This window comes from Desmodus rotundus, chromosome 11, assembly GCF_022682495.2.
Source record: "Desmodus rotundus isolate HL8 chromosome 11, HLdesRot8A.1, whole genome shotgun sequence".
NCBI classification, from domain to species: Eukaryota; Metazoa; Chordata; class Mammalia; order Chiroptera; family Phyllostomidae; genus Desmodus; species Desmodus rotundus.
Genome location: NC_071397.1, coordinates 68,742,655 through 68,995,633, shown reverse-complemented (window position 1 = coordinate 68,995,633; position 252,979 = coordinate 68,742,655). Strand labels below are relative to the sequence as shown.

General features: G+C 39.3%; 2 protein-coding genes across 3 annotated transcripts; one reads left to right on the top strand and one right to left on the bottom strand.

Moving 5' to 3' along the window:
* The first annotated feature begins 115,862 nt into the window (after positions 1-115,862).
* Positions 115,863-250,342, top strand: CEP85L (centrosomal protein 85 like). 2 transcript variants are annotated; one of them, XM_053913847.2, is made up of 14 exons: positions 115,863-116,236; positions 133,880-134,041; positions 149,036-149,143; positions 163,237-164,024; positions 199,218-199,339; positions 201,318-201,435; positions 211,932-212,111; positions 218,204-218,356; positions 221,022-221,176; positions 226,830-226,947; positions 227,461-227,511; positions 239,983-240,090; positions 241,940-242,171; positions 245,551-250,342. In XM_053913847.2, exons 1-14 carry the CDS (start codon positions 116,164-116,166, stop codon positions 245,712-245,714), a joined length of 2,532 nt encoding a protein of 843 aa, XP_053769822.1. In that variant the 5' UTR covers positions 115,863-116,163; the 3' UTR covers positions 245,715-250,342. The 2 variants fall into 2 exon arrangements, with proteins under 2 accessions (XP_053769822.1, XP_024407606.1); XM_024551838.4 differs by lacking the exon at positions 149,036-149,143 and having other exon boundaries at positions 245,551-250,341.
* PLN (phospholamban) lies at positions 169,991-180,278 on the bottom strand. The gene is made up of 2 exons (XM_024551840.3): positions 180,170-180,278; positions 169,991-171,249 (listed from the first exon to the last, which is right to left on the bottom strand). The coding sequence occupies exon 2, from the start codon at positions 171,153-171,155 to the stop codon at positions 170,997-170,999; it is 159 nt and encodes a 52-aa protein (XP_024407608.1). The 5' UTR covers positions 171,156-171,249; positions 180,170-180,278; the 3' UTR covers positions 169,991-170,996.
* Positions 250,343-252,979: the final 2,637 nt, after the last annotated feature.

Sequence of the window (252,979 nt, the reverse complement as noted above, 5' to 3'; positions counted from 1 at the left end):
TAAATCACAAAATCCTGTCCTCTTTAACCTAGGACACTTCAGAGTAAATGGTCTACACTTCTCCTCCCCACCCAGAGGGTAAATGGCTTAAATCACCCTACTTAGGGATATAAATAATGGAAATCCAATTGGTGCCATTTGTACCAACCACACATAAGGACAGGTAAAGTCGGGAAAATAAATAATCTCATCTTAGTGCATCAGCATTAACCCGAGGAATATTCTGTTGAGATCCTCCCCTGAGACTTCCCTTACAATTCCCACCTTCAGAAGACTGATAAGAACCCTCAAGACAAAGGCACAGCACAGGGTGTCTCTGGAACATGCCCATGCCTGTCTTCTCTCTCAGGAGTGCTTCTTCACTTTTCTCCTAAACTCTAAGGGTCCTCACAAGACTTCCAATCAGGGGAACCCTGAACCTGTCTCCAAGGCCCCACTTTTCTCTGACTTTCCAGTGAGGCAAAAGCAGCCCCATCTTGGCTTCTTTTTTTTTTTTTATTATTTAGAAAGAAACATCGATTTATTTGTTCTACTTATTTATGCATTCATTTGGTTGCTTCTTGTATGTGCCCACACCAGGAATTGAACCCACAACCTTGGTGTATGAGAATGATGCTCCAACCAACTGAGCTACCCGGCCAGGGCTTGGCTTACTTCTGTTATTGTGACTTCTCAATGAGTTCATGCAGCCCAGCATGGCTAACTTCTCTATACCATTTCTATACAGCCAAAGCAGCTCTGCCTAGGCTCTTCCCTGTTGCTGCTTCTACCCTAAACCCTTCCTTGTTTCACTGTCCCCAGCTTGAATAAGCATACTGTCAAAATCACTGGACTCATGGTGTGAAATCTTTCCTGTACAAAGTCAAGAACCTGAAACCTGGAAAGTCGGTGTTTGTGCTGCCTGTCACTACTGGAACCAATGAGTAGAGACAAGGATTGAATTTTTATGGATGGTTTATTCAAATGTCAGTGATCTAAGAAGACAGTGGGTATGTACCCTAGAAAAAAAAATCTTAACATCTCATCTCAAGCCATAAGAAGAAGAAAAGGGTAGGTAAGGGGTTTGGGAAAAAAGTTGCAGTCCAGTAGTGATTTTCCTAGTACTTCTTTATTTACTGGTCAATAATTCTTTATCTGCTGTTCCCTCCCTGGAACACAATGGCTTAGATACCATCTCAATTGCTTGCGGGTCCTCCTGGGGCACAAAGGTTGAATTGCTTCTCGACCTTCTGGAGTCATGTAGGCCTAGCTTTCCAGTTCCTAGAATATAGCTTTCCACATGCATTAATCACTTAAGCCCATCACCTGTAACTGAAGCTAAAATCTTTGAACTGTTGGATTTCCACACACTACAGGCCAGCCCACAGCAGACCCACTCCAGGCCTGGGCCCCATTTGGTAACAGAAAGACCATGAGTATCAGTTGCTGCCTAGAGATCAGCTGCTGTGGTGAGGGTGGGGCTTGTGCCACATCTGGCACAACAGCTGCACTTGGCACTGCCAGTGGATGGAACTTGGGGTCCTCTGCTGACATCTTCCATGACCTAATACTTCTAGAAGCCAGACTGATAAATGGAGATTTGATGGGGATCATCACTCTGCTTTCTTTAGGTCTTTAGGGTAACACTGATTTCTGCTCTCTGCTTCTGGATGTTTGTAATTTGCGGGCTTGCCCAGAGAAGGGATATCGGGCAGCTTCAGAAACTCCCACTTGTCCTTTCCACTAAGATAGATTTTATTCACAGGCCAAGGAATCGACATGGGTTGTGTGGCTGTTCTGCCAACTTCCAAGGATTGTCTATTTTTATTACACATTCAGGAACTGGGGACATAACCCCTGGGTTGGTCCCTGGACCAACTAAACCCACTGTGAAGTGGACCTGGGCCAGGAATCCATTTATTACCTGTCCCCCATCCACTTTACCAGAGGGACCATGGTTTGTATAATGCTGGGTATTGTGGATGAAAAAAGCAGTTCTATGGAAAGTAACCTCACAGGATGATATGATCATAAATTCCTAACTGGGCAGGTTATGGTGGTCACACAACCCAGACACACCTTCTTTACTGAAAGGCTTATATTTGCCTTAAGCAAGTCCTGTCCATTGTTTCTGTGCATCTAGGTTAACAGACCTCTGAAATACCAGAAGGAACACCCCTTGAAGGGGGCATTAACCCTCAACAGAGAGCATAATCTTAACTATCCTGAAATCCAATGCCCACCTTGTTTTCAAAGTTCCTTCCATCCCCTCCTTAATTTCAAATGCATAAAAGAGGTTGGTGGGGGGGCGGGCAGTGGTGGTGGGAAAATGGAGACAACTGTACATCAACAACAATAAAAAATCCTCAGGAAGGGAAAATACATTTACTGTATATATTGAAAAACATCTGTGTGTAAGGGGGCATGGGCAGTTCAAACATGTGTTGTTCAAGGGTCAACTATATTTCTAAGTTTCCTGATGCTTAGCAGATTTTTATGCCTGCAAAATAAAAAAGCTGCAAAACTGTTATTCCCTGAAGCATTTGAGATCTTGCTCCCTGGCATATGTCATCAGCTGGCTAAAATAAACTCCTATAAAAATGCTCCACAAGTTTGGACATTTTGTACATTGACAGTATCACTGTCAACTTAGACCTTATGTCCAGCAGTTTTCAAAATGCTGGGTTTTTTCCTTTTCCCCGGGGTACAATTACCCAAGTAAGTAACTACTGGAGAAGGACCGGGGCAATTATTGGCAAGGCCTCTCAGAGGGACTGGTGATTCCTTTAGTCGTGGTCTCTGAGACTCAAAATTTGCTCGGGTCCAGAAGCTGTTCAAAGAATCCTGACCTTTTATTGGTACAGCTGCCTCAGCCTCCTCATGTTCCTTTCTCTTCACAGCACAGATCAGTGCATCCGAATTACTCAGAGGTTCTTGTTAAAATGCAGATAGCTAATCCCTGTGCCCAGAGTTTTTTAACTGAGTGGGTTTGGGGCCTGAGGATCGGTGTTTCTAACAGTTTTCCAGATAACGCTGACTGATGCTGCTGGTCGGGGGGCCACACTTTGAGAACACTGGTCTCGATCGATCTTGTGAGTAGGGACTCCAGCCATTTCCCCAGCCTCCCTTCCCGCTGCTCTGACCTTGTTGCTCAGCAAGATATTTGCCCCCATCTTGCTTCTGACAGTTAAGCATCGTCCTTGGGCCTCTAGTATTCTGGGGTCTTCTCGCTCCACGCTGATCAATCACTGGATGTAGGCTGCCTCTGGGGATAGGGCTAGGGCTCTGTGCGGCTGATGGCAATCTCTGGGGGCTGGGCTTCAGCTGTGAGCTGTCAGCCATCAACACTGGGCAGCTGGGAAATGTGGGTGGTGCCCTTCAGACCCCACCATGCATCTGCCAGCATCTCTCTTGGGTCTGGGACAAGAATGAGGTAAGTTTTGCTTCAGGCACAAAAATGTTAATAAACAAAACATTTTGATGCAATATTTTAAAACATCAAAATGCAAAAATAATCCATGGTGAGCAAAATATCAAAATTTTAGATAAAGGCAGGACCAATGTCACTGATTTCCCAGTTCCAACATGGTCTTTAGCATGGTGTCTACCTTCCCTGGAATGCAAGGTCATTGAACGCTGGGGTTTCGTCTCGTTTGCTCACTGAAATACCCGCAATGGTTACGGGGGTGTCTGGAACCTAGTCCACGCTCAATAAATATTTGTTGAATGAGACTTTTGAGACATTTGAAGAAGGAATGACCACTTATTTACATTCGCCCATTGCTCCTCTTTTCTTCTTCCCGGTGTCTCCTCGCTAGCGCTGACTGCACACAGGAGGAGGCCGGCTTCGCCAGGGAGCCAGGAGACTCGGAGGGAGCTGTGCTGGACACAGAGAAAGCCGCTGACCAGAGCAGGGTGTGTTTTATTCTAAAGGTCAATGTTGAGGTGTACATCTTTAAACATATTTCTTAATTGATTTCAATGTCAGATTTAAGGGATATATGTAGTGCCTGCCATTGTCCTAACTACAGCTATCAGTTGACAGCTTGTATAATTATGAGAAATGGTTTACAGGACTGCTCCTAAAAAACTGCCCTGCCCCCTAAGTGCAGGTGGATTTAGAATTCCAGGACCAAAAGTTAAACAGAAAACTCGGATGCGGTTGGAAAGAGTCCTGGCCAGCAGGCTGCTCATCTCCTTGCTTTCTGTCCCAGTGAGACCTGTCCGGGTCCCAAGGGGAGCGCTGGGTTGACGCGCCTTCTGGGTGGGGGCCAGCTGGCAGCGCCCGCACCCCTGGTGCTGGAAGAGGGTGTGGTGAGAGCTGCTCGCACTGATTCTAGTAAGTCCCCTCCTTGCAGCAGGGCCTGTCACCACATCCTACCCTTTAGCACCCACAACCAATTTGAACAGTCTTCTTAGCCAGTGAAGAAAACTTGGGAGTCTCTGGGTCAGATAAGAACCTCAGCGGGTTAGAGACAACTCCCATTCACTATGGACACAAGAGATCGCGGTCTGCCAAAGCTAAAACCACCTCTGAAAGGGAAGAGATTTCTGACTGTCAGTGACATTCAGGGAAATACAGTGGGGCAGCTGCTGGACTGGGAGAACCGCGTGAGGTCCCAAGGTGCCTACTTTGAAGGGGACAGAGGCGTCAGTGTCCCATGCACCATGTTTCTTTTATCTCATACCCTCTTCCTTAAATGTCTCTATCTTTCATATTACATGGCTGGGTATCTTCTGGACAGACCTCATACATATAAGATATAGATGGTAGGTAGATGGACAGACAGACAAATATTAAGCTTTCACAGCAACTCTGTGAAAAGGTATCATAAGCCCTGATGTACACGTGAAAACGGGATCAGAGAGCTAAAATTTTGCAAGGTGACACAGCTTGAAAAGGACAGCTGACAGACGGGTTCTGGTGGAGGAGGAACTGAGTCTGAAGCCAGGGCCCTGTCAGCCGTATCAGGGCAGGTCCCCAAAGAACCATGGCTGTGCCAGGGCAAGGCCAAAGTCACAGGGCTGGGCTCATCTCCAATTCAGTCATCATGTGGTTCCAAAGCGAACGCGTGGGCTGCCCTCCCTGAGGGTCACAGAGCTAGGGCAGCAGTGCCAGGTTGAGAGCAGGTCTTTTCTTTTACACGCAGACCTTGGCAGCTGCTCCACTGTCCAAAGCAACTGGGCCTTGATGCCTTGGCACTTAGGAAAACTCAGTAATACCTCAGGGCGGCTGTATCCAGCCACGCCAGCAGGGCCATTCGCGCTGTGTTGGGCTCCGGGCCCCATCCACAAGGAACACGGGAATGCTGCCCCTACAGGACGGCAGGTGGCCCTGGCACGGTTCCCTTCCACTTTTCACCAAATGTGTGCACTTTTTTTCAAGGAGCACTTTTTCTCATTGAGTTTTCAGTCCCTGGACCCTAGGTAACCCTTCTGCAGGGGGTTTGTTTGTTCGTTTGTCTCCTGCGCTTATTTGCCTTGAACAATGATTCCTCTAAGTAAATAGTAGGCTCTGGAAAGGAAATCAAGGTCGGCGGTTCTTTCTGCTGCTCACACCACTAGGGGGCGTGAGGCATCTCTGATAGAGGACCTGGAAAGGCTAGAATGTGTACACTGACCTGCAAGCTGGAGGCGTGCCTGCACTCAGCTCTCATGATGGAAACATTTTCTCCAGAGTCATCTCATTTGGGCGCTTCCAGCAGACCCGGTCCAGCTGAGGAGTGGGCAAGAGAACAGACGAGGCCACCTCAGGAGGCACGGCTTTTGATCACTGTGGAAAACTGCTCTGTCTTCTGAAGACTTTGAAAATGTGTACAACCCTCGAGCCATGACACCGGAGCCCATTTTAGAGAAGCTTCTGTTGTAAAGGAAGATACCTTTACAAACGTTACTTCTCTGGGAGGTGGGGAGCAGGCCGTCCAATTCCTCTGCAAGGCCCTCAGACACTTCATTGATTAAAAGCTTCAAAAAAATTGCAGTGTCTCACACCATCAGTAGTTTGCATCATTATTATTATTTTTTAAAATATAAGTGGCATGTAACACTGGGTAAATTTAGGGTGTACAACTTGTGGATTTGAAACATTTATATATCGAAATATGATATCACTTTAGCACTAACAACTCCACTATTTTACATAATTTTATATATGTATATTTATGGTGAGAACAATTAACATCTCATCTTTTAGCAACTTTTAAGTATATAACACAGTATTAGTAACTGTGCTCACCATGCTGTGCACTGGATCTTCAGAACTCATTTATCTTCTAACTGCAAGTTCATATCCTTTGACCAGCACCTCCCCAACACCCCTCCTCCCCAGCCCCCCATAACCACCATCTACTCTTCGGTTTAACCAGTTCGGCTTTCCCAGATTCCACAGATAAGTGATATCATTGCAATGTTTGGTTTTCTCTGTCTGGCTTGTCTCTTCTGGCTTAATCCTCCCAAGGATGGGGAGATATAGATATATCTCCTTGAATATATATATATATATATCCTTGAATGGAAAAGGATATATATAGCTCCTTGAACTTGAATATATTTTCAATATATATGAATATGTATTTTTTTCACATCTTTATTATTCTGTTCATACTAAGGTTGTTTTCATATCCTGACTATGTTGAGTAATGCTGTGTTAAAGACAGAAGCTCAGATATCTCTTCAAGATCCTGTTTTCATTTCCTTTGGATATAAACCCAGAAGTGGAATTGATGGACCATATGGTAGTTCTATTTTTAATTTCTTGAGGGAGCTTCATGTTGTCGTCCATAGTGGCTGCACCAACTTACTCCCACCAGCAGTGCATGAGCATTTTCTTTTCTTCACATCCTCGCCGAAACTTGTTATTCCTTATCTTTCTTTTTAAATCTGAGTATATATTTATTGATTTTAGAGAGAGAAGAAGGGAGAGAGAGAAACGTTGATTGGCTGCCACCCCCCAAACCATACACGCCCTGCCAGGGATCGAACCTGAAACCTATGTATGTGCCCTGACCTGGAATCAACCTTCGACCTTTTGGTGTGTGGGGCAACACTTCAACCTACTGAAGCACCCAACCAGGGCTATTCCTTATCTTTTCAACAATAGCCATTCTGACGAGTATGAGGTGAGATCTCATTGTGGGTTTGATTTGCATTTCCCCAATGATTACTGACGTTGAGCATCTTTTCATGTACTTGTCAGTCATCTGTATGTCTTCCTTGGAAAAATGTCTATTCAGTTCCTCTGTCCATTTTTAAGTCTAATTGGGGTTTGTTTAGTATTTTTTATTTTTATTTATTTATTTTTGCTCTTGAGTTATATGAATTCTTTATATTTTGGACATTAATTCATAAATATGATTTGCAAACATTTTATTCCATTCTGTAAGTTATCCTTCCATTTTATTGATAGTTTCCTTTTCTGTGCAGAAGCTTTTTATTTTTTATTTTATTTTAGTTTAGTTTGATATAGTCACACTTGTTTGTTTTTGTTACTTTTCCTTTTGGTGTCAAATCCAAACAGATCATTGCCAACACTAGTGTCAAGGAAGTTACTCACTATGTTTTCTTCTAGGAGTTTACTGGAGGTGTGGGTTTGGCGCTTAGGGCTGTGGGGGTGCCCCCGGGCCGCTTGGGAGATCTTCAGGTGAGGCTTTCCTAGCATCTCATGAGTGGGCTTTCTGCAGGAGTCTAGAATGCAGTCAGAAGAGCCACGTTCCTTACTGCCCTCTGATATTCTTACCTGCCTCTTGCCCAATCTCCTCCCCCACCTCGCGATGTCACGGGGCTCTCGCTTACTGCTTGCTGGGCTGTGCTAAGCCTGGGGAAACTATAAGGGATATTTGTAATGATCTGGCCACTGTTACCTGAGCCACCCTTCTTATTTGAGGTTTTCCCTCACCCTTTCTGACCAGGCTGAAATATCAGCTACTCACCGTCCTGGTCTCTCTTACATTCACAGTACGTATGGGCACTTTGACTGAGGTTAAACTACTTAGATGTGTGCACTGCAGTGTGATTTGGGAGCCAGAGAGGCCAGGAAGGAGGGAGGGTCGATTACCCACCAAGGCGGAGGGCTGTGGCAGATGCTGTGACCGACCCTCGTTTCCAGGAACAGTTGGCGATGCCAGTGGGAAGACAGTACATTCCGGACGTCTTGGCCTGGCTTGGTGGTGCGGTTTCCAATGTGGCCCTGGCTGCTTTGTTTCCTTTTTCACACCCGTTTTCAAGCCCCCTGGTTCAGTGAGCTACTCCAATCCCTTTTACCAAACTCCTTGTGTACTTAAATAAACAGAGAAGAATTTTGTTCCTTATAGCCGAGAACCCTGGTGGACACAGAGAGAACAACAATTAAGACGGGTCTCTGTCCCTTGGGAGCTCGGCCCCCACGTGATTTCAGTCCAGTCGGTGTTCTGGCAGCAGGATAGGGCGCGTTTGGAGCCTCTGCTTCCCTGGAGTGAGAGTCAGGAATGAACACACAGGACTTCTGACGAGAGATTTTTTTCTGTCAGGAGAGATCAACAGACATTTGTACAACAGTGTCACAGAACAGTGCTAGAGACATGCTCAAGGTGTGATGGGAGCACCGAGGAGGGACACAGTCCTGATGGGTGAGGTGGGGATGCTGATCTACGAAAGCTTTGGGGAAGAGGATGCAGTATCTGAGCCAAGTCTTAAAAGAGGAGTAAAAGTAAGCCAGACAAAGACAGGGGGACCTGGAGGAAAAGAAGGCCTTCTCTGTGCAAGAGCAAAGGCCCAGAGGAGAGACTCAGCGTGGTGCGTATGAGACTAAGCAGTTTGCTGTTGTTAGAACCACTGTGCTCCCAAGGAAGAATACACAAGTTGTCGTGGTGTGAGAAAGAGAGGTGTGCTTTGAAGACAGGGCTTGAACACAGAGTTAAGAGTTGAGAACCGCTGCTTAGGAGAATGGGAGATGGTGGACCAGGGATGAGGAAAAGGATTCAGTGGGGCAGAGGGCTCAGGGAAGGCTGGAGGCCATGGTATTTTAGTGGATCTCACCCGCATAGGGTTATTTTCTCCAGAAATAGTTAGCGACCAATGTATGTGTAGTAGTAAAAAGATTGTTAGTCCAGAACTAGGGTTTCATTGTGAAAGCAAAGGCAGGCCCTGATCTTGGTCCAGTTTTGCTCAGGGGGAACTAGGCACGCCATTCAAACCTGCTTTTGGTTCAGAAGGGGGAGGAGACATAGAACTGAGGTGAGGAGGGTGGCAGGGTATAGTCTGGACTGAAATCTGCCACATATGACCCAAGTTCATTTCATGCCCTGATGCAAGGGGCATTAAATGTTTTGAGTATAGTAGAAAATTGCAAATATAACATAATTTTTTAAAACAGTATTGCATTTACTATACCCTTGAGCTCAAGGTGTTCTTCCAACTTTATTTGTATATTGACACTGTGTTAATTTACCCTATGAGGAAAATTTGTAAAGCATTTTAAGGAAAAACTTGAAATATTGATAGCAAATATTTTTAGAGGACTTTTTATGTATAAAATACTTTCAAAATGTATTGATTTTAGAGTGAGAGGAATGGAGAGAGAAAGAGAGAGACACACACTGATTTTTTTGTTCCACTTAGTTATGCATTCATTGGTTGATTCTTGTATATGTCCTTGTAACGGGCTGCTGAGGTAGAGGTGCTCCCCCAAAATGGAGAAAACCCCCACAGCTATCACTTGGGGGATGAAGGAAGCAGAGCAGGGCCATTGAGAGTTACTTTGCATATCTAAAGAACTTGGCCAGTGTTTTAGTTAAACACTAAAGCCAATGTTAAATGGCTGTGCCTGCTCAGTGCCAGGGGATGGGCGTGGCTCTATCCCGTGGTGCATTGTAGCTGGAGGGGCTTGCTGTGCCTTCACAAGCGGCTTGGAGGCAGTTCTACATCACAGGGAGATGCCTGCCCGGGCTAACAATGGCAGCCAAGAAAGACAGAAGAAACTAGTGTGCAGGCCGGTGTAACCTAGTATTGGAGGAGTCGGAAACAGGGTTACAGAGAAAGATCTGTGCTGGGATTTAAACTCAGGCGGGGGCAACCATTGCACTCTGGACCACACAGAAAGGCAGATTGTAGCCGCCGTGTGGGGTCTTAGCCACATGGTCTGAAAGGATAAAGAAGGATCCTCCCCAGCCCACCATGAGGATGTGTTTTTGGATTAAGAGCAGGAGCCTAGCTAGCCAAGCATGGACGACTGGAAGAAGGCAGAATACAGACAGAAATCTGCCCAGCTGAGCTACAGACTTCTATTTCTTTTCCTGAGAGCTGGTACCTCTGACTGGCCTGGGTTGGCAAGCGGGGGCAGGTTTGTGGGTGTTTCTTTGTTTCTAAAGCAAGTGGGATTTAATGGCAGAATTCTGCCATTATTCTAAACCTGTGTAACTGTTGAATAAATAATTCCTTTCCTTTTCATAAGACTCTGGCATTGGGAGTCACGGTTCTTATCGGCAGTGGGCAATAGAACCCAGAGCAACAGAACCCAGTGGGTTCTGTTCCACCCTGACTAGGGATCAAACCTGCAACCTTGGTGTATCGGGACAAACCTCTAACCAACTGAGTTACCTGGCCAGGGCTTATAAAACGTTTATTTAATCTTCATAGAAGCCTGAGGTAGCATAATCACAGATGGAGGAACTAAAAGGCAGAGAACTGCAGTGACTAGCCCCAGGTCACATAAGTGGCAGGCGGAGAAGGTGAGGCCTGAACCCAGATAGTCTGATCCCAGATAGTCTGTGGTGTCCTTAACTACACACTCTACTCTCTCCTTGGAAATGTCAACTCTTCTTCGCTGCTAGGGGCTGACTTTTGTCCTCTCAAAATTCATTTGTTGAAGTTCTAACCTCTAGTACCTCAGAATGTGACTGTATTTGGAGAAAGGGTTTTTAAAGAGGTGACTACATTAAAATGAGTCTGCTGGGGTGTATCCTAATCCAATTTGACTGATGTCCTTAGAAGAGAAAATACGGACACAGACACTTACAGAGGGAACGTGATATGAAAACACAGGGAAAGACAGCCACCTACAAGCCCAGGAGAGAGGCCTTGGGAGAAACTGAAACAGGGTGCAGCCAAGGGGGGCCCCAAATAGGGATTTGTAATGGGGTCCAGAACTCAAGGTGTCCAGGAAATATTAGAAAAATATATATAGGATGTCCTCACCCCCACAAGCCTGAGTTGGGGGAAGGGACACATGGAGCAGGGCCATTCAGAGCTGTTTTGTACAGCAACAGCTGTGCAGCTAACCCCTAGCATGGTCATTTAACATATCTGTAACCTTTAACTGGTTTCATAGATTTGTTAAATGGCTGTGGCCAGGCTTTGAGCTAGGGAGATGGGAGTGACTTCCACCCAAGATGTAACTGGGAAGCAACTCCCCCTGGTTACAGAGCCTATGTGAGAGCTTGGAGAAGATTGGCTCTGTGCCATGGGGCCACACCTGCCCAGACTTACTATGGCAGCCCAGCAGAGCTGGAAGAATACGGGAATGCTGGCAGGTGTAACTGATTGTAGAAGGGGTTGGAAATGGGGCTGCAGAGGAAGACTGGCGCTGGGATTTAAACCCAGGGGCAGCAGCCATAGGGAGAGAGGACCATGAGGCTTTGGCGGAGTAGGGAGAGAAGCACGCAGTTTTGGCAGAGTGGGGGCCCCGTGGCGGTGACACTGCTGATGGTGCCAGGAGCCTGAAATCACTGGACTTCTACCTCTTTTCCTGAGATACGGTACCCCCGACTGGGCAGAGGGAGAAGGAAGGACTGTGTGTGTCTGTAGGTATTCTAAAGGACTTTAGTATTTTAATGAAGACATTAAGTCATTACTCTAAGTCTGCATAACTTTTAAATAAATAATTTCTTTCCTTTTCACTAGCCTCTGGCATTGAGAGACGTCTTTCCTCTGCCAGCGGGCAAGGCGAACCTGGTAGATGTGGGGGGGACCCCCAGAGAGTAAGGGGGGATCCTTTCCCTAATAGTATACTGTGAACCCCACCCCCAACCTTGTCTGTTCTGTAACAAAACCAACTCCGCTGGCACTTTCATCTCCATCTTCAGCCTCCAGAACTGTGAAAAAGTAAATTCCTATTGACTAAGCCACCACGTCTGTGGTCCTCTGCGGCAGCGGCCCTAGCAAACTAATACCCTCATAGAACATCAGTTACGAAGCAAAGGAAGGAGGAAGCAAAAAGGAAATTAATTTTTTAAAGAAAATTCTCATTTAAAATACAAAGTATGTGCATTTTACTAGATAAGGGAAGCTTAATTGGATCATGTCTTAAAAAGAATTAATCTAGAATTCGGTTCTATAGTGGGAAGAAAATAAAGCAGGGATAGTCTCCATTTATATTGAAGTCATATCACAGGCAGGAAGGGGTAGCTTAATTAAGGCCAAAGTGTTTTTGTTAATTAGCTCTCGTCCTCTCCAGTGGGCCTACCAGGGGATGTCATAAACAATTACAGAGCACAGATTTCTTGATGGGAAGACGAGGTCAGCTGAGCATTAAGTGCACTGTGTTTCCTTAGAGGGGGCAGTATTTTCATTAATAATGAGTTCAGCCCTCCCTCCTGTCTTCTGAGTTTCCCACTAACCCTGGAATTATTGGTCTGAAACCTGAGGCCTTCCAGTAAGTAGAGGCAATTGAGAGATTCCTAGAAAGTGTGATAGTATATTCTAGAGGAGAAATAATTTCAAGTGTATTTATTTTTCCCTAACAAATCTCAACCCACACGTAGCTAGTACCGACTGCCCTCAAGGTGGTGAGCGGCTGGTGCCTCAGACTTCCTTGTGTTTAGGGTTCCGCAGTACTCCTGGCCTGAGGCCCTTAGGAGGTCTGTTTCCTGACTGGCTAAGAGAAGCAAATGAGGGAGTGGCCCGGTCCCGGGTCTGAGTGGTGGTGAGATTGAAAAGCCTTGCTTGTCGACTTGAAAAGCCTCTAACCTGGACCAGGTTGTTCCATTTGCAGCTCCGGTCCTATGCTTTGTAGAGCCGTGTGTTTCATGTTAACAGTTCGAAATCAGACTACCAGTTCAGTGTTTTATTTCAACAGAAAGTGTTATCTCATCTCTCTCTGCATCCGAGAACCTGGATTGCCTTTTACCGACTTATTTCTTGCTAGCCTTGAAAGGCATCAACGCTCTGCCAAGACTGACACAGGCCGACAGGTTGTATAGTCCTGGGAAACTCCATCTTGGGTCAGGAAGATGGTCAAGAGCATTGCTTTTTCCTCAAGGGCACTCACCTTTGAAAGTAAGATCAATGGAAAGTAAAACCTGTGTGGAAAAGATGAAAAAGATACCTGATTCAGAGTTAGGGGGAAGACGGAATTTTACAATTTGTAGAGACAATATACAATGGTTGGCACTCAATCTAGCTTTGAATACATTAGTGGGAAGGAGAGGAAAGGGTGGAAAAGAGAGGCAAAAGCCAAGGAGACAGATAGAAATAGACAAATAGAGACAAATAAAAAGAGACGACGTAAAAGAGAAGCGATGCAGAGACTAAAGCAGAGAAAGGTGTGCCCAGGCCCGGAGACGTATAGGCCGAAGTACATACACAGGAAAGACAGAAAGTCATGTTGGAGTCATAATACTAACTCATGACATCCTACACCTCATCGTTAAGATACTATTGCCTTAAAAGCTGTGTCACATTTTTCACACAGAAAACAAAAACAAAACACCCAAAATTAAAAACATAAACAAGAAATAAACCTTGTTTCACAGCCAAAATAAAATAATGCTGAAGGCTGAGTCTGACTGGGCTGGGGATTTCTTACTTTAACATTCTTTCCACGAGTGAGTGCGTACACGCGTGTGCACACACACATGAGGAGTTTTTGGATAATGAATCTGCTGTTCTGCCGATGAAACCATGGTGTGGCTCGGCTGGGTGGTCAGGGTGAAGAGACTTGCCGTGGCGGTGATTTGCATCCCCTCAAACCCTGGCCAGCAGCTGCTGGGCTGGGCTGACCGTGCTGCAAACTGTGCTTGGTTAGACTGGGCAGAAGTGCCCAGAGGCTGCGCGTAAGGGGACTCAGAACTGCTCTCATTCTTGTTTTTCTCTTCTTTCCTTGCAGGAACCTGCTTTGGAGGCACCCTCCTGGGCGAGGCCTGCTCCCTGCTTTGGTCTCCCCATTGGTGAGTTCTGGAGGCCAGCCCACAAGGCCTCAACAGAACGGGGAAAAGCTGGGTATGGAGAGACATCCAAAGAGGGAGGAGGAAGATTTTAAGATTTCTTGCTCTTCGCTGGGCCTCCTTGATTAGCCTCAGTGATTTGGACTTGGAAACATCTCCCTATTCCTCTTCTGTTCTCTGCACTATTGGCATCTCTTCCTCCCCAAATGGCTTCTTAACTGTATAATTTTTGCCTATTCAACTCTGATGATTGTTCAAACAAACAGTAAGCTATTAAATTCTGATATATTTAAAAATGTGTTTACAATTGGCATTATCCTGAAGGCAGCTATGAACACAAATTCTGCTGGGAAAACACTGTAGGATTGCAACTGGTAGTGGGGTGAGTCTGTAAATACACATTTGTTTTCAAATCTTCCTTGCTCCCAGGCATCCCTATTGCTGAGGAGTTTAGTGAATTCTGGGAATACAGAGGAGCTTGGAAATGTATGGGTTAGTGGCTCAGTGACTGGGAGTTCTGCCACCTGCTCGCAATCCACAAGAAATTTCACAGCCAGAGCACGTGTGGCAGGTGCCAGGCGACTGAAAATGAAAGTGAGCTGTGGATGTTTCTCTCTTCTCATTCAGCTTTGTTTCCAATGCTCTTCTCCTTTCAAGGGTCATCCAAGTGCCTTTCCTTCAAAGTTAACACCACAAGGAATCGAAGTCTCATTTCCTGGAAATGCAGGGCTGGATGGCAGCCATCCCTCAAATGAGCCCCCATGGAGAAGACTTGGAGACAGTGAGCTCCCAACTCAGGTTTCCGGTGGATGCATGTTAAACCCCACGGACGAGAGATGAGGTCATGGATTACTTTCTCACTGCTGTCAAGGGTCAGTTCAACTTACACTTCCTGTCACTGTTGTCTTAGATCATGCATGACTCAATCCCTCTTAGCCCGTCTCCTCACACAGCTGATTTCTAATCGGCTGTGAAAAAAATACCATTAATTTCTTTACATTCAACAAGAGATGCTAATGCAGGGGTGCCAAACTCATTTTCATGGGGCAGGGGGGTGCCACAGCGGGTTGCCTTCCAAGGGCCGAATATAATTTCAACTCCTTAACAGTTAAGGAGTAGCTACTTTTATACAGCCCTAAAATTATTTCAGCCCTTTGAAGGCAACTGCAAGGCTGATAGCCTCCCCGCCTCCCCCACCCCGGGAAAATGAGTTTGACACCCCTGTGCTAATGGGAAAGGGTTGAGGAATTACTGTTGATTTGCAATAGTAGGGGCCAAATAAAATAGGGCTGCAAGCAGGAAATGGGGTCGTGGTAGTCTTTCAAGGAGAGGAAGTTAAGTAGACTAGCCAGCATCACCACTGACCTGTGTCTTGTTTTTCTCTGAAACTTCATTCACACAACTGAGGGTCAAGGGGTTGCGGTGGGAAGAACATGAGCTTTGCCCCCTTATGAACACAGTAGGAATCTTGCCTCCATCACTGGACTCTGTAATATTGGACAAGTTTCTTAACCCTTCTCAGCCTCAGGTCAGGGTCAATTCCAAACTCTCAAAACTGTTGCTAAAAACCGATGTCCTGTATTAAGGAGTGTTTGGTACATACAGGCACTCATTACATGACAGAACTATTAATATAATTAAATGTGTGCCCAGTAATGCACTGGTCAGATGCTCGCTTTGCAGGGGGCAGGGAAAGAGTCGAGATGACCTGGAAGCTAGCAGGAATCTGCTGAGAACAACTTTAAACTCACTTAATTTGTTTCCTTACTACCTCCTTAAAACTCCCACCCCCACCCACAGGACACCTCATGCATGCACATGCAGGTACACATACATACACACACATACACATACACAAAAGGGAGATAACATTTTCCTTCATTCCATGCAAATTCTTTCCATTTGCCCACAACTCCATTTCCTTGTCATCTCTCAGTGTCATCCAAGAGAAGCCTCTCAAATCTGGGTATCAGCACAGACACAGGGGCTCAGCTGGTCCAGTGAAACTGGGATGCTTGGGCATCCAGCTTCTGTCTGGTGCCAGGGCAGCAGTGTGGGTGAGCAGGCTCCAGTCCTGGTGGGGGCCTGGCTGAGCCTGAGATCCCCTCACCTGTGGGTGCCAGTCCTGCCGAGCCCATTACCCTCCCAGGGGCTGGAGCTGTGGGAGCTTAACTAAGCGCAGAGTGGAGGTCTCTGCCCCCAGCCTTCCCACTGCCAGGGAAGGAGACTGCCCTCTGTGAGTTCACATGGAATCTGCCAGCAAGAGCAGCCTGAGAGAATAGACGATGGCTCTCTCTGTATCACTGCCGAACAGGAGAACAAAAATGCTGACATTTCAGTGATTACATTAAGGATCTACAGTCGCCTTGGGGCATCCCAAAGATCACTTAATAGATGAGTCTTACCTTTTTTCCAGAGTTTAAATTAGCTTTCAAGTACCTAAAAGGTTAGTATATCATTTAATTAGAGGGAAACCTAGCTTCTTTCTCCATTCCCGTAAATCACTGATTGTGTGTGTGTTTCACTTTGCATTTTTTGCATAGATTTTGCAAGCTGGGAGCAGGAAATCATGACAAGCTTTATGTGCCTACATAAGGTGACCACGCATTAGGACAGGTATTGCAAATATTCTGTTTTAGTTTTGGGACTCAGAATGCTTCACACAGAATACTAAATAAATGATGATTTCGTGGTCTTATACACCCTGGATTCTGCTAATAAATATGGATACACAGGAAACCCATTGGGTAAATACTTCTTAATTCTCCCCTGGTACAATGGAAATGCCAGTAACACCTGCGCCTCTTCACACACAGTCTAGCAGGGAACTCGCTGTCAGCAGGACGAGCCATATGGTGATTGCCCTAAGGTCCCGCCTCACGCAAATGTCACCGCTGTGCACGTTCACAGCAGACTGTTTCCTTATCCACCTTGAGAGGCTGTATCTTAAGTAACTGAAGCAAAGTTCTATTTGTCCAATGTCAAGAACACCATGCAGTTTTGTAAGTTAATGGTCTTGCATATAATAAACTTAATTTCCTGAATATTTAAAATTTAATAATCTGGCTGTAGGTTTCTGGCCCGTTTGCACAACCAAACAATGCTTAATAAAACTCAGAAACCACTTTCAGCTTTGTCTTCCTACTGTGAATCCATCCGACTGAGGAACTACAGAAGTGGGTTTGTCAACCCTCTCCAAGGTGCACCTGGACTCCCGAAGTCCAGGCAGCCATTGGCAGCTGTGCTTGCCAGGCCGAGCCACAGCCGCAGCTCGGGGGTGCTGACCTCCGGGTGTTTAGTCTGAGACTGAAAAGCCCACACGGATCTCAAGCTGAGCTCCCTGCGCTGCAGGTTAGTGTAACTACGCTCAGGGCGGGCCCCAGCTGAGCCAGCTTGATTCTGACTTGTGTTTTGAATTAGGGCATAGGGCCAGAAGACTTTGAATTGCATGATCATTTTTCAGCTGTAAAAGAAAAGATCTATTTTTAGAGAGAGGGGAAGGGAGAAAGAGAGGGAGAGGAACAGTGATTTGAGAGAGAAACATCTATTGGTCGCCTCTCAGACACACCCCGACTGGGGGCTGTGTCCCAGTCAGGACACAGCCAGGCATGTGTCCTGACTGGGAATCGAACAGACAACCTTCCACTTTGCAAGGCGACGACCACCGACTGAACCACACAGGTCAGGGCAAAAGAAGAACTTTTTATTTTTAATTTTTACGTATACACATGGTAGAAAAATTAAGATGAGATGGACCTGTATCTTAGATACAGGTCAGTCCTAGAGACCAGGGGACCAGGACAGAAGGTGTTTGGCGCACAGGAAGACCAGGTTACATGCAGAGACATCGGCCTTCCCTGGGACACCCGTGGCAGCTATGGAGGATGGGGGTTGCCTTCCTGTGACTTTATGAGCAGCACTATCACAGTGGGGGTTAGCATTCATGGCTACGAGGGAGATGACATTAGAAAATGGTGAGTACGGAAGAGCTGAAGCCCTTTGTGAAGAGGTGGGTTAAAACCCAGCGGAGCTTGAGCTATTACTGTTGCAGGAAAAAACTGCTGTCCTCAGCTCAGTCCTTTTCAGTGATGTCACTGTCAGGGGACACAGAACAGCCATCAAAAGCAGATTAGTTCTGATCTGTACTTGTATCTCTCCGGTGACATTAAAAAGGAAATAGTTTATAATCTCCAGTCTCATTTGTTAAAACATTTCTCCCCTTCTCCCCCAGCTCCCCTCTCCCACCCCACAGCTTACTCAGGCCTCCATGCCCTGCTTCCCTGCCAGCCTTTCATGACGCAAACCTGCCGTTTTAGCGGCATTCCTTACATGGGTTGATCTGATCTGGAAAGTGGTGGGACTTTTGATCAGGACGGGGTGAGGTGTGCAGAATGCTGAGAGAAAACGTGAGCGTTCTCCTCCAGGGTGACGGAAAGGAAAGCCGTGACTACGAAGACCAAGAGCAGTAGGACGCGATGGGGCCAGAAGGGTGTTCAGAATAGTCCACCTCTCCACTCAGAAGAGTGCACACCACGTGGTGTGGGTGGGTGCTGCCGTTTCGATACCGATGCTTTGATGTGGTCTTTTTGACCAGAATAAAACAAAATCACTTACATTTTTTATTTTCCAAAATGAAAACCACTCTATTTTTCAGCTGATGACAAAAATAGTAAATATCCATTTTAAAAGCTCATGTCCAAAATTATGACAAAACCCATTTAACACAGAACACATGGTGCATATTTTTTCTAGAATTTGACCACTGGATAGGTTATAAAAGTTGCTGGTTGGTTTTTCTGAGAATCTGATTCTGACACGGAGTTTTTTGTGCTGGACATTTCTTAAGAACAGTCCTTGAGGTCAGCACCTGTGGAAGGAAGGGGAAGAAAGCGGAACTGGGTAGAGAAAGCAATCGGGCTGTGATATAGGCCAGATGACAGCCTCGGTTGACCCTCCGGGAGCTCTGGAGTGATAAGAGCCCATCAGAGTTGTTCTCTGTCCCGCAGAAACGGCTAGCCTCGTACTCCCGCCTCCATCACGCTGGTAGACGCAGCACTGCAGCGGAGACGTTCCTGCAGGGCTGACGGCTCCGCACCAAATCCGTTTTTGGAGGGAGATCTGTGCAGTGTGTCTTCAGGTCCACATCACACACGTGCATACACATAGTATAATTTGAAGCAAAAGTGTAATCACATTACTTACTACTCTTGTGACACATATTTTACTTAGCAACATAATGGAAACATTTCCCCAATGCAGCAAAATATAACTCGCATTTATTTTTAATTACTGCAGATACTCTGTTGAATAGATTGTACAATACTTAGCTGATCCCTGCTGGTGAGCTTTTAAGAAATTTTCCCCTTTTTTTTTTTTTTGCCTTTACAAATAACTCAGTCATGAACATTCTAATGTAGATATCTTTTTTTTCATCTATGTCTATTGTTACCAATTAAAGTAGTTCCCCAAAATGAAGTTGCTGGGCCAGAAGGCATGCGTATTTATGCTTTGAAGCAGAGTGCCAGATTACCCCCAGAAAGCTGTACCAATTCACCTGTGCACGAGGAAAATCAATGTGATCTTTCTAGTCTTTGCTAACCTCACTGGTGAAAAATAGCTCATTGTTTTCCTAATAACATTTCTCAATTAGTAACCAGGTTAAATGTTATTTCATATGTTGATAGATTATATTTCTTCATTTATTTTTCTTTTATGAATTATTTGTACCCATTTCTGGCCCATTTTTCTCTTGTTTCTAAGTGTCTCTTATATTCAGAATAGTAAATCTGTTTGGTATGGATGATACAACCATCTGTGCCTCATTCTCTCTCTCTCTTTCCTTCTTTCTTTTCCTTTTTTCTTTCTTTCTTCTCCTTTTTTTCTTTCTTCCTTCTCTCCCTTCATTCCTTCCTTTCTCTTTTTCTTCCTTTATTTCTCTCTCCCTTTCCTTTCCTTCCTTCCTCCCTCTCTCCCTTCCTTCCTTCCTTCCTTCCTTCCTCTCCTAACCAAATCCATTTATGATCTCTTTTAGAGTTTCTGATTTGGATTTTATTCTTAACAAGTTTCTCTCTACCCAATTCTACAGAAATATTCTCCTGAACTTTCTTCCAGTACTTTTATAAATCTTCACACTTTCAAGTTTTCTATTAATAAGTAATGTGGGGAAAAAAAGACATTCTCTCCCCAGTTCATTCCTTAATCTCATCTAATTTCCCACCCGCATTAAATTACCTCTTACTGAGAGAAGTTACAAAGAAAACACAGTTTTTACATTTCAAAATGGTCATTTTGATGCAAGGGCATCGAGTTGGTTTCAATAGTCTTTCCTCCTTTGGAAATGCCCCTGAGTGGTCAGAACTTTCTGCTTTGGGTCCAAGGAAGCCCTGACTGTACCTGAAATAGGAGGCTGAGCTGGGAGGGTGTGTCCTTTCAGTTTGCTAACCTGAGGTCACTCCCCTGAGCACCAGCTACTGACAATGTGAAGTTGCAAACAGCCGCACCAGTCCTTGGCATTTTTCCTGCTCCCCCCCTACTCTACCCCACATTCCCTTTTCTCCCCACTTAGTTACAAGGTACAGGTTTCCTAGTTATGTACCTGGATTTACAGGGGTTATCTACTCTGCTTCCTCCTCCAGCTGTTTTTTAAAGCACTGTTGAGGTATAATTTTCATACCTCAAAATTCACCCTTTATAACATACATTGTGATGATTTTTTAGTACATTTACCGAGTTGTGTAACAATCACCACAATCCAGTTTTAGAATGTTTTCATTGCCCCAATAAGATTCTTCACATCCATTTACAACTAGCCCCATTCTCATCCCTAGCCACAGGCAACCACTAACCTACTTGCTGCCTTGTAGAGTTGCATTTTCTGGACACAACAGATAAGTGCTATCATATGCCCCTCCAGTTTGCCGTGGCCTCTTACCTCTGATGAAAAATTTCAGGTTCAACCTCAGCTCTGCAGAAATGGGTCAGCCAACAAAGGTTCGAATAGCTCGTAAATGACAGAGCTCTGACTCAAGCCTAAGTCTTGTGATTGCACACTCCTTCCACTCCCTCCTGCCTTCCTGATCTGGACACATTTTCCGTGTTGAATGGAAACTTTAGTGATGACTGACCATTGTTAAAAAGCCTCAAAGATCACTGGCCTTCTGGGTCCAGACACTGAGTTTGTTACTCTTCTCAGCCACCAGAGGGTGCCACAAAGATTAAATTGAATTTACTTCTGTTTGTCACAGTTGAGCATCTTAAGAAAAAGAATGTGAATTGTGACCCAGCTGTATTCTGGGTGAAATATTTTTCACAAAACTTTTCTTCTTTGGGTAATTGCAAATAGTGATGGAGGATAAAAGCTAGACACTATTTTTGGTGCATCTTGAAAGTTCTCAGCCCAAGATATATATGTATTTTTTAATGTAATAAAAAGAGGAAATAGAAATTTGAGTTAGGAAGCCAATGAAGAATTCTTAAGTTATGACAATTCAGCAGGACAGATATCAAATAATCATAATATCAAGGTGATTTTGCTAACCTTTTGCATTTCTACATAAATAAATCTACTTTTTGAGAGAGAAGGGAAATGGAAACATGATTTTTAAGTTACCCAAATCCAGTATCTGTGTAGCTAGAATTAACTGGATAATAATTCAAAATGACAGCTGAACTTATCTTTTGAGAAATAATTTTATTGTAATATCTCCCCTGCTATGTGGAATACAAATGGCTGAAATCAGTTGCAATTTTAACTTTCAGAGGAGCTCAGTGTCCTGGTCTCCAACCAGACCCAGAGGGCACCTGTGCCTGTTGGCCTCCCCTGCTGAATCCCCCCTGAACCCCCTCCATTTTGGATGGATGGGTGGAAGGTACGTGAAGTCAGCTCCCCCATCTTTACTCTAGCCGACCTCCTCTGAAAGAGAGAAAGTAATCTGTTCTAGCTTCATGAGATGACTTTACCAATATCATTCAAGCACTAGAACTTCAGAAATATTTTATGCTTTTCCAGGAGGATTAATTTGCTTTTAAAATATAAAATATGTAAAATATAAAGCTTTTGGATCTCCTTTCTATCTGCTGGATGGAATGCTGCCCGATTCATGAATCATTAAATAAAGCCAATTAGATCTTCAAATTTACTCAGTTGAACTTTGTTTTCTTAACACCTTAAAATTTAATCTCTAAACCAACCACAATTTATTCTTTTAAAAAGGCATACATAGAAAAACATTAACAAAGACATTAATGGTAATAATGATTTATCTTTAATTTGGATTCATGAAGTCTCTTTTGTGCTTTATTCACAGTCTGAGGCTCCTACTCTAACTGGCCCCTTTCCAGGGCTCTGCTTCTTCTCAAAGCACATGGATTCCATTTTGAAGGAAGTACAGACACTTAAAGGCTTTCTAGGCGCCCATCCCCCAAGGCGTTTTGCTAATGTGTACCAGAACATTTCTGAAAAGAAAAAAGAAAAACAGAGAGAAAGAAATGCTTTGCAAAGAAAAGCTCTTCCTTTGGGCACTTCTAGCACAACTGTCTCCTGTTAACCTGCAACCTGGTTAAGAGAACAGGAAACTAGTTGATCTTATGCGGAGCCTTCCACAGCGAGAGCGACCCTTCCCTTGAACACTTGCTCTGTGCCAGGCACTGTGCTGCATTCTTTCTGTGGATGACCTCATCCACTCAGCTCGCAATGTAGGAGTATTTTTTGAATATCATATGTATTGAGGAAATAGAGCTTCAAAGACTTTAAGCAATTTGCCGAGATTCACACAGCAAATAAGTGGTTGGGCCAGAATTTGAACCCTCAGGGAGTCTGACTCCAGGGGCCTCACTAAATTAAACTGCACTGATTTGATTCATGCCAAATCTGTATAAGATATAGATTTTTACTTACATGGATGGAAGAGAAAACTGGAGTTTTGAGTAGTTCCTTGACTGGCACGGGTTGCAGCTATTACATGAGTGAGCAGAGAATCAGGCCTGGTTCTGAGTGGACCCTCAAGCCCTTGTTCTTCCCCTTAAACACACAGATTGTGAGCTGCTCCCATTCCCCTGAGGCCACTTTAAATACCCAAAGGGACATTGAATTGACAGCAGGAGCAGTTGAGTGGCAGTTTATCACTCCCACCGACCTTCGACTTCCAGGGAGGCTCAGGGTCTGACAGATTTTGCCTGCCCTGCCCCGCCTCTCCCCCTGTCTCTTGAACAGCACCGACACGAATTAGATTATCGAGGCTCCGTTATTGCAGGGATAAAAATAATGTGAACTGTGCAGTTTGCTCCTGTGCTGTCTGGCACCAACAGCACCAGCCAACCAACAGATGTTGGGAGTCCAGACCAAAGAACAGAGAACACGTGACCACAGATTTACAAGTGTTGTATGGGATCCTTGAGGCTCTTGGGCATTAGTTTTTTCTCTCAGGAAAAAGCAACTTTAATAACCAGGAACGTTTCTTTACACCCCATGAAGTTCTGGCAAACTTAAAGTTATGACTCAAGCTTCTCTCCAAATCAAAATGTGATGCCAAATTTGGCCCGAGGGGGAAAAGTCTATAACTATATGTAAACTTAGTTTTTGTTCTCAAGTGTTAATTTTTATCCATGGACGGTTAGTAGAAAATAATGGTTATAATCACCTGAAAATGTACGTTCGTCTCAGTCAGGGAGCTAGTCAACTAATAAACATAAAACAAGTAAGTTTGAAAAAGACCCTATGGTGATACTTTCTAAAATAAGCAACCACTTTGGGAAATGTGAACAATCCATGCTAATTTATCTGTTTTTTAAAAATTGCTTTTCTTTTCTGAAGAAATTGAATTGAAATCTACTTGACACGTAACAGTGTATCAGTTTTGGGCTACAACGTTATGGTGGGTATACGTGCGCGGATGGCCCCTGACTCACGATGGTGTGAAAGCAGAGTATGCTCTGCCGAAGCTGTACTTTGAATTTTGAAGTTTGAGTTTCCCCAGGATAACAGTATGAGGGACGCTTCTCTCTGCTGGTGCAGGGCCGGGGCAGCGACCAGGAGGGTAAGCAACCAACACCACAGTGTATTCATTGTGTTCCATGGTTTTGCCCCACCGCAGGCTGGGAATACAAGCTCTGCCCCTTTTTACACGCTGGTGATCTACACTGAGCCTTTTCTTACGGAACCACTTGCACACAATTCTGTAGCATGACAATATTGTACTCGAGCACACCATATGACATTTTAGGTGAAATGCTTAAATTGCTGTCCATTCCCGTACCCTACCAAGCATGCTCAATGGCGTTACTGCTGCTGGGCCCTCTGGAGTGCTCTGGAGCCTATTTAAGGTAGGCTAGGCTGAGCTGTGATGTTTGCTAGGTTAGTTGTATATCAGTGCATTTGCAGCAGGATATTTCAATTTATAATGAGTTTACTGGGACATAACCTCATGGTAAACCAAGGAGCATCTGCATATTGTGAACTGGTCACCATAATAAATCCAGTTAACATCCATCATCACACATAGTTACAGCATTTTTTTCTTCAGTTTAGAACTTTATAGTTTTATTCTCTTAGCAACTTTCAAAGCTATAGTACCGTAACGTTTGTTTCAGACTGGGATTTAAAGGCCAGGAGGAGGATGCTGAGAAAGCAAGTTGACTGCCACACTGGATTGGAAAAGATAGCCTGGAACAGGGACCTGCAGACCCAGGAGCTCAGCTTCCCTTTCTGTCCCTCTCTGTTTATAAAGGGAAAAAAAAGACAGGTAGGATTTTGAAAACTTAGAACTCAGTAGGACAACTAGGGCTTTCCTTTGAAGGAGCACAAGCAGACAACAGCTGACAGCATGTCCTTATTACAAGCTGCTGTAAGGAAATGCTTTCTTCTCACCACACATGTCACCCAAGGCCCTGGTTCCCATTGCCTTCCCCTGAAAGTGTCCGCTGCCCTCATTCAGAGCGGTTCCTTCTGGGACAAGAGGGAAAGGAAGACAGCTCGAAGTGGGTCACAAAACTGCCTTACCCTGCTTGTTTTGCAGAGGGATTCATTTGTTTTTCCTGTTTACTTTCCTCCTTTCCTGCCCCTCCCTTTCTTTTGGACTCTCCAGTTTGTGTTCTTGAGCCTGACTGCGCAGACACACCCAGGATGTTGTCTCCATCCCACTCTTTCTCTTTGACATTTCTGCTCTATGTGACTGTGCCGATGACTGTCTTATTCTACAGGGCAAGTAGAACCCCAAAAAAGCATCTGCCAGGAAGCTTTTTCCCTGGGAAAAGGGCCAAAGGCTGACCTTTAGAGAGAATGCCAAAGGTCAAGGGTCAGGAAGTCAGACTGTGGGAACAGAAGTGGGAACACTGAGTGGTAAGTTGGAAATAACAGGGAGCTCAGACTCACCAGAGACCACACATGCAGCAGGGTAAGCCCGCACCCAAAGTGAAGTCCGGAGAGACGGGAGGGAGTCTTGTGCCAGCAGTCCCACACAGCGCGCGGGGTGGGCATGGTGGAGGCAGAGCTGAGCTGCAGACCAGACAGGAGGAAGGAGGTCAGGATCTCTAGTTGGTGGGGCCAGAGGGGCTTTGGAGCCAGAGGCCAAGGCCAAGACCCTGCATTCACCACTGTAGATGCTAGGGTGGCCAGAGCCCTGCTGGACAAGAAGCAGGGGATAGTTCTGACACCAAATACTGCCCACCAGAACTTGCCTTCTTCTTTGGTTTCTGTACATTATACTTATTATTGTCTCATCCTGCACTTTGACCTTGGCCTCCTTTGTTGTGATTTCCTCTCCTCACCCTAACTTCACCTTTTGTTTTCCTCTGTAGATCCTCTCTTCCTAGGGAGTCCCAGTCTTCCTTATTCACTGTGTTCTCTTGTCTCTGCACACCTTATCTTCAGCCCTGTTTTGTGCCTATGTTCCAGTTCTCTGGTGTGAATAGACTCCCGGGCCACGCTCGTGGATACTCCTGTGTCACTTTATCGGCCCACCCTGCACAGTCAGCCCTCACAGCAGAAGTTTATAATGGGTGCCATGGTTGGACTGAAATATGGCACCACCTTCCTGTTCCCACCCTCTTGATTCAGGGGATGGGGTTTTTCTGGTCCACGCTATGGAGGCTTATGGTGCTTTCAACTCAGAATACAGTCATTGTATTGGAATTAGTACTTCTCTTAAGGAATTCTAACTGGCAGGGAAATGCTGGGCACCTGCAGTCACTTGCTCCAAGGAGGCAGAGCAGAGCTGCTCAGTTCTGGGACCTCTGGGGGTGGTCAAGGTCACCTGCCCAGCGGCCCCTTCCCACCAGCTTGGCATGAGTGCTTTCCGTCTTTGACCCTGGGCTTGCTGAACTCACAGTCTTGCATCCCCATTAACCAGTTCTCATTTATCCAAAATCCCTCGGCCCTTATTGTTTGCCTGACATGGGGCATAGAATTTCTTTGTCCCCTTCCAGCATAAATTATTTTCTGCACAATTCTTTTAGCACAGAAATGTCTAAAATGATTTTGCAATTTTCATTGTGAAGTGTGTGCAAGAATATTACTTTTAACACACTGGAAAAATCTGCTGTAAAGGGTGAAATATTAATTATATCTTATATTTATCTGGCTTTTGATGTAGAATGAAGACCATGTTGGTTCCCTAGTGCAAACAGTGCTTTCTCCCATCGCCTTCTTTTTCAATAAACTTGAATTCCCTCGTAGCTTTTTATTTGCTGGAGTACCCTAACTTGGGAAAGTTTGTGATTTTCAAATGCAAGGTCTTTCTGAGAGCAGGATGACCGTATTACAATTTTTCAACTTGTCTTTGAAAATAAAGGATTACAAGAGTAAGAAATCTTAGGAACAATACTCTTATGCCCAGGGAATCCAGGGCTGTGTGGGTTGGTGCACTTGTGAAGAACGGCAACCAGCGTTGACAAGAAACTTGCAGCTCACTGGTTTGTTTTGTGCCAACAGAAACGACCTTGGGAGTCTCTCATACATTGAGATCATTCTGTCTGCTATTTCTTACTAATTACAGGCCTCAAAAGTTTGGAATTCAAATACTATAAGCTTTGATATATGATGATTGGAGTAAGCTAAGGAAGACTTGATGCTTCTTATAATAAAATGTTACAGCTTTTGTGCTCTAGAGAAGTCTTAGAAAATTCTTGTTATTAGCTGTAATAATTAGCATTCGTGGAGCACTTTACATTTATGATGTAGATGAACTGAAGACAGCTAGACCATTTCTTTCTCTTTCTGCCCAGAGACAAATACTACCATGAATTTGATATTTACCATATTTTTCAGACTATGAGACACACCAGACCATAAGACACACCTAGATTTTAGAGGAGGAAAGTAGGAAAAAAAATTTGAAGCAGAAAATGTGGTCCTGCTCCTGCCTCCTGTGACCCCGCTCCACCGCTGCCCCCCACCCACAGCGAGCCAGAGCCAGGTAAGCTACGTTCAGACTATAAGATGCACCCCCATTTTCCTCCCAAATTTGGGGGCAAACATGCATCTTATAGTCCGAAAAATACAGTAACTATCCCGCACATGGTTTACTTTTGTATTATATGTTAGTTCATCTGTAAATAATATATATTGTTTTCCATGTTCTGAAATTGTATCTAAATGTAACATGCTGTGTAAATCCACTTGTAGCCTGTACATTTTGTTCACCATTCTTTTAAGATTTAGTCTATTGATTCATGTAACTCCAGTTTATTTAAATTTCTGTAGTCTTTCGTATGACTAAACCTCAAGTTGTTTATCCATATTTACAGTTGATGAATATCCAGATCATTCAATGCTTTTTATTATTACAAACAGAGTTGCAGTGCACGTCTGGGCATGTGTGGGATTCTTGTGCATATATGTGAGGATTATTTCGGGTCTGTATCTAGGAGTGAAATTTCTGGATTTTCAGCTTTTCTTTAACTTTACTAGCAAACCATGCTATCAGGAAAGCTTTGGCTACAGAAAGCTCACTCACAGTTGTTTAAGCAATGCAGATTAATTATCTAACGTTGTCAACCAAGGACCCGGCCACTTTCCACCCCTCCAGTCTTGCTACCTCAGTGTGATGGCCTCGGTCTTCTCACTTGTCACCTTGTGAACATAAGACACTTCTACTGCTCTGGACATCACAATCTCATTCCAGTGTCCCCAACAAGAGAGACGAGTATGTGGGAAAGGGGGTTTCTTTTCTTTAGGGAGGAAAAGCCTTCCTATGTTTCCGAGGGTAGGCCACTTCTGACTTAGGATTGAGGACATGTTTGACGAATAGAGAGACCCACCCCTGCACCCCAACTCCCACCCTCCCCCTCAGAGATTCTCAGGTCCCAGGCACCAGAAGTTCTTCATCACCTTCCCTTTACATTCCAGCTTCTATACTTTCCAAAGATGTTGTGGCAGCTGACATTCCCAAGAGCAGTGTACGAGCATTCCTGTTGTGCCGTATTCCTGGCGACCTTTGCTACTTTTTTAAACTTCAGCTTTCTTGAGGTGTATACTGAAATATACTTGTAAAATATTTAAAGTGTACATCATAGTCATATATAGATATGTATGTATATATATAGTGAAGTCTGTGCAAGAAATATTATTTTTAAGACACTGGAACAATCTGCCATAAAGAGTGAAATATTAATTGTATCTGATACTTATCAGATACAATATATATATTCTCCCATCTAGTTAATTAACACATCCATCACCTCACATGTATATCACTTATTTATCTTTTTTTATGGTAGTTTAGGTTATACTTTCTTAGCAAATTTCAATTATACAATATAGTGTTATTAACTATAGTTACCACGTTTTACATTAGATCCTCAGACCTTATTTATCTTATAGCTGTAAGTTTGCACCCTTTTACAAGTCTCTCTCTTTTTCCCACCCCAAGCCCTGGTGACCACTTTTTACTGTTTCTAAAAGTTTTGACTTTTTCTTTTTTTAAGATTCCGTGGTAAATGATACTGTGTAGTATTTATCTTTCTCTTCCTGGCTTATTTCACTTAGCATAATGGCCTCCAGTTTCATCCATGTTGTCAAAAATGCCAGAATCTCCTTCTTTTTTATGGTTGAATAATATTGTATTGTGTATATCTATCTATCTATACACACATACATATCCATATATATACATACATACACATATACATAGATATAGATATATGTGTATAAAGATATGATATATATATATATATATCACATTTTCTTTATACATTCATCCACTTGTTCATTGATGGGCACTTAGGTTGGTTGCATATCTTAGCTGTTATGAAAAATGCTGAGATAAACATGGGAGTGCAGATATCTCTTTAAGACCATGTTTCATTTTGTATAGCTACCCAAAAAGCAGGACTGCTGGATCATGTGGTAGTTCTATTTTTAAATTTTGGAGGGATCTCCACACTGCCTTCCACAGTGGCTGCACCAACATGTATTCCCATCAACAGTGTGAAAGGGTTTCCTCTTCTCCAGATTGTTCTCTCTTGTATTTTTGATGATGGCCATTCTACCTGATGTGAAGTGATCCCTCACCGTGGTTTTGATTTGTATATCTCTGGTGATTTGTGATGTCCATCACCTTTTCACGTACCTGTTGGCCATCTGTATGTCCTCTTTAGAAGAATGTCTATTCAGTTCCTCTGCCCGTTTTTAAATCAGATTGTTTGGTGTGTATTTTTTCATCTTGAGTTCTGAGTTCTTTATATATTTTGGATATAAATCTCTTATCAGTCAACATTTTGTTAACAGCCTTTTTTGTTGTTGCCAAAATGATGAGTATGAAATAGTATTTATTTTCTGTTAACTTGGGATGTTTAGAATTGTGCCACATTGGGCCCTGGCTGGTGTGGCTCAGTGGATTGAATGCTGGCCTGCTAAACAAAGGGTCACCCGTTCGATTCCCAGTCAGGGCACATGCCTGGATTGTGGACCGGGTCCCTGTGGGGGCAGCGTGTAAGAGGCAACCACACACTGATGTTTCTTTCCCTGTCTTTCTTCTTCCCTTCCCCCTCTCTAAAAATAGATAAATAATAAATTTAAAAAAGAATTATGCCACTTTGGGATTTTAGTTCAGTGGAATTTGTTTTTATCTGTGACACACGGTCAGGATTCCGTTTATCCTTCTCCTCCCACTGGGTAATTTGTTTATTATTGGAATTATCTCTTTCTTGAATATTTGTGCGGAACCTATTTTTAAAAGTATTTGGGCCTGGTATTTCTTTTTGAGATATGTATATTATACGTTATATAAATATATGAATACATACACTCACACACATATGTATATGTATATAATATGTTTTGTGTGTTATGTAGACTATCCACTATTAGTCTATATTATTTAATAAATTATATATTTCTCATTATTTGTCCATTCCATCTAAATTTGAATAGTTAGCATGAACTTTTTCACTGTATTTTCAATTTTTACATCTGTTACATCTGTAGCTATGCTTCATTTTCACTACTAACTCTATTTATGCTTTTTCTCTTTTTCCTTGATTAATGTTTTTAGGAATATGTCTGTGCCAGTAGTTTTTACAAATAAATAACTTTGGTTTTATTGATTATTTTTGTGTTTTGTCTTCTATTTTGTTAGTTCCTGTCATATCTTTGCTATTTATTTCCTTCTCTTTTTTTTAGGGTGTACTTCGTTGTTCTTCCTCTGACTTCTCTAACTGAAAGTTTATTGGCCCTGGCTGGTGTGGCTCAGGGGATTGAGCACCAGACTGCAAACCAAAGAGTCACTGGTTTAGTTCCTAATCAGGGCACATGCCTGGGTTGAGGGCTGGGTCCCTGGTGTGGGGGGTACGTGAGAGGCAACCACACATTGATACTTCTCTCCCTTTCTTTCTCCCTCCCTTCCCTTCTGTCTAAAAATAAATAAACAAAATCTTTAAAAAAAGAAAGTTTATTAATTTTCTGTTTTCTTCTAAAATAGATATTTAAGGCTGTAAATTTCCTAAGGAAAAGACTTATATTTCCTAACTTCTGCAATTATGGTTTGATATATGTATGATTTTACTCTGGGTATGTATTATTTTTATTATTACAAAAGCAATTAATCCCCGTATATTCAAAAAGAAGAAAACTTTGAGTAAATTCACAGATAACAGATCCTACTCAAGGCATTGCATTGCAAGGAGGCAAGATTTGCTTTGAGGTTGCTGCCGTTCGGAGCAGCCAGGCTTTCCGGAGTGTCCCTTGGTGCCCTGCCAGGAAAAATGTCCCCTAGGAGGGAAAGGTTTCTGGCCAGGGTGTGTCAGCTTTTATGTTCCTGGGACACTTGATGTCGCTACATTCTCAGTTGTTTGGCACATTCGTCAGTACCATTTCCTCCTCTTCTCCTTCAGTTACTGATTTCTTTAAACTTAAAGTCTCAGTTGCTAAAAAAGAATGAATTATCCCCAAATTATTCTGACCCTTAAAAAGGAATCAGAATTCCCTCTCTACAGACTCTCTTATCACAGCATTACAATTCATACCCTCTTCTCAGAGTTTTTGGCATGAAGTCCTTAAGGAGTTCTTCAAATTCAGGACAACAAGCTCATGTTATACAAGCACCAGCTGGAAGGTAGGTGGGGTACGAGGATGAATAAGGCATTGTTGCAGACTGAATTGTATCCTCTCAAAATTCATATGTTGAAATCCTAATCCCCAGTACATCAGACTCTGACTGCATTTGGAGAATGGGCCTTAAAAGAGGTGACTAAATTTCATTGAAATCATAGAGGTGGGCCCTGCTGCAATATGACTGGTGACCTTAGAAGAAGAGGAGATTAAGACACAGACACAACACAAAGGGAAGACCATGGGAGGACTTGGGAGAAGATGCCATCTAAAAGCCAAGGAAAGAGGCCCTCAGAAAAAACCAACCCTGTTGGCATCTTGATCTTGGACTTCTAGCTTCTGAAACTATGAGAAATAAATTCCATCTATGGTATTTGCTATAGCAGCTCTAGCAAACTAATACAGGTATATTCTCTAGAGTGAAGACTTACATTCATAAGGAAAAGGGCATGCTGGGGAATAATTACAGTGCAAAGGCAGAGGGTGGATAACCACAATTTGAGAGGGATAAAATAGAACAAGGGGAGAGGTCCCTGGTAAATAGGAGCATGTGGGGCAGCTCTGTGCATCAGGGGGTAGGTAGTCTTTGAGCTGAGCCTTTCCAGATAACATGGGAGAGATGGACATTCCAGGGGAAGGAAGTAACAGGAGGGGGGCCCAGAGAAAAGCCAGGAGCCTTTTAGTAGAAAAAATATTCTATAACAAGCTCTGTCTTATTTTAGCTGCAGCCTCCCAAAGTGATACACACTAACTCAATCAAAAGTAAAATTCTAGACCACCTTTACAGCATTTTAAAAGGAGGTTGTCAAAAACTATTTTTGTATTCTTTGGCACCTTACACAATTGGAGGTATACAAAAGATTAGAATCTACATATAAAAGATTGGAAATCTGACATGATATCTTTGGAGAAAGTTGTGGGAGTTTCCTTTCCTCCCCTTGCAAGTGTTTCCTTTCCCCTTGAGCCAATTGAAAGGGAGCTTTACGAACACCACCCAGAGATGTGGACCTGTGCCTGCTGGATTCTACATGGACAATCTAGACCCATAGCTGAGAAATCTAAAATCAAGAGTCTACATAATTGCATAGAGAATGGAGGTTATTGGGACAGAGGATATTCAGAGCTTTTTCTATAGGGCTTTTTCTATGGGCCAATGGAGAGACAGCCTGCCCAAGAGCCTCGCAGGAGCAGGCTGTGACCTTAACAGACGGAGTGGACTCCAAGTTCCCCAGGGGTGAGGGAGGACACTGAACAGCAGAAAAGAAACCTCCACAGACCCACAAAATATGCTGAAAGAGAACTATCAGCTCTAAACTTCTGCCACCTGGAGGAAACCAGTGCCACGTCCTCCTGCTGCCAGTTAAAACAAAGACTTCCTGCTCCTACCCTTGCCTCTCCCTGCTGCCCCTGACCCGAGGATCCCCTGGGAACAGTGCCGTCAGCAGAGGACAGAGAGGAGCGTGCTCAGAAGCTCATGCACAGAAGCCCACCGTGCCCTCTTTCCTCACAACTGCAGCCTAAAATGAGGGGGAGAGGCTTTGGGCAAGATCCGGAGTTCCAACTGCTACATGTGACTCAACAATTTCCAGAAAGGAAGCTATTCTTAGGATTTATATTGACCAGAAGATTTTTTAAATCATCCATGAGTGAGTAGATATGTGATCTACCTGGAACTTCAGGAGAACAAGCAAAAGTACCCCAGAACAGACTGGCTGGGCCACAAGGGGAAAGGTCTAGGTTGTCTCCTGAGTGTCTATGAATCGTGCTCATGCAGAGTGAACAGCCACACTAGCTCACTTTGGTATGAGGAGCAAAAAGAAGAAAAATGCAAACTGCTGCCTTAACATCAGTGAGGCCCAGTAATGTTCTCTCCATAGCTTAGCATTTATTCTGGAGACCACAGAATAAACTAAAGACGGGGAAAATGGAGGGAAATGAGCAGAGCTTCAGGCAGGCTGATGTGGAGCTGAGCCGCAGGCAGTTTAGAGGAGGAAACGCCCAGGGGTCCGCCCCGACCACTTGCCCGTCCCATTCCGTGTCTCCAGGTCTCACTCAGGACCCCCGTACTAAGGACCCCAAAGGGGAAGCTGAAGCCAGGCTACAACCCAGAGTATCTCGCCAGCTGAGCTTCTGATAGTGGCAAAGTGTCTTCTCCATGTAGAGCTAAGCTTGCAGTTTGCCTAAACTCCAGAACTGAACTTGAGGTTAGTCAAAAGTGAACAGCATGTTGTTGAAGAGGTACACACACATTTACCCATGTACAGAGTAGGGCCAAAGTACATATAGTTGTGAGTTCCCGAAACAGAATTTATTCTTATATCATCATCAATTACTGTATTATTTTCCATATGAACAGCTGCAAACCTACTTTTGTCCCACCTTGCATGTATGCATGTATCTACCTCTCTGCGTGTGTATATACATACGTATGCATATATAGAAAATCATAATAAAAGCAAAAAATGATTAGTTCAAAAGTCAAAATAGTTGCCACTTTTGAGAAGAAGGGAGGGGACTGTAATGGGGAGGGGCGATGTTAAAAGTGCAGTAACATTAATTGGTAGAACAAGGTATTAAATGTAACACATAATAGAAGCAAGGCCCAAGTAAAAGAGATGATCTGTGAGATTAGCAGGGAAACTTCATCATTTATAAATTACAATGGAAAGAATGTCTTTAAAAATTGAGAATGTGAGAGAGAAGACCCAAGAAATCCACATCAGTCATTTCAGTGAAGTGGAGGAAAGGTCACCCGCTGAGGGTCCAGGAAGCAGAGGCAGGGGTGGGTGGCGGGTGTGGGGGGCGGGCTCCAGTGTCTGAAGCGCAGTCGTTGCTCAATAAGTGTGTGTTGAATGAATGCTGAATAAGAGGGGTTTTTTTTAAATGCAAGAAAACTGTTGGTCCATTGCTGGGAAGTAAACCATGAAAGAACACAAGAATAAAAGAATACTTGGACGGCTCTGTAGGTTCAACCGAGGTTAAGTAGCACGAATCTATTGTAGTAAAGCCAACTGGCAACCCAAAGGTTCCAGAAAAGAGAGAAAATGGTGGTTCGGGTAGGAAGGAATAGCAAACGGAGGCAATCCGGCCTCCAGTTACAAGCGTAACAGAAACAGCTGGTCAGGGGACCAGGCTGGCCGAAGAGGGAGATGGAGCAAGGGGGGAAATGAAACCAGCCTGAGAGAGCTGGGAAAGTTTGGGGACGAAAATTCCCTCTGCTGAAGTTTCTCTGTCCACTGGCTCATTTTCATCACCATACAAACTTGCTGTTATTTTTTTGTTAAACAAAACCAAACAAAGCCCTAGCCTTGACCTCAATTTCCCTGCCAGCTAACCGCTCCATTTCTCTGCTCTACTTTGCAGTGGATGTACTTGAAAGAGTTCCCTACACTTACCGTCTCAAATTTCCCTCCTCCCATTCTTTCCTAAACCCACTCCAGTGAGGATTCTCTCCACTGAAACCAGTCTGGTCAAGGTCACCAGTGACCTCCATTTTGCTACATACAATGATCAATTGCCTGTTCTCTTTTTACCAGGCCAATTAGCAGCATTAGATGCAGCGATCACTTCCTCCTGCTTGGTACAGTTTCCTCCTTGGGCTTCTAGGGCAAGGTACCCTTGACTCTTCTCCTGTCTCTCCGGTTGCTCTTTCTTCCCACTCCTTTGCTGGTCCCTCCGCTTCTCCCTGACCAGTTTACCTAATGTGGAATCCTCATTCTTTTTCTCTTTACTACCTACTCACTCCTTGGTATTATCATCTCCTCCAAAGGCTTTAAATGCTATTTATATCTCCCAAATTTTTATTTCCAGGCTGGAACTCTTTCCTAAAATTCACACTCCTGTTGCATCTTCTACTCGATATAACAGACATCTCAAGGCCAATTTTCCCAGAACAGAACTTCAGATTGCCCCTGGCTGCCCTGCCACTGCGTTTGCTCCACCCAGCCTTCCACATCTGTGTTCACATCCACTCCTTTCTTCCGTTTGTCCAGACCAAAAGTCTTACTGTCAGCATTTACGCTTTTCTTTGATACTCCACATCCAATCAATGGGCACCTGCTGCAGGTGCTTTCAAAATATACCTAGAGTCCAAGCATTTCTCACTGTATCTATCGCCATCACTCTAAGCCATCATAATTCACTGAGATAACAGAGCAGAACAGCTAGGATAGTTTCACCTTGCTTAGACCTTGTTAATTCCCATCAACTCCTCCCAACTCAGTTTATTCCCAGCATAGCAATGTGGTCTTTTCCAAAGTAAATTAGATCCTGACATGCCTCTGTCCTGAAACCTACAGTACCTCCCCCTCACACTCAGGGTGAAAGCTTAAGTCCTTCCAATGGCTTATAAGATCCTCCACCTTCTACTCTCAAGTTCTGCCTCTGAGTTCATCTTTACCAGGCTCTCTGCCTCAGTTTCTCCACTCTGTGCACTGGACTCCTTGTTATTCCTAGGACACACGTGGCCTGCTCCTTACATTGGGCCTGTGTGGTGGCTGTTCCGTGGCTTCAAATGCTCTTCTCCTAGGTCGTGTGCAGCTAACTCCCTCATCTCACTCATATCTTTGCTCAAATGTCAGTGTTTGATTTAAAATCACACCAATGGAATGCTGGTAAAGTTTATCAGCTGGCCTATCTGGGGAAAAGAAGCTGAACTTTGTATCATTTGCAAATACATAGGGATTTCAAGTTACCAACATGATGTCCCTGAGTTGCTGTTTGCTGAACATGGAGTCAAAGTTGGGAAGAGATGCCACAGTCAGCTCTTGGGAGCTGGTGGGAGACAGCTGCACCATACCACCGATTGCAGCCCACCCCCAGCCCCCTGCCCCTGTCAGTGTGCCCTGTGTTCTCCAGAGGGCATATCACCTTCTTGCTTAACATATTACTCATTATATGGCTATTGTTTATGATCCACCTCCTCCCCCATCATACACCCAGGATTTCTGTCTGTTTTATTCACTGACATGTTGTAAAAACACTCCTGGCACAGAGTGGACTCTCAATCCATCATGAAATGAATGAATGAATTTCCTAATAAGGATGACGTCATGCAGACACGGTAATAATGATTGGGTAGGAAGATGTACAGGGCAGAAAGCTGTGGTCATATTTGAAGATCAGAGTGGACAGGACAGGTGTGGCCATGCGAAGGAGAGCTGAAGTGAACTGAGGTGGAATCGATGCTTTTGGAGCTGAGATCGTTGTGAGGTTAGGGAGTTCTGAGCAGCTGTCGCCTTTATGTAGTTTCAGAATCAATCTCTTTCCTTGGCAGTTCTCTCTGGAGACATGGTTAGAAACCTCAGGGATTTCTGGGGTTGAACAGCAACCCCTTGTTCTGAAGCCCTATATTTAACTTAAAGCACATTATTTCAGAATATGCCATTATTATTGGTTTGAATAAAAAATGTGTCTTGAAAATAAACAAAGCAAATTTATAGGTGTGCAGTTACTAAAGAGAGAGAGAGAGAGAGAGAATTCTGGATAGTTTTAGGAAATTCTTGGCCATCACTCTTATTGGAATAATCTATCCTAGAATTTTTCCTTTATTTAGTGAATGTGTCAGTGTGACCCATTCTTTATGTCCTGATCCAGAGCCTTGAACTTCTGCATTTTTCTCCTCTGGAAAATGTATTCCCTCTTACAATTTAGCAATTCCATTTACACTAAAACTTCTAATAAAACTTTTTGCCTCACATACCACAGAAGTCGCTATCTTTTCCGTACACTGCCTGACACGGGACCGTGGCAGTGAGTTTGTCATGTCTTTAGGAGCCTGAAGCCTAACCATCAATTCCCCTTCCTCTCTGAAACTCAACGTCCACTCTCTTCGCATTTGCACGTGATCGGCTTCTGCCTACACTGCCCTTGCTGTGAAAGCCGTTTGGCCCATAGCAGCAGTCCAAGCCCTTATCGGCACAATTCCTACGGCCAGTTGTTGGCATTCATCCACTTTCTCCAAAGGGGGTCTTTCATGGGTGGCACAGAGGTCGAGAGCCATTTAATATTCTTTGAACTGTTGTTGCATTTGCTGTTTCAGTACAGGGCAGTCAGGGTAAAAAATATTGATGTCATGCTTATTTAATTTTATCTACTTAAAAATTTAAAAAAATTCACATCTAGAGTGAATTTCCAAAATCAGAAATGAAAAGAAGACCGGGATACAGATGATAAATGTAAGGGCTGGTTCTTGGCGCTCACAGTGAGTGCAAATCTCCACAAGCATCCCTGGAGGGACAGCATATTTGAGATCTCCTAAAGAATGATTTTCTGCAGCTGTTTACTTTGGCCCTGAGAGGGCTCCGGCATGCTGAGTGTGGGCTGCGGTGGGGTGGCTGGTGTCAGCAGTGTGGCTGCTGCGAATTCCTTCCCTGACTTGAAATTCTCCTCACCCAGGCCTGGCCCGTGGCAGGGCTCGCTCTGTTCGTCCCGCAGGCAGGCTGTGCTCTCTGACCAGGTTATCTTCTGCCCTTTGCCCTGCGAGCCACCAGATGTTTCGCTGTTGCTTCCTGCCCGGCTTACAGCTCCTACCCTGCTAGTCTTGCCTGACGGTTCCTAAAAGTCTTTCTGTCTCCAAGTAGGGACTCTGCTGGTCTGAGCCGTGTGGATGAGGTCTAGGTGACAACTGCAGTTCCGGCCGATGATTCTCACTATCCCTGGCCAGTCACCACCCCAGGACTTGTCTTTGTCACAACAACAGGGACCAAGCCACAGATGCCACTGGGTCAGTCCAAACTAATTTGCCCAGCCCCTTTCCTAAAAAAGAAACTTAAGATCCTTGCTTTCATGACAAATTCATTCAACAAGTATTTTGATTACCTCATTTTGGCTTTTGCCTTCCTGAAGCTTTTGTGGAGAGTCAGGAAATTAATAGTTAAAAAAAATAAGTTGCAGAGAGTGAAGTGTGTAGTAAACAACATATGGTGAGTGGGGAGAGGGTAAGTGGGAGAGGGCGGAGCCTCAGCGAACAGAGAGATGACAATGGTGTCCCCACACTTAAGTGCACTCCACTCCTGGAGACCAAGAATTATAGCAATTCTCGACACAGTGGAGCCCCACTGCGTGTATGCCAGGCTTTGTTCATGAAAACAGTCAAACGAGAGACTGAAATGGTGAGAGGTAACATACAATGTCTTAAACTGAGTCAAACCAAGGAAACACTCAATTCTAGGGTAAACATATCGATGAAAAGCCACAGTTTCGGGTTAGGGGTTCTAAGGACTTTAAGCCTCACCTTTTCCTCTGGGTGAAGTGAGTGTACGTTTGTAGAGTCACACAAAGGCATACCTCTGCGATGACCTGGGGGCGACAATGTGCGTCTGCGTGCCCAGAGTAGCAGTCCTGTTCCCAGCCCCTCGGCCATTCTCTGGCAGGAAAGGGCATGCTCTGTGTGTGTGACTCCTCTCTGTTCCACTCAGCAACAGGGGCAGGGGTGTGTACCTGATCCTAGGACAGCCACTTCAGAGGCTGACCAGTGACAGGCAAGCTGGCCCGAAGCAATAAGCCTGTGCCAACAAGGATGGTGATAATAAGAGGAGCTTATCAATGAGATTATCTTTCTTGTTCTCTCTTTCTGGAATTAGAAGACGGAAGTATGGAAGAAGTGGGTTGGTAGCAGGAGAAAAAGCAAGAAACCAAAGACTGAGAGAGAGGCTGAGTCACATTAATGTGAGCCCTGAAGGGGAGCAGGGACAAGCAGCATCTGCCCACTCTACCCCTCCCCCGTCTCCCTCAGCCTTGCAGTGACTCTGGCTGGCTCCAGCTGCCTGTGTCTGCATCTCTGAGTCTAAATGCCTGATTCCAGACCATACAGCAGGCTAGATAACTGGGGAATTAGCACCTCTCAGGAGCAGCCCTCAATCAATGGCTCACAGGAGTCAATAAATAAATAAATACTACCCCAGTTTCCGTGCCCCTTGGGTTCGATAATTCTGAATTTGTGTTTTGCACCATTTCCTTGAGGTTCCCTGCGAGATGAAGCTTCAGTCACCCACTGTGATAGTAGCTCACTCCCACAGCCTTTATTGCTCGCCTGCTGCTCAGTTCTCTTCCCTACTCCTCCACAAGCATTTCCTGCACCTCCCAAATAGTGTTTGCATGTGAATTCTTGTCTCGGACTCTCCTTCCCTCAGGAGGCAACAAACGACTTAGACCCTGAAGCATCTTGGATCTGGAATGCTGTTCGCCAAACCACTCCTGGGCGACTGTGCATGGCCTCTTGGGAGGCTGTTGCTTTTCTTTTTCTTTAAATTATAATGTATTGATTATGCTATTACAGTTGTCCTGATTTTTTCCCCTTTGCACCACTCCACCCAGCACCCCCTACTCCCTCAGGCAATCCCCCCACCATTGTTCAAGTCCATGGGTCATGCACATAAGGTCTTTGGCTTCTGCATTTCCTATACTGTACTTTACATCCCCAAGACTGTTCTGTAACTACCTATTTGTACTTCCTACTCCCCTCACCTTTTCACCCATTCTCGCCTCCCCCCTCCCTCATCCAGTAACCTTCTGGTAACTAACTTCTTTTCTCTTTCTTTTAAGAGCCTCTCTTTATCCTTAACCTTTGGCCTTTTAACAATGATGTGTTTTGGAGGGGGCCTCTTTGCATCCATCATAATTGGTACACTCTGTGCTTCCTGGACTTGCATGTCTATTTCCTTTACTAAATTAGGGAAGTATTCTTTCATTATTTTTTCAGATAGATTTCCAATTTCTTGTTCTTTCTCTTCTCTTTTTGGCACCCCAATGAGGTGAATGTTGGACCTCTTAAAGTGTCCCAGAGGCTGTTTATACTATCCTCATTTTTTTGGATTCTTTTTTCTTCTTCTTGTTTTGCACGGTTGTTTTTTGCTTCCTTATGTTCCAAATCATTGATTTGATTCTCAGCTTCACCCACTTTGATGTTGTTTCACTGTAAATTGTTCTTTATTTCAATTAGTGTATCCTTTGGCATCCTTATAAACAATGTTTTAAACTCTGCATCTGATAGATTGCTCATCTCCACTTCGTTTCACTCTTTTTCTGGAGTTTTGATCTGTTCTTTCATTTGGGTCATGTTTCTTTGTCTCCTCATTTTGGCAGCCTCCCTGGGTTTGTTTCTATGTATTAGGTAGAGCTGCTTTGACTCCGTGTCTTGGTGGTGTGGCCTAATGTAGTAGGTCTCCTGTAGGGTCCAGTGGCATGGACTCCCCTATCTCCCAAGCTGGGTACTCAAGATACACCCTTTGTGTGGGCTGAGTACACCCTCCACTTGTAGTTGAGCCTTGGTTGCTGTTGGCAGATCAATGGGAGGTATTTACCCAGGCCAGTCAGCTGCAAAGCACTGGCTGTGACCACTGATCACCAACCTCCACCCTCCATAGAAGATCAGCTGTGCAGGGGCAGGGTGGTGGTGCTCTGATGTGGTCTGTAGCTGTCCCTGGGTGTGTTGGCCCTGAGGTTTCCCGGGTGGTGCAGACCAAGGTCAGCCCCCACCTGTGTTTTGCTTCGGGCACCCTGCCTGAGCTGTAAAGCAATCTGAGATGGCTGCTACTTGTGCTGGGCATGGAGATTCCCAGGTGAAGCCAAACTGTGACTCTAATCTAGCTACAGCCAGGGCTCACTGAAGCCAGCTGTTGCTTGTTTGATAGGATTTAGGAGCCAAAACGAGCCATTCTTATGGAAAAGCAGCTTGGGTGGGCCTGTAAGTTGGGTGAGGTAGAGCCTCTGTGGATCTCCAAAGTGGGTCATACAGTGTTAGCCAAGTTGATGGAATCTCAGATATGGTACCAGTTTACTGGTTCTGTGGGGGGAGGGCTCAGCCAAGGGACAATGGCCTCTGCTCATCCCAATGCCAGACACTTCAGTCTCTCCCTGTATACCACTGGTGCCCTTCAAGCTGCCACCCCGCTGCTGGAGCTCAGAGGGAGCGAGTCTGAGTAGGTGAGTCCATGTGTGGGTTCCCTAAGAGGAACTGCTTGGGGCTTCAGCAGCCCCGGGCCTCCACTGATTCAATCCTTATAGGTTTTTGCAGCTAGAAGTTGTGGGAATTTACCTTCCTGGCATGGGAATCCTCAGCTAGCAGCCCTGGTGTGGGTCTGGGACTCATCACTCCTGAGATATCCCTCCTGAATTTTTATCCATATGGGGGTGAGGCCCACCCATTCCATCTATGCCCCTCCTACCAGTCTGGATTGGTGTGGTTTCTTCAATTCCATAGTTGTCCGACTTCCATTCAACTAGATTTCTGATGTTCCTGAGTGATGGTTGTTCTATATTTTAGTAGTAATTTTGATGTGGTTGTGCGAAGAGGCAAGTCACGTTTGATTATGTTGCCATCTTGACCAGAGGCCGGCTGTTGCTTTTTCATTTTACCAGGTACATCCTTACTCAGCAAGTGTCCATTATTAGAACAAAAAGAGCCTGAGTTTTCGAGGCAGGAAACAGGTGCCTGGGGAAGGAAGACATTGGTGGCTTCTTAAAGGTCGAAGCAGACCATCCTTCAGGAAGTATTTTTGGTAAATATTTGTAGTGTTAAAGGAAAGGCACTTTCTAGTCAAAATATTTATCTAGGGTTCAAAACTTCCTATCTTTGTGAACGTCCTATGATTGCCTTCCCGATGAGCACAGACAGCATTAAAGATAAGAGGTGGCTACCCCAGTGCAATCTGCTCCTGATGCTGTTTTGGGAAAAAGTTAGTGACCTATGATACTGAGGGTAATCCTTTGGGAATTACACCTAGTGGGTTGTGGAATACTTATCCTTAATGAATGCCACTCACAGAGGGCCAGAGGGCCCGCTGATTCTATCATATCCATCCTGAGAGGAAATATTTCTTCACAAGCTGAATGTAAACCAGTTCATGCACGCACAGTATGTGGGCATATTTGTGTAGAGAGAGAGCTGCATTATGACACAGTCATATAACAGATTATTATATTCAGGATTTCAGAAAAAATGCAAAAGACTGAAAAGTAAGTTAAAATGACCGTTGGGTGTTCTGTGTAACACACCCTTTCGGGTTATAGCCACCTTTCATTCCCTCTGAGTTGTTCTGCACTCTAGTTGTAGGAAATAATAATAATGCAAATGATTATTGGGCATAGAAATGCGACTTAATCATGTTCTGGGGAAGGCAACTGATTATCACCCAGTGGACCTTGACCGGTTTTTAAGCATGTTAAATTCAGATAGGAGTTCTTACCGGGAGGCCAGCAGAGGCTGAGGTGTGACCTGGGAAACAAAGCATGCAAGCTGGACCCCAGAGTTCATGGGGTCACAGTCGGGAACTTAGTCCCCTCTTCTAGCAATACTGTGATTGGTCATGGGCAAGTCCTTTTCCCCTTTACTGTAAACTGTGAATATTGAAATGATTCCCCAAGGCCCCTCCAGCCCGAAGAGGACGAGTGAGTGGCACATGCGCATACACGCGTCGACGTGCATTCACGTGCACACACAGTGCTTTGGAAGGTGTGGGGAGAGAGGCAAGCCACAGCGGACCAGAGCCACGGCTGCAGCAGCTGACCTGTGGAGCACTGGGTCAGGGTGCGCAGTGCTCGGCATCTTCCCTGCACAGGGTTTCGAGGGAGCGCAGAGCCCTCACAAAGAGGAAGGCGTGGGAACGTACAAAAGGGGCAGGTTACTGGGCAAAGGGGGACAGAAGCCCCAGGACAGCATCCCTGTTTCATTGCTGGGTGCTTTTCTCATTAGATCTAACGAAAGGGTCTGTGACCCTTTTTCCTTTGTCTTTTTTCCTTTTATTTATACTGTGGTAGGGTTGAAAGTTAATATACAGCAAACCGTATATCCCACCCGGCCCACACACACTGCCAAATACAGTTCTCACTGTGGCTGGACAGATCCTCCTCTCAAGCCCTTACCTCTTTGGATAAAGTTGAGGTGGTGACCCCTATCTGGCCAGTTAAGTACATACCCTGCTTCATTTAAACAATTTAGTTTGTTCTTGTACATGCTGTGTCTTTTGGATTCCTGCCCCAGCCCCTGCTCTTCCCAAGGTAGTAGCTATGGTGTGGCTATGGATATGACTTTGTGTGGGGGGAAGAGACAGTGATCTGACAGCTTTCTGCACTTCCCAAAAGTCCTCCCCATGTCTCCCCGGTCACAGGGCCTCTGCTGGTACCTGCAGCTAAAGCCTGAACCTGGGGGTATGTGGCCTGTTATCTTGGTTTGGCGGGCCTGGTGGTGCTCACTTGCAGAGGAGGCCTCACCCCTGCTCTCATTGCCACTGTGGACCCCTCTACGTCTTAGCCAAGTTCCCTGCATTTGGCCTTTGGCTTAAGCTGTCCGTGCCAAGGCTTCTGTGCAGAAGTCGCATCTATGCTTCTTCTATGACCTGCATGGCAGGGACCCATCAGCTACCTGCTGATTCCCAGAGGGGTGTGCATGAATGCCTGGATCCCTCCACAGCACAGAGGAGGGGCCTCCGGGGCCCTAACCAGACCTTCTTTCAGTGGGGGTGCCTGCTGTTAGCTTGGGGCCACCCCATATGTCCCCTTCCAGAGTTCTAACCAGGGCACAAGATACCTCTGCTTTCAGTTTCCCCTCAACGAGCAGCACCCACTTTTTCAGAATTTTGTCAAAGAGACGTCAGTCCATACTTGCCTAGGTGTTTGCTTCCCCGACCTCCACCTTTTTCTTCTCTCCCTCTCTTCACTGGGCTGGATGGAGTGGGCCTTCCATTTCCTCTTGGTGTCTGGCTGGAACTTCTTTTATGTGTTGGCCTCCTTCCCTAGAAGAGCAAGTCTTGCCACCTAGTTATCTTCTGACTGCGGAAGGAACGCCACCTTCTGAGCCAGCCACACTTCACTGTTAACAGGGAGCCTTGGGACAGCCAAGACGAAAGTTCATGAATGAACATTTCCAAATGTATCCCTGCATTCAGTCGTGATTCGTCAGGACACATGGGCACCTGCACATGCCAGGGACCAGGCTGACATCAGAGACACAGTCAGGAGAAAGACTCAGGCTCTGCTGCCGGCGAGCTCTGTGCCATAGTTGAGAGGCCGACATGCAAGTGAGGGTCTGTGGTCCAATCCAGGCAGTTCTGGAGTGCAGGATATGGAGGTGCAACAGGAACACCCGGGAGGTGTGAGCAGCTCTGTGTCGGCCTGAGTGGTACTGGGAAGGCTCAGAGCAGATGATAATGTAGAGGAAATAACTATTCAAAAAATAGAAGGGCAATCTCCGCAGGTGTGATGAATGGAAGCTAGAAAGAAAGGGGTGTGCTGGGAGAACAGTGGGTGATTGAGGAGGGTACACGGAGGGAGCGGGGAGGCGGGCTGGCACCAGTTTCTGATGTTGAGGCTGAAGAATGCGGAGTTAGTCACATAGGCAGTGGGGGCCACTGAAGTGACATGTCCATGTGTGGTGTGTAACCCAGATCGTCGCCTCCCGAAAGCACATTTGGAAAAGGGACATCAGTCTTGCATCAACTTCTGAGCCTGTTCCACACTGAAGTTGAGTCTTTTGCCATTGTCATTCCTCCAAGAGTTCCAGGACCACTATGCTACTTGCCACAGTGATGGCACCTCTGCATTGTCAGTTGAAAGGTGAACGCGGGTGCCATACCCTTTTTATTTTCCCAGCACCTAATGTTATATGGGTTATAAAGACTTATCGGACAGTCAGACTGTTGAAGCTTTGGGGTGATGGAGAAGGTTTACATGACAAAAGAAATTTGGGGCTGAATACAGCCCCCAAACCCATAATCTGCAATTCTTAATGCCAGAAACCTCTGAAAGCTGATTAAAAACATTTGCACTCACCCGTAAAGGCTCTGCCCTGTGATATCACTAGTGGGTTATGCTTTCTGGAACTGCTTCTGGCCACAGGGTTGAGTACGCTCTAAGAGAATGTCAGCACTCACATGACTGTGCAGGAACTCACACCAACGAAAATAACGCTAGTCCAACGTGGCTGTAGGGCCGTGAGTGAAGCAGTAAAATGGTAACAGTGAGCAGCTTTCTAGAAACAAAGACCCTTGACCATGCTGCTGAGGGAAGTTAAAGAGCAAGAGCTGTTTTCTAGGTGCCTGAGAAATAAGGGCCCTTTGCCATAGAGTTTTACCTTAAAGCAGGGTTTGTCCTTCCAACCAGAGAGCCTTCTGTTGGCAGAGCTAAAGGCATTTACTTCAACCCATCATTTCTTACAATCATAAGGGAATCTTTCTCAGCCACAGAAGTTCACCCTGGGGGCTAGTTAAAAATAAGGTTAAAAAATTTGTTACAGCATAAAGGTGTAGATGCTGGACAATAGTTTAGGAATATCAAGTTTGCAGTAAGGCGTTTTTAAATATTTTTAAGCAAAGCACAAAAAGATAGTCATTGTCTTTGTTTGTGGTGATGTTGTAGAAATTCGTGGTAATACAGAACTAGTGAATACTAACCATTCTTCCTAGGGGAAATATAAGGTTAGGTTCCTGTGAGCCTGGTAACAACTTTTTCATCAACCGATCAATATATGACTTGGTTGTGTGTGTGTCTTGGTTTAAAGTCATTTTATTTAATATATATTTTTGGTTCATAGCATTGAACTCACAGTCAGCAGCACTATAACTCACGCTTAGCACAGCCTCCGTGAGCTTACAAACACCAGACAGCATTTCACCGCTACCCATGGGGACCAATTTGGACAGCAAAGTCATCAACAAAAAGCGCAGAAATGTGAAAACAATGGTACTAAATAGGCTGCAAAAACAACACTTGTTTTTAGTATGAGAGCTAAACATCGTCACCTGGGAACATGCCTGTCAAGTGACTCAAATTCGTCACCTCTGTGCACAAGCCCATGATCGCCTGTGAAAGTGCGGGCGGTGCTGATGTGGGGGGTGTAAGTTTTACTAGTGGGGGAGACTCTCCCACCACCTAGAGGTGTCATGGCCACCGTAATGTTGTAGTGCAGCGCGTTGCTCACGTGGCTGTGGTGAGTCTGGTGTAAACACACCCACCACACTGCCAGTGTGTAAAAGTACAGCACATATAATTATGTGTGGAATGTAATACTCGACAATGATAACAAATGACTATGTTACTGGTTTATGTATTTTCTATGCTACTCTGAATCATTATTTTACAGCATACTCTTTCTACTTACAAAAACCGTTTGCTGTAAAAAAACACTATGTCGTGCTACGCCAACAGCCTCATACATCTCATTTACCATGACTCTTGATTGTATCATTTTCTCTTGTGTTTAATTGAGTCTCATGCTATTTTGTACAGTAATACGCTGTATAGGCTTGTAGCCTAGGAGCAATAGGCCGAACCATATCGCCTGGGTGTATGGGAGGCCGCACCATCTAGGTGGGCGTAAGTTCACTGTATGATGTTTGCACAATGGCAGAATCTGCTGACGATGCACTTCTCAGAACACACTCCTGTTGCTAAGCTGTGTGTGACTGCACAGTCCGAGCCAGCAATCCCGCTTCTGGGTATACACCCAAAGGAGTTAAAAGCAGGGTCTTAAGAAGATATTTGCACACCCACGTTCATAGCAGCATTATTTACAACAGCCAACAGGTGGAAAAAACCCCAGTGTCCATCAACACATGAATGGATAAGTAAAATGTAGTAAATACATACAACAAATTATTTTTCAGCTTGGAAAAGGAGGGGAATTCTGACATATGATACAATGTTAAAGAACATGGATGACACCATGCCAAGGGAAGTGAGCCAGTCAAAAAGGACAAATACTGCAAGGTTCCACTCACTCGAGGTGCTTGGAGTGGTAAAATTTATAGACAGACCATTGCATGGTGTTCTCATGGGCTGCAGGAAGGGGAGAGTGGGGGGTTGCGGCTTAATGGGAAAGGGGCTGTGGTGATTGGTTGTACAACAGTGTGAGTGTACTTAACATTACTGAACTGTACACTTAAAATGGTAAAGATGGTAAATTTTATGTTACATATCTTTTACCACAGTTAAAAAAGAATACTATATAGCAGCAAGGGAAAAGTCTCACAGAGCTAATATTAAGTGTAAAAAGCAGAATAAAAAATTTTAATATAGTTTAATAAACAACTAATAGAAATCTATGCAAATAAAAAGATCAATGTGAGAAATCCAAATACTATATCCACAGGAATATGGCAGAACAATGGACTTTTTCCATTTTTAAATAGAAAGTACGTTTGTTAAAAGTGAACTGATAATAAAAATATGACTTGGTTAGAAATAAAGGAGAAATATTTATATACTGTAAATGAATGTTGGTAGCTTTAAGGGAAGTAAAAAAACAGAGTTGCTAAATGCGGTTTGCCCCATAGCTTGAAAGTGCTCTTAGTGCTTCACTTACATGCTGACGCTTGCCTTTGTCTTCTTAAGCAAGGACAGGGGTGGCTGGGTGGTCCACGGCATGCTGTTGTGATCAGCAGCGGAAATAAGATGGAAACTGACTTTTCATCTTCTACAGCATCTTAGAAGAGAGGAATACATTTTTGTTCAATGTTTTTCCTGTGTGCAATAATTCTCAATTTTTTTGTTTCAATTTCAATTGGCAAAAATTATTCTATGGTTTTATTTTAAAGAATGCTTAGTATTCAGTAAGTACAGTATAAAATGTTCTTTTGCTTAAAATACTCACATGGCTGAAAAAATTGTACAGTAACAATTTTTTGTTTCAGCTCAGGTTACTTAAAAGTCACTTGCCAAGAATGCTAGGGGTTTTTTTTTTCTTTTAAGAGGAGAATGAATGAATGAATAAATGAGCAAGCGAGTGAAGGAAGCTCGCCAGCCCTGCTTTCTTCAAAAGAAATGCACTGCCACGTGGACGGTAAAGATGACGTACTGCACTCGCTACAGCTGTAGCCGATAAAAACGAATGTTAATGATTACTTTCAAATTAGCCAGCTCTTTCTTTTTGCCTGCAGCTGATGCTGGAAGGGATATTGAGTCTCTGGAGACTACTGGAGTTTAGGTGGCTGTAATTCATCCGATCATCATTCAAAAATAATTTCCTTGTTCTGTTCCATTTCATGAGACTTGATGTTTTTCGCATTCTAATTGTGTTTGTTCACCCCAGTGATGAAACAGATTTTTTCTCCAGATTGCTTTCCATCTGGTTGTTTTGTAATCATAAACAAACTACATTTGAAGTAATTTTTTAAAAGCCCAAACCCTCATTTTCTATTCTGTTTTATGTAGGCGAGCACTTGAATGAAATTATTTTCTGACTTTCTTAGTGCACATTTATTATTTAGGGGGTGTGTTTGAATATGCATATATCTGTATATATCTGCATATATTGCTATACATACATATGTGAATACATATTTACACACATCAGTCCATATATGTATGTAAGGGCATAATGTTGATATATGCAGATATATACATACATACATATACCTCCCTCCAGCTTTTCTTTTATTTGTCCTTTGGAGACTTTCTGTTATTTCTGTTATATTTTGCAGGCCATCACAATTTGAGGGCTTGGCCAGTGAGTGACCTCAGGTATGTGGGAAGAGGCTGACATTACCATCTGGGGAAGATAAGGTTTGTTTTGACTTCTGTACAGGCAGGAAAGGGTTGTGGAAATATGTCCTGGAGAGCTCAGGGAGTACGTCTGACGCATTGAACTTGCAACAGGCTCTGGTGTTTTGGTCCCAGGGAAGCCAGGAAGGGCGCCGCCCTCCACACCGTCTCTGCGCTGTAGGACCAGGCAGAGAGGACCTCGGGAATGTCATCTGTGTGTTCAGTGAAAAGAAACTCACCTTCTCTGAAAGCAGTCCTGTACTCATTTAGAAAGATGCAGCGGCAGGAAGAGGTGGAGCAGTCAGAGGGGCTGGGGGAGGAGGATTCGAGTACGGCCATCCCTCTGTTCCTTATAAATGTGTCACACCAGCCTGAGAGCTCTCTTTTAGAAGCCAGGGACTTCCTATGCCTCTCTATGAGGCCCTGGTCAGTGCCCCACAGTGCACATTGGAAGTTCATAAAGATGTCTGTCCTGCTGCTCCACTCCAGCTGTACATGGGGCCTGGGGAACTAGCCGCTGTAGGAACTAGTAGCTTCTGCTGGTGGGAAATTCTGCAGTTCAGAGCTCCTAGATAAGGACCGATGAGGGCTCTGAACAGGCTGGGGAAGCCACTCTGGGTCCTGTTTGTACCTATGTGTTAGCCACTAAGATATTTTAGGGGCAAGGGGAAGACCGAGGTGGAGAGTGCAAAATGGGTGAAGGAGGAAACAAGGAAAAAGCTTCTCTCTTTCTCTCATAGAAAACATCCTCAACAAAATGTATTAACTACCCTTACATTTTTTGAAAAGTTGGATAGTATTTTCTGGTCACTAGGAAAATGAATGGTAAGAGAAAGTATCCTCTTTTCAAATCTTCAACTTTCCCATATTTCCAGACGCCTTTTCCCCGCCACTAGCCCGTAAATACATACAGGAATCTCTTGGCCAAAGGCAAACATTCCTGTGAACTTGTGCTCCCTCTATCAAGTGCCCCATCGATCCTTCCTTTATATACAACTTCGCAAAAGAATAGTTTATATCCACTGTCTCTACTCCTTCACCTCCCATTTCCTCAGGGCCTAGCAATCTGTCTTCTGAGATTATCTCTGTTGGAACTGCTCACCACAGCACAGCCATTCTAATTTGCAACATGCTGGATCTATTTATTCTTTATCGGGCTGAACCTCTGCTGCACTGATACCATAGTTTAAATCATATCTGGCCAGAGACTTCTGTTGTTTTGTTCACCACTATATTCACGTTACTGAACAAAAATGAAAGTTCAACTGCCCCTCACCACGAAAGCCAAACTCGTGAGGCAGATGCTGGTGCAAAAGGAAAGAGATTTTAATCAGGCGCTGCATGATCTGGGAGAATGGTGCACTCTTATCTCAAAGCCCATCTCCTCAGCAAGACCAAGATGAAAGCCAGTGTCCAGAGCTCTTGCTCCAATTTGAAGTATAATCCTTTGGAGTCTGCAGGTGGCTGCTAAATGGTCATAGTCCCCATCCAGGTCGTTCCTGGGTGTTGTTCCTTTCAGGCCCCCTCCTGGAGCCTGCATATGGAGCCCACTAGAGCCACGAGGTCACGTGCTCCTGAGAGACAGCACACAAATGCACTGATTGTGCATCACCAGGTAGGCAAGAGAGTGGAGAGGAACCCTCTTGGAGACAATGGACCACGTGGCTGCCAAGGCCACGTGGCCCATGGAGAGAACCGGCAAGTGCACTGTGCAAGTGCAGGTCCTGAGCCAGAGTGTCACAGCCAGAGAGAGCATTTCCTTTCCCCCCGGGATTATAGTAGTTTCGGTGTGGGATGGACCAGGTACCTTCTCAAAATGACCCATCAACATCCTAAACTTCCGTGTGCTTCAGGTGGGTCCACCTCCCAACCAATCCCTTCTTTCCCCAGGCTAGGCTGACAGGCCTCTTTGGTTCAGAACCTCCCCCTGTGCCATTTTGACGTCTATGGTACATGCGCCTGCCTTATTCTGGTCCCACTCCCAGTCCCACACTGGAAGGCGTGAGGAGGGCTTTTTCCTCTACCAATTCTCTTGTTAGCCCTCTGTGCACTCAGTGTGAGAACATGCCCCTGCTGCTGCTGTATTGGCCAATGGGAGGAGACTCCCCAGCACTCTAGGCAGACTGTCTACCAGTGACACCCACAGTACAGGGAACATGACTGGCATTGCGTAGATGCTCAATGAATATTAGCTGAACCTCAGTGAATATTAGTTGAATGAATGAACTGATGAGTTCTTTCCCAAGACTCACTGAAGAGTCCACTCCTGTGCTTCAGTACTCGGCACTATCTCTCTTCTCCTCTCTTGCCACCTCTTTTGGCCTCTTTCACAGATGTCCTTTCTGTCAACATCTCCGCATTTTGCTGTTCCCCAGCGTTTCTTCCTTGCCCTCATCTCTTCTCATTCTACACACTCTCTCTGAGGAACCTCATCAACTTCGTATTTTAGCTACCGCTGAATGCCGAGGACTCCCAAATTATATCTTCAGCCATGACCTCTCCCTCAATTTCAGGCTCGAATATTCAAATGCCTGCTAATTATCTTTCCTTTGTGTCCTTTAAGTGCCTCAAAGTCAGTTTGTTTAACACTGAACCCCTAGTCTCATCTCCAGATCTGCATCCCCTCTTAATCTCTCACTTGATAGCACCCCTATCTGCATTGTCACCAAAGCTAGAGTAAGCGAAGCCATTGATGTGAACCCCTGCTTGGAGTCAGCCTTGGCCAACTGGAAGGGTGGGTCTGCTTCAGAGATCTTTTTGTACAAGGGATTATAAATCCTCTTGAGAGGGACTCATCCTAAAACAGGGAGGGATGGGCAGATCCTACTGGCCTGGAACTGCAGAGTCTGGGATACTTGATAGTCACCTTTGACACTTTTTCTCCCTTATACAAGCCTCTTTGTTACTGGGCAGGGGGCGTGGCCTCAGGCAGATTTGCCTAGGACCAGCTGTAGTGTGTGGATTCTTGCCTTTGTGTAGGAAAGATTTCACAACAGGAGTCCAAGTGACTATGAGGATGTGTCTATTAAAGCTGGGGACAGTGAAACAAGGAAGGGCTTAGCATAGAAGAAGCAACAAGAGAGCCTAGGCTGGGCTGCCTTAGCCCACTGGGAAGTCAGAGAAAAGGGAGCCTTGCGGGTAGATTTGAGGGGTTAGCCTGGGACAGGCTGCCTATTACCTGAGAGTTTAGGAGACCCGTGCCTGTGGGGGAAGAGGTGTGTCCTTTTAGGGTTGTGGCCTTTACTGATTGGTCAGTCCCAGGGCAGAAAATCATTATTCATTGCAGTTGTTCCCAGTGTTGCCCACCTGGTTTTACTGCTTTTCTGGGCCTAGAGCTGGAATACAACTGAGGCCTAGATATTATCTCTCGGGAGGTGACCTTCTGTATCTGACTGTAATTTGCTTGGCTATTGTGTTCAGCCACATGTCTCAGTTTCCCTATTTGACTTGCCAAAGAATTTTCCTAGCTTCTTACTTCCCTGTCTCACTTAGGACAGGTGAGGAAACTCAGCACTTAACACCATGTTTCTTAATATAGTGTCTGACACACAGCCTTCAGCTAATGCTAACTTGCCTCTTAAAAGTTTCAGAAATTTGTCTCCTTGTCTTGATCATTTGCCTGTTTGCCCTCAGATCCGTTCCCCACCTTCCCTCTTTTCTGGTCTGCAGAAGGTCTATTTCCCTGGTCAGCTGGCTTCCAGGCAGGTTTGGCAGTGGCAGGCCCTGTTGGAAGGCTGGGAGGCAGGGGGAGAGGAGAGGCCAGTGAGTTTCTCCTCTTGCTCTGTCTCTGATAGCATCTCCCCCAGGCCAGCTCTTCTCTGCCGGCCTGCTATGGTTCCACCAAATGGCTTCAGCTGCTGGCTCTGGTAACGCTACCACTTGCCTTTGTCCTTTCAGCCCAAGGATGGCAGGGACTTCCTGCGTTTGCTGACCGCTGGATTGCTTTATTGTACTCTCTTGGGTGTTCGTCAGTTCCATGGCTAGATAATCAATTCCCTGTATTCGTTTCCCTTTCTTTGAAAGACCTTGGGTAGTTTCTGTTTTCCCAACTGGACCCTAACTAACACTCCCCTCTTGTGCTTACTATCCCCCTCCTAACTAATTCAGACCCTGGTCCTCCCTCACCTGTTCTTCTGTATTGTTGCCGCCTACCTCACCTTCCTGCCTCCCGTCCTTCCTCTGTGAAGTTACCTCCCTTAAACCCACCATACCCTTGTGTCTGGAATACAAATATGATCTTGCTCCGGTCATGCTTAAATCCCTTCCACAATCCCACGTACATTCAAAAAAATTCTAGATCTGCACTGTTGAGTAAATATGGTGGACACTAGCTACACATGACTATCAAACACTCAAAATGTGTGGCCAGCCAGAATGTCAATGTGCTTTCAGGGTAAAATACTTAGCAGATTTTGAACACTTAGTACAAAAAAGAGAGTGTAAAAAATACCATTAATTACCTTTAATGCCAATTACATGTTGGAATGATAAAATTTTGGATATACTGTATTGAGTTTAATATAATATGTTAAAATTAATAAAATACATGAAAAATAATTTAACCTGTTTTTATACTGCGTTTTTTAATGTGGCTATTAGAAAATTTAAAAGTACATATATGCCTGACTTTTGTGCAGCATGGCTCTGTAAGGCCCAGTAGCCTCACTGCTTACCACACCCTACTTTTTCCTTAAAACTCTAGGAAGTTCAGTCAGGTGTCCTCAATCCCTCCCTCCCCACCAGTTAGTGTCTCACTTGAACCACTAGGGGGCATGCTCTCCCCCACCAGAAGGAGGAAAGGAATGCTGAGAAGGATCCAGGACAAACAACAGGTGCTGGATGGAGGGTGAAACCATCCAGGAGAGGGCCAAGAATATTGGATGTTAAAAAATTCTTGCTGTCTCCTGAAGGATCTTTCAGGATCCGTTCCTTAGCCTTTGACTGCTTGCTTTGGATAGCTGTCAATGCTCTTGGGTCACCCAGTTATCCCGTGGCTGGTGGAGTTTAAGAAGCCAGATCTTCCTTTCTCTTCCCTCTACCAGATCGGAGCTGCAAACGCAAATGCACAGTCCTGGACAGCTTATTGGCCTCAAACACAGCGTGCTACTAATGACGTGGCCTTGCCCAGAGTTTGCTCCTGTGAATGTGGCTCTCACCTGGGAGCCTAGGGTGGACGCTGGATGAAAAGAGGGGTATAAGATCTCAGACCTCTTGATCCTGGTGCGGCAGAGGCGCATCTAATGCACGCGGTGCCGTGTCATGTCTCTGGGCCTCTGTTCATGTGCCCTCTGCCTCTGCCCTTCCTCCTCCCTCTCCCGGCCTGCTCCACTTGCTCTAAAAGATGCACTTCAGATGTGTTTGCGGGAATGCTTCTCTGATCCCTGAGTGTAACAACAACATTGGATTTATCCCAGCTTAGTTTGTTGATTTGTTCATCTGATTCTCCCCCTCATTGGACTGTGAGTGTCTTCATAGTAGCGACTGTATTTAGTTCACCGTTGACTCCAGTGCCTGGTCATAGTAGGTGGTCAGTAAATATTAAATGAATAGATAGATTGACGGACAACTGGGTGGATGAGTGGGTGAGTGGATGATGGATGCTTTTCTGAGATTCCCCACAGTACCTGACACAGTGCCTTACACATATTTTTGGATCTATCAGTAATACCATTTGATTGACTGAGATTTGGGGTTTGAAATATGCTCATTAAACTAAGCAACAGAACTGAAATAAAAACCAGATTGCTGGTCTTGCTGCCAGTATTTTTGTATGTCGGGAATATCCCCAAATTTGGACTAAGTTTTGGGCCCATTTTAGAGACAGACCCAGACCAGCATGGAAGAGGCGGATCGTTAGCGTGGGGAGCTGCCAGGGTTCCAGTCAGCAAACAGCCTGTTAGCCGATTACACATTTCTCAGTTAAGGGTTAAATTCATTATTATCATTTCATTCTTGAATCCAATACAGGTGTACCTGACGGGATTGACTCGACAGTTGGAAACCTGAGTCACTGTTAATGTCTGATGATTATTTGCCAGGTTTATCGAGCAAGTCATTGACTCTCTCCAATCAATTTGTTTGGCTGAGAACTGGGGGAAATAACGCTCACTCTGCCTATTTCACCCGGTTGTGGTGAGAAGCAAATTGGATTAGGAATGTCAAGAGGTTTGGAAACCATAAATTGTTATACAAATGTTGGATATTATAATTATATCTCACATTATTTCTTAATTCCTCATGAGATTTAGAAGGAAATAGTGGAGGAAGAACATAATTTAATAGAAACATTTGCAAATTCAATTATGTCTTAGGTTAGTCTATCTGTCCCAATAGTTCTTTAATACATGTTAACTTTAAATGCTATTTTTATTAAATAACATTTTGAAATATTTTTTGTTAAAACTGATCTCTGTCCATAGAACCCAACCTTTCTTTCTGTCACATTGGTAACATCGATTAAATGCCCTGACTACGTCTTTTAACTCTGTCTCTCTTTTCCTATAAATAAGATACTGTTGCATAATGAGACGGAAGACGGAGTAGGGAACACTCGTGCTGTTGCACAAGCTTGTGTGTGTACGTGCATGTGTGTGTGAGCTGGCCATTACTTTATTAAGAACTTCATTTGTTGACTTCATTTATTCCCGAATATCTTTTTCCATTGGTCTTACATTTACGTAATCAAATTTTAAGAATATTGGTTAAACTATAACTTGTAGTAGGCTGAATAATGGCCCTAAAGATATCACATCCTAATCCCTGGAAGTTGTAAATGTTGCCTTATGTGGAAAAACAATCTTTGCAGATGTTACTGAGGATGTTGAGAAGGGGAAATTTTTCTGGATTCTTCTGGGGAGCCTAAATGCAATGGCAAATGTCCTTATAAGAGAGAGATAGCAGGAGATGCGACACACGGAAGAGAAGACAGCGATCACGGAGGTAGAGAGTGGAGTCGTATGACTGTAAGCCAAGGAAAGCTGGCTGCCACTGAGAGCTGGAAGCAGCAAGAAGCCAGCTCTCCCCAGAACCTCCATGAGCAGTGGCTATGCCAACACCTTGATTTGGGTCCAGTGAAACTGGACCTCACAGTTCTGACCTCTAGAACTGTGAGCAGAAACATGTCTGTTCTTTGAAGCCTCCAAGTTTGTGACAAGTTGTTACAGTGGTATTAGGAAAGTAACAGTAATGCTTCATGTGATTCAGGATGGAGGGTATTTAGTTATAATATAAGAACTAGTTACAGATCACTGATCCTGGCCTATTCTTCAAAATGTAATAACAACGTGTTTATTGAGCTTTAAGGTGCCTAGAATGGTGTGAGGTTCAGTAAGGAACAGAAGAGACACCGCCTCTTCCCTGGAGGAGCTTGTCATCTCATTGAAAAATCAAAACAAATGTTAAAAACCTCAGCACATAATTCAAGATAGCGACTAAATCAAGGAATAAATTACTCAGGCAGTGTGAATGAAATTAGCAAAGGTAAGGGCTAGGAGAAACAAGGTGGGCCATAGCTAGAAAGTCCACTATGAAGGAGAGAGCTCATGAGGGGAATAAGTTCAGAGCTTAGAAGGGCTTTTTTGCAAGGAAAAGTCAAGTAATGAATATCAGCTTCGTATCAGAGGAAGCAGGACCCTTTGTCTGTAAGTGTCAAATGACAAAAGCCATATCCAAGGAAGGCTCATTCGTTTCTGATGGAGCATGTCACACACTCTAGTTTACTTGTCAATCTCCTTTCTCCTAGTCGGTGAAGAATAATTATTTTCCGGAGAAATGTTTGGGACAGTTGTGATGTCAGACACAGGAAGTACAGATCCTTCTCTCTGCTCTCAATGAGATGTGATTGCTATATCCCCAGATCTCAGCCGCTGAAAAGAACATTCTTCCTTTAATGTCCAGATTGTAATAAAATCCCATTTTGCAGACCATAAGAAGCCTATTTTTTGATTTATTATTTCTTTTCACTGAATTTACCTCTCAAGTGGTTTCTGGCACCCTGGTGGGAGATGTGTAATCTGTTGGATCCTGGCTCTATGGAGACCCCCAATCCCCCAGTGCAAGCTGGGTGTGGCTTCTCCCGGCCCTCTGGCTCTGCTGTGCCTGGTGCTCTGAGCAGAAACTCTAGTTGCTCCCTGTAGTCCTCGCAGCCCAGCGAAGACCAGGCTGTGGTGGGGACAAACAGGCATCGGCACCAAGAGTAACAGGCCCTGTTGCTAGAAGGGCATTCCTAGGGTCATCTGTCCAGGTCAGTCTCAGAGCCATTAGGCTTCCACGTGGAGAGGCTGGATCGACCCCCACCACTCCCCACTAAAGAGCATGCCCAGGCAGCTTCCTCCCTTGGAGTCCAGTCTCAGGAAGAGAGGGTGCTTTCTGTCTCCAGCCTGGACCTCATTCTGACACCAGGATGACTGACACTGGGAATATCCGTGTCCTTCCACAGAGCTTAACCCCACATGTGGCTAGGCTTCTGCTGTGGACGAGACAAAGCCCTGAGTGGTCGGTTATATGTTTCACAACCTTAAATATCACATGTGTAGGGCACCAGCTGTCTAACCTGGAGAGCCCTGGTCCACACCTGGCCCATCCCTTCTCACGGGCTTCCTCGCCTTTCAGAGTACCGAGAAGGGAAGGGCAGACTGCTTCTCCCTCCTGCTGTGACTCAGGTCCCAACCTCCTGTGGGTACACATTGGGACATGAAGATACACAGATAACTTCAAGAAACTATAAGAATCTTCAAGGACAGCCCTCTTTCAACCCAAATTTCCTAACAGTCTTCGTTACCTTGGTAAAGTAAAAAACTCCTGAAATGTTCCCTTAGTTTGTATCACCATGGAGAACACTTAACACCTCTGGTTGCAATTTTGTCAGTTTAGTGATAATTTCATGTTTTCTTCAAAACAACGTGTGGATTTTTCCCCCCTTGTGATGGTTAATTTTCTGTGTCAGCTCAACTAGGCTAAGGGACTCCCAGATAGCAGGTAAAACATTATTTCTGGATGTGTGTGGGAGGAGAGATCAGCATTGGACTCAGTAAACTGAGGAAACACCGTCATCCTCCCCATGTGGGTGGGTATCAGCCAGCCAGGTGAGGGCCTGAAAAGAACAGAATGGCAGAAGGCAGAAGATTGAATTTGGTCTCTGTCTGCTTGAGCTGAGACATCCATCTCCTCCTGCCCTGGGACGTTGGACATTCGCTCCTGGTTTCCAGGCTTTTGAACCCGGAGCAGGAATTACGCCATTCTCAGGTCTTTGGACTCACACTAAACTGTACACTGGTTTTCCTGGTTCTCTGGCTTGCAGATGGCAGAGGGTGGGACTTCTTGGTTTCCGTAACCCTGTGAGCCAATCGCAATAATAAATCTCCTCTAATTTATATTTCTATATATATCCTGATGGTTCTGTTTCCCTGGAGAACCCTAATACACTCCATATTTGTAATAAGTAAATGGCCCATTCTACTAATTATCCCATGAAAGGGAAAGTATTACAGAGACAGATAATTGCTAGCAGCTTTAATTAGTGCTCCTCCGGCTTTCAAGAACGAATTCAGACTGTCTCTGCGTGGTGAGCAGAGCGCAATGTGCAGATGATGTATTCCCAGAATTGTACACTTGAAACTCAAATAACGTTATTAACCAACATCACCCCAATAAATTTAATTAAGAAACCCTGTCTCTACCATAATCCATTACATACTTATCGAACACTAAATGTGATTCAACTGCTATTTATTCAGTCAACAAATATTTTGAAACATCTACTATGCGTCCAGCGCTGCTTTAGGCACCAGAGGTGCAGCAGTTGAACAAAGCAAAGTCCCTTCTCTCTGGGTGTCCACCTTTCATTCTGATGAGAGGAAGCAGTGAATAATCAAAACCACTGGAATGAGGCAGCTGGTGATATTCGTTAAAAAGGAGTAAAAAGTCCAGTAAAGGGGTGAGGAATGACAGTGGGAGGATATTTTCTGAAGGTGAAGGGAAGATTTCTCTGATCAGGGTGCACTTGTGCAGAGTCCTGAATCAAGGGAACAAGTATGACAGACATTGTTAGTAACACTCCAGTGTCCTCTGTCCTCTTACTGCCCCACTGTTGTTGCTAAGCTCATGGATGGTGTTTGCACTGACCAGCTTTTCTTGTAACTCCGTGGGCCACAGGCTAATTTTGGGCCAATTGGATGCGAGCAGAAGTGATGTATGCAACTTCTGGGTCATGTCCTTAAAGACACTTACCTTTCCCCTGCTCCCTGGGAGATGGTGACAGCCGGGGCAGCCTTAGAGACCACGCTATGAGACGCAGGGCTGCCCTGTCACTCCTGCGCTTCCGCGTGAGAGAGAAATAAAATTCTGTTCCGAATTAAGTACCTGTATTTTGCTATAGTAGCTTAGCTTGGAGCTTGGCTAATTCACAGAACAAACTGTGTGGATATCTAGAGAGGTGGCTTTCTAAGAACAGGGAATAGTGTCTGAAAAGGCTATAAAGCAGGAGCATACTAGAAACGTTTGTGCAACAGCAAAGAGGTCAGGGAGGCTGGAGTGGAGTACTAAGGAGATGAGATTAAAAAATATCAGAGCACAGTTCATAGCACACCTTGGAGCCTTCACTGAGGCTTGAGGTTTTATTCTTGTGAAATGTGGAGCTACTGTTGGAGCAAAGGAATGACACCATGTGACTTCTGTTTTTTAAAAAAGTCATTCTCACTGTTGTGATAAGAATAGAACGAGGAGGCAAAGGTAGGGAAATGCAGAAAGACTAGTATGGAGGTTATCCCCCTAGTCCAGGCAAGATAACACGGTGACTTGGACTGCAGTGCTAATGGGGAATGCACTGGCAGTGTCTTTCTAAAGCAAAGATGCTCAGATGTGCTGATGGATTGTAAATGAGAGAAAGAGAGAAGTAAGGGCAACGGGTATAGATGGGAAGGGGGTTGGCATGGAAATGAGAAAATCATGTGTGAGAGTCTGGGGGAAGGGTAGAAAGTGGGACTTATATTTTCTTTGATCACAAACTTCATATGACCATCGTCTCTCCATGTAATTGCAATTAATTTTATTTAAGCCTCTGCCAATCAGACTCTATAGAATGAACTGCACTCTCTGTCTTTCCTTTACCCGATATTCCAGCCTGTCTTCCTGTCCTTATTCTAAGCACTCCTTTGCCCATTCCTTCACCGGGGGAGATGTGCAGTGTCAGCACAGATAGTGATCTCTGCGTGACTACCTCAACTATCTTCTCTCTCAAAGGCACTTAGGGAAAGAGAAAGTGAGAACCGGGATATGCAGTCAATGTTGAAGACATGCACTGTAATTGGAGAAAGGATGGGAGGCCGAGATACTGGAGGGAGGAGAACTCCCGCCTCTGGGGCTGTGAGAAAAGGTGGCAATGGAACAATGGGAGACAGAGAGCAGGTATCGTGGCATCCAGGCTGTGACGTGAACCAGAGGAGGGGGTGGAATAATAACAGCTCGTGCTGGGGGAGCACACACAGAGGGGCGACCTTGTTTCTCCTTCACTCTTAAGTGGTGTGATCTTCAGCTGTCCCGTAAATTGCTAGAATTAAGTAATCTTGAGAAAGTAGCCCTGAGGGAATTGTCATGCTTTTAAAGATCAGATTATACATTACCTCTAGGCTCAGTTATTTTTATAGAAAAACGTGGCAAACGTTACCATAATCCTCTGCCCAAGTCTGTGCAAATGTCTGGATTTAGGAAGCCCTTCTTCATGTCCAGGGAGAAAATTATCCATGACAGTCTCAAGCCATTAAGGGTCACCCAAAGCCAAACTCCAGGGATGGCTTTTTTTTCCTTTTCTTCATTTGCTAAGAGAATGCTTCTAGAATGAACAGTCATTGGAACTGGAACAGGACAGTCGTGAAGCCACTCCAGAGACTGCAAAACATGCGGCACGACACTGGCACGACACAGCAAAGACAGTGTATGTTTGAAGCCAAGGGAGTGACAGGTTGAAAGCCTGTTTACTCAAGACGTGCCTTCTTAATTACAGTCTCTGCTTGTGATGTGTAGCTAAATGTCAAATTTAACATGAGAATGTATATGACCTCACTTTCAGCATTGTTTATGTATAAGTTTCTATTTGACCAGGTTCCTTCATATAGGAAATATGATGAGAATGTACATATTTTATAAGTTCAAAAAACATGGCAGTGTCCAGTCTGTTTCTATTTTTAACTGTCCATTAAAAATACTTAAAAATGCAGAAGCCCAAGTGGTTGCTGAAAATATAAGTACATGTGATATTGACTTTATGTCATTGTCCTCTTCTCCACCAGGAACACTGTCATTGTCGTCACCATCATCGCCATTGCCCACAGTCAGCAAACATGCATAAAGTATCCACAGTGTTTCAGGTAATGAACTGGGGAAAGGGAAATCAAAGGACTATACGGCATATTTACTTCTTTCAAAGAGCTTAGGATTCAGTTGCAGGCAGAAGACACAAATTAACAGAAAAATACAGATACAAAGTGCGTACAAGTAAAGGAGAGCTAGGTTATGCTGCAGAAACAACCTCTGTATTTTGGAGGGTTATAGCGACAAAGGTTACTTCTCAGTCCTCCTGTGTGGCCATCGCAAATGACACGGGAGTTTTGCTCATTGTAGTAACTCAGGAATCCACACTGATGAGGGCTCCGTGCTGACACTTACTTTTACAGTCACTGAAGCAGGAGAAAGGGATGGTGATGGGTCACCAAAGGGTTTTAGGGCTTCCTCCTAGATCTTACACTTGTCACTCTGCCTGCATGTATGTCCTTTTCTAAAGCAAGTGCATCTCCACACCTAACTTCAAAGGGCTAGGAAAGTATGATTGTACCATTTGCTAGGAGAAGAACTTGGTAGACAGAATTTGGTGAGTATTTGGTAGACAACACAAATGTCAAGCACAAAATACGAGACGGGCAAAAGTAGGTATACAGTTCTGAGTATGCAAAACAGAACTTATTCTTATGGTATTATTTACTAATTATAATATTTTCTATATGAGCAACCATATGAAAAAGTTCCATATGAACTTTTTCCTCATACCATATACATGTTAAGAATCATACAGTTATATGGATTGAGTCCACATGATGTAGAAGTTTAGAGGAGGGAGTAAGCAATACAATCTGGATATTAACTAACTCACATACTAATTTATTCATCTTTATTCATCTTCTGGTATGGGAAGACTTGAACTAGGCCTTCAAGGAAGAGTAAAATTTAGAAAACTATATAAGGAGGAACATTCTAAACACAGGGATTGGAATTTGTTTCACATGGGACCAGAAAATCACCAGGAATAAAAGAGTGGCGAAGTCACTTTATGAATATAATTTGTTTAAATTCTATGTAATTAAGGCTCATTTATAGAAACCATGATTCCATAATTAAAAATAAATTGTTTGAATAATATAAAATTAATATGGATGTTTTAAATTAATAATTAAAATTAGCTAAAAGGAATATTTTTAATCACTCTTTGTTATTAATAGATTATATGTGAAATACAATGGTTTAGATATGTTTCATTGGTTATTTGCTTTGTAACATGTTTTCATTTCTTGAAATGTTTTAGCAGCTGAATAATTTGAATGATTATTGTAATTATGATCCTTCCCACATCTCTAAGAATTTAGTTATCCTTTGAAGAACCTCACAAAACCTTAAAACTTCTTAGATTTTTGCACACCTACAGGATATGTCATCCCCTTAGAAAATATTTACTGGAATTCTGAGGGAGAGCAAAGTAAAAACAAACTTACACCTACTAAAGCCATGAAAACAAAATCAAATACACATATGGAGACCTTAGTTCCTTTTCAACCTATAAGCTGTTGTTGAGGCCCTCACTAAACTCTAGACTCAGATGGATGAAAAACTCTCTTGTTAAAAATACCATTGGGCTATAAATTAATGAGGACAAAGCGGTGATACCAACCAAGATGAACAATATCATCTGTGGGGAAGGCATAACAAGATCTTCACTTATAAATATTTTTACAGTAGGAAAACCACTAAATGATTTATGGGAAAAAGATACCATCTCACACCTATTAGGATGACCACTATTTAAAAAAAAAAAACAAAATAGCAAGTGTTGAAGAGGATGTCGAGAAACCGGAACTCCTGTAGGCCGTTGTCAGGAATGTAAAATGGTGCAGCCACTATGGAAAATGGTGTGGTATTTTCTCAAAAAAATGAAAAAATGAATTACCCACATGGTCCAGCAATTTCATTTTGGGGTATACCCAGAAGAATGGAACAGATACTGAAAAGCTATTTGTACTCCCTTGTACATATCAGCACTGTTTACAATAACCAAGTGGTAGAAGCCACCCAAGGGTCCATCAGGAAACGAGTGGATAAACAAAATGTGATATATACATGCAATGGGCTATTATTTAACCCTTTACCAAAAGGAAATTCTGACACCCGCTGCAATGTGAAGGAACCTTGAAGACATTGTGTTACATGAAATACACCAGTCTCAAAAACACAAATACTGTGTGACTCCACTTCTGTGAGGTGCCTAGAGAAGTTCCATTCACAGAGACAGGAGAGGTGGGGGAGAAGAGTTTATTGTTTATGGGGCGCAGAGCTTCAGGTTTGCGAGATGAAAAGAATTCCGGAGGCGGATGGTGGTGATGGCTGCACCACAGAGTGAGGGCGCTTTACGCCATTGAACTGCACACTCAAAATGATTAAGAGGGTGAGCTTTGTTATGGGTCTTTCGCTGCAATTGAAAATAATTTAAAAATATATAAACAGATAAAAAACAACGAAAACATTTGAAAAGTTTCAGGCTTTGTAAAATCAGCGGCCATCACTTTCCCTCCAGTTGGAGGCATCCCGTTCTGTAGTTTGCTGAGAGTGGCTCCCTGACGTGATGCTCACACATTCTCCACCTTCCAAACCTTGGTGGCTCTGCCTGCTGCTGCATTCCGAGAGTTCCTACCCTAATTAAAATTTCAGTCTAGAAAGATTTTTTTGGCTCCGAGAGTGTGATCTATTAATTGTTGACATATCTTGGGACGTGGCCAGACGTAACCCAGTTAACTGCAGTGGGAGAGGCAGCCTGGGAGGGGCTGGAGAGACAAGCACCAGGGAACAGGTGCCAAGGAAAAAAAAATGGAGAATAGGTAGCAGGGCAGGAATGAGCATTGAATGGCCCATCATCACAAGGTTTCAGGGTATCCCAACATGGAATCCTAGCAGGTGGTGACATTCTAGGATCCAACAAGAACTTAGACAAGCACAAGATATTGGGGGAAGTTGTTAGCAGTTCATTGTCAGGGTCGTTACCAGAAGGGAGATTGACAAGACCATGGCAGAACCTCGTGCCTCAAGAGAATAGAAAATCAGTAGGTTTAGAGGAAAAATAAAGTTTAAAGGAAAAATTCTGAGCACTCAGAATCCCACAGAGGTGGTCCAGAAAGGGAGACTGAGCCTAATTCCTAGAGTGTGGGGCCAAAGTTTACAGCTCTTTTGCATAAAGTCAGGATTAGCTAGAGGCTGAGCAGGGCATGGCTTACTGCCATGAAAACCATAGGTGGGCCAGCTAGTCAACAGGGACTAGTAAAAATAAACAAGTAAGGAAATCAATAAATAAGGCTGAACTATTCATTCTAGGGACACTGAGCTTTGGGAGTTGTTAGTATTCTAAGCAGCTCGAATAGAAGGAGACTATTACTAAAGGATCTAGCATCGTGGAGATCACAAAGCATGTCAGAATTTACACCCATGACACAAAGAACATACTGAGTTAGAAGCACTCTAAGCTCTGTGTCTGGGCCACAAGAAAGAGAAATTTGCAAAACACCTCTTCCTAATATTTCTCCAGTATAATCAATGAATGCTATATGATCCTCACTGACTTAGAAGGATCCTGTGTAGAAAGTTACTGTTGATTCTAGTGAGCAGACTCGCAATCACAAAGAGAATTTTGTGTGTTTAATATATCATAACTTTGTAAACACACACATGATCCATCTCACGTCCAGATGGGACTATGCAGAGAGCCGTGGGCTTCACAGCAGACAGGGCTCAGCTCTAAACAAAGAAGTCCTCCTGCAGTGCTTGCAGGGCTTGGCTCAGTGCCTGCTGAGTGGCTGTTGTAGTCAGAGCCCCAAACTGGGCAGTGCTGGCTGGCATTTACTGAGGAGGATGCTAAATTGGGGAGCTCATGTTATTTTCTCAAGCCCTCTTGTCCAGGCAATGACAGACCTGAGGCAGAGTGCAACTGTGAAGGGGATGAAGGAGAGTTAGAAGATCCGGGCCCATCCCAGTGGGAGCTCACAACAGCAGTCACCGTGGTGTCACGAGAAGCCCTTCTCACCACCATCTGCTCCAGGAAATCTCTGCTCCACAACTGAAGTGGGAGGGGGTCCCCCAGTTTAGTTAACTAAGTCTTTGTTCTTAAAAAACACTAGGTAGAATTATAGTTTTCAGGGTGACAGAGTTTTGTGAGCTTTTCTGATTTGTAAGAGAAAAAAAAAAACCAGCCCCCCAGAGAATCCCTCCTTTCCCCAGCATAGCAGGGACCCCACCCTGTCTTGCAGCATCCAGGCAGCTCCCTTGGTCTCAGTGGCTCAGCAGGCTGGCAGGCTGCATAACTGTTCCAGGCCAGACAATTGCCAGTTCTTCCTCTCTGAGACTGAGGACAATGCCAAGAGCCAGGGCTGGCCTTGGAAGAAGAAAGCAGCTACATAAACTCAGAACTCAGAAATGCTCTAATTCATACTGTGTTATAATTGACCGAGAATATGTCAGTATTAGTTTCCTTTTGCTGCTGTAACATGCAGACTCTGTGGCTTAAAACAGTACACATCCATTATGTTACAGGTCCAGAGACCAGAAGTCTGAAATGGGCCTCATTGGGCTAAAATCAAAGTGCTGGCAGATTTTTATTTTTTTTTTAAAGCATCGAGGGGAGAATCCATTTTCTTCCTTTTTCCACCTTCTAGACACTGCCCTCATTTGTTGGCTTGTGGCCTCATTCCATCTTAAAAGCCAATGGCTGGTGGAATCTTTCTTGCCTGCTCTCCACTTTATCTATTAGAGCCCCTAGCATTCTAGTCAGAGTTGTTTTAAATTCCTGGTCTGATAATTCCAGCATCCCTATCATGTCTGGTTCAGATGCTTGCTCAGTCTCTGAACAATAGTGGGTGTTTTTTTGTTTGTTTGTTTTTGCTTTTGTTTTGTTGTTTGTCTTTCGGTATACCTTGTCATTTTTTCTTGATAGCCAGATCTGATGTCCTGGGTAAAAGGAACTGCTGTGTACAGCCCTTTAGTAATGCGGTGGTGAGGGTGGGGGGCAGGGAGGGGAAGCATTCCAGAGTCCTGAAATTAGGTCGTAGGGAGACTGTGCTTCTGGAGTACAAACTCACACGTGTTTCTCAGCCTTTTTTTCTTCCCCTCTTGGGTGAACAAGGCCAAAGGTGGGTGTCGCCTTTCCCCACGTCACGCAGGCTCTGAGTACACCCAGCAGGGTAAGCTGTGGCTAAGGAGTTCCTCCTGAGGGCAGTCCTTGCTAAGAATGGAGGGCTGGTGTGTTTCACGGAGGTTCATTCCCTCACCCTCTGCTCAGGAAACACGAGGGGATTTCCCCCCAATCTTTAGCATGGGAAACTGGGTGAGAGCTCCTGGAGGTGAATCTCAGAATATTGAATAGACTCTCACAATCCTGTGACTGGATTCCCCTGGAGTTTTTAACTCGGCCTCGTCCACACTGAGCCTCCAGCAACTCATCGATTATAATTCACTGTAGCCCCAGTACTGGTTCCCATGGCTGTTTTCTCTCTTGAGTTTCTGCTGGGGAAGCTGAGATGCCCTGTATTTGCCTGTCCCTCTAATCTTGCAGGCAGTGCATGGCTTCCACTGTGCCCTCCGCTGCCTTAAGGGTCTAAGACGAGTTGTGGAATTTTCAGTCTGTTCATTCATTACTTGTTGTCAGAACAGAGCAGCAACGTCCAAGCTCCTTCCAGCAGAACGTGAACCAGAAGTCACAGAGTCTTTCAGGTCCTGCACAACTCCAAATCTGACTCTCCTGCCTCCCTCTTCCACGTGTAAGGACCCTGTGATTACATTGGCGCTAACCAGGCAATCCAGGCTGTTCTGTGCATGACAAGATCAGCTGATTAGCAACCTGAACCCCATTTGCAGCATTAATTTCCCCTTGCCACATAACATAAACCAACACATTCACAGGTTCCAGGGACGATGACATGGACATCTTTGGGGAGTATGTTATTCTGCCCACCACAAGATCCTTCCTCAGACCTTTTTTTTGGGGGGGGGGGGGAGGAGGAGGTCGGCAGAAAACACTAGGGCCTCATGAGGAGAGGAGCCAGGGGGGCCTCAAAGCATCAAGGCAATCATCCCCTTTTCCTGAATCCCAACGTGGCGCCACCGTATACCTTAGAGACTGCTGTTCTTTTGTCCTTGGGTCTCAGTTCACTCCAGGAGAATTTAAATTCCAACTGTTTGGAGAGAAATGGGTTTCCCATTAAATACTGGCAGTATGTGCTTCAGAACATGAAGGAAAAGGGGCCTCTTTCCCAGGGCCAATGGACAGAGCTCCTCAGTCTCAATCCATTAAGGACAGTAATGAGTCCTGAGGTCAGCTTAGTGGGGCCAGGAGTGAGGAGAAAGGCAGAAAAAAAGAAAGGAAGAAATGAAGAAAAAAATAAATGGAATGGAATAGAAAAATATGAGTGCCTCAGATGTTCTAAGGATGAGAATGGTTTCAGTTGTAGCTACACACAAACACTGGCTTATGGTCTGAGATGTATTTTCACAGTGACACAGTCTCACGGGTCAGCTCAGGATATTTTCATGGAGAGGATCCCCTGCAGAGAAGTTGCCCCAAATCCTTATTGAGAAAGGTGAATCTGCTTTGAAAGCTTCTATGCAGAGGGAACTAAGGAGGCAAAAAGAATGGGGATGTGGAAAAAGGGGATCAGAAGAAGTGGAGACGGGGATTCAAGGGGGGAAAGAGAAAGTGAAATGAAATTGAGAACATTGCCACTGTTGGACAAGAGTGGAGTATAGACTCTGACAGGAAATCAGCCAGGAGGAAAGCCCAGGTGCTCACCTTATGCTTTCCTGAATGCGAAAACAGAAGAGGGAAAATCTAGAAACCAACACCATGCTGCACTCAGTGTTTTCTCTTCTTGCAGCCACCCAGCCACAGCTCCAGCAGCTCCTGCCATGTCCGCGCTTGGAGCAGCAGCACACGCCTCGGCTGGACTCCTGGGCTTGCTGATGTCCAAGTGTTGTGACCTCCAGCTGCCCTTGTAGGTTGAAATCTGAGTGGGAGGAGGTGAAGATGACAGGGGACCCGATCTGAGTGATGCACAGCGAGGTGGAATGACAACACCGCTGCGGTCTGCCATGCACAGCCCCACGGGCGGTTTCTGTTTAATGCTTGCTGAGGATCCAATGTCCTTGACCCAGGCTATCAGCTCATCACAAAGGCAGCCACTACAGCTCTTGAGCTCCATTAAATGCAGACCAGGCACCATTAATCCTGTTACATAAAAGACACTAGTGAGTCTCACAGGGGTCCGAGGCTTTGCACAGGACCAGTGAGGGGCGGGGCTGACTCCTGCCGCCCTCTGACCAGCACGCCGGGTGCTTTCCAACACAGCGAGCACACTAATGCTGAGCAATCTAAAAAGAAACTACTACTTCATTAAAAATGACAAAAAATGTTAACGCCAACAACATATTTGTTTGGCGAAAAATAACTATTTTCCCCAAAATATTTTTTCGGGCTCTGGCCTGGTGCTCAGTTGGTCCGAGTGTCATCCCTACATGCCAAGATTGCAGGTTTGATCCCCGTCAGGGCGCATAAAAGGACCAACCAGTGAATGCATAAATCAGTGGAACAACAAATTGATGTTTCTCTCTCTTTCAAATCAATAATTTTCTTTTTAAAGCAAACTTTGCAAGGAGGCTGGCCCAAGCCTATCACACAGGGAAATCATATCAGCCTTTTATGCTCCCACCTCCTACTGAGTCCCTCCTCTGAGGTATGAACAAGTGCATCTTGGGGTGTGGAGTGGGTAGGTTACTTCTGGAGGGAGAGTGGGAAGCCCAAGAACAGGTCTCTCTTTTTCCCGTCGGGTTCCAGAATAGGCCTGGTAGGTGGATGAAGGCAGCCCTTCTTCCAAACATTGAAATGGAGCTTAGGGTCTCCTTTCTTGTCCTAAGAACTGAATGTTAAAAAGAAAAATATTATTGTCAATTCACTCCTATACATAAGTTTACAAACACCTGGTGAAGTATTATGCTCACCTCCATTTTATGTTCCCCCGGTGTAAATACAGTGTCAGTTTACCAGTCACGGTTGCTCTTCCTAGTTTTCTATTTCTCCTCTTTATGTCCTCAAGTACCCACTCCTGGCCTGGGAGCTCACGTGATACCCAGAAGGTTCTAAGTGACAGTGGCAATGGCCCTGTAAGCTCTGGACAAGACAGTCAGTCGCTCTCAGTGGATATCTGGGCACCTAAATAGGGACCCTGGGGTCCTGCTCACCCAACTGGTGGAAGGTCCTAAAGAGAGAATGTCTAGAGAGGTGGGCACTAGGAGGAGGGGCATGCAGGCTTCTGGAGGGGTCTGGCGACACAAGGACTTTGTGAACTCTCTCACCTGCCCTTCCCATGTGACAGGTGCTTACTGACTAAGGACGTCATTTGCTCCTATTTAGGATAAAACATTAGATTAAGCAAAATTAATCAGAAGTCTGTCCTTCAGGACTTAGTGAGTTTAATAAACAAGCAGGCAATATGAATCTCCCAAAGGGGAGTATTGTATGAGGTTAGGGGCGGGGTCTGGCTCTTTTCGGTGGCCCTTTAAGAGAAGGAGCACTAGTGTGGGCAAGATATGATTAATCTTGTTCTACAGAAGAGGGAAGTGGGTTTCAGAGTGGTCCAGGGAATTGTGGTCCCAGCAACACAAAACCATGAATATAAATTAGGCAAAGAGCTTTGGGGAGACCTATACAAATAAAGCTTATGCCTCCTTAGTTCATGGTCAGTCCACTTGTATCCTGTCTTTTCTGAACTTTTTTATCACTTCTCTTTTTGGAGGGTAGGGCTGTACCCAAGGGGCCCTGTTTCAAACAACACTCTTCAGGAACTCTGACTGAGTTTAAAAGTGGAGGCTTCAGGGCCTTTGGCAACTAACCAGGCTCTGCTGGGAGATACCTGGGCACATGTTATTGTCCAACCTTAGTCCCTTTTTTAGCACTGCTTTTCTTATTCAAACAAAGCAGCAGCCGGGGACTGGTACTTCTCTGACACAGAACGATAAAGGAAGGGAAGTCACGTGGACCTTGGTGGCGGCTTCAGGGGATTTGTTATTTTTGTTACTATTTGATTCATCTTGGACACTGAGCAAAGGCTGAGACCTCCTAGAAGGTGGGCAGGAAGTGATGCTTCCAAAGAGAGTGAGCCAATGCCCGGGATTCAGCTTGGGCCGGGAGTAGTAAACTGCGGGAACCACTCAGAGGACAGCTCCATTCCTTTTGCCGGCTTTACAAATGCTGCTCATTTCCGATTCGTGTCACACAAGTCGGAGTGTGAGAGCTGGGAAGGGTGCACTTGGGCTGCCCCGGAAAGCAAACACTGCTAGTGTGTTTCTGCCGACGTGAACAATGCCGCTCTCTTGCTTGTGGACTCATCATGGTTGATTATCAAGAGCGTGTGCTGATTCTGAAAGCTCATGTTGACACGTGTATGTATTTCTAGTTCTAATTTGATTCAATACTAATTTAAGGATCCATAGAATCCAAATTACACGTGAGGTGTCTGGCCTAAAAAACTAGAGCACAGAGCATTTAGATTAGCTCTGCAGATTTACTAAGAGGGACAGTTACTAAACATTAAAGTAGGTTATTAAGGGGAGTTACAGAATCTGTTTCCCTGGAGATTCTTAAAATAAGACAATGTCTATTATATAGAAGAAGGTTCCAGGACCCTGACCAAAAGAAGATAGCTTAGTCTGGCTGTCAAGTTTTTCTAACTAAAAGCACAGGTACTCTCTCAAGGTACCTTATACCCATGTGGCGTTTTGATTCCTTATTGCCTGGCTTGCTGATGCTATTTCTGTAGGAGAGGTAGAAATTTCATTTCAGGTCAAACTAGCCAAGTGTGAACTTATTATCAGCTCCATATACCTTCTTACCACTGTGGGGATAATAAAATAAGGCAATTATTGTTCTTTTGTTGTTACTACTGTTATAATTATTATTATTGCCTGCCCTTTGTGAGCACTCACTATATGTTAGGCACCATGTTAGAGCTTTACATGCGTTATCTCATTTTTTCCTCATAACATTTAAATGAATATCATTTTATCACTTTCACAGATGTTTAAACTGAGCCCTGGAGAGGCTAAGTAACCTGCTGATAGTATAGCAGGATTGAGACCCAGGTCTGTCCGACTCTAAGCCTGCGCTTTTATGTACCACAAAGTGTGGCTAATGTTTTTAAAACCATGTCAGGTCACGTATACTGTAGGCTCTCACAGGCAGTCTTATTGGGCAGCTCTGCTCTTCGGCTGGTGCTGAAAAGATGCCTTCATTTCCAGACACTTCGGAGGTTCACCAAGCCCGCGGTGTTTTCATCGATCCCTGATGCTATTTACAACTGAGATGAGAAAGACCTTTGTGACTATCAACTGTTTACTATGTCGCAGTTCTCCTAAGGAAAATAAAACTTTTGCTGCTAAAACATTTGAAAATGTAGTACATTCTTTTGAGAATATGTTCTCTAAAAATCCATTGAGGATTTGTCTTGAGGGGGAAAAAACATACCTGATAATTATTCAAAACCAAACCTAGTCAACTGGGAGAATAATCAAACCAGTTATAAAGAATAAAGTATGAATGATAAAATAATAATATCATTTTCTGAGTAAGATTGTGACATATACAGTGATTAGGTGCATCCTGCGTTTCTGGCACAGCCAGCACTGATGTCCATCAGGGAGTCTGCACAGGGACCTAGCAATGTCTCACTTATTCAATGACCAGTGTCCAGAAAAGGGCCAAAATGATGATTTCAGGGAAATGCGTTAATTTAGCAGCTGGTGAACTTTGGAGCAAGACAGATGGTGGAGGTAATGATCTTGCAGGAACTATTTCCCTTCTCAGCAAAACTGCCTAAAATGTGCTCCTCTGCTATGTTCGCTGATGAGGAGGGGGTGGGAGGAAAGATTCTCATATCGGTGTCTATAGCAGGTGCATTGTTCCTTAAACGAGATGTAGGTCAGTGATAAGCATGACCTTCATAAAGTTGTATGCATGCTTTAAATGGGAAAACATTTAGCCTCATAATGAAAACAATAGTAAAATATTCTTCTGCTAAGAATTCTGAATTTATTCTATTTAAAGTTTTGATTCTGTTTCTGGTAGAGTTGGGGTCATGTGTTGGTTGTTTGCCACCTACAACTAAGTGTAGCCAAAATCAGATTTATTTCCTGTCCCGCCCTCCTTGTAAAGCCTCACCAGATATGAAGGTTCCTGCTACCGTCAATGACTCCATTCTCCTGCCGGCCTCCTAGGTTCCTAACCTTGTCAAACCTTTTCCTTCTGTTATTTAGTCCAGAAAAACACCAATTCCATGATTCCGTGCTCTACAGAGTTTCTCAAAGCCATACACTGCCTTCATTCTCATGGGTACAGGCTGGCTGGGACCTAAGCATCAAAACTAGACAATAGAACAGGATTTTCTTCTCCTGCCTTGAGTTCCTTCCTTCCGCAAACCATCCTGCCCCACGGCAAGCATTCTTCTCATCACTGACCTGACAAAATAACATCAGGGTATTCACCAGGTATCCTATCTGCTTACTCCTCAACTCGTGGTCTTCATGTTCTTGCTGCAGCATCAAACACTTACTGTCCCTTCACCTGACCCCTTCCACCTCCGAGGCACCCACAGACCATTCGGCCTGGCACCCTCCACCAAGTGATGCTGCTCCATCCCTTTCCAACACTGTTCAAGATTGTCCTTTGTCATGAGGTTTTCCCAGAGTGTATGAGGTTTCCATGTTTTCATTACAACTCTCTTCAACATCCTTTCGTCCCTTAGGCACGGAATTATACAATGCAACTAAAGTTCAAAATTAAAAATTTACATGCAATTGTTTTTGTATTTCTACCCTCTCCATAAATTGCTCAAGCTTCTTTTGTGCAGAAGTCAGTCTCGATTTTTCATTCTGCACCGGGGCCTTGGGCAGTTCCCACACACAAGACAGGTTTCCATTAGTCCTGGCTCAGTCAGGGCCATCTTTAAAAACTCCACATTAAAAAAAACCCAAAAAACTTTGAAGTCAGAAAATCCTTCCTTGTGCTGCTATGTAGCCAAACCTCTCTTGCTGGATTTTGTTAACCCACAGGACAACTTGATCTCCTTTGTAAAAAGTTCCCTCCAGTATGGAGATACCTCAAAAATTAAAAATAGATCTGCCTTTTGACCTAGTGATCCCATTTCTGGGGATGTATCCAAAGAAACCCAAAACACTAATTTGAAAGAACATAAGCACCCCTGTGTTTATTGCAGCATTATTTACAATCACCAAGACATGAAAGTGTCTCAAGTGCCCATCAGTAGATGAGTGGGTAAAACAACTATGGGACATTTACACAGTGGAATACTACTCGGCTGTAAAAAAGAAGTAAATTTTACCCTTTGCAACAGCATGGATGGACCTGGGGAACTTTATGCTAAGTGAAAGAAACTAGTCAGAGAGAGACAAATACAATACAATTTCACTCATATGTAGAATCTAATGAACAAACTGAACTAACAAGCAAAATAGAGACAGACTTATAGATAGAGAACAGGATGACAACTATGGGGGTGGTTAGGGGGTGGAGGGATGGAGCAAAAAGGACAAAGGACTTACGGACATGGACAACAGTGTGGTGATTGTGGGGTGGGGGAGGGGGTATAAGAGGCTAAATGGTAATGGGGAAACATATAATTAAAAACTTTTAAAAAGTTTTCTCCATAAGGAAATTATTGATTCTAAAGGCTGAGTTTAAAGATAATTTTTATGTGCTAAATCGTATTTATTTGATGATGTGTGGTAAAGAACAATTTAAGATTTTTTAGAAAGCAATTTCTGTCCTCAGGTAGACAAGCTGTTAAACAACCAACCTGGAGTGAAGATGCCTACTCTGCTCTACAAATAGGATGTAGTCATTTTTTAAGTACCAGAATTTGTTAAGTAGATTCATATATATTGTTATTTCACCCTCATGATAGTTCTTTGAGATAGAGTTTGTTATTCTCATATCATAGGCAATGAAATGAAGCTCAACGCAGGTAAGCTACACATTCAAGGTCACCAAGCTACAAGCGGTAGTCAAGTAGGGCTGGCCCTTTGCCATTTCATGCTTTCTTGCCATGTAAAACCTACACTCTTTCCTCATTCTGAGCTGTTCTAAGCCAAGGGCCTATGGTCAGCACTGAGCCTCTTAACGAGAAAGATGCAGAGGGTGACATTAGTATGGTTGACGATGGCGGTGAGGCAAACCAACTCATGGGGGATGTGCCAGGTTGTTCAATAACTATTGATTGAGTGAGTAAATGAAAACTCCAATACATGCATCCCTAACTCCTTTTGGGACAGTTAAGGCCCTTGGTTTGTGTTTTCCTCCCAATTGAAGCTAACTCTGGGTATTTTGTTATAGAAAATATGTTGAGAAGAGAAACAATGTATAGAATATAATTAGCCTCCTGTGTATGCCATAGTGACCTATTTCTCTATTAGAGTATTAATAACGAATGCCCAAAGCTCTATTGAAAATATAAAATAACCATTTCCCTTGTCACTTCTTATTAGCCAAAGCCTTGACATTCACACTGGCGCGCTGATGGCTCTGAAATGCGCCCTGACAGATGGATAGTCGTGAGCTGTCATAAAGCCTACGGAGAAAATCCAGTCAATGTGCGAGTTAAGTCAGCAGTGAACAATCGTCATTCTTCTGAACCATGCTATAAAGCAAAGCACCCCGGCTCCCATCACTAGAGCATTTCCCAGCTGTGTGCAAGAAACACAGTCACATTGTGGTTTTTACACAGGAGCTCAGGTTGCCTCTTATGAATATGCATGTGAGGCTGGATCTTGCTCTTGCCACTGGCGTTTTCTTGCACTTCACTTCACCCCCGCAAACCCACTTCCTGCCTATCATTTGAAGACGTTCTTTGAGGAGGTTTGAAAAAGTGAGTCGTGTCTCCAATTGTGGGGGATTTTACTTTTTTTCTCTTAAAGATGACAAACGGCACCCTCATTTACTCTTATTCACTGTGAGTCATTTGCTAGTCTCATTTTATAAGTACTCTCTTGGACATCTTACTCAGAGGCAGATGGGAGAGTTCAAGGAAAACACCCTCTGGAAAGAGGAAAAGTGCTCTGGTCTGCATTTGTGCGCTGGTGCCATTGCTGGAGGCCCGATCAGCAGCGCTGCCTCGAGGGAATGAACAGATGGCAAATGGTCCTCGAAGAGCAGCAGTGAGAGCAGGTTTCCTTTGTTCGAGAAGTGACTGCTGTTCTGCTCTTACTGTGAACTCTGTGTACTCCTGAGAATGCGAAGCACAGGTTGGAAACTCTTCCCTAACATTCATAAAACAGGCCACTGGATCTAAGGAGTACTTGGCCGGTTGGGAGCTCACACACATACTTGCTAATTGTTACTGCACGTTCTTTGTGAGAGGAAATGGGGGAGGGGGCGCAGCGCCAGCTCCTCCAAAGCCAAGAGGCCGCGCTCCAGGATAACACGTGGTGAACAGCATGTGCTGGGAAACGCCAGCATGTGTCGCTCCTCAGCTTGCCACACAGACTCCACCCCTGTTTGACAAAATTCACAAAGCAGACAGGGAGCTGTGGGGGTGTTTTCTCTTGACAAACAGTAATGGGTGAGGAAACGGCAAATGTAGGTTGCTATGCAGTTGTTTTGCTGTTGATATGGGAGCGATGCCAGAGTGCACTTAGACCCTGGGAACATTTTCGTTATTCCATGGAGGGCCCCGCCTTTCCACAGGGAACCCACGCTAATGCATTTTGCTGTAACGACAATAGTTGGGGAGAAAGTGCACCTTCTTTCTAGGTGAGCTGCCCTTGTTTCTCCACAGTCTGGCAGTCCCTTGCTGAGATCTGTTACTCACACCCTCTTGGTTGTCGTGGCTTACCAGTTTCTAATGAACTATGTTTTGTTTGTTTTTCTTGTTGGGCATTCTTTTCCTATAGAGTATTTATATTCTTAAAATTGCTCAGCACTGTTTTGGCATTTAAAGTTCATGATTTAAGAGCGGATGATTTTGCTTCATTGTTGCATGGTGAAATAACAGGGTCAAAGTGAGTTTAACAGGATTTAGAATTCCAGTGTGACTGGAGTTTTTCCTTCTGAAAAGTGGTGGGAAAAAGAAAGGAAGGAAGAAAAGAAAGAACAAGGGGAGGGGGAGAGGAAGGGAAGGAAAATCTACTCAAGGGAAGTCTTGAATAAGTGAGATTATTGACTAAATCCAAGTTTATCTGGGCTAAACCTCTTTGTGGGCTCTTCTTGTGCCTTGCTTGTTTGGTTCAACAAATACCTTTCGAGAGTGTACTGTGTACCAGGCATGTGAACAAAATAGCATTTTTGGCTACCATCTGATAATACAGTCTTTTGATTCTGTTCCCAAAAGAGAAAATCAGTTTTACATTGTGTATCTCATATTCTGTCTGCACTGCCATTGGCACATCTGGATTACCTGTAAACTATTAAAATAACTTTGTTTCATGGAAAGTTTATGGGTTATGTTTTTCTTATGTCCAGTTATCATACTCTGTTCAGCTGTGCTGGGCCAGAGAACTGCATCCAAAGCCTTAGGAACATGCTGTATCGTACAAAGTCGTGCAGTTTATTTTTCTGTGGAGGTTTCGCAGCCCTGCATCCCAGGCCTGCACTGCTTCCCCAGCACCTCTCTCCTGAGCTCCGACTTCCTGTGCATGTGTCTGTCTTCCACTGGGCTGGTAGCCCCTTGAGGGCTGGGCCTATGTCTCGTTTTTTTCTAAAGTGATGGCAACAGAGTGCTTGATGAATATTTGTAGAAAGAAATGAATGCTTCCCCAAAATCTTTGTTTATATATTCTGAACTTTTGGCCTTTTATTTTTATGGAATTGGATTCTAGAAATGAGTTTGTGGGTCAACGTCTGCATATTTTGAATATTAATAGATGTTGCTAGATTGCTTAAAAAAAAAAAACCTAAAGCAACTTTCTCCCATATTCTCTTTCTCCCATATTCCCAATGAAACCAATAATAGGTTTCCTTGGTCTTCTAAATGTTTGCCGGTTTAATAAGTATAAAGCGATAACCCATTGTTTAACATTTCTTTTCCTGGCTATTAATCAGTTTGAGTGTCTTTATATGTGTTCGTTGGTGGTTTAGAATTCCTGTTGTGTTAATTACTTTTTGTTCATTTTGACACACGGAAGTTTTCATTTATTTCAATATATACAAAAACAAAAGTATAAAGTCCTTTTTACCTAAAAATTCCAGTTCTAGGTATGTATCCTACAGAAACACTTAGATATGTAAACAAAACTATGTGAATAAGCATCCCATCAGACCATTGTTTATAGTAACAATAAAATAAACTTTAATGGAAAGAAAGTAGTTTAATAAATTATGGTATTTCCTTATTATGGAGGAGAATGAGGAGTTAAAAGAACAGGGTAAGTCTACATGCGCTGCATGAAAGCATTGCAGCAAACCATTAGGTTAAAACGGCAAGGGGTGGGCACTGCAGCACACCGTCAGATTGAAACAGCAAGGGGTGGACTATATATTGCTTAGTTCCATCCAAAATTACATGTGCATGTCTGCACATTGTGAAAGAAACCGACTTTCTTTTAGGAACTACCAGAAACTGTCAAGCGACTCACTGCCATAAGCAGAGAGCAATTGTCAAGTTAGGTCGAATTCCAAAAGATGCACTGAGTATTTGTAATGTGGGAAGTATGTGACTATTTTAAGGTGGGAAAGTGATAAAAATACATAAAACTCAGTGAGTTAATTCCCTGGGGATTCCATGAGTTCTGAAGAGATTAACAAAAGGCACGATTTATTATCTATCAATCAGATATTGCCATGTATTATGAGTTTCTATATTATTTATAACACATTTTGGAGGCCCTGATACAATAACTAAAGATAGTTTACACTTCAGATGGGTAAATGCTGTGTTTGTAGTGAAAACATCAGAGTTCTTATCTATCCTTACAGATCCTCTCTGTTTCCTTATTTTGATATAATGTGTGACAAAGCATGTAACAAAATTTAATTTTACTTGAGATTATCATCTCAACCTGATGAGTCAGCAAGTAAATTCTTTGGGTTTTTTTCCTGGACCATTACTATTTTCTATCATTTAACTTTCTTTCCAGCTTATAGAAAGTAGCTTAAGTTAAGGTCCAAATGATTTGCTTCATAGGGAATAAATTCCTTTTTAAGAGGAGACACTCCTTTCTAATGTTTATATTTCTCCCTCTCAGACATTTAACTAGCAATTTCCACGCCTTAGGCGTATGTGTACATGTCCACAAACCGCTTTTTGTTGTGAGCCCGCAGACAGGAGAACTGGATGAACACACACGAACCCTTCACAGGGCTTGTGTGCAGGGACAGGAAATGGGAAACGGCAAGTAATGTTGGGAGAGTTCCCTCTTATTCTGAGTACTTCTATAATGTGTGAATTTTTTTAAAGAATGAGAATATTTTCACTGTACTTATATATTTAAAAATGAGAAGAGAAACTAAGTATTAATTAGCAAAAAACAATATTTTATATATCTCTTAGAACAATATATAAAGAGATTACAACTTCCTGGAGTGAGAATCCCCTTTAATTGTTGAATAATTTTCTGGACAATCACATAGTTGTAGGTTTAGAATTGGTTTAGAGAAGAAACAGTTATCAATTCCACTTCTGGGAATTTATCCAAAAAAACCTCAAAACAATAATTTGAAAGAATATATGTACCCCTATGCTCATTGCAGTGTTATTTATAATAGCTAAGGCTAGATCTGGAAACAGCCCAAGTGTCCATAAGTAGATGAGTGGATAAAACAGCTTTGGGACATTTACAGAATGGAATACTACTTGGGCGTAAAAAAAAAAAAAGGAGAAAGTTTTACCCTTTTTGATGCCATGGTGGGACCTGGAGAACATCATGCTGAGTGAAATAAGCCAGTCAGAGAGAGACAAGTACCATGTGATTTCACTCATATGTGGAATCTAATGAACACACTGAAGTAACAAGTAAAACAGAGACAGACTCACAGATAGAAAGGAGGATGATGACTCTTGGGGGAGTGGGTTTGGGAGGGTAGTGGGATTGAGCAAAAAAGAAAAGGAACTCATGGACATGGGCAACAGTGTGGTGATTCTGGGGGAGGTACAGGAATGGGTAGAGGTGGAAGAGCATATAAGGGGGATAAATAGTGATAGGAAAATACAATAAAAAATCAACTATTAAAAATAAAAGAAAAATGAGAGACCTCCTGGGCACTGAATATATTACCATGTAGATGTTCCCAGTGGAGAGTAAGTCTGTTTTCTGGGAAGAGTGCCACAGTTTTCAATGACAAAAGGGACTGTGAGCTGTAGACCACATCAATGAGGTGGGATGAAAAGGGATAAAGGAATTAAAAATATAGAGATATGAAGAAAAGAAGTTAATGTGACATAGGTGGTGTTGACTGGTACCTCAAGTTGGAGAGAAGAGTTAAAAGAGAAATGAACTCTGAGGTGTAATGTAAATTTTGCATAATTCTCTCTTGTTTAAAGTAAGCAGTACCATAAAACAAAAATTCCTGAAACTTCAAATGCATGTTTCGTTAGCTGAGATAATGATAAAAACGGAAATCATATTGAAATTTTCTGAACCTCTCAGAAGACCTAACATTTCAAAGGAGCTTGATTCTAGAAGGCAAATTGCAGTAACTTGCCAATTCCAATTTCCAGTTCTGGTCAGGCATTCTCAGAATACCTTGGAGTGGGCTTTAGTCTCATAGGGATTCCACTTTCAGAATACCAATGGGTCCTGACAAGTAGGGCCCTTGAAATTTTTCTCGACTGAAATACTCAGTCTGCAAATCAGGATGACAGAACTATATCAGCTTCACTTATGGTACTTTGATTACTGATGACGAACTTGGACTTTAATACAAAGAAAACCGTGGTCTTCTTTCTAGAAAATGAAACGAAAAACAACTCCCTGATCAGAATATCTGGGTTCTATGATTAACTTTAAGGCAATTTATGGAGTATACACTACATGCAGGATTTGAGTCCTTCCCTCACTCACAGCAGTACCAGAGGAGCAGGAACACAGCCCAGTGAAAGGCTATGGTTCTACACACAAAGCAACCCCCAGGGCCCCCCAGTTAGCTCAGTGCTGACTGTGGCCCAGAGTGAGAGTAACCCTGGAGGCAGGGTTATTCGGGGAAGGCTTCCCCGGTGTTGCATAAATGCACACGGAGAGAGAAAGAACTTACACCGGGGAGGAAGATTATTTGTGACATGGCAAGGGTGAAAGGAGATTTCATCAAGGTCCTGGTATCTCTGTTACTCCGCTCTAGTGGGTGGACATATGGAGTCAGCACTGCCATCAAACCATTAAAATGTGCCAGAAGACTTGGAATCTCTTAAGAGCATGTTGTGAGAAAGGCTGACACACTCCAGTTATGCTTTCGGTCCAAGTACGATGTCAGATTGATGTCTGGAAAAGGATTGAGATTTGGAAAACTGCATAATGAGATCTTGTATTGTTTTTATCCTTTATTTTGTGCAAACCATCCTCAGCATGCCTTCAGGAGCTTCCTCACAACTCAACAAGATAAAGGTCTATAAGAGGGACTTGCTAGTTATTTTGATCCCTAATGGAAACCTCTTAAAACCTGGATTTGCTTCAGGGGTCTAGGCAGAAGCCTTTGATGAGCCCGTGCCATGCTTTGTCACTAAACTTGAAACATTTTCTCTTTTGTCGTTCCTTTGGTAGAAAGTATATCTGTTCCTCCCATCTATAAATTGTTTAAACTCAAAGGGATGTTTTTTGCTTTTTTAGTGTTGCCTCACAGCCTAGGGCAAATTATCAGCTAAAACAAGAAGCCAGCATCCCATAAGAGGAGGCAGGGTGTGGGAGGATGTGCATCCCCTTGGAAGGAAGAGAATACAGGAGTGCCCTTCATTTTCTTTTAGAGACCATTTGACCCATTAGCTTAAAAAGGCAGCAAAGAAATGAGCAGAGAGTGGAATAGGGTGTATGTGGGTGATATTGTTACTTAGCAACAGAGAAGCTTCTGGCTGATGTTCTGAATTGAACAAAGGAATACAGCTAAGATAGCATGGAATAAATGAAGGCAGAAAAAATGAAAAGGAGGAAAGCAGACATGGTGGGAAGGAGAGCTAAGAGGAGAATGACAAACAAAACAGTAAAAGAAAGCATGAAAATGAATACGAAGAACCAGATTATGAATTGAAGTCATTTGGGAAAAAAATAAAGTGAAAAAAAAGGGAGAAATAGCCAGAAGCATAAGAAAACATCTGCAGGAGAAGCTGCCAGGCAACTGGTGGGATAAAATGCCCACGTAGTGAACTCTCAGCTTCGAGTGCAGCTCTTTCCTGGTGTCAGAGGTCACACCAAGGTGGACTTGAGGCAAGGTGCCTGGAACAAACTCCAAGCCACTGGAGTCTGACTGGGCCACTCAGAAGATGAGCCAGGATGCAGGGCAGCTCCAGAGATGTTTTCGGTAACATGTTACAATAGGAATGAACCCTTAGAATGACCCTAAAATAACATTTAGATTTTTAAACCACTGTATCAGGCCTACCCAAAAGAGAAATGCCGTGATAATTAGATGTGCTTTAGATCAGGCAAGAAAACTGCTAATTCCATTTTTGATTCCTCCAAACAGCTTATTACAGTGTAATAGCGCAGAGTAGGGCTCTGTTCCTTGAGGTATATCAAGAAATGCACACACTACTTCTCCCACCCCCAACACTTATTTCATTTAAACTAGTTTGTAACTAAAATTACATTAACATTTTTTACTTAGGTAAATAAGAGCTAGTCATTTAGTAGGCATGTATCTAATTAGGTACAACTAGAAAATGATATCAACAACAGAATTTCCACTGGAAAGTGAAAGTCCTATTATGCCAAAGCATAATAATGTCACTCTCTATGTATAGAGAGTAAATATAAAGAAAAAATAAGTCACTTATTTTCAAGATTGCACATTAAACTTAAATACTGTATGCATTACCTTTATTCTCTGACTACTGATTGAAAGAAAACATTTCTTATTCTTCATAGATGTTATACTACATCAGTAGATGTGACACCCTTCCCCTTTCCTAACGGAAGCATCAATTTTACTCAAAGTATTTAACCTGTGCTCCTGACCACGGGAAAACTGAGAAGGCTGAGCCAGCATATTCATTCCTTCCCTGTTCCTAGTGATTGGTTCAGGAATCCAATCTTGAAAGTTATTCTATATTTGCCATTTCCATGGTGACTAGGACCCTGACCCCTTGCATGATTATTTTCCCAGATTCTGGGTATATTATTGGGACTGATGACCGCAGCGAAGGGCAGAATTCCAACACTGACTCCTGACCTGCTGAGTGGAGGCGAACAGACTCTCATGGTGGGAATGGCTTACAGAAAGCTCAGGAGCTCAACTTCCTAGCCAAAAGGGTAGATCAAAAGTACTTCAACAAAAATTACTGTAATTTAAACATTTATTTACTTTTTCCCTGCGTGCCTAGGGAAATCACAGAGGTAAGGCCACTGTGTTTCCTATCACATCCCCACTTTTGGCCAGAGAAAGATGGATGAGTCTTGAGGATCACAGGGGATTGTTATAGGTTAAGTCAAGTGGGTAATTCCAAGTACACATGATCTTCCAAGTGTCTTTGCTTTATTGTAGCAAATCCACATATATTGTGGTATATTGATTATAGCTTTTATGTGGATAATCCTTTTTCTCCGTTCTAGTAAACAGAGAGTACCAGAAGTAATTTGATTTCACCTAAAATGGCAAATATATTTTTAACTCAATGTTATTTTGACTTTCTATTCTCTATGCCATAGATTAGTCTATAAGAACTAGGTTGTCTCACCATCCCCAGGACTAAATTGGTGACAATATGCTGATAAGCTCCAGAGAGCAGGGAGTGGCTGGTATTTTAGATAAAGTTGTGTGCCAGAAGGTGGGAAATAAAGCCTATGGTAACAGTGTAAAGTATCTTGGGATTCCTGTTGTGTGGCATGTGAGTTTATCCTCTCCAATGTCAAGGACAATTTTTCTCCTACCCCTAGAAAAACGCACTATAATTGATGGTGCTCCTTGAATTTTAGAAGCAACATACATCAAATTTTATGTGCCCTTCGGCTCTTTTCCAAGTTACCTGAAAGACTGTCAGCTTTGAGTAGAGTTCAGAGGAAGACTGTCTAGGTGGTCCAGGCTGCGGCTTTTCCATAGGTCAGGGGTGTCACACTCATTTTCACCGGGGGCCACAACAGCCTTGTGGTTGCCTTCAAAGGGCCGAATGTAATTTCAACTCCTGAACAGTTAAGGAGTAGTTACATTTATACAGTCCTAAAATTATTTCGGCCCTTTGAAGGCCACTGCGAGGCTGATGTGGCCCCCGGTGAAGAAGAGTTTGACACCCCTGCCACAGGGCCTTTTAGGACCCAGTGAGACCCAGATGCTCAGCAATGAAATGAAATCCGTGGTGCAGAGAGACCGAATACAAAGTTCACAGCAGAAACATCAAGGTTTTAGGACAAAGCTGTAATTTCTTTAGTGAGTAACCATTCTTCTTTGAGAAAATAGTACTTAGCTTCACTGGGCTCTGGTAGAAACCAGGTGACTCTGAAATATAAGCTACCTGTCATGAACTGAGTGTTATCTGACCTGCCCAGCTATAAAGCCAAACGTATCCAAGTGGAAATAGTATATAGTGAGTGCATCTGAGCAGGTCCTGGAAGCTCACATTTCACATACTGATGTCTTCCTACTATGCCTACTCACACCACCCTGGCCCCTCTCCACCACCCAATACTTACAGCATCGTGACCAGTTCTGTATTATCCGTGATCTAAAGAAAAAGAAAAATAAAGCATACTTTGCAGATGCTTTGCATAATAAGTTGATACCAGCCTCAAATGCATTGCTGAGTCCCACTGAAGTACAGGTGGAAAATTCTCTCAGTAGGTAGAACTCTGAGTGGTATAACATGTTTGCTTTCTCCTGGAAAGAGATGTGAACTGGTGGACGGTAACAAATGGTTTAGTCAGACTGTCATGGAAGTGAGAAGAGAAAGCCAGAGGATTGGCGACGAGGAGATTTGGGAAGAAGCACGTGGGTGCACGTCGTGAAAGGGGCCCATGGTGTGAAGACATTTGGGTCCTGTATGAATGTTCAGCACGTGGGTTGTCAGCCCAATAGCTGTTCTCCTTCTTGTGAACCAAACCACAATTCTGTACAATCATCCATGCTCTTCTGTGTGACTCTCTGCTCCCAGGGAGGCTGGTCCCATCTCCACCTCATCGGGTGAATTAGTTAATCTAGTCAGTCATGGCTAGTCTAGTCTCGTTATGAGTGGTTGGCTTAAAAAAGCCCATGTGACCCAATTTTGGTGATGAGAAAGTCTGCCGTGGGATTAGTTCTGTGAGAGTTTCCTCACCTATGACAAGGAAAATTATAGATATTCCCTTCTTCTACTTCACTCTGAATTGGGAGCTAGTCTTACAACCAAGGAGAGAGAGGGGAGCCTGCCTGCCTGTGGTGGTCTCCAAGGACAGCATTGCCAGTGGCAGTCTCCAAAGTGTAGGGCCGACAGTGTCACTGTGCAGGCTGTGATGACTAACACTAAGTGGCAGCAGCCTCTGTGTCTTCACAGGACTGGTTTTCTGAGACGGTTTTGGTTGTATCCCAGGCCGCGAGGCTTCTGGGCCTGACTGTGCTCCTGGAGAGTCTCTGAGCTAGCCAGGGTCCTTTCCGTAACCTCTTTTCTGCCCAAGCCAGGCAGGGTCCATTTCTACTGGTAGCAATGAGGCTCCCTGGCCAATACAGACCTTCCATATCAACTTATCTGTGAGGTATTGGTCTAAAAGAAAAGATAATGTATTTTTGTAGCAGAAACGTTTTTAAGAACTGAGGGTTTCTTTGTAACTTGTAATTTTTGATGTTATTCAAACTTTGAAAGACACATTCTATAATTGAAAGAGCTCTCTATATCCTCTCATTCTTAATGAAATCGGGTTTAGGACCATTTTCTTCACAGAACAGCTGAAATGACTGATTAGTAACTGAGAGGCTGAAGATTTGAAAATAAGCTAATGTCTATATGAAGAATAATTTTCCTTACTAAACAAGAGCCACAAAAAATACCATATATGAAACTACATGCAGTGTACAAAGTTGAAAACCCATAATTAACTTGAAATACTTTGAGCTTACAATTTGGACAAATAATTTATAATTTAAAAAACCCCACAACTCTATAAGTTAGAGCCCTAAGTTGGTTCCCCTGAAACAAGAGGCTGAGGCAGAGACTTGGCCAGTGGTCCTGTGTTAAGGAGGTGATTCCAGAAACAAGAGTAAGGAAGGAGGGAGAGTGAGACCGGAGAAAAGGAAAGGTCCATGTAATGGTGTGTTTTCCAAGTCTCTGCTAAAGGCACAGGGACTCAGTTTGGTTGTCACTTTTAGGAAGTGTACATTTTTTCCAGAATTTTCTGAGGGACGTGAGGATGAAGCATGGCTCCCGCATTGGGTGATGGCTGACATTCACCATGGGAAACGTTTATATTGCCCATTTTGTGGCTGTATTTATACATATTCCATGTGGCTCTGGGGAATGAGAGAGGCCAAAGGTAGAAAGCAGAATAATTCTGTACCTGCTTGATGTGGGACCTTGACAACAGGAGGTGAATCTGAGCTCTCAGCTGCTAAAAAAAGCTGGGCCAAGGGAATGGAAATAGGACTCCAAAGTATCTGCCACATAAAACAAACATGTGCGCAGGCTGAGTATGGTACATGGTTTCCAGTATTGGACTTTGGGCCTTTGGGCTTAGAAGTTCACAGGTGAATTCCTAGCATGGTCTAACTGACTTCTTAGAGATTCTAGAGCTAAAGTATAGAATCGAAAAAAGAGAGCCACATTCTGCTTTTTATTTCTGTATTAAAACAACAAATTTAGTGAACATTTGCCACATATAGGTGATGAAGATACATCAACAAACAAAGCAGCTGCCTTGGTGAGCTTGCATTCTTGTGGGTGGACAGTGAAGAGACAATTAGAAAGGTAATTTTAGATTATTCATTGATAGATGCTAGTGGAAAATGAAACAGGGTAAGCGAATAGTGAGAGAAACTTGGCTACTGTCTTAGATAAGGTGGCCCCGGGAAGGCTTCTCTACATAAATGATGTTGGAGGAGGGATGTGAATGAGAAGCAGCGAGCCAAACGAGGGTCAGGGAAGAGCGTACCAGGCAAAGGGAATAGCTTATGTGACGCCTGCGAAGTCCCGCGCAGACAGGGCCCTGCAGGCTATGGCAGGGAGGTTGGGCTTCATTCTTAGTGAGGTGGGAAGACACCGGCAGACTTTTAATCAGACAAGGGATCTGATCTGATTCTCTGTTTTAAAAAATTTAGTTGCTGTGTGGCAAGTCTACAGGCAGCCGTGGCCCTGGAGTTGGAGAACACGACAGGCCATGAACAAGTGAATCCCTCAGTCACTTCGCCTAAAACACCTACATGTGTCCACACACAGACTTGCAGGCAAGTGTTCTGAGCAGCATTATTTCTAACAGCCAAGAAGTGGAAGTAACTCAAATGTTTCCATTTACTTGTGAATGGAAACACAGAATGTGTTTATCCTCAAGCATTTATCCATACAATGGAAAGCTTTTTAACAATAAAAAAATATTGATATGATACATGCTACAACATGAACATCAAAATCATTATGCTAAATGAAAGAACCACATATTGCATGAATCTATTTATATGAAATATCCAGGAAAAGCAGATCTATATAGAGAGAAAGCAGATTAGTGATTGTCTGGGGCTGGGAGTTGCACAGAGTAACTGTAAAGGAGTGGGAGGGGTCTGGCTGGAGATGCAAATGGTCCAAAAGGTGTATGAAGGTGATGGCTGCACAGCACAGCAAATCTACCTAAAATCATTGAATTAGATACTTAAAACTGATCAATACTGAGGCATGTAAATTATAACTCAATAACATTTTTTTCCTAAGAATATGTATATTTCTAAACTTAGAATATGTATCTTCAGATTACATGGGCCCTCGGTCTTCACAGACCTGGGCCTGACCTGAGATCTCCCTGACCCCTTGCTCCAGAGAGCACCGGGCCACCCCACCTTCCACACGCACCAGTGGCCTGCTTTGAAAACCACTTGAGTTCATGTTTCTGCCTCTCCCAAGTTTCTTTCCTCTTGAGATGTCATACACATTTCAAGCTCTCCCCATTTCTACTGTTTTCAGAACTATCAGGTTGGTTGGTTTTTCAGTAAGAAATCTCTATCATGTTTAGTGTGTTCACTTTTTTTCTCTCACTTTTCAAACTCCTGCCAACTGTTTTAAGAAAATTTCTTTAGTCTTTTCTCTTTTTTTTCTCCTTTCTCTCTCCCTTTCCTACCTCCATCTTCTTCACTGTAACCCATCATTCATTCTTTTTCTGTCACCCATCATTCTTTCTCTTATTTGTTCTGCGCATGACCTCTCATGGCCTGTATGTGGGAGAACAGTATTGGGAACACTCTGTTATCAAGAGAAAGGAAAGACTACGGAGTCCTCTGCCAGATCAACCTTTAAACTTGAAAGTACCCAAAAGTCCTTCTCAAGAATATCCTCAAAATTTCTTTACGCCTCACTGTTGTACAATCAAACTGCTCTCTCTCTAGGACACTCATGGGAAATAAAAGCATTGTTATTAATCATATTTTAAAATTGTGCATATTAGTATATAACTGTGTTGTAAAATTATTTTTATTTTAAAGAGGAATATTTTATTGCAAAAAGTATTACTTTTAATGTTTTGTTAACTTGAGAGACAGAGATAGGGAAAGAGTGAGAGACATCAATTTGCTGTTCCACTTATTGATGCATATTCGTTGGTTGTTTCCTGTGTGCACCCTGACCGGTGACCAAACCTGCAGCCTTGGGGTATTGGGATAATGCTCGAACCAAATGCCCTACTCTGCCAGGGTGCAAAAAGTATTTTGTTCATAAAACTGCACTTTACTGGGCTGACCCAGTAAAAGGAACACTATTTATCACATTCTTTCTTGGGAAAAAAATGATGTCTCAAGTCCAAGCACTGACTTAAAGTTTATTTTTGGTTTATTAATTGGAGATTGCTACTATTCACCTATTTTAAGACCTTTATATCTTTTTAAGTACTACCATATTTTTTGGACTATGAGACGCACCAGACCATAAGACGCACCTAGATTTTAGAGGAGGACAATAGGAAAAAAAATTTTTTTGAAGCAAAAAATGGGGTTCTGCTCCTGCCTCCTGTGACCCCGCTCCATCTCCCCCCCGCCCCCTGTGAGCCAGGTAAGCTACATTCGGACTATAAGAGGCAGCCCCATTTTCCTCCCAAATTTGGGGGCGGAAAAGTGCGTCTTATAGTCTGAAAAATACAACATATCATAACTGATACATTGGCCACCTCCTATCTTGTTTCATTGCAATTTTCTTCTGTTATATTCTTAAAAGCAAAAGGACAATTATAGACACAGCTAAGAAAATTACATTTCCCTGGCAGTAGAATAGATGACAAGTTTTTAATTTTCTCGACTTCCTTTCACATAAAATATATTATGCTAGGAACTATTAGCATACTAGTAGTCTCTATTGTCAGAGTTCATTTCTTGGTACAAAATCTAAAAAAAAGAAAGAGAGATTCTAAATTTCTTTAAAATTCAGTTTAAAAGAAACACTCAGGACTGCAGGTCATCATGCCCTGTTGTGTGAGATTATAAAGTCAGGGTAACTATTACTTCTTGCCCTAAGGGAGACAGATATGGTCAGACATTCTGCGGCAGACTGCATGCCGGCACACAGAAACTGTTTAGCCCTACTGGGAGAAGTGTAGAGAGAAGCGATGGAAGCTTTCATTTCCTGTAGGTTGCTCATAATTTATGACATGTCTTTGCAGCTTCAAATACCTTTAAGCTTTACATATACTTGTTAAGCCACAACAATGAAACGAAGATCGTAAACAGCAACAAACTCCGCTTAAATGTAGGGTAGATTTTTAAAAAGTAACCTACGGGGAGAGTATCTCAACAGAAAGAGTCTTATGTTTTGATTTTTAACTGTTAATTTTGAAACAGGCTGTTATGGAAAAGGGTGTGAGTTTGTTTTAGCTTTGATTTCTACTTCCTGCATAAGTCCTTCGGGATGGATGTTAAGTACAGATATGAAGCCGTTGGGAAAAAAGAGAAAAAAACCCCATTATTATGAAAAATTAAACATTAATTTTCCACATAGTGTTTTGAAAGGAAAGTCAATTTGGCAAGACAAAAAGGACTTTGGCAAAATAAGTGGCCTTCAGTCCTCTATCTAGGCTCCCCGCAAAAGAAGGCCCAGCCTTTTGAAAGAACCTCTCCAGACCGGCGCAGGCCAAGAGCCAACACCTGCTTCCTTACCTCACAGGCTGCAGTCTGAAGAAGACAGATGATGAAGTTTTGAGCTTTTACAGAGTTGGTATGATTTTGAATCCTGCCCTTTAATTATCTATGTGAAAACTAGGTAGCCAGAGCAGACACAGTTATTCCCAGGTGCTAATCACGTGTTTCAGTAAGAAAAACATTAGAATGTACTATGGACTTGGTCCGTCACTCTATGATATCTGTTAAACCATACTGCAAATGCACCCAGAACCTGCATTAATTTCCCTTTATTTCTGGAGTCGGGAAGGAGACCAAGGCCTGGTTGAAGGCCAATGACTTCTTGCAATGCAGCCAATGAAAGGTTAAAAAGTGAAGTTTTCACATAAAATATTTATGGTTTATGTCTTTCCATATAAACATTTAAAGGAGGGAAAACCTCCACCAGCTTGACATGAAAAATATTAGATTCTCCTCCAAACATTGGTTTGGAAGTCTTCCCAAAAGAAAGCTGTCTGATCAAATTGCTGAAATCTTAAGTGGTAAAAAACACAATGCACTATATTTAAATGTAGCTATCAGATTTTTCTAATTATAGTCTAAGAACCCTCAAAATCATTTTGCTGGGAATCATAACACACACACACACACGCACCCCTTGGTGATTTAGGATGACCCCTCTGTGGAGGACTCCAGGAACTCCATAACTTCTCTTAGTAGCAACCACAGGATCCCAACTGCCTTAATCTTCATGCCTGTGCACACTTGTGCTTCTTCAAATTCAGGCCATAGCTCCTGTTTGTCATTGTTCTGGATCCCTTGTTCTCACTGAGGTTATTATTATCACCCTGGAAATTCAAGTAACACTGAAACTAACTGATCCAAGCTCTTTCTGCATTGGAGCTGTGGACTGTAAAAGTAACGTTTTATTACTATGTACTTGGTATTCAAGAGCAAAAATTTAGAGTGGCCTGAAAGTGTGTGTGTGTCTGTGGATTTTGAAAGTAGGAGGATTTACCTTCAAGGCATAACAGACAGGTGGGCAAAAGCAGGTTTACAATTATAATACAAATAGATAATACAGTAATTAATACATAATAATGCAAGAATAAGTAAAATAATAAAGTGAAATAAATCTGGATTTTAAAGGTATCTATACTAGATTAAATTTTCCTAATCCCTCATCTAAGATATTCTTACAACTCTACCCCCTAATATACTATGACATTACAGAAAAATTTCATGGGGAACAAGCACTATTAAATGGAAAATTGCAAACATTTCAAAATTCAGTGGAAAAAATAGAACTACAGATATTTAAAAATAGTTTCAGTTTTCTTGAAAATATTAACATTACTATTACTAATGGCCTGCTTATTATTAATAATGGACATATTTTTTTCACTCCAGATCCCTGATAATTGAAATCAGACTGGTCCAGTTGCTTCTTCCCAACCCGTCTTTGTCTTATGATTCTGTAGACGAACCCAAGGGTACCTGAGCACACAATGTTCTCCAAATAAAAGTACAGCACAGCTCCTATATAGAAGAATGTGGTTTTGCTTGTTGTAATTGTCTTCTTTTATTGGACTTGCATTAATCCACATTTAAAAAATTTGAGGGCTCCATTCAATGTTTTAAGGTCAAAAACTGTACTTTTCTATGTTGGGTTACTGGTAAGACTTCTGTGTTGAATAACTTGGCAACCAAGTGAAGCTTCTTTACGGACTGGACTCCAAAGCTCTTGTTTACCATCAATCCCAAATGTCAGACGCACAATAGTCCTGTTGTAGATTCAGAACCAAGTTCCATTTCAACAATACCACACTCCCCCTCATCAGGCCCTGCCCTGCAGACATCTGGTTTCCGTCAGGCACTCGGAGTTACCTCCAAATGTCTTTACTAGCGTGATTGGGTCATGTGTTTTTATGGATACCAGCTGTTTAAAACATTTTCCCCTGCTTACCTGCTACATAGCTCTGAGCAAGCACATCAGTGCCGCCATTCTATGAACTACCTCGTGCATAAACTAAGAGGTTGCTCACTGGTGGTGTAATTTTGAGGTACTATTTTCTAATGTTTTTCTAAATATTTTTAAAGAGCTTATGTTAGCCTTATAATAAAATAACATTTTTGTTTGTTTAGAAAAAAACAAAAGCAGTGTCAAGGATAGAAACCAAGATATTTTGTATAGAAGAAAAATACTCTTTTCTTTTTTGGCTGCCAGTGAAATTTCTGATCTAATATTCTGGTGGATTCTAAAACCAGTTCAGAAAGTATTTTATTTTATTTTTTAAAAATTTATTTATTTACTTTTAGAGAGAGGACAAGGGGGAGAGAGGGAGAGAAACATCAATGTGTGGGTGCCTCTCTCATGCCCCCAACCAGGGACCTAGCCTGCAAGCCAGGCATGTGCCCTGACTAGGAATCGAACTGGCAACTCTTTGCTTCTCAGGCCCATGCTCAATCCACTGAGTTACGCCAGCCAGGGCTAATTTTCTTACTAGAAATATAGAAAGTCCTCTTTTTTCTTCAAGGTGAAAAAGGTTGCCCATATCTCACCTGGTTTCATTATAGTTTAGAAAATATTTGATTTCAAAATATATAGAAAGGAAGGTAAACCAGCATCTTGCAGACCACATCAGGCCCCAAATCTGTGTTGTTTGGTGACTGCATGATTTAAAACATGAAATTAAATGCCTTTCACGTGAACATTTAGTTCCCTACAGGCCCACCACACCTTGAGGTAATGTTAGGCCTCTAAGGCACTTGAAATTGACATTCTTGGACTAACGTTTAGTAAAAAATGGACTGGGAGATGATGTGACTAAGACATGTTAGGGAAAGCAACAATTGTGCTAATGTCATCATTTGTTGTTCATTTTTATCTGGGAAGAACTAGTGCTGGAAATAAGGAATTACAGCTAGTTCAGTGTCCACAAACACATACCTCTTACAGAACCTTGTAATCTTCTCCCCTATGTCTTCCTCACTTTTTGGTTCATTCTATACACACTTTCTGGCTGATATTCTTAGAGCCTGGTTTTACTCATGTATTTATTGTCTTTTCATTCATTCTTTCATTGTCTACTATGTGCCAGGCCCCTTTAGGTGCTAAGGAAGCAAAAATGAATAAGATCATTGTCTCATATCCCCTCAAAAGGGATCCGATGTGCAAATTAAAAGTAACAGGATTGTGACAGTAGGAACTATGTTCTGTGGGAGGAGAAAGTGAAGATTGTGACTATGTCTGGGAAAGTTTTCCAAAGGTGACAACTGAGCTGACTCCTGAGGGAGAAGTAGGCATTCAGCTGATGACCAAGTCATATAAACACATTGCAAACCAAATCAGAGTAACCCCAAGGCATGGGTTCAATGGAAGGCTTGGGAGATTCAGAGAACTGCAATTAGTTTGGTTTGACTGACCCACCAAGGAGTAAGGAATGGGGCAAAAAGAAATTAGATTACTCATTTATTTAATGATTCATTTGAAAATTAGTTTAATGACTTCCTGTGTGCCAAACATTGAGGATACAACAGTGACTTATATATGAGATCAGTCCTGGAAGTACCCAGCCATGTAATATGAAAAATAGAAACATTGATTGAAGATGATACAGGATGCAAGAAACGTTGCACACAGGACACTGATGCCTCAGTCCCCTTCAAAGTAGGCACCTTGGGACTTCACAGTTCTCCCAGCATCTCTTCCGCTGTTCAAAACACTCTAAAAAATCCTTTATTGGAATCATCAGCTGTTCCATCATCTCTTCCTGAATTTCATTGACGTTTTGAAATGTCTTCCCTGTCAAAGGTGGTTTTAGTTTCGGAAAAAGCCAGAAATTGCAGGATGCCAAATCTGGGCTGTAGAGGGGCTGAGTCACCTGGGTGATTTGACATTTCACAAAAATCTCTGCACGAGATGTGATGTGTGAGCGGGCTCATTGTCATGATGGAGCTGCCAATCACCAGTTGCCCATAGCTGTGGCTGTTTTTATTGTATTGCACCTCTCAACTGACAAAGAACACCAAAATAGTCCTTATTAATTGTTTGGCCTGGAGGGGTGTTCTGTTTCTTTCAGGCCTTCCAGAATGTGGATCACTTTCAACAGATTCTCAACCATCTTTCAAGCATTTGTGCCACACTTTTATTTGCTCTTCACTCATTGCATTGTCCCTGAAAGTCTTCTGAATCATCTGAATAGTTTCCACATAGAAATGTTCAAGCTTAATGCAAAATTTGTTGCAGATTTGTTGTTCTACTTGCTCAGTTATTTTGAATGTGACAGCCACACAGTACACATGCTTACTCAATGGCATCTACCACCTCTACTAGTCATAGTAGAGTGAAGTCATTACTGTTCGCACATGCGTGTTCCAGTCCACTCTCCTTGGCTGCCAGGTTATCTCAATGTCACGCAAACCATTCTCATTATATTAACAATGGCTGGACTTTTTCCAGACAGACCTCATAGTTCTAGCATTTGTAGCACAGAAATCACAGTCTAATGAAAAAAACAAGTAAGTAGAGAGGCAATAAAATCCAGTGTAATAAGTTATAATAAATAGTGGGGGTCAAGGAAACACAGAAGGATATGCACAGGTAGGTAGCAAGTGATGAGTTTTCTGATGTGTTCCCCAGATCCTCCTTAGGGAATGAAGATCTTGGTCTCCCAGCTTCTGGAAGTACTGCTAGAATACAACCCTCAAATTGTAGTATTACCCAAAGTCATACTTACTTTCAGGGACATCTTACATTCAAATGCGTGATTGAGGTGTTTGATAAAGCTCTGGCCCCTTCACCCCTACTTGGAACCATTCTGAGGTTTGTAGCTATAGAGCCCCCTATGGGATGGGCTGAGAGGCCTTTGTTCAAACTGCAACACAGCTCAACTTCTCCCTTTGCCCAATCCTGCTTCTTTCTTGACCCTTCCATGAGTAGTTTCCTTCAAGGAATTCTTTAATAAATGTCCTGAATGTTAGTCTCTGTTTCAGATCTTTCTTTCCTGAACAGATTATAAAGTGTCCTTGAATGACAGTCTAAGTAGCTTGCACTTTGTACTGTAATCAGTTAGAGTCAGAAACGGCTTTTCATAGAGAAACAACTTGATCATATGTAAAGTTTAAAGGGTGAGAAATGGAAGTTATGTTAATTAGAAGGATGTTAAAATAGTCCAAGAAAAAACTGTTTAAAATCTGTATAGAAACAAAATAGTGGAGTGGAGAGAAAGAGATGGATGCAAGAGGTATATATGGTGATGCTGGCAGAATTTGGTGATTGATTACAGATGGCAGGCAAGCTCAAATCATTTAGGATCTCTCTTACATCTTTGGCTTGGGAGAAAGAATAAATTTTGGTGCCATTAATCAAAATGGAAAACACAGTGGAAGAAGCAGGATCATTAGTGAACACAATGAGCTCACTTTTTGAAGTAAGCTCAATGCAGTAAAATGCAGGTGATTCTTGGCAGTTGAAAATATGCATTGAGAGATGAGAAGTGGTTAGTGCTAGACATAGAGGTTTGGGGACAATTAGCATATTATGGTAGTTAAAAATATAGATGTACATGAGTTCACTGTATCACTGTTCTTTTCTGAGATGGTCAGATCTCCATATTGCTTACCCAAGTAATTTCTAACTCCTTCAAATAGCATCCAGACAAAACAGGATGGTTCAGCACTATGGACAGTGGCAGGCTTGCTTTGCACCCTACCCCCCATATTTCAGTTTGGTTGGATCAGGACTCCATTATCTCCCCCCAGTCTAGCTTTCTTCCTTTACCTTCGATGGCTCCCCTGATCCATATCATATAGTAAAGTCAGTTGGGTTAAAGTCATGTAGTGGAAGCTTTTTTTGTTTTTATCAGATGGCAACCTGAGGCCCAAGGAGGCTACATATTTTTTTTTCCTTTTCATTGAGTTTATTGGGGTGAGACTGGTTAACAAAATCATACAGGTTTTAGATGCACAGTTCCATAACCCATCCTCTGTACACGGTGTTTTGTGTTCTCCACTCCAAATCAAGTCTCCATCCACCACCAGCTATCCCCTCTGGACCCCCTCCCACCTCCCTCAACCCCACCCCTCAGCAATCACCACAGTCTCGACTGTATCCCCAACTCCAGGATCACGACTTAATGTTCTACTCCAGAACAGCATGGGACGGTGACTCCACAGTTTTCCAAACAAGTTTCAAGGTGACTAATGGTGGTTGGAAAAGAAATAAAATAAATAGTAAGTAATAGCAATAAAATAAATAAAAAATAACTTTTCATCAGAGTTTCTGGATCTAAAGTTGGTGTAGTCTTCTGCTCAGGAAAATTTAAAAATATTTCTTTGATAAATTATGCTATCCTCTCTTTTTGAAATCCTTTATTAGATATCCTAGATCTGTCCCCAATACATTATTTTTTTCTCCCATCTTACTCATTTCTATATCATTTTCCTCTGAATTCTGGAAGTTTTTTTTAAGTTTACATTCATATTCATCGATTTGATTTGCTGCACTCTCCAATTTTGCTCTTTGCCGCTTCCACTCCATCATCAAAGTTGTTTTTTTAGTAATCTTATTCTCATTTATAAAACAATCTTTCCTAATCTCAAATAGTTCTCATTTTAAATAAGTAATGTTACTTTTAAGTGGCAGCTTTATTGAGATAAATTTCACATACCATAGAATTCACTCCTTAGAGTGTAAAATCCAGTGGTTTTTAGCATATTCATAGAGTTGTGCAATCACCACCACTATCTAATTTCAGAATATTTTCATCATCTGCCAAAGAAACCCTGTTTACGTATTAACAGTCCCTCTTCCTGCCTCGCCCCTGGCAACCACTTATCTGTTTCTATGGATTTGCCAACACTGAACGTTTCATATAGATAGAATATACAGTTTGTGGTGTTTTGTGTACAGCTTCTTTCACTTAGCATGTTCTTAAGGTTCATCAAGGTTGTACCATGTATCAGTGTTCCATTCCTTTTTATTGCTGAATAATATTCCCATGTATGTGTAATTTGCTTATTCATTCATTAGTTGATAGACATTTATGTTATTTCCATTTTTGACTATTAGAAAAATGCGGGTATAAACATTTGTGCATAGGGTATTGTGTAAATATGTTCTTATTTCTCTTAAATATATTTCATTCTCTTGGGTGTATACGTAGGAGTAGAATTACTGGATCATATGATGACTCTGTGACTCTTTGAGGGACTGGCTGCCCTGTATCTCACATTTGCCTCTGTATGTCACACAGAACACTTTAATAGAAATCCCCTAAAGTTTATAGCAAGTGTCAATTCTTATTTCCCCTACTTTATATCCCTGTGGAAAGTCTATAGTAGTTAAAACCTATAAACTTATATCAGTGTCTTCAACCAGAACCTTTCTTTCAGCTTCTTTTTTTTAAAACATTTTTTTTTGTTGTTGTTCAATTACAGTTGTCTGCATTTTCTATCTTTCAGCTTCTGATTTGGCTCTGTTCATTACTAAGCAACTGGCTTCTATCTTGGCTTCTATCTACTGGCCCAAACTAGTTTTGCTTCCTATTCTCCTCAACCTGAATGGTTATTTTGTGTTTTTGCTGGTATTTTCTATGCTTGTTTGAGCCCAATCTCCCACACCTCAACCTTGGTGAGGTGTGGGAGACCAAAGACCAGATTGTGCTTATGCGGGAGGTCCCTAGCTCTCTCACATTACCCTACCTGTCTTCACTTTTATAGTGAACCCTGGTTACACCTAGGTTAGCCGCGACTTTGTAATGTAGATGTACTTAACACACATATAGGAGCTTAAAGATATTGAAATACCTTATTTCCCTTTATATTGCCTATAGCACTTAGCACCGTGTGTGTACACAGTGGATGCTCAATGAATATTAAATAACTCACTTGATTAAAAGATTAATATATCAAATTCTTAGTAAATAGAAAACATTCTCCCTATTTTAAACAGTATAAAGATAGTTTTTCATCCTTATATTTATTTTGATGATGGATTTGAAATGGTAAAAATGGGTTCAGTGCTTTTTATGCAATATTTTCCTAGAGATAATTTAGAGTAGAGAAATACCGTATTTTCAGTATGTTTTAACAAAAGAGCCCTGTGTAGCTCAGTGGGGTGAGCATCATCCCACAGACTGAAAGGTCGCCAGTTCGATTCCTGGTCAGGGCATGTGCCTGGGTTGTGGGCTGTGTCCTCAGTTGGGGGCCTGCAAGAGGCAAATGATCAATGTTTCTTTCACATATCAGTGTTTCTCTCCCGCTCTTTCTCCCTCTCTTCCCCTGTCCATACAAATAGCTAAATAAAATCTTAAAAAACAAAAGAGTTAATGGACCAGTGATGAAGTTGTACTTTTGTCTTTATTGTACTAATTGAAATTAATATTTTTCTTTAGTAATGTTTAATATATTCTCAATTATGTTCCAAAAAAGGATTTAAAATGGCTGACATATACACTCTTCAACAATGCGTAATGTAACAAAAATAACAAAATACCGCATGATCTCACCTATAAGTGGAACCTAATTAACAAAACAAACTGGCAAGCCAAATATAGCCAGAGACATTGAAATCGACAACAAACTGACAGTGACCAGAGGGGAGGGGAAAGGGAAATAACATGGGAAAGAAGGGAAAGGGATGTAAATTAACATGAATGAGGGACCCATGGACGGAGCCAAGGCAGGGTGGGATTGAGGGTGGGAGGTGGGTGTGGGTAGGGTGGGGGAAAGTGGTGATGAGAAAGTGGAGACAACTGTATTCAAACATCAATAAAAAAGGGAAAAAAAGAAATATATAAGGAAAATTTAAAAAAAGGGGAAATTGGTGTAGGAGAAAAGATAAAACCGGGAGAGAAGATGGTAAACAAAATGTATGCTGTAAGGCCACCTCCGTGCCTTTGCTTGAGAAAGTGTACATGTATTTCTCTGACTTCTCCAAGCCATTTCAAGAGGGCCCACAACCAGTTATACAGCAGTTGTTCATAGATTCAAACCAGTTGCTTGGTTTGAAAAATATTTCTCAAGTTACTGAAACCAGAGAGACATTTCTCCAAACGCCTGACCACACTGTAAGTTATAATGACACCATCCTACAGCCAGCACGGCAGTGTCCCAGGAGTCATTTCTCAATACAGGCTAAGAACACACAGGTCTTTACACAGGAAGTTCAGTAAACGAATTTGATGCCATGCAATGGTTTTAGTGCTGATAGTAATCCTGCTGGTGATTATGATGAAAATTCCTGTGGTCAAATTGAAATGCTTAGATACCTCTCATGCGGCTCAATAGCCTTGAAGACATTTCCAGATCAGAGGACATATTTTTGGATAAAATGCACCAAAAAAGTAAAAGAGTAAGAGGTCTGTGGTATTGGTCAGTCTGCTACAATAGTGCTGCATAACAGCCATCCATGATTTTAAAGGCTTAAAAGAAGAAATGTTTGGGTTTTTTAGCTCAAGTTTTCTGTCAGCTCCACATCTCATTCTGGAGTCAGTGGTTCTGCCAATAGGTTACAGAAACAAAAGAAGCCAAGCCAAAAACAAACAGTTAAAGCCTCTGCTTACATCAGTTGGCCCAAGCAATTTACTTGGCCAAGGCCAGTATGAAGTAGGCGGGGAAACAGACCCTGCCTACTCTGGTGGAAGGTACTGGGAAACCACCTGACACACACCGCGTAATTCTGTAACAGTGAAGAATTGGGAATAGTCCAATTACTACAACCACAATTCTATTTGCTTTACCTGTTCATGTTTTACTTCCCGTGTTGTACTTCTAAGACTCAAACAATATTGACTTTGTAAGAAAACTTAAACAGTGACTAGTATGAATTTTTCATTTCACCGATGAGTAATCTGGGGCCCAGACAGATTATGGGACTTGCTTATAAGTCAATTCAAAGCTCTGCTACATAGAACTAAGTGTTTTAACTTTAACTTTCCTCTCTATGTTCTACTTCCAAACTCCAACTCTTCGTGGAATTACATGAGTTTAATTCATGAGATAAACAGATGCTCAAGGTCCTAAACTGAAATCTCCACTTATAAAAGCCTAGATTGGCTGCTGATGCAGAGAGTTTTGATAGTACCCTGAAGGGAGACCTTAAATTCTAGGCTCTGGCTTGGAGACATTGGTTTTTCATAGAGCTTTTCTAAAAGATGTATTTATAGGCTCTGAGTTGTTACTTAAGAATAGGTAATGTTTCCGGAAGGAAATGTTTAGTTTGTTTCTCAGTAGCTTTCTATTGTCTTCCTGTTTCATCTGACAAAGAATCAAATGTAAGAAAGGGCAAGGGGGTGGGGAGAGGGACTGAGTACGGAAGCTTGCCAGAGATGCAGGAAAGATATAAAACGGCCTTTTCAAGTTGATGTTTGTGTTTTAAGTTTCCCTAAAGTCCTCCCTAAGGTAAGTCACTAGTGGCTATGTGTTTGGCTTACTCCTCAAAAGCAGATCTGAGCTGGTCAGTGAACTGAAATGCACTGCAGTAGGTTTGTTTTGAGAGAAGGGAACAGCTGGTCCTCTTGGAGTCCCCAGCAGACACCAAGCCTATCAATTACCTCAGTGTTCCTAGATGGTATTGCTTACAGCCCTGTTTGTAGTCTGTTTACTGTTCCAGTTCTGGAGGTCAGTTTAATTAGATATTACTTTTTTTAAGAGACACTTAATAGCTAAGGTAGAATTTGTTATTAATGCCCTCGCCCAAGTTTGACAGTTTCTTTAACATGGTTTTACATCCAGTTTGTTTACTTCTGTGAATCGACTCTCCTGGCAAGAAACTTGACTCCTGTAGATGATATTATCTTGGAGGAATGTAGGGCTAGGCTAGCGGGTAGTTTTTCTGAGAATCAGTGATCTGATCACACACAATAAAGCCAGATGAGAAGCAGCCATTCAACATGAAAAACGAAGGGTAATAATTTAGCTAAGTAACTTAAAAATAGTAACATAGGCAAAGATGCAAAGTATGTATTAAAAGAATGATTTCTTATATTAATATTGCTCTCTTCCCTGTATTGAAGCCTGGAACAGATGGTCCCCAAATTTTCAAATATGATCCTATGTTCAACACAAAAAGAATGTCACAGAATCCCACATTAGTAATTTTTTAGCATTTGAGAAAATACAGGACAAAACATTGTTATAAGTTCAGTAATGCTTTTAATTAAAGTCATTATTAACAAAAGAGCATTCACCCTTATTTGCAGAATAGGCATACACATCAATGCAAGCCACCTTGTTTACGATACAGATAAGTGTACTTCATGGAACTGTTGGTCCCCTTGTAATAATTTTAGCAGACGTGCATGGCCCAGAGGTTGGGATCTAAACTTGTGTTCTCTACCTCTGATGCCTGTTAATTTGGGGAGCTATCCAATTCAGTAACATCATTGGTCAACCGTCTACACGGGCACAGCATATTCTTGCTAGTTGGATCAAACAGGAGTTAATATAATGAACTGAGCCCTGTCCTTCTAAAAGTCAGAGGAATGGAATTTGAGGTCTTTTAAAAAATCTACTGGTATGATTCTTTGAGAAAATCAACATCTTAGAGACACTTTTACCTTCTTCAAAATTAAAGATGAAGGCTGGAGAGCTACTTGCTCTGCTCAACAGATTATCGTAAGGATCAAATTATCATCAATTTGATATAGCACCTAATTATAGAAATAGTAATTGGTAGCTGGCCAGTCAATATTTTAGTAGAATCTTCCCATTTGGAGCCTAATTCTTAGCTGTTACAGCACTAGGAAGGTACAGTTCACCTAGAGTTACACTGGCCTTGGTGATGGCCGTGCTCTCCAAACCCTCAGTGGCCTGGGGGACAGGAAGCAGAAGGTCTGTGCAGTAGATGGGGCCAGGAGTGGTGACCCAGTTTTAAGGTTTATCTCTGTCATTTCAATGAATCGTTTAACCTTGTTGGGCCTCAGTTTGTTGTGAATAGAGAAATGGACCAAAATCTCAGAGATGTTTACTTTTTGCAATGGGGCTTTTCTTTTCCTAAATAAAATATTATGGTGAAATTCCAATATACAAACCTGATACAAAACCATGCACAATTTTTACATGCAGTCTAGAACTTTCATTGTTTGCACACAAGGCCCGAGGAGTACAGCTAGAAAACCAGATTTAGTTCACATTTAATATCCAGCTCTAAAAGATGATGTCCATTTATTCATTTAAACTGAGAGATATTCCTGCCCAAAGAATTGCTAGCGGTCATCTTTGTGGGATGCTTTGCCTTGGTAGTCATGTCTACTCAGGAAACCAAACCTTAGATCAGAATTTTGAGCATAAAATAAATGAAAGCAAGTTCTATAGTCTTAAAAACTAGTAACATGAAGCAGTGTGCACAAATTTCATGCCTTTTGTTATACTAATAATTCTTTTCTTTAAAGAACTGACAGGGAAATCCGGAATCTCAGCACCATCCCCCATAGACCAGTATGGGAAGAAATACTCACCATAATCTTTCCCTTTGTCTTTTAACGCCTCCATGCTGATCTCCATGCTCCTACTGACATGACTGTCCTCTTAATAGTCAGAATATGGATCATGACTCCAGGGGAGAATTTTTCAGGTTGGCATATTTGGATGCTCTTTACAGAATCCCTGCCAGGTGGTCATTCAGGCTCTGCTTGTCCATTTTCTACATTGGAGGGTTTGCTCCCAGTGGTGGTAGAGCCACTTCTTTTTCTTCCAAAGAGGAATTCTCAGGCATTTCTTTCACACATTGATCTAATGTAAGACTCTCCAGAACTTCGAATAGTGTCGAATGTGTAGCTATCTGATGATAAGACATATCGTAGCATGCTCTGGACTACACAAGATTCTGGGCTCCTCCAGGACTGAGCCTGGACCTGAGGGATGTATCTTTGCTAAATGCCTAACAGTACCTGACTTCCAGGCACTGTAAAAACTCATTAACCAAGAAAAGACTGGCTAACATTATTATTTGTGAAAGAAGCAGCTGTCAGGTTCATAATTCAGTTTGTTACTGAGCACAGCTAGTTGAGTCCTTCATTCCCCACAAAAGCCCCTGCGTTCTCATGGCTTCGGAAGACTTGAGTTTCCAAACCACCCTGAGGTCATTTTTAGGGTGCAGATTGAACTGTCACCTGGGGGCTGCCTTTTTAGTCACTGAGAGCATGAGGCTAGTAAAGCATGGACACTAAGGGTGGGAAATAGAGACTGACGACCCAGGTTCTAAGCTTGACCTTTCCATTTGTGAGCTATATGACTTTGGGCAAGTTATTATTTCTGTGTCTGCAAATGGATATTCGCTAATGTGAGGACTTAATGAGTTAATACCCATAAAGCTCTCAGAACAGAACCAAACGTGTAAACATTCAGTAAGCATTGACTCTCAGGAATTCATCCTGGTTTACTGGAAGGAGCATAAGCTTTGAGTTAGGTGAGCCAGGCTTTTAATTCACACTCTGACCCTCTTCCTTGGCTAATCATTTAATTTCCCTAAACTTGCTTCATCTTGTGTAAAATGTGGATAATAACATAGCAAGGGGTGTGAGGGGGGTGGGGGGAGGGGATGCCACTTAACACTATAGTAGACTACAGGCCTTCTGATTCCCAGGACTTTAAATTTAGAAAAACTACCTGGGGGGCCTGCTTTGGATGTGAAGGTGGAAGACCTAGGCAGAGAACTAAACCGCTTTGCACGATAAACTAAGTATTCTGAGCATCCCTGAGCTTGAGATGAAAGCACCTGCCCCAGGAAGGAGAGACATTGAGTAAAACAGTCAAAAGCCTGGGGCTCTATTTGTTGCAATGGTCTTAACATACAATGTTGAGTTGTTACTTGGCACCACAGAGGACGGTTTCTTACCTTTTGACAGAACATAAAGAGACACAAACAGTCATATGTGGGGGATACTTTGGGGAGTGAAGAAGTGGGGGTGAAGTCTTTATGGTACTATGTAAGGCAGAACAGCAGAAGAGAAAGCAAACACAGGGAGATGTAGAGGAGAGGTGGGGAATTTGGCCTGGGCAGAGAAACAGAATGTACGGTGAGGAAGAAGACACGTGAAGGTGTGGGGGGCAGGGAATAGCAGATTTCTCACCCATGTGTGAGAGAGACGGCAACCGGGGATTTTTATTTTACACTGATCTTAAAGGATACAACAAACAAACAGAAGAAACTATGGTCAGTTGAAGTACCTAAGTAGCCTGGCATTTGAGTTACACACTCAGCAGCATTCTTACAATTAGTGTTAATGGATGTAAATTTCTAGCATGAAGTAATCATTCTATAAATGATAACTATCATCATTCATCCTGTTGTTTCATGTATTATTCCATGTATATCTACCCCAAGGAAGCTGGACAAGGAGAAGCTGGTGTATGCAGGGGGAAGTGGAGCAGACAGGTTCATTCGTCTTCCCTGTGTGGGAGATTTACCCAACATCCGTCCCACTACCCTCATCTCCTCTCCTGGCCTCTGCCTCCTTTCTGCACATGGAAATACACTCCCTGAAGGAACAACATTGGCTCCCAACAACACAGCCCAGTGCCAGTGCCAGGGCTGTGACTCTTGGGGAGCACAGGCACACTTGTGTGATTTAAAAGATTGTTCCTAAGTCATGTTCATGCTTCAATGCCTGTAGACTGAAAGTTTTAAAATTATTTCACTAATCAACTCAGTTAAGGTAGAAGTGGCAAGCAGTGTTCTAAAAACATGCAGTTATTTTTCCCATGATCTTTTTTCCAGTAAGTGACTACCAAGATAGCTGGCGCACAAGAATAGGTAATGGTTTTGTTTTCCCAAGATGTAGTCACTGCGATTATTTTTAGATAAAAGATTTGGAGCCAGAAGCACAGCTCACAATTATGTTGCTATGATTACACGACCAGTTGTTTTGAGGAATTAACTCAACCATGACAACTTTAAAGTCACCACATTTTCTGGAAAAATCAGCAGATAAAAACTGAAAATAACAGTTTTGATGACATAAAATTCTGTGTCCTGCGATCCCCTCACATCTTTCTATTTTTACAGCTTGCATGCCCCCTTCCCTTAGGCCCTCACCTGCTCTTACCTGCTCTACCAATTATTCAAGCTCACTCTTAGCCCCTTTTGTCAGGAAGCACTCTTAAAGACCCCAGGCTGAGGGATCTCCCCCTCCTCTGAACTCATACATTGATTGTCCATTGTCTACACCCTTCCTTGTAACTCCTCATCCTCTGCCTAGGATTCCAGTTCATTTTCATATCTATATCTCATTATTTCCATAGCTAGGTTTGTACTATGGAAAATTTTATGTAAGAAAAACAATTTGTTAGAAATCGATATGATAAAAAATTTAAAAGAGGGGAAAGAAAACTATTCACAATCTCATAATCCTAACACTAATTCTGTACACATCATTTTAGGGTATTTCTAAACTTTTTTCTATGCTTATTTTTTCATTGATTTAACTCTAGTGGACAAGCAATTTCATATTTTGATTTTTTCAGAGAAAAATACTAATTCATGGTTTTGATTTATCAAATCTTAACATATTTCCATATTTTACTAGTTTTATATAAATAAAATATTACATATATGTTTGAAGTCTTTGTGTACCCTTTTCCCATTCCACTCCTCCCTCCCTCTCCATAGACAACTGGAATTAAATGTTTTTCATTCTTTTGCATTTCCAATTCCAAGTCATTTGATTGTTTGATTACTAATGATGTGAACCTTTTCTCCCAGAGCATAGCTAATATTAAAGTACTCAGGTTCTAGAGGCAGGTTGAACTGGTTTTGAACTCCTGCTCTGCTACTTGCTAACCATGTGTTCTCGGCCTTCTCTGTTCCTCCATCTCCTCATCTATAACATGGACATAATAGTCATCCCTATTCTTCACTGTGTTATAAAGATTAAATGAGAGAGTGCAGCCCTGGCTGGTGTAGCTCAGTTGGTTGGAGCATTGTCCCATAAACTAAAAGGTCGTGGGCTTGATTCCTGGCCAGGGCATGTACCTAGACTGCGAGTTCAGCCCAGTCCTGGCTAGTACGGAAAGCAACTGATGGATGTTTCTCCCTCACATCAGTGTTTCTCTCCCACTCTCTCTCTCTCCTTTCTCCTTTCTCTAAAATCCGTAAGCATTGTCCTTGGGTGAGGATAAAAAAAGAGAATAGAATTAATGAGACAGTGCAGGCAATATTCTCAGGACACTGCTCAGCACTCAATACCTCTCATGATTATCCTAGATTCTCCATTTTTTTTGTCCCCTGTCCTTTTAAAAAATATTTGATAACATAAAACGTGTGAAACACTTTATCAAACAGGATTGTGTTACTCCTCACAAGAGCTTTATGAGATAGTACTGCAGTGATCCCTTTAATAAATGAGGAAGCTGAGGCCAAGGGGTCCACGGCCAGCAGGCAGCAGAGCTGTGTCTGCACGTGAGCCTCTGGTGCCAGCGCCGCACATTTTGCTTGTATTTGCTGTAGCCCCACCGCCTCTGAAACTGAAGTCATTTCATGACACAGTATCATTGGCCTAGGAGGTAGTTTTAGTACTGTTCTTTAATGCAATCATTGTAAATCGATCCTAGTTTCTCTCTTACTTGTAATTGTTTTCCTTCTCTATATCTTGAATATTCTATATGAAATATTTATTGCTTTTATAAAACTAGACAGACTCTTCAGTTTAACATTGTTACCAATAATAACGTAATTATATTATATTTACCTTGTTAGAGATTTAAGATCCCTAAGCTTGATACTACTTCTTTTTTCTGATTTCTTAATAAGACAAAGTAAAGGTCTTTAGTAATTCCTGCATCCAAATTCAGTCCATTGATACATTAATAACAAATATTTCAACTTAAATAACACAATAATAATCCTGATTATTTATTAATAGTTAGCTAGAATAGGATTAAAATTTTATGATTTATAAAAATTAATTTTAAGAGGAAAAGAAAAATAATAACCTTATTTTAAGTATATTTATAAACCATATTTCACAAACCTTATTTTTAATTTTTTCAAGGCATAAGAAAAAAGTATTCTGGATATAAATTATAATAGCTCTTGTATGCATTAACAGGACACATTAATAAATATCCATTTTGTTTACACAAATCTTAAACTATTAAGAAAGTTTAAGCATACTCCAAAATAAACTCAAGATGGATAAAAGACTTAAATATAAGTTGTGACACCATAAAAGTCCTAGAGGAAAACATTTCCCATGCACCAATATTTTCACCAATATATCCTCTAGGGAAAGGGATATATGGGAAAGAATAAACAAATGGGACTGCATCAAACTAAAAAGCTTCTGCATGGCTAAAATAAAACATCAACAAAATGGAAAGGGAACCAACCATATGGGAAAACATATTTGCCAATGATACCTCAGACAAGGGCTTGATGTCCAAAATATATAAAGAACTCATATGACTCCATACCAGGGAGAGAAGCAACTCAATTAAAAAATGGGCCAAGAAAAGGGTTCCCTTTTCTCCACATCCTCACCAGCCGTTGTTGTTTGTTGATTTGTTTATGATGGCCATTCTTACCAGTGTGAAGTGGTATCTCATTGTGGTTTTAAAATGCATCTCTCTGATAACTAGTGATGCTGAGCATCCTTTTATACATCTCTGGGCCCTCTGTATGTCCTCTTTGGAGAAGTGTCTGTTCAGGTCTTTTGCCCATTTTTTTAATTGGGTTGTTTGTATTCCTGGAGTGGAATCATGTTCTTTATATATTTTGGAGATCAAACTCTTGTCCAAGATATCACTGGCAAAGCATATACCATGGATTGGAAGAATTAACATCATCAAAATATCCATACTACCCAAAGCAATTTATAGATTCAATGCAATCCCTATTAAAGTACCAATGACGCATTTCACAGATATAGAACAAACACTTCAAACATTTATATGGAACCGTAAATGACCCTCAATAGCCGTGGCAATTTTGAGAAAGAAGAACAAAGTAGGAGGGATCACCATACCTGACATCAAACTATATTACAAGGTCACAGTAATCAAAACAGTCTGGTGCTGGCATAAGAACAGACATATAGATCAATGGAACAGAACAGAGAGCCCAGAAATAAACCCAATCTCTATTGTCAATTAATATTCAACAAAGGATGCAGAAATATAAAATGGAGTAAAAATAGCCTCTTCAACAAATGGTGTTGGGAGATCTGAACAGCTACATGCAAAAAAATGAAACCCGACTACCAACTTACACCACACACAAAAATAAACTCAAGATGGATAAAAGACTTAAATATAAGTCATGATACCATAAAAGTCCTAGAGAAGAACATAGGCAGGAAAATCTCAGATATTCCACACAGCAATATTTTCACCGATATGTCCCTTAGAGCAAGGGACATAAAGGAAAGAATAAACAAATGGGACTTCATCAAAATAGAAAAGCTTCTGCACAGCTAAAGGAAACATAAGCAAATGAAAAGGGAACCAACTGTATGGGAAAATATATTTGCCAATGGATCTACTTTTTGATCCAGTGACCCCACTGCTGGGACTGTACCCTAAGAATCCTGAATCACCAATTCAAAATAACCTATGTACCTCAATGTTCATAACAGCATTATTTACAGTAGCCAAGTGCTAGAAACAGCCTCTGTGCCCATAAGTAAATGAGTGGATCAAAAAACTGTGGTACAATCCCATGATGGAATACTACGCAGCAGAAAGAGAGAAGGAGCTCCTACCCTTCACAACAGCATAGATAGAACTGGAGAACATTATGCTAGGCAAAATAAGCCAGGCAATGAAAGACAAATGCCATATGATCTCACCTATAAGTGGAATCTAATCAACAAAACAAACAAATGAGCAAAATAGAACCAGCGACTTAGAAATAAGAACTGACAGTTACCAGAGGAGAAAGGGGAGGGAGATAACAGGGGAAAGAAGGGGGAGGTGCAAGCAAAGGAACAGGAATAGAGGACTGATGGGCACGGACAATGGGTGGGGGTTGACTGTGGTAGTGGGGGGATGGGGTAGGGGTGAGCAATGGGGAAAAAGTCAGGACAACTGTAACTGAACAACAAAAAATAAAGTTTTCAGATGACATTTTATGGTAATCATATTTTTTTCAGTTTGTCAATACTCACTCTTTTTCTCTGAATTAATCTGACGTCTCTCACATTAAGTAACAGTCTCCTTATAGTATGTAAGAAAACCGGTTTCGGAGAACCTGAAGGGTGGGAGTTAATGAGGTATTTACAGACACATTACAAAGCCCCGGGGCCTGGTGAAAGGAGGGACACTTAATGGACACTGAAGGAGCTCAGCGTGTCTGAAGATTCAGGGAAAGTGGGAGTTAAGAAACACACAATATTGCAAAGGCTGTTTAGTGAAATACTTGAAGTATTTAGAAAAGATCAATATAGGTCCAGCAAGCCTAAATCCAGTGTTTGTTTTGGTTTTATTTCAATAGAAGAATAATTAGGTTCTTTTTTCTTCCGGAAACCAGAGTTCAGGTAAGTGGCAGTAAGGTCACTGGGAATCTATCAAAGCCATCCCTTTATAAACGCCAGTCTGCCCCTCACCTGGCAACGTGCCGATTAGCCCAGCTTCTCACTGCAGCAGCACTCTTGGGTCTGGCCTTTTGCCAGCTTCTGAAAAGGGATCAAGGCATATGAGCTTCGCCGTGGCTCTCACTTGAGGGCCCCTTCAGTGGACACCTTCTCCAAGAGGCCAGAGGGCACCGCAGCAGAAAGTCCCCTTGCTGCCTACAAAGTTTACGTTCCAACAGAAGTTGTACTGGCAGGGGAATGCTCACATGTCCCAAAACATTTTAAGAAAATTCATCGTAATCTCCTGGATGAAAAGGCCACAGAAACACTATGCTGCTTGGTACCGGCTTCCTGCACAGCAGGTAGGTATTCAGAGGGTGGTAACTACCTTGGCCCTGGAAACACATCAGGGATGCATACTCTCTCATCTGCTAGCTATGAGTCATTTCCTCGAAGGAACTTTAAGCAATCTGCTCTAAAAGATGGTATGTGGGAATATGAAAAAAATTTTTAAAATTATGTAGCAAAACCCAAACTCAAAACTAGGGCATAAGTGGCATTGCTCTTCTAGGCTTCAATTTTCTACAAACAGCCTCAGGCAGCAGGCTCAGGAGTTGGATGAATTCAGGGGCCATTTTAGGGCTAGCTGGGTGGGATTAGGTGTTCCAGTCTGCACTGTTCTCCTAAGCCTGCCATGATCTGAAATTTAGCTCTTGGGCCTGGGCCAGAACCAGACTGACGTCCAAGGGTAAGCAAAGAAGGCAGCAGTGTTCAGGCAACTGCTGCGCAGAATTCTCTAGATAAAGCCTTTCGTTCTATTCTCCCCTAACACCGATCAAATGTCCCCACACCCCTTTTTCCCCCTTACTGTCACTATAGGTCCCTACTGTTGAAATCATACACCTTTTCAAGATTATGAAAATAAATGTTAACTGTTATTTCTGTCTTTTTGGCCTCAGTTGAAAACAGTTATCTTTCAGCAACCTTTCACAGTGTAAGTAACTTGCCCAATTTTACCAAGGCTAAAGTTTGCTCTGTAACTTCATTAGGAAATTATCTGTAATGGAGAAATAAAGCTCTTAGTTAATATCAAGACCAATTAATATAAATATTTGCATAATATCTCAATTGCAAAAATGTCATACATGTATATCATACATATGTGTATTTGTAATTTATTTTGTAATTATTCATAGTACATGTGTGAAGAGTAAAAATTTAATTGTTGAAATTTTGTTCATTGTTAATTCATTTTATATTCTCTGTGAGAACTTATGATAATGAATATATTTGATATTTAGGTGGCTTTCTGGTGTTTCCATTGCAGAGCAGTAATTGGTGATTCAAGGTACATAGAAAATAAAAAGAACAAAAAGCCTCAATTACTGTAATGAAAGTATAAATTAGTTATTCTGCTAGGTTTTAAAAAACTTTTAAGTCTTATCAGGTTTGTAAGAAAAGTCTGTGACATATTATTCTTTCTGAATTCAGTTTTAGGTAGCATGTTAAAAATAGATTTGCCTCACATTACAAAATATTAAAATATTAAAAAATGCCTTTTCTGTGGCTCAAAGTAGAGAGAAAAAAGAACCATTTTCATTATTTTTAATTAATTTAGTCTAGATAGGTCCAAATATAAGGGGATCCCATTTGTTTTCAGGTGCATTTTCAAAAATGTTTGGGACAGCTTGATATGTTAAAATTTTGAGGTATAAGTGAAACAGTGAAATGTCTACACAGTATTAGTTTACTTACATGTCTAAATATACTAATTTAGATGTGTTGCTTTTTCCATTGGTTTATTTACATATACTTACAATCACTACCATATAATAATTATTGCACTGTATTTAAAAGTTATCTTTTAATAGCTCACTTAAAAAAATGCAGATTCCAGATTTTATACATTGAATTTATGTTAGGTGAAGTGACTTCTCCCATCAGTATGCTGTTGATCAAATAAAGTAATTAAGAGCGTGACCCATCAGTATGGGAGACTGTCAGGATGGAGTACCCTGACTTCATCTTCTCTGAGAGGTCATTTGGGTTAAAAAACTTAACTCTCACCTTATAAATGTACATGTTTACACAATAGAAATTTAGGAATTATAAAAGATATTAGTGAAGTGAGCCCTGTTTAGGTACTCGACAAATATTTACTAAATAAGTAATGATATTTTAATAGTTTTTTAATATGTATTCTTTTTACAAGCAGAAAAAAAAACATAAAAAGAAACGTATTCCCCTACAAACCTGAAAAATTGTAGCTAGATATGTGTTGTTTTCTGAATGTATTATAATACTTGTTAAAATTCCAGACCTCCAATGAAATTTTAGCAAAAAGGTCCAACCCTTAAATTAGCCCAGATCACTTTAGGGATTATTTCAGCACTGTTAACTCTATTTGCAGTTCCAAAGATCCCTATGTTCTTGCATTGTGTAAGCAATATGGTGAAAATTCTTTGGAATGAAAATCTACCAAAAGTTAACAGTTATTGAATAGAATTCTCTTCAACTACCTAAAAGAAAATTACTATAAAAACTGTCTTAATGTTTTAAAATTATTTGGATAGTGAAGTTGTAACCAATTAATTACTCTTATGTAACTAACTAAAATGCTATTGACCTCAATGAAGTCAGTAAGTTTCATAGGTTGTAAGCTGGCAAACTTTTCTAACTAGGACGGCAGCTGCCTGGGCCAGCCCAGTCAGGACTATTGAGGGCTATTATTTATTTCTCCTATTGGATAGTTTCAGTTCATGCGAGTATGTGCTGCCTTCCTGGTAACCCATCCTTGGTTTTCTGTCCTCAGAAACCTTTTCATCATGTTCTATAGTCCACTTTACTATTTAAAACAAATAGATGAAAAACCAACTTCTTTAAGTCTTTTTCTTCGCAGATTGTTTCAATCGGGTTCTCTGGGAAGCAGATGCTAAAATGGAGTTAGGAATGCAAGAAGTTTATTGGGAGAGGGGATTAACACCTGTGAGATAAAAGGGACAAGGAATCAGATTGGAAATGCAAGGCTTAGGCCACAATACAGGTATGACAAGGTCTCAGTCAACCCAATGGTGAGCTAGAGTAGAGCCCGATGACTAGGAAGTTCTGTATGAGAAATGCTCCATTTCCAGATTGTATCAGCAATATAGGGTGCACACTTCCATTGTTCTAAGGATTACTCATTTAATCCCCACAACAATCCTATGAGGTATTTACAATTATAATTCCCCAATTGCAAATGAGGAAATTGGGCCACAGGTTAAGTAATCTATATGTTTTCCATTCACCTTTGTAGAGTTGAATGTATCTGTTAGAATTCCAATTAAAATGTTCAAATCCATCATCAAAAGACACAGTTTCTTAGTTTTCTTTTTTCATTATTAGGAATGATTATTTGAGATTATAACAACCCATACTAAATTCAGCAACTTGCTATTTTTATAATTTGGAAGAGGTTAGATGTCATGGCCCTTATTACCTCCTTGATCCACCAGAATTATCTGTTCCTTTGAATTTTTAGGCTTCATTTACAAATCCATTTCTACCAAATGGCAATTGTTCTTTAGAAACTTTTAAAATCTTTATTAGTTTGTTTTATTTTGCTACATTTTGTTGGCTTTGGTATTTTTGTAAACACTAACTCCTCATAGTTACTCCATATTATGCACAAGGTTTTCTTCTAATTTTGAAGTATTACTTTTATCCATTGTTATATCACTCTTCAGTTCTCTGGTTGTTATTATGATAAATTTATGTAAGAAAAATACATGTAAATTCAACTTAATTAGTTCAGAGATTCATATCCAAAAACTTAAGATTTATGAATGGAACATTTATTTTTCATTTTAAAATAATCTCTTTTGAATGTAACATTTAAAATAAAAGAGTTTAATATGGTTTGATATAAAAATGGTGTTTTTACTACTATTTTCCTCTTTGTGATCTATTTTATATTTTTAAAAAGTTCCCTCACAAAACATTACCTGAATTTCATGTAAACAACCAAATTTATATATATACACACACAAACATACAGTCCCTATTTTCATTACTTGTATTATCTCTGCTTATAAGAATAATTATCAAAATAGTGAAGTTCAATAATAAATGTCTTCATTTGTGAGATTCTCCTTATGGTCTCTGTGGTCACAGCAAAACAAAAATATGTTAGTTTACAACATAAGGCTTAGTAATTATTAGAATAGGTAGTCCTCAGGCTCTGGATCTTGTACTGTGATAAATTTTAATCATTCTGAGAACCATGGATACTGGGTGTATTATGGATGTGTGAAAAAATACTAGTTCAGTATATACTCAGAATCCATATGTTTAAAAAATGGATGGTTATGGTTTATATCATATACATAATATTTTCACTTAGTATTTCAATTATTTTAATGACATTAGATCTCTATCCTCCCAAGTTTAATTATAGGAAGACAAAAATATTTATCTTTGGTGCCAGCTGCAAAAATAGCAACATGTTTTCACTATTTGCTTTTACTCTGTAATAGGTTTTGAAATATTTGACACAGTCTCAACTTTGTGTGTGTGTAGTAGTAGCATGTTAAAAACATGTAGAAAACCAGAGTAAACAAGTTTAAAAAAATACTGCTTAGGACTGAGTGTCAGCTGGCAACGTTTTAGAATAACAAATAAGTATTTATTAAACACGCAAAGGACCAAGTTCTATGTGTAACTGTTCATACATTTCTCAGAACTGTATAAAACAAGTTTGGTATTTAATAAATGTTCTATGTAGTATGAGATTATGGTAACTATACATCATGAAAACAAGGATACTTTAACATGCGGTTGACCCTTGAACAACCAACTCCCATGCAGTAGAAAATCCAGGTATAACTTCTGACTTCCCACTGGCCCCTCTGTATCCACTGGGGATTGGTTCCACGACCCCAGTGGACACCAATATCCACAGATGCTCAAGACTCTTATATTGTGTAACATGGCATACAGCAGTTAATACAGCCAGCGCTCCCCATCCGGAGGTACCCAACTGCAGATTGAAAATACTGTTTTTGATCTGCAGTTGGTTGAATTTGCAGGTGGGAAACCCTGGGAATACAGAGGATTTGTTAAAAAAAGAATCCGAATATATGTGGACCCACAGAGTTCAAACCCATGTAGTTCCATAGCTTCTGTAAATTCTTTTAGACATTTATTGTTTTAGGATTCTTCTTGAACCTGTACTATTCAAGTACCATATTAATGAGCTAAAGAACATTTCAATGAAGAAAAGAAACCAATCACATTCTTCTTTCATATTTGTCACTTTCTATTCTCAGAAACAGTTGACCCTTGGACAACTGCTTATAATTTGGAGAAATAAGTGTAAATTTACCAGAGGGAGACTAAATGTAGAACTGCGACTAGGTAAATTACAACACAAATGTGTAAATGGTGCATTATTAACCTAAATGTAATTTAACCTCCAAAAGTTTGAAGCAGTAGTGCCCAATTACAGGGTGTTTAAAGACAAATATAAGGCCTTTGTTAGCAAACTTCCAAAACAGGAAGAAAACCTCACTGGACTCAAGTCTGCTAAACGGAGGGGCTTGCTTTGGGGCTTACCTCTGATTCATCTGACAGGCGCATAGTCCACCTCCTACAGTGTTCGACTAATATTTGTTAAATGAACTTCTTTCGTACCTAAATGTTGGATTATAATATTGCCAATGAGAACATTGGAAAATGCTGCACCCTTCTCAGGATACCTGCTCCTGCACTCTGGGTTCAGTTGAAGGGTGGGAACTGGCAAGGTGGAGAAAGAACGTGAAGGCGTGAGTGGGTGGTAAAGCGAGTTACTCTCCCATTACAAACCCTGGTGCCGTTTTGACTCCCTTTTGGTTGCTTATCCGAAACAGTGGGTTACTAGATTAAGGTTTCCCGCCCCTCCTTGAACCTTCCGGTACTAACTACGCTTTCGTCTCTGCTTATAACTGCGCATATCCCGATGTTGTAGCTATTTTGTTACCTGTCTCCCTCTACCACGAATTTGCAAGGTGAGGAAAACAACGTCTTTTCATCCCTCACAGTGATCTATAAACGATGTTCGTGTAATGCACAATGATGATTTTAAACCCAACAGCTGAGGCAGGGAGTCCCTCAACCCCTCCCAGATTAGTCTTTATCTCAGCCGCGTGCTGCGAAGGCAGGTCTTCTAGGTCTCTGTCGAGAAGCGTCCCGTAGGGCCTCAGGGGCTACCCAAGGGAGGAGGTTACTGAAAGATGGGGTGCCAGGCCAAGTTACCGCCTTCTCATATCGCAGGTCGCGGACAGGGGGAAGGAAGTAAGGATGCAGCTAGTAGGTCCAGCCCAACCTTTCGCCACTAGCAGAAGAAAACGAAGAGAAAGCACACCAAGACCTTTGCACAGTCCCCGCCTCTTGCGCCGCGCACGCCTTATATAAGCGCCCTAGGCCACGCCCCCGAAAGCTCCGCCCCTGCCCCGCCCCGCCCCGCTGCGGTGAAGCTTCGCTCGGAGCCGCTGAGCCTAGGCTCAGCCGGGAACCGAGCCGCCGCCACCGCGGAGCCGTCGCTTCCCCGGCCCAGGCCTCAAGCCCAGCCGGCTCGACTATGGCAGCAGCCGCAGCCGTCGCTGCCGCCGCCGCTGCGGCGAATCTGGCCGCTGCGCTCTCCGCTCGTCGCTGAGCAGCCGTTAACCAGCCCGCCCTCACGCGGGTGCCGCCGCGGCCCAGGCTCCGCACAAGTTTCCGCCGCCGAAGAAGCAGGAGGCGAAGGCGGGGGAGGACTAACGTGGGGAATCGGGAGTCCCCAGTCCACCGGCCCTCTCGCCCGCGATGTGGGGGCGCTTTCTGGCCCCGGAGGCCGGCGGCCGGGACAGCCCGGGCAGAGTCCGCAGCTTCCCAGCGGGTAAGTAACGGGACGGTCCCAGGGCTGGGTCGGGGTCGCGGCCGACCTGTGCGATTGGGACCCGCCGCCGCTCTCCTCGCTCCCCAGGCCTGACTTCCCTTAGCAGTCTCCCCGACGCCGCGGCGCGACCGACCACCCGCAGCGTTTCCTCCCGGCTGCCGACGCCCAGACCCCGCGGGCTGACATCTGGCGGGCCACGTTCCCGGCCCTGCCCTCCCGCATCGCGGCCCCCCAGTCCCAATTTAAAGCTCTCGGGGTCCTCTTCGACTTGGGCTTTGTTGTCCATCCGCCTCTCTCTCCCTCGTGCGGTCTGTGGCGGACGTGGATAACCCGGCTCTCGCGGACCGGGGCGGGAAGGTCGCTGCGTCCGTGCTGCGGCGGCGGCGCGTCTTGGGGCGCGCCTCCGTGGGCCGCGGTCAGAATTCTGCGCCCACGCCCGCAGCCGCTGCTTTAGGGCGCATTTGGGGGCGGGAGGGGGCTGCCGGTGATGCCAGCGCCGCAAGTGACCCCAGAGGGGACTCATGCCCGACCTTGAAACCCGGCCACCTCCCCGCAACTCTCTTCGGAGTAAGGGGATGGAGAGCCAATTGATCTTTGAGCAACGAGGGTGTTAACCCGTTTGCAGTCCTTTTGCCTCTCCCTTCCCCCTTCAAGAAAATTTTGGGGTTTACCGCCTTGGGTGTAAGAAGGGAGATATTTGTGTCCAACAGCCATTTCATGCCTGTATCGCTCAGAAGTTGTGTAGGAGCCACCAAATTTGGATAAGTCTTACCCTAATTTCAGATGAAAAATAAGGCTAGGATAGTCTGCGACAAGTTGTTTGATGTTGACAGTTCTTCCAGGCACTTTAATCTTAATTGGATTTTGAACCCCTTTGAGAAGCTGTAAGTTATGTGGACCCTTTATCCAGGAAAAAACGCTACACGTACATACATTTTTTTCCTACTATTTTCGGTGGTTCTAGGACTCCTGTTGAGTAACCTTGTTCCATAAGATGTTTGGGCTCGACTTGTGCAAATGACGTTTTTGTATACATTTTTCAAAGCGATTTTCAAAACAAAAAAGCGGAAGCAGCATTTGGAAGTGGTTTTCTTTCCTTTTTTTTGCTGGTAGTACTTTGTGCTATTTAAAAACTATCATATAAACGCATTGCTAATTAAAATGTCAAATAATGCAGTTGCATAACAATTAGAAATTGTGTGTATGTATATTTCAAGATGTACAACTTGATGTTTTCAGATGTGTACATTGTGAAGTGATCTCGAGAATCAAATTAGTTAACATAGTCATCGCCTCACAGTTACCTTTTCTTTTGGGGGGGGGCGGATAGGATGGAGTGTGTGGTGAGAACACTTAAGATCTGCCCTCGTAGCAAATTTCAATCTCACAATACAGTACTGTTAACTGTAGTAGTCACCATGCTGTGTATTATATCTAGAGATATATACATTTTAAAACCCATGGCGGGATTTGGAATAATTTTGTTGCATTGGATCGTGCAACACTTTTAGAAATAATAGTAAAAAAATGTAAGTAGGGAATTATTTTCTCTAAAGTGTATAGTATTTGTCCTCAGAAGAGGAGACAGTAGTTGAGAGGTTTCTGATGCTTAAGTCAAGGAACGTGTATAAAAGATCCATGGAAAAGGACAACCGTGTGGGGACTGACTGTGAGAGAGGGGTGGGCGGGGTGCTGGGCTGGGGTGGGGGAATTGGGACAACTGTAATTGAACAACGATAAAAAAAAAAAAAAAAGTAAGTTCAGTGAGTGAGAAGACATTTCTTTATCCCTGACGAGAGGGAGTGGTTTCAATTATCTCTGCATGTCAAACGCCATCTGTAATGTCTTTGTAACTTAACCACTTAAAATTTGTAGTATTAACACGTTTGGAGGAATATTGTCCAAGAATTGTATCCATTTTTCCATTGTTATATCTATGAGATAGAAAACATCATAATGCTTAGAAGATAAGAAACTGAAGCTTTGAGGTTATAGTGCAGTCTCTAAACCTTTGCTGTGGCAAAGAATATAGTGGAAGAAGACACTTCATAAATACTACCCAAGTTTAATGAATTGGGACAGTATTTCTTTACAAACTGTATATTTTATCTTAGCTTTAATAGTGATAAACTGTTGGTAAGTCAGGACATGCCTTTCCAAGAAAATATTTTTCAGCTGTATGCTGATAATTGATTACATTTATAGTTATAGTGATGAATTTATTTGTTATGTTCCTTTATTCTTTTCTTGAGTAAACAAATATTTAAAATTATTTTTACTTCATTTAAAAATTATACATTACATGAAAAACTTTGTGTGGTTTCTTTAGCAAGTGAGCAGATGGTGAAGGTCAAGGTAATGACCTCTGATTGATTCGTGTAGGGATTTTTTCCTTTCTGAGAATTTGAAGAAAATTCATACTTTAAAAATATTGTTCAGTATATCTTTTGACTAACTTGAGTGATTTTAGAGCTTTCCTGAAAACAAGGGGAACCAGTCTTCTAATTGGATTTATCAGCAATCATTTTGGTCCTCTGAGGGCCAGTGTGAAGACAGACAAGTAAATAATTTCTGATATTTAAATGAGTTTATCTCAATATGTGGGTTAATTCTAGGTGTCTGAAAACTGGTTTGTTTATACAGATATGTAAAGGGAAAACCAAAGATAATATAGAACCAGTGTTCTAAAAAACTGGAGGAAACTTTCTTTTCAAAGTAATGGCAGTAAAAACAAATAGGAATAATAACATATGTGGTTTGGAAAATACTGAATTTTTCACCTTTGCTTTAGGGTTTAATTTTGTTTTGACTCTATCAACAATTTTTTCAGCTTTATTGAGTAACTATTATACGTGAAAATAAGGTAAATATTTTCTGATTTCTGTGAATCCCCCCACCCTTATTTTCTCTATTGGGTTGGCAAGGTAATTAGAAAGCTAATTTTAAATAGAACGTGTGGTATGTCTTTTATGCATTTGGTTGTGTGTTTGAGAATACCTTATTACTCAAAATGTATAATAATTTCAAATTTGGATGAATGATGGATATATTTCCTTTAGGGGGTAAAAATCCAGTATGATATAGTGATATTTTGAGTACTTATACTTAATTGTATTGAATTTGTTCCTTTTTATAAATCATACTTTAAAAATATTAGTATATTCAACCTATAAATATTTGGAGGTAGGATATGCCAGTTTAAAGTGCGCTAAAAGTAAAATGTTACAGAGAACACTTACATGATCTGAAGAAGTTGCTTGTTCAGTGCCTTGAGCTTTTAAATCTACCTCTTCCTAGTTGATGCATCGCCCTAAGGTAGTAGTGATGTCATAATGATAGTGGGGGTCACGTGTGATTACATCAAATGCTGAAATTTTCTGCTGCAGTGCTAATTAGGTGGACCTAAAAGTACTACAGTAACAATGAAACATACCTCTTTCTCCTAAACTCAACTGGGCATGTTCTTTTATAATAGGCATTGGTGGGTGAGGGCTGAATCTCAACTTTAGTGATGACTTTTGTGAAATGAACTTGATTAGTTACTGAAACTCTATCACTTCTTGGCCTGAATGCAGCTGGTAAAATGAGTCCAGGCAATAAATGGTGAGTTGACAACCGCTTTTGTCATGTTGTGAATATTTCTGTATGTTGAGAAAGAGAGGCTTTACAGAGTCATGATTTTTCTGATTGGATGAAATATGTGGTATGTGTACTCTGAGAAAAAGATGATGATGTGAGGTTCTTAGGTAGTATTTTACTGAGTGATAGCCTAATTACTTTTCTCAAATTGTGCATTAAAAAATGAAGAATGTGCCCTGGCTGGTATGGCTCAGTGGATTGAGTGCTGGCTTGTGCGTTGAGGGGTCGCTGGTTCGATTCCTAATTGGGGCACTTGCCTGGGTTGTGGGCAGGTTCCTGGCTGGGAGTATACTGGGGTGGGGGCGGGCAGCCAATTGGTGTGTCTCTTGAACATTGCTGTTTCTCTCCCTTTCTTTCTCCCTCCCTTCTCCTCTCTCTAAAGGTAAATAAATAAATTTTTTTTTAAAAAATGAAGAATGTGGTCATCTACATAATTTCTAAAACTACAATGAAACACTAATTATTGTGACCATTTTAAGGATATTCATATTTTACACTGGCAAAATAATATTCTAAAAAGTGGAATTTATTGTATAAGGTCATTTATTTTAAGAACAAGAATGATCGACATAAAAAAGAACATCAAATAGTTCTTTATACTAATATTTTACTTCTTTCTATTTTTCTTTAATTAAAAAAAATCCATTGTTGTTACCTAGCATAGTGCCTGGCACATAAGCACTTGGTCAATGTTTGTGAGTCGTAGGCATTGTACAGGACTCTAAGGATACATCATTGAACAAGAAAGACAAGGTCCCAGGTCTGCGGAAACTTACATTCTAGTGGGGATAAACAGTCTGTAAGTAAATTAACAACAAGATAATTCAGCTAGTGTAAGTGTGACAAAGAAAAGGAAATAGGGTGAGGTGGAAGAGGTGTGTGGAGAGGCCTGCTCTGAGTCGGCCGGTCAGGGAAGGCCTGTCGGAGAAGGTAACAGTACTGAGACCTGAACGATGAGAAGGAACCAGACATGAGGGGAGGAGTGTTTAGGCAGAGGGGGTACAGAAACAATTCCGTGACGGGATTTTGGGGAGTTGGAGGAGTGTCAAGGCCAGAGAGAGTCTGGAACATAGTAAGCAGGGATGTGAGGTGATGGGGGCCTGATGATGGAAGGCAATGTATGAAGTTTGGATTCTATTCTACAAAAGGGGAAACTACCTGTGAACGAATGGGGAGATGGCTGATCATTCTTCCACTCAGCACACATTGAGTGCTTACTATGAGACAGACACTGTTTTATGTACTGGGGAAATGGAGCAGACATTCCTTACCCTTGGTGTTTAAAGATCTCGTCTGGCTTTTTTTTGAGGGCGGGTGGAGAAATTGTGGAGGGGTGGGGGAAAGAATAGCAGTAGAGAAGTAGGTTAATAGGTCATTGCAGTAATTAAGTGAGAGATGATGGCTTGAATTAGAGTGGCTAGATTGGATTTAGAGAGAAGAGAATGGGTTTGGAATATATTTGAGGAATAAAGCTGACTGAATTTACTGATAGTTTGGAGGTGGCAAGTGGGGAAAGGGGAGTCAAAGCGTCTCAGTTTTGGCTTCAGTAATTGTAGTGGATAATGTTGTCATTTCCTAAGTGGGGAAGAGTGTGAGGAAAATAAGTGAAATCAAGAGTTTTATTTTGGCCATGTGAAGTTTGAGGTGCTTTTCTAGAGGTTCATGTAAGTGTTGAGTAGGAAGTTGGTTCTACAAGTATTGAGCTCAGCAGGGAAGTGGGAGAGGTGGAGGAAGGAATTTTGAGGATTACCTGTGTATGTTCAGTGTTTAAAGTTGATCCCATGGAAAGGGTATAGAGGAGATAGCAGAGACTGTAGATAAGACGGCAGAGGATCAAGCTGTGGGACGCAGTGTTCTGGTCGTTAGAGGACGAGGAACCATCCTAAGAGATGGAGAAGGAGCAGCCAGTGAGGTGAGAGTAAAACCAGAAGAGTGTGGTGTTGCAGAAGAGAGGAGACTGATGAAGGAAGGAGTGACTTCCAAAGTCTTGTCCTTTTGGAGGCCACATGAGATGGCAGAATAGAACGGATCAACACAGTGGCCAGTTTCAGTGAGAGACTCTTAAAGATTTAAAACTGGTAGAGATTAGAGATTCTCTAATCCAGTCATTTTATTTATAGTATAGACACTGATGTGTAAGTGCTCATTAAATGTTGAATTGCTTTCCCTTGCCACTTTTCAAACTAGAGGGACCAAATATCTGGGTTTGCTTGGGACGCTCAGCTTTAAAATGAGGGTAAGTGCCTCCTGGGGTGCCTTCCACTGAACAGGGGCTGAGCCTTGACTAGAGGACTGAACTAGTGTAAGGGCATCTGAACTAGTGTAAGTTTTTCTTCTTAATAGATTTTCTCAGTCAGCGGACCAGACTTTGGTATTTAGTTTTATTTCATGTTTCGTCCTAAGAATCTTGCTATCTGAAAGAAGAGTGTCTTTTGTAAGCCAAAATGGCGTAAGGCAAAGAAGTTACTACCATTTATATGGAAAAATTGTTGTATGTCCCCAAGCCCTCAAAATAACCTACCAAGTCATACCAAATAACACACAAAACCTAAAATAACATTAACATATAGTGAAAGTGGTGCCGTTCTCAACACTCAGGGTGTACGTTGTCTTTGTGATGGCTTACTACAATGCAAACACTGCAAGATGTTTTTGGTTTTCATCTTTTTTTGTAAAAGCAAAAACCCTCTCCAGATTTCTATCTGTTATTAAAAAGAGGTACAGATAGTCCTCGATTTATTAAGATGGGTTATGTCCCAATATAAAGCCAGCATAAATTGAAAATATTTTAAGTTCAAAATGCATTTAATATACCTGACATTATAGCTTAGACTAGCCTAAACACTTACGTTAGCCTAAAGCTGGGCAAAATCATCCAATGCAAAGCTTTTTTATAATGAATTGTGGAGTATTTCATGTATTTATTATGTGTATTGCTTTTTCACCCTCGTAAAGTGAAAATGGTGGTTGAACCATTGTAAGTGGAGGGCTGTCTGTACTAACGTAGGTCTTTCGTAAAAACAAAGTGGCATAAAACAAACATTTGAAAAGCAGGGTATACCCATATTTTTATAATTATTTTTGCTTCTTTTGTGATAAATTGTTTTAAGACTTCATTAGGTAATGTTAATAATGTAAGTTGATAAGAGTTCAAAATTAAAGAGAATGAATTTAAGGTCAGGAACTTGTTTTATGTCCTCTTTCCATAGACGTCTAGAAGTAAATTTGATTGATTTATTGTTGCTACTTTTCAGTACTGAAGTTCAGAGTTCTGAAATGAACTATAGTTTTTATTTATCCTTCTTGGAAGATAATTGGATAAAGATTTGGACTACATTTCATACAAAGTTTAAAGTTTTCTAGGGGGTGGTTACATCACTCTTACAGAGGCGGAGTGTATGTTCATTGATCACTAGAAATACACAGTGTCTTGCCATGACGTTACTGAATCTTTTCCCAAGCCTTTTCATTAACACTGAGCATTCCATTTTCATTTTATTCCATTTCATTTTAGGAATAGTATACTGAAAAGTTTGACTAGAACTTAAGTTCTTTAATATTGCGGAGATATTTATAAATTTCCTCATTTTCGAGCGTTACTTTTAAAACACTCTAGAATAAATTGAAATTTAGACTACTATTTGTCCTCATGAACAAAAATTAACTTAAAATGTATCAAAGACCCAAATATAAGACCTGAAACAATAAATTACATTGAAGAAACATAGGTACTAAACTTACAGGTGTTTGTCTTAAAAAGGGTTTTATAAATTTGACCCCAAAGGCAAAGGAAATTAGAGCAAATATAAACGAGTGGGTCTGTATCAAACTAAAAAGCTTCTGCACAGTGAAAGAAACTGCCAACAAAACAAAAAGGCAACCAACCGAATGGGGGAAGATGCTTGCAAACAACAGCTCTGACAAGGGATTAATATCTAAAAATACAGAGAACTCATACAACTCGATACCAAAAAAATCACAACTAATCCAATTAAAAATGGGCAGAGGACCTTAACAGACACTTCTCCCAAAAGGATATACAAATAGCCAGCAGATGGATGGAAAGATGCTCAACTTCACTAGCTATTAGGGAAATGCAAATCAAAACTATAATAAGATACCACCTCACACCTGTTAGAATGGCTGTTATCAACAAGACAAGTAATGACAAGTGTTGGAGAGGTTGTGGAGAAAAAGGAGCCTTCATTCACTGCTGGTGGGATTGTGAACTGGTACAGCACTATGGCAAACAGTGTGGAGATTCCTCAAAAAATTAAGAGTAGAGTTACCATATGACCTAGCAACCCCTCTTCTGGGGATCTGTCCGGGAAATTTGAAAACATTTATTTGCAACGATGTGCGCACTCCCCGATACATTGCAGCATTATTCACGGTGGCCATGAAATGGAAACAACCGAAGTGTCCTTTGATAGATGATTCCATAAAGATAATGTGGTACATACTCCTATATACAATGGAATACTACCCAGACATAAGAAAAGATGAAATATTGGCATTGGTGACAACATGGATGGATATTGAGAATATCATGCTAAGCAAAATAAGTCAGGCAGAAAGTCAAGAACCATATGATCTACTCATATATGGGATATAAAACTGAAAGCAACAAATGAACAAACAAAAACTCATAGACATGGATGACATTAAGGTGGTTCCCCGAGGGAAGGGGGTTGGGGAGGTAGTAAACGGTACAGAGGGTCAAATGTATGGCGACAGAAGATGACTTGATTTTGGTGGTGGGCACCCAGTGCAATACACAGATATGTATCCCGGAATTGTTCACTGAAAACATACAAGTATAATTTTATTAACCAGTGTCACCCCAATAAATGTAATAAAAACTAAAATTTTGTTTTAGTTGGTCCGTAAATGTATTGTGTACATCAGTTAGATTCCCAATATCAGAAAATAAAACAGCTAATTGAGAAAAACTTAGCCTACTCTGCTTCCTTTGGAGGTCAGTGGGTACATATAGTAAGTCTAACAACTTTATTAGGGAAATTTATTTTCATTTTCTCCTGGGTACTGATAATCCTTTGTTTTGGCATACTGTGCTGCCATATAGCATATTTTCTCTATTAGTTGATATTATTAAACAGTTACAGTCAAAAGCAAAGGTAGACCCCTCTGGAACACCACTTGGTATACTCCCTTATGTTTCTGGTGGCTTTATTAAAAACTTAATAGTTTTTACTGTACCTTATTTTTCCAGTTTATAGACAAACAAAAGCCATGAGTGACTAAATTAAATACAAGGTCCTCATTCCATATAACTACTTAAATACTCTTTGAATACAGCATTTCATGTAACCAGATGATGGTACTCTTTGGCTTGTCACACACAGAAATCAACTGGCGTGTGATTTTTTCATGGGAGGAGATAGTTTTATCTCTCCTGGTTGCTACCCTAACCCTCTTGAGTCCTTGTTTCATATGAGTACTTGGTGAATATTCATGGGTTTAAAGTCATCCTCTGCTGTGGAAGGTGAACCACTTACTTACTCATCTGATCATTGTTCTTAATTGAGGTGATTTAAACTTCAGCCTGAACTGACCTTAGTTTAAAGCTCTTCCGTGTTATATTAGAATTGAAAATAAGAAAATTCAGAATCACATCTGAAGAATATAGTTTTATACCTTTTGTCGTTATGTTTTTAAAATTACAGTAGTTAACGAATGAAGTTACAGACTTTTTTTTAAATTTAGAAAGCAAAGAATACTAGCTATTGATTCCTTAGAATTCAGTTTAAATCCTTAAATGCAAGAAAGTCAATTCCAGTTTGATTGAGATATAATTGATGCATAACATTGTATTAGTTTGTGTACAATATAACGATTTGATATATGTCTATATCACAAAATTATTACTACAGTAAGTTTAGTTAACGTACATCACCAGACATAGTTAAAGTTTTTTCTTATGATGAGAACTTTTAGGATTTACTCTTAGCAGCTCTCAAATATGTAATATAGTGTTGTTAACTATAGTCGCCATGCTGTAAATTAATCTTCAGAATTTATAACCGGAAGTTTATACTTTCTGATCACCTTTACCCATTTCCTGCATCCCTTGCCTTGGCAACTACCAGTCTCTGTTTTCATGAGTTCGGGTTTTTTTAAGATTGCACATTTAAGTATGCTCATATGGTATTTGTCTCTGTCTGGCATAGTTAACTTAGCATAATGTCCTCAAGGTCCACCCATATTGTCACAAATAGCAGGATTTCCTTTTTATGGCTGAATAATATTCCATTGTATACAAACACCATATTTTCCTTATCCACTCATCCATTGATGGGAATGTAGCTTGGTTCCATGTCTTGGCTGTTGTAAAAAATACAGCAGAACATGAGTGTGATAGCTTTTTGAGGTAGTGATTTTGTTATATGTACTCTGAAGTGGGGATTGCTGGCTCATATATATGGTAGTTCTATTCTTAGGGGTTTTTTGGGAAAAAAAAAAACCTCCTCACCCAAGGATATGTTTATTGATTTCAGAGAGAGAGGAGGGGATAGGGGGAGAAACAGAAACAGACACATTAATATGAGAGGGAAACATCGATTGGTTGCTTCCCATATAAGTCCTGACTGGAGTTGAACCCACAACTTAGGAATATGTCCTGACCCGGAATCGAACCATTTGGTGTATTGGGGATGATGCTCCAACTAACTGAGCAACCCAGCCAGGGCTATTTTTAGTTTCTTGAGGAGCCTTCATACTGTTTTCCACTGTGGCTGTATTAGTTTACAGTTCCACCAACAGTGTGCAAGGATTTTCTTTTCTCTACTTCGTTGCCAATATTTGTTATCACATTTTGATAATAGCCATTCTGACAAGTGTGAGGTGTCTTATTGCGGTTTTGATTTGCATTTTTCTGATGATTAGTGATATTGAGCCCCTTTCATGTACCTGATGACCATTTGTATGTTTTTGAAAAAAATATGTTCAGAACATCTGCCCAATTTTTAATTAGATTTTTTTTTGTTCTTTTGCTATTGTGAGTTCCTTATATAATTTTTGGATATTAACCCCTTATCAGATATGTAATTTACAGGTATTTTCTCTCATTCCATAGGTTGCCTTTTCATTTTTTTTTCTGTGCAGAAGCTTTTCAGTGTGAAACTTGTTTTTATCTTTACTTTTGATGTCAAATAAAAAAAAATCATTGTCAATACTGATAGCAGGGAGCTTACTTCCTGGGTTTCCTTTTAGGACTTTCATGGTTTCAGGTCTGATGTTCTAGTCTTTACTCCATTTTGAGTTGATTTTTGTGTGTGGTGTAAGACAAAGATTCAGTTTCATTCTTTTGCATGTGGCTGTCTGCACCTCATATTGGGGGGACTGTCCTTTCTCCATTGTATATTCTTGGCACCTTTGTAGTAAATTAATTGACCGCTATGTATGGGTTTATTTCTGGGCCCTTTGTTTTGTTCCATTGCTCTGTGTCTTTTTATGCCTGGTACTTTTTAAAAATATGTTTCCAGATTCATTTAATCATCACAATAATGCTATAAAATAGGTACTATAATTTTTTCTCCTTTTACATATGAATAAACTGAGGCACAGATTGGTTAAGTGAGTTTCTCAAGAACTCATTACTAATAAGTGGTGATATAGAACTTGAACCCATGCAGCCTCATTTCACAGTCCACATTCTTTTCCACTGAGCTATTCTATTAAGTCTATAATAAAAGAAAATAATTAAGACTATTGGAGTCAATTACTCCAGAGAGAAACAGTACTGAAATGGAGTGGAGAACTAAGGTAAAGAAAGTAGTTATCACTATATTAAGTTTCTCCCATCTTAGCTAGATACTCTCCAGTGTTGTACAAGATTTCCTGGGGTTTGGTTTTTTTTTTTTGTAGTTACTATTATGAATATTTAAAAATGTGTTTTAATGTTCTGTTATATTTTTTATTACCTTTTTTGTCTTTTGACCCTACTAGACATTGTTTTTCCCATATTTATTAGGAATTTTGGTCATAAACTCCTCAAACCATTTATAATTATTGGTGTATTTTTAGATGCTTTGGAAATATTTACTGATCTTTAAATAGATACTTAAAAGCATACTAGCCCAAGGGATAGTTTAAAATCTCTTGGATTTAAAAATAAACAAACAACAACAACCAAGAAAAGCCCCTGCCTTCTTCTAAATGGAAGAATATTTTTTAGATCTAATTATAAGTCTTACAAAATTATAATTTTATACCGTGGACATTTATTGGGTACTCTGTGGTAATAATGACTACATTTATTGAGACCCTGCCTAACTATACAGCTCTGTGTTAGAGACTAAAAAAAGAAAGAAAAAAGTTGCCTTTCAGTTTTCCCAGTTTGGTTTTGGAGAAGCAAGTCATATACATACGGGTTAATTTAATTTAATGAATGCTGTTACAGAATTTTGAGAGATATATTGGGAGAGCACATAGTAGTAGTCATTTAATGCCACCTGGAGGAATCAGAAAACATTGAGAGCAAGTTAATTCTGTATGGGAACTCTTAAAGATGGTAGAGAAGGGAAATAGCTTGGAGTCACAAAAGAACCTAATCTATTTAGAGGTAGTGATTAGGTTTGTGTGGCTGGAGAGATTGTAGGGGAGCCGGTATGGGGGAGGTAGGAGTTGCAAAGTATTAGAAAATGAAGCTGTTAATTGGTGAAGAACTTTGCCAAACTTAATGAGTTTGAGTTTTATTTAATGTGTGGTAAGAAACCCACAGACCTATGTAAGCAGGAGAATAACATAAATATATTTGACTTCAAGAAGGTAATTCTGATAGTAGGGCAGAGGCTGGCTCTGGTGGAGTTAGTCCAGCAGGAAATCTTTGCAGCAGTCCAGCCAAAAGGTATGATCTGTGACGGGGGTGGAGAGGGGGGATTCCCTCCCTCAGTGCTGCTGAAATGGACTGAACAGTTTTAGAAACTGATTTAGATGTATGAGTTAGTTAAGAGATTTGTTGTTGTTTTGTTTTGTATTCTCTGGATTTATTCTTCTTTTTAAGTTGTACATTAATTTCTATTGATGGGAGATTTGGGCAATTGGAGGCCACTGTTCTGAACTTCATGTAGAAGTACCTGTGTACTTGCTAATATTTCAAAGATGTTAAAATGTGAAATAGGGGCATCCTATGTCATACAAGGGTTAATGTGCTTTGGATGGTTTCTGTTTTGTTCTGTTCTCTGGTATTTGAAAAGGTTGGTCTCAATCTACTGAATGTGGGAGATAACCTCCATTGAAAAACACTGCAATTTGTACTCATGATTTGTAGTATATATTGAGCTTTTTATGTAAAAGTGTAAATCTGCTTTTTTAATGGTTTCTTTTGGTTTAGAGTTGGCATTAAAAATAAGATTAGTTACTATTCTAAGTATAGTTACAGGTATATTTAAAAAGCTTCAGAAAGAAAATAAAATACAATAGATTACTTCTTTTCTGATGTAATCTTCCAATATTTTCAGTGTGCTTTTTAAGAAACGAGTTATCCTTGGGCAGTAGTCTGTGTAAAAGAATTGAAATTGATATTAAAAATGTAAAAGACTGCCCTCCAAAGAGAAGTTCGAATGTATGCTGTCTTGGGATCTTTGCTATTCTTACAGAACTGCTCTTTGTTCTAGAAATAACTGATTTTACACAGTCATTCAATTGCTTTAGTACAATAGGACCTAGATAAGACTTGAATTGTGAGAGATCATTGAACCTCATTTTTTTTAACTGCACAGCACATATCACCCTGGCCAGTGTGGCTCAGTTGGTTGGAGCATCGTCCCCTGGACCAAATGTCCTGGGTTCGATTTCCAGTTAGGGAATACACCCAGGTTGTGGGTTCAATCCCCGGTCAGGGTATGTATGAGAAGGCAACCAATTGATGTTTCTCTGTCACATCAGTGTTTTTCTTTCTCTCTCTCCCTTGTTTTCCCTCTCCCTCTCTCCCCTCTTCTTCTTTCTCTAAAAGCAATGAAAAAATACCCTCTTGTGAGGATCAAAAAAAAAAAAAAGGTACATAGCACATATCTAGAAATTAAGCAGTTCTCATTTCAGTAGCATAGTCATAACTGTTGTGTGAGAAAATTTTCCTTACTCTATCACCTGGTGAGCATATTTCATGGCTAGTTCTTACTGCTTTGTGATTCTGGATTGACTTGATGGAGACAAGACATATATTCTCAGAATGAACACATTCAATCTAAAATAAAGGTTGGAATGTTATTTTATTTATGACGTTTGTTAATTATCACAAGTATTTTAGGTACATAAAATATATTGGATCTTTTTTTATTTTTAAAGAAGCATATTTAAGCAATGGAACACAAGTAGAGAGCTCATGGGCACGGGCAATAGGGGGAATTGATTGTGGGAGTGAGGGGGGATGGGATTGAGGTGAGCAAGGCGGGTAAAGCGTAGGACAACTATAACTGAACAACTATAAATTTAAAAAAACCCATGAAATAAAAAGGGAAATGCCTTCAAAATATGAATAGAAAAAGAAAAAAATTCAACATGTGCGAATAAGTTTATTTCTTAGCTCTTTAAAAAACAGAAGCATGTTTAAAGGTTAGGACAAATCTGAGTTCAAGCTGGAGGAGATCAACTTATACAGATAATTCTATCATTTTATTATGTTATTGTCATTTTGGGAAACCTGAATGAATTATTTTGATTCCTGTAAAGGAAAAGTTTAGCAAAAATAAGATCATTTGGCAAAAATAAGTTACCAGAAAAATAAAAGCATAAGGGTCACGGAAATCACCAGTAATCCTACCATTTAGAGAAAACTACTAGTAGTATTTTGTTACATTTCTTTCCAGTTGCTCTGTGCATTCTTTGTTTGTTTGAATCTTTAGTATGTGCTGGCTGCAACACTAAGATCTGGAACACGTGGCCCTTGAGTATTAGTACAGTCTAAAAGGGGGACAGATACATGAACAGATAATTTCAGTGTGATGTGGTGGGTGCTAAGTTATAAACAGTAAGAACAAAAGTTAAGAGAATTCCTAGCCAATATGAAATGTGAGGTTACTTGTGAGTTTCCCATGAAGTTTTGTCTTGTTGTTAGATTGGCAGCATAAGCATTTTATACTTTTATATCTTCTTCGTTATTTTAATATGCAAAATTCTATTCCCCTGTCCCTTTTGGATTTATTTGTAATTGGTTCTTATTAGAAATACTGCTTAAGGAACATTCTTTTGTCTATAACTCCACTCCTTCAAACGTTGGATTCTTCTTGTTCTTAGCTTTATTGAGATATAATTGACAAATAAAATTATAATATATTGAAGTATAAATGTGATGATTTAAAATACATTGTGAAAGCATCCTCACCAGAATTAACACATTCATCACCTCATATATTTACCATTTTTTTATGTGAGAACACTTAAGTTCTGCTCTCATAGCAAATCTCAAGTGTACAAAGCAGTTTTATTAACTATAGTCATCATATACATCATATTAGATTCTCAGGCTTAATCATCTTATAACTCAAAGTTTGTACCCCTTCTAGTCTCTTCCTGTTTTCCCTATCCCCCAGACCCCAGCAACCACCATTTTGCTCTTTATGAATTCGACTTTTGTTTTTTGATACCACATATGTAATAACATGCAGTATTGTCTCTTCTTGTCTGGCTTATTTCACTTCGAATAATGCCTTCCAGGTCCATCCGTGCTGTTGCAATGGCAGGGTTTCCTTCTCTTATGGCTGATGTTACAGGGTGGGGCAAAAGTACGTTTACTGTTGTTTGTATGGCAAATGATAGAGTAACTAATAAGTAATAGTATAAGAATAAACTGTTCCGTGTAATGACAGTTGTAAACCTGTTTTTGCCTTGCCCTGTATTTTATTAGGTTTATATCTCATACGTTTTTTATCCATTCACCTGACATTGGACACCCAGGTTGTCTGTATACCTTGGCTATTGTGAATAATGCTTCACTGAAGATGGGAATTCAGATATCACTTTGAGATAGTGATCTTGTTACTGTTGGATATATACCCAGAAATGAGTATCAATTTATATGTCCACAAAAGTACATGAACATTTCCTGTACTGTTTGACATCAATTTTTAAAACATTCTCCAAATAATATTGAGTATTATATATAATACAGATTATTTTAAAGATGTAAAAACTTTATTCTTTTTTATTTCTCTCATTATTAGTAAGATTGGATATTTTTTCATATCTTTGGTTGCTATTTACTGTATTCTCAGACTATTTATGCTATTTCCTGGGTATTACTAAAAAAACATTTCTCCAACTAATAGGTGTGCACTTGGGAGAGAAAGTAGTTGGCTGGTTGCCCTTGTTGCTAACGGTTCAGACAGGACTTGAGTTCATTTAGATGGGATATACCTGAGGAACTGATTGAAGAAAACGTTTTTGTGTAGATGAGTGATTTTCTACTGGAGTGCCGCAGCACACGGGTGTGCGGAGAGAATTTTTAAAGCATTCAGTACCTGGCTGTTTTAGTCAGGGTCACTGACCTCTTTTCTCAGTCAAATAAAAGAATGGCAACAGCCAACACAACAGTAACTGCTGGTGTGAATGAATCAAAATTATACCTATTTTTTTTGTCAGACAGGCAAAAAATATGTTTGGTTTTTTTTTTGGTGTGCCGCAGAATTTTAGTAATTAGTTTATATATGGCATGAGATGAAAAAACGTTAAAAAGTCACTGGTATATAGATAATAGACCAGAATTAGAGCAGGCCTGGTGACAGAATATTTTTTAAAGATACCTTGTTTCCCATCGTAATGATGAGTGCCCAGTAGGTTATTTGCCCTTTACTTATGAATAGCTGCAATTGCAAACATAAACACAGATGGGGGCATTGAAATTGCCGTAATAAATCTGTGTTAAGGTAGCTATACGAGTGCAGTGGCATTGACATTAGGGAAAATTACCTGCTTTAAGGTAGCTCATCAGATCATCTGTAACGTGCTTATTAATTTTTAATAAAATTGTTAAAACGAAAGCCCAAAATTCTTATGTAGAACTTTTAAACTTCCACAAATAAGTCTACAGGCTCCAATTTGAGAATCACTCTGTTAGCCCTTAATAAAGATATATGCGTCTATAGTTTTGTATAAAATTCAACAGATTTAAGATTGCTCTTTCCAATCACTATAAAAATTTCTAAATTCTTATTCTTTATTTCTGCACTGAACTTTCATGAACTAGTGATAGATAGTTCACAGACTGGCATTAGCCCATGGATATACTTTGATTGGAATTATAATAGAAAATAAAAGAAAGAAGTAAGCAAAAAAGTAAAATGATGGGTAAATCAGAAAAAGGAACATAAAAATTAAGCAAAATAGACACAGTAAGTGAAAATAAAGTTCAAGAGAATATTGAAGAGTGAATATTAGCTAAAAAATAATAATTTAATCTAACTCAAAAGGAAAATTTGAGAAAGAGCCAGTAAGATGCTCTGGTGTTAAACATTTATCAAAAAATAACTAAAGATATAAAAATCAAATTAAAACAATGCAATATAATTTTAAATTTTAAGTGACTAGGATATCGTGGAGAAAACAGATTTGTTTGACCCCTCGTGAGCATATTCTACTTGCATCGCTGTGCAGTATGGTTCAGTTGGACTTCACCTGAGCTGTGGGTCTCAGCTAATGCCTGAGTATGGGATCACAGATGCTTGCCTATCAAAAATCCCAGAGCAGTGTTGACATTCCCAGCTAGGGAGATGATAAATTTGACATTTTAAATAAGGAGCAGTATGTATTTAAAAGTTCAGATATCTATATGCAGATACCAGAGTCCTTCAGCCAGAGGAAGCTGCTAAATCAGCGTTGACTTTATATGTGTGCATGGTATGTAAGTTTATTTGTTGAATCTTAGATGCCATTGATCTATTTTAATATTTGGACAGTATAATGTGCATTTTTTACAAGATCAAGAAAAGATATCTTCTCTGTCTACTCATAGAAATTGTGTTAATATTTGCACATTTTTCTTTGTAGGCCCAGACTATTCTTCCTCAGCATGGTTACCTGGTAGTGAATCATTGTGGCAGGCCACAGCTCTTCCATCCAGCCATCGAAATAACCACATCAGGAGACACAGTATAGCTTCTGACAGTGGCGACACTGGCATTGGAACTTCCTGTTCTGACAGTGTGGAAGGTGAGCTAAAATTCTTAGTGTTTCAACATGACTGTTCGAAGGATGGTTGAATTGAGAACATTCAAGGGATATGTTTTATTGTTTCAAACCAAGAAATTTAAAAGTTGTGTATGAATATTTAATGATGTTCAGTGTTGTTACATATCAAAATGAAATTGCCCCTCTGATCATATTAGTTTTTCCTTTGTTCACTTTTTAAATTATTTATTTTAAATAAGTTGTAGATCCATATGCAATTTTAAGAAATAACACAGATTCTATGCACACCTCCTGCCCTATGGTTATATTTTACAAAACTACAGTACAGTATCACAACCAGGATATTGACATTGATACATACTGTCAAAATACAAAACATTTCTATCACCAGAGAATACCTCATGTTCCTCACACCCACTTTCCCCTCTTCCTTAACTCTTGGAAACCATGAATCTGTATTTCTATAATTTTGTCATTTCAAGAATGCTGGGTAAATGCAATCATACAGTATGTAGCCCTTTGGAATTGGAGTTTTTCAGTGGAGATTCATCCAGAATGTTGTGTGTATCAATAGTTCATTCCTTCTATTGCTGAGTAGTATGTATACAACAATGGTGGTATTGAATAGACCCTACTTTGCTTAACCTTTTACCCATTGAATGATATCTGGATTATTTCTAGGTATTTGCTATTAGGGATAAAGCTGCTGCAAGCATTCATGTACAGATTTTCATGTGAACTGATGTCTTTATTGGTAATTGTCTGTGCAGTTGGTGGACATATGGCAGCTGCATGCTTAGTTTTGAAAGAAACTATCACACTATTTTCCAGAGTGACTTTTCTATTTACATCAGTAATGGTTTAGTATGAGTAATCCAGTTTTCTCTTCATCCTTGCTAGCATTTCATGGTTTAAAAATTTTAGTCTATTTGAAAGGAATGAAGTAATATCTTACTGTGGTTTTAATTTGCAGTTCTTGAAAGATTAATACTGTTGAACATTTCTTCACATGCTTATTTGCCATTTGTTTATTTTCTTTGGTGAAGTGTCTCTTCATGCCTTGCTCATGTTCTAATTGGATTATTTCATAATTTTACTGTTGAGTTTTGAGAGTTCCTTATATATTTTAGATACTAATCCTTTGCTGGCCATGTGGTTTGCAAATATTTTCTTCTATTCTGTAGCTTATCTTTTCATCCGTTAATAGTGTCTTTTGCAGAGGAAGAATTTTAAATTTGATGAAGTCAGGTGTTGTATTGGTTTTTCCTTGGGGTCAAGCCTAAGAACTCTACCTATTACCAGATCTTGAAGATTTCTTTCTTTTTTTTTTTTTCCTAAAGTTTTATCATTTTATATTTCCAATTTAAGTCCATAATTCATTTTGAGTTAATTTTTTTCACCACACTTTAAAAAAATTTTATTGTTATTCAATTACAGTTGTGTGCCTTTTCTCCCCATCCCTCCACCCCACCCCAGCTGAACCCCCCTCCCTCCCCAACCTCCACCCTCCCCCTTGATTTTGTCCATGTGTCCTTTATAGTAGTTCCTGTAATCCCCTCTCCCCACTGTCCCCTCCCCACTCCCCCCTGGCTATTGTTAGATTGTTCTTAACTTCAATGTCTTTGGTTATATTTTGTTTGCTTTTTTCTTCTGTTGATTATGTTCCAGTTAAAGATGAGATCACATGGTATTTGTCTCTCACTGTCTGGCTTATTTCACTTAGCATAATGCTTTCCAGCATTTTGAGTTAATTTTTTTTAATTTTATTTTTTTATTTTTATTTTATTTTATTTATTTATTTTTTAATTTTTATTGTTATTCAATTGAATTAATTTTTGAAAAAATAAAGTATGTGTGTTTAGGTGCCCCTAAGACCACTTTTAGGCTAGTGATTTACTAGAAAGAATCACAGAACTCAGAGAAGCTGTTAATGCTCATGGGTATGGTTTTATTCCAGCAAAGGGAGACAGATTTCAATCATGAAAAATAGAAGCAAAGGACAGTGTGCAGGAGACACCAGGCCTAAACATTCATTTGGCCTCTCCCAGTAGAGTTAGTTGTGTGGACAGTGTTTATCTCCCAGCAATGATGTGTGACAGCACATATGGAGTATTGCTAACCAGGCAAGGTCAGCTGAGCCTCAATGTCCTGGGGTTTTACTGTGAGCTGGTTACGTTGGCATGGTTGACTGCCTCTGTGGATGACTTTAGTCTTCAGCCTTTGAGAGGTCAAGGTGATATCACATGGTTCAAGTCTCCCACCATAAACAGGTTATTAGTGTAGACTATATGGAGTGACCCAAGGTAAACAAAAGCGCTGTCATTAGACAGGATATTCCAGGGGTTTAGAGGTTACCTGTGAGGCACTGAACAAGGCCCACATTTTTCCTGGACTGCGCAGCATGTGGGAAACCCAGACCTGCTGTCTTTTATGCATGGTGTGAGGCTTAGATTGAGGTTCATTTTCTCTGCCTAATAAATCTTAAAATCAGGTAGAGTAATTATTCCCACCTTAACTTTTTTCAAACTTGTTTTAGCTATTCTGGTTCCTTTGTTTTCTACATATGTTTTAGAATGATTTTGTCTATATCTACAAAATATTTTGCTGGGATTTTAATAGGAATTGTGTTGATTGTATCTACTTTTGGGGAGAATTGACATTTTTATTCTGTTGAGTCTTTCATTCATTAACATGGTATGTTTCTCCATTTATTTAGATTTTAATTGAATTCATCAGTGTTGTATAGTTTTCAGCATATATGTCCTGTACATGCTTTGTTAGATTTATACTTAAGTATTTCATTTTGGGGGAGTTGTTGTAGATGGTGTTATAGTTCCAATTTTGGTGTCAATGAGTTAATTGTTATAACATAGAAATACAATTGATTTTTATATGTTTATCTTGTATTTTGTGATATTGCTGAACTCTTTAGGTCTAGGAGTTTTTTGGTAGATTGCTTGGGATTTTCTCTGTAGGCAGTTATGTCATCTGTAAATAAGGATGTTTTTCTTTCCAATCTGTGTGCCTTTTATTTCCTTTACTTACTGCAGTGGGTAGGACATCCAGCACATTGCTGAGTATGAGTAGTAGGAGTAGATATCCTTGTGTTTTTTCTGATCTTACAGATAAAAAAAATTCATTCTTCTACCGTTCAGTGGCCGTATACGAGCTATTAGCTGTAGGTATTTTGTAAATACCATTTATCAATTTGAGGAAGTTCCCCTTCTGTCCTACTTTGCTTAGAGTGTTTAAAATAATGAATGAGTGTTGGATTTTGCAAATGCTTTTTCTTTATCAATTGATATATGATATACTTTTTTAGTTGTTCACATGGTAGTCAATTTCATTCCTTGATTTTTCAACTCGAGTCAGCTTTCTACTCCACTTGATCATAATGTATAATTCTTTTTACATATTGCTAAATTCTTTGTGTTAATATTTTATAAAGGATTTTTTGTTGTGTATCCATACGGGATATTGGTCTTTAGTTTTCTCTCGGGGGTACTGACTTGTCTTGTTTTGATATCAGTATAATACTAGCTTTATACAATGAATTGGAAAGTGTTCCCTCCTATTTTCTGGAAGAGATTGTATAGAGTAGTGTTGTTATTTCTTGAGTGTTTGGTAGAATTCTTTAGTGAAACCATCTGGTCCTAGAGATTTCTTTTTTCATAGATTTTAAATAATCCAATTTCCTTAATAGTTATAGGGCCATTCAAATGATCTCTTTAAAGTTGGATGAGTGGTAGTTTTTTGGGGGAAATGGGGGAAGTAGTCCACTTTGTTTAAGTTGTCAAATTTATGTGTGTAGAGTTGTTCATAGCGTTACCTTTTTCCCTTGATGTCTGCAGTCTCTGAGGTGAAATCCTGTTTCATTTCTGGTACTGGTATTTTGTGTCATCTTTCCTTTTGCATTTTGTGGTTTTGGTAGCAGTTCGTCAATTTTATTGACATTTGCAAAGAATCAGGTCTTTGTTTTGTTAATTTTCTCTTTTTTTCTGATTTTAACTGTTTATTATGTTATTTCTACTTTGGTTTATTTTGCTCTTTTTTAAGTTTTAAGGTAGGAGATTAGATTATTGATTTGCAACAAAAAATTTCTTCTTTTGATATGTATGATTTAGTGCCATAAATTTCTCAGCCCTGCTTTGCTGTGTCCCACAAATTTTGATAATTTGTTTTCATTTTCATTCAGTTCATTGCATTTTTTAAAATTTAGCTAGAGACTTTCTCTTTGATCCTCCGATAGTAGTTCCTTGTTTAGTTTTGAAGTGTTCTGAGATTTTCCTGTTGTCTTTCTGTAATTTCGAGTTTGAGTTCATTGTGGTCAGAAACACACATTAATTTCAATTCTTTTAAATTTCTTGAGGTTTGATTTCAGTCCCAACATATAGTCTATTTGCTATACATTCTGTGGGCACTTGAAAAGAATGTGTATGAGATCCTGTTTGTTGATGGTGTTGTTGAGTTTTTCTATATATTTTAAAAAATATATAGTTTATTGATTATGCTATTCCAGTTGTCCCAATTTTTCACCCTTTGCCCCCTCTGCCTGGTACTCCCATTCCCTCCAGCAATCTCCCCTTAGTTTATGTCCATGGGTCGTGCACATAAGCTCTCTGCTTTTCCATTTCCTGTACTATTCTTAACATTCTTCTATTTTGTATCTACCAATTATGCTTCTTAATCCCTGCCCCTTTTCCCCTATTCTCCCCCCTTTTCCTCCCAGCTGATAACTGCCCAAATGATTTCCATACCTGTGATTCTATTTCTGTTCTGGTTGTTTGCTTAGCTTGTTTTTTTAGGTTCAGTTGTTGATAGTTATGAATTTGTTGCCATTTTAATGTTCAAAGTTTTGATCATCTTTTTCTTAAATACATGCCTTTAACATTTCATATAGTAAGGGCTTGATGATGATGAACTCCTTTAGCTTTACCTTGTTGGGGAAGCACTTTATCTGCCCTTCCATTCTAAATGGTAGCTTTGCTGGATTCAGTAATCTAGGTTGTAGGTCCTTGCTTTTCATCACTTTAAATACTTCTTGCTAGTCCCTTCTCACCTGCAAAGTTTCTTTTGAGAAATCAGCTGACAGGGAACTCCTTTATATATAACTCTCTGCTTTTCTCTTGCTGCTTGTAAAATTCTCTCTTTATCTTTAACCTTTGGCATTTTAATTAAGATGTGTCTTGGTGTGTTCCTCTTTGGGTCCAATTTATTTGGGACTGTCTGTGCTTCCTAGATTTGTATGTCTATTTCCTTCATCAAATTAGGAAAGTTTTCTTTCATTATTATTTCAAATACGTTTTCAGTTTCTTGCTCTTTCTCTTCTCCTCTGGCATCCCTATGATTTGGATGTTGGGACATTTGGAGATGTCCCAGAGGCTCCTTACATTAGCCTCATTTTTTTTTTTTGAAGTCTTATTTCTTCTTGCTGTTCTGGTTGATGGTTTTTTTCTTGCTTATGTTCCAAATCATTGATCTGATTCTTGGCTTCATCCCCTTCACTGTTGGTTCCCTCTAGATTTTTCTTTATTTTACTTGGCATTACCTTTTATTTCTTCCTTTTTGTTGTTGCTGTACTCAATGAGTTCTTTGAGCATCCTGATCACCAGTGTTTTGAACTGTGTATCTGATAGGTTGGTTATCTCCGTTTCATTTAGTTCTCTTTCTGGGGTTTTGTTCTGTTCTTTCATTTGGGCCCTATTTCTTTGTCTCCTCAATTTGGCAGTCTCCCTGTGTATTTCTGTGTATCAAGTAGAGCTGCTTTCACTCCCTGTCTTAGTAGCATGGCCTATTGTAGAAAAGGCACCTGTAAATTGTGTGGGACAGAGCCTTAGATCATTGCTAGGGTGGGGCAACCTGCTTCACCTCTTTGCAGCTCTGTGTGGGGAGAGCTCTTAGAGGGGACATGCCACTGACTGGTTTCTGGAGAGCCCAGCACTCACCCTGTTTCCAGTCACTTCCTTTATTCCCCATATACAACTGGTGCCTTTCCAGCTGTTGCCTGGAGCTGAATCCCAGAGGGGGTATGTCTGTGTATGTTCTAAGTCTACACTGTCCCTATAGGTGGAATCTACTGAAAATACTGCAGTTTCTTTCACTGCCCTAGTCCCCACTGGTTTTTATAGCCAGAAGTTATGGGGATTTATCTTCTTGAGGCACTGGAACCCTGGGCTGTGCAGTCTGACCTGGGGCTGGGACCGCCTGTTCCCCAGACATCCCTCCGAATCCACCACCTGTACATGTGGGACCACCTGTTCCACCATGGCTTCCTCTCTCTACCACACCATATCTCTGCACCTCTCTGCCCCACATACCCATCTGGATGAATATGGCTTCTTTAAATCCTTGCTTGTTGAACTTCCAAAGAGCTGAATTTTCTGACAGTTTTGGGTGGTATTGTAAAGTGTGGTTGTGTGAGGAGGCGAAGCATGTTTACCTATGGCTCCATCTTGAATTGAGTTTTTCTGTGTTCTTTCTAGTTGTTCAAATTGTTGAGAGAGGAATTTATAAAGGTCCCACCTATAATTTGGGAGTTGTGTATTGTTCTTTATTTTGATAAAGTTTTGATTCACAAATGTAGCTCTTTTGTTTGATGCATTCACATTTAGGGTTGCTATGTATTGCTGGATTAGCTGTTATTTTATTATATAAAGTCCCTCTCCTGTCTCTGGTAATTTTCCTTGTACTGATGTCCGTTATTTATACAGCCACACCTGCTTTCTTTTGTTTATGTTTAAATGGTATATGTTTTGTCTTCTTTTACTTTGAACTTGTCTGTATCATTATATTTGAAGTTACTTCTAACAGCATTCACTTGAGTCCGTTTTTAACCCATTCTGCCAGTCTCTATCTTTTTATTGGTATATGTAGACCATTTACAATTAACGTAATTATTAAGTTTTCTGTTTGCTTTCTTTGTTTCTGTTTTTATTTTCTTGCTTTCCTGTGGGTTACTTGAACATTTTTCAGTTCCACTTGGTTTTATCTATAGTATTTTTAAGCGTATCTGTGCATAGTGTTTCCATCAGCTGTTCAAGGTATTACATTATATAATACTTTACATTATCTATAATATATTTATGTAATATATATAATTTATATGTATATAACTTATTTTAACAGTTTGAGTTGAGTAGAGTATAGGAAACTTATCTCCTTTTACATCCCTTTACCCTCCATTTATAGCAAAATTGCTTCAAATATTTATATACATATATTTATAACCATGTCACACAATGTTATAATTTTTATTCAACTGTCACACAATTTAAGAAATTCGAGAGAAAATAGCCTATTGCATTTACTCATATTTTTACTTACTTTCTTATTCCTTCTCTTGTGATGTTTCAAGTTTCCCTTAAATATTTCCCTTTGGTTTAGAGAACTTCTCAGCCATTTTGGGGGGAGGGATACACCTGCATATGATGAATTACCTTAGTTGTTTTTCAACTGAGAGCATCTTGATTCCCCTTCATTCCTGAATCATTGTGTATACGATTTTAGTTTGACCGTTCTTTTCTTTCAGGATGTGAAAACGGTAGTGCCACTTCTTCTTGGCTTCCATAGTTTCTGATGACAGATCTGCTGTCATTTTTCACTGGCTACTTTAAAGATATTTTCTTTGTTTTTAGTTTTTCAGAAATTATATATCAAATGTCTTTGGATGGATTTCTTCAGTTTAATCCTGTTTGGGGTTTGTACAGCCTTTTGAGTCTGTAAGTTTATGTCTCTTGCCAAATTTGGGAAGTTTTCAGCCATTATTTTCTTTGAGTACTTTCTTAGTCTCTCTCCTTTTTCCAGGACTCTGATGGCACAAATCCATAATTCTTTTTTTATTGCCCTCATATCTCTGACAGATACTCTGTTTCTTTTCTTCCTTTATTTTTTGTTTGTTGTCCACATGGGGTAATATTTATTGTCCCAGTTCACTGATATGTTTCTTTGGTTACTCTGTTCTGTTGTTGGGCCCATCCACTGGGCTTTTCATTTCTATTACTGTATTTTTCAGTGCTACTATTTTTATTTTGGTTTTACTTTATATGTTTTATTTTTTCACTGGGGTTTTACATATTTTTGCTGATGCCTTCTCATTTGTCATTTGTTTTCAGCATTTTTGTAATTGTTCATTGCAGTAGTTTTATGAAGATTCCTTTAAAATCTTGTCAGAGAATTGTAACTGTTCTGTAATTTTGGTATTGGCATCTGTTGCTTTTTTTTGTTCAATTGAGAACTTACTAGTTCTTTTTATGACATGATTTTTCAATTGAAACTTGGAGAATTTTGTATTGTTAAATTCTGGATTTAATTTATTTGCTACATAATAACTTGTTTATCTACACTTATATATTTTTACATGTTTTATAAATATAAATGGCAATATATTTACATATAAGTGAACATAAAATTATTATAAATGTGTATTTATATATTTTAACCTTTTTTGTTAGCTGGTTTTGTTAGCTAGTGTTTTGGCATATGAAGGAGGGAGAGACACTGTTTCCTTACTGCCAGGTGGAGCCAGAAGTTCAGGTACTCTGCTTGGCCTCCATTGATACCCAAGATGTTAGGAGGGAGGCACCCTGTTACTGCAGGTTGTGGGTGGAAGTTTAGGTTTTTCATGTGATCGCTGACGCCAGCATGTGTAGGCAGCCTTGTTATTGCTGGGTGATGGTGAATCCAGACTGTTAGGCTCTTCTGACACAGCCTGAGTGTGTGTACATGGTGAGGGGGGGGACTCCATGCTGACAAACAGAGGGGGAAGTTCTGTTCCCAAACTTGGTTTTCTTTTTCACTACCTTGGTGGGGCTACTGGGATATTTTGATGCAGATTGGTAAGGTTGGAAATCTAGGCTCCCCACTTGGCTTTCGTTGGCATGGGGGGACTTAGGCTGCGGTTTTTTCTTGATGGTTGGCTGGAGAAGAGTGGTTACTGTCTGAAATTTTCTTGTCTTGTTAGGCTTCCTCTCTTTTGGTCTATTGGCTAGGGAGAACAGGCTTGCTGGGACTTTCTTCGGCTGTGCTTTTTGGTTTCTTTGCGTTGCTGATTTTTTCAGCATCAGTTCTAGGAGATGTGAGGCTAAAAGGAAACCCAGGGAAGTTACCACCGTCTTGTTTCCTGGGTCCTGGATTCCTAGCCAGTTTGCTGCCTTCTGTCCAACTTTCAAAGTCTTACCTTTGTTTTACATAATAATGCCGAAGACTGTAAGTTGTTCTTAGTCAGAAATATAGGAGGGGTGTCTTTTCCATCTTCTCACCATAATTTTTTAATGACCATTAACAAAAATCTTGTTTAACTACTGCTATCAGTTGTAACTTTGCTTGCATCTATAATTCTTAGAATATTAATTTCAGTGTGGTCTTGTATCTAATACCAGTTGACTATTTAAAACATACAACTCAAGGGAGAAAGGAAATATATACAGGGTGATGGAGGAGCAAATAAATAGGAATGTGAATTCCAAAAAATAATCTATTAATTAAAAGACAAATATTCTTTTGTTAAATTAAAGATGAAAATAATTTAAATATATAGTGCTCATGTTTCTTTAATTTTCTTATTTACCTCCCCTAAATTTAAGAGTTTATATGCTGTATAGTTTTGTTTAATTTATGAATGCTTTTAGAATTACTGACTTTATTGTAAATTTAAGTATTATCATTCATATTTGGGCCATTGGAATAAACTTGATATGGTATATTGACAGTTGTGTAGTAGAAGTTTCTACTTGATTGATACAAAAGGGCATTTTAGAATTGTATTCTATGTGTATTACTATGAAAGTCAATTTCAAAGTCCCTTAAGAGAAAACTGATACACTAAAGAAAGAAGTTGATTTCAGAAAGGAAATAAAAATGAAACCAAACAAATTAAATTTTGTGTCATAGACTAAGGACTGGTATGCATTCAGTTTTGTTCAATAAAACAACACATATATAGACTTTCAGTGAAGGTTCATGTTTTTAGCCAGTTTTTGTACCTGATATTTCTGAGGTTAGAGCCTCTTTGATGTCCCCCAGGCAGATGAACTCTCTGTACCACATTTCCCATACATGTCTTACATGCTGTATGTTCTTCTGTCCTGCTTCAGTAACTAATGTTTTCTTCATTTTCCAGCTTCTGAAATTTTGTTCTAATTTCTGTTGCTGATGGTCCTTTGCTGTTTAGTGTCATGAGTTTGTACCTTATTACTTTTCTGTCATTCCATTGGGTCATGGGAGGGAGAGATTATAATTTTGTGAACTCAGACAGTGATCTTGAACTAGAAATTCTGTTACATAAATGAAATAAAAAACGAAGAGGGAAAAGATAACTAAAAAAGATTGTAAGACATTTCCTTAATGTCAGCTACTATATATATTTCTTCTATTCCCCTCAATTTTAAAAAGGTAGTAAGCTCACATTTAAAAAAGCATAAAGATGAACATAACTTTAAAAGTAAATTAGTATTTCAAATATTATTAAATTTATGGTCTTTGAAAAATGTCAACCTTTATAAAATTAAATTGAGCAGAAAGTGAAGTTACTCCTTCCTTTCCAGTCCCGGCTTTGTTAATCAAAGCTCACAAAGGTTAGTGTGTTGCATGTTCTTCCGGATTTTTGCTGTGCATTTATTCTCATACACACAGGTTTTAAAATAAAGCTGGGTTATCACATGTATGCTTGTGATTTACTTTCCTCTCTTTTTTAAACTTTTCTGTATTGGATTTCTTTAAAAAATAATTTTTAATGTGAATTGATACATAGGACCTAATCCACATCACCTGAGGCTCCTACAATTGGCCTATTCTCCCAGGAGATACAACCATCAAAATAAGTCTATAACTGGTCTTAGCCTCCTGGACATTTAAGAGTAAAGTAGGCTGTCATGGGGGTCTATTTCTTCATGTATAGGAAGGAACACACAGAGTGAGTAAAAGTCCTCCTGCCAGTTTCCAACAGATGAACCAAATAACAAATTATAATAGAACAAATGCCTAGAATTTCTATTATATATGTAGCATTTCTCTAGCAACCATATCAACCTAAGTACTTTTAAAAACCCATGCTTGTTTGGAAATTTAATACATGATACAAAGTCAGCATTTCAAAACAGTAGGGAAAGATTAGGCCTGAAGAAAGTGGTATTTGATCCTGACCCTAAACTATAGGCAGACTAAATTTGAAATAGAGTAAAGAACTAATGATTTTTTAAAAATCATAAAAGTATTAGGATCTCTGAGATTAATTTATTCTTAGGTTTGAAATATTCTTAAGCAAGTCACAAAACAGATTTGACTTAGTAAAGATTCAAAATTTTGAACATTGATAAGATAAAAATAGGGGCATACTGAAAATAAATATTTGTAATATAAACAAGGAAATAATATTCATATTATTTAAAGAGCCCCTACAAATAAGAACAATGTCCCAAAATAGTTTTTCACCTATAAAATTTAAAATGTGTCATAATTTAAACCTTATTTGAATAAAAGATACAAAGAAACAATTCTTGGAAAAAATACAAGTGACTAATAAAGACTGAAAAGATAATCAAACTCAGTCATAGTGAAATGAACATCTTAGACAGTGAGAAGTTGCTTTTTACCATTGAAATTGCTTCCTTTCCCCCGCAAATAGATGGTAATATTTAGTGCCTGAGCGAAGATGGGAAAAGTAGTACTGTAATAACTGGTACATATATTCAGCTTTTATAGAAGGCAACATGACAATGATAAGTAACAACTGTGTAGCTGTTACTATGTTATAGGCACTTTACACACGTTAACTCATTTAATCCTCACAATAGCCCTGTGGTGGAAAAAGTGAAACACCTAGGGGTTAAATTACTTATAAATAACATGTGTAAAGGTATATATTCTTCATTCAGAATACACACAGGTGAACAAAGATACCATGTGCAAGAATGCCCACCATAACACTGTTTAGTGAAAAATTAGAAACAACTTTAGGTGTCTCTCAATGGGGAAATGCTTAAATATTTTATCCTGTACCCAGTTAAAATACTGAGATAGCCATATATATTCACTGACCTGGAAAGAAAGTCAAGCAAATTTCCACTTCAAGGCAACAGATTGAATGAATACTCTCCCCTAATTTTGTTTCTTTCTGAAATTCCACAAAAACTCAGCAAAACAAAACAACCCATGATGACAGGGAGAACAGGGAAAACAGCTAACATTCTAGGAGCTGTAAGTCAGAACAGTAAGAAATTTTCTTAGCAGATCCCAAAGAGCTGAATCCTAAATCAGCAACAGGCACATTTGGGAGTAAGCTGTCAATTTATATGAAAAATTGTCAAAACCTGCAATGTTGCTGTATTGGGATGATGCTCTAACCAACGGAGCTACCTAGCCAAGGCTTATTTTCCCTCTTTCTATTCTATTCTTTGAATGAAAGTCAGAGGGGGAGGATTAAACTCTACCTCCTGGAAGAGGAAGTATCTGAATTTCATATTTGAAATTATTCTTTAAGATATTTTTTATCCCTTCTCTTCCATTTATTTACTCATATCAATATGGGCTTGTGTATATACATGTTTATTTTTTAATTTTAACTTCAGACTTTATTAGAATTTCACCGGCTTTTCCATTGAAGTCCTCCTGTTCCTAGTTCCTACCGAGGACACCACATTACTTCAGTTATCATGTCTCCTTGCTCTCCTCTGGTCTGTCACAGTTTCTCACTCTTCCCTTGTTTTTTATCACCTGAACAGTTTTGAGGAGGATAGTTAGGCATTTTGTAGAACGTTCTTCACACTGGATCTGTGTGATGTTTTCTCATGACTAGACTAGGGCTATACCTTTTGGGAATAATACTACAGAGATGGAAGTGCTCATATCAGATTAGGGACTACATGATATTCATATGACATCAGTGGTGATGGTAACCTTGATCACTCCGCTAAGATGGATTTGTCAGGTTTCTTCACTATAAAACTGACTCTTTTTCCCTTTCCATACTCTACTTTTTGGAAGCAAGTCACTAACTCCAGCTCAGACTGAAAATGAGAGTGGGGGTATTGAGTTCTACATCCTGGAGGAGAAAATATCTGTAGATATTATTTGGAGTTCTTTTATGACAGATCCATCTCTTCTTCCTCATTTATTTATTCAGTCATTTATTGATAATCAGTATGGACTATATATATTTCTTTTATCTTTGGAGTTATCACTCAATTATATTTATTTTGTTGCTCGAATTATTCCAGCTTTGGCCATTGGAAACTCTTTCAGATTGGCTTCTGTGACATTTTGTACTCTGCTCCCATCCTTTTGTTTTTTGAGTACTGCCTTATTTTTGGATACTGTAAGGTGTTTCATGCTCCTCTTGTATTTTGCCTATCCTAGCCCTAGAGCAGCCATTTCCCCAAAGAGCCCTGGTTCCTTTTATTGGAGTATGGTATTTAGAAACCAAGATCTAGGTGCTGGGAGTGCTTGTTGTTATTGGAGTATCACTGCTTCTAGGCCATTACAGAGGACAGAACTAGGCTATGTAAGTATTTGTAGTGAACTGTATATACATAAATATCTATAATGACTGCTATGTCTGTCCATAAGTGCCTGTATTAAGCTAAACATGAGTTCATACTGATGTCTCCGGCTCTAATCCAGTACAGCAGAGCTCATTTTAGCCTTCTTTAACCTTGCCATCTACAAGTTTCCTCTCCAACAGTGAGATACCTCCCACTGTCTACCGTTCATTTACTTACTTGTTCAGCTCTCAGTATACGAGTAAAGCAGGTTTAGAATGTTAACCCGTATACTCCCTGTATTAATTTCCTAGGGCTGCCATAGCACTGGGGGGCTTAAAGCAACAGAAATGTATTTTCCCATGGTTTTGGAGACTATAAGTCCAAAATCAAGGTATGGTCAGGGCCATGCTGCCTTCAGAGGCTCTAGGGACAAGTCTTCCTTCCTTGCCTCTTCTGGCTTCTGGTGGTACCAGCAATCCTTGGCATTCCTTGGTTTGTGGCATCATAGCTCTCATCTCTGCCTCTTTTACATGGCCCACTTCTCAGTGTCTCCTCTGTGTCTTCAGATCCCCCTCCGCTAAAGTGCACTGGTCCCTGGAGTTAGTGCCCACCCTGTTCCAATATGATCCCATCTTAACTCAATTACTTCTGCAAAGACCCTATTTCCAAATAAGATCACATTTATAGGTACCAGCAGTCAGTATTTCAGTGTATGTTTATATAGGGCACAGTTTAATCCACAACATTCTTTATTACAGACTATGCGGTTAAACAGAAAGGCATTAAATTATTGCTGGAGGGTAATTTCAACTAAGTCAAGTTGAAAATAAAGCAGGAGAACTGCTTTGAAATTAAACAAAATGTGTTCAAGTTATTTGTCCTCATGAATTAACTTTTTAATTAAAAAAATTTTTTTATCTTCATCTGAGGACATTTTCATTTGCTTTTTTAGAGAGAGAGAGAGAGAGAGAGAGAGAGGAAGGAAGAGAGAAGGGGAGAGAGACACATCGATGTGAGAGAAGCATTGATTGGTTGCCTGCGTAGGCACCCAGATGGGGGATCTGTGCTGGTCAGGACCAGGGGTCGCACTGACCCGTACCCATACTGGGATGAGCCCGCAGCCTAGGTGTGTGCCCGGGCCGGAAAGGAACCCACAATCCTTCAGTTATGGGAGGACGCTCCAACCACTGAGCCACACTGGCCAGGGCACTTATCAATTAACTTTAAAAATGAAGTTTTTTAAAAGAGAATGATGTGGGATGGCTAACAGATCTGAGGATTTGAAAGCTGCAGAGTGGATGCTCTGGGACTTTTCTTAGTGTTGCTGTAAAGTTTGTTTGCTTCAAGCAAATCATACTTTTTAGAAACTTTGTTCCTGTCTTATGACCCCTTAAAATTTACTTGTGATCAAGAGATAAATACTTTAGTATTTTTAAGCTTTATCTTAGAATTCAGTACTCATAATCTTTCTTAATTAATTAATTAACCTATCTATTTATTTATTTAAATCCTTACCTGAGGATATGTTTATTGATTTTAGAGAGAGAGGAAGGGGGAGACAGAGAGAGACATCGATACCAATGTGAGAGAGAAACATCAATCGGTTCCTCCCTATGCGCCCTGACTGGGGATCAAACCCACAACCTAGGTATGTGCCCTGACTGGGGATTGAACCTGCATCCCTTTAGTGTACAGAACGACATGCCAACGGACTGATCCACCTGGACAGGGCAGTAATAATAATTTTTTTACGGTCACTTGTTTCTACCTTCATAGACTATTATGGTATTAATTTGGGTCTAGCTGGGAATTTTCCTTCCTCAGCCAGAGAGAGCCAGACTAGGCCACACTATGTCTGAGTGGGGATGCGGCTTTTTTGTAATGACTGTTGGAAGGATTGAAAATACCTCACTGGGAATATGACTATAATAGTATCTTTTTCATAATCTCTAGAAAGTCTTTGATCTTGCCGTGTGTAATTATATGATTACTCATCTTTTCTGTTGCTGTTTAGAAAACTGCCTTCTCTCTTATTCTTTGAATGAATTTAAAACAAGTTTATTTGTTTTAACTGTAGCAAAATCACTGCTTTTCTCTTGGAATGATTCATTAAATATTAAATACAAGTTCCTAAATCTTTTAGGGATAAAATACATGATTGACACTTTCTCCAATTGGGCTGATATGAAAATGTCCTATTTTTTGGTCTTCCATTAGTTCTTGCCATTATCTTCAAATTGAACTCCAACTCATTTTCCTGCCATTTTTTTACTACAGGAAACAAGTAATTTTACTGGTGTGTGACATAGCACTGTACAGAACATTCAAATGAACAAAAACCCATTGAGTTTAAGGCATAATCACAGTAGGTAGTAGTATGCAAAGGCTCCTCTCCATGGGCAATGCAGTGTCAGAGTTTGAAGACAAAGGACAAACAGGACGAGAGTTCTGTGAAAGAATAAGGGTTATAAGAAAGGGTGGAAGAAAATAAGATGGAATAGCAGGACTCTGGAAGACTGACAATAAATAACAGAAATTCGGGGCTTCTGTGGGAAATGAATCAGAATTATGATTGTAGTGATTGGTAAGGTAATGAATGATTTTGATTACATTTATTACTGATGGTGTGGAGAAGTGAAGTGTGTGTATTCTTGTTAAAAATCAGTTATTTAAAAATGTTATCTTTGAATACAGGGAGTAGTTTTAGCAGGATTATTAGAAACTGTTTAGAAGGAAAGTTTGATGTGTTTGCTTATGGAACACTTGATTCCAATTAGTATACGTTTTCCTTCCTGAATTTATGGCTTTGCGAAGTTCTCATGAGGTCCACTTTGTGGGAGCTATTTTATTTGTTCTTTGCCTTCTCTTTAGTAAGTGCCCCTAGTCCTATGATTTATAATTTTTTTGTCATTGTTGGATTTGCTTCATGGCATATCTATTTAATGGAAAGGACTCAAGGAAATCACCATTGTGGAGGATTACCAAATACTGAAAATAGCCTTGTATTAGAACCTAACTAATAGGTTGATATTTATAATGTAATGTCGGCTTTAAAACGTACTGTGTATTAGCTTATTACATATTGGTCTCGGGCAGATGTGCTTCACATACTTCAGCCTTTGGTTACATAAATCTCTTTGTCATCTACTAACCATAGATCTATAGTATTTATTTTTTCTTATTTATAAAATTAAATCTATCCTTATTAAATTCCAAATATTATAGAATAGCCTAAAAAGTTCATGTCCTTTGTACTGTAACTCCAAGCTGAGAATTACCGTGACTTGGGCTTACATTACTTTCTAATGCTATACATGGAGTTTGCACCCGTATTGCCAAATGTGATTTGAGTTTGTTTTACAACATACCTAGAAAATACTTTAGTTAGCTGCCTTTAACTGTATTATTATCATTTTGACGGTGGTGAGAGCTTCACTGCAGTGGGATTGTCCCAGTTCCTTTGGCAAAGAGAAAGTTAGAGCGGGTATGGTGGGGTGTAAAGTTTGGGTCAGGGAAGAGTTTAGATTACCAGATTCTTGTCATTTCTAGGAGTTCTGTCACTCAGGTGGAAATGGGGAGAAGGAGTAATGTCAGCAGTTCCTGCAGGAATTCTCCTGTGAGGTCCGAGGTACAGACCTAATTAGGAAGGGGGGGCATTCCCCAGGGGTCTCAGAGCATAGTCTGCGGCTGTGCCAGTAGGTACCCACGTGAAGGTGAGCAGGTAGAAGAGTAGGATTACACCAGCCTTTTCTCTATAAAGTCTGGTTGGAAATTAGGGCTTAGGAGGACAAGAGCCTGTCTTGCTACTAGCTTCTAAAGTTTGACTGCTCTTAGCAAATAATATTATGCTTATGTTATATAATTCAAATATTTAACCTGTAATAGTAAATTTTGAATTATTTATTTTAGTAATTCTCTTTGTCTGTAATACAACTATGGTTGAATATAGGTTGCCTGTATGTATTAAATGTAAATTCGATTTTCGGGATATAGATCAAAGTACATGGAATAATTTTTGGTTAAATTCTGTGGCATATAGCTGTAAGTAAAGAGTACATCTGTGAAGTAAGTTATCAAACCTTAAATGAAGATAATGGTACTGTCTACTTAGACCCTTACTCCCCTGCCGCCCTTCCTGTTCTTTAGTTTGTCTGTTGGTTATAACCGAAGCTCCAAGCGATGCTCTTTGGACACTGATAAATCCTCAAAGCCTCCTATGAATCATCTGAAAAATAACCTGCATTCTTTTTCATTTTAATGTTGCGTTTTATTTTAATTCTTTAAAAATTTAAAATTCATCCATGAGTATTGAGTGACTTAACACAGAATATAAATGCACTGTGAATTACCAATATCCAGTTTTATAAGTGACCATTGTATAGAGATACCTTTCCTTTCTTCTCTAACCTCCAGCTTTTAGAGGTTCATTCATTTTTCACTTAATAAATACTTATTGAATCATTGCTGTGTTTCAAGAACTGCAGAATTGGAAAGAGCAAAACGGAGGAGAGAATTACATCAGAATCTCAGCAGGGATGGGACTTGACAGAACAGTGTTCTGAATTGCCACTGAGTGAATTGCTTTTAGCTGTGGTATTTTGAGATTTAAAATAGTGCTAAATAAGGGTGTGAGATTTTTACATTTAACAAGAAGTTGAGACGCTAACATTAGCAGCATCACTTTTTTAGCTGTGGTAATTTGTTCGTGGAGTGTCAAGTTCCAGGTTGGTAGGAAATAGATCCGTGACATGAGGCTTGGACGCATCCGCAAGCCTACCAAATTGTAACATAAGCTGCACCAGCAGATCACCGGTTTCTTCTTAGGCTTTTCTTTGCCAAGACCTGGAGGCCATGTAAATAGCTGTTGTTGCCCCAGAGATTAGTTTGAGAGGGAGTTGTTTTTGAAATATGCAGCACGTGTTGAGTAGGGCATAACCTAGATGTGGTGCTAGAGTTGAGTGATTAAGGGAGAGGGAAGAGGAAACTGAGAGACTAAGACCCTGAGACCAAAAAATTGCTTAGGCTTGGCCTTGAAGCCTTCCATGGCACAGGCACCCTCTCCTGTATCACATGGCCCCAGAGAGGCAGGCTCACAGGCAGTTCTTTTATCTGTTAAAATTCGAGTTCTAAATGTAGCTTCTAACAGTCTATTTGGACTAATTTTCAAGCATATTTATATATTTCACTTAAAAAAGGTACAGATAGAGTTAAATATTTTTTTTTATAATTCCCAACTGCTAATTTGTATTGGAGATAATTTTCTTATCTAATTAACCTCATTTATTTCAAATAGGAGGAACTGATAAAAATGAACTTCAGTTTAATTGTACCTTCATTACTTGTTTTTACTAAGAAATAATAGGGCCACTGAATAATATAAATTTCGAGGTCATCCTGTGAATATATATTAGAAAGGAAGAAAAAGCAGAAAAGTTACTAGTTAGTTCATTGTTTTTATCTTATGAAGAAACTAAGGCCTTTTAAGGTAAGGACTTGTTCAAGCATTTATTTATTCATGTAGCCAATACTTATTGAGTGTCTGTTATGTGTCAGGTACTGCACTAGGGGTTAGAATTAAACATTTTCCCTGTTCATTGTATATATAAAGCCCAGTGGAAAGATAATTGTCATCAAATACGATGAGCAGTATGGGAAGTGAGGTACACAGGGTAGCAGGACATACCTAAAGCCCCACTGGATGAGGGGAAGGACCCTTGGCAGCAGTGATGTTTAAGCTGCGACCCAGAAAGGTGAGCAGGAGTTGGCAGGGCTAAGGGGTGGGGAGGGTGAGAGTAGTCTAAGCTGAGAGAATCTGTGGTCAGCGACTAGGGAGGAAGATTCCGAGCAGGGATCAGAGGAGAGCAAAATCGGATGATGCCAGGAGACCACTTCCTTGGAAGTAACAACCGGTGGTGACTCGTCATGAAAAGAAGCAGTGGAAAAGGAGGAAATGAGATAATTCGGGAGATGTTTAGGAGACAAAACCATACATTCTTTTTGAACAGTTTTCTTCATTTACATACATACAGTTCATCCATTTAAAGTGTACAATTCAGTGGCTTTTAGTCTATTCACATAGCTTTCACCAGTGTCAGTTTTCTGGGAGCTTCATAAAAATTTCCCAGGGTTCTCTCTTTGCTTGAGTATTACACTGATTAGGTTTTATTTGTTTATTTTGCCAAATGGTTTTTTAAAAATACCTCATCTTATTGTAAAATATCCTCTTGTTCTTAATCCATTTTTTCCTTTTTTCAATAGAAAATTTCACCTATGAAAATGCACAGTAAAAATAAGGTAAAATGGTGAACTCACATATACACAACATCAAATTTATACAATTACAAATTACAACACATAACAATCTTATTTCAGTTATTCTCTGCTTACCCTCAGACCCTTGGTAATATTTTTAAGTAAGCTGAGAGCTTTTAATTATAATAATTGTAATATTTATTGAGCATTTACTATGTACAAGGCATGAGGATAAGAGCCTTACATGATTGTTAGAGTTAATTCAAAAATCAGATGTTAGATACAATTATATACCCATTTTATAGGTAAAGTAAATGATATTTAGACTGTTCTCTAACCTGTTGTCCTTACTTTACTTTATTAGCAGTCAGATCATTGGTGAATAGTATTATATTTTTGCAACTTCGAAGCTTTGAAACTTGAAGGACTCTGGTAATGGATACTTAAATAACATGACTTCCAGATACTAGAGTGGATTAGTTGGTCAGTTGGCTTTTACTTAATAAAAATATCTACCATAAATTTTTGCAGTATGAGGTTTTATACTTTATACATGATTTAAATAGAAATCCTTCTGAGGGAAAATATAATTATCTTCATTTTACTGATGAAAAATTAAGACTCAGCATGTAAATAACATACCCCGGATTATACAGCTGTTCCAGTGGTGGAGCTGAGAAATTCTTCAGGTCTCAGTCCAAAGCCCTTCTCTTAGCCCTACTATGTTAAATAACTACTCAGAAGGGAGACAGCTCCAGGAGGTGTAGTGTAGGATCGTTTAGGTCATGTTATTTTGAGATTTGTATTTTGTCAAGTAATTTATTTAAACTTCTTCATTTGCATATGGAGTAGGTCAGAGTTTATGCATGCACAGAACACTCTTTTTTTTTGCTTGTGAAATCAAATAATTTTAAAGTAATATTCAGAATAATTATGATTCATGTTTCCTACAAGCCAAATAACCCTTTTAATTTACCCTCTATCTCTACTTATTTTTTGGTAATGTACATTATTGCTTAAAATGAAATGAGTTTTATAGCTCTATTAAGTTTGTAGAAATTAAAGTTGTTGGAGGTTATTTTGTTTGTTTATGGACCTTGTCTTTACCTTCAGTGTTATCCATCCTCCCTCCCTCCCACCTCCATCTGTCCGTCCATCCATCCATCCATTCATTTATTCCTTCACTTTCTTTTTTCCCTTAAAAAAAAAAGATTTTATTTACTTACTTTTAGAGAGGGGAAGGGAGGGAGAAAGGGAGGGAGAGAAACGTTGATATGCCAGGGAACCATTGATTGATTGCCTCTCACATGCCCCCCACCTGAGACCAGGCCTGCAACCCAGCCAGGCACCCTGACCTGGAATGAAGCTCCACCTTTCGGCTTGTGGGAGGGCACCCAACCCACGGAGCCACACCAGTCAGGGCCCCTCAGGTTTTTTCTGTCATTTTACTTCTTGCCTGCTAGAGTGTGAATGCCTGTACCTGGCCATACTGAGCTGATTCACTTCATCTTAGAGACCTGTGGTGAGCCCATGTGCTCTGACCTAGAAAGGCTCTTCAGTCACACAGCCATGGGTGTCGGGAAGAGGTTAATGACCCTGCACCTCCTCGGACTTGCAGATAGAGGACTGAATAATTTCATGTCTCTTCAGTCGTTAAGTCACAATTTTGTTTCTGAGGAAATTTGCATTTTCAAAAATCACATGCTATAATTTAAGAAATGAGGTTATAATTTGATTGTGAAAATTTTTATAGATAAGAGAAATAACATGGCTTTTTGTAAGTAAATGCCTGATGATACTTAATCTTAAATTGAAATTAGTGGGAGATATCCAGAAAGTGGTACAGTTGTATGAAATTTTAAAAGTTATTGAAGAAAAAAAATATTTAAGTTTTTGTGTAAATAAAGAAAAGGCCTGTTTTTACTGACCAGCTTTTAAAATGAGTTCTGCATTGAACTGCTGACCTCTTAAAGCCATACCTCAGGTTGTCCTTTAATTAAATTGCCAGTAATGTAGCTGCAGTTTATAAATGCCCTTTAAAAAAACCCAGCTTTTCCTCTTGGTTTATATAAGCTTATAGAAAGAAGTTTCTTAGGTTTTTTGTGAATGGTTGCTTAGGGACAGTGCACAGAAAGGGCTTCAGAACTGTCTAATATGTGAATGATAGACTTCTATAATTATTTTAAATAAGTAACTTGAGAACTCGCTTATTTATTTATTTTGGGGGGGTTAATGCAATTTCAAGTAGCTTCAGAAAATGCTACTTCATTTGCTACTTCAAATGCTACTTCAAAAATAAAATAGTCAAGACAACATGGTGATAATGATTAGACAGTAACAAAATGAGAACCAAGATTTGCACAGAATTGCATACTAGTGCTATCATGTACAATTGCTAATAGGCCATACATTTGGCTCTTAGGACGCAGAAGTTCTCACTATCTTTTAAAACGTAAAGATAAAATCAGGAAAGCATGCCTTTTTAATGATAATGATACCAGATGCACAGTTTTCCTAATGTTCTTAACAGTTGTTTTTGTATGAATTTTTTTGCAGTCATTCTCAGACTCTGAAGATACAATAACGCTAAAATAGGACCTAATATTTTAGGGGTATCTTTTGTCAATATTTAGCTGGATTAAAAAATTATTTGGAAAACCTTGCTTTTTGAGTGGATTTTCACTCACTATGATGATTGTTATATTTTGATGCATTTAAAAAATCATGTTGTATACTTTTTCTGCTTTCTCAAATTTTTTCATCTTGCCTTCTTTAAATTGACTCTCATGCTGTTTTTTTCTAGTCTACTAGAAATGATAAACTCTACCTATCTTTTTAAAATACATCTTTGTTTGAGATGTACTTCACATACCATACAATTCACCCATTTACAGTATACAATTTAATGCTTTTTAATATATTCTCAGAATTGCGTGTGTATTACCACAACCCAGTTTTAGGATATTTTTAGCCTCCCTAAAAGAAATCCATTAGCTGTCACTCCCCGTCTTTCCTTCCAGCCCTAAGTAACCGCTACCTTTTCTGTCTCTATAGATGGCTTTTTCTGGGCATTTCATATAAATAGGATCATCTAGCATGTGGTCCTTAGTGACCAACGGATTTTCACTTACTGTAATCTTGTCAAGATTCATCCATGTTGTAGTATGTATTAGTACTTCACATCTTTTTATGGCCATATATTATCTTCTCTTGTTTGTATAATACCACATTTTATTTATTTGTTCATCGATTGATGGACATTTGGGTTGTTTTGACCTTTGGCTATTAAGAATAATGCCTCTATGAATATGTTTTTATTTCTCATAAGTTTATACCTAGGAGTGCAATTGTTCAGTCATATAGTAACTCATGTTTAATCTTTTTGAGGAACTGCCACACTGTTTCCTAAGCAGGGGCATCATTTTGCATTTCCAGCAGCATTGTATGAGCAGTTTGATTTCTTTGTATCTTTGCCAGCACATTATCTTTCATTTGGGTGATAGCCATCCTAGTGTGTGTGACGTGGTATGGAAACTCATTGTGGTTTTAATTTGCATTTCCCTGATGACTCAATGATGTTGAACATCTTTTTTATACGTTTTAATAAGACCATTTGCGTATCTTCTTTGGAAAAATATCTATTCAAATTCTGCACCCATTTTTATATTGGATCATTTGTGTTTTTATTACTGAGTTGTAAGAATCCTCTCTACATGTCCCTATCAGGTACATGATTCACAACAATTTTTTTCCATTCTGTGGCTTGTCTTTTTACTGCCTTGATGGTCTCATTTGAAGCAAAAATTAAAAAATTTTGGATGATGTCTGACTTTTTTTTCTGTTGGTAATTGGGCTTTTGGTGCTGTATTTAAGAAACCACTGCCTGACATGAAGCTTTACACCTATGGTTTTTCTAAGAGTTTTATATTTAGGCCTGTGTGTCATTTGGGGTTAATGCTTGCGGATGGCATAAGGTAGGGGTCCAACTTTATTCTTTTTCTGGTGTCAGTACATTGTACCAGCTCTCCTTACTCTTTTAGTTGTTAGTATAGGAATTATAATATGCATCTCTAATTTGAATATCTATTATAGTGGTTAGAATCTTTTTCCTTTTCTCACAAATAAAGGACCTTTAAACTTTGTATTGCTGATCTACCCTTTTTTTTGAGTTTTATATTTAATTGTCAAATATTTTGGTTTTATCTTTTTTAAAATGTACAGATTAGGTATTGTTTTTTATTGATTTATGCAATCATTGTCCTAAGGTTTTTTTAAATTTAATTTCAATTTTACTTAAAAAATTCATCCCTTTTTGCTATTCAGGGCTTTTTTTCTTCCTATGACAAACTAAGGGGATTTTAGTAGTTCTTTTAGTGAGTCTGTTGGTGAAACACTTTGTTTTTGCTTAGCTGAAAATATATTTTGCCCTCAATCTTGAAAGATAACGTACCTTTCAAAACAGTTTTTTGGTGCCAGGATTTACTCTTAACTCTTTGAGGTTATTTCACTGTGTTCTGGATTCCATTACTGCTGTTGAGCAGCTGGCTGTCGTTCTGAGAGTCTTTTTATGAATAGTCTGCCTTTTCTCCGCCTCACTCCTGGTTGTCTGGTGTTTTGTAGTTTCCTTGTGATAAAGGTTAGTCCTGCTCTGCAGCTGTGCGTGGAACAGCCACACTGTAAACCTCAGGGGGACGCCGTCTTCGTACTTTCATTGTGGATGAGACGTTTGCATTGCCCCTTCCACCTGCACAGTGCCTGGTATATGTACATTCCTCGGACAGTCTTTGCTTGAGTTGTCCAGATTCTGCATGTTGCCCTTTTCTTACCACAACGCAGTTTTGAATATTTTAAAATACTTACCCAAAAATGTGGCGAATGCTTAGTAATGTTCATCATATGTTTTTATTTGTAAAAGGGATGGGGTTACATGTAGCATTAAAAAATGTTTTTTTCCCTCATATGATATGATCCTGGCATTAGCAGGAAGGGGAAAAAAGCATCATGGTGCATAAAATTGAATTATTGACTTTGGGTTAGAGTTAACATGTTTGTTTAAAAATATAAAATATAATATTTAATATTGACTGATGAATACATTAAGCTGTTACATATAAAATCAGAATATTTTGATACCCAGTTGCATAGTTTCCTGACCACTTTCTTTTTAACTGTAAAGATTCATGATTTATATTGTTATAATATTGGTTTGGAGGGTGTGGCCTTTTGAATTTAATTTCTTCTTGTTTTAAGAAGGATAGAGCAGAGAGATATACTGTCCCTAAAAAATAGAGAAGATAGAATCCATGTGTTCATGCATTGCCAAGAAAGAATAACATGAGAGTAAAATAGAAGGTTGGGATTTTCTTCAGAATTCAGAATGTTCTCTTAAATATAATTCACTTGCATTGTCAGGTTACAGCATGTCCTGTTATATTTTTCCCTTCCAAGCTGAAATCTGCCTGAAAGCATTAGCTCTTCCTGTGCTCTCTGTGAGTGCTGTAAACCCTACCTCTGGTTTTTATTTTTATTCAATTACAGTTGTCTGCATTTTCTCTCCACCCCTCTACCCCACCCTAGCCAAACCCACCTCCCTCCCCTGCTTTTTAAAAGAAGTACCCTTTGCTGGTTTCAGGTTTCCTGCTTGTTTCGTAGGTGTGGGCTAGATGCCATTGTAATAATTTGCATTTGGGATTTGTGGCTACAATTAGACGGGATAATAAAATACATTAGGAACTGCATTGCATCGACTTCTAATTGACTGTGTTTCATTAGGGTAAGATAACATTTTTAAAATATTAAAATTGTTAAAACCAATATCTGGACCCATCTCTATGATATAATACTCCTTTTTTCAAATATTCATGCTGTCAGATATTTAATCCCTTGTTCATTCATTCATGTTGTATGCATGTGCACATGTATGTGAATCGACTAAGTCTTGATTCTTAGTTTTGACGGTAGTGAATTCTGAATTCACAGGAAATCAGGTTTTACATTAGAACTCAGAGGTTGATGGTGGTTGAAATTAGGATATTTAAGTTTGAAGGCTTCAGAACTAAAATCAGACCCAGGTGGAAAAATGTCATAGTGAATAGAACAGCAGAGTCACTTATTAAAAAGTGTTATTCCCTGGGCCCCTCTCTACTTCACCTGAATCACACTCTCCTGCAGTAGGGCTGTTGATCCCAGGGAACCGCTTTTGTATGCTAGAGCTTGAATGGTTTTCGGATTTGTACAAGTAAATACTAACTAGCCGGTTGTTTTTCTCTATTGGGAAAACATTGAGCTAGCAAAGACAAGAAAGTAGCACATTCTCAGATGTAAGGAGCAGCGAAGACTGGGGCCTCTGCTTTCAGAGGTTTCAGCTGTGACATGGAAAGTGAGACAGTCGGTCACCTGATATATTATTCATATGTTGGTCGCTATTCTTTGAGATATTTCAGACTCTTTGAGGTCACAAACAAAACATCTTAGCAGAAGTTTGACTCTGGAAAGAAATTAAAACGAGACATTGTATAGAGTAAAATGTGAAGGCATCAATCTTTTTCTGTTCCTGTATGCACGGGTTACCTTTGTTTATTAAGTTTGAGTGTATTCTTTCTGACCATCTCTCTGCTTTTGAATAAGTATGCATTTACATGTAATCATTTATATGTGTGCATATTTTAAATATTAATATATTAGTGGGGTTTTTTTTTAGTTCTTTGTGTAGTCTAGATATTTAGCCTTTGTTATATTGGAAATAACATTTGTTTTTTGCTTCTCTTTGGTGGTGTCATAATAACTAACATCTTACTTTGTGGTGGGAGTTCTTCTGAGTCCTTTATGCGTGTTATTTTGTTGAATCCTCGCTCCACTTCGTAGATGAAGTGGCCTTGAGGCAAGGAGGTTAAGTAACTTGTTAGGCACATGTGACTACTCAATGGTAGAGCCAGGGTTTGAATGTAAAAAGACTGATTGCCAAACATTACTCCTAACCAGTACCCTATATCTTTACTTGTAACTCTTTTAAATGTAAAAAACTGAAAATTTCAAATTTGATATGGAGCTCATTTAAAAACAAAGATACTTTTAAGAGGCTATGGTGATTTTAATACAGATATTTAGGAATATAACACAAACATATATAATAAATAGATATAATACTGTATTAATACAAATATTCCACAGACTTTTGGGGATATTTGCCCTATTCCTATTTTTTTTTTTAATTTTTTAAATTCTCATCCAAGGATATGTTTATTGATTAGAGAGAGAGAGGAAGCATTGATCAGTTTCCACCTGTAAGCTCCCCAACTGAGGATTGAACCTGAAACCTAGGTATGTGCCCCGACCTGGGATTGAACCTGCAGCCTTTTGGTGGATGGACAACGCACCAATCAACTGAGCCACCTGAGCAGGGCGCCCTATTTCTATTTAGAACTGACCTTGAGTGGTACATTCTCTGTTTTCTTCCACTGATTTCACAATAGCCCGTTAGTCTCCCTCTTGCCAACCATTTCGCTTTAATCCATCCTCAGTGTGCTACCGGAATAGTCACTGTAAGTGCAGTTTTGATCCTGCCACTTGGTCCTTTGTTTGGACACTTTCAGTGACATCAAGTTTCTTGCCGAAGGAAGGCCGGACTCTCCCTCAGACATGCACAACTCTTCCATCTGTACCTTTCAAGCAGTGCCGTGAGCAGGTTTTCTTGGCACTTAATACTGCAATTAAATGGGATAGTTTGCTTTTCTTATTTTGGAACCGCATTCTCTGTCTTCATATTTGGATCCATTAGTATTCTTAGTCAGCCAGAAGAGGCTGACGGGCTGATTGAACAGATGAGGTATTTATTTAAGGGTGTTTGTTACCTCACAGAGTTTTGGGGGAGAGCTGGAAAACTAGGTTTAAGGTGAAGCTTGCTGGTGTTACGTCTCAGCTCACACCTGAGAACTGTCACTCACTCTCCTGCCCCACCAAGTGCTGCCCAAGCACTGCCACTGGGCTGGAGCTCGATTTGGCCGCGTCTGCCGCTGCCGCTGCTGCCGCTGTGGAGGGCCGCCGCCTCCGCTGTTGCCCTGCCAGCCCAGAGGGGTGCCACACAGAGTCAGCCATTTTCTCAGGTGACTCACTTCCAAGCTGGAACTGTGTGCAGGTGCTTCCGAATGTCTGCACCAGAGTTGCGGGGTATTTATTGGTCATTCGAGGTCTAAAATTTATTTTGGGAGGTTAGACTTGCAAGGTGAGAATTTTTCTAAGTATAAAGATTCTGCAGAATCTGATGAGAAACTCGAATGTGGTAAATGTCCACTATAATATTTTTACATATTCCTCCATCATCTCCAGGTGAATAAATTCTATGCAAAGACCTGCTGGAATTCCATTTTTTGAATTAGTCTGCCTGGTTCTTTTTCCCCTGAATTTTCTTACCACCTTTTCAACATTTCTTTTCCCATTACTTTATTTTTTAAAACAATATACAAGCTCAGAAGTAATGCTTAAATATATTTTAGTATGAGTCAAACAGTATGGAAAGATACAGAATAAACTGTGAAAGTTGCTTTTCACCACTTACCTTCTCTACCCTCACACTTCACATTGCTATCCTCTTTTCTAGATATCCTCTGGTAAAAGTTACAATCTCTGCTTTTAATTTGGCACATTTAATGATAGTTTGGCACATGACGGTAAGTTTGCTGAGTGTAGAGGCCCTTATTTATTCTTTGGGTTTGCATAGAGCCTACCAAAATTGTTCCTGTGTGTAGTATAACATAATGTGAAGGCCTGACCTAAGACAATAGCTATGTAATCATTTGGGAAGTGAAAATTTACAACTTGGGGATTTAGTGAATGTGTAGATAAAGGTAGGAAACAATGTATACTCCAAACAAGAGGTCTAGCCTGGGAGATAAATCCTTGATGATGCCCTTAGGGAAGACTGGAAACAAAAGGACTATTCTGTATCTTCAGATGCATTGATAGAGCCATTTCTGATTGTTTTCTAATATTGCAGGAGCTCCTTTACTCATATTTCTGATTTGAATTAGAGTTTTAGAAAGCTGCTAAAATGTTCAGATTTGGCACTGATTTCCACAGTTTAGGAAAGACACTGAAAAATGCCATTTTCTGGTAGAGAGATGTCTGAGTCTGCAATGCTGGATTGTGAGGAAGACCTCTCAGTGGGGAGGTGCATTTTTCTTTAAAGGTACAGCACTTACATTAAGTAGGGTGACTGTAAACCTGTTTGCAATCATTGTTCATGTCTCAGTAGATGCTAAATGGGCATATGTTTTGTTATGTATTTGTTTTTAGAAATTAATGTTTGAAACTTCGATCTGTTTCACATAGACTTAAAGGAATAATAATAGTAATTATCACTAATCATTTTGATAAGTGCCTGTAAAAACTTGTGCTGGGAAACTTTTACAGATTTTTGTTTTGGCATTTTTCATTTTGCCTTTTTTTCCCCCTCTTAATTACAACTAATTTGACATTCTTTTCTCTTTCCAGATCACTCAACTTCAAGTGGCACATTAACTTTTAAGCCTAGTCGATCATTGGTTACTCTTCCTACTGCCCATGTCATGCCGTCTCACTCCAGTGCTTCAGCTTCCAAACACAGGGAATCATTGACATCAGATGGCTCACAGTGGAGTACAAGCCTCATGCAAACATTGGGAAACCACAGTAGGGGGGAACCGGACTCTTCGCTAGACATGAAGGACTTCCGGCCCCTCCGGAAATGGTCATCTTTGTCCAAACTCGCTGCCCCGGATAACTGCAGTCAGGGTGGCATTACACACACTGAAGAGTCAAGGAGTGGTTTGGAAAAGACAGGGAGAGGCAAAGCTTTAACATCACAACTAAGGACAGTTGGGCCTAGCTGCTTACATGATAGTATGGAGATGCTTAAGTTAGAGGACAAGGAAATAAATAAAAAACGATCATCAACTCTGGACTGCAAATATAAATTTGAGAGCTGTAGCAAAGAGGACTTTAGAGCTGCTTCTTCCACTCTTAGGAGACAGGCCTTAGACATGACATACAGTGCCTTACCTGAAAGCAAGCCCAATATGACAAGCTCTGAGGCTTTTGAAACTCCAAAATATTTAATGCTTGGTCAACAGGCAGTAGGTGGAGTTCCTATTCAGCCTTCTGTGAGGACACAGATGTGGCTTACAGAGCAGTTGCGGACAAACCCTTTGGAAGGCAGAACTACAGAGGACTCTTACAGTTTAGCTCCTTGGCAACAGCAGCAGATTGAAGAGTTTCCACAAGAAAGTGAAACACCAGTGCAGGTAAGACACAAAATCTGGTGTTTGCTTCCCTCCAGTGGATATTGTGAGTATAATAATAGCACACTTGTAGTAAGCATATGACCGTATGTTCATAGGTACAGATTGTTTTGCTTTTCCTTTCCCCTGAAAGTAAATAAGCATAGATGCTGTAAACTCCAAACTACTGCATCGGTAAATAAAATTTAAAAATATTTGAGGCTGATTAACATGAAAAATTCGGATTTTACTTTCCTTCTCATTTGCTCAATGGACATAAAAATAAACAAAAGAAAACATTAGTTCTAAAGAAACTTGAAACAGAAACAAAGGATCTGGCTTGGTATTAAAGAATATTAATTTAGGAATATGAGGTCTTGCATTTTGTTTCTGTTCGATCAAATGCAGAGCCTGGATGATTCTTTACCTAGCACTTACTACTTACTATCTCTGGGCCTCAGTTTTTTCCTTTCTTTTAATTGAGATATAATTGACATCTAACATTTTATTAGTTTCAGGTGTAGAACATAATAATGATTTGATATATTTACATATTGCAAAATGATCACCACAGTAAGTTTAGTTTAAATCCATCACCATACATAATTACACATTTTTTTTTCCTGTGGTGAGGACTTTTAAGATTTACATTCTTAGCAACTTTAAAACGTATAATACAGGCCTCGAGCCCCTAGCCTCAGGCAACCGCCACCAATCTATTCTATCTATGAGCTCTTCTTTTTTTTAAGATTCCACATATAAGTGAGATCATATGATATTTGTCTTTGACTTATTTCACGTAGCATAATGCCTCCTACGGTTCAACCATGTTTTCACAAATGGCAAGATTTCCTTCCTAGTTTATGGCTGAAAAAGTAGGGGCAAAAGTAGGTTTACAGTTGTTTGTATGGAAAAAGTAATATAATGTTTAATAAATAATAATACAAGAATGAACTCCGTTTTGTTTACTCACAGCTGTAGCCTACTTTTGCCCCACCCTGTATAGACCACATTTCCTTCAGCATTCGTCCATTGATGGAGACTTAGTGTCGTTCCATCTGTCGGCTATTGTAAATAAGGTTTCACTGAACATGGGTGTACGTATCTTTTCAGATTAGTGTTTTTGTTTCCTTTGGATACGTTCCCCCGAAGGGGAATTGCTGGATCATATAGTAGTTCTATTTTTAATTTTCTGAGGATCCTTCATATTGTTTTCCATACTGGCTGCGCCAATTTATGTTCTCACAGCAGTGTAAACAAGGCTGCTTCTTTCTCCACATTCTCGTCAGCGCTGATCTCTTGTCTTTTCGATAGTAGCCATCCTAGAGGTGCAGGGTGATATGTCATTGTGGTTTGATTTGCATTGCCCTGATGATGAGAGATGGTGAGCACCTTTTCATGTAAACAAATTAATTCTATCAAAACTCTCAAAATTTCCCTAGAGCAAAAATTTTAAATTACTACTTAATTCCTACTACTAATAAAAAATAATAAAGACTGAAGAAATATATTCTCTGAAAGGATAAGGAGATCACTTCTCGAGGAGCCTCGCAGAGCTGAGTCCAACCCCAAGCATACAGAACCTGATGTGCTCCATGCACTGAACACTTCCAGACGTTCCTCCCCTACCTACTCCCGTGTGGAACTCTAGTTCTTATAGTCCTGATTATGTGTATTTAAAGCACATATCTAGACAGAGGCGTCATGATGTCTGAATTACAAATCAGAAAAGAGCACTTTAACCAGATTTTTTGTGATTTATCAGTTCCAGAGACTGAAAGATAGAAAACCCAATTTAAGAATACTATTATATTTTAGTTCTCAAATGCTTATTAAAGGAGAACAGGGACCAAGCAGTTATGTCTCCAGGTGGTGTCTTTACACAGAATTGGAGTTGCCCAGGGGACTGAAGTAGGTCTTACAGAAAGGTAACTGAGAAAATTGGGTGAATTTAAAGGAATAAGTATTCATTCATTACTTCTTTCATTCTGCTTATATGAGCGAACTTCTGCTGTAAACAAAGATTTCCCCCAAGCTTGACAGTGCCGCCAAGTCAGGGACCTTGAAGGTGCTTCGTGGAGCAACACTTACTTCTAAATCCTCCCAGTACATGTTCGAGGAAGAAAGCTACTAAGGGACAAAATTCGCATATACCCTGGAAGGTTCTACTTTTTGATTAACCTTATTTTGGACGGTCTCTTTACAGTGCTTTAAGTTTGGGAGCAGAAAGATGAAACTAGGTAAAGAAAACTCAGACACTTCAATTGCAATATTTAAACAATTGCTTCTCTTCTATTCCCTTCTTGCACCATTACAGGAAAAATTCTTAAATACCTTCTCTTTGGAGTGTCCCGTACTATCTTTATTATTTTAAAAGCCCTCATCTTGGTTGTTTCTTTAAATACTGTTTAAAACATTTTGACTTCCATTTAATCCAATTTTTACATAAAGGGGAGAGCTACAAGCCACCATAAGGATCAACTCATTATTTCCCATGTGAGAATGTTTATGATTTTTCAGCACAACTGTTAAACTCTTACCACGAAAAAAACAACTACTATTTTACACCAACAAGGAATTTGGCTGAGAGTCACGATCTAATACCATGATAGGTTTATATAGAACTTTGTAGCTCTTGAAATATTTTTCTCTCATTATCCTCATTATCCTCACAGCATTCTTCCCCTCTTTTTTTCCCCTCAAATGGTTAATATTGTGAATTTTGCTCTTCTTGGGACTGAGCCCAGAATCATTATCAGGTCAGCCCCACACTCGTATGTGCAAAGTGTTTCATGGTTCCCGTGGTGCACCACCCAATCCGCTAGAGTGCAGGTGCAAGGCGGGACCCAAAAACCTGGAATTATCTTCTGGAGGGCGGGCCCCTTGTAGTACAGGCTTCTCCTGCTGGGTGAGTGTTCCAGGAACCCATCTGAGTCAGTGCACCAGCTGGCGTTGTCGCGAGAGACTGTGCGTTGGCCTTCAGTGAATTTTTTGAAGACTTTCAGTGTTTTTGCCCATTTCATGATGGGTAATTTATGAGTGTACCTGCCCGCACCATGCTGTGTTCAGCAGTTTTTGACCCAAAACTGTGATCCCATGCCCCACCCCTCCCTATTCACCCTTGAGAGACTTTTTAATATTTCTCTGGATGCCCAGATAAAGAAAGTCCTCAAAGGGAAACGTTTTCCTGATGCCGGAGAGGTGAAATAAAAAGCGGCAGAAGTGCTAAAAGGCATCAAAGCGATGAGTTCAAATACTGTTTTGAGCAGTGGAAAAAACATCTCGATAGGTGTATTGCATCAAATGGAGAGTGCTTAGAAGGTCACTGAAGTTTAAACATTTAAGAATAAATACACCATTTTTTATAAATAAATTCTGGTTGTTTATTTTGTTCGGTTCCTCCTCAAAGTGTAGTACTCTGAAGCATTTTCCTTTGTGAATGAAGAGAAGCCATCTGTGCCCTCCGGTAGGGTACAGGCCTCCCTGTGTAATGTTCACCACTGTCCTTGCCTTTTTCCCTCTGTTGTACCTCACCCCTCTCCTCCCACCCTCCCCACAGTCTGGCCCTGCAAGAGGAGAAAAACAACAGCGTTGTTTTCTCTTTTGAAAGAATGTGTCTCTTTCCATGCCCCTGTCACATTTCTTTGGGTGGGGGGGATGTAGATAGGAAAGGAATGGAGGGTGTGTACCTCTACACAACATTATCAGTTGGATTTCTGTGAGCTCACAGTGCATCTCCGGGACAGAGTAAAGAAGTGGTCTCTTTGTTGACTATGTCATTTATCTTCTTTTATATTCTCTAGGGTGTTTGTAAGTTCTAGGTTGCAGTCATTACAAAGAGGAAGATAACATTTTGTGCCTGTTTAAATCATGTAGGGATATGTTCAGTGAAGATACAGGTTCCTAATGATTTCAACATACTACACTGAAAAATTTCTAGGTAGAAGGAAATTCATTATTTTATGTAGGTCTGCCCTCTTGTGTCTGTACTAGGAAATCTTGATCTTACTTTGTATGGGGAATGGCCCTGAAAACAACCTACAAAATCAAAACTGCTTATATTACATTTTTTATGTCATACCAGTCATGAGTGTATTAAAGAATGATTTCACCGAATTCAAGAAGGTCATTTTAATGTAAGTGATTTGCATTAAATAAACATTGTAAACCACAATATAAAAGGCATCATTAAACATTTAAAACTTCATTTTTAGGACTGTGAATTAAGTTTGGAATTTATTCTGCAGTAGAAAGTATTTCAGAATTTGGTATTTAAACGATTTTAAATACATTGTTTTATTATAGTTTACTCTTTGTACATCATGATTAACAAAATAAGTTGCATTTAAAGAATGGATTTTCGTTCTGCATTATACCTGACATATGGTATTCCGTAGTCATCGAGTACAAGGTTTTAATTTCTATTAAAGGCAAAATGAAACAAAACTTTATTTCTAATTTATTAAGGAAAACTATATCTGCATACTTTATAGTTTGAAGTTGGTTTTGTAATGAACAGTGTATTGAAAGGAATGGAAATTGTTATTTCAGATTTTCCACTTACTTTTAAAGTCATGCAGCTAATTATAGAACTTGGGTTTTTTTGCATGGGTAATTACTGACCCAGTGGGGTGAATGTGTCTTGTTATTTATAAGCTTTCTAGTTGATGTTAGAGATCTCTAATCCATAGATAAGTCTTTGCTCAAGAAATCCCCGCCAATATAAGATCCTTTTCCCTCAGTTCCTCAGGTATCAGTGAACCTCCTCCCCTCTCCATTAGTTCTCAGGCATTCAGAAAAATTTTAAAAATAATGTTCTCTATCACTATCTTGCTAACAGGGCTTGTGTTACAAACCAAGGTCAATATTGACTTTTCAAATTCTTTTAGTAATCATATTTTAACAAATCATATGGTAAATTAACTGTTCCTACTCCTTTAATAGTTGCTGTATTAGTAGTATGTATTGAAGTGAAGTTAAAATTATTGAATAATACAATATAGGTGTAAACCATTTTAGACTTTATTTTCAACTGAGTCAATTTAAATCACCAAATTTTGGTTGAATATATTTTCTACCACCAATTTTTACTTCTCTTGTTTTATGAGTTTTTGGGCGATATTTTTAAATGACCAGAGGGGACGTTGAAAATGTGTTCTACAAGAAAATAATTTTAGATTAGCTTTCCTGGGTGTATAATTTAGTGTAGTGGAGTGGTCTATCAGATGTGAGGGGGGATCCAAAAAGAAAAACTGTAATTATCTTCTGGAGGGCGGCCCCTTATAACACAGGCTTCCCCTGCTAGGTGAGCACTCTAGGAACCCATCTGTGTCAGTGTACCAGCTGGTGGTGTTGTGAGAGGCTGCATTCACCTTCAGTGAATTTTTTTGAAGACTTTCAGTGCATGTGCCCATTTCATGATGAGTGATTTATGAGTGCACCTGCCCACATCATGGTGAGTGTTTATCAGTTTTTGACTAAAACAGCATGACCCTGTTTTGCTGTTTTGGGTCATGTGCCCCATCCTCCCTATTCACCCAGTCTCACCCCCCGAGCGACTTTTGTGTGTTTTTTGGATGCCTGGGTGAAGAAAGTCCTCAAAGGGAGATGTTTTGCTGATGTGGAAGAGGTGAAACAAACAAACAAACCTGGCAGAAGCACTAAAAGGCAAAATTAAAAATTGATGAATTCAAATTTAATTTTCTCCTCCATATATCCCTTGAAAATCCAACTCAGCCTATCGGCTCCATTTCTGAGAAGTGGAATAATGTCTGCATAGGTGTAGTGCGTCAAATGGGGAGTACTTTGAAGGTGATTGAAGTTTAAACATGTAAGAATACTACATAATTTTTTTGTAAATTCCAGGGTTTTTTGGGTCACCCCTTGTGTTTACCATCTGGTTGATAAGATTAAGGAAAAGAGCTATATTCTGTCATATACAATAGTAAGACAAAAAGTTCATTTCAAAATGTAATCAATGAATAAGTTAATTTGGAGAGAGAATTTGAAACTTTATTTTTAATATTTGAAATATTGTTCTTTCCTCCCTTTCTTGCTGCATTGAGTATGACACTAGAATAGAAGACAACCTACCAAATCGAAAGTCTTCAGATTTCCTGATTACAGCAAAGATACAGTATGGCCAGTTATGTATTCTAGCTCAGATAGTCGGTTACAGTGTTGTACACTCGTTAGACTTTGTTCTACTAGTGTATTAGTACTTATGGCTAATTCCACTGTCAGCTGCTAAAGTAACCAACATTTCTTCTCTGTCCAGCGATCACACTTCCCTAGGGAGGTGGCTATCTACATGTACTAGAACGCTGTAATTCTTTGAAAAAATTAGTTAAGAGAAATTTTATTTACGTAAGGGTATAGCCTTTTTTCTACTTGATTCTCGTAAACTTCAAAGAATATTAGGGTAAGAACAGAAAGAGAATGCAGTTTCTATTTTAGAGTGGAGGTTACGATAGTTACTGCAAAGATGGCTGTATAATAATAATACAGGTACCATGTGAGGAACCAGTGGGCTATTTCAAATAATGGCACTTGAACGATTATTTTGGTACTTGTGAAGACCAGAAAAATACTTAATAAACATCAAAGAGGCATTTACAGTACAATATAAATTATATTTACTGCCAATAGTGAAGCTAATGCTTTATATATGACATGAACTAATTAGCAGTACAGTTTCAAAGCTACTAGTTCATCCTCAGAAGAGATTTGGGGTTGAAATTTATAAGCTCTGTTGCAGAAACCCAACAGTTACATTGTGCACACTATTTATAGTCATTTTAAAGTTAATTTTGAAAATAGAGCCTTTTTCACGGTTACAAGATCCAGCAGGTGAATACATTTGCTAACAATTTCTTCTGAATCTTCACCTTTTCACAAAATTTCTTCTACGTGGGGAGTGGTCTGTTTTCCCCTCTTCATGGGATGACACCTTTTAAGCTGATGGAGATCAGTTGCAACACTGGAGGTTGCGGGACTTCAGAGAAGCATCACGATGATGCAGATCAACAAGAGACATATTAAGATGAGACAGAAGTTGATAAATAGGTTCTGGAGGTTTTGGCGTGCTTGTTGAGGCACTTCAATGGTTGAAGCTCTTCTTATAGCAGAGCGAGTGAGGTATTGGACCTTCTCCATGACTCAGGAAGGCAAGGAAGTCTGAAGTTTTAAAGGATCAAGAGAAAGGTGAAAGGCGGGCAGCCAAAGGTGAGCTCACTCTCTTTGAGGTGGTCTGGAATGTAAAAACAGCAAGTAGGTTAGGGTCAGAGTGCGACCTAGTGTCTGAACAGGTGAACACAATTTTATATTCATCTTCCTCAACATCGTTTGGATTTATGACATTTAATATCTCCATAGTCTATATTTGTGCGTACACACACAGGTACTTACTTGTCTGTCCTGTCTCTCTTTTTTATTTTTATTATTTTTGTTGTTGTTGTTGAGTGTCCCCGCGATGCCTTATTTGTCTTGTGTTTGGAGTGTAGGAACTTCAGTCTTTGCCTCCTCTTAAAATGACTAGAATGTAGTTTGGTTTATGGTGTACCTTGTGTTGGGCTATTGCCTTGGGCAAAAGTTCTTAACATATACTTTTATTAAGATTACTTCTCTGTGAGCATAATTGTTGTGAACATTAGTGTGTTAACAGCCCTAGAGCAAATCTTATAAAAAGAAATGCATGATATACATTATTGGTCGGATGTTGATTTTAGTCCAAAATAAAATAGTTAAATGAGAAGTGTTTCACTAGTACTATAGATTCAGACATTTTCGTTCCTTTTTATGACTTTATAGCTTTGTAGAATGTGCCATTTCAAGCGCCATTTAACAAGACTTGGTATTAAGTGCTGACGACTGTCAGGACTGGAAGTCAGTAATGAAGTCATCTTTATCTCACTGTCTACCACAGACAGCTCCTGTTTACAGTTGACATGTTCTTATAGGCCGTGGTTTCCATTTGCTTTCTTTCAAAGTTCCCATAAGCTATCCCACCTAATTAATTAATTGTTGCCTAATTATTTGTGCCAATTAATAAAATAAGACTTAAAAAGCAATACCTCATTATAGAAAAATTAAGTATATTAAAAATTAACTCTATATTAAATATCTAGAGTTAATAGCTAGTGAGATTTGGGGATATTGTGTTGGCAATCAGGATACTTCTATATAAATTCTGAAGTAAAAGTTAGATATGGAATACAAAATAACAATAATCAGCTGCCTAGAGATCATGGCTGTTAACATTTGTTGATATATCATTGTTAGTCAGAATATTACTGCCTTCCTTACCCCAGCTGCCAGATTTAATTTCCTCTCATCTCTATGCATCCCATGAAAACCCAGCCCAACCTGTCAGCTCCATTTCTGATAGAGACTAGGGACGAAGAGAGCAGAAAAAACAGAAAGAATGGGAAAGGGGAAGAGATAGATCAGGCACGATCAGTGAGAACTTCCATTTTTACAAGGAAACCATGTGGTACGTGGTAGTTCGATTCTGCACTCCCAGTACTTGAACTTGGCTGTGATGTGATCTGAATTACATACCAGACTGAACTTTCTCTCGTCTGGGCAGTCGGCCTGCTTCATAGTGTTGGTCTGTAGTAAGGAGACCCCAGCAGCCGCTGCACGTCACAGACTTTGCTCCGTTAAAGAGTTGGTGACCACCTGTGTTTCTCCCGTGCATATTCTCTAGCACAGTGATTTTCACACCTTTCCTCTTATGGCACACATAAAGTAATTACTGAAATTCTGATGCACACCAGAAATGTGTCTTTTGCTGATCCTACAACTGACTAAAAAAAAAAAAGGTATAATTTTTATTCATTCATACCTGCTGGCTCTTGTTGTGTTGGCTGTTTTCTTTCTTTCTTTTTTTTTTTTTTAATTTCACAGTCTAAGGAAAAAGAGTGTCAGTGTTCCAGACTAAATAGTCATGTATCACATGTTTTAAAATTTTTTTGTGGCACACTGGTTGAAAATCACTGCTTTAGTGTGTATACACACACACACACACAAAATCTGTTTGATATATACATACATACATACATTCATGTACATGTATATATATACACATTGCCAGTGACTGTTTAATTTAGCTATAGCATTTTAAACTTGGTATGTGTTTAATTATTTTTGCTTGGTTTCCTCAGATAAAGTAGAGAGGTTTTCTTTAGTTCTTTAAGAAAATGTATCATTTGAGACAGAGTCCCGGGGGTTGCTAAACCTGAGGTTAGGACCATGCACAACGTCCAAGCAGAGTGAGCGGGCAGTTCTACCATGGGCCATGGCCGACCTCCCCGAGAGCAGGGCATAGAAGAACAATCCCCAGACAGGACTTTAAAGCCCTGTTTCTCGGACAGACCACTGCCACCAAGAAGGAATATGGCCTCAGTGTACTGCGTACTCACACACGTACATTTGTACCTTATACAGACAGCTCTAATAAGGAACAGGAATTGAACACGCATAAAAAAAAGAGAAAATGTATCATTTTAGTTGTTTCTGCTTATATTTGCTTAGAGCAGATAGAGTGAATTTATAGTATTGGGTAATTCTGGGGAAGATTTCCTTTTTTTTCGTCTATATATTTGACTAGTTGCTTTATATAAGGATATATAACACGACAAGAAAGGAATACAAATTAGCATTGACCATTTTTATATGAACTCAAATTTTTGTGCAGCTTTAGGATTTAAATGGTTTAAAAGGTCTGAATGTAAAAATGACTTTGAGACAGAACGTGGAGAAGGAGGAAGCTAGCCAGTTGTTCATGGTGAAGCATTGCATATACAAGAGTCATTCTCTATTCTGACACTGATGAGTGGTGTCAGTCACATGAAACATGTCGCCTTCCATAAATACTTCATTCCTTTTATGATTCTGTCTTTGGCACATGTCATTCTGGCTCTGCCTGGAACCTTTCCTCCCACCCCTACCTTTGATTCTTTGCCAGGCAAATTTCAGTTGATCTTGAAGGCCCAGTTTAAATAATCACTTCCTAATAAAGCCTTTCATTACTCTTTAAGGTAGAATTGATTCAACTCTGCCGGTTTTCAGTAAGGCATTAGTGTCACCCATATCAGGGCAGTTATCGGGCTGTGTTGTGATTTTCATTTACATGTTTGTGTCCCCAGCTAGACTTCTAGTTCGTGAGTAAAAGGAACCACGTCTATTTTCTATTCTGGTACTTGGTGCATAATTGATACTATTTGAGTAAATCAATGATGTTGAATGATAAATTTTTATGATTTACTTTAGTACTTTTAGAAAATTGATAATGATCAAAAGTATGCTGTGATAAATATATTACCAGTTAGAGTAACAGAATTTGATAGTTGAACACAATTTCCAATATTCTTCTCAAGTCTCCTCCTATTACAGATGAGAAAAATGAGGGTTTAGAGTATTTCCATTAGAGGATTACAGTTGAGGTAAATTGTTAATGATTAACGCTAACCAGCAGGCTTTGTACAAATGGGTACTTGGCGTTTGTGAAATACAGAGTGGTATGCCCTACAGAGATGAGCTCTCGACTGATGAAAGTATGATGAATATACTTTAAAGATGATCTCATAATATTTCAACAGCCAGACATTGTTGAAAAAGGATAGAAACAAATTGAGTATAAAGGAGACAGCCAAAGGTCGTGGTTTGTTTCTTGTCAAACTTAGAAATGTTATAATTCTAAAGTGATTTGTAGCTACTTTATAATCTTACAGTAAAACCCAAAGCAAATCTGCTTTACATTTTACGTGCTGAAGTGTTAGCTGTATGCATTCAACTTGTTGGGTCCAATTTATTCTACATGGTGAAGTCTGAAGTGTGTTGGGTCCTAATTCTGCTGAACTTCCAAAATCTGTATGATAATAAGCCAAAGTTTATTCACACAACATGAGGCTTCCTATTATATGTTGAGGATTGAAAAGCTGTGCATGGAAATAACACAGTTCTGTGTTTGGGGTTGTCTGTAACCTTTACTGCGTCATAATGACGTGGTTGTTAGGTATTTATCATTCTTTTCTCTGTAATCATAACCATTCTGAGTCTGCCCCCAACCCCACTTTCTTAGAGCCAAGCTGTTAATAGAGCATTATTTGGCAGAGAGCCTAGAAAAATAGTTTTACTTTATTTTAATTTTACCTGATTTTGTGCAGCATTTTTTAAGGATAATCAGAAATAGATTGTATTGGCATGTTCTGAATTTGCATCTGACTCAAAGAGCCATGGAGATTGAAATTAGCCCTTACTCTGCTCCCTGTTTTACAGAATGACAGTATATGTAAATTAGGTGTTTGGGACAAGAAGAGTGAGGACATTTTAAAAATTACTCATTTCCTAAGCCCTAGAATTAGAATATTAAAAATACTAAAGATGCTGTGACAGGAGTTTGGTTGTGGAAATGCCAGATTCCTGTCTGCTCAGTCACATAAGAGACAGAAAAGTGTCCACAGAGCATCTTGTATGTCTGTGAGATCTATAATTATTGTAATTTTTGGAGGAATGGGAGGGATAACTAACTCTTTACTGTTCTTTGTAGGATTTATAAACCCTTTGGTTTACTTTTCCTCTTTTTCTCAAAAAGGTGAATTGGGAAGTAAATGCAATAAACTTTAAGATAGTATTGTTTTTTGAAGTGGAAGAAGAGAGACAGACCACAGGCAGCTCTGATCCTTCAAGTGTGTACCATGTCAAGTAACATTTTGAGTCAAAGGTACTATCAGCTTCTGCAGGAGTCCTCACTTTGTCTGCAGTGAGTCATTTTCTAATGGGATAGCAGGTGAGGCAGCCTTGTGCAAAAGGAACCTCAGTGCACTTTGGAAAACATTTGGTGGTCTGCTTTATGACTTGCTAAACAGCCAATTCGGTAACGATGTATTTGCTGAGCAGTCATCCCCACTTACAGTTTATGTACTTTCCATCCTTTGCAGAACTTTCTGAACTTCAGTTTTTTGGGGCACTCCCTCTGCTGAAATGATAAATTCCTCAGATTTTTAAATCCTTATTTGTGGAATTAAGAATTTTGCTTCCCTTTTGTTTTTGTATGCTTATTTTTTAAAAAAATAATGTTTTATTTACTGATTTTAGAAAGAAAGGAAGGGGGAGAGAGAAACATTTATTTTTGTTGTTCCACTTATTTATGCATTTATTGGTTGATCCTTGTATGTATCCTGACTGGGGATCAAACCCATGCTTATTTATTTTAGTACATGTGGGGGTATTTTGCTAGTAAATTCAAGTAATAAACATTCAAGATTACAGTCTGATATACTTTTTAGAATTTTCCCCACTTAATTGGTTCACAAAATTAGGATTTTTTTTATAGGTTTGAATTTATAGGAGTTGTCTATAGGAGGATTATTTTGGGATTTTATTTTTTCCTAGTATTTATTGTCATTTTTGTAGATAATCCAGAAGTGATTGTGTATGCATCTATTTTTGATTTGTTATTAAATCATGATAGTTCATCATTAGATGTATCATCATTCTGTTAACATCCAAAAGTTACTTTGGTAGAATTATTTTTCTTTTGAGATTAGCTAATGCACAACCTGGAATTTCTCATTCAAGTTTTATATGACAGCCACATTACAGAGCTTTTTTGGTCCACACTGGCTTTTTCAAAGACTCTTCAAGCTGCTTCTGCCTGGCTATGAAAAGAATTTTGTAATTACAAAAATCAACATATTCCCAGCACTTAAATTGACTCCGTAATGAAATGATTCCATTGCTTTCGAGCTCTGCCTTGAGGAAACTTTATTAAATAAACAGTGTCGAGAGATTTTTCTCTTTGAAATTGGCACATTGCTGTTGCTGTTTTGTCTGTAAGCATGTCTTCATTATGTTAAAATTAATTTATTTGCAATTAAAATATTCTCCTTAGTAGTTGAGACTTTAGATTCTTACTTTGGGAAAGATCATGTGGGGAGTATAGGTGAACTTCAAGGAAAAATGAATACCAGTTACATATACTCCCAATAATGAGTGTGAATTTTTCTTTCTTTTTTTTTCTTTTTTTTATTTTGAGAGTGGAAGTGGAGTACATTATAAAAAGCACTAGAGGTCCTCAGTTGACTACAAGTGTACTGAGGTGGAACTGTGCACTCAGGTCTCATTTTCGTGGGTTTGCTGATAAATGCGTCAGAATTGTGTAGGATAAGAACACTGATGTAGTATGTCTAGAAATGTTCCAGGAGACTGCATGTTTTCTGATTTAGGTCACTGTAGTTTAGGATTATTTTTCTGGATTTCAAACCTTTCGGTTTACTCCTTTGGTGGTATGATCAGCAATGTGTTAGCGCACAGCTCAGATAAAGATTGGTGACTTCCACACATAAATGACAACACAGGATTTCTCTGTTTAAGCACCTCAGAATATATGGGGTTGGATATTTTAAATGGTAGAATGTGAGGTCAGAAATAAAGATTTAATGTAGAATTGGAATAAAGTATAAAAGTATGGTTTTGTGAAAAGTTTTGAGAGGTTAATCTGGATTTTAGGTTATCAAGTCTAAATAGATTAAAGGTATGAGCACTTTAGCAATGAAACAAATTAAATAAAAGGGAAATTTAATTTTATTTATTGTTATTTTTTAAAGTCTGTGTAATTGAGTTTTGCCTTCCAGAGTGTATTACTTAATAAGTGAAGTCGTCTATCACTTTCTCATATCCCCTGGCTTTGAAAATGATCAGGATAATATTATATAGGCTATCAAGGATATGATGTCTTATGAATAAATTAACTTTAAATGAAATAGAGTGGTTTTATATGAAAATACAAGTTTGTATCTTCTAACTTTGCTTTTTAGAATACCATTAACATTGTTTGAGGACCTTTAATTTATTTTGCTTTTCCAATTTCTTGATTTATTTTCAAGCCATGTCGATGTGTGTGTGGGATGTGTGTGGTTAGAGTCAGAAAACCTTGGCTCCTGCCGAGGCTCCACCATTTCCTAGTTCTGTGACCTTGGGCAGTGCACCTTCTCACATCTGTTTCCTAAATTGTAAAACACAGATGTAGGATCAAACAAACAGGGAACTGAGAGATCAAATGAAATATTCGTATACACCAGTGCTTTTAGAAAATTGTTCAAGAGTAAAGAAGGAAGTTTTAATTGAATACTTATTTCTAGGGTTGGTAGTAAATATACAGTCTTACTTAGGTAATATAATCTTTACATTTAATGTTCACTTAAAATTTTACTATAACTTATTACACAATACATAATACATTTAATTGAAAATTGTATTTTTTGAATTCTTTTATCTATACAAATATTCTCTAAGTGAGATTAAGAAACAATATGTACAAATATGTAATCAAATGTAATTTTTTCTGGACAATTTTTTTCTTTTATGTTTGTTAAAATGCTACTAAAATAATATTTAAAATTTGCATTTTAGGAGATGATGTGACTTCTCTTAATAAAGCAAAGTACTCTAGCTCTTTCAAGGGTTTTTAAACATCTTTCACATTTCTTCCATTTATTGCATCTGACGCTTTATTTAGCACTTAACTTAGACCATATAGCTTTATAGACAAAGACAATACTTAAATTTTACCTTGTGATAAAAATGAACTAGTGGTGATGTAATATTGGACACTATAGCATAATATTTGAAACTTGAACAGCTCACTATTAATCTGGACATACTATCTGAGGATAACTCAATAGCAGAATTTATGCTCTTAGAAATTGTCAATTTTTTGGAACAATGTGTAATGTGGACACATTCTGATACTATGAAAACTCACGAACATCTCATTTGAAATGTGAGACTGTAATTTGGTATTTGAGCAAAAATGAATATATACACATGTAAAAATCTTCACTGATAACTTCTGTGTCATATCAAATGAAAAACATCGTATGAATATAAAGATATTAAGAGGCAGTTAGGGTGCCTCAGTGGTAGACGAACATTAGAGGTTTTTTGCATGCTTTCAGGAAAGCTGTTTAGGGAAATACAGACTAAAGTAACAGAGTTAACATTTGTTATAGGAACTTAGAATTCAAGAGGTAAATTTTATTTTGACATACATATGAAAGTAACAATAAAATTGATGGAGTATTCTTTATGCTATTCTTTATCTTGTTTACTTTAAGACACATTTTATATATTAAATTGAGGATTATAACATCAAGGGTAGAGTAGAATTCAAACAGAAGTTTTAAGATTTATTGTGGCATTATTGTTCCTAGAATTTCTTTAATTTTTTTCTATTTTTCTCTTTCCCCCTTGTAAATGCATGAGAGGAAGCTGAGGAACATTGGGGGATAGTAATTTGATAAAAGTAGGTTTATTAATAGGCAGAATAAACACTCATTTTATCATATTCACTCAAATGAGATATTTAGGAATGTTTTGCTGTCAAAATAATGTCTGTTTTTAAAGTGCTGCATGACTACTCTGTAACTTCAGAAAGAATTTCACATGCATTTTTGAGAAGTATTTTAAAATTTACAAACTTGTTATTGATGATATAATACTGAATTTAATATAAGTAACTCAATTTGTTAAAAGCTTGGAGTTTTTTTTTTAGAAGTATTAAGTTGACTGTATAGAGAGGAAAAAAGTCTTCAAAAGCATTTTAAAATAGTTTATATTATTTAAAACCCTGTTTATTAATATTCCCTGTGAGGGTAACTCTGGAGGATATCTGGAGGATAACTCATAGTCACACCAATAATGTGCATGCTGTACGATCACACTACTGTTCGTGTTACTTGAGACATAAGCAGACAGCGCACTCCTACCTGTTTCTCAGCAGAGTAACAAATAACAAGATGAAGCTATGGTCTTTGCATGGAAAACTCAGATCAACGCTACTGCCAAATACAGCAACATAATTGAAAGATATTTTAACTGGCAGAAACTCACTTTTGAAAAGCAAAATACAAGTGAAAGTTAAATTAAAATGACGAACCAATAACCAGGATCAGTGGTGAATGTAACCCTTATCATTTGAAAGTTATTCTTACAGTCACTGAATGGCTAAGCATTTACTTAAGCTTTAAGCTTTAATTAAGAAATTAAGCTTTTTGTCATATCAGCTTTGAACTGACATTTACAATATATGATTCTTTTTTGAAAAGTTCAGTAAGTTTGAATTACAGAAAGTAAGAATTACCAAATCAGTGAAATCTGTTTCTTACCTTCACTGTTGTGCCGATCACAATATACCGAGTATTAGGAGTAGTATGAAGTCTTATCGGCGCTTAGCTGGAAAGTTTTCTCTGTTACCAGATTTATGGGAACAATTGAAGTAGGTGGAGGAGAAAAAGTGTTCTAGGGAGGACTTATGATGTCACACAGGAATTCTGAAGTTATGATTGGTTAGCATAGTCTTATCACACCCAAACTTTTTAGAATGTCGTTTATCTTACTTTAGGTGTAGAAAGGTCATTAACACTTTGTGCCTCATTTTTTGTTTTTAATTTTTAAAAGTATGTGATAGATAAATGAAGAAAAATAAGTTTGGGATAGTGGAAAGTTCTTTTTAAAAACGCATGTATCTTTGGGCTTAGAAATGACTATATACTGAGTGATAATGTTGAAGGACTGTAGTTACAGAAAATAAGAATTTTAATGGTGAGAATAATGATACTGGCTTAAGCCAAACAGCAATTACTGAATTGCTGTTGCTGCTGTTGCTGTAACCCTGCAATTTCATAATGCTAACTTCTGGGAAGACAATAATTAAACATTTTCACAACAACAAATTTTATATCTCTTTCTGTTTTATTTTGCGTTCTTTTCTGTGTGTGAGAAATCCAGGCTAATAACATTTTGGTTTCAAAAAATTAGCTTTTCTTATGTTTAAAGTAAGAACTGATAACTGTGTTTAATACTTTTGTGTTTTCTTCAGTTAGGGCTTTAACAGTATATTTATTTTCTGGAAGAGCTATGTGTTAATATTTAATTTTTTTGTACTTAAGCAGGGTGAACTCAGACTGCTTTCTTAAGGGTAACTAAAATGTGTTGGAACAGCTGCCGTGTGTCCTTAAATGGAGATGATTTTGGCTTCTTCCAAAGAAAGATAAAATCATTCTCTAGAGCAAATCTCTCATCATGTAAAGAATCAACTAAAACTAACAGGAAAATAGTATTGTCGGAAAGATCTTCTGTGAACATTGCTAAGGGAAAATTTACAACTTGAAAGTAAAACCCAACATTTAAAAGTATTGTCTGAATAATGTCTGACATTTGCTCAGTGCTCTGCATTTTATTTCTTTTAATCCTTTCATAGTAAGAATCTGTTTTCATCATCAATTGCCAGTGATGACTGAAATACAAAACCTAGGTTTGAAATATAAACATAAAGTGATTTACATTTATGTGTCAAAGATGATGTATCTGTTGAGAGACTGAGGATTCAAATCCGGATGTTTAGTTATAATTCAATGACAGATTGGCATGTTTGGAAGGAAAAATCACAATTTGAATGTAGACTTCATAGAGTAGCATACATCAAGTAAGAAATTTTGATAGCAATAGATAAGTTACTGAAAAGTTTTATTTTTAGAAAGTCTGCTTTTTAAATTAGCTTGCCAGATACACATTCATTTGAAAGTGAATTTTAGGGAATAGATCACTGTAGTAGAAGCACCTCTAGTTCTAAGAAAGAGAATTAGTAATACTAGTAATACTTAGTTGGATAAACCTAGAAACTGCTATGGACTGAATAAAATATGCCAAGGAGATTTCACATGGTGCCGTAGTTTCTTTAAAGGCATACACAGGGTGCACACAAATGCTCACACACACCTTAGAAGGGTGCTAATTGTGTGTTTGTCAGAGCTGGTAAATGGAGACAAAGTTTACTTTGCAGATTTGTACAAGGGTGGGAAACATCTGTGTTTATGGTTTTTGTTTTTTGGTTGGCTATGGATCCTTATTATTATTATTAGTCTAAATGGAGCTCTGGGAAGGATTACATTTTGGTTTTAGCCAGAAGCATCCTAAACAGAAAGTTGTTTAATAAATAGGAGCATTGGTGAGCTGCAGTATAATCAGTATAGTATTCCCCCAAAACTCCACAGCTAGGGGCTGGAAATTGTTTTTAGAGGTGCTTTCTCAGAATATTCATTTGGAGTCAAGCTGTATAATTAGAATCCATTTCTGGTCACATGACCATAGGCAACTTCCCTAAACTGCCTTGTCTGTAGAATTGGTTTGTTGTGAGGGTTTAATGAGGTGAATTGTGTGTAGCGACTGTTAAGAGATTATGCAACACAGTGTCTACTTACCGTAAGTACTTTTCTCTTTCCCTTTAGAAGAGGATTCTTAACCTACAGTCCGTGGGTAGAGTTCAGTGGTCTTTGAACTTGGATAGGAAAGATTACATCTTTATTTTTACTAAACTCTAAATGAGGTTTAGTACTTCTTCCGTTCTGACTATAAATCACAAACTGCAGAAGTGTTAACAGTACGTTTGATGTCACTGTAGAATCTCAGATAATTTCATATATTATAGTTGTTAGATAGCTTGAAATACTGTTTATATTCATCACTGTATTGAAATTACCATAATTTGATCTGCCTGTAGATATTGTATTTTAGTGTATTACAGAAGCACAAGTATTACAGATTTGTTTTTTAAAGCAATTACATCAGTGTAATTAATTTTCTTTCTAGTCCTAGGCATCTTATTTTTTAGAACAGTTCTAAATTTATAGAATTATTGCAAATCTAGTACAGAGGGTTTCTGTCTACCCCACACACCATTCCCCCTATTGTTAATATTCTATATTTGTGTGGTACATTTGTCATAAGAGTTACACCATAATAGACTATTTTAACAAATACCCAAACTTCATTCAGATCCCCTCAGTTTTCTGGAGTATCCTTTCTCTTTTCCAGGATTCTGTGTAGGATACCAGATTGCATTCCGTAGTCATGTCTCCATTGGTCCCATTGGTTGTGACAATTTCTCAAGACTTTTTTTTTTGATGACCCCAAACAGTTTGAAGAGTGCTGGTGAGATATTTTATAGAATGTTCCCAAGCTGGTATTTGTCTGATGTTTTCCTCATGTTTAGACTGGTTGATGTGTTTTTCGAGAGAAGGGCCAGAGCAGTGAAGTGCCATATTCGTTACATACCAAGTGCACATGCTATCAGCGTGACTTATCCCTGTCACTGTTAAACCTTCATCACCTGACAGCCGGGGTACCGTCGGTCGGTCAGGTTTCTCCTTTGTAAAGCTCCGCCCCACACCCCTTCCTTCCAGTGCTTTCCAGAAGATGGTCACTATGCACGCCCACACGTATGCATCACTACCCTGAGAGTGGATAAAATTGTCTCTAAAAATTATTTGGAATTCTATGTGTTTTATGTATACATAAACATCCTGAGAACAGATCAGTAGGCCTTAGCAGTCTGCCAGAAAAGCCCATGGCACGAAAAGTTAAGAATTCCTGGGTTAGAGGTTGTTTCTAGTTGTATGGGGCAGCCCTTTTTGGAAAAAGAAGGACTGAGTTCTCAAACAGGCTAAGATCCGGACCTCTTAGTTTGTTTTTTTAGGCCCTGTCTTTCTAGCTTCATCTCTTACATTCCTTTGCATTCTGGGCTCTGGCCCCGTACAGCTGCCGGTGACACTCTGAATAGGCTATTGTTCTATTTTAAGCCTCCCTACTTTTTTGTAGGAATGTCCTTACCAATCTTTCTGCCCATCAAAGTGCTGTTTCAGTTTGTTTCTGCTGTGCAGCTCTCCCTGCCTTCTGTCAAACAATTTTGTATGTACCTCTACTGTCTGTCTCCTTTTATTGCATTTTAAGTGTACGTACCTAGAATAGACTGCAAGCTCCCTGAGAGCTCATCCAACAACTCATGTTTATCCTGCAATTTATTCCTTATAATACTACTACCTAGCATAGAACCTAGCTCATAGTAATTCTTTTGTTTTTAAGATTTTGTATGTTTGTTTATTTTTAGAGAGAAGGGAAGGGTGGCTCATAGTACTTCTTAAATACTGACTGATTGAATGCATGATTGGATGGGAGAACCAGAAAAGGTTACAGGGTTGGTAGTGAATTATCCTGCAGAAGTAGGTGTTAGGGTCAGCTATAAAATCCTTCCCAATTTTAAGCTAACTGTAGTGGAGGAGGAGGATGGGGGATTAGGGGTAAAAGTAGAGTAACTGAGAAAATAACTTTTTTTCTTGTCACTTAAAAATGTCTAAATACATTTGGAGGGTGAGAGTGAAATACAAAAAAAAAAAGTGTGAAGGCAAATCATAAGCCCACATTCCCTAAATTAATTAATGTTTTGGGCATTTTAATATGATTATATGTTAAAATTATAATATAAATTTTAATGAGTTTGTTGTTTTTAGCATATAAATGTGCCATAATTTATCAAATTAGTCTCTTATTAGATAGTAGGTGATTTATAATTTTTGACAATATAAACCATATAAAATAACACTGTGACGAACATCTGTATAAATAAATTTTTTATCTCCCTTGGCTTTTTTTAGTCTGTTAGTTCAGTAAACTTGTTACAAATAAATGTTAGTTTGTTCAGAGATGATCAAGCTCTTAAATGAATTTGATTTCTTTTTGAATTCCAATTTAATTTGAAAGTTTTGGTAGTTAAGTGACAGTATTTCCTTTTATATTGATAAACTTCTTGAGAAAATTATCTAAGAATAGAATTTTTCTCGGTGAGGATTAGACTGAAATTGGCAAGCATAGAGTGATGTGACTGTGTCACCCTAGCAACTAAAGGAGTCACCCTTTTTGGTTTAGGTCACGTGGCCTTTGAACTGTGCTTCTGCACCAAGGATGGGGGAGTTATCTTTAGCTTAATTTAGGTCTGAGCTTTTATATAAAGACTTTGGTTATAATGTTTAAGTCCTTGATTGCTTGAGGTGAGACCCTCTAAAACATAATAGCTTTTGCCCTTCAGCTTTACTCTTAGCCCTCTTTAAGTTTATAGAAAATGAATGCAACGGACCCTTGATTTTTTCAGTATAGATGCGTTCTTGAGAAGGTTACATAAAATGGATTTTGATATGTGGAATTCATGTTTACCTTGTCAAGCAAGAGATGTAAAGTGTTTTAGTGGAAGAGTAATAAGCTTAATTTCCAAATGTATAGACATTGTAACTTTTTATCAGCAATTTAATGTACTGAGAGTTGTACATTGTTTTTGAAATATCTCAGTGAATCTGTACTTTATCTTTAACCCATCTCCAAATTAAATCTTACAAAGCATAGCAAAAGAATTTGAACATACCTGCTGTTTTAATTTGCCCTTGAGTTGGTCAAAGGTAGGTGGTAAGTGGGTTCCAAGACCAGCTCTAGCATTAAGATCAAGAATATTTGGGCGTAGTTGTTTATTAGGCTTCTCTGTTAATATATTCATTCTTGTAGGTTTATTGCTTAGTTGGAGCCATGGATATCTGAAGAGTTCATTTTGATTCCAACGTTGATATGTTGATTTTTAAAAATTTAACTTGAAAAAATGAAATACCTAATAATTCACTATTTGGATAATTATGAATCTGTGTAATCAGAAAGTGCTGGAGACTTCACACTTCCAAAATAGGGCCTAGTATGGCCACCAATGACTGTTTTTCAAATGCATCTCTAAAATGCAAGCTAAAATTAGATTAGTTACGTAGACTACTCAGAGATTTGCTGGTTCTGAAAGAAATAAAGCTAGACCTTGAAGCAGGGTGTCAAACTTATTTTCACTGGGGGCCACATCCTCCTCATGGTTGCCTTCAAAGGGCCGAATGTAATTTTAGGACTGTATACATGTAACTACTCCTGAACAGTTAAGCGAGAGCTCAGCGCTGCTGCCAGGTAGAAATAAGGTGCCTGGCTGGATAAAACAAGGTGGAGGGTGGGATGCGGCCCTCGGGCCTTGTGTTTGCCTTAAAGGCTGGAAAACAAACTTTATTCAGATGTAAGTTTGTAGACTCTTCTTTGAGTTATAATCTTTAAAGTATATACATGTTTTTATTATATGTATCATTGCTCTGAAAAATAATAATAGAGATTTTAAGTAATGATAATTCAGAAGATGGCAGCCTTTTGTACGTAGTTAACTTTTAGACTGCTGAGTATTTAGCAAAGATTGTCAGGTTCTGTGTTGAGTACCAGGGACTACAAAAGAATAGGGCCTGGCTTACCTAACAGATTGAACTGGGAAAAGAACCACTGTCATGGTTACTATCACAGTGCTCCAATTATAATACCCACCTGTGCTCTTGGAAATATTTTTGAACCTTTTGAAGGCTGAAAAATACACTTGAGGGATTGTAGTTAATCATCTTCTTTTTGTTAATTGTGTGCTATGGGCCAGGTGATAAACTTGGCTGCCAGTAGTTAAAAAAATACCTAACATTTCTGGTCCTTAAACATTTTAGAAAAAATTGCGAAGGGATGTTAAATTGAACAGTAATCAACTTGCTCCTATTTTATGTTCTCACTCTATACAGGGCTGTCTAAACTCCTCAACAATTTTACCATAAGAAGCTTTCCCATAGTTGACTCTTGAAAAATTTTTTAAACACTATTTTAAATGTGTAGAAGAAGAAAATTTAATGGCTCATAACCGCACTGTTGGAAGAGGAAAAAAAGTAATATACTTTCTTGGTAAGCAAAGTCAGAGCATCCCAGCTGACATGTGGTGCTGTAAAGGTCTACTCCCCTGTCCCCATAAGATGTCATAAATAGTCCTTTTGTATCCTTTTAGAGAAACCCTTTCATACATTTTTAAATAATGTAGGCAGTTTTTTGGTTCTAAAACATATTTATTTTATATTTTTCTCGTATGTCTTTATAGTCAAATTTGATGAAAGACTTGACAAAACATTTTGGCAATCTGCTTTTAAAAATAAATACAATATATTAGCAGTTATACTACAGCTTTGTTTTAGTAAAATCTGGTTTTCTAGTCTGGTACATTTGTTACCCATAACCTTGGGCAGGATCCCAAATAGACCCACCTTACATTAAATATTTTATTTTTATAAACTTCCCTTTATTTCCATTTCATACAATATCCCTCTCATGAATTGTCAATTATACCCTTAATTTTTTCCAGTCTATTTGCCAATAAAAGCCATTAGGTTTATTAATTAAAATTAACAAACTTTATTAAATTCTATGGTTAATATATTTCACCTTTAGTTTTTAAAAAGTTAAGTTTACAGTCTTTTTATAAGTAAAATTGATGATTAAATTTGAAGACTTAAGCTTCTTTTTTCCTTAATTTCTGACTGATTTGATTCTCCATTACGGATAATGCCGTTTTCACCTTTCGCTTGTGCACTGTGATTGTGATAAGACCGTATTCCATGTGTGGGTCATTCCTTTATTGGCACTAAAAACACACGGTAGAGCTGACACAGATTGGACGTGAACCAAATCGATTTTTGAGAGGGAAAACCTTCCTTCCTTCAAAAGAAGAGTTAAATTAATAGTAATTAGTTGCTTAGCATGGGGGAAAGTGATAGTACCTTTAGGGTTCTCTAAAGTACCTTTATTTTCACGCACATGTATTTTAAAGACATAAAAAGTAGTATATATATTCCTTTCATCAGTCTCTTTTTATCATTTGTTTCTAGGGTCTTTTACCATTGAAGTAACTTGATATATTTGCATTGTTATTTCAGTAAAGCATATTAAGATGGCAAGGATAGCTTTATAATTAGTAATAAAGACAGAAAGATGAAATGATACCATTAAAAACAGCTCCTTTTATAAATTTCAAGAGTCAAGATGTGCACTTGGGTTTTAGACGAGATCGGGCGCGTTCAGGGTGGTACGGCCGTAGACTACACTTCGGTTTTAAATAGGTCACTCTGAGGACCAGGTTGCCGATAGAATTTTTTTTTGATATGATTTTTGTTTTTATTTTGTTAGAGAAAATGTGTAGTAATATACTTCATAAGTAATTACTAGACTTAGTAAATATATAGATTTTTATTAAATGTATACTTAGAAATAGTGGTATGTAAGTAATAATGTAGTATGTAAGATAGATTTTATTTATGTACAGTTCTTTTAGTAATGATATAACCTATGTCTTTTCCTTCTTTTGGTGAATAAAAGCTCTTTAAATTCTATGTAATTTGTAGTTTATTTTTATCTTCATTATTTAGCTTTATGAATTTATTTTTGGGTGAGGCATTATGATTCTTTTACCAAAAAGCTCTTCTAGAGTATCTCATAGACTATTCCAGGAAACGGGGGAAGATTTACTGTGCTATTTGACATGCTGTGAGTGACGAGCTAAGCAACAAAGGCAAATGAAAGGGAGATAGCAGACTTGAAGAGTTGCAGAGGTTGTATTCCAGTCAAGTGTGGTAGCATTAGATTATCTAAATTTAACAGTATGGCCAGGACAAGGCCAAGGAATTTTGAGCTATTTTCAGCTGCAAATGGTAAGCTTATTTTAGAAGCATGTTTGACAATTAAGTGACATATTTTGGCAACTTTCCATATCATCTGGGTCTCATCTAGGTAGCATGTATTTGGGATTGCTGTAGGTGCCCACTGTTTACAATAAAAGGTGGTTGTATGTTGTGGGTCCATAAATGTGGATGGTTCTGGTCTACATACGGGAGTTAGGATTCTTCTTCGACTGGTAAACTACTGTTTTCTTCTCTGAACCCCCATTGCCACACTGTGCCTTAGGTATTTTTAGGTAAAACATCTAAATGAAGAATTTTCTTCCATCCCTGAGTTTGGTGACTACCAAATAAGTACGAAAAATGTATACTTACAAAAGGTGTCCTAGTCTCACCTGTACAGATTTTGAAATGTTTGTTACTTGGACGATACTCTTTCACCACCATACTTTAAATTAACTACACCGTTACTTGCCTTTGTAATTACTTTTTAGATTCATGTTCATGTCAATTAAAGCTATGTTGTTACTCAAAAGCTATGAATATAAATTGTGTATTTATAAGTTTAAGCTGTCATGTTCTCCTTTATTACTTACATTGGCTATACTCAAGTAGAAAAATGTCCAACTACTTGAAATTCTAAGTTAAAAGAGCATAACAATAATTTTCTATTTTATCGATATGTGAATTTTGAAATTTTTTTTCTAGAAGTATTCAAATATCTCTTCAGTGTCTTATTCAACTTCTAACAAAACAATACCTATGTTTTTCTGGAGTATTGTCAAAATGTGTATTTTACTACCACTATATAACTGCCACAAAATGGTATGCTTCTACTGACTAGTTATGATTTTATTGAATAGAAATTTCTAATTGTTTTCTCACTACTTGGGATAAAAATGTTTTACTGATGGGTCATAGGGTAGAGAGTATCTGAATATAAACTACTTTTCTCTTTTTCATATTATCAAACAAGATTGCCCTCTCTTTTAATAGAAGCCTTCCTTGTTTTCCTAGAATATTGACAAGTCTTAAAAACCAGCTGTAGGTTGTTATAGGGGAGAAAAAATAAAGAACAAATTTATTAACATGTATATCTCATGTACATGTGGTAGGTACCCAGGGAAAAAGTAGGGACTCAGACATGGCTTTAGAATTCAGGATGGGGACAGGGGAAGGGAGGATATAGGCCTCTAAGGGGAGAATAAATGATACTTAGGAAAGACGCAAGGCCCCTTGGACTAGGAGATATGATAGCCTGTGAGAGTGTGGTGTCTGCTTCGAGTCTCCTCTCCCGTGGTAAGAGTCAGTCCTCCCTGGTTGATGAAACTCCCAGGGAGGGCATCATTTATGACAATTGAGATCCTTTTGGAGGATCTTTAGGCAGATGAATGAAGTTCAGAAAAGTCTCTACCTGCATTTTGTTTTGTTTTTCAGTGCTTACAGCACAAAATAATATGTCAGAGTAGCATATGTTGGAGTGGCATATCCTGGACTCCCATAGTCATATTTTGGTATGCCATATTCTGCTACCCTTCATTATCAACTCTGTTCTAGCATTCTTGGTGTACAATATTTACTTATCCAGTCTTTTATCTCAGTTCTTTGCAGATACAGGATAGCACCAAAGTGATGAAGAGATGCCCAGTACAGCCAGGATAGTCATTGTATCATGTACAGCAGGGGCACCAAACTCATTTGGGGGGCCACATCAGCCTCATGGTTGCCTTCAGAGGGCCGAATGTAATTTTAGGACTGTATAAATGTAACTATTCCTTTACAGTTAAGCGAGAGCTCGGTGCTGCCGGCAGGTAGAAACAAGGTGCCAGGCTGGATAAAACAAGGTGGAGGGCTGGATTCAGCATGCGGCCTTGTGTTTGCCACCTGTGACCTACAGTGTACCTTTGAGTACTTAAGTATTCTCCCCTGGCAGACAAGGCCTTCATTTCCCCTCAGTCCTATTTTAAAGTAGAGAGAAAAATAAAGTGTAGGTATCCTTGTGGTTATTATGTATTTTGTTTTTTTGTCAAGGGTCTACCTTATTATTCTTAAGTATAATAATAGCTCCATTCTATTTAGTAATACATATATCCTTATAACCATGACTCAGGTCAAGACAAAAAGTTTCCAGGATACAACAAATGTAGCTTGTGCCTCTTCTGTGTCAGTATAGCAATACCCCACAGCTCACCCATTTCTGCTATTGACCTTAAATCATCATTGAGTATGTATGGTTCTGAGTCTGGATTCTTTTGCTTAACATAATGCCTCTAAATCTCAACCATGTTGTTGAGTATAAAAATTCTATTTTATTACTGTGCACTATTGCTTTATGCATACACCACAATTAATTACCCATTCCTTTGTTTATACATATTTGAGTGCTTTCAAGTTTATTATGACAAGTTCTTTTTCCTTCAAGTGTTGTTGAATAGGATGTATATAAATATTTACCTATAATTTAGCTTGTTTTTACCTGGTAGAAAAAACAATTTTACTGAAATATTATTTACAAACAAAACATACTTTTTAATAGGATTATTAAGGTATAACTTACTTACAATAAAACTCAACCTTTAAAAAGTGCAGTGTGTTTTGACGAATGTGTACAGACATGTATACCACAGTAGTCATATTGTGCATCATTTTCATCACCTCCAAAAGTTCCCTTGTTCCATTAGGTAGTCAGTGCTTATCACAGCCCTAGCAACCACTGTCTGAGTGCTGTCTCTTTAGTTTTGCTCTTTCCAGAGGTGGCATAAATGGCATCAGACAGTATGTACCCTTTTGAATGTAGCTTCTTTCACTCAGCATGATGCTTCTGAGATTCCTCCATGTCGTTGCGTGTGTCCGTTGTTTTTGTTGCTGAGTAGTATTGCATTTGATGGAGGTAGCACAGTTTGTTCATTTATCTGTCAGTGGACATAGGGATTGTTTCTAGGTTGGGGTGATTGTAAGTAAACGTTTGCCTGCAGGTCTTTGTAGACAAACGTTTTCACTTCTTATTAAATACCAATTTCAAGTCCCCATTTAATTAGGTTTGCCCAGCCTCCTTTTCTTTTTTTGATATTTAGTTGACTAAGTGAAATAAGTCAGACAGAGGACAAATACTATTTGATGTCACTTATATGTAGAGCCTAAAAAAAGCTAAAATCATAGAAATCAATCAGACACTGAAATGCTAGTTACCAGAAGCTAGGTGGTAGGGAAATACGGAGGTTTTTAGCCAAAGGGTACAAGCATTCAGTTATAAGATGAATAACTTCTGGGAATTTAATGTACAGAAAGGTGATTATAGTTAATAACACTGTAATATATACTTGAAATTTGCTAAGGCAGTAGATCTTAAATGTTCTTATCACAAAAAATAAATGGTAATTATGTTACATGATGGAGGTATTAGCTAATGCTATTGTGGTAATCATTTTGTATTCTATAAGTGTATCAAATCCTGTTGTATACCCAAATTTACATAATGTTATATATTAATTATACCTCTGTAAATGTGTTGGGAAAAAGGGGCAATGAGGGGAATTCTTGTGATGCACATGTTTTATAACCTCACTGTATTCCTGTCATATCCTGATGGTGATATCATACTATAGTTTCGCAACACATCACCATTAGGGAACCTGGTAAAATATACATGAGAGCTCACTGCATCATTTATTAACAGCTGCACATAAACCTGTAGTTACATCAAAATACAAAGTTTAATTAAAAACTAAGAAAACCCACTGTGTAGGTTTATTGGTGGATCTTTATTCTGTTCCATTAGCCTATCTTTATGTCAGTGCCACACTTTCGTGGATACTATTGCTTTATAATAAGTCTTGAAATAAATTAGTGTAAGTTCTCTACATTTCCATAGAAATTTTAGAATCCAATTGTCAACTTCTAAAAACACCTGGTTGGATTTTAATTGGGACTGTGTTTAATCTCTAAATCCATGTAGGGACAATTGACATCTCCATACCGAGTCTATCAGTACTTTGTTTTTAAAAAAATTCCTATAATTTGTTAATGGTATTTTATAATTTTCAGTGTCCAGAGATAAAAATCTAACAAATTGGTTAAATTTTTATCCCTAAATATTTTATGTTTTGGGGATGTAAATGATGTTAAAAATGTTTTAATTTCCTTTTTTTGTATGTTAGCACATAGAATTGGGATTATTTTTATGTTGACTCTGAATTGTGCAGCCTTGCTAGGAGGCACTTATTCTAGTAGTACATTTATTAATTAGTCTGTTAATGTGGTGAGTTGCATAGATTTTCAAATGTTGAACTCAACTTGCATCACTGGCACAAAACTCAGGCCATATTACCCTATACCTATCTCTTTGATAGGGATTTGATTTTGATAGGGATTTTTATATCCATGTTCATGTGGGATGATGGTCTGTAGTTTTGTCACTGTTTTTCTGGTTTTGGTATCAGAGTAATGCCAACCTCATCAAGTGATTGAGGTCACTCAGTGAATGTGTGGAAGATTGATATTCTTTAAACATTTGGTAAAATTCTACAGTGAAACTATTTCGGTCTGGAGATTTATTTTTCTGGAGTTTTTTTTTTTTAACTATGAATTAAATTACTCTGATAGTTACAGAGCTACTCAAATGATCTATTTTATATTGGATGAATTTTTAATATCTATTCTATAGGATCTGTAGTGATATCCTCTGTTTCATTCCTGATAGTGTAAATGACGTCATCTTTGTTTTTCCTCAGTCTAGCTAGAGGGTTATCAATTTTATTGATCTCAAAGAACTAGCTTTTTTTCCCCCCCTTCCATAGATTCTTCTCTATTTTATTTTCTGTTTTAAACTTAGCTTATTTGTGTTCTAAGCCTGATTTTCTTCCATCTGCTTGCTTTGGTGTATATTTCCTAGTTTCTAAAGGTGAGGTTAGGTGATTGATTTGAGACCTTTTCTTTTTTCTAATGTAACTGTTTAGTGCTATAAATTTCCCTCTTAGTACTGCTTTAGCTGACTCCCACAGATTTTGATACATTTTATTTTGCCAACGTATGTATTATTTAAAAGTGTGGTGTTTAAGTTTAATGATACCAAAAATGGTGGTATTGTTTTAATTTGAATCTGCAACTACTCCAAAATATATTGTTTTAAATACTGTTAATTTATAACATGCTTTATTATTCAAGCTCTGCCTTACTAGCTTTCTCACAGTGTTTCTTTCACTGCCTTACATTTTCTTTATATTCAGGTAGGATCTGCCTATAATATCAGTATCTCAATAGACTGATTAAGGAATAGACTCATTTTTTTCCCAGTCTCTCCTATGATTAGTCAGATATTCCATCTCAAGAGTAAATTTTGTTAATTAATGTTTTCTTATAAAGTTGTCCTTTTTATCTAAAATTTTAGGTTTATTGATACATTGTTTATTACAATACAATTTAAAGTTTTCTTTGCATAACTGGTTTTATGTTACTATAAACACACATACACATATGAGAGGGGAAAAGAGTCTCTTGCAACTACTCAGCTTTAGTGTTGGGAAAGCAGCCATACACAATACGTAAAAGAATGGACATGGTGACGTTGCTATAAACCTTAACTTCTGGGCCCCAACTTTTAGATTTCTTATAATCTTCATGTATCATAAAATTTTCTTTTGATTATTTTCAGCCATTTAAAAATATAAAATCCATTTTTAGTATACAGGCCGTAGAAAAATAGATGGTGAACTGGATTTACCAACTTCTGTTCTACCTGATTTTTGATTTCAGAAAGACATATTAAAGTTTTCACTATGATTGTGGATTCAGTTATTTCCCCATTTATTTTTAATAGTTTTTCTTCATATGAGATAATACACTTTTAAATGTATAAGCTTTCATGATTATTTTATCTTCTTGACAGATTTTACCTTTTACCACTATAAAACTTTCTCATTTTCATTTAATGCTTTTAGTAAAAGGAAGATGAATTTTTGATTTCCAAAAATGATATTGCCACTCCTGCTTCTATGTTGTTCATGTTAGCCAGTGCTGTGAAAGATAGTGTGCAATCCACAATAACTCTTGATACAAAAGAAAACATTAACTTTTATATTGGGCTTGATTTTCAGTAACTTGTAGTGTGGAAGTTTTAAGGCAGTTGCACTTAGCTACCTTCCTTTTTCCACATGATGATTTTTTTTGTAATTTTTTTATTGTTTAGTTACAGTTGTCCCGCCTTTTTCCCCATTGCTCTCTCCTGCCCCGTCACCTCCCTAGTACCACAGTCAGTCCCCCCGCATTGTCTGTGTCCAAGAGTCAGTCCTCTGTTCATGTTCCTTGACTTGCCCCTTCCCCTTCTTTCCCCCTTTATGCCCCTCCCTCCTGCCTTCTGGTCCCTGTCAGTTTGTTCTTTATTTCCAAGTCTCTGCTTCTATTTTGCTCATTTGTTTGTTTTGTTAATTAGGTTCCATTTATAGGTGAGATCATATGGTATTTGCCTGGCTTACTTCACTTAGCATAATGCTCTCCAGTTCCATTCATGCTGTCGTGAAGAGTAGGAGCTCCTTCTTTTCTTTCTGCTGCATAGTAGTCCATGTGTAAATGTCCCACATGTTAATGTTCCGAAGTTAAGATAGTGCTCTCTAGAAGTATAAAGTGTGCACCAGTGTGTACTCAAAGTTCCTGTCGTGTCACTCTCAGAGGGAAAAGACAGTTCCTCCTCTGCTCCCAAATGCTTTTTTCCAAGTACTATACTTTTGGGTATAATGCTTGGAACCAAATAGGTAATTGGTACTAGTAAGATTTTGTAAGTTCTCTTCAGCCTACCAAATGTGTAATTAAGAGGCGATCATTTCTGTTTTATAAACTAATGGAGGGAAAACTTTAACATTTGCTGAAACATTAAATTGGCAGTGTTTAAAAAGTAATCTCTGAGATTTTAACGTGGAAATGTGAGGAAGAACCAACTTGAACTTAATCAAATTCCCTTTTCACCATCCAATCCCTTTGTTAGAATTTACAAAAGATAAGTAGTTGCAGGGTAGATAAAGTGTTTCTTTTCTGTGTGCAGTACAGAGCAACCCTGTGCTATTTCTGTGAGACTCTCTTTTAGCCTTGTCAAGACTGGAGCCTGAACTGCTGTGAATTATAATCAGAATGAATTTTCATCAGTTGTTCCTTTTCTGTATGACTTTAATAGTGTAACATTGTATTGTAAGCAAAATCATAAAGGTACAGTAGCTTCCTTGCTACTTGAGACTTTGCAGTAGGATTTAAAAAAACCTTGCTTTAGGTACTTCAGATTGTACTCTATAACTTCATTTAAGGTAGCGCACACGCTGTCCTCATTGTAAAAGCCGTTGAAGGTAAAATGTCTTCTTAATTGTCATTTTTAGTGATAGGCAGATATAAACAGGTATTAAAAAATACTTTTAAGTTCCTCTGCAGCATTTGGTTGTTCTTAGGTTTTATGCTCTTTTTAAAACTACTTTTATGAATTACGGTTGAAGTTTAGTAAGGAAGATTATCACACTGCTGATGGGGTAATTCTTTGTATTTGTATCTTAATTGCAAGGAAAGAATTTTTTTTAATTCCTCTTTGCCCAATTTCATAGCTCAATTTTTGTTCTCTAAAGGGTTTAGATCAAGGGGCTCAAATCAGAAGAATAAATTCTCGTATTTTGTTTTACATATACTTGTTGAAGTGTCCGGCAAGTCCTTTGGTGATCCACCCTCCCAGTGGTTCAAGTGCTGTAAACCAAGTGGTATTTTCATTTGCTTTTCTCTTGCAGACATATTTTTTCCTTCTGTTTACTCCCTCTTTCTTGATGCCAAAATAAGAAAAGGCTTTTCTTTAGGAAGTTGCTAGCATGGAAAAAGTTTTTAGTAGATTTCTTATGGAGAGTAGAGTAGTTAATGTCTTCTTAAGATCATCATCTGTTGCTTTGGTGCTGGTCTTATTGAAATAAGCACAAGATGTATAGGGCAAAACATAGCTTCAGATATTATGTTACAGGTCATTGCTGAAATGGAAGAGCCTTTTTAGATCTTTGGAAGAAGAGACCGTAGATCCTTAAGCCACCTTGCAAGTTTTTTATTAGGTGTGACAACAATACAAAACCAATATTTAAAATACCTGTCAACTCAGCATATAAATAAAATCTGTATTTACTTTTAGTCTCCAAATTAATGATATATTTAGTATTATAGATTATAGCACAATTGTTTTACCAAGTCATTCTGGTAACTTCCAGATTTTATGTTGAGTTTGGGAATTATTGATATGATCTTTTGTTTTGCTAGCTTCTATTTTAATTCCTGTTTGAGCAACAGTTTGACAAAAAAATTTCATGAAATGATTTACCTATGAAATTGATAGTCATTAAGTAACATGGAGCTGCAATATGTAGAGACTCTCTCTTAATATCAACAGTATTATTTATGGTGCTGAATCTTCTCTTAGCAATTAGTTTCAATTTTATTTTCAGCCTTTGCGATATGAAATTTGCAATACCTTCTTAGTTAATTAGGCTACAGCAGAAGCAGTGTCACAGAGTGGTGCTTTTTTTGTTGGGTTGCCTGGGTTTGAATCCCAGCTCTCCCAACTGAATATGTGCTGGTAGTAGTGTTGAGATGGGAGAACTTTGGGGGGCTGACTAATGCAAGGATCAACTGAACAGAAAGGATGCCACTTAAGGGTGGAACAGGATCCCGAGAGGGCCCTTTTTTGTGTGTCAAAAACTGAAGGTAACTATTTTTTGTACGATAGAGAGAGTTGTTGCGTGTCCTGGATAGTGGAGAGGACATTCAGGGGGTTGGCCTGTAGCTAGTTATCAATTACAGTCAAAGTAATTCAGTGCTGTAAGAACTAACATATTTCTATTGGTACTTACTGGCTGAATATAGCCTGGATTGTATGTTAGGCAAGGGAAAGAATGAACTTCTGGATAGAGTATCTGATTGACCTGCCCCTATAACAACTGCGTGTCAGTTACACTCCAGACACCTGCCCATCTCTTGGTTTTGTACTCCGTTGTCACCTAGTTTCTTTCCTCCTTAGACTGCTCATTTTGTCCTGTCTCTCTCCTGCCCGAAACATCCTATCCTGGAATCATTTGACAATCCTATTAATTTAAAGGGTTAATCTATGCCAGTTGATGTCACACAATTAGTGATTTATTCAGAACTAGGTCTTGTCCAGTAGCATCTTTGGAAAAACAAAGGATAAAAATATCGCTGCACATTTGAATTCAAGTTGCTTTGTGGTGTTTATATATAGCATCGTTTAACTTATCAAGGAATTTATGTTCCTACTTTATTTACCAATGTATTAGTTTCCTGGAGTTACCATAACAAAAAACACAAACCAGGTAACTTAACAGAAATTTATTGTCTCACAGCTCTGGAGGTTTGAGGTCCAAAATCATGGTGTCACTAGAGTTGGTTCCAGGTCAAGTTTCCAGTACTTTCCTGGCAGTCTTTTGTTTCCCTAGGTTTTACATGCATCACTCCAATCTCTGCTTTCACCTTTGCGTGATGAAATGTCTCTCTCCCCACAGTCCATGTCTGTGTTCAGATTTTCCCTTTTCATGTTGCATTACTCATACTGGATTAGGGCCCACCCTAATGGCTTCATGTTGACTTGACTCTATCTACAAAGACCTATTTCCAAATAAGCTCACATGCTGAAATACCGGGGTTAGGACTTCAACATACCTTTTGAGGGCACACAGTTCATCCTGTTAACACCGTATTAAATTTTTGTTTCATCATAGAAGTTTGAAGATTGCTGTTTATTGTGATTTTTCTTAAATATATCAAAAAATTTTTAAATTCTCTATGAGTATTTTTTTCTAAACGATACCATTTACACTAGAGACTGATAGTCATCTGGCTTATCTATTACTAGTCATATTTTTTATGGTTATATTTACTATTTTATGCAAACATTTTAGCCCTTGAAATTTTAATGTAATTAAATGATATTGTGATGAATGACAATTTGAAATCTGAATGCTACATAGCCAAGTACTGGAAGCAACCTAAGTGCCCATTAGCAAATGAGTGGATCAAAAAATTATGGTACATTTACACAATGGAATTCTACGCAGCAGAGAGAAAGAAGGAGCTTATACCCTTCGCAATAGCATAGATGGAACTGGAGAGCATTATGCCAAGAGAAATAAGCCAGGCAGTGAGGGACAAATACCATATGATCTCACCTTTAACTGGAACATAATCAACAAAAGAAAAAAGCAAACAAAATATAACCAGAGACAATGAAATTAAGAACATTGTAACAATAGCCACAGGGGAGTGGGGAGAGGGGTCCATAGGAGCTACTATAAAGGACACAAGGACAAAATCAAGGGGGAGGGTAGAGGTGGGGGAGGGAGGTGGGACTGGCTGGGGTGGGGTGGAGGGAAGGGGAGAAAATGCAGACAATTGTAACTGAATAAAAATAAATTAATTAATTTAAAAAATGTAAATCAATAAAATGCTTGCTTAGTTTTGCTAAAAAAAAAAAAAAAAAAGAAATCTGGATGCTACAGATACTGTTTTTATTTCCTTTTGGAAACCCTTCTGGTGATGTTCGTCTAGCCTAGCCAATGTACATTCTTTCGTGGTACTCCACGTGGTACTCATTTCTTTCAGAAATGATTAAACTCTTAATTAGACTTGTACATTTACTTTGTAACTTCTTTGAGGTTTTTCAAGTTATGTTGTATTCACAAGTGTGATTTCAGATAGTCTTAAAAAATGAGAGACAGAGTTCTCTTTTTTTAAATGAAAATCACTGGGAAAATATTAGATGGTATGTGAATATTTCCTTTAGACACTATTAGAATACTAAGAGTTAAGCTTGTTTGTGCAGGTTTTGACTGGATCGTCTCGCCAAAGTTACTCACCTTCTGACTATCAGGATTTCACAAAGTGGGAATCAGTGCTGAAAATAAAAGAAGGACTACTAAGGCAGAAAGAAATTGTAATTGATCGGTGAGTCTATATGTTTTTTTAAATTACTAAATACTTCAGGCATACAGAAATGTAGATTTTAAAAAATACTTTTGTATCCACCATGTAGAGTTTAAAAAATAGAATCTTACAAATACATTGATTTCTCATGTCTGTCCTTCCCCAGCCCCAGTCCCTTTAAGAACCGGTGATGTGATCGGTTCTTATAATATTGGTTGGTGGGTCTGTCTGTCTGTCTTCTGCCATCCATTTACATGAGAGTAATTCATTATTTGGAAACTTCTCTTCATCTTCTTACACTTAGGAAATATCAAATTGGAAAGCTACTTTAAGGTAATTTTTAACTAACCTATGTTAGGTATGAAAGCACAGAAGCCATGAAAATCACGAATGTTTGAAATCAAATGATTTACAGATAAGAATTTTGGATATTTGGGGAGACATTCCAAAAATTTTGCATGATTTGAGTACCAAAGCTCTGAAAAAAAATTGTGCTATACTTAACAGTTTTATGATTATTTTGAACAATAAGCCTAATATTACTTAATTATATTATCTATTTCACATATTGATTCTTTGTCATTTATGCATACTTATGAGATAATTCACCATGTTCTGTATCATGGTAATTGTGAAATATTTTGAGAAGGTATTTAATCAATGCTAGTCACACTCATTTTCATGTGCTTATATGTGATAAAGTAGTAGACATTTCAGCCTTAAATTAAACCCTAATTCAAACCTTTAAAAATATTTAACAGTTGAAATTTCAAAAGATTTTGCTTAGAAAGTAAAGACCTACTGGAACATGAACTGGAACATAGACATCTGGGCTTTCTTACTGTCTACTATTTTTTCTAATATCTTGAAAAAGCCTGACACGTAGTATTGATACTTCCATACTTCATAAATGAATGAAGATTGTAGGAGATAGTTTTACTTGATTTTATGAAAGGAGCTTTTAAAAATACTTGGTATTTCTAATACCAGAGAATTTTATATATGAGTGATTATAGATGGAGTTGGTTATACATTTTGAGCACATAATTTAATTAATTATACATTCTTGAAATTAATACTTTTTATTTATTAAAATTTACTTTTCAGTTATAGTTGACATACAGTATTATATCAGTCTCAGGCATATAGCATAGTGATTAGACATTTATATGCTTCACAGAGTGAAGTACATCACTCCCATCAGTCTGGTACCCATTGGGCACCGTGCATAGTTAGTACAGTATCATTGACTCTGTTCCCTGTAGTGCACGTTTTAAAAGCAGATCAAAATTCACACTTTTATTAATAGGATATTCTCTTCAAACAATCAGTTGACTAGTATTATTTTTTTGAACACTATTATAATTACTATTTTGAGGGGTATGAGTGAATAGGGTGTCTTAGTCAATTTGGTCTGCTATAACAAAATACCATAGAATGGGTAGCTTAAGAAGAACAGAATTTTATTATTCTCAGTTGTGGAGGCTGGGAAGTCCAAGATTAAGTCACTGGCAAATTCAGTGTCTGGTGAGAGCCAGCTTCCCGGTTCACTGATGGCCATCTTCTCCCTGTGACCTTACATCGTGAGAGGGGCCAGGGAGCTCTCTGGCACCTCTTTTATAAGCATACAAATTGCATTCTTGAAGCTTCTGCCCTTATTACCTAATTACCTCCCAAAGGCCCCTGTCCTTATACCACCACATTGGGCATTAGGATTTAATATATGAATTTTGAGGAATCACCAATATTCATTTTATGGCAGTAGGAAATACAGATAGTCATTGTCATAACTATTAAAATACATCCTTCAATTCTATATATTGTAGGACATCAAGGAAATAATGCAAAATCGTTCAAGTTGCTGTTTCATGTTATGAATTTTAAGATTGATAATACTTTTAACTCTTATACCAAATTATTAGAATACTAGAAGTTCTACTTTTAACTAGTCTTAGAAAAGTGTATTTTTTATTATGTGACTTCAATTTATGTTTTGCAGGCAGAAGCAACAAATTTCCCACCTACATGAGCGAATAAGGGATAATGAATTACGGGCACAACATGCCATTTTAGGACACTATGTAAATTGTGGAGATTCTTATATGTCTAATTTGCAGGTAAGACTGTAGAGAATTTTATCATTGTTGTATTAGTAAAGGATGTGTTGATTTTATATTTAGCTTCTAAGATTAGGACATTTTTAAAATTAATAACCTTTTCACATGGTTTATATTTATATATGTAGTGAAAGATATCCAGGTACTGTCTCCCATCTGTCCACATGCCCCCCCCAACCCCCATACACAGCAACTACTGTTACCAATTTCTAGTATGTCCTTCCAGAGTCCATGTATATCACTAGCAGATATAAATGTATTTTATCCCCTAACTTTAACAGAAAGTATCAAAATACATACATAATTTAGCATCTTGCTTTTTCCCCTTTATCTTGTATAAAAAACAGTCATTATTTCCATATCATTACATACACAGCATCCTGCTTTTTGCTTTCACAATTGCTTGATTTCTCATTTTATGGAGATAGCATAATTTATTCAACCTGTTCCTGCTCATCAAAATTTGTATAGTTTCTACTTTGGGGATATTATAACTAGTGTTATGGAGAATAATCATTTATAAACATTGTTTTGTGCCTTTGCAAGTTTTTTGGTAAGTTAATTCTCAGAAGTGAAATATCTAGGTATTGTATGAATTGGTCATTTTTACTGATATTGTCAAATTGCTATCCAGACAGCTTATTCTAATGTTCAGCTCTTACCAGCAGTATATAAGACTACCCCCACTCCCAACTCATAGCTGTGTTAATAGACTGGTCTCAAACTTTGAGATTTTTGCCCTTCTAATAGGTTTATGTGAAGTCAGCAAGTGGAGGAATTATCTCCATTTTTTTTCATTTTTTGCGTTAAAATACATATAAAATTTACCCTCATTCATTTCAACCATTTAAATTGTGCAGCTCAGTGGTATTATATACTTAAATGTGCAGCTCAGTGGTGTTAAATACATGTATAACACTGTGCATCGTCATCCATCCCCTGATCCCTTTGCACCTTACAAAAACCGAAACTGCTCTCGTTAAGCAGGACCTTCTCATTCTTCTCCCCAGTCCCTGACAGTCACCGTCTGCTTTCTGCTTCTAAGTGTCTCATGTGCAGTGGAATCACACAGTATTTGTTTGTGCTTTTGTTTTTGTGACTGGCTTATTTCACTTAGCGTAATGTCCTTACAGTTCATTCATATTTAAGCATGTATCAGAATTTTCTTTCTTAAGGGTGAATAATATTCTACTGTATATATACCACATTTGGCTTATCCATTCATGACAATGGATTCTTAGTTTGCTCCCACAGTTTAGCTACAGTAAATAATGTTGCCATGAACATATTTTATATTATTTATTTGAACATGGCTGTAGAAATATCTCTGAGATCCTGTTTCCAATTCTTTTGAGTATGTAGCCAGATGAGAATAATTAATAGATCATATAATAATTCTATTTTTAATTTTTCGAGGAACTGCTATAATGTTTTCCACAGTGGCTGTATCATTGTACATTCCCACCAGTAGTGGACAAGGGTTCATTTTCTTCACATTGTTGCCAACACTTCTTATTTTCTACTTTTTTGATAATAGTCATCCTAATAGGAGTGAGGTAATACCTGATTGTACTTTTGATTTTCATTTCCCTAATGATAGCGAGTTACGTGATTATTTTTTGGTTTACCAGTGAATATAAAATTTATGTTTATACCATATTATAGTCTGTTAAGTATCCAAAAGCATTATGTCTGCAAAAACAATGCACATACCTTAATTGAAAAAATATTTTATTGCTAAAAAATGCTAAGCATCAATGCAAGGTTGTCACAAACCTTTATTTTGTAAAAAATGCAGCAGCTGCCAAGTGCAGTACTGCGAGGCACGGTAAAATGAGGTGTGCCTGTGTCATCTTTGGAGACATGTCTGTTCAGGACCTCTGCCTGTTTTTAATTTGTTGTTGTTGTTGTTAAGTTTTAGAAGTTCTCTATGTATTCTGGATATTAATCCTTTATCAGATGTGATTTGCAAATATTTTTTCCATTCTGAGTTGTCTTTTTACTTTGTTGATAGTGTATTTTCATGTACAAAATATTTTAATTTTTATGAAGTCTAATTTGTCTACTTTTTTTGGCCCATGCCTTTGGTGTCATAGTCAAGAAATTACTGCTAAATCCAGTGTCAGGAATCCTTTGCCATGTTTTCTTCTAAGAGTTTTATAGTTTTAGGTCTCACACTTACATCTTTGACACATTTTGAGTTAATTTTTATATATTATATTAGGTAAGGGTCTAGCTCCATTCTTTTGCATGTGGATAATCCAGTTTTCCCAGAACCATTTGTTAAAAAGACTGTCTCTTTCCCACTGACTGGTCTGGGCACCTTGTGTAAAACCATTTGACCATTTGTGTGAGGGTTTACTTCTGATAACAGTATTTTAATAGAACCACTCAGTTTCCCCTGTAATTCTATTATTCTGAATAAAGGTTTTGCTTGAATTAAACCATTATTATTGCTATATTACCAAACACATGTAAAGTTTAATGTGTATCCGAAAGCTGAAGAAAATGCTCTTTGACACGGCATCAGGCCAGTAGAGGGCTCTCCAAGCCAGTCAGCAATGACAGAAATACCTGGAAGTAAGTGGAAAAGGCTTAGACTACTAAAAATATTAGAAAGACTTTAAAGTATGTGAAGCATTAAAATATTGTTCAGAAATTTGATTTTAAAAGATTAGGGCAGTTAAAAGGGGGTACCTGAAGTATTAAATGGATATGATAAATATATAAGATAAACTTTTTTTATTGTTGTTCAAGTACAGTTGTCACCATTTCCCACCTCCCCCCACCCCAGCCATCCCCACCACCACCCCTCGATCCTACCCCACTTTGGTTTTGTCCATGTGTCCTTTAAAGATAAACTTTTTAATTAGATATAGAGAGCTCATTAAGTGGCAGTGGTTAGAAGAAACAACAAATGTGATGATAGAACATTTCTTTAGCAAAGTAATTTTTACCTTGGATCTATGAACAGCATTAATTTTAATGCACAGCGTTTTGTGAATGCACATTTTCGGGTTCATAGCTTGTTCGTTTTAAAAGTCTCATGCTCTACTGACTGAGCTAGCTGGGCGCGCCCGGAGCTTGTTAATTTTAATTCCATAACACATTAAACAAAGAAAATAATACCTTTAATATTCTGTGTGTTACAGGTTTAATAAAGAAAAATTTTAAATAACATTCTTTTAATGAATTTATAGATGAAAAAATATGTTCTTGAGAAGTAATTTCTATTTTTTTAAAAACTTTGAGTAGCCTGTATAGTCACGACGACCTGAGACAGGGACCTTACCAAGTCTCATGGGTAGAAAATGGGTACTAGGTCTTTATCCTAAAATTCAAATCTCCTAGATTGTTTTAGGGATTGAATTGAGAACTAAAGAGTGATTTGTACTTCTAATGCCTTATACCAAAATCTCAACCTGTGGTTAACATGACTTCATGGGAAAAAAACCCACAAAAATACAAAGGACTCTTTTCTTTCATTAAACATTGAAGAAAAAAGAGCTCTCTGCTTTCCATGTACATACGTGTGAACCTTGGAAAGGCCAACTGAATAGTATTTCTTACACTTGATCAGTGCATCATTCCTCCTCTTATTTTCATTTTATCCTTTTTTCATTTGTATAATTTTTTCTATATCTTGCCTTCAGCTACTTTTTATGCTACAAGTTCTTGGGTGCTAATGAGCATTTTATAAATGAGTACCACCTTTACAAAGGAGCCCATCCAACTGAACATCAACATTTAATGTGTTAAATGCTGGGACCACAAGAGTGAAGAACAGTTTTCTGTCTTCATAGATCTTGAAGCCCACAGAGGGAGACAGTGTATAGACATGTTTATTCATTTCTTCAAAGATTATTATTGTTACCATGGATAAGGCACCTTTTAGGCACTGGTAATATAAACGTGAATGAACTTGGTTTTTCCTTCAAAGAGTATACAATCGAATGAGAAACACAGATAAACAACAGACAGCTGTAGTATTTTTGGGGTGCCCCAACAAAGGGATGTACACAAAATGTTATAGGAATCCCTACTAAGAACGTACAAACCAGTCTTCCAAAAGTTGGGTCAGGCTTCCTATAGGAAGGAATATCTAACCTGAGATCCTGATGAACTAAAAGAATTTAGCCAGGTGAAGGAGATGGAGGAATAGTGTTGGAGACATAGTATACTGCAGGGGGGGAGGCCCAAAGGCAAGAGGAAGAGATAATACATTTAGAAAAATACAAATTATTCTGTATGAATGGAGTGCAAATTAAGGAGGATAAGAAATGTGGCTGAAGACACAAGCAGGGATCCATTTGTTTCAAAGGCCTGAGAAGGAAAGGTTCTGTCTGTCCAGCATTTAGGGACCGTTTCAGTTAATGCCTGTTGTACTAGCCTAATTATTGTACTTTCACTCATTGCAAAGTCTCCTGGTTTGGTTTCTCCAGTGGCATAAGAGAGACTGGGCTTAAAGTGGATGAGACCAGAGGCAGGCAGAGGCTATCTCAGTAGTCTCAAAGTTAAATGACATCCGAATTTTAAAACAATGTTGGTCAGAATGACAATAACATCTGTGCAACATGGGCTGGCTTTAATATCCTTAGTGTGATGAGAGAGAATGATTACCTCATTGCAGATGGGGAACATTGATTGGTTTATATTGTCAATGACTAAGGTAGAGACTGCTACATCAGGTATACGTTTAGAGCAGAAAATTTGGTTGAGCCTATATATTGTAAATTTGGGACTGAGATGAATGAGGCGGATATACATGGGTACAGGTCTGAGGGAGAGAGTAGATTTAGGAGACGTCAATCTCTCTGAGTGGTTGTGGAAGCCTTGGGCGTGATCAGATGTCACAGGGAATGAAGAAAATGGGATCCAGAAATAAAGACAAGGAACAGCAGTGTATTAGAAGTTGGTAGAAGAGCACAACTTGTGAAGGAGCATGGGGAGGGGTGTTGGATGACACCCAGATAAAGTAGGTGGAAGCTGAAAAGATCTTACTAAATTTAGAAATTAAAGCATGTTGGCTTCAAACTTTTCTGTTTCGTTCATCTAGAGGATCAACCACAGCTTCTCTTGCTACCAGACACATTTGTGTGGTGCCGATTTGCTCATATACAAATGGTAAATGGGAGAATGCTGTCAGGGTAGTTTTTAGGTCCCGGTGGTTCATGTGGGTTGCACTCCCACCCACCCAGTTAGGGAAGGGGAGCTGAAATAGTTGGAGTAAAATTAGAATCTTTGGCAGGCTGCAGAGAAAGGCCTAGGCTCACCTACAGCATTGGCTGCAGAAGCCTCTCTATGCTTCATTTTAACAAAATTATGTTTCCTTCTACTTCCTGGAGAGATGCACTCCCTTTTTTAGTGGGTGGATGCAGTTCCTTTATCAGATGTATCTTTTGCAAGTATTTTCTCCCTCATTGTAGCTTGTCTTCTCATTCTCTTGATAATTGTCTTTTGCAGAGCAGAAAATTTTAATGAAGTCCAGCTTATCAGTTTTTTTAATGGATCATGCTTTTGGTAGTATATTCAGAAGTCCTTGCTGTCTCCAGAGTCCTATTTTGATGCTTGGTTTTTAGGCCCATATACCTTAAGGATTGTTATGTCTTCTTGGAGTTTTAACCCTTTTATCATTATATAATATTCCTTTTGATGCTTGATAACTTTCCTTGCTCTAAAGCAGGGGTGTCAAACTCTTTCACCAGGGGCCACATCAGCCTCACAGTTGCCTTCAAAGGGCCAAATGTAATTTTAGGACTGTATAAATGTAACTACACCTTAACTAGGGGCAAGGGGCCTCAGCGCTGCCACTGGGTAGGAGCAAGGTGCTGGGCTGGATAGAACAAGGTGGAGGGCCACATTCGGGCCTCAGGCCTTGTGTTTGCCACCTGTGACCTTAAAGTCTGCTTTGTCTGAAATTAATTTAGCTACTCCAGCTCTCTTTTGATTGTTAGTATGACATGCCGTTTTCCATGCCTTTTAATCGGTATGTGTCCGTATATTTAAGGTGAGTTCTTTTAGACAATACATAGTTGGGTCTTGTTTTTGGATTCATTCTATTTCTATCATTCAATTGTGTGATTAGACCATTCAGATTGAAATTGGATTAATATCTGTTACATTTGTTGCCATTTTGTTGCCCTTGTTCTTTGTTCCTATTTTTGTTTTCCATACTTTCTCTGCCTTTTGCAGTTTTAATTGAACACTTTATGTGATTCCATTTTCTCTCCTTTCTTAGCATATATATTATGCTTTTTTAAAAACTTTTTTAAGTGGTTGCCCTGGAATTTGCAATATACAGAGTCTGACACAAGTAATGCCCCTTTTTTATTGCAAAATCTTTTATTAGAAAATCATAAATGTGTGTAATTCTGTGACATAACAATATCATACTCAAGCACATCATATGGCATTTTAGGTGAAATGTTCAAATCAAAACTATAAATGATTACACCTATATTATTATCCTACCAAGCACACTCAGGCAGGCGTTACTTCTGCCGGACCCTGTGAATTTACAACCAGTACTATCTTTCATAGATAATGTAAGTGCCTTATTAAAGTAACTACTCCTAACCCTTCCTCTGCCTCATATCATTCATTGCTGTCTATACTCAGTAGAAGTAGACACACACGTAATTGAGTATATTTTTGCCATCATTATTTTGAACAAACTGTTATCTGTTAGGTCAGTTAAGAAAAATAAAAGTTTTCTTTCCTTGTATCTTCTCTAATGTTCTTCCTTTCTATATATAGATCCAAGTTTCTGACCTATATTATTTTCTTTCTGTTTTAAGAACTTCTTTTAGCATTTCTTGCATCACAAATCTACTGGCAGTAAATTCTCTCAATTTTTTGGGGGGGGGGTCTAAGAAAATATTTTTTCTTCACTTTTGAAGAGTAATTTTACAGGGTACAGAATTCTAGGTCAGTAGATTTTAGTCACAACACTTTAACTTTTATCTTTGCCTGTCTATCGGTAAGGGTTTTTTTTTTTTTTTCTTTCTGGTTGAAGAATTTTTTTTATCTTTGATTTTCAGAAAGGTAAATACTTATGTGTAATTTTTGGCATCAATTCTGCTTGGTGCTCTCTGAGCTTTCTGGGTCCGAGGTGTGGCCTCTGACAGTGTGAGGAAATTCTTAATCATTATTGTTTCCAAATAGTGCTTCTCTTCCTCTCCCTCTCTTCCCCTTGTTGTGTTCCATTACATGTACGTTACACCTTTTGTAGTTGTCTCACAGATCTTAGATACTCTGTCCTGGTTTTTTCCAGTCTGTTTTCTTTGTGCTCTTTCGTTTTGGGAGTTTCTGTTGCGATATCCTCAAGCTCAGAGATTATTTCCTGAGCTGTGTATAGTCTCTTGATGAACCCATCAAAGACATTCTTTATTTCTGTTACAGTGTTTTTGATCTCTAGGATTTACTTTTGATTCTTTTTTAGAATTTTCATCTCTGGGCTTACATTATTCACCTGTTCTTGCATTTCATCCACCTTAAGATATTCATCATAGTTTTAAAAATTTCTCTTCTGATAATTCCAACATTCCTGGCATAGCTGACTCTGGTTCTGATGCTTGTTCAGTCTCTCTGGACTTTTTTTTTTTCTGTTAGTGTGTTTTGTAAGTTTCATGAGGTGGAACTCTGATGTAGTACGTAAAATGAAATGTGGGAAGCAGGCCTTTAGTAATATAGTGGTAAAGTGATGGGGGAAAAGTATTCTGTAGTCTTGGATTAGGTTTTAGTCTTTAGTGGGCCTGTACTCCCAGATTGTGAACTTTGATAGTGCTTCTCAGTTTTTTCTTTCCCACCCTTAGGTGGGACAGGGTGGTGTTTCCCTACCTGATGTGCAAGGCTAGAGGTAGCTGGAGTTAGGTGTTTTCTTTCTAAGTAGGTTAGTTCCCATCTAGCTAACCTTCTTAGGTAGGTTAGTCTCTGGTAAAATATTGGGTTGGCCAAAATATCCATTATGTTTTTTCTGTACGATGGCTGTAATAGTGCTTAGTTGTCTGTAACTATTCCAAACAATTTTGTTAGGTTGTATTGTGACAGCTGTCATAGCAGCATGCATTTAAAAAAAAATTGTCAAACTTGGTGAATTTTTGTGCAGCCATTTTAATATTGAAGATGGAAGAAAATGCAACATTTTCAGTGGATTATGCTTTATTATTTCAAGAAAGATAAAAATGCAACTGAAACACAAAAAAGATTTGTGCAGTGTATGAAGAAGGTTTTTGTGACTGATGGAATGTGTCAAAAGTGGTTTGCAAAGTTTCTTGGTACTTTTTGACATTTTGACCAAGTAATTCCTTGCTGTGGGGCTGTCTTATGTATTGGAAGATGTTTAGCAGCTCCCCTGGCCTCCACCCACTAGAAGCCAGTAGGAAGAGATAGCTGACATACTTGAAATACCCAAATCAATAAAGGTATTGGTGAAAATGAAAAATGTGTCTTTTATCTTACGGAAAAAACATAATGGACTTTTTGGGCAACCCAATAGTTTCTCCTGAGATCAGGTCTTGTTACCAAGAACAGAGTGTTCTGGCATATTTCTAAATGGTTCCTTTTCTCCTTCTGTTGTAAGCTGATGTTTACTGTGAGTACCTGTTAGAGCTCCTGGAGGTAAAACTCAAAAAAACTGAGGGTCCTCTATGACTGGGTCCCCCTGGAGACTTGTCCCTGCTGAGTGGCCAGCAGTTCCTCAACTTATCAGTTACAGGTCTGGTTTTCCTACCCCAGCACTGGTCCCCATGGAGCTTCTGTTCCAGCAAGTGTGATTCTTTCTGCTCATCTGTTTCTCCAATTTGGGGACAATAGTTTGCCCTGTGACCTCACTTCTCTCACAGATATAGGAAGAGTTGTAGAGTTTTCATTTAGTTCAGCTCTTACTGGTAAATCAGATGAAGTGGAAATTTCTAAGCTCATTACATGCCCGGTTGGAAACTATCTGTATTAACTTTTTACAGTCTTCTAGCATAGCATAGCCATTCTCCTAAGTTCTGGACCCACTTCTCCAACGGCCTTGTGCTTATCTGTACTTGTGTGTGCAACTGGTATCTTAATGCCAGTAAGCTCTGGTTGTAATTAGGTGCATCTGCTTAGACCTGTTGTCATATAACCTTACCTCTGTTGAGATTCAAAATCTCAAACCTTCTTTTTTCCATGTTTCTTATTCATTCAACTCTTAAAAAATAATTTTTTCTAAGTTCTTTCAGTTCTGCTTCCAGAGTTTCATCAGTTCCTCATTTTTTCCAACTAAATAGGTTAGAGCACCTTCTTAAAATGATGTATTCATATCCAGTCTCAGTATCCTATATCGTCCTGTTCACTGCTTCCAGTTGTGTAGCATCTTTTAAATTCTTTCCTTTTAGTCAAAAGTTATTGAGAGTGTCTACACTAGGCTAAATATCAGGGAATTTATAAAGTGCCAGGAAGTTACCCAAAAAAGCTAGGGAATTTGCATGGTTCACAGTCTTCTGATACCATGTTACTTTCTTCTAAAACCATCACTGGCTTTCCATTTTCTGCGAATTAAGGTTAAACTTTGAGCCTTGCCAATTCTACAGTATGATCCACTTAGATTTTTCAATTTTCCTTTATACTCCCTGCTCTGGTAGCTTATACTTTAAATGGATGTGGGTACTCTCTGCATATATTCCACGTTTTGCCTTTTTAAAATGTTCTTTTTTTCCTTTTATTTATTCCTGCCAGAATCTTCCCCATTTTCAAACTCTTATCTCAAAAGCCACCGCCCCAGTCAGGCCTTTTTTCTCGTTTTCCCAATGTTGTCGTCACTTACCCTTGCACCTCCTGACGCTGTGTTCTTAACACCTTTTCTTTGCCTATCATATTGTCCCAACATCCTGTGTCCTACATGTGATTATATAAGGGTTTCTCTTATGCCTCTAGTTTTAATTTGAGTTTATAAAGGGCAATGCCTGACTCCATCATCTTAATATACCCTGAGCATGATAAGTGCTGTTCACATGGTTTTCGAATTGCATCTTCACCTTAGGGACAGTCTGAGTTCCTCAAGGCCTCATTCAAGTCTCATAGAGGCATAGATATATGCTTCTATAGAGCCTTTCCATAGCTACTACACGTACAGCTATCTTAGCACTTTGACAGTTTCATTGTGTTTTTTCTGTGTGATACTTTATTAAACTGCTGGCGAGCTGGAATTTATGTCAAGCTCTGTTTGTTGCTGGAGCCTGTATGTACTCTTTGTACTATATCTTATTTCCAATTTCTTCCCACGTGTTCAAGACAAAAAAATTTTTAAAAAAATTGTAAATTGAGGTTATTGAGGTACAGACTTCAAGTGTGCAACTCAAAACAACATCCTCTGCTCAGTGCATCGTTTGCCCATCATCTCAAGCGAAGTCCCTTTCCAACAAAGGAAGAGGGGCTGGGGGGTAGGTGGAGGTGGGCAAAGCAGGGGAAGTGGGGACAGAAAGACAAGTGGACTTTTAAAGTCTTACCTGTTTTTTTCCCAATAGCCACAGTATGAAAACCCTTCACTCCAGACTCCATTTTCAGATCAGTCAGTGTCCAGTTCCCAGCAAGAGGAACTTGAGCAAAAGCTTGCGTCTACTGAGAAAGAGGTTTTACAGCTGAACCAGTTTCTCAAACAAAGAATAAGCCAATTTAGTGAAGAGAAGAAGAAACTAGAGGAAAAGGTAGGTATTTTTAATAAAATTAAATTAGATCAACAGCGTATCTTCAACATGCAATTATTCGTCTGTTATCTGCTCTGTGCCAGGTATCATAGCAGGCTATAAATTTATATTGGGGTGATTAGCTTTGTAGTAACTTAAGTGACCCTACTTAAAAAATCTAGGGGTTTTCTTGAGGGGTAAAAAAACCACTGTATATTGTATCTTTCTAATAGTGACACTTCAGGTTTCGTTGCCTGCACCGAGGTGTGAAACCAGTGCCTGTTGTCCCTTGTCTTCCTGGGCCCTGTTTCTGTGTCATGTTGGGCAGGACAGACTGGTAGATGAAGTAAGGGTGGTCTTTCTCTCATTAGCAGATGGCTTCAACTTACTTCAGCTGAAGCCTCTGGTACAGAATAAGTAGCTAAAAGCCAAATACTTATATATACACAATACATCTGTTCACATACATTCATTTGACTGTACTGCCTATATTATTTTTACATATTTCATCTCATTCCTTTATAATAATATTAAAGATAGAGTAGGATACATGCTAGCTCTTAATTTACTGACGAGGCACAGAGCCTTAAGCTACTATGTAATGGCAGAAGTGGTTTTAAATTTCTCTTGGTACACAGCTTACTCTATTAACTGAGCCCTCTGTTCAAGTGGTCTTGAAGGTGATCACTGATTTCTACAGGGAGATTGGAGCTATTAACAGAGATCTAAAAACTGACATTTTTGTGTGAGTGTGTGTATATTTATATGCATATATATATTTATGGAATTTATTGGGGTGACATTGGTTAATAAAATATGTAGGTTTCAGGTATACAATTCTATAATACATATCTGTATATTGTGTTGTGTATTCACTACCCAAAGTCAAATCTCCTTCCATCGCCATTTTGAGTTAAAATTTTTAACTTCAAAAAATCTGTCAAAAATTTTATATGGTTTCTCTTTCTGATGTACGATGCATTTTTACTTGGCTAACTTGGAAGTACCTTAAGTACCTGCTTCTTGTTGTTTCTTTTCTGTATTTTGGGGGCTTCATACAGTGTCACAATTTGGAGGGAGCTAAGGAAATATTCATTGATTGATTGTACAGATGTGGGAGTGATTAAAATATTTTCTTACCTGAGATTTGTTAATTAAAAGGTTGTGTTAAAATTATGATGATTCAATGAATATAATTTAAAATTTTATGTTTATATTTTTCTAAGTGTTTTTTTCTCTCATTAGTTTTGATGTCCAGTGCTTAATAAAATCAATTTATACACTATGTATTTGACAGCTTCTGCATGGATGTCTTAAAAATACTTAAAAGTTCCATGTCTGAAGCACAATTCTTCTTTTTCCTTATTCTTTTATTGATTTGAGAGAGAGAGGAAGTAATGGAGAGAGGGAACGTTGGTGTGAAAGATAAACATACCAGTTGCCTCACATATGTACCTGACCAAGGATCAAACCCACAGCCTAGGTATGGGGATTGAACCACAACCTTTTGGTGTATGGGACAAAGTTTCAGCTGGCTGAGCCACCCAGCCAGGGCCAAAACGCAGTTCTTAATTTGCCTTCTACTACCCTATTCTTCTCAAATGGAACAGAACAAAATTTTGTTCAGTGCTGATTACCGTATATTGAGTTACTATGCTAGAAACTATGAAGCCTGTCAAGCCTGTCTCCTAACTCCTGGTCCTAGTTATCTTCTCTTGGCAGAGCTTTCGCAGGAACCTCTGAGTCCACTCTTGTTCTGCCTACCTGCTCTTTCCCTCCCTCCACTTTTGTTGTTGTTGTTGTACTTCTATGTATTTTATTTATTTATTATATTTTTATTTTATTGATTACATTTTTAAAATTTGAAGCATTATTTATATACAGTCAAATGAACAGATCTTGGGTGCTCAATTTGATGAGTATTGCTAATAGTATGTGCCCATATAACCAGTACCTAAAATGAAACCTTTCAATCACCCAAGAAGTTCCCTTGTGCTTCTTTCTAGTTAGTCTCCTTTCCCTCCTGGAAACACTTTTTTAACACTATAAAAATAGTTTTGAGTCTTATTGAATTTCATATAAATAGAGTCACACAGTATATTCTTTTATGTCTGTTTTCTTCCACTCAAGGTCTTTGAGATTTATTCATATTGTTGCATGTATTGGTAGTTTGTTTTTTCAATTGCTGAGTTGCCTTTCAGTATAGAGATAGTATCTACTCTCCTATTCATGGATATTTGGATCGTTTGCAGTTTAGGGGAATAGTGAATGAGGCTGCTGTGAACATTCTTATACCAGACTTTTTGTATACATAGGTTTTCATATCCCTTGGATAAACTACTAAGAGTGGAATTTCTGGGTCAGACAGTTCATAGAATAGTAATGTGACTTACAAGAAACAACCTAAGTTCTCCCAAGTGTTTGTATGTACCATTGAACACTTCCACTACAAATGTTTGAGACTCCTAGTTGCTCTACATCCTCCCAAATCCATTTTTGGTAGTGGAGGACTGAACCTTTTCTAGTTATGTCAGTTACTGGTTAAAACCTATCAATACCATTTCATTGTCTTTAAAATGAGAATCAAATTCTTCCCATGACCTGAAAGACCTTGCCTAATTATAGCCTTAGGCTGTACTAGTCTCCTTCTAGTACACAGTGTCTTTGGTCCAGTGTCTGACAGTCGCACACACAGCTTTGTTTCTGGTAGCAGGGTCTTTACACAAAGTATCCTCTTTGCCTGGTAAATACTTGGCTGCTTTTTCCACTCTCCTATCACCTATTTATTTTGTCAAGTCTCCTGCTCCTCAGACCCTTCCTTTGATATGTAGATACACGTAGAGCATTTTGTTCTTTTTTCTAGTGCTTAACACAATTCTGAATAGTCATTTTTAAAAATATTTCTCTGTAAGTTCCATGAAGTCAGGATTGTATCTGAATGTGTCACCAGCTGTGTTGCCTAGAACATTTAGTGAGTGAATGAATGAATCAATTAACCAGTGAAGGAATGGATCAATTAATGCTTTCAAGTGATTCTTGCCCAGAGAGAAGGAAAGGAAGTGAGATAACCCCAACAAAGGGCTAGGAAAAGAATAATTAGACAGAGATATCGAAGATGTCAGAGTGGGTACATGGTGGAGCAGGTTCCTAAGAGAAATGGGGAAGGGTTGATAACAGTTACTAGGATGGAAGAGGTACTCTTGGAAAGGAAGAGGAATTGCCTCTCTGTGAAGCGAAACCATTAAGAATGGAAATGTCTGTACCAGGGAAACTCGGGCAGGGTGGTGAATGTGGAGGGTACAGTTTGTGCCCACAACATGGAGAGGACTTGAGTTCCTGAAGGGAGTGCAGAAATAGAAAACAGACTCATTGATAATGCATCAACTAAACAGCACTTCAGACCCACACGAGATTGGATTGCATTGTTTCCTTCTGCATTTATTCCCTGTAATGCTGATCGAGACTAAGTTTTTGACATAAAAACATTTAATGTGATAATAATAAGCATCATAATAGAAGTTATTTTTTAATGAGCTTTTCCTTGTATGTTGTAGGCATCATGTTAATGGGCATTAAATGCATTTTCTTATTTAATCCTGATCTTCAGAAAACCCTATGAGAGATATTCTATGGCCCCATTTTAAAAAGTGAGGTACCCTAAACTTTGAGAAAAATAATTTATTTGTCTAGTTGCATATGGATATAAATTGTTTAAAAGCCAGGAGTAAAATTCAAGACAGTTGAACTCCACAGCTGATGCTTTGGTTCTAATAATGATTCATAAAAAAATTAGAGGAAAAACTTCCTTACTAATCTTTTTTGTTCTAAGTATTGTATTTAAAACAAAGGAAAATAAATTTGTTTGTTAACCTCTTCTAAAACAGGGCCCTCCTGTTGCCTTTAAAGAATGGTCTTAGTGTGGCATAATACTCCCTGTAAAGGAAAAACTTAACTTTTTATAAATAGAATAGGAAAAATTTATTAGTTATGCCTCATTAACCTGGAGGTAATTACTGGAGACTTCAGTAACCTCTGGTAATCTGAAACAACACAAACCTCTGAAGTTAAAAAAAAAAGGGGGCGGGGGCTTCTCATCAGTGAGCAGGGTTGAAAAAAAACCCAAGCCCCAGTGGTAATAGCTTATCAGCTCCTTGTCAGCAAACAACAAAGATGGCATCAAGTAGGAGAGTGTTGGCAGAAATTTGTCATCAACAGCAGGAACCTTGGCATGATAGCAAAGGAGGCGGGTGACCAAACAAAGGAAAAGAAGAAAACTAGGACATCTCTGCATAGGACACTGCATGACTGACCTATTCCAGGGCTGCTTTTTGAGGACATCAGTGTATCTCACATTGAAGACACTTAAACAATTAAGTGTAAATTAGGGGACATTTAGTAAAAATAGACTAGATATGTTTATTTCTATAACTTAGAGTTATTTACTAAGACAAAAGTAGGCTTTGTTGATGTGCAATCCAGGTACAGCTGGCCCCTAGAGAATTGATGGGCATCCAGTTAGTAGTAGTGCAGAACCAAAAGAACATTGGCTTGAGAGTTCATTCAGACAGTCTATGTTTAAATCCCAGCTCTGTCTCTGTGACTACTAGTAAGTCACTAAAGATCTCTAGGCCTCATATTCAAAAAGGAAATTGTATTATGTGGTCCCTCAGGTCACCACCAGTGCCAATAATCTGTGAGCTCCAGCAGATCACACATTACGTTGTCATACCAACATACTTGCCTTTAATCCTGGAAAGCCCCAGTAAATAATAGGGTTTGTCTGTTTTACTGGTTTTGCTACTTACCCAGCATAATAAATGGATTCTGATATTACTGATGGAATAAGTGAGATGTGATTCATTTTTCCACTTGGAGTTGTTTTGATAAAAGTTGTTATACATTGGACCTGAAAGAAATTAGATAAAGCATGAAAGAAACTAGATTGTAGACAAGTGTTAGCTTTAATAAAATTTGAAAGGACTATTCCATTATATGCTAATTACTGGCACTTATTTCTCTGGTGAATACGGAAACAGACTGTAAAAATATTTTAGAACCCTGTATTTTTCTAAAAGAATGTTAAATGTTGGAAGACTGGTAATTGAAGATAAATATGAGTCTAGAGTACACTTTTTAGGCAACTGTTTGTATATCCACATACTGTTTTTAATTGATCTGAAGCATGAAAGAGCTGTGAATATAAGATGAAATTGAAAGGCAGTATTTTCACATGCAAAGGTGGAAAAGGTTCCTACATAGAAACCTGAGGTCTGACCTATACAAATTGGGATTGACTAGAATCAGGCGTTTCATCAATTTGAAAATAACGTTAATAGTAAGGCACACCTTTGCTTTATGCAACTTCAGAACGTGTACTGCAGGCTTACTAATGACACAGGGCCTAAACAGTCGTCTTGACTGAGGTATGGAAAGGTCTGGCTAGTCCCCTTACCAGTTCCTAAGTATTTGATACGTTTGGTGAGTGCAGTTCCTTTGTAAGTTTATTAGTAAGAGAACAGCTTTAATTATTTGTAGGTATCCTCCCTTCTTAATTCACATAAAACATTCCAGTATAGTTTTGCAAGAAATAAGAATTAGACTCGTTCCTCAAGAGAATGATGTGCCTCACTGATTTCGAAATTACGCCCCATGGTTCGGTTTCTGTGTCTTGCTGAGTACCCAGTAACTTTTTTTGATTCCAGATTACAATATAATATTTAAACCCAGCACATAGTTTCCACATGAACATAACACTGTTGGAATGCCAAATATATGAATAGCCTTGACCAAATTGGCACCTAGGTGGGCAGTAAAAACTACATTAAATACAGTAAAGACATCGTCACTGCTACCTGGCTGACTGTAGTTTATAGGATGCTGTCAGCTGTAAAAGAAAACAAAAATTTCAAAAACTTGATTTCAGCGATATGAAAATTTGAAAAAGTTGTGAAGGTTAGAATTGAAATAAACTAATCTCACCTGAGCTGGCTGGTGGTATTGACTGTAATCTAGAACTGTTGGAGAAGTCAGTGATACCTGAGACTAGAATGTTTGTTTTTTGTTTTTTTTTTAATGACACAAAACTTCTGAAGATATGTAATCTTTTTTTATAGCTTAAAACCAGAGATAGATATATCAGTAGCCTGAAAAAGAAATGCCAGAAGGAATCTGAACAAAACAAAGAAAAACAGAGAAGAATCGAGACCTTGGAAAAGTATCTGGCTGATCTTCCAACTCTAGATGATGTACAGAGTCAGAGTTTACAGGTAACGTGAAATCAAATGCTCTTTAAGTTCTATGAAAACCATGTTTTAAGTTAATGTTTTAGAAATTCCATAATTCCATTTGTGTAATTATGAGCTAATCTGTGTTGCCACTTTTAGGCTTAACTTTAATCAGTAGCTGTCCGTCTAAGCATGAGGAGACCTTGTTCTTCTCGCTACCTTCCCAGTGAACCTGTGTGTTAACTGTCTCACCTACCGTTCTACTCTAAAAGGTAGTTTCTGAGTCACTCTTGACACGCCTCCCACACACACGCATGTGCACCACAGTCCGCCTTTTCCCAGTGGTCTCTGGGATCCTCCAAGATTCAGTAAGACCGTTTTTGACTACCTTTCCAGATAATTTGATTTGTTTTCTTCATTCCTCTTAGTTTTTCCACAAATTCTCTCTTATACTCTGTGGTCACTGTTTACTCCTCTGACTTCTTCTCTGACCATTTTTCTTTCTTAACAATACCCCAAACCAAAGTCTTTCTACCAATTCTGGGGCCTGTCCTCTTCAAACCTTACCTATAAACCACCTACTCTGTAGTCTTTTTTCAAAGCCTTTCTGATCATGGGATTTCGGCCATGACACTATTGACACTTGAGGGAGGATAATTTGGGGGGGATTCTGAAGAGCATTTCCCACCTCTGCCTACTAGATGTCAATAGCACTGCTTTGTCCTTCCTTTACCCCGAGCCAAAAATGTCTACAGACGTGTTTAAATGTCAGATGTTGTCTGGGAGGAAAGACTGTGCCCAGTTGAAGTCATTGGTTTAATCCATGGAGTGTCATTATTCTGCTGACTTGAGACCCACAACACATTCTCTGTTTAAGTAACATGATTTGTGAAACTAGGAGAGGGTAACTGAAGAAGGAGACAAGAGTTTGCATGAGCAGAAACAGCAAGGAATATAGATTTAAAAACATGGGTTCATGCTACCTTACATATCCCATGGATAGGACCAATATCAAAAACAAGAAGAAAGTAACAAGTGTTGGCAACAACAACGTGGAGAGTTAGATTCCTTGTGCACTGTTGGTCATAATGTAAAATAGCATAGCCACTGTGGGAAATAATGATAGTTCATCAGAAAATTGAAAATATAATTACCATACAATCTATCAACTCCACTTCTGTGTATACAGCCAAAAGAATTGAAAGCAAGGTCTCAAACAGGTGTTTGAACGTGATGTGTGTTCCTGACAACATTATTTGTGATAGCCAAAAGGTGAAGATGACCCCGTGTCCACCAGTGGATGAATGGATTAAAAAAAATGTGGCATGTACATACTATTCAGCCTTAAAAAGGAAGGAAATTCCGACACATTCTACAAGATTGATGAACTTGAGGACAGTTTCCTAAGTGAAATAAGCCAGTCACAAAAATAAATACTGTATGAGATCCCTGGAGTAGTCAAATTCATAGAGACAGAAGGTCAAAGTGTGGTTGCCAGGGGTTGAGGACAGAGGTGAATGGGGAGTTGTTAATGGGTATAAGTTTGCTTTGCAAGATGAAAAGAGTTCTTTGTACCTTCTGCAACAGCATAGATGTACCCGGAGACTATTATGCTAAGTGAAATAAGCCAGTTGGGGAAATTGACAAATACCATATGATCTCACTTATGCGTGGCATCTAATGAACAAAATTACCAAACAAAATAGAAACAAAGCATAGATACACTGAGCAGACTGACAGCTGTCGGGGTTGAATTGAGGTGGGGACTGGATGAAAGAAGGTGAAGGGATTAGCTAAAGAACACGTGTGACCCATGGACACAGATAACAGTGTGGTCATGGCCTTAGGCAAGGGGGGGTGAGGACAGCCTGGAGGTGGACAAAGTGGGGCAATGGGAACAACTGTAATGTGTAAGCCATAAATATAAAGTGTACACACACACACACACACACACACACACTCCCCTCCCCCCCTCCGTCTTACTGGGAAATTCTGTTGCACAGAAAGAAAACGCCAGATCTCAGTACCACAAAGACATTTATCGCTGTGTTATTTTTAGTGGCGACGGCCCCCCCCAAACAAACAAACAGAAAAACAACTTAGAGACAACTTGAGGTTCCATCAATAGGGGAGTGATTAAATTCATCAGTACATCCATGCTATGGAATGTTTAGATCAAACTGAAAGAAAGAAGGTGTGTGTATTATCCTAAAAGTATGCCATGCTATGTGATATATTTAACCAGGTTGTATAATTCCATTTTTATAACAAAAAGATAGGGACATCCCCTCCTTCTTAAACTTCTAAAAAACAAAAAGATGGAAAAGAGTTCTGATGGTTAGTTGCACAATATGTGAATGTATGTAACTGTAGTGAAATGTACACTTAAAAGTGGTTAAGATGGTAAATTTTTTGTTACATATATTTTGCCGCAATTAAAAATATAATTTAAAAAAAATTCCCAAATTGAGATCATTCACCTTCTCTCTTTGTCTCCTAGAAATTTTTGGCTCCATTCTCCTCTTCTCCATAATTCCTTTCTCCCAGCTTTCTTTATGCAGAGGAGTAGATAAAGTGTTATTAAGCAGATGAAGTAAAGAAAGTGTGATTTTAACTATAGTGTATTAATCCTTGATAACACAATAATTTCTAGTAGAAATGGATTTAATATTTCATGTTTTATGAACTTTAAAAAATTTCTTACTAGCTGCAGGTTCTAGAAGAAAAAAACAAGAATTTACAAGAGACTTTGATAGATACGGAAAAAAAGCTTGAAGAGATAAAAAACCAGTGCCAAGAAAAAGAGGCACAGTTACTATGCCAGAAAAAGAAAGAAAAGGAGTTGGTAACTACAGTTCAGAGGTAAGAAAACCTTCAGTAATTCTTTTGTTATTTTTAAGTTATTTATATATTTTTCTCTTTTTTTAAGTATATTTTATTGATTATGCTATTACAGTTGTCCCATTTTTTTCTCCCCTTTATCCCCCTCCACCTGGCATCCCCCCTCCCACCAGCATTCCCCCCTAATTCATGTCCATGGGTTGTACATATAAGTTCTTTGGCTTCTCCATTTCCCATATTATTCTTAACCTCTCCCTGTCTATTTTGTACCTACCATTTATGCTTCTTATTCCCTGTACCTTTTCCCCCTCTCTCATCCTCCCACTTCCCTGTTTATAACCCTCCATGTGATCTCCATTTCTGTGATTCTGTTCCTGTTCTAGTTGTTTGCTTAGTTTCTTTTTGTTTTTGATTTTCAGCTTCAGTTGTTGATAGTTGTGAGCCTGTTGTCATTTTACTGTTCACATTTTTGATCATCTTTTTCTTAGATAAGTCCCTTTAACATTTCATATAATAAGAGCTTGGTGATGATGAACTCCTTTAGCTTGACCTTATCTGGGAAGCACTTTATCTGCCCTTCCATTCTAAATGATAGCTTTGCTGGATAGAGTAATCTTGGATGTAGGTCATTGCCTTTCATGACTTTGAATACTTCCTTCCAGCCCCTTCTTGCCTGTAAGGTCTCTTTTGAGAAGTCAGCTGATAGTCTTAGCGGAACTCCTTTGTAGGTAACTGTCTCCTTTTCTCTTGCTGCTTTTGAGATTCTGTCTTCTTTAATCTTGGGTAATGTAATTATGATGTGCTTGGTGTGTTCCTCCTTGGATCCAGCTTCTTTGGGACTCTCTGGAGCACGTCCTGGACTTGCATATCTAGTTCCTTCACCAGATTAGGGAAGTTCTCCTTCATTATTTTTTCATATAAGTTTTCAATTTCTTGCTCTTCCTCTTCTTCTGGCACTCCTATGATTCAGATGTTGCAGTGTTTAAAGTTGCCCCAGAGATTTCTAAGCCTATCCTTATTTTTTGAATTCTTGTTCCTTCATTCTGTTCTGGTTGAATGTTTATTTCTTCCTTCTCCAAATCGTTGATTTGAGTATTGGTTTCCTTCCCTTCGCTGTTGGTTCACTGTATATTTTCCTTTATTTCACTTTGCATAGCCTTTATTTCTGCCTTATTTTGCAACCATAATTATTTTTGTGAGCACCACACTTACTAGTGTTTTGAACTCTGCATCTAATAGGTTGCCTATCTCCTTGTCACTTAGTTCTTTTTCTGGAGTTTTGATCTGTTCTTTTATTTGGGCCATATTTCTTAGTCTTGGTGCATCTGTTAAGTTGTACAGGGCAGAGCCTTAGGTATTTGCCTTGGTGGGGCAATCCACTTTGCTGTGTGTGGGGGAGGGGTCAGAGTGGGAACAGTGCCCGCTTGCTTGGCTCTCGGCTGGCTTTCAGTCACTTCCCTTGCTACCCACAAACAAAGTGGGCTCTTCTGGTGCTGATTCCAGGCTGGGTGATTTGTGTACATTCTAGGACCCCTTGGGTTCCTCCAATGGACTCTCCTGTGAAACTGGGAGTTTCTCCCACCGCTGCAACCCCCGCAGGTTTTTACAGCCAGAGGTTTTCAGGCTTTGTTTACCTGCACTAGAAACATGGGTTGCATGGTCTGTCTTGCTCCCCAGTTGCCCCCCTCGCCATCTTATCCACATGCAAATGTGAGACTGCCTGTTCCTCCAGCCAGCACCTTGCCCGCCCTGCCAGCCACCGCCTTGCTGCATGTCTTCTCCACCCTGGCTGCCCATTTCCAGCCCTCCTATCAGTCTGGATGAATGTTTCTTCTTTAACTCCTTGGTTGTTAGACTTCCATACAGTTTGATTTTCTGGCATTTCTGTTTGCTTTTTGTTTTTAAATTTGTTGTTGTCCTTCTTTTGGTTGTACCAGGAGGCTAAGTGTATCTACCCATGCCTCCATCTTGGCCAGAAGTCTAAGTTATTTATATTTTTCTTAAAGCATTTTACTTAAAATACATTAACTTATAATTATTATTCTCTATTCCTCTTATCTTAAAGATGTCCTTTTAAGAAGCAGAAGTATTGTGTCCTTAAAATAGATTGTCTCAGTTGTTATTTAACATTTTGTTGCAATATACTGACATCTTGCTGAAGGTTTTAGATGAGAAGAGTAGAAACAAAATTATCTAATGGATTTGTAAATAAGTAAGTAAAAATTCTATAAAACAGAAAGAGGGAAAGAGGGGCAGCCAAATACTCAAACTACAGTCCTTAATGAATTATATCCAAGGGAAGTAATCAGCCCACATTGCACCTTACTGCAGAGGAACAGATAGGACTGTTGGCTACAACCCTCCAGGTTTTCTCACGCATCTGGCCTCCTGAGACTCCTCTGTTTTAAACCACTGCAGTTAGAATCACAGTGAATATCATTTGTTAGTATATTTAGCTAGTATTTAAGCTGGGCAATATTAGATTCCTGAAAAACCTAGATAACTATGTTATATATGCATGTACATATACTCTCTGTTTGTAAAACTTAGTAGATTATCACTCATAAATAAAATACTCTAAAGAATGAGACAACACAGCAACAAAAAACTAAATTTAAGGAATACACTCTTCATGCATATATCAGTGATATATAACTGTGTATTCTCAGCTGTTTAATCAAAATGCATCTAATAATTCCATGTTAATATTGCTTTGCTACTTTCAGAGCCCTAAATGTGCCTGGCCTCCTTTTTTGTTTTGGATTTCAGTACAGAAGATTCCAGTTTCTAGGTTAATTCAGTCTTCAGTGCTTCTAAACCAACTCCAAAAAATTCATACACTTTTGACTCTACCTTTTCTTCTATTTCCTGCTTTCTTTCTCTTTAAGGGAACTTTAGTACACATAAAATAGCTTTCTGAATTTCACTAATTCCACCATATATTCTTTTCTTTTATCTTACCGATAAAATGAAAAGAGATAATGTGTCCATTCGGTTTTGTAGGGCATTATGATTATAAACTCAAGCTGTGTTTTATGAATATAGAGTTAGGGACACCTGAAAATAATCTGAATGTTTGTTTTGTCCCATTGTGTGCTTTTACATATTTAATATGATTTTATACCTTTTCTATTTAGAGATTCCCTTTTTTAGCTTTTTGGAGAACACTGACTCTAGTAGTCTTTATTTGGAAAGACTTAGTACAGTGCATTTCAGAATACATTTTCCATTTCTTAACTTTATCTTGATACTCCCTGAGATATTACCACAGAAAATTTCTCTCAATTTCAAATAGATGCAAAGGACCAAAGAAGGTCTTCTATAATTCTTCAATACTTGTATGGCTATGGTGTCACTTGACTTTGGGGCGGGAGCATTATTTCAGTTTCCTCAGCTGTGTGATACAGTATTCCTTCAGTTCCAGAAGAACTGCAGATGTATCTGTGACTTAGAATTACATCATTACAGTTCTGTTTTGTATAATATTTCTAAGTTCCCTGCTTTATGAATACATAAGAACTTTTGAGATTTCAAAATACAATAGAAAATTTTTCTGTTAAAAGTGAAAATGTAAGTAAATACGTGGGTGTGATCTCTAGTAATGCAATAGTTGGTAACTTTGCTGGTCAAGAGAATTACTAGTTTTCTAAGTGAGCATGCTGTAAAACATAAAAAAGATGAGAATGGATACATAAAAGGAGACCTCCTTGGTACTTTTCCATGACAGAGAACATTTTTCCCTTCTCGCACTAGGCTCATTTTTTAAAATATGAAAGACCTTAAAAGTCTTATTTTTTTGGTAATATTTAAATACATAGCTGTGTCTTGACACTGAATTGGGGGAAAAAACATTCTGAAACAGAAATAATGTATTTTTCACTCTTAGACTGAAAAAGCAAATATTTTTTATGACAAGTAATACATTCCAAAGCAGTACGCTACATTTATGATACATTACAACTTCTTCGGTGCCATTTTTCAGCAATGCATCTGAAGCCCTTATGGTGTCATTAGTGCTGTCGGTTCTTTGTCCACTATCTGGATGTGGTATTTCTTCTTTTTCTTTTTGAATTTTAATAAGTGTTTCTTTGAGCCAGACTGTGGACATGGTCAGGAAGCAAGATCTCAAAAAGGCTCCCTTTTCCTTCTTTAAATTTATTTCCTTTTTTTTTTTTGAAAGACAGAGAAAACACAGGCTAGCCATAATACTTGAAAGAAGAAAAAATAATGAAAATATCAAAACCCAAATAAGATGCAGTCTGGTTTTTTTAGTACTTAGCAACTCTTGAGTATGATCACAAGCTAAAGTAGAGCTATTCTTAAGATCTTGCTGTTGAATTTTGGTTTTGGTCAGTATTGTGAATGGTATACTTCCTTTTAACCCAAATGTGGCTATTTTTCTTTTCTCAAGGATAATACTGTCCCCTCCTTTATCCTTTTATCCTTAATGTACCAGAGTGTCTTTTTGTTACTTCCTCTTCTAAAATGCAGCTCTGTTCCATGGATAGCATGAGAAACTGTTAGTTGAAGTAATAAATATGGTCTGTCCAGAAGGTATCCATGCATATAATGTGAAAAATAGAGACATTTATTGAAGAAGATACAAGATATAAGAAACATTGTATATAGGACAATGACGCCTCAGTCCCCTTCAAAGTAGGCACCTTGGGACCTCACACAGTCCTCTCAGTCACCATCAGCTGCCCCATCATATTTCCCTGAATCTCACTGATGGTCAGAAATCTCTCCCTTTCAAAGGTTATTTTAGTTTTGGGACAGGCCAGAAAATCACAGGGTGCCAAATCTGGGCTGCAGGGGCTATTAAATCACCTGCATGATTTAATGTTTCTGCCAAAAAACTGCATGAGACATGATGCATGAGTGGGCGTGTTGTGGTGATGAAGCTGCCAATCACCAGTTGCCCATAGCTGCAGCCTTCTGAGTCATCCGAATAGTTTCTGCAGAGGAATGTTCAAGTCTAATGCAAAACTTAATACAGATTCGTTCCTCTACTTGTTCAGTCATTTCGGATGCAACAGTACACATGCTCACTCAATAGCATCTATTGCTGAGTAGTACAGTGAAGTTGTCACTGTTCATGCATGCGCATTCCAGTCCACTCCCCTTGGCTGCCAGGTTACATCTATGTCATGCAAACCGTTCTCGTTATATTTACAGTGGCTGGACAGACTTCACATAAGAGATTGCTGCTCTAACTAATGAAAGAGAAATGTAATTCTCCTGGTTTAGGCAACAACTAACTATCTTTACAAACTTTGAACTCAGAATGAAGGGCAAAGTTGTGTGTTCATATTCCTAGGCTCCCTACCACAATTATCTTAATCAAGTAGCTCTGCTTTTTGTGGAGAGAGGTAAACGAAGAGGGTTTAGATTGCGGAGCTCAGATTGGAGTAATGAGGGCCTAAAGATGTTACATACTAAGCAACTCTTGACTCTGGTCTCATTCCTGAAAATATAATCACCTTCCTATATATTTCTTACTTACATGAAATACAGGTACTCAAACTTACTCCTATACTGTCTGTAGGTCTTGATTATTGCCTGACTAAAAAGTGTTATACACCCGAAGAAGGGGCTTCATTTATGTTGAAGTCTTCTACCAAAGTCAGCACATAGAGCTCATTTTCTTTATATAATTGTATTTATAAAACAGTTTGCAGCAAAAGGTAGAAAGATGCCTTGAAGATGGAATTCGCCTTCCTATGTTAGATGCAAAACAGCTTCAGAATGAAAATGATAACCTGAGAGAACAAAATGAGAATGCTGGCAAGGTCAGTACATGTCTTTGATAATAAATATGAAATCTATACTGTGTGGATATGTGTGTCTAGATAAATAATTCATATAGTTGCTTTTAATTTTTGCTAATATTTAATAGCCAATGGAAATTTTAGTTTGTATATTTTTATTTGGAAAGAAAAACAATTTAAATAAATTTAAATAAAAGCCAAACTCAGGAAATTATATTACTTCTTAGCGAAATCAAAAGGATATCTTTTTCTTTCCTAAATTATTCAAAGTCTGTTCCGAAGTTATTTTTATAAATTGCATTAGAGAAAATTTTTGTCAAAAAGTAGAGGAAGTTTATAGTTTTACATATGTGTGATCCAAATCATGTGGTTGTTTAAAGGATACTTGGTATGAATACTGTAATTTAAAAAATTACAACCTGATTTTTAAAAAGTTTATAATTGCCTGATTATCTTTGTTTTCCTGAAATACTGATATTTTTAAAAAGCAGTGGAAAATTTTTGATTCATACTAATATATTTACTGTGTTTTAGATAATAGATAGCCAACGAGATGAGATGGACAGAATGACTTTAGAAATTCAGGTAAGGAATGTTTTGTACTTCTTTTAATTTAGCTTTATGCCAATTTACTGGTTACATAGTAAAAAAGTATAAATATACTAAAAAGTATAAAGTAAAAGTATAAAGCATATAGGGTATGTATTTGTATGAAAAGGTTAATAGCACTTGGGATGAAGTTGCACTTCGTTAATATTAATCTTTCAGTTTTTTAGAATAAAAATGCTATTCAGTAAATCAGTTCTTCAGAAAACTGTAAAGATTGTTCCTTACTTGTTCTCTCTTTAATTGGGTGTAGTCTACCTCTGCCATTAAGAACACGTTTGGTTGCGGTCATCAGTGATCTCATATAAGACAGTGGTCTGTTTTTAGTCCACTGTGACTGCAGAAGCCTTCTCCTTCCTAATGTAGTATCCTTTCTGTGTTATCGAAGTATATGACATTTTGTTTACTGATTTGTGTCTCTGCCTTCTACTTAGATTCCTCAGAGTGGAGATGATGGTAGATATCTGCTTATCCAGAGTTTCCCAAATTTGTGGATTAAGTAGATTTTATAATTCCTTTGTCGATTTTCCATATTTACTGAGCGCTTCCATATGTGGCAGGCACTGTTCTTGACACTGGGGGTCCATCATTGAACAAAGCAAGTTCCTGCCTATTTTAGTGGGGGGAGATGGAGAAAATGAAATATTATATCAAGGAGTGAGATGAGCTATTAAAAAAAATAGAGGGCAATGACATCTGCATTAGATACAGTAATCATGAAGTTTTACCTGAGAAAATAATATTTACACAGATCTGAGTGAAGATAAGCAGGGGGAAGCATTCCAGGCAAAGGGAGCAGCCAATGTCCTGAGTGTGCCTGGTGCCCTCTGGGACCGGCAGGAAGGCTGCTGTCTGGAGTGCGGTGATTGTGAGGGCGATGGCGGAGGGCTGACGGGAAAAGTAGCTGGGGGCACATGTTCTCTGTGTCGGTATTTCATTCTAAGTATGATGGAAAGCCAATGGACATACTTCGCTGAATAAATACTTTTATGCCTCCAAATTCTAATATTCTTTAAAATGGGAGTTAAAAAGGAAAAGGTAAATGGTTTGGGTGTTAGTCTATTTTGATTGCTTTTGGCAATATTGAGTAATTTGTCAATTTAATCAACAAGTATGTGGGCCTGCTGGTTTGATTCTTAGGGGTTGTATTTCTTAATTTATAACCCTACAGACATAACTTAAGTTGTTCTACAAGCCATCTGAATCGCAAGATGGTTAGGTATTCTTAGCTATTATTTTACCTATAGACCATAATGAAAGGGATTTATATTTCGCTTGGTATCATTTTCTGAGAAGTATATCTAGGAAAAGTTATCTCAATCCAAATTAAGGACAGCATCTCAACACTGTGCTTTGGCATTGAAGTGTTGGTGGATAAGACTTACAAGATTTTATTTATCACATGCTATCTCATATTATACATGTTCAGGGTATATTTGTATTGGTTGAAATGCGTATTTTTTCTATTTGTTGAGACATCTTAATACAATTTATTCTTACACGTTAACCAACTCTTGCTCACATTTACATATGTCATGACCATATAAACAGATATGTAGAATATGTAATTACATGCTCTTCTGTTCTTTGATCTTAAAATGCTTGAGTAAGCACTTTATTTCTTCAAAATAATTAGAAAATGGAAGCCAAACTAATAAGATGCATTTATTTCTAAATATTTGGGACCAGACAGTGCAATATACTCACCAATTCTATCATCTTGTGAAGCAGTGGCAAGTGGATTCACAATGTTGAAAATGGGGGAGAAACCAGTCTTCTACTGGTTATATGGAAAAACTAGTACTTCCTGTGAAAGTATATGCTGATTTTGAAATTGAGTTGAGTGCTCTAAAAATAAAGATTAATGGAAATCTTGCTTACTTATTGATACTTCAGAAATATTGCCTTTCTTTACATCCATGAAACCAGTATGGCTAAACTGTTGTCTTCTGCAGGTTTTTCTTCTGTCATTATACAATATAAAGACATTTTTCAGTTGAACATTCCCCATCATTTCCATGAACATGGCTGCAGTCAGTGTGAATGAGTTGTTCATTGGGTATTACTTTCCTTCCAGTTATCCCTCACAAGCACATTTCACCTACATAAGCCTGTCTCCACAGAGCTATTACTGTTGAAATCTTTTGGCAGAGGCAATACAGAGTAAAAAAGTTCATTTACTTGTTTTGTTTAATATATTAAAATGTTTCCTCACTGAAAAAACTTACGGATTGAAAACGGTTTTTCTGAACTGGCAGATATAAATGAATGATCATGGTGCTTCAGGTGGGCACAGGTAACCAGGTTCTTGGTGATCACGAACAATGAATTGAACCGGACACACAGAGTTTATAGCAGAAAGAGAAAGCACATTTATTAGGCGATAATACACTCCACAGAACACAGGAGCAGGTCAACTCTGAGCAAAGATTCACACTCAGTGGCCAAGGATTCTATTATTTGCTTTTAAGTAGATTTTATTGATTATGCTATTACAGCTGTCCTAATTTTCCCCTTTTGTTCCCTCTACCCAGGACCCCCATTCCCTCCAGCCACCCCCACACCCTTAGTTCATGTCCATGGGTTATACGTATAAGTTCTTTGGCTACTCCATTTCCTAAACTGTCCTTAACATCCCCCTTTCTATTTTCTACCTATCAATGTGTGCTTCTTAAACCCTACACCCTTCCCCCCATTCTCCCCTTCTGCCTCCCAACTGATAACCCTCCAAATGATCTCCATAGCTTTGATTCTGTTTCTGTTCTGCTTGTTAGTTTGGTTTTTTTTTATACTCAGTTGTTGATAGTTGTGTATTCGTTGCCATTTTAATGTTCATAATTTTGATCTTTTTCTTAAGTCCCTTTAACATTTCATATAATAAGGGCTTGGTGATGATGAACTCCTTTAGCTTTGCCTTGTCTGGGAAGCACTTCATCAGCCCTTCCATTCTAAATGGTAGCTTTGCTGGATAGAGTAATCTAGGTTGTAGGTTCTTGCTTTTCATAACTTTGAATACTTACTGCCAGTCCCTTCTTGCCTGCAAAGTTTCTTTTGAAAATCAGCTGATATTCTTATGGGCACTCCTTTGTAGGTAACTCTCTGCTTTTTTCTTGCTGCTTTTAAGATTCTGTCTTTATCTTTAACCTTCGTCACTTTAATTATGATGTGTGTTGATGTGGTCATTTTCTGGGTGCAACTTGTCTGTGCTTCCTGGACTTGTATGTCTATTTCCTTCACCAAATTATGGAAGTTTTCTTTCATTATTTTTCAAATAAGTTTTCAATTTCTTGCTCCTCATTTCCTTCTGGCACCCCTATGATTTGGATGTTAGTATATTTGAAGATATCCCATTGACTCCTTAGCCTATCCTTGTTTTATCGAATTCTTTTTTTTCTTCCTGTTCTGGTTGATTTTTTTCTTGTTTATGTTCCAAAACATTGATTTGATTCTCAGCTTCATTCCCTCCACTGTTGGATCCCTGTAGATTTTTCTTAATTTCACTCAGCCTAACCTTCATTTCTACCTGGGTCTTTTTTGGGCTGTTGAAATACCCAATTAGTTCCTTGAGCATCGTGATCACCAGTGTTTTGAACTCTGCATCTGATGGGTTCCTCCATTTGGGTTAGTTTTTTTTCTGAAGTTTTGTTCTGTTCTTTCATTTGGGTCATGTTTCTTTGTCTCCTCCTTTTGGCAGTCTCCCTGTGTTTGTTCTGTGTACTAGAGCTGCTTTGACTCCGTGTCTTGGTAGCACGGCCTGTGGTAGAAAAGCGCACCTGTAGGTTGTTTGTGGTGGAGCCTTAGGTAATTGCCATGGAGGGGTAATCTGTATCACTGCTCTGTGGCTCTGTGGTAGGGGGAGGGCTTGGAGAGGGGACATTGCCACTGCCTGCCCCCGGGAGTTTTGCCCGGGAGGAAGCTGTCTCCCGACACTCACCCAGATACCAGTCACTTCAGTTTCTCCTCCTATGCCACTGGTGCCCGTCCAGCTGTTGCCCTGGTGCTGTATCACAGAGGGAGGGAGTCTGCATAAGTCCTAAATCTGCCGTGGTCTCCTAAGAGGAGAATCCCACACTTTCTTCCGCTGCCCCAACCCCCACTGGATTTTATAACCAGAAGTTATGGGGACTTACCTTCTTGGTGCTGGAACCTGGGCTGGGTGGTCAGGTGTGGGACTGGGATCTCTTGCTACCGAGGTGTCCCTCCCTGTTTTTATCCACTGCAGGTGAATACGAAACCACCTGTTCTGCATCTCCATGCCACTCGGTGTCTCCGTGCCTCTCCACCTCTCCAAAGGGACCTAGAATGCTAATTTATTATAGCACTATTATAATGAAGGAGGGGTCATGTAACATCTTCTGAGGAGGTGCAATCATGATTCACTGTGATCAGCGCTTTCCAGAAAGCAGCAACACCTGGTCTTAGGACAGGGTCTCTGTTCTGCATCGATGTCCTTTGTCTTAGTCCTGGGCGCCTCTGGAGTTTCCTCACCCCTGGCTAATTCCTTCCTCAACAGTATCACAAAAGACAGAATGATGCTTCAAAGGTCATTAAGAATGTTCACTCTTAAAGGCATGGCTGGGCACACCAATCTCAAAACTGTGACAGTCTGTCCTACTTATAACACATAAGACATTTCCACAGACTCAGAATATTTTATTGTGTTTAGTAAATCTCTGTTACAGCCTTCATCTAGCAGGTTTCCTCAATAAAAATGGTGGGAAAGTATATCACAAGCCAATATAATGCCCTATAGGTAGAATATAACTTTCCTTTTTTTAATGTTTTAAAAGATTTTATATACTTATTTTTAGAGAGGGGAAGGGAGGGAGAAAGAGAAGGCAAGAAACATTGATGTTAAAGAGAAACATCCATTGATTGTCTCTTGTATGCACCCTGACTGGGATGGAAGTGGCAACCCAGGTGTGTGCCCCGACTGGGCATGGAACGGGCAACTTTTTGCTTTGCGGGATGACACCCAACCAACTGAGCCACACCAGTCAGGGCAGAATATAACTTTTCTTTAAACTAAATAAATGTTGATTGATTCACCATTTCCCGTTATTGCGTGATGTTTATCTCCTGTTTCTATGTTATCCTAATTTTGTGATGTTTTGACATGAAGTTTTTCACCCTTCAGTTTTTTTAATTTTTAAAGTTTAACCTACATGAAATTTGTTTTATAATGCATTTAAAGCTAAAAATGTTTTTATCAAAAATTAATGCTAATTTTTGAAAAACCTAGCAGCCAAAAAAAAGCCATCAAAAGAAAAGTAGCTTTTTAACAAATAAGCTTTCTTTCCAGTGTTTGTACATCTAAAGAGTACAGTCTTTAATGTATATGAATGCCTGGTGTATGTACATTATAATTCTTGCTTAATTAAAATGTTAGGAAAAATTGTAAAACATGGATTTAATTTTTGAAAAATCAGTTCGTTGTGTGAGATAGGGAGTTGTAGGAAGGGAGCTCACTTGAATCATGAAAGAATATTCCTGAGCTTGTATGTGGTATGAGTGGTCACCAAACTTGTATGAATATTCACATAATTTGGCATGTTTTTAAAACAGACATTTCTGGGCCCCATTGTGAACCTAATGAATCAGTGTCTTTGGGGTAAAACTTGAAGTAAGTATTATTAACAAGTTCCCAGGAAGTTCTTTTTTATAGCCTGGCAGCAGTCCTGGTCTTAGAGCCTTTAGAAAGTCTTGTGACAAGCCAAAGCAAGGTGGTGAGAGTCCCAGCATTCTCAGAGGTTCTGCACCCAATCCATGATGGGGCCCGGACAGAAGAAGAGAGCCCCACCTTTGCCTGCACTTGCCTGAAACTTAGCTTCAGCTACAGGGAGCTGGGGGCAGGATGAGAAATGCTGTTGTCCTACTGGGAAGACTGCTCTTCAACTGGGAGCTAGGGAGAGAGGGAGCCCTGTGTTTTCATTGGCTGTCCTAGTCTGGAGTGGAATTTCCATCTCGCTGAGCTATGAGAGTGGGGATGGAGTGGATTTTGTTTAAACTATCACAGGCATAGCTGTTCTTACTGAGTTTCAGTAGGTTTTCTTGAATATATGTTTCTTCATTTGCTATATGCGTTTAGGACCATTTCCAGAAACTTTAAATGTGTTTTTTTAATAATATTCATGTGAGCTTCTCATGTCCTCTCTCTGGAAGCAGAACTCTCAAGTGGATATATATTTTTTAAAGTTCTATCTGGTAGCAAGGTGATAGTTAAGAAAGGAATTTGAGCTTGTACAAATGTGACTACTTGTAACATGTGGGATTTGTGAACAGGCAGACATCTAAGGTATTGTCTGCATACACACCGCATAATTCTCAAAGTATCCTACAATTTAGGTGAGTTTGGAGCCTAGAAATCTTGAATGTCTTACCCATTATTGTACAGCATAAGTGGGGGACCCAGGACCTAGTTTTTACCTGACTCCAAAATCTTATGCTGTTACCATTAACTCTCCCTCTTTTTTCCTCTCACTGTTAACTTTATTTATTTTGTTTATTATTGAGATATAATTGATATATGACATTAGTTTTAGGTGTACAGGTAATGATTTTATATTTTTGTCTATTGTGAAATGATTACCACAGTAAGTCTAGTTTACTACACCACGTAGTTATACATTTTTTTCTACTTTTATGATCCACTTTTAGCAGTTTTCAAATATATAATGTGGTAATATTAGCAATAGTCACCATGCTGTATATTACATCTTCAGGGCTTGTTTTATAACTGGAAGTTTATACCTCGTACCACTTCCTATTAAAGCACCCCAGCCCCCTGCCCCTGAAACCATCAATCTGTTTCCTGTTATCTGTGATACCATCTCACTTGGCTTAATACCCTCAAGGTTTATCCATGTTATCACAAATGGCAACATTTTCTTTTTGTGGCTGAGTAATATTCCATTGTATATACACTGTATTTTGCTGATTCGTTCATCCATCAATGGACATTAGGTTGCTTCCATGGTTTGGTTATTGAGAATACTTGTGCAGTGAACATGGGGTGCATGTATCATTTGGCAGTAGAGTTTTTGTTTCCTTTGGATAAATACTCAGATTGGAATTGCTGGATCATCTCATTGTTCTGTATTTGTTTTTTTGAGAAACCACCGTACTGGTTTTCACAGTGGCGGCACCGATTTGCATTCCTCAGTGGTGCACAAGGGTTTCCTTCGCCCCACATTCTTGCCAACATGTGTTATCTCCAGGGGGTTGTTTTGTTTTGTTTTGTTTTGTTTTTGGTAATAGCACCCTAACAGTTCTTGGGTGATAATCTCATTGTGGTTTTGATTCCATTTCCCTTATGACCAGTGGTACTGAGCACCTTTGAACCCATTGGCCATCTGTATGTTTTCTTTGAAAAATATCTATGCAGAACCTCTGCCCGTTTTTTAATCATATTGTTTATGTATTTTTGCCATTGAGCTGTATGACTTATTTATGTTCTGGATGTTACCTTTTATAAGATACATGATTTGCAAATATTTTCTCCCATTTGTTAGGTTGCCTTTTCATTTTGACTTCCTTTGCTGTGCAGAAGCTTCTTAATTTAATGCAGTGCTTCCACTTTTTATGTTTTTGATGGCACAATTAATTTTTTATCTTGTGTGTCCATTAACAAAGTATTGACATTAGATAATTCTGAATCGTACTGTATGTTTACCTTTACCAGTGAGACTTATACTTTCATATATTTTCATGTTACTAGTGAGCACCCTTTCATTTCAGCTTATATTTCTTTAATATTTCTTGAAGGTCAGCTTAGTGGTGATGTATTCCTTCAGCTTTTGCTTGTGTGGAAAATCCAGTTTTGAAGGACAGTTTTGCTGGGTAGAGTATTCTTGGATAGCAGTTCTTTTCTTTCTGCTCAAAAATCTGCTGTTAGTCTCATGGTAGTTCCCTTGTATGTAACAAGTTGTTTTGCTGCTTTTAAGATCATCTCCTTGGCTGTAACTTTGGCAGTTTAATCATAACGTGACTTCATGTGCGTTTCCATGGGTTCCTCTTTTTTGGAACTCTTGGATCTGGATGTCTGTTTCCTTCCCCAGGTTAGGGTAGTTTTCAGCCATTTCCTCAAATAAGCTTTCTGCCCCTTTCTTCTTCTTTTGGGATCTCGATAATGCAAATATTGGTCTGCTTAATATTGTCCATTCCTTAAGCTAACCTTACTCTTTGTTTTTTCTTTTCACTTTTCTGATTGGATGAATTCTGGTACCCTGTCTTCAACTGATTGACTTACACTTTGTTTCTAGATAATGGAAATGTCTACAAATTTCAACCAAAAAAATCACAGATGTATTGCTCTTTTTGTTTGTTTGTTTGTTTTGTTTATTTAACTAGACAATAAATGTAAGGCCTGTAGCATAAGTCCTACTATAATACAGATATAGGCAAGTTAGTAGATTAGTATATGAAAATTGGACAACATACCTTAGTAGATGGAAATAATTTTTTCCACTTCATAACCTAGGGATAGGCTTAATTTCATTTGTGATATTTATGTTCAAGTTTATTTTGAAGATATTTAAATTACTCTTTAAAATATTGTATCATATTTTTTAAAGGGGGGGTTATTTCTTTCCTTAAATTTCTATTCTGTACTTTTCTTTGTGATCTTACCCAGTCTTTTGCCTTTAAATGTAATGAGTGTGCTCACTACTCCCTAATTTTTATCTTCAGCTCAGAATTCTCCCCTGACACTACAATTTGCATATCCAATTGCCTACTTGACATGTCAGACATAAAATGTCTCAAACTGAATTTCATATCTCCCCAACCAAAACAAAATAAATCCTGCTCTACCCTTCATATTTTCCATCAGTATTAATGGCAAATCTGCCCTTCCACTTGCTCAGTCTAGAAGTCTTAGACTTATCTTTGACTTTTCTCCTACCTCACATTTGTGAGCAAATCCTATTACCTTCAAAATGTATCTTAACATCTGGCCCCTTCCATTAGCGTTTACTGTTGCCACCCTGGTCCAAGCCATGTTCATTCTTCACCTGCGTTATCTCTTCCTTCTTCTACCACTGCCTGCAAGCCTATTCTCATCAACTCCCCGCATGACCTACAAACAAAAATCAGATCACAGTATGTATCTTCACTGGTTCCTCATTTTCTCCAGAGTGAAATCAGAGTTTCTACAAAGTTTCTCCATAATATTCCCCATTCCACCTTCCTTCTCTGACTTTATCTTATTTTCTGCTACACTAACTCTCTTACTTTTTCTCAAACATAGAAGGCACTACCTACCTCAGAACCTCTGCCCAGACTGAAACACGCTCTCCGGTTATCTATTGGACAGAGTCTTTCCCTCTTTCATGCTTTTGCTTAATTGTCACCTTTTCCATGATCCCTCACTCTTCCACATTTGGGATTTCAGCTCCCTCTATTTGTTCTCCAAAGCACTAGTCAAATTCTAATGTATAATTCTTTGTAACTTACACATTTACTATGGTTATTTTCTTCGGTCTTTTTCCTTCTAGCAATGTTCCACGGGGGCAAAGCTGTGACTGTCTGTTCACTGTCGTATCTTTCAGGGCACAGATAGTGCTTGGCTGCAGTTTTTGCTGAATGAATGATTGCATGAAGGAAAGTGTTTGTGAAACTCATGTACGACCTTGTGTGTGTGTGTAGTAAAACTGCTAACAAGTTTTTTTTCCCCAAGTGTTTTATTCTAAATTGTGTTTGTGGAGTATGTAGAATCTGTTGGCTAAGACACATCTGACTTTCTTTTATTTGAGCTATTTGTATTTGGGGCAAAAGAGAGTTAGCATTTCTGGATATTTACATCAAAACAACAAATATGCTTAAAACCATTTTCAACTTCAGGAATGATTGTGATAAACAATCAGTAGGTTAGTGACTTAGAATTTTAAAAAACATTTTCATTAAACTGGAAATTTAAAGAGAAACTGTAGATATTTGAAAATATGTTTTTAATTTTAGTAATCCCATTCTAAGCTTAATAGAAATTTTTCTTTTCCCCCTTTTTCTTAAACTTGTACCATATACTTTATCATACAATTTAGGATAAAGAAATAATCTTTTAGGTAGAATGTTATTGTCAGACAGCTTTAGCACTCATACCTAGAATTATCCTGGAAATTATACAACACTTGGTCCTTTTAGGATAATCATATCTGTGAACTCCTTGCCTATTAAAGGGCTGCTTGATAAGTGCCCTTGAACCCAACCAACATAACATATTAAGCTTGATCTAGTTCCCAAATTCAATTTTCCTTCTTACTACAAACAGCACTGTTTCCAAACATTTTTTATTTATTTTGACAGAGAAGATTGTCTATTTCTTCACTGATTTAAATTTAGTCTAACATAGGAACATGCAGGGTGTGGGAAAAGTAGGTTTACAGTTCATATGGAAAATAATATAATAATTAATAAATAATAGTACAAGAGTAAACCCTGTGTTTTGCATACTCACACTGTAAGCCTGCTTTTGCCCCACCTTGTATTAGTAAGATTTACTAGCTAATTACTAGTCACATTCAACATGACTTTGAAAAATATAAATATAAAATATATTAATATAAAATGCTATAATCTGTCATTTTTACTGTTCCTATTTTTGATCTTCTTTTTCTTAGGTAACTCCCTTTAACATTTCACATAATAAGGGCTTGGTGATGATGAATTTCTTTAACTTGACCTTATCTGAGAAGCACTTTATCTTCCCTTCACAGTTATTAATGACCACACCTAAAACAAAAACAAGAGCAAACTAGGGAAACAGCTAGAACAGGAACAGAACCATAGAGATGGAGATCACATGGAGGGTTGTCAATAGGGGAGTGGGAGGGGGAGGGGGGGGAAGGTACAGAGAATAAGTAGCATAGATGATAGGTGGAAAATAGACGGGGAGGGTAAACATAGTGTAGGAAATGTAGAAGCCAAAGAACTTATAAGTATGACCCATGGACATGAACTATAGGGGGGGAATGTGGGAGGGAGGGGGTGGGCAGGATGGAGTGGAGTGGGGGGGGAATGGGACAACTGTAATAGCATAATCAATAAATATATATTTTTTAAAAATGCTATAATCTTCTAAAGAATTATAGTGCAGCTGGGGTTCAGTTTTCATTGTTAAAATATATTTAGAGTAATTTACCTGTGGTGCCTTTCTTCTGTGGTTCTAATAAATACATAGTCACAAATCTTAATTAAGCAAATTTAGGATGAATTCTAAATTCCAGCCAGATAATCCTGTCATGCCAGTAAGCATTGATCTTTAGCTAGGTAGATAAATTCCCATGTACCATTCAATCAGATAGGTTTTGATTCATTCAAATGCAGTTACAAAGGAATTTTAGTTTTCCAAAAATGTATATACTCAGAGAACCCATGTGACTTTGTGTTGTGAGGTTTATTTTTGTAGAATATAAAACAAGTTTTCCCTAGAAGGAATGAACTTGCTATAGCGCTTACTTCATTTATATCCAACTTTTGAGTTTTTAAATGCAATATTATTTTCAGAGTCTAGCAGACAAATGAAAGTAAAAAGCAAGAGTGTTGAATATCTGCTGTCGAGAAAACCATTTCATATTTACAGAGCCTTACCGCAGCCCATGCTGGCAGCTACCCTCTCTTATTCCATCCAGAGATAATGGGAGGAAAATAACCTTCATAGGGGGTTGTGTTCTATTTAGGTGGTCAGTATTTTCAGAAATACAGTCCTGAAGAAAAAAATGAAATCTCTTCTCTGGTCATAAGTTTATTGACCTTGTTTAACAATAATAAAATGTTGATAGAAACACCTACACACTTGTTATGGCAAGTTTTTCTTTAGTGTGTAACTGAAAACTATATTTATAAAGTGAAATGACCCAAGTATTTCTAAAATATCCTATATGCTGCTTTGGTATACTCATGATTATTTTACAGTAGTATTGTGTTTGGATAATTTGTAACTTTGTAATGGAGCAAGGAAAGAGATTAGTTTATCCAAGCCCCATAATAGGCCTTTGCCCTGAATTCAACATTACATTCACTTGGAGTACTGTATACTGAGACAGGTGTTTAACTGTGTTTCGAATGATAGAAAATAGGGATGGTCGTATGATCTTATTATTTTGTATCTTATTAATTATAAGAAAAGTGTAAAAAAGGTACAGATTTGCTAATACATTCCCAGTACATAATAAAATGAGAACTGTTTGTAATATAGCACTAAATAGCATCTTTAGATTTAACATGTTCTACCCAGATTAAAAACTTTCTTAGAAAAGATGGATTTTTTTTCCTGTTGTGGCCATTTGCTCTAGAGGTAAAATATGGGTTGATTTAAAGTTGAGCCCTTCATCTTCCAAGGGGCTGGGGAGGATAGTATGTCCAAAGTATTTAGAGCCAGTATACTTGTTACTGGCGGATCGCATTTTGCTCTCAGTGTTAACATGCTTTGCTTCCCAATTCTCTTTATTCTAGTCTCTGCAAGGGAAACTTTCTGAAGAAAAACTGACCACAAAAAAGATGACGGAAGAGCTGGAGAAGAAAGAAAGAAACCTACAGAGATTAACAAAAACATTGCTTGATGTGAGTAGAAGAAATTCAAATTACTTTCAAAGCATGATTCAGCACCTATTTAAGTTAAAATCAATGCTTATCTTGTTCATCTTCAAAAAGCATTTTTAAATTGAAGACTTGGTTTTGATGTGCCAGTTAATTAAATCTATTAAGTTTTTACTAAGAAGTTTATTTATTTATTTTGTCTTAGAATACCACTCCACAGACTTTACTCTAGCAAAGTCCCATGTTTGATAAAGACTGGGCCCCAGCACCGTGGACTAAGGCGTAAATGGAATAGAAACAAAATTACCCCAGAAAATCCTTAAGGAAGATGCAGTGTTGGTGCTGTCATTGGAACAGATTACACTTTCTTCACTTAATTATGAGCTGAAATACTTGCCTTGCATTTAAGGACATGTTATATATACAAATACTATTTGTTTTAATTTTTTAACTGGCATCATGATATTTGCCACTTAAATATTTCAGAATGCATCTCCAAAAACTAGGACGTTTCCTATGTAACCATACCACCATTGTCACACCCAATAAGAATATTTTTTGATATTTGATAATACCCAGTCTTCATGAAAATTGTTCCATTTCTTTATAAGTGTTTTTTATAGTGACTCTAAATCAGCCTTCAGGAAAGACCATGAGTTGCTTTTTTTTTTTTTTTTTTTTTTTTTTTTGTCTTAGGAACCTGAGGTCTCTTTCTTCTCCCATGTTACTGACTTGTTGCCCAAACTGGGCCTGTTGTATTGTAGACTTGCAGATTATCAGACTTCTAGATTTGTCTGTTTGCTTCCTCACGGTGTCATTTGTCTTGTTCTCTACTCCCTCTGTTTTCTCATAAGCTAGAAGTTAGAGCTAAAGATGTCACTAGTTTCAGGTCAAACAGATTTTGGCCTGAATACTTTGCAGGTGTGGTTCACATGATCAAATTATGTATGTTTGGTTATTCTACTGTAAGGGACACCAACACTCGTCTCACTGGGCTAAGGCAGTGACAGACGGGTTTTTCCCAGTGTGATGTTAGAGCCTCTGCAAAAGTGGGTTGTCTGCGGAGTGACGCTTAGGCACCTGTGTGAGTCTGTAGTTTCCTGGTCCCTTTTCCCTTGATGGTGTTGGTGTCCACCAGTGATCGTTGTTTGAAGCATTAGGTGATTAAAAGAATTCTATTTTTTTCCTAGTTATATCATTCCTTTTACGTTTACTAGCCTGGCACTCATCTATTTTAAAAAATACATATCTTTTCTTCATCAACACAGGCTATTTGGTTATTCTGAAGTGCAGCCCCAGTTGGAAAGCTAATTAAACTCTCCTTTCACTAGCAGTTTTCAGGATGAGGAGCAGATAAGGGCAGTTTGGGGATGAGGTGAGGGTAACTTTCTCAGAGGGTAGTAAACCATGACTTCATACTGACACTTCCAAGTCCATTTAACAATTTACACTTGTTCAAGGTATCTTTTTCCTTCTTTTATTTTGTGGTTGTATTTTTCTCTTTCACTGGAAATTTTGGCTCCCATTAATAAATAACATGTACTTTTTTTATCAATATACAAAAAAAAAGTTGCAAAGTAACTTACTATGCTAATAATAATAAAACTACAGGATGAGGAACGGAGTTTCCTTTGTTCTTAGGATAAACCTTATTACAGAAAAGTACATGCACAACCAAGACGCTTACTATGGGAGAGCGTGAGAGACCCCTAGACACTAGGACTCTGGATTTCTGTTCCCTCTGTAGGATTAGCTGGTCCAGAGGTGCCATGTCTTGTTTATAGACTTAGGGGAAAGTGTTAACCCGTGTCGCTTTTTGGGTACCTTTCCTCTGTTCTAACCACCAGATTCTTGTTATCTTTATTCATTGCAGAACCAAAGACAGCCAGAAGAGACATGCTTTCTCTTGGATCAGGGCCAGGAAGAAGACCAATCCAGGCAGCAGACGGTTCTTTCCAAACGCCCACTGTTTGATTTGAATGTGATCGATCAGCTCTTCAAGGAAATGTCCTATTGTTTGTTTGACTTGAAGGCATTGTGCAGTATTCTTAATCAGCGCGCTCAGGGCAAGGAGCCTAATCTTTCATTATTACTGGGAATCAGATGTAAGTGGCTAATGACTTGTCCTTATGGTGTTGCTGAACAGCTAGAAACCTGTCTTTCATGTGTTGGGAACTTCTGACTTCATTTTCCCTATTTGTTTTTAGTCTCCATTCCTACATAGATTTATAATCTCTGAATCAGTGCGTGGGTGCATGAATACTTGTTATTCCTTCATTGCTAGAACTTAGCTCGTCATGCTTACAGAAGTGAGCAGGGTCAGAGGTGATACGGAGTGGCACTCTCCAGGGTGCCTGTAAGTCTGCTGGCGTGGAGGAGCTGTGCTCAATCGGCCAGTATGTGATCGGAGTGATAATAGGTGTGATTTCTGATGACTCCTCTGAAGAGTCATTCTGTTTGCTTTCATGTGGTGAAATACTGAAGAAAAAATGCTCACTTGCTTCCCTATGTAGTGTGTGTTCTGTGGCAGTTTTCACGGCCTACAGATCTGTTGTCGTGCATACCTGCTTGCTTTGTCCCTTTCAATGTGACACCCACCGTGGGGCCTCCGTTCTACCTTCCCCCACACAAAGTCGTGAGAGCTGACACAGGAAGATCCTCGCGTCACTTCCCTTCTGTGCTGCCGCTGCAGGAACACTCACCTCCGCCTGTGGTTCTAAGTTATTATATGACTTGTGGGTCTCCCAAATACAGAAGAAATGGACTTCACTTAGGAGATAGGAATGGAGTAAGATCATAAGATTTATGCACCAACATGTATTGAGTCATTACCTTAAAACATTATAAATATGTATCTAGAGAGAGGACTAGGTTTTTTTTTCAGTCTTATCAAAAAGATTCCACCATCTTGCATCATAATAGTTATTTTGTCAAGCCAAATATGTAATACTCTTGATCAAAGTGTATCACTTGTTAAATGAAACCTGTAACACTGTTCAGAGATATCGCAGAATTTTCCCCTTTACTTCATAGACGTGTGTTCACATATATGAGCCTGGGCATGTAAAAAACACTAAGTATATTCACTCAGTGCATATTCAGCAACGCCTTCCCGAGTCCAAGCACTAAGGCACTGGCAATGCAGAGAATCTGAACACGGCCCTTGCTCACTTGTGAGCCTAATTCTTAGGGCTTTGTGATAAATGTACTTGAGATGTGGACAGGCACCGCGGGAGCTCGGGGGAAAACCATTCAATCTACCTGGTACGGGCTAGGAGGGCTCCATGGAGCAGCCGGCGTTGCCTTGAATCTTAAAGAAGTTTGTAAGTGAATACGGGGTGGTTTAGTTAGCACCGATCTCTTGAAACAAAAAGCAAGAATTCACTCTCAAAAAACACATTTTCTCCATTTCAGAGATGGTCACTCTTTCAGTTATTGTGTAATCTACATTTGCACACTCCTGTGTAGTATTTATTAACTTTTTCAGTAATAGGATAAGAGAGGTTTCTTACCTGATAGGAATAAAAGGGAGGTTTAAGAACCTTGCCACATTCACCTCCAATGAATACTCCTTCCAGTCTTTAAAATTTAACCCCAGAATTCTTTTGAACCTTCATCTCGTCACTCCATGGATTATTTATTTGTTGATGCTGCTCACACATCCTTCTTAAACTCTCTGCTGCCGTGGTTTTTGTGACGTCATTCTCTAAGTTCCGCTCCTGCCGTGCTGCCTGCTGTGGAACACTCTGCCACTTCGGTGTCGGTTTTCTGTTTCTCTTTGCCTGTATGTTCTCTGAGGAATCTTACCCATGTCCTGTTATATTCTGCCATCACTGTGCCTGTGACCCGTACAGGTGTTTATCTCTTACTCCGCCTAGCATGTCCCTTCTGGCTCCTGATGATACTGATGTGGACATTAGAACCAGCTGTTTCATAAGCATCACAGACTCAGTCTGTCCAAAACAGAGACTGCTCTTCTTCCCTCTGTAAACCTACTCTTCCTCCCAGGGAGTAGCACCACCCTCCACATACCACCCTAACCCAGACTTTATCCTCTTTCCTCCATTGTAGGTCCCATACCCAACCCCTAACCCCTGTGCAAGGTGAGGGTGATTGGGCTCTATCATTTCTGTCAGTTCTTCCGCTTCTAGCATGTATTCCTACCATTACCTCTTGGCGCTGTTGCCTTAATTCAAGCTTTTCTCTGGACTGGTCTCTCTGTCAGCCGACTCCCCCTACCCCAGTCCATTTTCACGTTGCTGCCGGAGTGGTCTGCTGCAACTGTGATTCCTACTTCCTAATCCTCACACTCCCCTAAAGGAGAGATTGGTAGCTCACATCTGTCCCTTCAGCCTTATTTCTGGGCCCTCTCCTCTCTCATAATTTGTGCTCTACCATATTAGAGCTGGTTACTGATTTTCTTGAGGTTCCTTAAATTCTATCAGACTATGTGGTTTTCTGCTTCTATGCCTTTGCTTAGTCTGCTTCTTTGGCCCACCCAGTGAACCTGTTCCCTCTCCAGTTAGGCCTGGGTTGTTCTCTTCCTTATGCCTCCGGGGCCTATGTGTAGTAGTAGGTCGTCAACAATAGCTGACTGGGCTTGCTTGTTTATGAAAGCGTATGCAAATTATTAAGAATAAGCCACTATCTCCCTTTTCTTTGCTGACCTCAGCAGCCAGCGTACTGCTTGGGTCATGGCAGGTGTTCAGAAATATTTGGTAAAGTAAGTTACTGCTCCATTAAGCTGCCAGGGTCAAAGAAAATAGAAGGAAAGGTTTATTTTACAATCACTGACTCCACCTGCTTTTATGATGAGATATGTTGACAGAGAGGAACTGGCGTCCATAATTAGAAGCTCTCTGACTCGGGGCCTCACCCTCAGTTATTCAGCTATTGGGCTCCTAACTATCAGTCTGATTCAGCTGTGACCTTATAATCACTATGTATGTATGTATGTGTGTGTGTGTGTGTACATACATATATATATACATACACATATACACATTATACACACACACTATATGTACACATATACATACACTAAACACACACACACACTTACGATATATTTTGAAATTTTGTTTTCACACCAGAAAACCTATTTTGCAGTCTATAAAAATTTAAGGTATCACTCCTCATTACACTAACAATTTTCAGATTTTGTCACATGGGAAGAACTTGAGTGCTCTAGTTGAGCCAAATAAAGTTGTTAGAGCATGTTCTTTTCTACTTTTGGAATACTGTCGTCCATGAAATATGTTGAATTTGTATGCATTACCGTAGGAATTTAATGCATTTTAACAAAATTTTAAAAGGACCAGGTAGATAAGATCTATTTAACATTGAATGATGCATAATTTAAATCTGACCCTGACTGGTATTCAGTGTACAGCATCATATTGCCAGTGATAACCAAGTTAAAAACCTTAAAATGCCATTGTTCAAAAAAATGTGAGGCAGTCTCTCCATATTTTATTTCTGCAGCTCTGAACTGTTCAGCTGAAGAGGCTGACAACGACCACAGCCCAGAAACACTCACTAAAAAGCTGTCGGACGTGTGCCAGCTGCGGAGGGACATCGATGAGTTACGGACTACGATATCAGACCGCTATGCTCAGGACATGGGCGACAACTGCATCACTCAGTGATCGAGCGCTGCTCTGACGGCAACAATGACCCGTTGTTAAATGCTGCTGTGTCACAGTTCTTCGTATTCCTTTTCAGGAGCCATGTCGGTCTACGGCCGCTGAGCGCACCTGGCCTGTCTGATCTCTGCAGGAACCATGTCGGAATGTTGCAAGTGACATATGCCTTGCACATAGGATGTGTGTGTGTGTGTGTGTGTATTTGTTTTGTTTGGGGGTGGGGGTGGAATGGGGATGTAAGGCGGTCTCAAAGGGGCTCATCTAATCAGGACAAAAAAAATCCAATTACCATTTGAAAATGTGATAAAGTATGTAAGAAAAAAATTCTGTATTCTCAAACTACTGATTGTAGGACCAAGCTGTGAAGAGTGCCCTTCAGATAAAAGGGGTAGGATTTCTTTTTATCTTTTGTTTTTTTGTGTGTGCGTGCATGTGTGTTTATTCACAAAAGTATAATGATTTCTAGGGGCAAAGCAAAGCTTCTGAGAAAGGCACACACTATTTATTCTTGTATTTCTTTTCTTTCATGTAGAAGCTTGTGTTATACCTAGGGGTTTTCAAAAGCTGGCTGAACAAGAGTTCCAGTAGCAGGCAAGTGTTCTAATAGCACAGGAAACAAAACCATGTGTTCCGAACACCCACCATGCTGAGATGACGAGGCGGCGGGGCTGGGCTGACCTCTGCACTGTAGATAGGTCTCCGTGTTTCCAGAGCCATTGTGGATTGCCTTAGAGGTGTGAAGTTTGATGTGATGATCTGTTTCACTAACAGTAATTTATCACAAGGCAGTTTAACATAATTTGAACTAATTTTAACATGTCCCTTACTATTTACAGTTTTTTACTTATATGTTATATACTAATATAAGCAAAGCCATATATAATTAATGCAAATCTTTTAAGGGCCCTTTTCATTATTATAAAAGAAAGATTAACAAAGTGACTCTGGAACAATGGCTTATTTATCCAAATCTCAAATGTTTACATTTTAGTAGTTTATGTATCAGTTTTAAAGTTGAAATTAAGAGAAAGCCAACCCATCTTCTTTATATCAGAATTATCACTAGCATAAAACAAAATCTAAATCAGGTGATATTTCAATTCCTTTTGTTAGATAAATTACATTACAAACAGGTTTTTTCTTAGAATACAAACTTGGTCAGGTTCTACTGGAGTACATGATATTACTATGAAATGTAACTGATACTTAAGTAGACATGCAATTGTTTAAACTTCCAAATGAGTGTCTCCCTGTTTTAGTTGCTATTGTGGAAGGACTATATATTCTATTGCCTTCAGAACATTCATTGCATTCTTTTGAATGTATTTTGTTACGGCAATCATTGTCCCTTATAAGTTGGTTTATATTCTTGATGCAGCCAACTCTCATTTAAGTTAAGGTTAAGTAAGAGGTAGAAGGAATAAGGGTGTTAATCAAGCAGGATAATATTGTCTTGGATATGAGCAGATCACATGTCTGGCCAGGCTTATATACCGATATAAGGGCTGCTCCTAGAAAAGATTCTTCTTAAATATTTTCAGCAGTGAAAACATGTGGTATAAGGCCAGGAAGACATTCAGTTCAGAATTTGGCTCACATACAGCTCTCACTAAGTCGCATTATAGCCCTACTGCAGCAATAAGTTGTAGTACGTTGTGCGGACATCCAGCTTGCCGTCTGTGCAGTGCCTGAGTCCTCCCTGCTCTTCTTACTTCTTAGGGTCTGGCACGAAGAACTCGGGGCACTGCAGTGATTCTGCACCCCCAGGCCCCTAGCACTAGTAAGGAGGGACTTAGTCACTGGTAAGAACTTGGCTTTCTACTGTGTTCATTTGCTTTTTAATGTTGGTGGGTTGAAGACATTCAGGGAGCAGTAAATTTGTGCCCAAAATCTGATGCAAAGAATTCTGCCTTTTAAAAATTATTATCTATAAAAATGACCCATTACAGTAAAATGAATAGTAGCATCTAAAAGAGGTAAGTCACAAATGCAGCATGCATTTTATATTCTCTTTGCATAGAATTTCCTCCCTCTGCCCCAATCTCCATAATTTTGGAAATAAAAGCACCCTAAAATATAGTACTAATGAGCACGTAATCACTGATTATTTGGATCATTAGATTTTTACTTAAATGTCTCTTAGGTTTTATATGTTTGAGGATTTTATGGTTATTACTATTGTTTTAAACTAACTTTTGGTCATATGTTTTAATCTATTATAGATATATTAGTTGGGATAAAGTATTTTATTTTTTAAAATAAGTCCTCTAAAACTTCTACAGAATTTGACTTAATTCTTATATCTTAAGGTAAAAAAAAATTTAACTTAGTGGGAAGTTAACAAACTACTGCTGATGTATTTCATTTTCCAAAATGTATACCCGCCCTAAAAAAGGAAATTAAGATATGATAGTCTAAGTATAGCCTTGAATTACAACACGTAATCTCTTGGATTCTGGAGTTTATGAAAGGACATAGATAATAAGACAGCCTTAGAGGGTATTTGTGGGGGGAAGTCAAACTAGTAGTATTCTGACTCATCAGTATTTAATTTTCATTTTCATTTTTTAGAAAATTTCTCCTTCCAAGACAACCTATTGTGTTGGTTGGAGCTAGAATATTCTTGGAAGTTATTTCAGTGACATTGGTCTGGATACAGAGTAACCTAATTATAAAGTAAATGTATTGGAAAATTTCCATAGATATGAAAACTTTTAAGTTATACTTTTGTGAATTTAAATGCTTGTCTTCTAGGGGAGTAGCTCATACAATATCAACAGTTATTATGAGTCTTCTGGGTTTTCAAGTTGAGCTTATTCTGCCTCAGTCACATTAAAGCAGGGGTAAAGTAACAGTTGGCTCAGTAAAAGACCCAAATTGCCTGTGCAGATCAAAAGGCACAATGGTTGTCTTTTCATTTGATGTCAGGAAAAAAGGATGACTTTCGTTAATTGTTAGTAAATTTTCAGTGGTCTCTTATGTTAAAAAGCTTAACTGTATTGACTAGGAATTCATGCCTGAATTTTTCTTTTAATAAGTGTGGCCCTGTATTATATTTGAAACAGGATTCAATATTTAATGTTAACAATATTATATTTTGGTGAAATTTGTTTTGGTTATAACAGTTTACGAAACTGAATTAGATTTCTTTTAGTAGCTTGTTAGAGACAATCTCAAGGGCTGGAAGTGTTGCTAAAATGGATATTTTACATTTTTGACTTATTAATGAATTTAGAAATTAATGTCATAGTTCAAGACTTATTAATAAGAATCTCTTAGGAGATATTTTTAAAGGAACTGTTCTATTGGGAAGACATGTTTTCAGTATCAGTAGTAGTTCATGGACTAAGCAGCACAGTAGCTGAGAACTTGGACTGTGTTTTACATAGCATAGTTCAGCTCAGCCATACCTTTAGTTTGGATTATTTGCATTCTTTTACATAGATTTCTATCACTGTAGATATGTAATTACAGTAATAAGCAATTCTCATAACCATGCTCACTTAGACCATATCATTTGAAACTGCCAGTAGCTATAGCTCTCAGAGCCAAAGTTAATTTATTTCATTTCCATTTTTAACAATTCTTTTCGTTGTTTACAAAAAACTGTTTCTTATTTGGTATATAGAGTATAATTTCCAACTTCACCCTCAATGCCATGGTGGTATATTGCTGTAGGGTCATACTATACATTTAATAATATTTGCCGTAATCATGAAAGGGGAAAGATTTTGGATTTTTTCTTACTTAAAAGAAGTTTTGAGTATGCTAAGAATGTAGTTTCAAATCACTAAGTCATTAACAGCACTCTTACAGCTGCAAACAGAGAGAACCTTCCGTGCCTTTTTGCCTGCAGTAGGCACTCATTTCTATTTTACATAAGCTATAAGAATGTCGATGATTATCGCACCTTGTTCTTCTGTAAGTAGACTGATTAAGGATTGTTTTTTTAAAGCAAGGAGCAGGTTTTCATTACTAGGTAGATAATCTAGTAAACACGAGAGGAGTTATCAGATATATGTCTTTGGATCTTAGTCTTTTCCCCAGATGGTAAGCAGGACACTCCTCTGGAATGTCATTTGGTGTGTTTGTGTGTGTGTATATATGTATAAATAGTTATTTAAATACATACATGTAAATTTAGCATCACATCGCTGTGATGGCAAGACATGGGAAGGTGCTCGGTGGTTACGTGAAAAGCACAGCAGAGTGTATAATCAGTCAGTGTGGCTGGTGGTCTTTGCAAACTAGGTTCCGTTTTTGAACCACCCAGAATACCTCATGTGTAAATACAGTGGTCACGACTTAACTGAAACACAGTCATTGTACAAAGAATGTGAAGCCACAGGTTGGCTTATGCCTTTTGATCTGTCATTCTTGCCTCTTTTTTTGTAAAGGGGTTGGTTTTCCTGTTTTTGTTTTTTAATAGGGTTTACAGCTAGAATTTTGAATGCCAAAGTTATATTTATTAAATTTTAAAAAAAGTTTTCAATGTTAATGGCTAAGTATTTTTCCACTGGATTATTGTTTGTTGATGTTGGAATTTGTATTTACAGAGAAATAAATTTTTTATAAAAAGATCTATGTCTTCCAAGGGTCTAATTTTAATATAACAATGTATTTGGAATTTCAGATTCTCCTGAATTTTCACTGATAAGAATATGCTGACTTGCCCTTTAGGTGAAAGCTTTCTATAAATGCATGAGCGAATCTACGACTAGAAAGTGAGGACTTCTGCTTTAAGTCTGTCTTACAGTTTCCTTTCAGTTGCCGGAAAGCTTTCTCTCACAGCCTTCCCATGAAGGGCACTGAGATTTTCTGATGACAGGGGCTGTGAGTACAAATGCATGCCTGTATCCATTTAGCTAATAGTGCCGGGTCCCCCTTTTTGATTTCTAAAATCCCTATTTATATCAGGAGTATTTCTCTACCTTTCCAACAGACAAAAACTGGTTTTAGTTTTCTATATTGCTGAAAGGTTGGACTGGCAAGTCAAATCTTTATATTCCTTCTTTTTTAAAAAATATATTTTATTCATTATGCTATTACAGTTGTCCCATTTCCCCCAGCCTTTATTCCCCTCTGCCCTGCACCCCCCCTCCCACCCGCATTTCCCCGCATTCCCATTTCCCCCACCCTTAGTTCATGTCTATGGGTTGTGCATATAAGTTCTTTGGCTTCTACATTTCCTATACTATTCTTAACTTCCCCTTGTCTATTTTGTACCTACCATGTATGCTTCTTATTCCCTGTGCTTTTTCCCCCATTCTCCCCCACCCTGTTGATAACCCTCCATGTGATCTCCATTTCTGTGATTCTGTTCCTGTTCTAGTTGTTTGCTTAGTTTCTTTTTGTTTTTGATTTTCAGCTTCAGTTGTTGATAGTTGTGAGTCTGTTGTCATTTTACTATTCATATTTTTGATCATCTTCTTTTTCTTAGATAAGTCCCTTTAACATTTCATATAATAAAGGCTCAGTGATCATGAACTCCTTTAACTTGACCTTATCTGGGAAGCACTTTACCTGCCCTTCCATTCTAAATGATAGCTTTGCTGGAGAGAGCAATCTTGGATGTAGGTCCTTGCCTTTCATGACTTGGAATACTTCTTTCCAGCCCCTTCTTGCCTGCAAGGTTTCTTTTGAGAAATCAGCTGATAGTCTTAGGGGAACTCCTTTGTAAGTAAGTGTCTTCTTTTCTCTTGCTGCTTTTAAGATTCTCTCCTTATCTGTAATCTTGGGTAATGTAATTATGATGAGACTTGGTGTGTGCTTCCTTGGGTCCAACTTCTTTGGGACTCTCTGAGTTTACTGGACTCCCTGTAAGTCTGTTTCCTTTGCCAGATTGGGGAAGTTCTCCTTCATTATTTTTTCATATAAGTTTTCAATTTCTTGGTCTTCCCTTCTCCTTCTGGCACCCATATGATTCGGATGTTGGAATGTTTAAAGTTGTCCCAGAGGTTCCTAAGCCTCTCCTCAGTTTTTGAATTCTTGTTTCTTCATTCCGTTCTGGATGAGTATTTATTTCCTCCTTTTGGTCCAAATCCTTGATCTGAGTCTTGGTTTCCCTCCTGTCACTGTTGGTTCCCTGTACATTTTCCTTTTTTGCACTTTGCATAGCCTTCACTTATTCCTCTATATTCTGACCACACTCAACCAATTCTGTGAGCATCCTGATTACCAGTGTTTTGAACTCCGCATCTGATAGGTTTGCTATCTCTTCGTTGCTTAGTTGTATTTTTTCTGGAGCTTTGATCTGTTCTTTCATTTTGGCCATATTTTTTTTTGTCCCCCTGCCTGTTATGTAGTAAGGAGTGGAGCCTTAGGTATTTGTCAGGGTGGGGCAACCCACAACCCTTTTTTTCTGGCACTGTATGTGGGGGAGGTGTCCCAGAGGGAACACTGCCACTTACTCGGCTCTCGGCTGGCTTTCAGTCACTTTCTCCACTACCCACAAGCAAATTGGGCCCTTGTCATGCTGATTCCCAGGTGGGTGGGTTTGTGTACATTCTAGGATCTTGCGGGTCTCTCCAACAAACTCTCCCGTGAGGCTGGGAGTTTCTCCTGCCGCCACAACCCCCACAGGTTTTTACCGCCAGAGGTTTTCAGGCTTTATTTCCCCGTGCTGGGACCATGGGTTGCATAGTCTGTCTCACTCCCCAGTTGTTCCTCCTGGTTTATCTGGATGCAAATGTGGGACCGCCTGGTCTGCCAGCCACCAGCTTACCCACTCCACCAGCCGCCGCCTTGCCATGAGTCCTCTCCACCCCAGCTGCCCGTCTCTGTCCCTCCTCCTGGTCTGGAAGAATGTTTCTTCTTTAACTCCTTAGTTGTCGGACTTCCATACAGTTCGATTTTCTGGCAGTTCTGGTTATTTTTTACTTTTAAATTTGTTGTCTTTCTTTTGGTTGTGTGAGGAGGCAAAGCATATCTACCCATGCCTCCATCTTTGCCAGAAATATGTATATATTCCTGTTTTTAATAGAAGGTTGAAAACTTATTGAAACATGAGGTCTGTCCAGAAAAATTCCAGCCATTAATGATATAACCTGGCAGCCAAGGAGAGTGGACTGGAATGCACATATGTGAACAATGACAACTTCACTGCACTAGTCAGTGAGGGTGGTAGACACCATTGAGTAAGCATGTGTACTGTGTGGTCATTGCATTCAAAATGACAGTGAGTAGAGCAACGAATCTGCATCAAATTTTGCATTAAGCTTCAACATTCCTCTGTGGAAACTATTGGGATGATTCAGAAGGCCATAGCT

Bases quoted from the DNA above. Each gene is read 5' to 3' on its own strand.
- CEP85L (XM_053913847.2), top strand. From the start codon at position 116,164: ATGTGGGGGCGCTTTCTGGCCCCGGAGGCCGGCGGCCGGGACAGCCCG. The intron at 134,042-149,035 runs GTGAGCTAAAAT...TATTGATTTTAG, and splicing joins CTGTTCTGACAGTGTGGAAG to AGAGAGAGGAAGGGGGAGAC. The intron at 218,357-221,021 runs GTAACGTGAAAT...ATTTCTTACTAG, and splicing joins TACAGAGTCAGAGTTTACAG to CTGCAGGTTCTAGAAGAAAA.
- PLN (XM_024551840.3), bottom strand. From the start codon at position 171,155: ATGGAGAAGGTCCAATACCTCACTCGCTCTGCTATAAGAAGAGCTTCA.